This window comes from Lonchura striata, chromosome 4 (genome assembly GCF_050655825.1).
Source record: "Lonchura striata isolate lonStrDom1 chromosome 4, ASM5065582v1, whole genome shotgun sequence".
Classification (NCBI taxonomy): domain Eukaryota; kingdom Metazoa; phylum Chordata; class Aves; order Passeriformes; family Estrildidae; genus Lonchura; species Lonchura striata.
This window is the reverse complement of record NC_140706.1, coordinates 31,686,335-31,922,500: the sequence shown is the minus strand read 5'-3', so window position 1 is coordinate 31,922,500 and position 236,166 is coordinate 31,686,335. Positions and strand designations below refer to the sequence as shown.

The window sequence follows — 236,166 nt, the reverse complement described above, 5'->3', positions numbered from 1 at the left end:
ACAGGTATGTATTACCAGAAAGGCCTTTCACTGTTAATTTCAAAAAAATCCTTCATGCATTCCTCCAGCACACTCAAAAATCCAATGCTTGGAAGCAAAAGCAGCTGCCTAGATGCATTTGACTTTGCTACAAATTCCTCAGGATGAAGATTGCCTGTCAGTCTTCTGTCTTCTGCATATATATGATACCTGCCACAAAACTGAAGTCCACAGACATTGTCTTCATTTAGCTGCATTTATCCCCACGTTTGCAACATTACTTACATATTCCATCACATTCTTTCACTTGCACTCACTATCCTCTAAAAAACACAACCTATGAAAACATGGTCTTTTATTCCCTACCGTTGGTCATCAGTCTGTGCTTCACTCACCTCCTCTGCCAAGTTACATCCTCTACTGAAAATACACTTGCAACTGAGTCTGTTTGAGGAAGCTGAGGCACACAGGGAGATACACAACCAAAGACACCTAGATCTGCCTTTCTCTACGCCCATGGTCTTCAGAGAAGAGTCAGCAGTGAAGAGAAGGAGAGAATCTGATACCCACCTTACCTTTAATAGTATTGTTTGTAAATGGAGATAGAACAATGCCAAAATCCACTGCAGGGCATAACAGCTACCTGTATCAATGGTGGAGGGAGATGCATTTAAGGCAGAGAAAAAAGCAGTGAGGGAAGAGAAGCAGAAACAGGGGAAAGGTGGAAAAGTGGCATGGATTCCAGAGAGGAAGCAGAGACAGTTTTCAGGAAAGATATCAAGAGGCATGAGATTCCTGAAAGAAAGGGTGTGACAGGCATCATGATACAAACTAAAATTTGATGATGGAGAAAGAAGAGCAGAGTGGGAAAAGGTGGATCATGTGCCATTTACTAGAAGAGAGCTTACATACAGGCAAATAAGAAAGCAGAGGAAAAGACCATTTACGGATAAGAAAAACCATAGGGATAGAAAAGAAGGACATAAAAGTAGGTAAAAGTAAGTAGCAGAAAAGCTAATACAGGAAAGATAAACTTCAGGTGGACAACATAAGTCAGAGACAGGAAAGAACACAAAAAGGAAAATAGAAGACACTGGCATGCATTGGTGAACCTTATTATTTATGGTCTCCTGTCTTGCAATCCTTCCCTCACAGAACATCTCAGATCACTGTGGCTGCTCTTCCCTCTATAGTTCAGAAATACAGTTATTTAACTGGAGAGCAGCAAGACTGCAAGATCTGATATCCCATCGGGATGTTCACAGCTTTCTGCCATGTGTAAGAAACTGGCCATCAGACTCTATGTGGTATATTTAGAACCATCCCTAAGGGACATATCTCCATCTCCTGACAAATATAGCCCAGGCAAGCAGAAGCTGGTTGACTGTACTTCTCACACTAAAGAAAAGCTTTGTGCCACTTAGGAATGGACCTGGATAAGGCATGCCTGAACTACTAACTGGTGAGTGAGCTGCTGTTCAAACTGATGGCCATAAGGACCTGCAGGTTCATTCCCAAATGCCTCAGCTTTAAGGGTCTAATAAAAATTTTTCTTGGACAGTAACACAGCATTGCTCTTTCCTACCTCTGTTCTTCAAATCACCTGTAATTTTTCTCTCCTATTCCTTCTAGCTAATCTCTCCTGTGAGTAGGAGAGCCTCCTTACTATTTGGCTTTCTGCCAGACTTTTTCTGCTTTATTGAAGCTTCACAAGATTCAAATAACATCTGAAAAAGTAGCTTTTTAAATATTCCTTTTCCTTCCCCAACTTTTGTTTCCAATTTAACATTGTGACTATAGTATTTATTTTCCAAGACTGTTGGCAGCCAATTATTGTGAATAAAGAGCCCTAGAACTAAAAAATTAAGAAAAAAAATGAGGCTGTATTGAGGCTGGCTGACCTACAGATCCAGCAAGAAATGCAGCAGGGCATAGAAACCCACTAGGTACTGTGTTAGGAGGCTATGTCTGACAGCTGGGCAGGAATGAAAAACCTGTGTGTGAGAGAATGACTGGCAATCAGAAAATCATAACACTCATCTCATATAGTTTGGATTTGAGGAGACAACAGGGGAAAGAAGGTTATTTTTAAAGGATGCAAGGCACCTCCTACATACAGTTTGGATTTGAGAAGACAACTGGGAAAATAAAAGTTATTTTTAAAGGAGACTGAAGGGAACATAGAGGTTTGGAAAGATGTTTTAACTTGTAGCTGAAGCTGATCTCTTGTCTTAGTTTCTTATCAGATGCAGCACGGAAAGGTGACATTCATCTTTCATTCTAGTCACTCCAGTCTGTTGTCACAAACTGTCTCTGAAACCAAGCCTAGGTTGTAGCTATTACTGTAACTCTATACAGCAAACTAAATGGGCATAGCTAACATGTATTTGGTCTGCACTACAGACTATTACACCTTTGTAGGTTTGAAACATGCCCAGCTCATTTTCCTGTAGGTGACACTATACTTCCCAATCAGCATGATCAAAACCATGCAGCTTGTAAAAAGGTTGTGTGCAAGGCAAAATACCTTTTCTGCAGAGTCATATTGTTGTCACTTTTCACCCAAGTGACTTGGTGTCAGTGATCTCTAATGAAGCTGTCAGCTAGGACAATAGCTCACATAGTATTTCAGCACTCTAATTTCCTCTTCTTACAGAACAGCAATAAAAAAAATTTGAGAGAGAGTTCTTTTCCCTATGTATCTTAATGCTTCTCAAACCCCATCCTACACAATTGGCATATATAATTTATTCCTACATGTACTGTACAAGAAACAAGCACAGCATAATATTCTTTCAAATACTGAAAGAGTGAGTTCTAGTTGTGCCACTCACAAGGTAAGAGTGACAACAAAGTTCCACTGTAAGAGGCAGGAGATGAAAAGTACCATCATTAAAAATAAATCAAGAAAACGGAACTGGTCTAAACTTTTCCTTCTATGAATATACTGTGAGAGGAAAGAGGTTGCAGACAGAAACATTGTAACCAGTGCCTTAATTCTCCTATTACATCTCCTTTCTACATAGTGTATGCAAACAGTGTGCTACCACAATAGTCAGAAATCTGTAGAATGTGCAGTAGGAGCCAAGCTACTGAGGAACTGATGGACTGATGTACTACTGTTTCTGGGTAGTTTCCTCCTTTTGGAGTTTATGAGCAATAGATGCCACTATAATATGGCTAATTAAAGGCTGAAGTATCCATGATTAATATCAGATGCACACACACACTACAGCATGAAGGTAACCATGGTCTGTGGACATCTCTCTTTAGGTCAGCTGATAAAACTGGAGATAACAGAACAGCTTTGGGAACATACATCTGTTCTATTGTCTCAAAAATAATGTATAGAATTCTACATTTTCCTAGAAACCTTGTCCCACTTACAGCTAATATCCCTGTGGCAGATTCTTAATAACTTTTTTTACTTTATTAATCCATTTACTTAATCCTTGCTAATATGAAATGCTATTCTAGAATAACAAGTTAGATTTTACCATTCCCACTACACTAAACCTCTATATAGTTTATCTTTGATGGGGGACAAAAGTTCTCATGTTATCCTTATTGTTTATATTCCCTCAGGCTCACAAACTATCTTCTGCTTCTAGTCAATGCAATTCTTTAAGTCTACCAGTTTAAGCCCAGTCAGCAAGTACATACCTCACCAGCCCACACCACATTAGGAGGGTGATGAGAAAAAAAAAAAAAAAGAAAAACCTGAGAATTGAGATAAGAACAGTTTAATAACTAAAATAAAATAAAACTCATCTAATAACAATAAAATATAATTGCAGTGAAAAGGGAGACAAGAAAAAGAGAGGAAGAGGAATAAAGCCCATTTGCAGACCAGTGCCCAGTCTGCCCCTGACCAGCCATCAGAAGCTCCTGGCCAACTTCCCCCCAGTTTGTGTCCTGAGCATGACATTCCATGGTATGGAATATCCCTTTGGCCAGTTCAGGTCAGCTGTCCTGGCCATTCTCCCTCACAGCTCCCTGTGCACTTTGTCACTGGCAGAACTTGGGTGATGCCTTAGGATTTTAACTTATATATTTTCATATATTTGTAATCCTGCAATTCTTTAGTATATAGCTTTAAACTGCATATACAGTTTTAGCATATACAGTGCTAGCTACTGTCTTCACATTTTGGTCAGACAAAATAATTCCTCTCTAGGTCTGGGTATCAAGGACACCTTACTGTCTCAGGTCCCAAAAAGTGCAAACAAAAATTAGTTGAGGGGGAGAGCAAACTTGGGGTAAAATTACTTCACTGCCTAAAGCTGTAATTGGAAGATTAATCCCAATATGCAAATGGACCAAACTTATTGAAGTGTGAAAACTCGTGACTCATTGTCCATTTAGGGTGAAGTCCCTGGGGGGGCTTTGTCTGCCCGAAATATACCTGAAGGCCATTCAATAAATACTCCTGCTTTTGATTCCCTTAATTTTGTATGGCCTCTGTTTTTAGGTAAGCCCAAAAAGGCATTAGGGAAACTGAAAAGTCCTTGACTTGAGGTTAGCACTGCTTAGCAACAACCAAACATCAGTGTGTTATGAACATCATTCTCACACTGAATCCAAAACAAAGCATTGCACCAGCTACCAGGAAACAAATTATCTCCATCCCAGCTGAAACTAGGACATTATGTTATCCTCTGGTTAGTGTTTATGAGACTGGGAATGAACACATGAGGCTCAGTCTCCTGTACTTTTCTGATCTGGCTGGATAATACATGAGGGATGAGGGAGACAGATGACTGTGGAAGAGAGAAAACCTTCACAAGCCAATGCAGAGCCAGTTTCAGCCAGCTTTAGACCTTCAAGAATACTCCTTTCCAACTAAAGTAACATGCTATATGAAGGCATAGAATACATTTAATTTATAGCTCAATGAAATCCCAATTAAAATGTTAATTCAGTAAATGAAATGTCTTCATTGCCATTCTAATGATAGAATATAGGTTTTCCTAAATGCTTCTTTTAACTTCCATTTCTGTAGACATTATTTATAGACTAACCAGTAGGAAAAAAAAATGAAGATTTTTCCCTTCCTAAGAGAAAATGGGTGAGAAAGGTCCAGGAAAGTTAAAAACACTCTGAAATTATGTCTAAACTGAGACACCTAGGTGCAGGTTCAGACTCCTGGCCTAGCTGCATTCTGAGGTTATATCATATGTCAATAGTCCATCAATGCATCTCCTTCCTCCATACTGTGCTGCCAGCAGGGAGACCAGAAAGGAACCACAACATATTTCAGACTCATACTTGATATGGAGAAGCTGGAACTGTGACTCCAGGGCATGCTGAAACTCCTGCAAACTCTGTGATTAAGATATGGCTTCAACCTATCCCAATGGAGATTTCGTGATTTTTCCCCAGGTAAACTAGGTGCCAAAATGCAGTTGAGAAGAAGCCCTCTCTCCAAGAGAGAAAGAAAGAATTGAGAAAGAGTCCTCTCTCTGTAGGCAGGTGCACTCACAAGAATAACTGCAGGAGTGAATGGTGGCTATCTCTGGTCAGGTCCTCTCAGCCCATTAAGCAACAGATCTTCGAGGACATAAATCAAGTCAGCTACTGCAGACACATTCCTACCCTTCTGCCTTCCACAACAGGTGCCCCTCCACCCTGGAGAGGACAGCAGATAGAAGGAGAGGACAGAATAGAAGAAAACAGCAAGATGGAAGGAAGGGCAGAGAGAAAACACTACATCCTAAGCATAGCCCCCTCCCCACTATACACTGCTCCATGGCTTCCTTGCTGAAGGAACCGAGTGTAACTCAGGTGGTGGTAGCAAAGAAAGGAGTCTGCAGTGGAGGAGTGAAGTTGATCCTGAGAAAGGTAGGGGAGAGAGTTCTTTTCCCTATGTATCTTAATGTTTGTCTTTTTTCTTCCTAAATTAGTACATATATATACGTATATATATATGCAACAAATGACATTAAATTTTCCCAAGCCAAGCTTGTTTCACCCACAATTGAAACTGGTAAGTGATCTCCCTGTGTTTAGTTCAACCTACAAACTTTCTCTTTCCTATTCCTCCTACTTTCTCCTGGCATCCCACTGAGTGAGTGGTTGGATTAGAGTTTGGCTGCTGGCTGGGGCCAACCCATTACATACTGGGAATCTTGGACAATGCCTGCAAGCAAGATTTGGTTTTATGGGAGGAAAGATGGGGGAGTGGCTGATGAAAGTGAAAATTTTATCTCAGTCCTACATTGCGTTCCCAGTTACACTCTAGTTTTGCACTAGAGCAAACAAAATTACTCCATATTAATATACAAGTAATCCAAGAGAAGCACATGGCCTCTGGTTCTCACAATAAGACAAAGGACTCTTACCTAAGCTATGCTATGAAGGCTATGGACTCTCCCACTTAACCTGGGAAAAAAGAGTATATATATATATATAGCTTATATATATATATGTTTGGATCACATTCAAGTACAGAATTATGCCACAGGTCAAAACCTTCCTGTATAAACATTAACTACTTCTATACAACAGGTTTGAACTTGATAATAGTCTTTGAAATGTCAAGATTTAGTAAATTCTGAAGGATGACTTCAGTCCAAAAAAAAAGTGCTATAAAGAAAGCATTTCACCACTGAATGATCAGGTTCTATTCTTTCTATTGTGACAAACGCCAGGCCATAACTTTAGTTCCTAAAACTGCCTCCTCTCTTATTCTGAGTTTCTGATCTAACAGATTAATCTATTTTTCCTGCAATTAAGATGAAGCACAGCTGAGTGCACAGCAAGAGGAAGGAGATAGGGTCCAGTGTTGTGCATCTCTGTGTGTTTTATTTTTTATTCTTTTGGTTTCTCAAAGGTTTGTGAGCTTTGCCAGATGGCCTTTATCCTCTGTCTCTCCTCTTTACACCCTTACTGTAGAACAATCAGAGAATACTCCTGGAGCTAAGACATGCCACAGAAAATCATGCACTACTGAACCCATGACAACTGCAACACAGTCAGAGGGCTGTAAAATAAAGAAAATTAGTGGAGGCATTGGCATAAGATTAAGTGAGGAACAAGAGCCCACCCAAACGTATTCAAGGGTTATTTGGAACACGTTTCGAGACCGCCTTGGAGATACCATTCAGAAGGTCACATATATCTCATTAATCCAATATGACATGTATGTATGTATCTTGTGTGCAAATGTGTGGACAGATGAATTCAGCCCCAAAGCTTCCTGAAGCCAGAAGACAAGGACAGAGGAAAAGAAAGAGTGAAAGGTGATTGAATGGAATGGGAAGGAAGACGCAATCTCATCAGGCCTGCAGTACTTGGTTGGTTTGCCACCTGAAATTCAGGAAGGTACCCCATGTGATTTCTATACAGTGAACTCAGACTTCTAACTACCCTTGTGTGTATGCAAACTACATACACCCTTGTCTGCTAAATAACTCAAGATAGATAACTGAGCAGTCCAACTCTTATGTGCACATACAAATGTTTGAGAAAGTGCTGGAATTTACTTCTCTGGATTTCATGGGTAGAATGGCTTTCTCCAGTCCCAGATTCCACAGGTTTTTAATTCACCTCAGAAATTAGACTGGCTTCTGCCCTGCTACTGGCATGACAGCTTTGGGGACAGAGTTTTAATTTTTGAATGACAGAATATCTTTATCTGGTCCAGTGCTTTTAAATTTTAATTAAACTAATCCACAGCTATGCCTTTGGAGGGTGCATAGAGCTTCTATTAACCAATATCAGCATCTCAGAAGTACTTCATACTATATATATGACCTGTAAATTCTTCAAGTTCTCAAAGATATACTGAGTACATTTATTACCCTTTTCTGGAAATAACTAGCTTTTATTTAGAAGTCTGACAGAAACAGCCTTCAGAAAACACAAAGGTTTATTACATAAATCTGAAGTCTTTCTTTTCAAATATGTAAACAGCATGTAAAGAGCAACTAAATTACAAACAGCATACATCCATGACAACAGCTAATTTTAAATGTAAACAGCACACTCTGTGCAAGAAATATGTCATAAAGGAGCACAGTTAAGAAATGAGATTCAGTCTGGAAATGTTATGTGAGCCTTTTAGATTAAAAATAATTCTAATCACAAATGAGAAATAAAATGCATACACTGCATACCAAGAATCAAACCTGAGCATGAACTGGGGGTATCTGACATTTCCATCTTCATCAAGGGGGATTCTGTCAAGTAGCAGCTCAAACTCTTCATCAGTAATCTCCACACCAAACCTGAAACAAACAGGAGTTAGCAGCACTTGCATGCGGAGTTCACATTTGGGTCAACAGTACCCACAATATCCTGAGCATATGGCTGCCATTAACTCTTTGTTACTGCTTTGGCCCTCAAGATCAAGAGCACCACGTGAATATCAGAGGTTAATCAGGGTTTTGATCGCTTCAGCTTTCTCAAAGAAAGAAATTCTACCCTAGAATCCTGGCATTGGTGAGACACAGAAATAGAAATACTAGCATATTGAACTGTGTGCAATTGTCTTCTATAAAAAGTTATTCATTACACTAAAACACTGGTATTGCTTTAACTAGTTAACTCTGAAAGGCTTTTCATTTGGACTGTTTAGCATGAAAGAAAATGTAGAGAAAAACTGTCTTTTTGGGAAACAGCTTCTTAGTGCTTTTGGAAAGCATTTCATAATGGCTTTAAAGATATTTTACATACAAATATTTAAAAGTGACAGTGTTTATTCATCAGCAAGAAAGTGTTTTCACCTCTTCAGAACAATCAAAACATAATCCTTGAAATACTGGCATAAACAGGAATGACTTAAGCAATAATAAAGAACAAGGCACTCATTCATCATTTTGCAAAGCTGATAAACTCAGCTGAATTTTGGAGGGATATATTTTCTTTTTGACAAGGCAATTGTAATGTATTTATACAAAATAAAGTATTTGTTTGTTATTTTAGTTTCATCATCATGCTTCCCCATTTTACATAACTCAAGAAATCTTCCTGTGAGAGTGTAATTTGTCCTTAACTCCTTTTGGGGATTTCTGATTTAGATGCTTGGCACATTGAGAACAGCTCATTCTGTAGAATCATTTACTCTGCTTTATTTCTGAGGAAGTCTGCTGAGGAGGGCAGATAGAACTGGTTTTGCATTTGTCCTCAGCTGACAGTATCTTATTTTACTAGCTTTCAACTTCACTTATCTACAGACTCACCTATTATTTAGACACATGCATTTAGAGAAGCTTTAGTTCAGTCAACATATATAAACCCACACAGAAATAATGCACATCTGCAGCATTTTTTAACTGTTGAGGAATATAAAACCTAACTTGGTCAGGGAATGTCAGTGTGAACAATTTTCCAGGAACCCATAACTATTTTGGGGTTACACACTGTTACACAGGTCATTTGAAGACTAGCTATTTGCTATGTGATCAATGGGCAAAATCTGTTTGCTTACATGATCAGTTAGACAAAATCTCTGGATTGTTGCTATCTTCTAATCCTTGCCTCCATCAACTGCATCAAGGGGTGTCATACTAGAAAGGAGTTTAGATTGTATATAAGGCATAAGCAGTGGAAATCTCTGTTGAAAACCAAAAAGTTAGGTAAATTTGCCAATTTCTAGCTCTGAAATTAGAACAGAGAGATTGTTTAGTCATTTTATTACTTCTCTGTGTGTAACGATAGTCAGAAAGAAAGCTAAAAAGGTTCTACATAAAGTAACACATGAGATCCATGGAAGAAAAAGAATAGCACTTAGTGCAACATTTCAAGAAAATGCCTTTTCATATTCATCATTAGTGTCTTCATAAAGGAAGGGGAGCAACAAAGCCACAAACTGTTCAAAAAACAAAATTAATTAAGCTCTTTGAACAGTGTTCTGGATTTAAAGACAAAGAATTGCTGTGATCTAAAAAATGGGAATAAGGAGGGGAACATAGGCTCATAATATTATCAATTTGTCCTCTCTCAGAATAAGATAAGAACCAAAGAGAGGCACTGCTTCTCTCACAGTGTCATTTGCCTCAGAACAACAAGTTTTGTAAAGCACAGAAGTAGACAGAAATTCACACATAGATGATTTAGCACCTCTAGTTGCAAAGAAACAATCTTTCAATAATTCTTTAGATTCAGTTGTCTCTAGGGTCTGGCTTATACTATTTTCTCCTCCCCATAGCAAAAGATTGATCCTCTTATATAAGTTCCAGTATAAGTCCATGAAAAAAATTACATAAATTGGTTTGTTGGTTTTTTTTGTTGTTGTTTATTTGCTTGGTTTTGGTGGGGTTTTTTGTTTTTTTTTTTTTGTTTTTTTTTTTAAGCAAAAGAGATTCTTGATGCAAAATGAGAGAAAAATCTTCATTTCTGGAAACCAAATGATAAAAACTCCAAACAACAAAGTGTTTTAACAGGCAAATGAGTATGAATTTTCTTGGTGTTGGACCCAATATGACCATGATATGTTACTGAGAATATTTCCTGCTCTGTAGGCTCAGTATAGTTCTGAGTAGCTGCTCATTTAATTTCACTTAAGGAAGCATAATGATAATTCATTATTAGTTGGTAGGCTGAACTAGAGAGGCAGGTCTCTAACCTGGAGTAAACCAGGCCACTGAAGCAATCACAACAAGGGTTTATGATCAGACTGCTTTCTCAAGAAGAATGTCTCAAACTGCTCTCCATATCCAGCCAGATTAGGAGACCACAAAATACAATGTTTGTCTATGTTTAATGCTCAAGAAAGTTAATAAACGGTAAACTGCCAATATGGATAAATTTATCTCACATATCTCTTTCCTGTAAATAATTTCCCATTCCCAGCATTAGCCTATAACTGTGATCTGTAATACCCAAGCAGGACAGCCAATCTCTGAAACCCCAGTCATGCACTTGACACTGTACAATACATTTTATTAGGAAAATACCACAATCATTTAAAACGCTAAATAAATGATGCCATTTCTATAAGGAGGGTGGGAGAATCATGTTCTCTTCAATACTTTGCTGTTCATCAGCTTTCAAACAGTTATAACTGAAGCATTGCTATTGACACACAACCCATCCCTGAATGTGGCTGGGCTAAACAGCAGCCTGGAAAGAACTCAGTGATTTCTGGGTGCTACATTCCTTCTTAGAAGATATCAGAAGTAATTGCAGTGTTGAAAGTCCCCAAGCTTCCCAAATGCATCCAGGAGACAGAAGCTGATCCTGAAGGTGTGATCTGAAAGCATGTCTGTATATATTTAATTGCTAGGGTGGTCAATCCTACTGATACAGGAGAGGAATCAATGTACAGTCCTTGAGGGTTTTTTCTCCATGCCATATATTGTGTCTGCAAGGTCAGAAAATACATAGGCTGGCCTAAGTTAGTGAAGCTGGGGGAAGGGAGGAACAAGGCTGCACCAACTTTGCATACTGACATTTTCTCCATTATTAAAATTCCAAAGACCTATTTTACATTACTGATCTCAGGATTTCTGGAAACATGCTGTGACTACATTACATCCATCGTGCTCACTGGTGTGGAAACTGAAAAAGCATTGAATGAAGACAGTGTATGGCCTATACCATTTGTTATCCCAAACACTGATATTATACCTCTCATTCTTAACTTCCCCTCAAGCTTTACAAACACATCCATGATGTACAAAAGCAGCAAACAGGAGAATCAAGTGTTGAAGCACACAAATGCAGCCACCTGAAACTAAGCAATGATTTAATCAAACAACAACAGCACACAACAGATGAATCACTGGGTTCTCTGGGGCATATTTTCAAAAGCAGGTGCAATGGGCAGGGCTTGAGAAAAAGATATCTATTAACTGGAGGGTTAAGCCTATTTAGACAGAAGCTGATGCAAAACACAAGGGACTGGTTAACAGCGAGGTTGAGAGAAAATGCTTTGGCAAGAAGCCCAGAATCCTGGCAAAGGGAACACCTGCAAAAAATCACATGTGGTTTATTGTACCAATACCTACATTTTCACATGCAAACTAAGAAATTGTTATTTCCATTTTATCCTATGTTTAATATCAGCAATATCCCCAAACAGAAATTCTTACCTCTCATATCTTACATCCAGGAGGCAGAAATTGGGAAATTCAGCAACTGTATCAGTCAATTACTGAAGTATCTTTTAATTATCTATAGACACTACTACTGGGTACCTATCCAACAGCATGTTTTTAAAAGGCCATTATTGGAAAAGAGAAGATGCAAAAACACATCCACTGCAAGAAAGCAATTGGGAAGAAGCACAGAAAGCAGAGGTGAAGAACTTAACAGGTGTCAAGACTAGCATGCTACAGAAGCAGAGACAGCAAGGCAAATAAGACTGCAGATCATGTCAGAGGGATAAGCAGTCTAAAATTCTGATGGACATTTGAAACAGGAATGAGCCATTTATACTGATCTGATTGTAAGAAGAAGTAAGTGGGAGGAATTTTCAAACAGGGCATGATATACCCAGAAAGATACGCTAAGGGGATTATTCCACCAGTGTGACCTCAGATCTGTCCCAGGAACAAGGGCAAGGCAGAGATACTTGCAGTTGTTGAGAACTGCAGGCAGTTGTGAGGTGCACAGCCCTACAGTTCCCATGTGCAGACACATGCACAGAAACCATGGTTTCCACTGGCAGGCAGAGCATGAATTAACTACTTGCTGCATCTGCTTACAAAAAACATGGTCTCTGTCAGCACCTCTTGTGCATTTTCTAAGGGATCACCTGGTATTTCGCCTGTGAAAGCAACTTTAACAAATCAGTGTCACAAAGGAACCAGAAGCAATCTCTCTCATCTGACAATTTTTAAGGAATCAGCAACAACTATTTGGGCAAGTACTTAAACATTTATGAAAAGTGATTTTAACAATGGACTTCAAAAAATCTGGAATTATATTATATTGGCATAAATCACCAGTTCCACTTCCCTCCAGAAAACCTTCCTTTTGCCACCTCTCATAACACAAACACTGAAAGTATTGGTGTGTCCTTATCTGTGGTGTTGGATGTCTATTTGGCACTTCAATCCTCTCATAGATCTCAAGAGAAACACCAACTGTAACTCACTAGTCTTCACCTATCAGGCTACTTTCTTGAAGGGGAGACACCTAATATATAAAAACTAGGCTTGGAAAGCTAAACCACTGCAATATCTATGTAAAACACTGGCTGGGAAAACTGACATGCAAGATTTAGAGGCAGCGAAAGGAAAATTAACCTGCTAGTTATTAATTCTTTGCTTATATGCTGTTGCCCCTCTGGTTTGTAATGCTTCAAATAACCCAGCTACTGCAATTCAACTCCAAGTCATCATTAGTTCATAATATTGCAATAATATCTGTTTTGCAGGACTTTTTTCAAACTATTCCTCAACATTCAACATTAAGCAGGTCCCTCCATTCTTGGCACTTATATTTACATACTGGAACACTGTTTCAGAGCATGCTTAATTCAAAAGTCAGATCCTTCAGCCACTTAGGCAAGCAGCAGTACAACACAAATGTTTGTTTTCCCATTTCCAGTTTTTCCATCAAAGCATCAGCCAGGATGATGCATACTTCAGTAGCAAAGCAGGGCTTAACCTAGTGCTCCAGACAGCATGGTGCTCCTACAGCCACATTTTATCCTGCCATTCAGACTCAGCTAGTGGGTAACAATTTGCCAGGGTTAATGGATCATGCCACAGGCTATTCAGAGCCTGATCTCCTAACTGGAGTGAGCTTCTTAAATTTCTTTTAGTCTTCTGAAATTTAGCCCAAAAGTCTCATTATTTAAATGCAATCAAAGCAACAAAAATTTGTTCAGTGAGAGCAGTGTGAAAAGGAAAGGTAGTACTAGGAGTGCCTGCCTGCCCTTTGTTTCCCTATAAAAACTAAAGAGGTCAAACATTTCAGTAAGCACCCAACTGCACCAGGATGCTGGTGGGAGGCAGCAGAGTTTGGCAAGCGGTTAACACAGACCACACTATTTCAGGCTCTGGATCACTGGTAAGCCAAGATCCCTAGAGTCACTGCAACTGTCTTATCCACTCTGTCAATAACACCTCAAGGAAAAGGCTCTCGTGTTGCTAATGTAAAAAACCAAAAAGAAGTGGGAAAATACTCCCCCGTTATAATCCCCATATATATTGTGAGAAACTGTAAGCAAGTCCAAACCATGCCAAATTGGCTATTATTAAGAACTAGTAATGCAGCATGTGGCATGTACTGTCTTTTGTTGAATTATCCAGTGTGTTGTGTGTCTTTCCCTCCTGTATCTTGGATTCTTCTACTCCTTATATGCATTAACCAGGTTGCTCAGCATGCCTAGATGATTTTCTGTCATCCCCAACACCTGTGCCCTTCACAAACTGATGGATTTTATAGTTGCTGACATCTGCCTGCCATAGAAGGTGCAAGAGATGCATTGTCCAGTGTCACAGAGTGGTAGGAAATCAAATCAGGTATCATGAACTCTCATGCTATGCCTCTTAAACCACCCCTTAATACAACCCCTTTCTACCCTTACCAAAGGAATGCCCCATATCCCAGTTCCATGTGTCTGCCCCTCAGGCAAAGCTGTTTTAATAATAACTTATGTTTCTTGTGTTACTGTAAAACTCACACTTAGAGGAAGTTTAAGCTAAGTAGTGGTTAAAAGGCTGCAAGCTGTCACCACCTATCAATACTAAATGTTCCACAGCAGCATCTCCCTTGCTGCTGAGCTAGTAGTAGAAACAACAGGAAGTGAGAGAAAATTGAAATGGGAAAAAAGTAACTGTGCTAAGACTACTAAATAACTTTACATAGTAAAACAGACATCCATAACAGCATTGTAAGGATCTGCTGCAAGCATTTCTTATCTTTGCATCTCCTTACCATTGCTTCAACCGCAGGTAAAAAGTGGAAAAATATCTTGAGAGGCCTCATGGAGATTCCGCCAGAACATCTGATCAAGTATTAGATAACATCATCAGTTACCTTTCTTTGGGTGATAAACTCAGAGATGGTGTCATAGTGCAAGAACACCATTCAGGACTATAAAGCATGGGTGAAAACTGGAGGCTTGGTAACAAGCTACCAGACAAAATAATGGATAATTTCTCACTGAAACTGACTTCTTTCAGAGGCAGATTCCTGATCCAAGAACTGCAGTGTTTGGTACCTGGGGCGTAGAAAAGTTGCCAGCTCTAAAGTTCAAACATGTAGAGATGTTACAGCAGATTTCTGAAGTGAAACATAGACTCAGCAAAAGGAGCCATTCAGACAGTGCAGGTGGCAAAAGAGAGTTTTTATTTTTAAGAAACCAAACCAAACCAAACAAAAAAGCCCTTATATTTTAAAGAAGAGCTTTTCACCCACACAGGATATTTTCTCTCTCTCTCTCAAAAAAAAAAAAAAAAAAAAAAAAAAAAAAAAAAAGTCTCCAAGTTATTTTTGCTACAGCAAGCCAGAAATCTTACATTATATGGAATAAAGCAATTGCTACTCCATTCATTTTAACTGAGGCTGCCTGGGCAATTCCACCAGGCACCTCTCAGCAAGAAGCAGTGTACCAGCTGCAGCTTTGCCAGCACAGCCTGCTCTCCTCACAGCTGGGATCTGCATACTGCAGCTGCTCCCACATGCCCACAAGGATGCTATAAATATAGCCTCTCCCACTGGAGCACAAGAGATACCTCATGTCTGATACTCTGGAAAAACACATGTTCAGCTCCAGTTCAGATGTGATTGGAAGCCCACCAGTTAGGTCACCCTGTTCTGAATCTGCCCTTGCATGCAGATAAGACAGATAAAAAGGCTAAGTGCAAGCATAGTCATGTAGGCATAATGTATGTGCAATGCAGGCAGCTTCAAAAGAGAGATACTCTTGTGTAACAGACTAGGAATACCAGCAATTTTTTCCTGTGAAAACAGATGTAGATTGTTCCCAAACTTAATGTGGGCAAAATTTGGCAAAAAAAATTCCTGTATTTCATTATAGTCAAAGGACCCAAGTCATGATTCAACAAGCTTAAGAAGTGTCATCTGTAACAAAGCTTAGCCACTGGCAAATACTACAAGTAAGTAACTTCTGAAAATGTGATTTAAAAATTGCACAATATGTTACACCATACACCACTTGAAAATATCTTTTGCACAAGTTGAAGTGTCCTGTCTGAAATAGCTTTTCACAAAATATTTATTTCCCTGAACTTAATACTTTTCATTTTGTCAACCATATTCCTTTTATAATTAACTAATTTAAAATGTTTTTCATCTTTTTTTTTAATAAAGTATAAAAAAACTATTTCAATAAATTTGAAACACCACAAAATATAAACTTGAAAATGCTGTCACTTTTGTTAAATAGTTTATTTGGTTTTGAGGAATTTTGTTAGTAAGATCATATACCCTGATAAAGTCAATGTTAACTTGTCATTATACTTATTAAATGAGTCAACAGATATAAAAATTAGCTATTTATCTACCAAAAAGATAAAATTCAAATGTTTGAGAATTTTCCTACAAGCTTTCTAGATGTACTAATAAAGAAGTGTAATACCACAAAAACCATGACAAAGCACCCAGTTTGGTGAAACTTTTACCTACACCCCTCATTAGCTTGCAGACTTGGTGACGTGGATCTCATCTTAGTGTGGTCATTTCAATTTAGCAATGTTTAGGTGTCCATTTCAGAATACAGAGGTGTTACACACAACTTCCCCAGATACAGATTGTATTTGGGATAGTAAATGTGCACAAATTCCTCATCTTCATGTTCTGAATACTGTAATAATTCCACTCTAAATATAAGTATCCCTATGGGTTCTTAGCACCATTACACAAGTTTCATTCAGTTGAATTTGTTAGATGAAGATCTAATCCAAGATGAAATTGGTGCGATAGAGTGAAAATTAAAGCCTTTAAATTTTCTATATGCTAACTGGATCCTCTACCTGCAGCAAACTGTCAATCTGAACTATTTAAAGCCAGATTTCAAGGTCACAACTTGGGCTAGTCTCCTCTTTTGAATTCACTTCAAGGACTAAGTACTTCAGAACTTGGCACAGTAAAAACAGCACGTGCACAAGAGGCAGAGACTTCTCCAACATATTCACTAACATATGGTTTAATTTGGTTAAACCACAGCTTTTCTTTATTATTTTATTGTGTTAACCTTGGCAGAATTCAATTAGGTCTCTGTTTTACTGGGGGAAATTTTAAAATGCATGTTAGTAGTGTCAAAGGGCCGTAACATAACTAGAGATCTCTCCAGAGCTGCAGGTGCTCCTCATTCCAGCAAAACTCTTGATAATCTCAATGATAATCTCAATAAGAGGTTTGGACACTGAGAGCAAATGAGTGCCCAACACAGCCTAGTGCTTCCTTTATCCAAAGGGCACCCTGCCATCTAGTGGCCCGGACATTCAAAAAAATTTTTCAGCAGAGGAATTTTATACAGAAACCCTCCCACATATGTTGAAAAACATGGTAATACTCCACATCTATTCTAATGATCCCCTAAGAAAAACCACAGAAAGTTAAACATTTATCTGGCTCTATCTTGTGCTGACATACATAATGTACGTGAATGACTTTTAGATCTAGTTCTGTATCATACATTAAATATTATGTTTCTTTTTCTAGCTAACTGCTGAAGCTGAAGTGGGAGCTACAGACCTCATAGTGAGCTCAGACATTTAGAAGGAACAAAGTGGAGGTGAGGGAGATTAACTAGGGGTATATGAGAATGAAGAAGTACAACCACTGTGTAACGACCATCCAGCTATGTCACAAACTGACACGTCTATTGCAGAAAGGTCACTTCTGTCACTTTTCCCAGCTCCCTGCCTACGTAACAGCTTTGACTCACTATTGAGGACGTGCTGAAAACTCAGTTTTTGTAAGACGGCATGACTGCTAGTGCTGAACACGAGAGGAGATGGGGAACATGTGATGGGAAGGGAGAAAGAGTTGAGCTGTCACTGAGTCATCAGGATCCTTATGCCATCCACGAAACTCTCCTGCTCTACTATGAATTAATGTAAAGAAACTGTGTTCTACCATATCTAACTGGAATTGAGTTAACTTCATGAAAGCCCATATGTGTTTTGGATTTGTGACTAAAACAGTGTTGTAGCACACCAGTCTTTTGGCTATTGCTAAACAGTGCTTGCACAGCACAGCACCAAGGCTTTCTCTTTTTCTCACACTGATCCCCTCCAGTGAATAGGCTGGGGAGGGCTGGCACAAGTATCATAATAGCTGGGTTGGAAGAGGCTTAAAGATCATCCAGTTCCAATCTCCCTGGCATGGGCAGGGACACCTGCCTCAATGCCAGATTGCTTAAAGCCCCTTCCAGCTTGGCCTTGAATAGTCCCAGGGATGGGGAATCCACAACTTCTCTGGGCAACCTCTGCCAGTGAATCATCACCCTCACAGTAATGAATTTCTTCCCAATATCTAATGCAAACATGCCCCCTTTCAATTTAAAGCTATTACATCTTGTTGTCTCAAGAAGATGGGAGGGAACAGTACAAGAACAGCTGACTCAAATTGGCCAAAGGATTATTCCACACCATATAATATGCTCAGTGTTAAAAATTGGGTGTGGGGCTGTCTCCCAAGGTAGCCATTGTAGCTGTTGCTCAGAGACAGATTGTAGAAGGTGGTGAATGACCAGTTTTGCATCCCTTCAGGTTTTTTCTTTCACTTATTAAAATCCTTACTTGAACCCAAGTGTTTTGTAACTTTTGCTCTTCCTGTTCTCTCCCCTATCCTGCCTGGGAATGACTGAGTGGCTGTGTGGATATTTAGATGCTGATCAGGGCCAACCCATCACATCCATCCAAGTAACTTATCATAGCAGACACCAGACAGACATTTGAGAACAGACGGTCATATGCCACTCTTCTGCTTCACTGATAATGCACCAATGTACTGAAAAGGCACCTCCAAGACAAGCAGGTCTTTAAATATACCCAAAGGAAAAGTGAGGTAGAAGGAAACAATGAAGAATTACAGCTACTGATGACAACCAAGACAGCTGCTATTTCCTTGTTGAAAGTGGACTGTAGGAGGTGCAGCAGAGCCTCCTGTTCCCAGCCTGGAATAATGTAAAAAAAGGAATCTATTTCCAGAGGTGAACACAGAAGAAAGCTCTCTGTGAACACCAGTTTCTAAGCTGTTTGACAAGACAGTTTCACATCCCCCACTGTCTTGAAGAGACGTCAGTTATATCTGTGGTAGCAGGAAGTGCATCTCTTCCAATCATCATCTGTTACTTTCCTCTCCGAGTGACTCCCCTCTGTTCACGACAACACCCAGGAGTGTCCACTACTGAAATGGGTGAAATGACTAAGGAATCTCAGACACTTAAGTGTGAGTCATCTGCAGGCATAGCTTGGCTAGAAAAAACAGAAGATGGCTGCAGCTGGACTTCCAGCTGAAAGGATTAAGAGGATCCTGATGTAAATCTATCTGTTGCTGTGAAAACACTCCATAAATAAATATGTTGCAATAAAACCCTCCATATCTGAAATAAATGCAACTTACAGAAAAGTGCTAAAAAAGAAGAAAATTTGTGCTGAAGCAATATCAACTGGTGACTAATAACTCCCATGAAGGTGATGCCTCCATTATGCTTTGATTATGCAATCAAAACATAATTAGGAGCTGTCAAACTCATTCCTGCAGTGTTGAGATCTCCTTTTAGAGACAGATGGCAGAAACTGCTCTCTGAACTCAGAACGAAGCACAAATAAAATGTGATAATGCAATATTCCCCTTAAAGATACAGGATATTTGAAGATACAGTTATGGCACCATCCTGAACAAAGGACAAGAATCTCCAACATGACTGAACTAAGAATAATGAAAAGATTTTCAGATTTTTAGTCTTCAGGTCATCAATATATTGGGTGCACACTAACGATGGCGAGGTAGGTGAGGATTGTCCATTTGTGGCTTGAAAATGAAAAATCAACTTTAAAAAACTATTATTTCCCTGCCCCTTAAATAATCCAGTTACTTAACATAGTTTTCCTTATACAGAAACATAAATGCCCTAAATGCATTCAGCTGTAGGCACTATGAAAAAGAGTGCTGAAGGAAACACTCCTAGGAAGTTAAAATTCTATGTCCACACAGAGAGATTGTTTTGGATAAAGAATTCAAGTATTTGGATAAAGATTCAGTATTCAAGTGTTTTCTGAAATTCCAGCTCATTCTTCACCTTTCTCTTTGTCTGTTATTCCTGATAAAAATGTAAAAAAGACAAAATAATACTAAGAAAGAATGCTTTCATACACATTGAAAACAAATGAGGTATAAGTTAGTGAAAAGATGTAATTACTTTAACCAGAGTCCATCTTCCACTTGGAGAAAGCGTCCAATTCCATTTCAAGAAAGTTACCCACCCTACATGGTAAGTGAAAAATTTTCTCCCTTCCCCCTCCTAGCATACAAGTTCAGCTTACACTGTTCAGGAACAGCATAGGACTTAATGGAGTTTACTACAAAAATACTGCTTTATATAAACAACATATCAGAGATCTCAAACCAACTGAGCACAGTAATGAATTATTTAGGACACTTTGCTGGCATATATAAAACTAAACAATTATTTCTGAACTGGTCCTCTGTGACCAGTATTCTTCCAGAACAAAGCTTACTGCACTGAGAAACAAACAAGGCCAGTTGAGAAGCATTTAAAGTTTTTTTTTTAATTAAAAAAAGAAAAAAAGCCTGAGAGCCACATACAGTTTTTGCCGATGCTATCAACCTCAAGTATTTCCACCTGGTTACCTAAATTAGTTCCTTAAACCATTTATCCAGCAGTTTCAAGAGAAGTGCAAAGGTGCTAAAGACTGAGGATTTCTCCGTTGGTCAGTGCTTGTGGTTTGTCTGCCTCTGTAAGGGACTGAGACCACTCTGATGGAAGAGGCTCTGCATAGCTACTGAAAGTAATGATAAACAAAAAAGGAGATCGATCCACCTTGGTATCCAAATATTTGGGAACTATAAAACCCACTAAAAGAAGGATGATTGTCTTTGGAAGTCTGTACAAATGTCCCTTCCTGAAATGAACTTAGTGATGCTGCCACTTTCCAAGCAATGGAGCCCACAAATTATCAGCAAATCTTTCACTGCAGGATTGGTACAGGCTGGAATTCACCTGTCCCAGTGCAGATATTCACAGAGCCTTTATCTACATGTCAACTCACTAAATATAAAATTAAGGATACACACATATTTAATGCATTATATCTTGACACATCTCAGAAGCTGCTCATATGGTAGCATCAAATTGTGGATCCCTCTCTTCTATCACAGGTGATTTTTCTGTGTTTCAAATTTCACAGACTTGTTTGATTTCTGCAACTTCAGCAGTTTAAAGTCACAAAGGGGTCACAAATTAAATGAAATAAATGTGACTGGACAGATGTTTACCAAAATGCGGCCAAGAGTGAAATAAAATCGGACTAAACCAAATTTGCCAACTTTGCTTCAATTGCAGTAACACCAGATGGTGGACTAATTTTCCCATCTCCCATTTCCCTGTGAAATCTATGAAAGAAAAGACAATCAGATTTTACCCATTCCTACTTTTTCCAACCCATATCCTCAGGTTCTCAGACTACAAGTAAAACTAATTTGGTTTTTATCTTCCATTAGATTTGTTTTCTGCTGTAAATGCTAATGTAGTAGAATCAAATACTAACCAACCAAACACTTGGGCTCTGTAGAAAGCTATATGATTACTTGTACTCAACAAGCTCCTCCTGCCAACTTGGCTGAGCTGTGGATATTGCTTGCACAAATCCACATTCCAATCAGACAATGGTATAGTCTCACTCTTCTGCTATTGGGAGCCTGGGAAATTAATCAAATGATCGCAAAAATGAAGAGTAAACCAAGTGGAAGGTTAAACATCCATACTGGTTCTCTTTCTTCCCCCAAACAGGCCCAGAGTTAGGGCCTGATTATGGTTTACAACACAAGTCCTCACCTTTAACGTTCAGTTTGAGGTTGCAGGTTTGAGTGTTAGAAAATGACTGCTCTAACAGCATTAAAAGTATTCACTGCTGGAGGCAGGGAAAGCCAATAAACAGCCTCACAGCTCCACTGTTACAGCCACTTCCCAAAGTGAAATCACACCTCTTAAAATCATTAATTAATCTATTTTGAAAGATGCTTTTATTTATTTTATTATTCATTAACTGCCTGCATAAACAAGCCACCACAAGCCTCTGCACATTGTACAACAATTTGTGGAGTTGCTGACAGGATAAATGACTACAGTTGCTTTTATTTATCACTGTACAAGATTAACTGAGGCACAAAATTCTGATAAGTTCTGCATTTATTTAGATTTTATAGATTTTTTTATTAGTTGCAAAATGAAAGTTTCTTTCCTTTGAAAGAGAGCCACAGGCACATTGATAGCTAAGTCAAAATCCCACACAGTCGGGACAGGATATTTGTCACAAAGAAATTAAAGGCAAGTGTTTTAAAATCAGCATCAAAAAGTGAAACATGTATATTGCATTTAAAGATACAAGCATTAAGATAGAACCAAAGCTTAACATTAACACCTCTTTTGTGAAGTAGAGAGTTTCTGAAATCATATACCACAAGGTCATTTACTTCATTAGGGCCATGAAATCAGCCCTGCTGTTACATTCCAGAGCAGAACCCTAAACACAGATCTTACAGCTGCTGGGATATCTGTAGATGTGCAATTGCTCAGGGCTGCACAGGCTCCAAGCCTATCAGGAGCATACTGCATCAGGGCCAGGAAATACCCCTTAATGGCAATTCCCTCTAGTTCTGATGACATACCAGATTACTTCAATTTTGCTTCCATGCTGCCTGATGGATTAACTATGGTAAAAAGGTCCTAGACACCTCCAGGTGTCATGTATTTAGACAAGATGGCTGTAGCTTTCTACACAACTTTGTATCAAATATGTCTAAGTATGGAATTGAAAAATTCTACATAATAGTAAGCATAGCAAAGTTTTAAAAATCTGAATTACTGATGGGAATTTTTTACTCTGCATCTCCCCTGCACACTGAAACACAAACAAGTGCATCAAAAAGCATGATTTGTCACAAGCTGCTTTGCAGAGCCACAAGAGCCCTACCAGTAATAAACGTGGTAAGAAAACTATTACCTATGTCCTGTTACTATGAACACAACTGCTAGTGAAGACACAAGGGAACATTTCAGCTGGCTGAAGCACTGCCGGGAATGCGAGGCTGAAAGCACGTGGTCACCTGCTACTGGTTCCCAAGCGATACTTTGGTTTGGATCTGCGGGATTTCATCACTGACTTTTTTCCCCGAATGCAAACAGCAGAGGGCAGCACTACAGCCTCGTTCAGCTTGGCATCAGCTGGAAAAAGACTCCATACGGACCTTCCTGCTGTTTATCAGAAAGGTTATTCCAGGATACTTCTCTTGCACTGGGCATTGGCCCAGCAGTTATAGGCCCTGTCTACTTAGTAGGTATCTCTGCCTTCCTGAGTCACCCCAGCTATGAAAGGCCATGTTTCCTGGCTCTGCTCCAGCCTGACCTATTCAGGGGGAAATTAATCCTGCTTCAGAAGGCCAATGCTAAAATAAACCAATGCTTGCTGGAGAGTGGAGAGGTGGCAGGGAAAAGGAGACTATATAAATGCATGCCTCTCATCCCTTGCTGTAATCAACCTCCTCCCATCCACATCACTGCTGCTCAAAACTGAGAACAACCTCCTCTGCCGAGCTGTGCCCAGTAGGAGAAAGTGCATGGCTTTAGGATAGCTTTCCCAAAACGACATCAATGGGCTCTCTTCTCTCAAACTGTTTCAGAAGTGGAGGAATAAGGGGAAGAGAAGTGCTCTGCTTATGGTGGTTTGAGTTTCTTAATCTTATTTTTCATAGGTGAAGGGCAGAACAGGAGACTAAAGTATAGAATAAGCTGCTGGGTTCCTGCAACACTGCTGCCTCACAATTTTTCACTCGTTTAGTGTTAGCTCTTTCTGTCTGTGGATTATTAGCAGTGAACAAGAAAGCCTACAACTTCAAAACACCTCAAAAAATGAAGCACGGCATTGATGAAAATGTACGGAAGCCAGAGAGAATTTTAAAATTGCATAAAGGTCTATTTTATTTGAACTGTTTCTTCTGACCTGAGTTGCTGGTCTAGTTCTATGCAGAAAAAAAGGGTACCAACCTACAACATTGTAACATCTGAAAGGCAGATCACAAAGAAGCAACAGACTCGCACAGTTTCTGGGTGACCCCCCACCACTATGATCCTGGAAGTAACTGACGAGGTCCAGATAATTTATGCCTGGCAATTTCAAGACTGTTTCATGTCTGCACCATGGTTCCTCACATCTCAATTTTCCTCACTATATATACTCAGAACACTCCCTGTCTTCTATCACTTTAGAGCTGTCTGGAAAATAGCAAATAGCTCAAGCTCAACTTCTCCCATTACTGTATATTACTACAAAGGAAAGAAATTAAATTATTCATTCACTAAGTAATATACTTTATTTATTTCTCACTTACTTGAAAATAACCTTGAAATTCTATTAAAACTGTTGTGCTAATAGCTATTGCAAGTATGCATAAAAATTACATCTACGTTTAATACATGAAGCTGTTTCTATATTATAAAAATATTATTAACTTGTTTTTCTATTGCAGTGCAGTTATCAGATTGTGCAAAAAGCTGTGATTCCGTTAAATATATACTGTTGTCAGAAACAATTTCAGTTTTTCCTACAACATATGAAAATAAAATTACTGTCAGCAAGAAGATTATTAACTATTATGAACTATTTCACAGAAGAAAGACTAGTCAGGAGTAAAATCACAGCATGAGAAACTCTACAAAATATCTGAAAATGAAGAGATAACAACTTGAGCAAGGGCTAACAATATTGACACTTTTATTAAAAAGAAAATTATTTTATTATAACCAGATGTATTGTCAGAAATAGCAGATGGAAAACAAATAAATAATTTAAATAATTTAACAATTAAAATCTGTCTGCCTGAAACAATGATTTAAAAATACCTCGAGCAGTAAAATCACACACAGAAACAACTTAGAAAATAGAAAACAGAAGATTAATAAAACAAACATAACATAAGATCAACTTAAATAATTTTGGATACTCAAAAAAATCTGCAGCATGAAGTATGATAAAAAGATGTACTGAAAAGAGCAAAGACCAACTTGAATTGAACAAAGACATTATCCCATTAAGATTTATATGAAGACAATATTTAGAAGAATAAGCTTGAGCAAAATAGAAAATAAAACTCTACTTAAAATGCTACATGAGATTTCCTCATATACTCTGACTTGCACCCATGTTGTAATGATTTAAAATGATAATTGCTCGTTTATGTGGACCTAAGAAGAAAGAACAAGTCCCTACAACTCTAAGAAGAGGCAGACAATTGAAAACTATGAGGAGTCACTACAGTTATGGAAAGCTGAACACGAGAGTCATCACATGGGATTGCACGAATGATGCAAAGAATGTTGCACTATGCAAAGAGGGCTGGGTCTTATACTAGACATTCTTCCAACACAGAAGATTTTCTGAAGAAGAGCATGTTATAAACTTCAGGTCAGAAAAGTCTATATTATTACTTTCACTTTTTAGTAGCTTTGTTTTGCCAAGCTCTGAAAACAAATCAGACCTATTTTTTAGGTCATGGAACTTAAGCAGGTGCATCTGAATTCTGCATTCACATAACCCAGCATTTCACCAGTTTGGAAACAAACAAACATTAAAAAAAAAAAATCCCACTAGGTAAGCAGGAGAACTTGGTGAAGAACTTTATTTCCTGATCAGGACATAAAACACATTTGAAATGTTACTGCTATGTAGTAACAAGCAGCAAGAGAAAATCATGTCAAATTGTGAGAACTTCAGCCATAGCTTGGTTTTGCTCTGATCACACACCTGCCCAGGATTGCTGGTACTACTGGTAGCTGTCACACCTTCCAAGAGATCTGGTGAACACCATGACAAGCATATCCCTGGCAACGAAGAAAAGCAAAGCACAATGCTAATTATCTCTTAGCACAACTTCTACCTCAGGAAAATAAGACAGAAAATGATAACAAATAGAATATTTCAAGGTAGTAACTAGGAAAATGAAGCTTCAAGAATCTATCAAACATAACACTTAAGACCCTGGAAGTATAGACTTCTCTTGAGATGAAAACCTTGCTCTCCAGATCTCATTTCTTCCATGTAAAATTAATTTAAACTAGATTTTAAAAATTAATGAATATATACACACCAGAGGTCCTCTCAACAAGTATTTTTTTCCTGGAAGCACAAAATCTGAAAATCACTGAATCCAAGAAGAGATATACATTTCACCATGTAAGGAAACATGTTTGGAAATTACTAAAGAAATTATTTTCTGCAGAGATATACACCAAAATAAAAAGTACAACATTCCTTTCTGCAAAGCAAGCTTTCAAATTTTGCTTTATGCTTGTTCTGAATAAATTTTGATGGTATTATTAGAACAAATATAATCTTGACTTTTAATATAATGGCATGTGCAAAAGAGATCTGGCAAAACTTGGAAAGGTCTATTCAAGCTTTGCTGTACCACACACTGACAAAATGACCTTGAGAAAGTCACTTCACTTTTCTTTGTCTTTTCTTCCAAAATCCAGTCTGAGGATAATGAGTTATGCTTTATATCAAAATATATTTACCAAAGAAGAGCCAGTAAATAGTAAATTAACTATTATGGACTCTAACAAGTCATTAATTTGCTTGCAAACTGTCCACAACACCTCTGTTTTATGAGTTTACCAAAATCTGTAATGTGTACTGTTATATTTATGTCAAGACTGCATTAATAATCAAACAATTTATAGATATTCTAGAGTACTGTAAATGTTTATGACAGCATGTAGAATCCATTAATTACCCACTGTAATGCACACCTGTGACATAAAAGGTGATTGTCTTAAGGCATGTTGAGATCTATGAGGAAAAACCACCGGAGTTCTGAATCTTAGTAAAACTGTTATTCTATCTGCAGCATACCAAGTATTTACTATACAGTCCTATAGAGAAGTGAAATTAATTTCTGAGTAAAGACTGTGATTGCAATTCTTCAAACAACTAGAGCAGCAGAAATTAGTGCTTGTCTGGTTTGAGTACCAGATAGCTGCTGGTTTAGTTCTGTTGCTCCATCCCCATTCTCAAGACTTTGCCATTGGAAAGCTCTATTCCCACTCTCAAGACTTTACCATTGCTCAGATGGCCCTTCTTGTATTCCTGTTCTCTCCTCCTGCCTGGTCCACTCCCCTTTCTTCTCCTCACTTGCTGCAGCTGGGAGATACATGTTGAATACTTCCCACACACCTATTAAATCCCAGTGTCCACATATTCTGGATGCCCTTGCCTGACTCTCTGCAGATTCAGTCTCTTACAGAGACCTCCATTTTCTCCATCCCATCCCAGCCCTTACTCTCACACTGAGGTTACCTCATCATCCCTATCACATTTTGTCTGCTTTTGAGCCATATCTCAGCTCTTTTCCCCTCTGAAGAACTGTCAGCCAGCTCCTCCTGATCAACCTTCTGTGATTTCTACTGACTTTATTCTCTTCTTCACTATTTCTCACACTCATCCCCAGGAAGCTTCACGCTGATGTCCTTGGTGGCACTCTGTAGCAGTCACCTGTATGTCTCCTTGATTTGGCCCACTCATTTCTCCTGCACCTCTCACTCAGTGTTCTGCTCCCTGAAAGAGTCATTCTTTTGACATGGTCTGGAGCAAGAATTGCTTTTCCCCTGACCTCTGTTATCCCATCCTTTCTCTCTGATCTTTCCCCTTGTCTGTCCTTCCTCATATCCTCTCACTTGCTCTTTCCATGATTTTCATCTCATCAGAATCAGAATATTCCATCCAATCTCAGCCCACTTCCTTCTTCTTTATCTTTCTTTTCTAGCACAATCTGATTGCAGAATTGCTCTGTTTCTTACTCTCCACTCCTATCTTGTGAATGATGAAGTATGATTGCCAAACACATAACTCAGCCTGCCCAGCTTCAAATTCCTGCCTGACCTGTGATCAGGATTACTTCATCCACAACCATTTAATTGTCTCCCTTTCCAGTTGTGCCACCTTATAAATTTTTATCCTATTTTTCCAAGTTAAATGAAGCACTTTTCAAGAGCTCTCTTCCTGAACATCTTCTGCACAAATTCTTGCCAAAGGAAATATTAATATGCTCACTTCCTACAAGTTTATTCCTTGTGTCACAGGGTATTTTTCCCCTCCTACCTCTATGTCCCATGCTTGTCCTGTTACAACAGAACTCCCGGTCCATTTCATATTAATTTTTATCCACTTCCTCAGTTTTCTTCCGAAATGTTGACCCTCCTCCAACTCCTCATCCTCATATTACAAACATCTTCTAATAAACAAACACACCTTATGTTGACTCTTACTGTTATTTCCAGCACTGACACTTCTCAATGTGCTGCTTATACTTACTGGCCAATTTTCCCTCTCTCCTAAGACAGGTAATACCAACACCCAGCTTAAATGACCCTCGCTAATACCTGCCCAAAACAAACTCAAAGCTCATACTATTTTGTCCTTCTTGATCATCTTTGTCATCATCAACCTCATTATTCCTCTTCAGCTCTTATCCTCACATAGCTCTGTTCTGGCTCTCTTACTCTCCTCTGACTTCAAATATGCATCAATCTTAAAAATGCAAACTTACTATAACTCCACAAATAGTTCCTGAAAGAAACCCAACATATTTCTTCTTGGCATCTTCACAGTACACTGTCTACTCACCACTGTCTAGGCTGGGAGTCAGGATGTTCTGACTCGTGCTCCACCTTGTGTCTGCCATCAGGCTCGGACTGCTGACTTTCGATGAAATGCTTTTTCATTCTGTGTCTGGCCTAGCCTCAGCGCTAAGATTTCCAGTGTCTTGGATATATAAGTAAACAAGGGCATGCACTACTTTGAAAAAATTGATCTTCTATAGTGTTTCAAGCTGGCTATTCACACACCAAAGCACAATACAGTCAGTTACTAATCTCTCTCAAAAATGTAGACCTGGGTTAGTTTTAGCTCAGAATTTTTAAGAAAGAAATGCAGTGTCCTTATGCTATGTCAGCAGTGCAGAGACGCACAAACTCAGCCTAGAAAAAAACAATTTATCCAAAGCTGCAAAGATCTAAGGAAAATGAAGCTTGAAAGATTGTTTTTAATAATTCAGAGAGACTGCATTTTCAGAACTGTTTTAACCATTTCTCTAGGAAAGTATCAGAATACTGAATAACAAACACTAAATAACTATACGAAAACAAAAGGCTCTTTAGCTTTTTTTGATGACATTTCCAACTAGTTCTAAAAATGCATATGCTCAAGGTACTGGTAGAGTTAGCAGTAAATTCCTTACAGGATATGTTTGAACTTCTACACTAAGTAGAAAACTGTCCCCTCAACATCATACATAGGAAAAATCCAAATCAGGCATTTGGAGCAAAAATCAAGCAAATTAAGAATAACTCTCAAAGTAGCCAACATATGTCCTGGTCCAGCTCTGCTTTTGTTAAAACAAAAACTTTGGAAACAAAGTCTCTCCTGGAAATAGATATCTGGGCTCAGAGAAGGGAGAGCAGAAACAGGAAAAGTGGCAACTCAATTGCTATGCAGTCCTTTCTTTAAATACTGGCAGTTAAGGGTAAAACAATACTACTGCTACAGAAATATCAGATCAAACAATCTCTGTGAATGTGATGATGATACCCAACAATAACTTCAAAAACTAACTAGAATTGTTGTGATAAAGACTTTATTAAAATGCAATTTTAAAAAACCCAACAATTTAAATGAAAAAAAAAAAAGAAAAACCCATAAATCTAAATCAAAGATGGTGGGGAAGGGGCTGGCAAACAATCCTTTCAGGTTAGACTCTCACTCCAGTCTTACTTCAGACCCCCACTGCCTTTCCTCCTCAGCAGCATCCCACCACTACTCTCCCATCTCCCACTCACCATACCGCAGTCAGCAGGGTTGACACCTGAGTGCACACCTGAGGAGACCTTATCAGTCTGGGTAGACAGGCAGCAGCTGTGAGCACCACTATCCCGGAGGTCTGTGTGAAACCAGCAGCAGAAGCCTCAAAATGTTAAAGGGGTATTTGCTTTCCTGTGAGAAGAGGAGACACCAGACCTGATGAGTGAAGTATGAGGGAAAAAGAGGAAAGGTCAAAGGTAGCAGGCAGCCACATATGTTAAACAAAACTCCCTTCAACTCAGTGTAATTCTAGGGATCCTCTATTCTTCCCCTATGCACCTGCTTTTGGTTCTTGCTTGGGGAAATATCTCTTGGGTGGGGGGTGGCTCTCTTCCCCTTTCTTAGAAGCTGGGCAAAGGCTCCATCTTCTCAGGAGGCCAAGGTACAAAGGGTGCTTCTGGAAATCACAGCTGGCACCCACTTCTTATACTTGAGGCTCATAAGAAGAGACCTCAACAGACCTAAGAGCAGCAGAGGGCAAGAGAGATGGGATCAAATGTACCATCCCATCGACTCATGCTAACAAACACATTGGTGAGAAGAGATGCACTGGCCTGTAAAGAATGCCTCTTTGTGGAACAGCCAAGATTTTAGCTTCTACATTAAGATTAATTCTATTTTCATTACTGATACCATATTACCACATCAAAAGAGACCCTTATGAGTTCCTTAGTATAACATATTTGTGTCTTATTAACTCTGTAGGGCAAACTCCTATACATCTATACCTTCCTGCATTGCCTTTTACATAACTATTCCACAAAACTAAGCCACCCAACAATGAATCATAAGCTTCTGTTTTCCTAAGGGGGTCAGCCAGAAAGAACAGATGAGAAACTAATGGGGGAGCCATGTCACCTTCATTTGACTCAAACACTTTTCTAAGAACCAGATGCTGCATAAAGGCAGAGTTTCACTACAGCCTTTACTCTTCTTTCACACTTGATGCCAGTCAAGCAACTTCAGCATGTCTGAGCATGTGCTTCCCACAGTCTCTTCCCTTCCTTCCCTCTCTCACTCTGAAGAGGGGATTGCCTGCGGGTCTTGCGAGGGTCTGACCTTGCAGGGGTGAAATGAGGGTGTAACGCAGAAAAGCACGCTGTCTCCTCCTCGGAAAGCCGAGTACCAGAGCATGCTGGGGTATTTAAAGACCCCGATGCCTGCAAGCTCCACACAGTGCATACGGCATGAAGCAACTCTCTGGCCTCGACCCGAGAGAGCTCCAGTCCAGTTCTGGTCACTATGAACACAGCAGCACCTTCCACCCCTGGGGAGCTTTGCTGTTGGGCCCGACACCCGTGGCGCCCCTCTGTGAAGGCACACGCGTGAGGGCACGGCCTAAGGCACTCTCCGCGGGCCGGCCGCGCTCTCGGCGGGCTCCGGCAAGGCTTTCGGCTTTCGGCTTTCGGCCCTCAGCCGCCGCCGCTCGCCTGCACGGACCGCTTAACACAGCCTGCAGCGGCCCTGCCAGCTCCCCATCTTCCCTCCGGTGCCTCCCGGGAGCTATAAATACAGCGGGCACATGCCCTGCCGCCGCGTTCCCCAGCAGGCAGCAGATAACTTTAATTTGCCCTTTAAACGTCCCGGGCCCCGCGTCCCTCGCGGCCGCCCCCGGGGAGCGGGGCGGGGCGGGCCCGGCGGGCCGCAGCCAATGCCCGCGGCCCGGGGGGCGCCTCCTCCTATCGCGAGAGCCGCGGGCTATAAGCGGGGCGGCGCGGGCCGCGGGGACATTTGTCCGGCGGGGTGGGGAAGTGTGCGCTCGTTGCCTCTCTCCGGGCGGGGCTGTCGGACCGGCTCGCGGCATGGGTGACCAAGCGCTCAGCTTCGTCAAGGACTTTCTGGCCGGCGGGATCGCCGCCGCCGTCTCTAAGACGGCCGTCGCCCCCATCGAGAGAGTGAAGTTGCTGCTGCAGGTGAGGGGGCGACGGGGGGCGGCGGTGCCGCGCCACAGGTGGTGCCGGCTCGGCGGGCGCTGCCCGGCGTGACTAAATATGGGCAGGAGCTCGGCCGGCTCCGGTTACGCGGGAGCTGCCCGGGACATTCAGCACCGCCTCGTGGTGGCGGGGCCGGGGCCGGCCCCGTCCGTGCCCTTCAGCGTGCGGGGTCACCCTGCGGTGCCCGTCTCTCACCGTGCCGTCCTCCTCCTTCCTCCTGCAGGTCCAGCATGCCAGCAAACAGATCACGGCCGATAAGCAGTACAAGGGCATCGTGGACTGCATAGTCCGCATCCCCAAGGAGCAGGGCATCGCCTCCTTCTGGAGAGGCAACTTGGCCAATGTCATCCGGTACTTCCCCACCCAGGCCCTTAACTTCGCCTTCAAGGACAAGTACAAGCAGATCTTCCTGGGCGGAGTGGACAAGCACAAGCAGTTCTGGCGCTACTTCGCAGGAAACCTTGCGTCCGGGGGTGCCGCGGGAGCCACCTCCCTCTGCTTCGTCTACCCGCTGGATTTTGCCAGGACCCGGCTGGCGGCTGATGTGGGCAAAGGAGCCAGTGAGAGGGAGTTCTCTGGCCTGGGCGACTGCATTGTCAAGATCTTTAAGTCTGATGGCTTGAAGGGCTTGTACCAAGGATTTAGTGTGTCTGTCCAGGGCATCATCATCTACAGAGCAGCCTATTTTGGGGTATACGATACGGCCAAGGGTAAGAAGTACATGTGGAGGAGTGACTGCAAGGGAAGATCCATTCAGTAAAGGCACTCTAGGGCACTTGGCAATACAAGGACAAGCAGGGCTTGGCACGGCACCAGTTGAACGCAGTGCTAGAAATGTGCACAGGTGTTTCTGATGTGCATTCCTGCCTCCCTCTACTTGCTGTTTTGAAATGCTTTGGGTTTGGATTGACTCCGGGGTTGGTGGGTGATTATTCTTTCCACAGCCATGTTTCCCACAGCCCTTTCCCTCTGTACTGATTCCGTTCATTTGTTCTTGATGACAGGTATGCTGCCTGATCCAAAGAATGTGCACATCATAGTGAGCTGGATGATTGCCCAGAGTGTCACTGCAGTGGCAGGGCTGGTTTCTTATCCTTTTGATACTGTGCGACGTAGGATGATGATGCAGTCTGGCCGAAAAGGAGGTAAGACTAAGTGCTCCTCTGGTTCTGGCTTCAGAAAGTTTCTCTTTGTCAGGATAAGATAAGAGATACTGGGTATTTTTTTTGTCTTATGGAAAATTAATAACCTCATTGGAGTCTTTGAAAAACCTACGGGGAAAACCTTGTTGGTTATCTCTATCATGTTGATTTAAAGTATTGAGAAATTACTTGATTTCCTATGGAGAATTAATTTTCCTGAATTGATTACTAAATTTTAAATCCTCGGCTGTACTTTGCTATTCCTTGTTGTTTTACAGATAAAACAGTTGAAATATACTTGCTGTATAAGTTCAAGCTTCTAACCTTTATTTTTGTTTTCACAGCTGATATTATGTATAAGGGCACAATTGATTGCTGGAGGAAGATAGCTAAAGACGAAGGATCCAAAGCGTTCTTCAAGGGTGCCTGGTCGAATGTGTTAAGAGGCATGGGCGGAGCTTTTGTATTAGTACTTTATGATGAAATCAAGAAGTATGTCTAAGACATAACATCATATTGCAGTAGTTCAATTGTTCTCAATCAACTTTTTTTAAAAATACGAACTTGTGATGTAATGGACAACAAAATATTTCCTAGGGAAACAGAATAAAATTTGAGTAATGTATGTGGCAGAGATAAGGATGTGTTAATTTAAAAATTGTCCACAACATCACAGTTATATTTTCTATGAGAATTCCTCCACCATTTGTATTGAAACCTGTGTATATATTATATTTCAAATTGCAGGTAATAGATTTTGTCTAAAGACAAAATGTAAGTGATCTATACCAAGTCTAAAATCTAATATTGTCAATTCTTAATAGATTGTCATAAATATTTATTATACTAAGTAATGTCTCTTAGCTACCCAACACTGTGATGACATGACTTAAAATCATGTTTTCTTCTAAAGCTCTATTTTTTAATATATTATTAAGTGAAAAGTATATCTGAAATAATAAACTATACTAAAGCACTAGGCTGAGTTCCTAACTGTAGCCTCTTCCCTGACAAACTATACAGTAATATGTTTGAAACCATAATCTGATTTTTCAGACATACTTTGTAAAATATGGAAATACAGTGTTTGAAAAATTCCCTGTATTGTCACAAAGGAAAAAGTTGTCTGCTCTGATGTTCAATTGAACTAAAACTGAAATGAAATAAATTAATATATTAATGAATTTTTCCTGTCATTTTCAGTACACTGAACACATTACAAGCATGTCCTCCAAAGTGTTGTGCTAATCAGGATACTGTGTTAGTTCATCTCTTGAAAGTTTTTTCAACAGAACTTTAGGTAGGTGAAGTTATTGAGGTTATATTGATAAATCTACAACTGCAAAACCACGTGGATTCAGTTTAAGGGTACTGCAGTCAGAGATCTTAGAGATAAACTTCCACCTAGTTTTAGCTGCTTGTATAATTTATTTATATTACCCTTAACTTTGAAGTATCTCATTGAATAGTGAAGTCATTACTGTTTAATTTACTTGAAAAATTATTTTAGAATTGAATACTCCAGAGTTATTAAAATAACTACATGTCGAACCATTATAAACACATTGCACTATTAATGACCAGTGAGATCAGAACATGCTCAATACACTTTTTAAACTTCAGATGCTGCAGGGTTATGAATGCAGGGAAGAACAGGCTGGCTGATCAGGCAAAGGAGGGAAAGGGAGCTGTGGCCATTGGAGTTGTTCAGTTAGACTACATAGAGACAAGCATTTGCTATGCATCCACTTAGGACAAAAACCATAGAATCAGAGCATAGTTTGTGTTGGAAGAGACCTTATGAGTCCATCTACATCCAACTCCCCTGCCATGGGCAGGGACACTGTCTACTAGACTCAGTTCCTGGCCTTGGACACTTCCATGGTTGGGGTGTCCACAACTTCTCTGGGTAACAGGGTAAGACTAAGCAAGTTATAATCAAATAAACATTTATCTCACCTTCATCTTTTACTGCTTCATATGTATGTTTTCCAGTTATCCTTTTCCTATATTGAAACATTTGTCAGATGCAGGTAAGTCCTAGCTCACTGTCACTTGGCAAGAGAGGCTCTGGATGTTTGCCACAAATTCAGACCAGCAGTTCTGTTCTCCCTGAAGGCCGGTACCAGCCACTAACCGGTGTCTGAAAGCAACATGTATCCACTTGAAAAAAAGAAAGCATTTGGGAAATACTGGTCCAAAAAATGACAAACTGTTTTAAAATTAAATTAACCCAATACAGATCTTTTTTTCCACCCTGAGGACAAAATCTGGCCTGATAGTTTATCTCCCTTTTTCATGGTTGCTCTCTTAAATACTTGCTTTTCTAGATACCTGATCTGTTTTCTTTCCCATAGTAAATAGCCAGGGTTGCAATCTATCAAACCATAAGTTTATGAAGAAGATATTTCTGATGGTTTTCAAAGTGCATTAGTTTTTCTTAACTGCCAGTTTTTGCTCCTTTTTCATCTGTACTTTTCTAATGGTTCCTTATAAGAAGCTTGCTAACACAATCCAGCTATCCAGATCTCATTTAGCTCACTGATAAGGCTGCAAGTGGCATTTGGATGTGCTAGGGAAGATCTAAGCTGGCTACAAAGATACATTCTGCGAAAACTTGGGGGAAATGGATATCTGAATAAGATAATTAAGAGGAAGCAAAGAAAATTCAAATAAATGTAAATGAAAGAAGTTATGTTCCAGAGAAGGAGGCAAAATAGAGACTAAGGACTATTAAAAAAGAGTAAGAGCATCAATGCAGGAAAATGCCATTGGGCTAAGAGAAAGTACATTAAATAAAGCATATGGGAAACACGGTAAATGGCTCATTTCTGTTTAAAAGCCAATGCACAGTGTGGGAAATTGCAGGCGGTGTTCTCCATAAAGATACCTGTGGTCAGAATTCAAAACTGTCAAGGAATTAACCGTTCTTCTGAAAGCAGCCCTGCCCTCAGTCTGTGGCACTCAGCATAATTGCTGGAAATGTAACCTAAAATGCAGCCATCCGCTCTGAGAGGCTGGAAATTAGGAGATATTGCAGATGATCTGCAATTGCTACTTGGACTCCCATTGTCACAGTCAATTGATACTACTTCTTTTGTACCTTTGCAAGAGCTGGTCACAGACAAACTACAGCCAATGACAAAACTGTTACTCCCTTACATCTAACACTTGAACAATGGAAAACCTGTATTTTTACATGTTTTTCTACGTACCAAGCTATTCAACCTTCTTTGCACCTTAATACCAATTATAAAAATCTGCAAGAAGCCACTGCAATGACAATTAATGTTAAATATTTTATTTCTTAGGATTTACAAATGACATACAAAATTGACACTTTCATACCAAAGTTAAATAAGATGAAACAATTAAAAGTAATCCATTGTGTGAGTTTCTTTGCAGAACAAAAATTATAATATGAACATTCAGAAGTATTTAAACTATTACTCTGATATTCACATTCAAGGACAAAAATCTTTAAATAGAGAATAATTTTCATTAGTACAATAATAGAAATAAATACAGCAGCACTATACAAATAAACTGTTAACAGTTCTTAACCATGAATAGTAATTGCAATACAAATCTGTTTGCCACAATGCTGCTTAAAGTTAAAAGTTCCAAGTATTGTAAACAGCTAAATTTGATCTGCGGGTCACCAAGTGAAGAAGCTTTGCCAAACTATCACAAGGACCAAGTAAAAAGTGTGTTACAATGTAGAATACCTGAAAGCCTAAGCCCTCATGCAAGCACTAGCAAAGAATAATACACTTTTTATGTCAAAGACCCAGCATGACCAAATACAGCTTTTTTCTTTATCCATAACACAGCAATTTCCTTCCTGGGAAGAAGCTGGGGAAGCAAGCAAAGTTTCAGCAGTATCCACAGATAATGGCATCACAACTTGTGCTCTTTATAAAGGCTAAAGTTGTACAAAACAAGCTCACTGAAAGTCTGTCTTTATGTACAGAAATAAACCACACCACCTACTATTGTGATTACCAATACCATTATATTTTGTTCTTCTTGTAAATGGATGTTGCTATTGGAGCTTATCTGACATTACGACAAATATTAGATATGAACATGACATTTAAAAACAGGTCAAGAAAAGTAACAAGACTTTGTTTTCTATTGTCTCTTCTTCCCTTCTAAATCCTGGTTAGTAGTCACTCAAAATCAATGTTCAACATGTTTTCTGCAGCTCCAGTTTGCATCTCCCCACTAAGAAGAGCACATATCTGCAAAGCAGGGCCATTATTTCCCTTACTTAATGGTATTCTCTAGTTTGAGAAGTAACCAAAACGTACTTGTTTACACTAAATCTGAAACTGCTTTTTAATTCAGTCTCTATTGTTGTTCAGATAATATCAGATGTTTCTTTCCTACATAAAGATCCCAGTATGTCTTCCAAAGTCCAGTACAACTTCCAAAATCCTTTTGACCTGGAAGAGATGCAGCCTTGCATACAAAACACATTCTAGGTGCTGAGCATTTAACAGTGGCAAAACATTGTCTTCTGCACCTCAGTATTCTAGTTCACCATGGAGGAATACACAATCTGCTTTTCACCTCTTCACACTGCTGTTAAAGATTCTTTCAGTCACAAGAACATGACCCACAAAATTCAGAAAACTCCTATGTAAAGCCAGGATGTAAAGCAAGGACAATCCATGAATTAAGTATATGCTTATAAGTGTAATGCATTATTTTAAAGTATTATTAGTATTTTTAAAATTTTATTTACATTTTGGTCCTCTAGTGCAGCAACTCTGTCCTTCCATGTTATGGATACAAATTCCACTTATGATCTGAGACTAATAGTTAATTTTCTATTTAACATGTCCATTTAAATACCTCCTTCTCTTTCAATTTCTCTTCCTGTCATAGAAGACACTGACAGAAGTGTTTTATACCATTTTAAGACCATTTTATAAGCAATTACTCTAAATGCAATGCATTTTAATCACCTAACAATGCCGAAAATATTTTTGCACATAGAATTTACAAAAACATTAAAAATAGAAGTTTGAGTTTCATCTCAGTACAGGAGGCAAAGAACACACTTATAACCAAGCAGCACAAACATTAGTAGATTTAGGTCTCTGTAATGCCCCACTGGCTGAATCAGACATGGGCTTTTCATTCCTCTGGCTCAGTCCACTTTGTACAGTGGATGATCTTGAAGTTCCTCCTGTTAACACACAAACACATAAAGGGAGAATGCTTAATGCTCAACACAACATAAAACTTCATGCTATGTTAGTACTGCAACACATACTACCCTAGCTCTCAGAATAAACCAAATAAACCAAAACAAATCACAGTAAATTGAATACAACTGCAAAAGAGTTGATCATGAGTTGTTTACAAATGATCAGGAAAAAAATTCAAGCCTTTGGTTCTTAAACCTGAAACATATGGTTCTATAGAAACATTATCTACTTCCCAATCTTACACACTGAGTTTCTGAGAAAAACAAGGCTACAGTCAGTAGATTTAAATTTTCTGAATGAGAATTTGAACATTCGTTGATGTTATTTTGGGGTTTTTGGTTGGGCTTGTTTTTCCCTCCTTCTTTCAATAAAGGTTAGTGGCAAAATGAGAAACACTTACTACTGCAATTTTTTCTTCTTGGAAAAGATGATTGACAAGACGATTTATTATAAATTTAGGATGGTAACAAAGCAATGCATATAGTAATCACTTTTGGTGACTAGAAAAATAATTTTGATCATTTATCAAATGGAAGTCATCAATCTAAAGATGATGAAGAACATATTTGCTATTCTTAACAAGTAAGTGCTTCACAATTCTGAATTATATAACGATATTGCAAAGAAATGCAATAATCTGCAATTCACAGTACTTACTTGGAGGACTAAGCTGGCTGAAAGGAGATCTAGTCCTTCTTGGAGAAGGTGAAGAACTCAGGTAGCTCATGTGGCGGTGATAGTCCCTCAGTTGTTCAGAACGCTTCATGCCAGCTGTTGGTTTCACTGCTTCCAGTCTTTTCAGGAAAGCCTTAGTATTGAAGAAAAAGGCCATCAAGAAAGAGAAACAATGAACAAGATGCTGCAAAATAAACAGTCACAAATTGATTTCTATTTGAACTGCAAAAAGCCCCAAAATTTTTAGCAGTGCACAACAGGAGTTCATCCACTGGTGACCAGCATAGGCTACTCTGTTATTCAGTTCTTTTCTCAATGTTATGACACAAATTCTAACTATCCCTTGCACATCATCAGTCCTACATTGAGTACACTGTTAGTACCTCACAGGTCTCTGTGCTTTATGGTGATTTGAAACAATGTCTATTTGGTAACTATCACCAAAGGTAGTGAAGAAATGGGCTCCACTATTCTAATCCTACCTTTGGTTACTCTTCTTTCCTTTACAAACAGACCATTTTATATTGCTCTATATGAAGCCCAGAGAGGATTACTGACCCCAGTTCCATGACACTAATTTCAAAAAAAAAGCACAAACATCTACGAGACTTCATTTTATCCATAATCTAATTTTAAGAGATTCTATTTAAAATTATTGATACAGACATAGTTTCCTCTTGTTGAAATTAGCCCTGCAAATAATATGGCAAGTGATGTATTAGCAGAACTACTTACACAATATTTTAAAGATACAATATCCTATTCTGCATAATTATTTCTACTTGAAACAGAACTTATTAAGAAATTTCAATAATCTAAAAAAAAAGGACCGATAAGAGGACAAATTGAGAAATACCCAGCTACATGTAACTTCCAATTAACAACTTCATGTTTTTAATATATTGCACCTTTAGTGGTTGCCTCACATTGATCTATTTATTTCCTCTTCTAACTAATTTCAATTCATTTGATGGCTTGCAAACATTAGGTGATGACACAACCTTTGCTGGTCTAGGTTGTGACATGCATTCTATCAACAAGAGAATGCAAACTGTGCTTACACTAAGTCTCCAAAGTACTAAAGATAACTCTGTTTATAAGATACATTAAACTGCACACTTAATCATGTACTGTTTTGGTGGTTTTTGTAAGGAAAAAAATGTACAAGAAAGAAGTGACTTAGGAAATGGTATAGTATTCACAGGATGCCAGTTGTCATTGTCTAACTATAACAGGAATCTACAAACTCTTGGTAGTTTATACATGGGCACTGGAAACTTGCAGAGAGTGTACAAGAGAGAAAGGACAAGTGACTTTGGCTCAGATGTAACATGTCACAAGTGCTTGCATCAAGTGCCAGCCAGTTCATGGTAAGCAGGAATACCTAAGTAAGCAAAAGTCAAAGGAAGGACTTCAGCTAGAAATAGCTCTTCACTAAAGACAGTTACGAACATGAAATGGTAGACTTGTTTCTAAATGTTATAGCCAACATTTTTCTCACAACTTCATCCACATCTCCTCATACAATTGTATATGTTTACACTTGCAGAGATCACTTATTTTACCTTCAGTATTAAAAATGGAAGCTCTCAATGCATTCAGTTCTATCATAAATAGATCAGGTAAATTGTAGAAGTGGCTTTCCTATGAGAGACAAGCATGTTTCAAGTCTGCACTCAATTGTAACAGCCTCATAGAATGTGCATACCTTAACACTGCAGTGATTTCAAGCTTGATTCTGAACACACTGGCTTTTATACATACCTATATATATATGCCTACTTAATTCTAGTTTAAATAAAATTGTCTGCTTTTTTAAATTTTTAAATAAAATTGTCTGCTTTTATGCCTGTATGTTGAAAAGTACTGAGTCGCCATTAATGAAGGGCGAAAAAAAAAGAGCTACAGAAAAACCAGATACAAATTCTGTGGTGCAGCAGCTTCTGAAGGAAAGCTTTTCTAGAGAATAAGAGCTCCTGTGGTTCCCTTCCCTTCTGCTGTGGATTGTACCAAGGGCACGTTAACTTCCATGCTATTTTCAGTTGTGAATTTTGCTGTGTGGAGAACAGCCTGCTGCATGCAGAAATGAACCCATAGACACAGTGAAATGGCAGTCCTGACCTACTAAATCTGTAACCCGGAATTAATCTGATTCTTGTGGTTTTATTGCCAACCCTACAGTCTTGAGGTCCTTATCTGAGAACTACCTGGTACAACAGTACAACTACCTCAAGCAAATGTTGCTTTTCAGCCATATATATAAATCTACTAATTCTTTATGTTCTCCTTTTGAGAAATTAACTGAAGAAAGCTGACACTTTCCTTGTTCTCCTGAAGTACCATATTTCTGGAGCCTTAATCCTGCATCACTGAAGTAAACACATATTTTATCACTGACCTCAACAATCAAAGAATCAGATTACAAAACATAACTCAGGTGTTTAGAACCAAATATATGCTCCCAATCGAATTCTAAGGAACAAAAAAAAAAAAAAAAAAAAAAAAGGGGAACAGACTAACAGCAGGAATGTTATTAGTTGCTCTAAATTACATTGTAGGTGCTCAGAGCTCTCAATTCAAGCTCAAAACATATATAATATATCATTGGTGATCTCTCATCTTGGCAAAAGACTTCCCTGGCTTATATTTCCCCCATCTTCTTTTACTTTAATACTGAGTTTACAGTAAAAGTAGAATATTTTAAAAAGAAAAGTCACAGAAGGCTTCAGTTTCACCTCCTGTGAATCCTAATCAGCTGACTAGTGTGCCTTGACAGCTGTTCAAATTTATTTATATTACTCCTCCTCTAATGTCACTGATGTTAATGATCACACTGTCCCTTTGCAGAGTCTGGGGGAAACAGATAACTGCATTCAAGGACAGCTTTCTGTTCTTATCAATACAGGTATCTGTAATCTTCTTTAATTGCCAGTTGCTTTTACTAGCTCTAACCTGACAAACTCTAACAGTCAGAAAAATCTTAAAAGTCCTTAGTTTACAGAAAAGTCTTTTTAATTGAACAACTATCTAGTTTATGTGACTGGCAACATCACAAGCAAAATAGGTTAAGAATACAGAAAAGAAAATCACACAAAACTAAGCACTTTGCAAAGTATTCAGAACTTTCCTAAGATGTGAGGGAATGAAGAACATGGACTTCTATGTGCAGAGAGCCATAACAGCATGAGGAATAGGAAGAATATGCAGGAATGCATGGAAAGACCAAATATCTACAAAAAAGGAACACCCTTATCCCTCCTGAGCTAAAGTTTGAGAACTGCCTTTACCACAGCTGCTGAGATCTTCCAGCAAAATTCCAATGTGAACTCAAAAGGTCACTGTTCCCTCGGAACTTGACTGAACATAGCAGCTTAGCTCACTGAGGTAATCAATCCTAGTCAAAATTAATAATATAATAATAATATAAAAAACCCACCAGAAAACACAAAGATATGAATATCTTCCAAGTTCTGATGAAGTGACTGAAGAATGATGGGCTTACTGCAAACCAGTATTTTAAGGACCCCAAACACTTACCTGTATATTAATGCAATGCCAGGCATTACATTAATAATAAACCAATAAAAAACCAACAATAAACCATTAAAAGTTTCAATGGCATAGAGTCTATTAAGTTCAGTATCTTATTTACACTGGTGAAAATGATTACTTTATCAATACAGATAGACACACACATATACAGACATTGGAACAAAGTAACACATCAGTCACACTTAAATTCCCTTCCACTGAAGAAGAGGGATTGAAATTATTTTCAAACACAAGAGTAGAATGTTCTCTGAATCAACAGCATCCTCTATTGGCAAGAGACACACTCTGATCTTGCTTGCTCTGAAAAGCTAGCAAGTTCCATTTATGAAAGCACAGTCAAAAGCAGCAATTACAAAATTCTGGCATTAATTTTAGCAGTCATCTGTCTTGCTCATTGTGCTTTTTCCATAAATTGCTAATCAGTATTTTAGAACTACTGTATATCAGAACAATGCATCTTTTTATTCCATCATTGCTCTTTCTAACACAGTCTGTGGGAACGATGTATGTTTCCTGTACCTCCTGGCACCCTTTAACAAAGCTAGGGAGCACAAAACTGCTCAGATTCCTCTCTAATTTCCTAAGATTTTACTTACTTTCCTGCATCATCTCTGATACTAAATGCCTGCAAGATAAATCAATCTTTCTGATTAACAGTAAGTACAGGCATTACTCCAAGAATGTTCTGGTGGAACTAATGAACATTTTCCATAGACAAGTTGTTAACCTCATAACAAGAAATTATAAAAGTTGTGCCAACACCAGCAAAAAAAATCTCTGCATCAAAACTCTTTAACCCCCTGAACAGACTACTGTTGTAGATTTCTATTATTGAATTATTTACAAAACTCTGCATCCTTCTCCAACAAACATTCCACAAAGGTGTATTAAACACCATATCCTCTATGCAGTACCCTCAGGCCTTGTATAAAAAAAAAAAGATACCCAAAAAGTAAGAGAAGAAAGATTGATAAGTTCCACAGAATGCCACCAATTCCACATCTTTAAATTTATGAAGGTGTGGAAAGCTGCTGACCAGAAGAAAACAGATGCATAAAGCACATACTTTTACCAATCAAAAAAAAAAAAAAAAAAAAAACAAAACATCAATGAGCAGGGTAAGGCTGCTCTTTCATTTGCAGTCTCAGAAAAAAATATGTCACACCTGTAATCTCAAAAGGAAGTGGTAAAAAAATCAGTATGCTAAAATTGTGATGCTCTAAGGGTTCATACACTTAAAACAGAATAAAAATATAAACAATTTCTAACTTTCTAAAAAATTATAGCAAAGTTAAATAAAAAAGAAGAGCTGCATTGATGAATCACTGATCCAAAAAGAAGAACAGAATATATCATCCCGAGTTTGGTGATCAGAATAAACCAAATGCTTTTATAGTCTGAACTAACACAATGTCCTAACATTAATCCTCATATCAAACACATCCACCCACATTGCTGACAACGACTAACCTATACATAAGTAAATGAACAGTACTATTTCTTGGACTTCATGCAACCACCATTCATCTCCAATATGTCCTAAAGCAGAGATATGTGAAATGACTATGTGTTTAGGTCTGTTGCATTTTTGATCCAAAAGTTGCAAAGGCAAGACAATCTTGAACCAACACTGCAATATCTCACAAGAGAAAGGGGTTGTGGCTTTGAGTAAAAAGAAGTGTATTTCAAAATATCCTATATATTCATTTACTGTAATCAATTGTTATGCAGTACAGCATAGAACTGTTATATCCTGAGGCACTGTGACACAGCACTTCCTCCCTTTTACCTAAGAACATGTTAACAAGATTCATGTGGTGTAGCAAGACCTGTTTTCAACATTTGAAATAAACACCACCAACACCCTCCTACCAACCTAAACGCATTTCTTCCCCAGCCAATAACAAATATCACACATCTATAACAGTATTTTGTGCTAAATTCTTTCTGACTTTAAAGTATGTGAACTGCAGTCTAGTGGAGCTAGGGGAGAAAGTTTCCTAATTTGCAAAGTTTTAAAAATCCAGTTGTCTCAAAGCTGGAAGAATGAAAACCTAACAGATTTTGCCAAACAGGGCAATCAGACTTTCTCCATGTTGAATCTGTATCTCTATGGGTATAGAAATGTAAACTGCAGCCTATACTTACACAGAAGGTCAAAAGTAATAAATTAATTCCAGTATACATTTTCCAATTATTTTAACTATAATTGTATGTCTTTTTCAAACACACTGATAAAAATATAGGAAATAAGAAAATGTTATTACATCTATGTATTACAATTCAATTACTAAAAGTACCTTATTCAAACCAGTTTTACTTCTATTATTTGAGAATTCTGGCAATATCCCTACAAATGTGTCTGAATTTTTGTTTTCCAGTAAAGCTATTGTAATTGCCATTACACCATGGCAATCAGAGTGCAACAATATTCAAAGACTGAGGTAGCCATAAGCCAAAAACCAAAACTGACATTGACTTTGTATCCTCTGTATTTCAAATATGAGTTTGATGCTATTATATTGGTTATTTTATGCAAGCCTGTTTTTGGGAAACTAGTAGTTATGATGCATGAAGCAGAATGAACAGTCAGACTGCTATCCAGTATTTTGAGTGTGCTAACAATAACAGTCCTTCCTCTTAAATGATACCAAAGTAGAGCAAATGCATATAAACTAAAATCTACTTCCATCTGAAAGAAAGCCCATTATTAACCTCTCTCCTGAAAATCTAAGAAACTCACCCACAGGAACAATTATGCCAACACCACAGTAATGGAAATTTATTGAAGACTTACTGCAGTAAATGCACATGTGCTGCCTCCTCAATCTTCTAAATATTTAGCAACAGCTCATCTGACAAGAGATAGTCCTCCTCAATTTACTGATCCACATCCTCAAAACTTACCAGGTTTTCTCTTTCAATTCTTTGCTGCTCTTTGTGCCTGTTGAGGGCACTGTGGTACAATCTAGGCGGTGGTACAGACACCTTCAACGTGCTGCTTCTCCTTGGCCTTGCAGACTGTCTGGACAGCTCTTTTAGCAACCGCTGGTTTTCCCGATCAATCTGCCTTACTTCTTCATTTGTGAAAGAGTAATTTTTCCTTATTCCTTTAGATGGCTGATCGATGGTTAGTTTTTGTTCATTTTTATCCAACTGTAAGAAAGCTTTAAAATAGCAAAAGGTGAAATAAACAAGCAGATTAGAAAACACAGCTTCAGGAACCCAGGACTAAACATAAACTAGTATTTAGTGAATTAAAACATAAATTAGTATTTAGATGTTTGTACATAAAAGTTTTAAACTTTGCTCCCAAGTTTATCTGATGTATCTATCTCAGTTAAGAGGCAGAATAGATATAATGTTTCAGACAGAAAACTTACACTGGGGAAGACTGACTCAGAGGCACAAACTGCACTTCCTGAAGTGATTTTGTTGATACTTAACTCCTAAAGCAATTACATCATGTTGGTGGAGGGAATGCAAAAGGAATGATGAAAAGTAAATTTAATGGATGGAGAGAAATGAGTGAACACATATAACAAAAGAAAAATTACTGGGGCATAGAAATTTAAAAGAGTAAGCAAACATCAAATCACGACAGTAAGGTTTCAATACAAAGAATGCACGCTTAAAAATACACAGCAACTTGATGTGCACAATTGCAAGATAACTGGAAAAGTTCACTCTTAGCCAGAGCCAGCTATATTTATTACAGTTCCACTGGAGCTTTGCTGTTGACCTATTTCTAAACCTTTGCTTTCTAAAGCTCTGCAGCAGGTCATCTGGCAACTGCTGTGTAAGGGTTTTGCTGTCATGGTGTTACCCCATCAAACCACTGCGTTATCTGCAGTACATTATCTGGTTAGATTACACAGATTTTTGGAGCTAAGACACAGACAAAAAAGCCTTACTTGTGTCATTCCCCACACTCCTCCAATATCACTGTGCCTTCAGAAGACATCCCTCACTCTTACCCCTGGAAGTCCCACACAGGTAAAACAAGCATCCAAAGCAGAAAAAAATACAACCAAAAAACCAAACACCGAGGCAGGCAACAATATTTCCATAGCAAACATTTCTGCATTAGCAATTTGTTTGCAAGAGATGTCTGAGGCAGCCTGGCAGCCAAACAGTGAAAAAAACTCAAAGAATGAAAACAATTTTCTTACTTCAAAATGAAATGGAATATTTATTGCAGTATCTCAACTGATTTTATTTCAGAATTGATGCAAGTAAATATTGCTACTGTCTTTGAGAAATTTAAGAACAGTATTCAAAATGTAAAACCCCAAACACCGAATTTCAACATTTATCTGGAAATTAGTAAACTTGTGCTATCGGCATGCTAGCCAATACACACAATAACTGTTTCTAGGCAGCTCTGTGAGGCTGCTCACATTAGCAAATTCTGCTTTTGTTTGTCAAGAGAAGATGCAAATCACCTCAAAACCAAGACACAAAGCAAACCAGCACAGATCAAGTGTGCCAACAAACAGGTTAATGCAATATAAATGTCTTGAGAAACATGTCTACAGTTTAGTAAGTTATTCTCAACGTAAAACTAGTACACCCATCAACACCATTAGATAAGACAAACCTGGAATGAGACTCATCTGGATAAGCCTACAAGGGACAAAGAGAAATGCAAAGAAAATAACTAAAGCCACACAACTCTTATCAATCTGCAGCATACACCTCAGTAGAAAATATTTTAGAATGTCTTTATTGGAAGAAGTAAAATCAGCACTGCAGAATACAACTAGAAGAAAGTAAATTGAACAACTATCTGAAGATCTATTACATAATTGATAATTGTATTATTATGGAGCTATGAAAGGTAATTTGACCTTTTGCCTTATACCTGTAGCATCTCATGGGTTAAAGAGGACTGCACATTATATGCAAAAGTGGAAATCGAGTTGAGACAAAGAGCAGTTGTTAAACTCAAGTCTTGACCTAGCCTTGTGGCACCAACGCTATTGATGATGAAGTCTATTACAAGAGACATTTAAATTTCTGAATGACTGTCAGCACAAATTTCCAGCAGTTATTTTGCCTCTGTGGAAGGTGCCAACTAGTCAAAATCAATTTAAAGCAATGGCATTCTGGATAAAGACTTTTTCAGGTACAAATACATGTTTCATACCTTCACTGGTCAGTGACTCTTAATTCACTATTAGATAGCAGGTTGTACTTTGGCAGAGACTGTATATACTTTTGAAATAACTATGAACTATAGCCAGGAGAGAGATTAAAAAAAGCTTCAAGGTAATTACTACCTATTTTCTGACTTGTTCACTTTTCTGATAAACTGCTGTTAGGTGTGATGAAAAAATAAAACCAGAACAATGACATGGAACAAAAGCTGGGCAGTAAATGCTACTAGAAACAATGATTCAAGGAACCCCGAAAAAATTGCTACACACAGGGTTCAACAAGCACTGCATTACTTCGTTGTCACTCAGATCTCCAGGGGATAGTGATATGCAACTTATGTAGCATTAAACACCCCCTATATTACCAGAAGCTCCCAGGCAATTAGAGTGAATACCTATCTATGTACATATCCACACACTACTCTACTGGATATTACTTCTTATATACATAAGGACAAAATTTTACTAACTTTACTCTCATCTTCCAGCTTCTTCAGTCACATTCCCCCCTCAACACACAGACTTTACCTTTTTTCATTAATCTCTTCTTCCTTTCCTTAGCCTTTTTCCTTTGAATATATATAACTTCTACAGTGCTTCATCCATACCTTTTATCACCTCACCACAAAGACAGTCTTTCCCACTTGTGTCAAGCAAGAAGAAACTTCATCCCACTTTCTTCTGTATGTTGTTCATTCTTAGCCTCCTTATTATTTATTTATTCCTAACGTAGAAACTGACTTCACTACTGGCAACAGCTTTCTGGCAACTCTTGAGGTTGAGAGCTTGCTAACAGTCATAATATTGAATTTATCACAACTCAAGAAAAATATATTAATACAGTGAAAGAATTAAGAACACCACAAAGGTTCTGTTGTGAAGTTATTCAGTGAAGCCTTAGCGAACAACTGCCAAAACCCAGTAAATAAACTATGGGCAGATGGCTAAATTACAGAAGACTCTTTAATTTTGCATCAGAAATTCAGTCCTAATACAACACATGCAGCAGCAAGTGTTTTTTCAAGGGGAGGGAATTAAAACAGCAATCTAAAACTCTCCAGTTCCTCAAATGATAGTTTTATTGTTAGCTTTCTATATGACCCATTTGAAACTTCACAACTAGCTTTTTGCTGCAATGCTGCTGCAATACACCAAAGCATTAGATCAGGTAACACAGTAAAAGTACCTGGTTTATTGTTCTTCAAGCTGTTAGTTAAGTGGAGCTATGTTTTACTTGGTTGAGATCTATGTTCAGGAAGAATTTAATCTGCCAACACCACAGCAAAGCAAACCATAACTTACTGGACCCTACCTATAGACAGTCTTTTTTAAACCACACAAATGCAACGCTGATCTGCATAGGAACTGTGTCACAGGAGAGTCTAAAGCTTAGTAGAAAAACAAGACAACACAATGCATACTGCATAATTTTTGTGAAAGAGCATCACTAATACTACAGCATGCATGTTCCTAACAAAACAAGCAGAAGAAATCACCACTCCTTAAATGATATTCAAATAAATCACAGAAGCAATCTAGAAAGCAGGGGGGAAAAACTTCTGTAGGTCTCCCATGGATCAGAAGGACACTTCTGACCTCTGAATTTCAAATCAGCAGTTATAGTTGCCACTGCTTCCAGTCATCTGACTGAAAATCTGTCCAACCTGCTTCTGCAAAGCACCATTTATACAGCATCATACTCCAATTCTCCACACACTTGCTATGACAGAAAATGAGGTAATCCACAGCAGGAATTTATGTCCAATATGCACTGAATGCATACTACCACTCACTGGCAACATTGCTTTCATGGCAAAGACAGTAGGTGTCTAAGTGAGGTCAGCACATGCCCACAAAACCAGAAACAATTCACCATAAATAAGCAAAAAAAAAAAAAAAAGTAAGATTCCAAATGCTGTTAAATACTGGTAGTACGGTTCATGTTATATAACTCAGGTGTTTGAGTTTCATAGTTATTTCAATGATTTATTCATCAATGCACCCACACTACTCTTTAATCACAAAGCCTAAGTGCATGAATGGTTTACCTCACTATTTTTGCAGCAGCCACTGAGGACATGAAATAAAACTACAGTTTTAAGGTTATGATTTAAGTTTCTAAAGAGTTTGTAAGTCTTGGGACAATGAAATATGATTTACCTATCATATACATATTCTATCAGTGGGTAATTAGTAATTTAACTAAACCACTAGCTATTTTCATTGTCAGTCAGACCTTAAATATAACTTGGGATAGATGATAATTAAGCAGCAGCGTTTGCATAACAACTTGCACAGTGTGCAGTCTACTTCTCATATGCTGGTAAGCAGGAAAAGAAAATTTCCTGCTATTCACAGGATTTCTATGAAAGCTGGTTTCCATGGAGAGATACCTGACTTTTTTTTAAGGCATAAACAAGCTGTTTATTTCTTTTCACTTCTAAGCATTGAAAGAACCTTACAGAATAAGAAAGGTCAAACCTTATATAAAATATAACTTATAATTAGCAAGTCAAATACATTAGGACAGGATGATACAGTCATCCTAACAGTATTAAGGCTAAAATCAAAATCATGCATGTTTCAGTGTCTCATTTGGAATCCAAATACAAATTGCTTCAATGCTTACACTTGACTGATATTTTATTTTATATTGCTACACTACCACATGTTTATCACATTTGAAAAGTACAAAAGGATTAAATAAATCAAAGTTCTTCATCAATATATAGAAGTTTAAGAGTGAAACTATTTCCCTGTGGTATCTCTATAAACAAATACTTCCTATAACATCCATTATTGCAGGCCACAGAGCTCTTTATAGGAGATTTCGGAGATTTGGTGTTTTTCTTTTAAGAAAAGGAGAATGTCCTTTTCAGGTAAAATGTTCCTATTTAAACATGCTTAAACAGGGTTGCTAGTTATCTCTTGATATCATAAGAAAGATATCTTACAGGCGCTGGACTTTTTTTCCCCATAATTACAAAGTTTCTTATCAACATTGGGGAAGCAGGCATCTCTCCATAATCTCACAGATTTTCAATCTCTTTTCAAACTCTAAATATATGAATAAATTAGGAATTGTTCTTCTATCTCAAAATTAGTTTCTAGGCCTGTGAAAAACCAAGCATATGAATAGACATACATATAGAAAATTAATTCAAACTCTGAACATACACACTAAATGAATTCTGAAGAAAAGCTATATATGCTTAGTTCAGCTCTACTGTTTTGGTATATTGTAGAGTCTACTTTAAATTTAGATATGGCTTAGCAGCTTTTCTACACATACACTAGTTCAGCATGCATGAGCACACAGATAACATATCCCTAAAGAGAACAAAGTTTCAGTTATCAAAACTTGTTCCATTTCCTGAGTGACAAATTATATGAAAAGTTAAAATGATTGCTTCATGTTCAGTTGAAGCCACTATTTAATTTTCTACAATAGATTCTATTCAGAAACACAGAGCTTTTGATATTTATATTACAGAGCTTCTCACAAAGGAACCTCTATTTTAAAAATCTAAGGTATAGAAGAGGTAAAAAGATTTATCAGAACGGAGGTCAGTGAGAGCTTCAAGGACAGAACTTTAGTCCGCGGCCAATTGCCCTACTTACCCCACCACACCGCCTCCTCAAGTTAATAATAGCTAATACCATGGATTTACAGACTAATTCTCACAGACACTTCGGTAAAATAAGCAGGTCTCAACCTCATTTTACAGAGAAGAAAACACAAAGTACTAAATTCTTTAGCAATGTATATACCTCATGCTATCCTATTGTATTCATACCAAACAAACTTAGATAAAGAGATACAGAGCAATTTTAGCAGACAACTGTTCTGGACTACAAAAATCACAAGATCTCTCTAAAGAGAGAGCAAATCTGTAGCACAATGGGTTGAGATAGATGAGTGCTTAGTTCACACTCATATATTTAACCCATCTCTTTATCTGCATAATCATCACAACATAGGATCAAGCAAAATAGCATCAGAAAATTTTCCAATTTATTCCCAGCTTTCTAGCACAGTGATTTATGAAATTACCCTCAAAAACAATCTTTTACTATCTATTTCTTTGCATTGCCATTCTTAATTCCCTTTTTGTGTTCAGATTACCCAAGAGTATAGCACAGGAAATAAGTCCAACATTTTTTATTACTGTGGGTTTAGAATATTGCTTTCAGTTACTAATTTTCTGAAATATCTTTAAGGTAGATAGCAAAATGGAAACATAATGGAATCACAAAACAATTACATACAAAGATCTATATAACATCATGAAACAACAGAAAAACTGTATTTCTACCTGAAAATTGATAATCAAACTTGCTATCAGCTCTACCCATCTAAATACAATCATAGTGCAATACAGAACAGGGAGACTGAGACTCCCAACTAGAACTACTTTATTTGTGAGATTTTACCTTATTAAGAAATGCAGAAAAGAAAATTTGGCTTTTATCAAGAACAACCATAGGCCTATGCAGTTCTGATGAACATTTAATGGAGACTGATGGGTGGGGGAAAATTATTTGCACTTTTTTTCCCCTATGTGTACAAAAAAATCTGCAAGCAATAACTCGGAATAAGATAAGCTCCTATTTTCCGACTAGTTACTTTCCACCATTAATAATTCTGCCCAATTTAAACTTCAAAATGCCCAAACTAATTAAGCTATGTTCTGCTTGCCGATATAGAGGCACTTGGGAGTAATATACACATTAATCAGGAACATTAGCTGCTAGACCATATGAATTCTACTCATTACTCTACCTTTATTATTGTTATTTAGAACTAGTTTTCAGTTTTGAGAAAAAAATTCTTCTCCCCAACAGAGATTCATCTCTGAGAATACCTACTTCTGAGCAATACTACCCATTTGTTTTAGGGATGAGATGAATCCATTGGTAATCACTGGTTATTAAATAGCTTCTTGCTAACAGGGAACAAATAAGGACATAGGACATCATAATTTCAATTGCCTAGCAACAATTCTTCTGACATCATGTTTTGACAACTGGTTGGAATTGTTTCTAGTATGAAAGAATGACTGAAGCACAAGTACTGACAGAGATGAGAAAAAGCTCTACCCTTCTTGATGACTAGCGATGCTTTTCTTAAAATCAGAAAAATTTCCATACAAGTAAAATCTCAGTTTTTACTTAATAGGCAAGTTAAACCATGTGTTCAATACATTCTAAATCCTTATGCACTAGAAGCTGTGTCTGGCAAGGTACAAAGTGAAGAAACACAATACGTGCAGTTTTAGTTGTGCCAGTCTTACTTCAACACAGCAAACCTGGCTTGGAATGTACTAGAGCTAAACTGTAAGAGGCTTTCCTCACCTGAGATCAGTAGATTTCTTGACTCAAGCCTTTTTTTATTCCACAGATTTTAGTACTGAAAACTCTGGGCCATGAAAACAAATGCAAAAGCACCATGTAGACCTTAAAGTATGCCTATCAGATCATCAAGGGCATTCTCATCCCATATAATGAAGGTGTACAATGAATACAAGGAAAGAGATTGCAAATTTTCTTAGCCTTCATTATTAAGATTTTTAAAGTCTATTAGCCAGAAACAACCCCTCGAGTTTTAGTAAAGATTATCTGCTATTTTTCTTTTTAAAATACCTTTACTCAACCAATAGTATTATAGAAGGCAGACACCTAGCTCAGAAAATAATTTCAAATGCTTTTGTTTAATTATCAAAAAGGTACTAGAAGTTTAAGTATATGAATACCATTTATAATGCAATGAAATTTTGCATTGTCTTTCAGTTTTGGAGGTTGATAATCCAGCCTTTCAACAGAAAGGTTGATGTTTTAATTTAGATATTAAATTGTGCCATAGTCCAGTACACCTTAAAATACATGTGCAGTTTTATTGTCCAATTTATTAATATTTCAAATATTTTTAAGATTTGCCCTGTGTATCTTACTTCTAGGTAGATGCAAACCAATGCATGCTTCTTTTCTCTACCGCAGAATCAGTACTATTACATAGAGAAGAATTCAAAGAATTAGATCAATACCACTTAAACAGCAACCAGTATTAAAAATACACGTGGCATATGAAAACTCCACTCTCTATGTGTATTAGAGCACAGCTGTTCTCAACAACTGGCAGATGTTGTATTTCTATAAAGATATAAAAAGGTTTATAAAAAAATCACCTTTCAGAAGCTGATTCAGGTCCATGGCATCATGCAATACTTTTCGACTATATCTGCGATCAAACTCGGAATCTAATGAAAAAAATACAGATATAAGATTGAATTTCCCAGCCCTATAGGTTTTGCACATTTAGTGTCGTACTTAAATTCTCCAAATTACCATATAATTCTTGGTTCACATTTTCCTGTCTCTTTACTTTTAGTTTCTTATCATTTGATGCTACAAATTCAAAAGACTGGATAGGACTGATGTCTGGAGTTGACAGAGGTGTTACATCAGTCACTGTGTCTTCAGACTCCTCCAGGTCATCACCAAGCTGTGGTTTTCCTTCTGCTAATTTCATTGCTGACTTGAATTTTTGTTTCGGAGACAGAAGAGCATTTCTACAAGCATTCCTTTCTGGGGAAGAACGCGATAAATCTGATAAACAGCTATCAGAATCTGTGTCAGAACCATCTGTATCTGAGCTTGAGGATGATGATGAGGAAGATGAGGAGGAGGAAGAAGAAGAGGAGGAGCTGACAGTATATTTTTTGCTAGCCTTTTTTATGTTGTTTGGTTGCTTAGCTGACTTCGGTCTAACCTGTTTTTTGCCATCATCACTACTATCTTCTTCATCTGTATAGTAATCTTCTTCACCTTCTTTAACTATTTTAGGAATTCCAGCAGGGGCAATCTCCTCTGTTGCTGCAGGTGTTATTCCAGATGTACCTGCATTCTCTGCAACTGGAGAAACTGTCAAAGAGGAAGCATCTTCAAAAGGTTCTTTGCTATTTTCTAGGGACTGATCCCTTTGCAAATCTATCTTCTTTTCTTCAGTTTTCTCCTCACAACATTTTTTATCCTTTGAATTAGAAACCAGATCAGTGTCTGCAATAGCTGCCTTTGTATTTTCTTTCTCTATATATTCACCATTTTCTTCAGCTTTCTTTTTCTCTTCCTCAAAGTCACTGTCAAAGAAGGCATGATCCACTTCACCATCTGATACGTCTTCAAAACGATCCATAATGAAATATGAAGTGCCACCTGCAAGCATCAGAAAACATTTCCAAATATTTGTGTAAAAACAGATCCAAATACACTTTCAGTATAATAGTTTTGCTCTTCACTCTTTTAGCTCTAGGCATTTATAATTCTGCAATTAATTACATGAAGTTGCTAGAGACAATTCCATAGTGAGCCCAGTAAAAAAATTTAGTGCCACCTTATTGCACACAGCTCATATGTTAGACCAGAAAACTTTACTTAAGCCAACCCATCACAATTTCAAAACTACTACTTCTAAGCAAATTTGTCAAACACTATTAGGGGCTAAAAAATCTTAACCATTACAAACAAGCAATTAACATGTGTTATTTTTTCCCTTTAAGGTAGAGCCATTTGAAGCTAAAGCCACTTAGGAGTCATCATTACTTGGAATTTTATATTGCAAACCTTATTTATATACAGTGGTCACCTAGTCACCATCTTGGTTGACATAGCCATACACACTGCAGACTTTCAGTACTTAAAATTAGGAGAAATTTCAATTTACATTCAAAAAGCCATAGCTCCATGGTTACATTGTACCAGGACCCACATGTCAGTGTTCATGTTTTAGTGTGGACAAGGAGCCTGCTTTTCATGGCAGTCTCCTGTAACTCACACTCCAGAGCACAGGAAGGAAACTTAATTCAAACAAACAAAATTATCCAGTATCAAAGACTACCAGTCCCATCTAGCCAGAGGCCCTTTTCTCCTACTCTTTACAACAGATGTCACTGTTGAAACAATTTAGTAAGCTACAATCCATAAATATGTAACAAAACCAAACACAAAGACAGTGGAAGCAACTATACAAGGCCAGAGAACCAGAATATTTTACAAAACAGATGGTCTCACTTAAACCACATATAGTTTGTTGCTATGGCAAACAAAGGTAGAAAAAAGGAATTTCCAGGTAAGGTTCTAGTTAAACATGACTTAAAAATACAGAATTTTTAAAGGTCACTCAGATATTTTGCCACTTCTCAAATAACACTAGTTAAGAGGAATTGAAAACATGCTCCTCAAATCACAACATAAAACCAGAAATTCTGGAATCTCCTATGGTTTTAAGAATCACAAAGCCAAAGAACTGAAAGGAGTCTTATTCTGGTTAGCTATTGTATAAAGCTGAAAACACTATTGCGCAACAGAAGCAGAGATCAATTTTGAAGACCTCAAAGATAACTCTCTAAAGCACCTAAGGAGTGCTTTAAAAAAACAAAAAACAAAGGAGTAAAACACTTTTGGAAATGCAGATATCCAGCAAGTTAAAGTCTTGAACAGGAACAGGCACTAGCCATCATGAAACACCACCCTGCTGCTTACAGAATACTTCATCTGCCTCTTCATCCTGGCAGGGTGGTCCATTAGAGACAACCCTCAGGATGACTGCCTTGTTGGCCATGTCTCTGGTTCTCACTCACAGGCACTCAGCCTTATAATCACTATCTTTGAGTGCTACACAGCTGAAATACTCCCTAATGTAGAGGGTCACCCCACCACCTCTCCTTCTTTGCATGCCCCTTCTGAGGAGCTTATAACCATCCACTGCAGCAATCCAGTCATGACAATTACCCCACCACGTTTCTGTGATGGTGCCTATGTCATGCTTTCTCCACAGCACCATGGCTTCTGCCTCCTCCTGGTTTTTACACGTCTTGTGTGCACTGGTGAGATGCATTACTGCTGTGCTATTGGTTCCACCCGTCATGTCACTTCTTGTGATACCTGGCTTCAGGCAGCTTGTATAGCCTGCAACATGCAACTATCATGTGATTTCTGAAAGTTTTTCTTGAGCAGCTTCCCAAAAAGATAATACATTTTAATATATAAAAACATACGCAACAGAAAAATAAAAAACAATTAGAAGAGTCACACATTATTTAAATTTAATTTTCTACATCATGTAATCTAAACCAGAAGGGAACAAAACCTGTTAAGTATAGACCATGAATTATTTATTTAGCAAGTACATCTTGAGCAAAGCCAATTCTATTAAGAAAATTAATATAGGAAGTAGAGTTTAAAAATAAAATCGTTTCTTCTCCATGATGAAAGGCTTATATTACTTTAGGAACTAGCATCTCTCCAGCTCATAACTAGAAATATTAGACTGATTGGTAAGAGCAGGCATGTAGTGTATTTCACTTGTCTCAAACACAGATTTGAAATAACGTTATCACTGTTGTATACATAAGAGCATAAGGGGCCAAGGCAAAAAAGGTTTGCAGGTGGGTGCAGATGAACTAGGATAGTTCAATATAGCTGAAAACTTCAGTATAGCTTAAAATAAAATGTTTTGTTGAGGTGTAATCACATCCATGTAATTTTAGTTCATGTAATGCTATGCCCACAAAGGAGACTGAACTAACAGTATCAGCTATAATGTGTAGTCACACCACGGCTTCTCAGATGACTCTTCTGCACACAGTCTCTGACATGAGGATGGGATTTAACTCAAGACAAAAGGGCAGTATAGAGCTGGCAAAAGGTGATAAAAGACAGCAACAAGCCTGTACATTCCTTTCCATTAATGCCAGCCAGAGAGCAGCACACATCTTCCCACTCTACATGATTCAGGAACAGCTCACCTGCCAGTGGGCTATTTCTAGGAAGACTGAGACATCACTGCTTTGCAGACAGTGACCACCAATACAGGAGAGAATATTTAGCAGAAACAGCAGTCATTCCACTGACAAATGCATATTCCACTCCTTTGGTACAAGTCCTTAACAATTTTAGCCTTCATCTTAATGGGAAACCAACATGCCATGTCTCTCACTGTCAGTCATTCACAAACTTAAGAATAATTAATTGTGTCATTTACAATAAAAACACACAAGAGGAAATAAATAAAGATATTGTATTCTTAGATCCTATTTCACTCTTGCATTGAGAGTGTCTGCAACAGAGCTGGAATTTGCCAAGACAATGCAATACAGAAGAGATAACTTGGATGATAAAGCATGCCTAAATCAATATTGATTCTGCTTACAATTTCACAGACATTTATATATAACACAGAGTATAATTTTACTTCTGTGAGAAATACAGTATTCTGCTATGTTGCCTGTTTTTAGAACACAGAGTCAACAAGTGACACTCTGAAATTCCAAAAAAGCTGTAATTACAGTCAAATACTTACCATTAACTGCTAATTTTAGTGGCCGCTGTATTTATTTACCAAAAAACGACATGCTTTTTGTGGCTTTCTGCCATGAAACCCTCTAACACAAGCATGATCAACTCCAAAGAGCAGGCTGGCCATTAATTATTTGCCAGATCTTTTTTTACTGTAATATTTCTTCTCCCCATGTAATTCTCTACCTCTCACCCCATTTTTCTTGCAATAGTAACAATCACTCAATACCACAGCCAAGTGCACCCTTTTGTCTTTGTCTCTTTCTCAATGCAGCTCTTCCTAGTTTAGGAAGAACTACTTTATACCACTTTATAATCCCTTCAAACTTGACCCATTTAAGATCAGAAAGCAGTGGCCAAGCAGCCAAGCTGAACATGCAGTCTGGCTGTCAGGGCTTTAGAGACCCACACTTTCTCATCAGAGGGTTGACACACAGAGTCTGACTACCTACTGAGAGCACATACACAGTCTCCCCAGCAAGAACAAAGACCACACAGCACCTGCACATATCAACCACTGCCTGCTGCTGCACTACCCAAAGATCAAGCAGCATTTTGACATCTTCCTCCATGTCAAAAAACAGATCAAGACCCTAATCACACTAAGCATATTGTTTTTTCCCTGCCAGCTGCAAATCTGCCAACTACAGTACCACCTGAAATATTTTTGTAGGCAAGGCCTAAGACCAGGCCATTACGCATAACTGCAATTTGAAGTATCTTCTACAAAGGTAGTATGGTACATAAAACGTCATGAAATGAGGATGCAGACATAGATGTGGGTTTGTCTTTCAACATATCCTACCTTTTGAAAACATTTTTCAATGTCAAAAACAAATACTTATGAAGTACATTAAATACCCAGGGAAAGATTTGAGGTGTTTTAAACTTGATTAAACATTGAAGTTATCCACTAAATCTTTCACTTTTTAAAATGCACACCATCTGAAACTTGTGCATCCAAGAGTACTGAAGTAAATCATAGAAGAAAAAAAATTCAACATTCAGGTACAATGAATATTGTACAGTGATCAACTTTCTTTTCTTTTAAGCATTCTACTTTCATAATCAAGGAAGAGGATGATTTATATGGAGAGGACAATTGGGGTTTTTTCCTGATCTTGTAACATAAAAATTCCTAGAATGCAGATAACCATGCTCCAAGGAAAGATGTTTTTTCCCTATCTGGTAAAATACAGATTCTTAGCATGTAGGACACCACACTCTGAGTTTGCATGCTATGTGTCCTCTGAAAGGTCTAAATGCTTTCATAACATCGTAAGAGTCTGGTATTTAATAGAAGAGGAAAACAAGACCTTTACACATCCTAGGAGCTGAATAAGAAATGTCTGATGTTACTGTGTGCATCCTGTACATGACCACAAAGGCCATAATACAGCACAGCTATAGTGCACTCAAGGTGAGTCAATAGTATGTTTAGAGCAACAAAAGAGACACCATATTAGGATGTATTAAAAAACATGTAAAGTATCAGAAGCAATAGAATATTGTATTTAGTTCCATCACGGCACCTTCTGTTTTAGGGTTAAAAGTGTTTTAGGTTGAAAGTGTTTTAAATAAAAGACTTATACTACCAATGGTACATGTTCTTTATGGCACTCCAAAATCTTCTAATTCTACATTCTCATTATTTCCCCTCTGGGGTTCCTGCCCCCCTAAACCTGCTGACTGCCAAGTTGTCTTCTGTATGGTGAACTTGGGAGAAGTTGAAAATACTAAAGGAGCCACACCTGGCTCCTTCTCCCTCCCTTCCTCATTTTTGACTGAAGCTTAAAAAAAAGCCCAGCAAACAAACAAAAAAAGACAAATTTGAAAACATCTAGAAGAGAGCAGTAAAAATGTTAGATGAGAAAAGTTCTACTTTTGGGGGTTTGTTAGTTCAAAAGAGGGGAAACATGAGAAAACATAAGTCTTAAAACCTGTGTGACAAGCCACAGATATTCAGCCCTATTTACCTCGTCTTAAATTAAAGCTTTCGTATTAGTTAGTAAGTACAAGAAAGCATACAAAGGAAGAGATAAAGCTCTTAGGAAACTACTTCCCTTAAGTGAAACGCCCAATGAATTAAACAACCCATCTCTTTAGCAGACATTCTGATTTTCCAAGCTCAGAGAACAATAACTGCTACAGCTCTTCTGCATCCTTAGTTCTCTCTGCTGGCCATAACAGAAGAATTTTCCCCTGTATGCTCTAGGATACAGTTTATTAACTCCCAAAAGTATGCCACATTAGCCCTCAGAACAGGTAGGCTCACTGGAGATGCTTCAAAGTACTCTTGAGTCTTCGAGAAAGAGTTGCAACAGAAAGTCCTGAGTCTCACAGCTATTTCAAGTAAGAACTCAGATCGGCCAATGTACACTAGAAAATCCTGGAACACAGTCAACTGCCATCATGGTTAGAGCAAATGAAGCACATGACCACCAAAGAGCCCCACACAGCTGCTGGGCAAAGGCTTTCAAGTTAATGTACAAGGCATGGAGGAGAGAGAACAGGCAGAAATGGGGTGAGGGGGGGAAGAAAGAGGGCGAAAAAAAAGTATTTCCTCTCGAGCCAAAAATAAGCCATTCCCCTACTGTGAAAAGCTGCAATACATTATGCTGAAACACATATCTGTAGCTCCAAGACTTCACTCATAGAAACACATTAAGTATTTGTTCTTCAGGCTCTCCAGCAAAGAGCCTCTTGTGACCTTGTGACCTCATCACATTGTGACCTCTTGAGCAGAAAGACTGGGTCAGAGAATACTGAAGTTAAATGATGGGAGTAATGATGGTCATCAGGTCTGTCTGAACACACCATGGCTACTCACTCATTGCTGAGAATCCCAAGAAAATTACTTGCAAACCCTCTAAACCCAGGAAGAAAAGAAGTAGCTTACAATCACAATCAAAAACAAAGGCAAGAAATAACAAATGGATTGATACAAGTAGCAGCAGCTTCTGGAAGGCCTTCTACTTCTAGAAGCATAAGTGACACCACCCACTCTGAAGTCTCATGGGGCTGCTGCCATACAATTTCTTACTACCTGGAAGAGTCCCAACTTCAGCCACCTCAAAGACTCAAAGGCAGCAAGCTGCTAGAGGAAAAACCAGTCACTGGTATTGATCTTTCCCAAAAGTGACCCTGAGCCTGTATCTTTTGATAATATAGAACAGGTACAAAAAGTCCAGAAAAGGACAGACTCTACTGCCTGGTATTGATGGTGAAGAGCAAAGTAAAGGTCCAGCTTTTTTTCCCCACCCCTTCTATATTGGTACATATCTATGAAGAGTATTTCTGTCTGATATCAAGATTTAAATTTGGAGGCAACATGTATTCAACCAGGCTATCCACGACTGAAGGGGAAGAGTCTGGTGCAGGAATTCAAAACTGCATGCAAGAAAAAGGAAAACAACTGCTCTTACTAAAGCAAATCTTCAGCATATCTGCCACATAAAAGAAAAGCTGGAGTTACATTTGCCAATCCTGAAACAGATGGCAGGACCATAAAGAAATCAAATACACCACAAACTACTGATGGAGATAAATCACAGCATATTTCTGAATATTAGGCCATCTCTACCAAGTGGCACAACACGTGAACTATCTCCCACAACAAAAATGCCCATTGAACTACCCGTGTTTTCATGCTTCTAACATTACAAGTTTAGTGTGCTTAGCGACCTACTTAGACAAATAGGCGTGTCATTAGCAGTTCCTTTAACTGTTTGCATAGATGTGCTTCAACACACATCAAATAGACCTGAGTTTCTGGAAGAATTTCCTTCATAAGGCCCTCCATCACAAGATGGGCTTATTATCACTGTTTAAAACACGCACAACTTTACAGATGTAACAGTTACATTCGCCACAACCACTGAAAATAAGATGCAATTTTTAATTTTCAGTGAATATATTTCTATACAAGAGGAACAAGCACTGCCTGGTACAGATGAGCAGGAGAAAGCACAGAAATTCAGTCACTAAATCAGTATGGAAAGAGCAGCTTCAAAAAATATCACTTAGGAAGAGTCTAAATATATTTCTGTTTCCTCAGAATGTAAGAGGCAAATACGGTAAAAACCTCTTGAGATAATCTCTTGCATTATATTTTTGTGACTTGTTCCTTTCTTCAGAGGAGAAAATATCAAGTATGGAAAAGCAGGTAAGATGTTGAAACAGAGGACTCTATTAAAGTTAACATAACATGTGTTTCCTGGAGTTCCAGTGCTTATTATTACAATGAAACACCTCAAGAATCACAAATACTCATTACTGAATTGTGACTTAAACATCAGTTAAAATTGTTGGATGGAAAAAATAACTTAGCCAAGGAACATTACTATCACTAGTCTTGGTCAAACCAGGAAACCATCAGGAAGCAAAGAATGAAACAGCTTTAAGAAAAAGCTCTGGTACAAGCAGTAAGAGTCTTTCTCCCGTGAATTTAGGGAGTACCTAAGCTCACCTAGGATCCAGTTAACTTTTGGAATCTTACATCTAAGCTTCAGATGTAATATTACGTCATCTGAAAGGGCAGACCTTAAAAAGCTTGCAGATGATCCTGTCACCAATGCCACAGATGACCACATGCTACCCCATCCTACAAAATTTGTACTTTTACAAAGTAAAAGTACCTGGGTTAAGCCTTTCAACTAGGCAGCTGCATTCAAAGTGTCAATGGGCTCAGCAGTCCTGATGGCCCTCTGAGCCCATGTAAGTCTTATGAAGAAACATAGGGCCTTCTGAATGCCCTTCTGAAAACAGGCAAGCTCAAAACCAAAACAAAAATCCCAGTAGGTCTTAAGAGCTTTAAGCTCCAAGAAAAGGAATAGAATGTCTCCAAATTTTTAAAAGTCCCTTTCTCTGGTTTCTATCCCAAACCATTAAAGTATTATCTAGGTTTAGAAAACCAAAAGAACAACATATGCACTACAGGAAAAAAAAAAAAAAAAAACCAAAGCATGAAGAAGTGTTGGAAGAGATTGAAGCATTCCAGAAGCAGAGCCCAAAGCTCTGACATCTATATTTTTAAATGCCAATTATTTCACAAACCCATTCTTAAGCTTACTTATTTTTTTAGCAACAACAATTTAATCTTAGTCTTCAAATAACTCCACTGAAGATTTTAACTTTGTGGAACTTCATTCTCTCTCAACTGACAATTCCAAAAAGGAGAGATTAACTATTTTTTCAAAGAAGCAAAAATGTGTACAATGCATTCTATTCACTATATTGAGCACCTCACTACAGCAAAAGCAGGGATACAAAAGAAATTTAGCACTGCTATTTCTATTACATTCTTTCCATCCCAATTTTTCTCCTGTTTAATGAATGCTGCATAGAAATGTTAACCACCCAATTAAAAAACATGTACACGTCCAAATGCAAACACTAGATTTTTTTATTATATACTAGGAATATAAAAGTACAAGTATTTCCATACTATAATTTAACCAGTTTTCAAAAAACTGTTTGGAAAAGAAAAACTTCCACCAGGCATAAAGATTGTGACTTTAAATTAAGTTGTGCCATATGCCATGCTGAACTACATTTTAAAATGCTGTGTAAACTCCAGAAAAAAAACCCCAATGTTTGACAAAGACAACATATATTGCATTTTGTTGTAGCATCTCATTGAGGCTCTGTCAAATTAATTCAGTTCTCTGCTACAGGAGCCCAGGTTTCAGAACTACCTTATTTGTGACTTCCAACCTAATCCAGAGGGGCTAAGAGATTTGGTGGCTAGTTATTTTTCCAAACTACAGCCCCACTTTGGGAGCCATTACTGCAGAACACAGCCCTGGCTGGGTACAGGGAGTTCTGAGGAAAATGTGGAAACGTGACTCTTGCGATGATTAACACGCTCGAGGAAAGCTGTTTGCAATAATCATTCCAATTTACTTAATTCCCACCAATTAAGCCCAACCAAAACACCCCTCTGAACTCTATCTGGGCATCACTACAACGTGTCTCGCAAGGTCCGGTAACTTTAAGGATAGCACACACGACCCGGTAACTCTCCCAGAGCCAACAACTACGGCGACAGCGAGGGCCGGTGTCTCAGAACGGAGTCTCCCACCTCTTTTCCAATCTCCCCGAGGAGCAAGGCGGGCAGGACGGCACTGCTGTGGGGCGGAGCACGCGTCTCAGGGCAGCACGACCAAACTCCGGCAGCTCAACCCCAGCCCTGCAAAGGCAACGCGCTCGGGGGACACCTACGCGCGCGGCGCTCAGGCAGGGGCGCGAGTAAGAGGACAGCTAATTAAAACAAAATTATTTTTTAAAATTATATAATGGTTAAAAATAACGCATATGTACACACATGAACAAAGTATGTCTCCCACCTTGTTTCGGGAAAAAATTACCGCAGACGGGGGAGGAACATGCCCGTCGTTCCCAACCGCCCCCAACCGCCCTCCCGGCACCTTCCGTGGCGAGAAGGCGCCGCAGGCCCACCACCGGCCGGCACCCCGGGAACAAGCAGCAGCAGCGGCCGCCGGCGAGTCCCCCCTGGCCGCTTTCTCCCGGCTTTGTTGTGGCAACCGCGCAGGCAGCCGGGCAGATACTCACAGGCACGGGAGGAGAAGCGAGCAGCGCGGCGGGAGGCGGGAGCCGCGCAGCGCCCGGGCCGCTCCCTCGCCGCCGCCCCGCTCCTGCGCAGCCCCGGCCCGCCCCGCGCGCCGCGGGCGGAGAGGCGGCGCCTCAGCGGGGCGGGAGCCGCGACCGCCCGCGGGAGCGGCCCCTCAGCGCGGGCCTCCCCGGAATCGCAGAAACCACAGGCTGGGCGAGACCGCTGGACCTCTGACCGAACACCACCGCGTCAACCGCACCACGGCACTAAGTGCCACGTCCAGTCTTTCTGAAATACCTCCAGCGACCGTGGATCCACCATTTCCCTGAGAGGCCTGTTCCTATGTCTGATCACCCTTTATATGAAGAAATTCCTCCTTATGTCCAACTTAAGCATCCCCTGGCACAGTTTAAGACTGTGTCCTTTAATCCTGTCACTGTTTGCCAGGGAGTAGAGACCCATCCCCACGTGGCTACAGTCTCCTTTCAGGTAGCTCTAGAGAGACATAAGGTCTCCTCAGAACCTCCTCTTTTCCAGGCTAAACACTCCCAACTCCCTCAGCTCTTCCTCTTAAGACCAGCGCTCCAGACCTTTCACCAGCTTCATTTCCCTTCTCTGAACTTGCTCCAGTGCTTCAATGTCCTACCCGAATTGAGAGGTCCAGAACTGGACATGGTTCTCAGGTAGTGGCCTTACCAGTGCCAAGCACCGGGGAAGAATTCCTTTCCTAGTCCTGCTAGCCAGCAGTCCCCTCCTGCCCTTATTTGCTTTGTGGGAATGGGGCAGAGAGCTGGGACTCTTACTAAGTCCATGAAGCCCCAAGACAAGGTGACTGTGCCCCAAGGTGGGGTGATGGTCCCCAGGTTACGGTGATGTTGCTCCAGGCTGAGGTGATCTGTGTGCTCAGGTCATTGTGCCTCAAGTTGAGGCAGTGGGGTTCTGGGTTGAGACAATGCTATGCTGGGTGAAAGCAATGGGCCCCCAAGGTGATAATTTAAGTCATGTTCTCCAGACTGAGACACAGTGGGGCCCCAAGCTGAAGAAATAATGCCCCTAGTTGAGGTGATTTTGATCATGAACTTCCAGGGTGAGGGGACAGAATCACAGGTTGAGATTATGGTGCCCCAGGTTAAGGCAATGAGGCTTCATGCTGAGGTGATAGTTTTCCATGCTGGGGTAACAGTGCTCCATATCAAGTTGATGGTGCCCCAGACTGTGGTGGTGGTGCCTTGGGCTGGGGTGGTGGCAGTCCTGGTTGATGTTCTGGCAGCCCAATAAAGATTGGAGGGGGACCTAGGCTGAGTGAATGGTGCTCCAGGCTGAGATGATTGTGAGCCACCTTAAGGTGCTGGTGCCCCATATTAAGACAACAGGACCAGAGGTCCATGTGATGCACCCCTATATTATAGTGCCAGGGCTGCAGCACTGGGTGATGTATCCCAAGGAAGTGGAAAGGGGCAAATTATCTGGAGGACTTCTAGGGAAGCCTCATCCAAATATTTAAGGTTGGATCTGGACCCTTCCTCAAGCTACCTTAAATTTCAGTAAAAACTGAAACTTCAGGCAGTTTCATTACTCCTGGTACTGAATAGGTTGAGTGGTGATTACTACTGGTGATCTGCCCCTGAGAAGAGGTAGTTTCCTGTGTAAGGATGGGAAAGCTTACAGCTCTTTCAAAGACATCAGTTGTAATATCATAGCTTAATAATAGCAATGTTACTTTTTAACAATGGAGGAAATAATTATGTGAAAAGAGAGACTTCCAGACTACTGATCCACATATTCAAAATACGAAATTCTGCTTTACTTTGGCCCCATTGCGCATCAGGAAAGAGATTTAATGACATGATCACATTTTTGCTGATCATATTGAATTTTGAATTAAATCAGGGCTGTGCAGCCAAATCAACTATTGTGTATATTGTCCTATTTCACTTGGCACACACACATAGGCACATATGTATGGATGTATGTGTGCATACACACACACACACACAAACACACACACAAACACATTTTTTCAAGTACATGTAGCAAGTGTGTCAGAACACTACAAGAAAAGAAAGAAATCTCTTGAATAATACAACTGAACATGTTGGAGTTAACCATAGTCAAATCCTACTCATGCTCCACAGTGTTTAATGAAGGTTCTGCAAATTACATTGATTCGATTTTTATACTTGTCATGTATTTTCCTCTTATTTTTCTGGCACCTCTCTCAGTTCACTGTTGAAATGTTGAATAATGACAGATGCTGATAAAATCAGTGGAAACTAAGACGTGCTACAAAATGCTGAGCCTTTACTGACCTCGCCATGTGAGGTCTTAGGTTCCTTACACTGGACACTGAATGGGTGTTTTTGTCATTTTTTCCTGTGTGTCAAGTTCCTGACTGCAAATATGAAAAATACAACACCACTGTCTTAAAAGTTGTAGCAAAAATTAAAATTGGCTAATATTAGTGCAACTTACATATTTTGTACATTTAAGATAGTGAGAAGTATAACATCCAATTTCCATTTCTCTTGCTCTAGGATTCCTATGATTGCTTCTAACAGTTATCCAGGTTTTCCTGGTTTATCACCAGGTTTACAAGTTCACAAGCAGTTCTGGGTTTTGTGCTCTGAACCTTAGAAATTTCTATAAACTCCTAGTATGACTGTAAGTCAATGCAGCACCACAGTGGTTATAAAAAAAATGTAATTAATTCAAAGTTGTAAGTATGCTAAAAATATAAACTACATAAGCACTATACAGACCTATTTTTTGCCTATAATTCAATTTTTTTTGTTTTAATTGAGAAATGGTAACTTTTTTTAGTCCTTTTATAGCAATGGGATCTGAGCTAGAAAGGCTGACAAAACAGAAATCAAATGTGAAAAAGCCTACAGGAAAAGTATTCATTTTAATATTGCCTAAACATTTGAAAGTGAAAATTAATTTCAAGTTTGCAGTACTGTGAAGGTGCAAGCTGAACAATTGTCACTAAAGGCAGCTGCAAAACTGTTCAAATCAGTGAGGTTTTTTTCTAGGATATGTTACAAAGATAAATGATAATTCTAGCTCAAAGGAAAATAGTGAAGATGCTGAATCCTTCCCCAAATCAGACACAATTTATCTTTTAAAAGAAGTAATTTCTTATCTCTGTAGGAAAGATATCTGCTGTAACGCTTTGATAAGGTAGAATTTGAATCTCTTTTCTCATAAACTAGTTCTATGACTGAGTTACAGAATAGTTACAGAAAGAGCCTGTAGTAATCCCCAGTTCAGAAAACTGACCTCTTTGAAGTCCTTTTGTGTTGCACAGAAAAGTAATTTTTAAAGTACAAAAGGGGAAGTTCACATAACACTGAGGTAAACTTGAAAATTGCTAATAACTTCAGTAGAGCTAGGCTATAATCTAAAATATTAGGAATTGTACCTCAGGTTGAAAAGTCATAGAAACTTACTAAGAGCTAAAAGAAAAAGAATCAAATTTCTTCTAGCTCTATGGATACACACTTGATTTGGACATATCTAATTCAGGGTATGATGTGTAAATCCTAGCTAAAATAGGTGGGATTACTCATTCTGACAAAAAGTGGCTTTGTGCATAAGTGCTGCAGGACTAAATTGTTACTGCAAATAGGTTTGGTTTTTTTATATTCCTCTCCACTTCTGAGAATTAATACCGTCAGAAAATACTTTCTATTTGCACAGGCCTATCAACATAGCATGCTCTGCTTCAGGTTAATTTAAAAATTCAATTCCCTTAAGTAGTTTTGACAGTGGCCCAGGCAGTTTCCTGAAGCATTTACAGTAGGTCTCTGTCTGGTTTCTTGTATGAATCTTAATAAAGATCCCAGAGTAGATTTTGAACTCAGTCCAAAGTTCTGTATATTCTGAAATCTTTGATGAGTAAAGTGTGTGCTGGAAGATAGATATTTGTTTTCTATTTTCTACCTGATGAGAAAAAAATAACTTCATAAGAAACCTTCTGGCATGTTGGGCCCTATCCAAAAGCTTTCAGACTCTGCAAGAATCTCTGCTGGTTTTAATGGTCTTATGTATTGAAGAAACCCTAGTCGCAAAGCCCGTCAGTGAATCATCAGGATGTTTAACCACACAGTAATTCACATGGGAAAGGACTGCCATTGCAATAGTATTTTCACTCTTATGATATGATGATTTTTACCTTAAATCACATTAGACATCTTACTTAAAGAATCAATTTTGGATACTATGTGAATGGTCTGAAATTAGCATTTAAAAAGATTTTGTGCAATTTAATATCCACTAAACAGAACAAACTGTAATAGAATGATATATTTTATCTTAATAAGGAGTAGGTTACTGTAAGGACTTTGGATCAGATTAAGGATCAGTGTCTCCTTTGATAAGTGACCAACAAGGGCCCTAAAGTCACTTCATAACCACTTTTTGTGATTTGGAGAGGAAATACATTGTTATGCAAACCTCTAATACACACAGTCAGGTATATATGGACACCAGCCCATCAGACACTGTGAGTTATGTTAGAAACAGCTTAGAAAATATTGTGATGGAGTAAAACATTTGCTGTAACTCAGAATCCTAACTAGCTCCATGCTCTTCTGTGCCCGTTTCCATTACAGTTCTGCACTATGAGCTGACACACAATGCCCTATTACAAGTGCAGCTCCATGGCTATAACAGACTTTTGTACACCTGCACTATTCATGCTCAGTGTTCTGCCTTGCTTAGCATTGCAGAAGCTCAGGGAAGTTTGATGCCTGGTTTTATAAATGTTGCTTTATTGCACCGTAGAAGTTATAAGGAAATGTAAACACAAGATCAGAGCTTTGGTATTTGTTTCTTTATCTAGCTGGTAGAGTTCATTTGACAGAAGTAACTTTTTTAGAGAGCATGAATAAATAAATCACTACTCCAACCTCTGCAACAATAACTGTGTTTAAAAAATAAAATTCAGGGCTTTTTTTTTTATACCTCAACTGACAGAGCAATGGCAATCTTACCAGCTGTTTACCAGTACACTTGTACCTCTAAACACTTCTATAGAATTTACAGATATCTGTTCTTAAAATTAAGCCCATTAGTAAATGCTTGTAAATCCTCTTTTGCATAGTGTGGCTTCTGTGAGGAAAGCATTGCCGTTTACTCCTACTCTTGTTATAAAATGTGGGATATATAAAAATTCTCTTAAGAAAGGATGCTCTTTTATGTTTGATCTTTGTATACTTTCAAGACTAATAAAGAAGAAGGGAGATGTAATCCTTAAAACAGCTAGCAGCCAAAAAGCAAGCTCTAAGTGATGTCTGTGTGTTAGAAAAGCAAATTAATTGTTGGTGCAATTACATTGTTAATGTTTAGGGCTTGATACACTTCAGTGATCTCAGACCTAGGGGGAGGTAAACAAAGCTTGGGGAAAAGGATGTACCACTGACAGTGGACACAAAGAATGAAGAATTTATAGGACACACGGACATTCGGCAGAACTCCCAAGGTAAGGAGGAACCAGTAAACCCAATTCAGCAATTGTGCTGAAATCAGTTCCAACTTGATAAAAGGTAATTCCAGCAGAGGGAGATCACAACTACTGACTCAAGGGACCACCAACCCAAGAAATCCACTAAATCAAAAGAAGGCTGAGCATACACACTGATTAGCATGGGAAATGAGAAATCATTAGCCAATAGAGGATAAAATACAAATTAATAAGAGAACTATGGAACTTGTAGACGATGAACACTAATTCCTTTGTTTGCTAAAATGTATAAATAGTAAAAAGTTTTGATATTTGGTATGCTTGATTTGTTGAATACCGCTGAGCACCCAGGCTTGCACAACTTTGAAACAAGTAGTCAGTGTCTCTCTTGAGTGTGCAGTTATTGGCTTGTTGCACACTGGGTCATGAAGCTGGTTTTTGTAGACAACACTCTGAAGATATCGAAGCCTCCCAATTCAGCTGTGCTTGGTAGCTGCTATGAGCTCACAAATTTGGTGGAGCTGTAGCTGTGCTGCACCTACGGCAAGATGAACCTGTGACCCAAGCACAGCTGAAATATGGCAAGCCTTGGCCCTTCCAAGAATTTGTCCTCAGATCTACCACAAACAGATATAAAATATACAACAGAGAGAGGGTACCTACAGGAGGGAAGGCATGCTTCTGTTGGGGTGGTGAGGCTATGTTTTTTTAGAATCACTGTCGTACCATCTTCATCCTTGTTCAATAAACTTTTTATTTCTGAAGTTCAGTAATTTATGACTTCCTTTGGCTGACCAGAGGGGAGCAGGCAGAGGGGTGCATACCGCCCACACTCAGGAGGGTGTCAGGATCCCTGAGATGCCCCACGCCAAGGCTTTGGTCCTAAGCTCTGGCTAGGGTCTCGATGACCTGGTCTGATCATACCGGGTCGCTCTAGGCCTAGCCCCCGCTCTCCGTGCTACAGCCCCGGCGGCGGGCAGGCGTTCCGTAGCTGCCCGCGGAGCCAAGCCGGCAGGGATTCCTCTCGCGTCTTCCGAGCGTACCCGTTTCCTGGCCGGGTCCTGGGGACACCTCCAACCCCGCCATGGCGAAACTCCCTCGGTCACAACACGGCACAAGCCAGTCCGACCAGGCGCCGCCGTGGGGCGGTGCGGCAGCGCACATGTCCCGGGCCCGCCCGCCCGGCAGGCACCGCCCCCGCCTCCGCCCCCTCCTCGGCCGGACACCGAGCGGCGCGGCGGGGCCTCCCCGGCTGCTGCCACGGCGCTCGGCTCCCGCCGCCCGGCGCGGGGCAGCGCTGCCGCCAGAAAGCGGCCCGGCCGCCGTGCACCCTCCTGCCGCTGGGCATGAGCCCCGGCTCCCCCGGCGGCCGCAGCGGTGCCAGTGGCGGCGGCGGGCGGCGGAGGAGGCGGCGGCGGCGACGGAGGAGAGGGGGGGCCCCGAGAGCGGCGACCTTCGCAGGGAGCTGCCGCGGCGGGAGATGCGCTTGCTCCCAGCGGCGCCAGGAGCAGCATGTTCACCGGTGCCGACAGCGCTAGCATCACGGCCGGGCAGCCCGAGGCGACGGGGGCCGCCACCCCCGGCCCGCTGGGCTCGCACGGCCCCAGCGGCGAGGCGCGCCGCCGCAGCGCCCCGGCGGCCGCCGCTGTGGTTGGCGGCGGCGAGGAGGAGGCGGCGGAAGACGAGGAGGACGAGGATCCCGGCTCATCCCGCTTCGTGCTGGCGGCGGGACTGGGGCTTCTGGCTGTGTCCGTCGTCCACCTGGGGCAGGAACGGGCCGAGGCAGGGGGCGGCGGGCCGCCGTGTCTGGCGCTGCTGCTGCTCCGCCTCGCCCTCTACGTGGGCTGCGCCGCCGCTGCCGCCGCGCTGGGTACCCTGATCGTCCTGATGTGCCGCGGCCGCCGCCGCCTGCCGCCGCCGGACTTCGCCGCCGTCGCTCCGGTCCGGCCGGTCGCGGGGGTGAGTAGCGGGAGGGGAGCGGAGCGGAGCGGGCGGTGGCCGAGGCGCGCCCTCCCTGCCCGGCAGCGGCGGGGGGTGGCGCGGCCCTCGCTCCGCCGTGGAACGCCGCGCCACCCGAGCCCGGTGTCCTGCTGTCCTACCGCGGCCGCAGGAGCCTGCCCGCACTCGGGCAGGGTCTGCTCGGCGGGGCTTAAAAAAGTTGTTGGAGGATAGCAGGCACACCGGAAAAATCAACACTTTGCTCCGAGGGAGACCTCCGGATTGTGGGAGTGCTCGCAAGGTGGTTCACTGTGTTCGCTCCACGGTGGCTGTATGTCAAATCCTTTTCTGCTCCTCCTATTGAAATGTCACTGGTAAAAGAGGCAGCTGAGTGTTCCTTTAATGCGTTCTCTGAAGTTGAACAGCTTCAGATAGTGTTATCGTAGTGCCATTTTGTACTCAAGCCGTTGCAGAGCTCTGTGCAAAAGGGAAACAATTTCGTTTTCTGTACCTATTCCAAAATGTACTAGTTTACGAGCTCTTCGTAACTCACAGCTTAGTATTTTTCGGGTTCTTCTGAATGGGACTGGTAGCAGGAGACATTTGGAAACTTTCTTCCTATCCACAACCCTGTTCCCCATCATTCAGTGCTTGGGAGCCGATCCTAGATGAGCCTGAAAAACTACTTCTGAAAACTGAGAATCTGCCCACACTCCTGCTTTGCCATGGGTCACGGGGATGTGGTGTTTAATGTTACAGCTGGCGACTCCAGCCTGGAGCCCTCGGCCCCTCACGGCGACTTGTAGGTGTGTTAACACATGAACTGCTGCAGCGGTAAAAAGTGTAAGTGCGGTTTCCCTTCTGTAGTGTCAGAGAGCACTCTGAAAAGGAAAAGGAAGGGAATTTGTGTCACCTGGGTGTGCAGCCTAGCTGTTCTGGTAACCCAGTTTGTTACATTTAGTACACGTCCGCTTCTCGGCCGCGGTTAGTAAGTAACGCTGTCACGTGTTTCTGGGGCTGCAGTCCGTGCAGCTGAGTTGGCAGAGCAGAGAACCTAATACAAATCACTGGCTGATACATTGTCTTTCTGTCTTTTCAATCAGATTGCTAACAACGTGTAGTAATGGTTTATTCCTTCATTCGTTGACCTAGGGAGAGAAGGAGCCTGTGTTTGGGAGCAATATGCTTTTCTTGGTCTGCATTTAATGGAAACTGGCAGAGTAGTGTTGCCAGCCGGGATCATTTGGCCAGGGGTTGTTGAATTCAGTGAATAATACAACTTTCAAAGGTGCATTCAGGATATATGTGTTTGTCTTACTGGTAGAATTTTTTTAAACATCGTCTTTGCTTTGAATACTCAAGATCATACTCAGCTTTCTGAAGAAAGTGAAGAATAAATAATGTGTGTGAGCATTAAGGAGGGAAGTAAGAAAGTGTAATGCAAAAAGTGATAAGCAAAAGGTGGGTACAGCTAGGGATAGTTCAGCTGGTTTTTGTCAGAGGAGTGCTAGGTACACAGATGTGTGTTAGGTGCATAACCACCTTCTAGTAAAGGACTACATGCTTTTGTTTTTAGCCATACAACTATGTTACACCAAACAGAAAAAATATGTAAATGGATCAATTGATCATCAAAACAATTCCTATTGCTTTGAGATTTACAAGAATAAATGTTTCAGCGTTAATGCCATAGCTCCAGTGGCATTTATCTACTTGTATACTTATCTGAACATTCGAGTGAGTTAACTTACTTTTACACAGTACCAAAAAGATCTATACATAAACTTAGCAATCTAAATCTCCCTGCTGCCACAATAAGGATCAACTTTCAGATTTGTGAAACAGCCAATTTAATTTGGGAAGCCAAGATTTGAAGAAGCAAGAAAGATTCATTGCTTTCTTTGGCTCCTCCTTTGTGAAAAATGTAAGCCTACTGAAAAACATAAACTTACAGAACAGCAGTGAAACTAGAACTGTCCAGAAAACAAATAGCCACTTCTGTTACTGTACCATCTGCACTTTCTTTTTGTGATGTGTTACTGTGCATTTCTCTTGAGAATGTTCTCCTGTTTTGTTCATCCGTTGTATTTGTATATATAAATAGTGCACACCTGCTGTTGCGTTGTGTGGTCTAATTTGTAGTGGTTGCATTTATTGCAGATCTATGGGATGTGTTTGTTGTTTCAGAAGGGAATTGAAATTTTGTATTTAAAATTCAGTGGTAAGGCAGCAGTACCTGCTAGAACCCTTTTCCCAGGATTATTGTTACTCTCTCTCTGATGCCGTTCAGTTTTTTCTTTCCTCCTTCTTTGTACTGTTCCCAAAAGTTTACTTACATGAAAGGGATGTTGAAAAAAGGAGTGAGTTATTTTACCCTTTCTATTTAGAAGATGTAATGCCAGGCATCTTAATTGGGTTTCTCATACCTTCAATTTATAGTTCTGTTGATTTCTTTCTGGTATCAAGTGGCTTCAGCATTGCAAAGCTTCTTGAAGAGTTTTTCTGAACCTGATTTTGTATATGTGTAGCAAACTTTATAATTGGAGCTTCAGCAACATGTAGGTGAAGAAAATAAAATTGTCTAGATAGGCAGTCTGTAGAAATGTAGGCCATTCACTAAAGCTACCTGATATAGTTAGTCTTTTCATTTTACATCCTTTTGCATTTACACTGCTTTTTTATGATTCGGTTGTTACTCTCATGTTTTTCATAGAGCGTTATGATCCTTTTGTCTTTTCTGGGAGCAAATAGTAGGATGACAGTAAAGCTGTAATTTTTTCAGCCTTGTTTTTTCTTTTCCTAAAGAATAAGGAATAACTATCTGTTGACCTAATAATTGAAAAAATGTAAGGTAAAAACCTTATTATAACTGGCATCCCACTCTTCATGTGTTTTATGTTCAAAATTTAGACAATTCACTTTTCATTCTTTGGGTGATTTTTCACATTGGGGTTAACAAATGAGGAAACAGTAAGTATTCAGGAATAAATATTTGCTCTAGTTGTAGTCAGACTCAGCTCTTGGAAAGCTACTGGGAGTACTCTTGACCAACTTCAAAGGGAAGTTGAATGAAGTCCCTCGTGCTGTGCTGAATAAAGGGAGTTTTCTGTATGTTCTCAATTCAGCAACTACTTGGCATGTGAGAGTTCAATGCTGTTGATTTTCATGGACCTGTTCATGCAAGTGAGGATTATGAGTGAGGAAGTGCAGTGTTGCAGGTTTGGACTTCAGAAGAGCAAGGTACATATATATATATTTTTTAATTTTGTTTGAACTTGCAACTAGAGAAGCCATCTTCCTGAATGTGAAGGTGTGCTTTGCCCATTTTTTGTGTAACTCCTTTGTGACTTGAAAGGTGAAGACCTCCTCCTGAAGTCAGGTATCTCAGAAAAAACATTTGAAATCTGCTGAGAATTGCATATCAAGCTGGGTGACTTACATCCCCATGATAAATTGTGCTTTCATTGTATTTTTTCTGTAGGTGACAGCTCTGTTCATGGAAACTATCTGGGCAGTGTCCTGACTTCCACATAAAAATCTCTGTTTTGTTGCAAGAGAGGTGTACAGGCAGCTCATAATAATGTCTTAATACTTTAAGTACTTGCAGGTACTGATAATATTGGTGAATAGTTTCTATTGATATTGAAATAATAGGAATTGAATGAGTTCTTGAAATTGTACATTATGTTATTGTCAGTTATTTTTGAGCACTTTACAGGAGTTGTTTTAGGACAAGATGATGTGTGGTGGAGGAGAACAGCAATAAGGCATGAAGATCCAATTGTACTTTAGTGAGAATGTCTGTTTTAAAGGGGATTTTCATTTCTCAAGGACCAGTGGACTTGTTCATAGCAAAGATAGTCCTGGGTTAGAACATGTATAACCCTTCAAAATTCAAGTTTGCTCCCAAAACTTCTTTTGCCTTGTGTCGTTGTAGAGGGAGATGGCTTTGGCGCACGTGAAGAACCATGTTAACCAAGTTAGTGGGAAGGGCAAAGAAAACACTTTTCCCACGTTTGTGTGAGTAGTTTCTCTGCCAAAAAAACTGGCAGAGACAGGGTTTTCTTTTCAGCATAATGTTTTGACTCTGATTCAAAGCAAAAGCTCCAAGTAACAGAGAGTTGGGTTATCAACTTCATATAAATAATGCAAAAAACAATAATTAGTTTATTAAAGTACTGCATTTCAAATTCAGATTAACTGATACTCTGTATAGAGAAGGATCTACATAGTCTGCCTGCAGCACTTACAGAAGGATAGTAAATGTGCTTTTTTTTTCACAGTGAAAAGGGTGTATGGATTTTAATGTCTTATCTTTAGTTTCCTACAATTAAGAGTTGTCAATTATTTTTAGTATTTCTTTAAAACTAATCTCCTGACATATTTGACCACTATTGTTTACTGCAGTTTAATAGCTCTGAATTTTGAGTGAGAGTAAACTAACACTCTCCCTTTCTGGCCCTGAAGCCAAATCACATTACATGTGATCATGTTTTATGTTCCTAAAGGCTTGTTCCATCCTTGAACATGTATTTTTGCCATTAGCGGAGGGGGCATGGGTAAAGCTTTTTTCATTTGATCAGGTTGTCTTTGAAATATCCGGGTTCTGGAACATAGTATTGCTTTTTTATCCAAGCCATAGGAGGATGTGTTGTGGAATGGAAATGGTCCCAATCTTTCAAATGTGATGGCAGCTTAACTGAGGTGGAATATTTGTCGTGGTATCCAAGCTGAGTGCTCTGCCCTTTTGAAGAACATAAGGGAAGCAGAGAGAAAAGACACAGAGTTTTATTTTCCTTCACTGTTGGAGTTTTGCCATGAGATGAAGCTTGTGAAGGTAAGCTTGGAGGAGCCCCAGCAGCTGTGGAAAGCGGAAGGTTTACCATCTGTGGGCATAAATTTCAAGTGGGATGCAAAAGAGTTCTTGAGGTAATAAGTAGTTTTGAGAAGCTGTGAGGGAGAGGAGAAGCTTCCTAACTCCTTTAAATTTTGATCTGTATGCCTTAGTAAGACTTTAAAAGTATTTGTGGTTTTTTCTAAATCTAAAGCCAAGCATGTTCTCTGCACAGGGGATATTTACAGCTCTGATATTGCAGGATTTTTGTAAAAACAATAACGGTCTCTGGTTGTGGCACTTTTGTCACACTTTAGACTGTTTTGGGCTTGCAAGCAGATATTCGGATCTACTGCCAGTCTTTTAATTGATGGGTTGTTTCTGGATTGAAAAGAGAAGATACGTTTGGTGCGTTTTTAACAGAACTCAGAGTCTCTTAAGTTTGTTGTTAGTTCTGTTTCATTTATAGGGAAGTCAACAATGAACCTTTGATCTGGTTGAGTTTACTATTGGGAAAGTCCTGAAATCAAAATAATGAAAATATATTTTAGCATTTTATTTATATTTCTACCAATTCCATGAATATTTAAAAATGTTAAGGGAATGTTGCATGAATTGCAAGTGTTCTGTTATAGTTCAGCAGGGGCCTGTGGTTTGGACATTTCTGGTACAGTTTATTTTTAGGGATCTGTGGAACATCTGTTATAATTTGAGATTTATAAGCCTTTTCAGAATTGGAACTTCGTTAGGACTGCATATGTTGACTACCTGCAGGTGTAACTTTGGAGTGATAACTATTATTACAGGAGACTGACCTCAGGAAATTAAATGTTTTTCAGATTCTGTCACTCACTTCTTTGTCCCATCACTCTGTAGCAGTAAGCAGACTTAGTTTTCCACACATTTTTCATGATAATGTATGTTTAGAGGTTTCTTTTATCCATCATGTATATTTAGAGGCTTCTTGTCTTGTTATGCAGTTCTTTCTGATTCCTTTCATTGGATCATGTGTTGTTGTCAGCTCTGCATTTTATTGTGCTTGATGTTTAATTTTCTCAACTTTGTGTTAGATTGACATGTCATATTTTGCTGTGAATGGGCTGTTTTTACCTTTGTAGAGACTGATCCTCTCTACATGAACAGTGTTTTATGATTGAAAACATAACTAGGGAGCTAGCTCTTTTTTCTTGATAACCAAGCTCTGTTAAGTCAGTAAGGATGGGTGGTGGGCTCATAGAGATTTTTCTGTCCAAGTCTCTTATAGGGAAATCCTAAGGGTGGCTATATATAACCTTTTTAATAAGGTCAAGAGTGAAGACATCCTACATTCAAGGTGTGCTTTGACATGGAAAATAGTATAGACATGTATCAGAAACATTCTGAAAATAAAATCACATTAAGTTCTCTTGTGTTGCCAAGTCCTCGTTTCTTGCTCTCTGCAACGGAGAGCAGCAGAATTTACAAATTTACCCAAGGGAAGAGCCGATTACATAGAATATTGTATCCTTTTACAAGCTGTTCCTTCAAGTGGCTAAAAAGATATATTATGTAGTCATGAGAGGAACAGATTTGTGTTGTGTCTATGGGAGATTTTTGTGACCTGTCATTCTATGCCATTTTTCCCCTATTAAATATGCACAGTGAAACAGAACAAGTTAATGGTAATAAAATGAATGATGATGGTTCATTTTGCATGTTTTGTGGCACTCTTGAAAACAGAGAACATGCTATAAAATGTGTGTATGGTGAAAAGTCATGTGCAGGGAGGGTATAGCAATATACCTCACAGGAGTTTCTCTCTGGTTGCTAAGCTGAGACTCCACAGCTCAAGCATGATTTTGTGCGGGCTTTTCTGGCTTGCCAGCAATTTAGTTTTCATGCCATATGGCTCTTTTGGCCTTGAAGTATAGACTATTGGTTCTTGTAATCTCTTTTTACAGAGGAGGAGAGTGTGGAAATGTTCAGCAAACTGGGGCTATGCCTATACCTTGGGAATTAATTTAAGACTTTATTTTGATGGCAATATTAAAAATTTCAGCACAGGATAATGCTGTATTTATTGCTGAGCAACAATTTGAATGCTAACTTAGCAATTATTTTTTGGCTGTACTGATGGAGTGAAAGTAATATCTGGGAAATGTTTCATTTTCATATTCCTATCTGTCTGGTATTCTATGAAATCTCGTGAAGAAAGTTGTGCCCTGATTATAAAGTTTTTACACTGCTACAGTTTTACCAGTTTTAGATGTGGTACAGTTAAGATTGAAGATCCCTATCTGATAAACAGTTTACATATTCCAGAAGCTACTACATTAGTAAAAATAAGGAGATGATATGATAAAATAATTACTGAGATAATGATGCCTAAGATAACAGGATTAACATGGTTTAAGTATGTTGACTTCTAAATTGGTAGTTATGGTATCTGTAAATGCTGACTGTGACACATACATATTTGCCTTGTAATCTTAAATGGACTATAAGTATATATTAAAAATATTAACTCTTGTGAATATAAATTTATTTTTGCATCATTAGTTGAAATAATGTTTGGATAAGAACATCTATATGAAGTAATATGTGGATAAGAACACATCTATCCACATCTGTTAAATATAAATTTATGGAGAGTTCAGTGAAGTATTGTTTGAGGCTGTGACTCTTTATTATCAAGGTTCAGTCTGATGTTAATGTATGTTTTACAAAGATAAGAGGAAAGGTAATAGGGCAACAGTGGGAGTAGCAAGTAACTATGAGTAACTGGTTGGTTTGTGTATGCTGAAGTAGATGAAGTTTTTTCCTTTTAAATCAGTGATTGAACTGTCTCCCACAATGCCCATTTATGTTGTGGCATCTGTCATGATCTCTGTTCAAGTTTTGTTGTAATTGAGTTAATGCAATAGGGATAACTAATTTTTTTCTCTGCTTCTGGCCTTAATTCCATGGCAGAATAAGGTTGCATGTGGTGTGCCTCTAGCAGGTGCCTGCTGCTGTGTTTTAAAACTTGTATGTGATGGCAAATGTTGCAAATGAATTTCTTGATAGTGGAAGGTACTCCCATGTTCCACAGGCTTTGCCATTTATAGAGTGTTGTTGCTGAAATAATTTATTTATTAGTTAACATTTATTCTTGTCTTCAGAGCTAATTTAAAATTACTTATATAGTTTAAACCAACAAATGACATTTATTTAATTTTTGTATCTGTAGGAGACTGAACCTAGGACAAAATTTCAGGTTCAATGTCAGGCTTCTTTTTTCTTGGCCCATTCAGACTGTTGTTTTCTTAATCTTAAATAGTTTTCAAAAGTATCAAACAATGAGTGTTGTTCAGAAGTCTACAGGAAATGCACACATCCTTTTTTTTTTTCAGCCTGTAAGCAAAGTCAAAACTGAGGAAAACTTGAAGCGTTCCAGGAAACAGGCCTCCCTCCTTTGTTAAAAACCTCATTCTTAGCATGTATGTTCTCCACCCCTACCCCTTCAAGTCCTTTTGTTAAGTTTTATTTATGTTTCAGTCTGGTTTCTGTCATTATTTACCAATAAAACCTACAGATAGGAACCCAATTGTCTTGACATGAATTTAAAAAAAAAATTGAGGGCTGTGATAGTGCAAGTCAGGGCTTAGAGGAACATGCCAGGTTTTAATCTGCATAAAAGAGCATCTAACCTAGAGCTTTGACTGTGTTAAATCTATTCACAAATGTCTTTGGTTCAGTCAGGGTTATGCCAACTATTTAATGAAACCTAGCACCATTTTTCTTTAGATGAATGACATGAAGAAAAATGTGAAAACATTAAAATCTAAGCTTTCTAGCTGAAACGGTTTCCTACATATGCCCTCCATCTGACTTGAGTGAAGGGTGGGAGGAAAGTCTTTCAGTGAAATATGCTATATTTTTCATTCTCTCAGCTGTTAGAGCTGAGCTTGGACTGAATTTTCTGAAATCCTTCTGTTATCACAGGTGTTGGTTATCTGCATTACCAGGTTGTTATGATTGTTTTTAAGGTGTTTGGTGCCATGTCATCTAACTTGGGGGTGCCTGCTTATTTAATTAATTCATCAGTATTATTGTCACAGAAACAGTAATTTTTGAAAGCAAACCTAAACTAACAAGGTTTAAGTCTTGATTCTGCTAAATGCAAGTTCATAAAATGGAAAGGAGTTTGATCAGCTGTTTTAGACAAGGATCATGAATAGTTCAGGTTGGAAGGAATATTTGAAGGATAACTAGTTCACTTTCTTGCTCAATGAGGAAGATTGAGAGATGGAGACTCCACAGTCTGTCAGCACCCCTATTTTGATACTTGAGTAGCCTCATGATTAAAATAGTTTTGTCTTGTGATGGGAATTTCCTGTGTTGCAATGTTTCCTAATGTCCTCTGTATCTGCAAGAAGAGTCTGGCTCCCTTTTCTCTGTTAGCCTGTCATTCAGTAGTTGGAGAGAGCAGTAAGGTCTCCCTGAAGTTTTTTTATTTCCTTAAGCCTGAAGTAACCCAACCAGAATCATATGTTAATAGTGGAATAATCTACGTACCTTCTTGCAACTATAGATCCCCTCTGAAGGTTGCTCTTTCTTTTTTTTTTTTTTTTTTTTTTTAACTCATGTTTAAACTAGTTTTGAAAGGAGTAATTTGGTGAGCACTGTATTGGAGCACTTTCTGATGCTTTAGGCCATAAAAAAATGCTTCCTGCAATGTATGTGATGCAACTGTTGATGCTTAAGTTAGCTTGAGGTCACTGACCTCCATGCATCTAGGACTCAGTTCAGCAGAAGGATTAGCCCTGTAGGGTACCCAAGCTGGCATGAATGTTAAGGAAGATGGAGTGTGTTGAGTCAGGATTGTGGGCTCATGTTTAGGAGTTCTTTCTTCACAGAAAGAACTGAGTGAGTTTGTTTAATTGGGTTTTCCCTTCCCCTAAGGTACTTGGGGTATTTCATGTCTCTGTGAATCTTTAATTTTTTAAATAATGCAGTTTCCTGCTGCAAAAAAAAGGAGAAAAATCCTGAAGTAATTGTGTGACTGGAATTAACACAGCTTTGTATTGAGGAAGCGTGATAACATTAGTAGCCAGAGATGATGTATTGGAGCCTTACAAATAGTGTTAGGTGACCTTTCAAAGAGAAAAAATACATTTTCCTTCTGTTCAGCTGGGTATGGCTGAATCTTTTATTGGTGTTCAGGTCAAAAAGGAGCTTGGAAATCTATAGTGGTTCACTCAATACTCTGTTCTAACACCTCATTGACTATAGTCTTTATAGTTAGGGAGGACTGCACATGGAGGTACATGTGCTGAAGTCTTGCTGCTCCTGCCATTGGTAGTGTTGTGAAGGAGGGAAGAAAACCTGAAAGACCACAGGCATGGTCTCAGAATAGTGACTGGAAGAACTCTAGAGTGTGTTGCTGCATTCATCCAAAGGATGGAACAAATCAGCTGTGGGTAGGGGGGCACTCAAGGCATGGAAAGTACCTTTCCAAGTCACTTTGCTGTGTGTTAGGTGTGAGTGAGCCTGAAAAGCTTTATTTTGCTGTTAAAAGTAGTGCATAGACTCCTTTATCTAGGTTCTATTAGACGAGCTTTATTACACTCTACATGCATGTACCTGAAGTAGACAAAAACATTAAACCAAAATACAGAGTATTAGCCTGCAAATTGGATGAAATAAGGGTATATTACCTTTAAGAACATTAAACAATGTTTTTACTTTATGTTTATGCTGCTTTCCTGTTCTCTGTATGGTGAATGTTGGAAGGATGAGGATGTTTGTGAAGTGCTTTCCCCTTATGAAGGAGAGTAAGCTCCAAGCTCAGTGGGAACAGTTTCTATTTCTGTTTTGAATTATACTTCTTTCTATATAAATACATCATGAGTCACTGCTGTTTGTCTATACCCTGAAAAATGTTTCTCCATCCACCCACCTGTTTGGACACTGTGGGAGTGAATACTCCAATAAAGACAAATATTTGTATAGGACAGCAGTTTAGAATACAGAGGGCCAGAAGTATCTCTGAAGAAAGAAGCCCAAAATAATGTGAACCAAAATTACTGTAGGAGATCCAAAGGCTTCTCTTTTGTTTTAAAAGTAGTTTACAAGACTAAATGAAGTCCATTGTCAGAATAGGCTATAAAAATGTTCTATTTGCTGTGAAAATAAAACTGAATAAAACAGTTCCCGTTGTTTTGTTACATGCATGTCGTATTCTCAGTGCACTGTCTTGCAAATGAATACGGCTCATTTCTACAAAAAAAAACTTTACTTAGGATAATTTTGCAAGTTTTACAATGTATGATATACAAGTATTAATGTGTGCTTAATGAACAATGTACAGTAACCTCATAGACAATTTACATTCCTCTGTTTTACTATATGAGGTGACAATATTTGTATAAAGAACAAATGATACAGTACTATTACCTTGAATTCCAGTTTTATTTCTTCTGTAACTTTTGATTTATTTCTTCCTCTTATGAAGTATGTTCTGTTTTAATTTCAGAGTAATTGGTTTGGAAGCTCTCATGATTCAATCCAATCAAGGAGAGTGGTTATTTCTCACAATATGGATAAAGCACTGAAAGAAGGTGAGTCTTATGTGCATTAGAGTCTGAATATCTCTTGTCCTTTTAGCAAGCTGTAACTGCACAATATTCCAAGAGTTTAGAATGAGACCCTGGTTTCTTCCATGATATAAAGTATAACGGCAAGGTCTTAGTCTTCTTAAAAAATCCACTGTAGTAAGTAATGTGATGTTGCTTTTGCTATTCAGCTGATATCTTGTCATTGTAGTGGCTGTTTTTTTTACAGAAATACATCAATTGATACTTATACACAAAGCTTAAGGGGTAACACTTAAAATATTCTTGTCTGGGTTTTCCTGAATTGAGAAATCCTGTAGACTCCTGCATACAGTCTTCCCATTTATTGTAATTCTTCTCATTAAAAATGAATCTAAAATCAACATGTGTATTTCTGCCTGATAGAGTATATTAGCCTCTTGTAAATATTTTATCTAATTTTGAATACTTTTTCCTTTAAGATTTCTTTGCAGCACTTTTTCCTATATTTTTCATAAATTGACATTATCTTTAAAAATTATTATTGCTTAAAATTGGTTTGTTGTCTTATGACAACTTATGTTTTTAAAGTTATGTTTATGAATAGCTATTAGCAGGGTATGTAGCAAAATTATAAAATTGGAACACTACCTACCTCTGTCATTGAGTTGGATGCATGAGGCCATCCCTACTCAGTAAGGCTGAAAGAAAGTTACTAATACCTAAATGATTCATTTCTCAGAGTTAAGTACCTTATGCTGTGACAGCTCATGCCTTTCTGCTACTATTTTTTTTTTCAGAGTAGCTTTTACCCCCCATCCTTACACTGAATTTTGGAGAGCAAACATGTCAGATTTTGTTTTATTTCTTCCAGGCCTAAGTGATGAAGCCAACTTCTCTGTTTCGCAGTTTGACAAAGATGAGTCTATACTTTTTGCTCTACCATACAAAGTGTTTTTGGTTTGAAAGGTGTCTGAGTCATCTTCAGTTTGAGATACTGAATGCAATTATTTTGAAATACTGAATGCAATCCCAAAAGCAATAGTTTATTTTTTATTAGCACAAAATGTCTCTCTGAAAATAGACAGGACTTCTTGCCTGTGACAGTTCTGAAATTTTTAGTTGTCTTGATGTGAATGGTGGGGTTTTTTTGTTGCCTTTTTTCCCCCCACAAGTCTGTGGTTAAATAAAACTTTATTGCTAGTAATATAAAAAATACCATCTGTGTTTTTGTTTCCAGTATTGCAGTGATTAGAATGAAAGTATTTTTAAATCCCAGGAATTTTTGACAACTTTTTGCAGTCCTAAATGTAATGTGTTACTCAATAAAATGCTCTAGAAAGCTGTATTCATTTAGCCAGGAGACATTCAGTTGTAATGAGGTTTTCATCTTGGGGACCAGTTTGCATTCCTAGTGCTTCTTGAGGTTTTGGGATGTGGAGTTTTGTGTGTGTGTATTTTTTTTTTCTTAATGGATTTTACTTCTCTTTACATTACTTGGAGATGCATGGATGATGTCATCTGATTTCAGAAATGCTGTTGCTGGGTGTGAAGAGACAGCCCTTTGGTTAATTCTGGTTTCTTCAGCTGTGTTTCATCACTGTGTAATTAAGTTGGCCAGGGGTTTACTGTTGGTTGCTAACTACCTTGCCCCCCTCCAGAACTGCCTGTTGTCTGTTAGTCATGACATGCTTTTGCTGGTGTTAGAGCCAGGCTGTGTGGTATTTTCTGTCTGAGTTTAGTGTGGTGCACCTGAGGTTCTGTGTCACTTCAAGCTACCACTTGCTTTACTGCTTTTTTTCCTGATGGTCCCATCATAGTCTGTTAATGTAGTTGGAAAGATCCTTGGTCATATTCTTGGTTTAACTGAAGGAGTCATCTATGTTTCTGTTTCAACCATCAGTCTTAGTTCAATAACTATTATATGTTTAGATAGTTTTCCTGTGATGGTCACTGGCTGATAGTAGTTGCCTGTGTCTTATATAGCTTCTTGTTTTGCTGCAGCCCATGTAATAAAATTGTTTGGAATTATCCTTTTACAGTGTGCCTCACTCTAAACACCACCAAGAAGGAACTCTGTACATGTTGGCTTACAGCTCTGCCCTGAATGTCTTTGTTATTTTCCATTAAGAGCAGAGTAGTGTAACAGGTTGGTGCTTCAGAGTGCTGCTTCATTATGGGATACTTGCCTTAGCAGTAGATACAAGGTAAGGGAAAGCTGTGAGTGCCACAGTGTGTTGTAGTTTAGGAAATCTAAGTGTTCAAAATCAGAGCATGTGTCAGGTAATGAAGAGATTTTTCATGTTGAATATGGCAGAAAGAAAAGGCCTTTAGTTGTCAACCGCAAGTCTCCTTTTCAGCTGGTAGCAGTTGAGTAACTAACATTGAAATATGTGTCTTCAGTAGTTTTCATGCTTTCTCTTGAGCGATTTATTTGATTTTTGTTTGACCTTTGTTTACCTTACCAAAAGAGAAGATAAGCCACTTATACAAATAGCCTTTAGTGCTACCTGTTGCTTGTCTGGGTTCCATCCTCACAGTGGTGTGGTAAGATGGCTCCTGAGAGCGCCTGTGCCCAGTCACACTCATGCTGCTGTGCACAGTGTGTACTGCTTGGGCTGGGCTGCAGCTGCCAGGAGATTCATCTGCTGCGGGGGTCGCTGGCCTCCCAGGAACTGAATTTCATTTTCCTTTTTTACTGCTCCAAATCCTTTTTGTTGTTTTTCACAGTCAGTCTTTGTCTCTACAGTTTTAGTAGTGCCAAGAAGAATGGTCTTCAAGTCACTTAGCTGCTTCACTGGGTCATTTTTGAGTAAGTAAAACAGGCCATAGCTCAAATCTCAGCAGAGCTCTACTGGTGAAATTGTTCTGCTGAGAAAATTCACCTGTTTCTCAGAGCTTAAAATATTTCCTGCCAGAGAGCCATCTCTTCTTTTGGAGTGGCTTATCTTCCTTCAACCCTACCTTAGGTGATCTTTTTCAAAATATTTTGGGTATTTAATTAGATTCTTTCTATAAATTAGATCATGCCTGTCTGTGTTGAACCTTAGGATCCAACTCTGTTAGAGATGTAAGGTTGTACTTGCCTTTACAGAAAGATTGGGAGAAAAGTCTGTCTCATTTCCCAACTTAAAATGTGCATACTGATATTTAGAAAAATAATTGGTAGTGGCTCTTGCTGCTCTCTATTTGGAAAGCTGGTGGGTTTTTCTATTTATTAATTTTTAAAAAATATTTTTTCAAAAAACAGCTTTCAAACCAAATTTTTTTGGTCCACAATATCGGCAAACAAATTTGAATGTATGTTTTCTCTGCTATTGGGATTCAAACACTTGAAGCTAAGAACTCTTGGCAAAGGGTGCATGGAGAAAACTATTTGGACATAAATTTGTCTTATTTTTTTATTTTACTGCTATGATTTTTTTCTGCATAAAAAAACCAAAAAAGACACAAATGTCAGGAAAATTTTAATAAAAATGAAGATTTGGGAATTGGGAGACTGTCAGGGATTCCTTTTGCACAGGGCTGATCCATCCATACACAATGATAGCATCTTGCCTTTTAAACCTGGCAGTTTCATAGAGTTTGAATATGGAAGTAAACCGAGAAATGCTAGTGGTTTTCCAAACACAAACTTTAGAAGAGCACTGAAATCTTTAAACCACTGTCACTAATTCACGGTCATTGAAATATTGGCATTTAGGCATCATTTTGTCAACCTTTTACACCATGGTCTAAGTAAAGATTTATATTTGAGAATCTTTGAGTAAAGATTTGACCATGAGAAAGTTCAGTAAAGCAAATATTAAGCATAAACCATCATCCTCTTGTATAGCTAAAACATAATGAAATTTAAAATACAAAAAGTGAAAAGTGGCCTTCATCTCTTTAAATTTAAATGTTAATGTCTTGGCAATTATAAAATTGAATATTCAGAGTATTTATTAGTAATTTTGTTAGTAATTGTAACCATCTTTAATGTAGGGGTTTTAAATTTTCTTTCAGGTTTTTGTTGTCATTGTTTTTTGTTGTTTGGGTCTTTTTGGTCTGAATTGGCTTTTGGCAGGGGGAAAGGTAGTTGCTGTAAGAAGTAAATAAGCATTTAGCATTTACTTCTCTAGAACAGTGGTTTGACAGGTACTTGGCTGTAGTCTGTCTTTTTTTCTATTAGTTTTTTACTGAAAATATTTTCCTAAAAGTATAGCTTATTATAACCCCATCATGCATGTTAGATCTAGTGTTGTAATATCAGAGAATTCTGGTAGTGATTCTTGGGTTTTTGATGGTGGTTTCCTCCTGCAGGATCCTAACACAATTCACATTACCCTTGTATTTCTCTTTTATGGGTTGGAATGCTTATTGCTGTAGAATAACTCAAGGCAGTATTGTAGCTATGCCTTTTCTTCTTTTTTTTTTTTCATGCAGTCACAGGAGATTTTTGGATTTGACTATAAATTAATGTAGTGGTTGTGGATTCTCCAGGGTTTTCAGGAAAGGACAGTTAGTTGTTGAAACTTGGAAGTTTGTGTCTTCATTTTCAAAGGATATTTGTTTTGTTTTTTAATATTGCTTTGAGAAACAAAGTAGGCATTTAATCCTTGTTATTCAGATTTTTGTTATTTTTAATAAAGTTGGATAATGAATCTTAGCAATATAAAAACTGTCTAGTCTGCAGCTCTGCAAATTGCAGATTTGAAGCCAGTCTGACCTGCAGACCCTGGTGGTGCCACTGAACCTCTCAATGAATGAATGTGGAAAAGGGATAGCAGTTACTGTAGGACATGTGTAGGAATGAAGGAACGGTCTAGAGGGGTGTCCTCACTAAATCTCCACACAAGCTTCTGGCTCTACTCCCAATACTCTTCTAGTTTACAGTATTTAAAATGAGTAGTTGAACAGGCTCAACTTCAATTTCACATGGGAATGGCATTTAATCACATTGTAATAATTTGGGGCTTGGATCTTCTGAACTAGTTTAGAAAACCCAATAGAAGTTTCTACAGTTTTGCACCAGATTCATTGTGGTCATTGCATTTGATTTGATCAGAAGAAATCTGTTTTATGTTTGTAGTGGATGAGTTAGTGGTTTCTGTCCTGAATGTGTTCTGCTTATTTTTTTATTCCTTCCTTGTCTTCTGACTGTTGTTTTCAATGTTTTAGAGAACATGTAGTATAAAAATAATGAGAATAGATTCATGAGCAGATTTCTTCTCTGAAGAGAGAAAACTGCTCTCTATAAATTTGTTACATTTGTTTTCTTTCCTTCTTTAGAGTGCTGAAAAAGCACCAGCTGCATCAATAGGCATGAAACTAAAGCAGCAGCTGCACCCCATGGCCAGGATGACACAAGGCAGTGTACTACCCAGTCTTAAACTGGTTGCTGTTTGTGTCTGTGGCTGGTGTCCTTTTTAAATTTTATTTGTTTAAAAGCTGTCTCACTGCTCACTTGGACATTCATGCTGGGCTCTAAAGAACCCTGAATTTTATAGAGAACAGCACTGTTCTCTGTAATAGTTGTGATGCAGGAAGGGCAACAAGGTTCAGAAGTGACAAGGAAACTAAAGAAGACATGTCAAGCAAGAGTTGTAGAACATAGGTGCAGGAAAATAGGGTTTAAATCCTTTTAAGGTGTTGAAAGTATGTAACTAGAAGAGTTAAACACAAATTAAATATTTCATAATTGTATGGTTGATTTTTTGGTCATGATTGAAGATCTTTTGTCTCTAGCTAGATACTGCCGATAGATTTTGTGGTTTTTTTGCATTGAGTGTGACAGAATTAATGAGTGGCTAAAAGGAATCAAAAAGAATGTATTATGCAGTGCTCTGGAAACTGGGATCATTTTGGTGTGGAGTTGCTTAAAAATTAATAAATTACTTTATTAATTTTATTAAATTATAATAATTATGTGAGATAATGTAAATTAGATAATATAAATTATTATGTTATAATTTATTAAAAATTAATAAATTAATGGTCATTAGGAATATATTTTCTCTGAAAGACAATATGTCCTTAAGGGATGCAAGTTCTGCTCTTGTGCTCTTGCTTTGTGGAGCTCTGTTGAATAGACTTCTGTCGAAGCCACTGCTCCATACCATGGCTTGTCCTCTTGAGCAAAAGATGCTGAAGAAATAGCTACTTTGCACCCTTGCAGAGAATAGAGAGGGTGTCTGTAAGAAAATCTGGGAAGTCACTGCCTGCCAGTGATGCTGATTAAAAAATATCACAATGCACTTGAGAAATTATTAGTCTCTTATGGATTAGATGAAAAGGAAGAATCTGTGCTGTGGTCAGCTTTCCACATTTTTTCAGACCTTGCAACAGAAGAGAGTAACTAAGCTATAACAAAAAAGGTGGCTGCAGAAAGAAGTAGGGACAGCTGTGAAAAAATAAATTCTTAAAATGTGTTTTGTTGGAAGACTTGAGATAAGTAATAAATCTTCAGATTTTAAAATGCTATTCCCCAATTCTGTGGTGTCTTGACAGATTATTCGTCTGCTTATCAGAAGACAACTATTTTTATAACTGTTTTTATCACTTGTTACTATTTGTGGGTAAGAGTTTTCAGTGAAATATTTCACCTATTTTAGAAGAGTTCTTTTGGAAGTTCCTATCCTGCTATATGGCTCTGCATACTTTTTTCTCTCCTGGATTAGGAAAAAAAAATCAAACCTGTTATGTATTTGTTTACAGAACTGTGGATTTTTTTCTGAATTATTAATTAAAAAGTCTTGAAATGACTTAGCAAAAGGCTTTTAACTATTTCAGCCTACTCATTGAAGTGATTACATTTCTTTATCAACTTGAGAAATCTAGTTTGTGAAGCATTTTAATAGATACTTTAATCAGTTTTAGCCATTTCTCTGGAAATGTTTTTATCAAGGTTATGTTAGTTGAGGTTTGCTAATTTTGCCTGAAAAGGCAGGTGAAAATATTTAAACTGGTGTCCAATTAATATGCTACTAGTTCACTGTTGCCAGTGCTGGGGAGATTTTCATAACTTACATAATTTAGCAAACAACTTCTATCAAACTGGAAGGTAAGAAATTATGGAGTCTCATGATTACTTTGCACCGTAGACTTACACTGATAAATAAGATGGACTTCGGATATGAAAGTTTGAAACCAGCTTGTTTAGTAAAGATGTTGCTCAAATTGCCATGACTTTATTACCCCTCCTTTTTGTTATCTGGTAGATGCAAATTGACTCTTACAACCCCAGCTTTTCCCCCATCTTGTTGCAACTGCTAAATAGTTCATGTGTTCTCCCTGCTCTCTCTTAGACCTCCAGGGACATTTGCTGGATGAAACAAAAAGCAAAGTCAGAATGGTAGAAGACAGTGTTGCCAGGGGATTTGCAATTACAATAATACTGGTTTTTGCCTGTTGGTATGGTTCTGGAATGCATCATCATTTTTGAAGTTCATGTGGTCTCACTAATCCACTTGTTCTCTCTTAGCTCTTCTGATCCTGTAATATACTTTCTGTGGTGCTGTTCTGTGTTGTATATATCTTTGGAAATCCAAAAATATTACCACCTCCCCTTTTTAGCCATGACTTTGGAATGGAGACTATTCAGTTCCTATGCAGAGAAAGCAGGCTTCAGTCTGCAGCATTTTAGACAGAGTCGGATTATATGATAGTTCATATAACCACAGCCACTGCTGAGAGACAGGTATTAGTCTGAGGTTTGTGTGTAGCTGGTAACCTGATTGTCTGAGCAAATCCACTTAAAGGTTTTGCTTTGCAAAGTGACCTGCAGTAACCTGTTAGGTGCAGATTGCTGTAACCTTGCCAACCTGACTTCCTTTGGTAAGAAGTAGATGTGAAGCCTATTACCCATCCAGTTTTTGAGAAGGGTGGAGGGTTACATTTTTCCTATCTTGGTGCCTTGTCCTTTTGCAGATTTTGCTATTTATTGTTTTGTTTCTCCTTTTCAGTGTTTGACTACAGCTATAGAGATTACATCCTGTCCTGGTATGGGCAACTCAGCAGAGATGAGGGGCAGCTGTACCAGCTGCTCTCTGAAGACTTTTGGGAGATTGCCAAGCAGCTGCGACAGAGGCTGAGTCACATTGATGTAGTTAAAGTTGTCTGCAATGATGTAGTGAAAGCTTTACTCTCACACTTCTGTGACCTTAAAGGAGCCAATGCCAGGTAAAAACAAAACTGCAGTTTATTGGAATTTTCTGCTTCTCTCTTACAGATGTGCTGAATCAAAGTGATGAATACTGTGTGTAATGCTTTTGTAGGAAACTGATAAAATAGTTCAAGCTTATTACTAGTTTTAGAGATCAAGCTGGCTTCAGGATGTAAGGAAACATTTGGACTCCTTTTTCTAAGAGTTTGGATTCACTACTCTTTTCAGTGTAATCCATGAATTCTTTGATCACAGTAGGAGGTGGTCTGCGTGAGCAGTTCGTACACTGTGAACATGCAATGGAAAGAAGGGCTACTGTCAGTGCAGTCAACAGACAGAAGATAGTTATTTGCACCTTTCCCAGAATAGCACCAGGAGTAATTCCATTCAGTTTTCCATTTCTTCTAACCCTGGGAGGCAAAGACTTGTGATTTCTGTAGGTGGTCTGTCCTGAAGTAACAAGATTTTTCTAGTAGAAAAATTGTTGACTGTATTTTCTTTCTCTGCTTAAGTTATCTTGCTAATTTCACAAATTTCCTCTTTGGCAAGGATCTTTTTGTCCACTTGAAAAAGCCCCAAACACTAGAGTTACAACCAAATTGTAATTGCAAATAGGAAATCATAGCCTATACAGCTCCCACATCTGAATACACAATTCGCCTAATTGTGCATGGAATTTGGTCTTGTATCTGCATTTTGGTTATTCTAATTGGAATATGCTTTGGTCATTCAGATTTAGACTGTACATTTTATTGTGTGAAGTTGTTTACCTACAGTTAGATGCGTGTATTTTTGACACTCCATCAGACAAAAAAGAACAGTTGTGTTCTGTAAGTGATCAATCTATTACCATTGACACTTCTTTCTCTTCTGTATTAGAAGACATGGCTAATGTATTTGTGGTAGATCCTAGCTAATTCTTATGTAAGCTAATTCATAAAGTAAGGACAGTAAAGGGTGGTTACGTTCAAGAAAATAAGAAATTGAGGTGTATGTACTTTTCAGAAGATCTTGCAGTGGGTTCTAGGTACTACTTTCTTTTAGCTCTGCAATGAAGTAGAAATCTCTTAGATAAAACTCCTAAGGGTGCTCTGATTTTTAAGTATCATGCTTGCAGTTGTCCTTGATTAGAATAAAGTGTTTGCTTTTGGGAAGAATTTGGTTTGAACAGCTAAAGAATGAGGAAGTTTATTTGCTTTGTTGTTTGTTTCTGTTTTTTTTTAAAATCAGAATGTTTTCCTATTTGAAGCTGGAGATGTAGGACCTAGAATTGCAGAATGATTAAGTATTATTAATGCTGATTGTTGGTGAGGTTTCTTATCTGCTGAGAATTACGACCACTTCATCTGGTCTCTGTTGGATTGTTATTTCCACTGTGTAGAACTAAAATAAATTCTTTTGGTTGTTTTCTGGTTAACTTTTTCACTTGGAAGTAATAAATGAAACTTAAATCTGGATAACAGAGGCAGTATTAATATGGGAATGAAAAAAGTCTTATCAAGAGTTAGTGAAATAGCAGGTTAGGAAAAAACCAAACAAACCAACCAAACAGCTCTAACTGAACAATTTGTAGAGGCTGGAACTGGACTCAGTGACTGTTTTTTGCAGACTGCAAGGCTATGAATTCACAAGGAGAAAGTTCTGATTTTCATGTGCTTGACAGATCAGCAACATGATGCTGAATGATGCATGTAAAGCTCTAGACCATCCTCATGCTGCTCATCCAAATTTGTTTGAAAAGTCCAGGGAGCTGTATGGAAATTGCACAGGGCTGACCATTTCTTAGCAGATGGACAGACAGCTTAGATGCTATGTACAGACTATTGCAAAGTCAGAAGAAGGGTGACATTGTGCTCATACACTACTGATGGAATTTGTGCTGCTGAATGATGTGAGCATGCATGCAATAAACCTGAAAGCACAGCAAATATTCCAATAGTGTTTTCTATTTAAGAGAATTTGTAGTTTTAGCAAGAATTTGACTTTTGTACAAATTGCCTACTGCTATGGCATTTACTGTGCTAGAACATGCTGACATTTTAAGCTATAGACTGAGAACTAAGAAGTATGCTTCTTCTAGCTTGGAAGCCTTTAATTATCTTCTATATTGTTGTCCTGGTTTTCAACTGAGATAGAATTAATTTTCTTCCTAGTAGCTGATATGGTGCTGTATTATGGATTTAGGTTGAGAATAATGTTGATAGCACTGGTCTTCTAGTTGTTCTTAAGCAGTGTTATGCTATGTCAAGGACTTTAGCTTCTCATACTGCCTGCCAGTGAGGAAGCTGAGGGGGTGGGCAACACAAGAAGCTGGGCAGTGACATAGCCAGGACAGCAGACCCCAGCTGGCCAAAGGGATATTCTATACCAAATGGTGTCATGTTCAATGTATAAATTAGGTGAAAAGATGCTGGGAGATGCTGCTTGGGAGCTGGCTGGGCCATCAGTAAGCAGGTGTTGAGCATCACTTGTTTTATATATTCTAATTCTATTATTAATCATTATTATTATTTATTTTCCTGCCTTTTCTGTTCTATTGAATTTTCTTTGTGTCAAGTCATAGAATGGTTTGAATTGGAAGAGACCTTAAAAGTTATCTAGTTCCAAACCCCTGCTGTGGGAAGGGACACTTTTCATTAGACCAGATTGTTCAATGCCCCATCCAACTTGGCCTTGAACAGTTCCAGGGATGGGGCATCCATGACTTTTCTGGGAAATCTGTTTCAGGGCCTCATCAGAAGAATTTCTTCCTAATATTTAATCTAAACCATCTCAGTCTGAAGCCATTGCCCCTTGTCCTGTCACTATAGGCTCTTGTAAATGGTCTCTCTTCACCTTTCTTTTTGGCTCCCTTCAAGTACCTGAAGGCTGCAATTATGTCACCCCACAGTCAGGAATTTTACCTTTTTTTCTTATTCTCTTCTTTATCCCACTGTGGGAGGGTGAGGGAGTGAGTGAAAATCTATGTGGTGTTCAACTGTCTACTGGGTTGAATCACTGTTGAATTACCACAGTTCAAACAAAAAATTTCATCTTCCTAAGGTAGGGAATCCTGATCTGCTTGCTTTTTGTTAGTATTTTAAAGAGAGTAGTAAATGTAAATTTGCACTCACATTTCCTTCTGTGTCTCATAATGAATCCAGTTAGTTTTGGATGATAAATATAGTGGAACAGAGTCTGTAATTAGTGGGAGGTATCTTTCCTGTTGGGATACCTCTTGAAATGCTCCATTATTTCTGCCACTGAGTTTATACTGCAGCATGATGGCAAAGGGCATTTTGTCTATTGTGTGGCAGCTTATGAAGTTTTAAATGCCTCTAATATTGTCTCTGGAGGGAGTGCCATGTGAGCCAAGTTGTCTTGATTTTCCTATAAAACAGATAAACCACTAGCACAGCAAAAAGGAGTAATCAATGCCTAGGAGGACAGATGTCTTGTTTTTTCAGAGTGAGGTTCATGTGTTTTGTGACTAGGTGCATGCTGGACACTCAAATTTCTTTACTTTTCTGCTTTCACTGATGAACTTCAATCTGTGATTAACCAGGATGTCTGAGGGCTGAAAATAGGCTGAGGTTCTTCAGAATGAGGAAAGGTGCTACAGTCCTGTCTTTTGCTCCTGCTTTCTCTCTGGCTTATGTTAATCATGTCAAAAATCCACCCAGTAATAAACAGCTCAAGGTAAATAGCCAGCAGAGGCCAGAAATGAAGAAAAGTGCTGGGAGACCTTGTCTACCTTCAAAGTATGGGTCAAGGCCAGGTTGGATGGGACTTTGAGCAACCTGATCTAGTGGAAGGTGTCCCTGCCAATGGCGTGGGGTTGGAACTAGATGATCTTTAAGCATCTTCCAACCCAAACTGTTCTATGATTCTTTGGTAACAGGAGAGGCCACTTTCATAGTGGCTTCTTGGGGACAGGGCACTGGGAGAAAGGAACCTTGTAGAGTTAGGTCTGTTTCCTGTTTCTTTATTCTATCCGCTGGCTTTCTTTAACAGCACCTGTCTTTCCTGTGCATACCACACACATCTACGAAGTGAAACAAGGGCATAGACATTTCTAGCCATGGGCAGAACTGTCTGGAGTGACACAGAGCAATGCAAGCTTTAGGCAAGACAGCTCCCAATTTTTTTCATCTTATATGTGTCACTGGGGTGTACTTGGAGGTTCAGTTGGGATTTCAAAGGAAACCATCACTTTTCAGGGAGAAAATTTGTGGCATTTTGAATAATTTAAATGTGAAACCATTTAATATCTAGTATTGGTTTGGTATATAGAAATGAAATATGATTGTTTCCTGTGTCTAGCATTAGCTAGTTTATGAATTTGAGATATGGAGAAAAAGTCAGACCATTTTTAGAAGGCACTGCTCTTTTCCCATGTGCAGGATCAGAAGCACATTTATAACCGGATTAGCCAAGTGCATCCTGCAAGGGTAAAGAGGTTAGTATTCAGCCATTTGTGTTCATAGCAGCTTTTATTCCTTCATTCCTTCATATCTTATTAAAAAGTCTTTGCTTGGTTACTTTAACTAGAATATAAGCAAGTTGAATACTGGCAATACCATTTTATGAAATCAAGTATGGATTGTGAGCTGAGTAAGGTGGAGTATAATGATTGAAATGGTCATGTTGGTATGTGAGTGCAGTGTTGTCTGTGGTGGCAGTGTGCTTCTAAGGGGATGAAATTATCTGATGCCAGGAATCTAGTCTCCCTCTGGTAGCATGACATGTTTGTTTTAAGCTAGAAACAGCTATTCTTCTGGATAAAATGCTCAGTCAGTACCAAAAGGACTTAAGCAAGATGCAGCCAAATAAGAAGTGCCTTTCTGTGAAGCTGTCCACATGAAAGGAAGAGGGAAATCCCTTGCCCTTTCTTTGGGCTAAGAACAACTGCTCTAAATATTTACAGAACTATAAACATTTGATAAATAAAACCCTATTTTTTTCTGGGTGCAGCATAGGCAAAATAAGATTTGCCTGTGTTAGATAAGTAGGTATTATGCAATGGCCAGCAGTGGCCCCACGCAAACCACTCACTCACTGCCCCACCAGCATGCTCAGGGAGATTTGTAAAAGTAAGTGCAGGAACTTGTGGGTTAAAAGTGAGAAAACTTGTGGTTTGAGATAGACAGTTTAATGGGTAAAGCAAAAGCTGCACAAAGAGCAAAACAAGTAATTCATTCACCACCTTCCGTAGGCAGGCAAGTGTTCAGCCATCTCCAGGAGAACAGGGCCCTATCACATGTAATAGTGACTTGGGAAGACAAACACCATGACTCCAAACATCCCCCCCTTCCTCTTTCTTCTCCCAGCTTTACATACTGAGCATGATGCCACATGGCTTGGCATATCCCTTTGGTCAGCTGGAGTTGCCTGTCCTGTCTGTTTCTTTCCAACTCCTTTTGCACTTCCAGCAGTGGGGTGATTCAAGAAGCAGAAAAGGGCCTTGATGCTGTCCAAGTGTTGCTCAGCAATAACAAAACCATCTTTATATTATCAGCCTGTGTTCAGCACAAATCAAAAATATTGTCCAATACCAGACATTGGGAAGAAAATAGCTCCAGAAAAAATTAGCAGAGTAGGCATGTGGGGTTGGAAGGTACTTAATCCTTCTGTCTTGAACCCTCTGACAAACAGTGATTTTGGAGCAAACCCCAGCAAGAAGAGGTCAAATGACACTGGTTTTGTTTTTATTAGTAGTAGTATTTTATTTTTTTCCCTATATCTTTTGGTTTTGAGTGTTCTCTGTCTTTAACCTACAGCTGGGGCACCTTTGACTCCAGAGGCAGAGGAAGAATTGGTTTCTGCAAACATGAATATGTGGTATCGCAGGCTGCTTCTGACCAGTTGTCTACCACACAGCATCTGTTGGTATATCCTGAAGTGTTTTTATGTGTTTTTGTGCCCAGACTTGCAGCATAAGTTATGGCTTAACAAAATGAATGCTTGGGGTCTGCAGGCTGCTACCAGTGCTGATTCTGAACCTATAGTTTTGAGCTCAAGTCTCTTGGAAAGTGTTTTGGGGAAACAGTGTGATAAGATGTTTGGGATTAAAGTTTGTGTGATACATGTTTTGGTAATATTCTTTTTGTTTTCTGTGTGTTATAGACAGGGCAAGGAGAGAAAATAACTCTTAATTTTCTTGGCCCAGGTGAATAACTTGGCATGTATAGGGCATGTATAACTTCATTTTTTTTTTTTGTGATTACAGTGTGTACACCTCCTACAGGTCTTGTTTTTCTTTTATAATTCTATTTGTCAGAAACCAGAAATACTAAGAGCTGGTTACCACAGTCAGCCTCTGGAAAGGTGTATTAGTATGGGATTAGTATGAAGCTGTAGAGGTTTGTTGCAATGGGAACTGCTATGTATGAAAGTGCTAAGAGCAAATTAGTCACAAAAAATGAAGGCATGTTATTAAATTCAACCCATAGCTAGCACCAGGACTAAAGCTCATCATTTGTTTTCATGCTGCAGTGTGGGAAGTTGGGTTTCCTGTTAATGATTGAGTATAACCTTGACACCATAATAAGCATTAAGACATCCTAGTGCTGATGTGGTTATACCACAGTTTGTAAGCCATTCATAAGTTCTTTATCTCTGTTACTAATATGACATGTCAAATGCTATTTCCTGAAAGAGGTAACTGTGGCATGTATAAATGACAGGTTTTATGCACCATAAACATTAGTTGAAATTATTTATTAAACTTATTCATTTATCTTGATAAAATAGTGGCTCTGGAAATTTTGGGTTTGGCTTTATCCACTATTTCTATTTTTGTTGTGCTTTCTGAGGTTTATGTGATATTTTTTTCATTGGTTTGTTTTTGGTTTTTTTTTGAGTGGATACATTTTCCCAGTATATTTGTTATACTGGCTTGTAAAGGTCTCAATTTTTGTTTCTTTTATGTCTTAGAAAACTCATATAGAGCAAATAGTTTTTACTTTGCTGCATTGTCAAGAAGCTTACAGCTCTGAGGGTAATATAGGTGAAGAGATGCAGCCTGCTTGTGGCTGGGGTAGTTCTCAGAGTTGGGTAATGAAAATTTGAAAATGCATGGTGGATGTTGAATATACTGATGACACTTATTTAGAGTTGCACGTGCATTTCAGCTCACAATTGTACTGATTGAGACTTAAATAGAGCTCTGCAAGGCTGTCTCTTGAAAGAGTAAATAAAGAAATATCAAGGCTGAAGGAAACACTTTGTTATCCATCTATCCCTTAAGTAATTTCCTGTAGAGGAATTGTTAATTTTTTACAGACCCATGGTTTTGTTGTTTGGTAGGGGTTTTTTTGTTTGTTTGATGGGTTTGTGTTTTTGGTTTCTTTTTTTTTTTTTTTTTTTTTTGTTGGCTGTTTTTTTTGTGGGGCATGTTTGGTTTTTTTAGGGGGGAGGGTGTGTGTTTGTGTAAATTTGCTTCCTGTCTTAATTTCAAAGCAAACTGACTTATGTTTGTCAAAGGTGCTTTGTGTCAGGTGCATACATCCAACCATAAAAGCCAAATTTTAATACTCCTGAGTCTTTATTATACAGATGGTTACCAGATGGTCCTTGTCAAAAATACGGATATCTAGAGTAGATTCTCAGGAAAAAATTATTTCCATGAGCTTGCTGTATGGGGAAACCTAGAATTCCAGGTGATAGTCTGGTCTTATGAAATGGCCACAGGTCTCCAGCATTCCTGAGAAATGAGGTATTGTTAAAAAAGTGTTGATATTGGCTCAGAGTTGCTTACTTATAGTATGGGAAGGAATTGATGGCACTTTTATAACCCTGGGAATGTTTTAACTGCTTCTCTTCAGGAATACTGCAGCAAATCTGGTCTTCTGCTTTCCTTTATAAAGTGCTGGATGAACAGGAGGTTTGTAAGGGCTAAAGACTTTACACTGATGATGCTCAGTGGGATACACAGGCAGTAAATGCACAAAGCGACCTCCGAGCAAGGATACTTACACTAGGTGTCAGTTTGTTCCCAAAGAAAAGTACAGCTTGGAACAGACTGGTACAAAGGAATTCACTTTGGCAGGTTCTTTCTATTGATCTGTATTTGTACTCTACTTGATCTTCCAGTGCTTTGAGGTGCAACTGAAGGAGATCCCTTTGCTTTCTGGCACTATTTAAAAGTATTGGAGAGTGTTAAAAATTCAGAGAAGGCTTTTCCTAAAATTACAGAAAAGGAATTTGGGCAAGGTTAAGGCTGGTGTTGTAGCTCATGGGGGAGAGAAGATGGATATGATCTCTGTCTATTGTTTTAAATCACTGCAGTCACCTGCACCTTGACAGATGTCTATTGTCACTATTACTTCATTCTTAATTGTTCAAAAAGACACAAATTAATTAAGTTGCCACTTGCCATTATTTGAATATTGTCTAAAGGAGATTAATTGAGCCTGGTTTACAGAGCTTGTATCATGCCTGTTTTGGAACTATTTTCTAGAATGCCACATTTATATTAGTTGACTGCACACAGTTGTGCTCAGAATTTATGGCTAATTGGGCTTTTAAAGCTCTGTCTAAAAATATCTGCACACAGTTTTAGTTCAGTTTTCTGGAATTACTAAGGGACTGTTTGTTTGGAAAATCCAACCACACAGTGCTAGTAACACATATTCAGAATTAGATAGGAAAAGAAATAATGTTTATGTTACTATTTGGGTTATTTAATACTGCTTAGTATCTTTATTGACACTGGAGCAATGTAGCAGCACTCTGCTTTGTGTACATGTATGTGGATTGCACTTAAAATTTCTGCTTTTCCTGTTGGTCTCTGCAAAATGAACAGTGCCACATTCTCACAAAATTGAAGATCTAGATTTTATATTAAGCCTTAAGAATATGCCTGATCAGGACATTTTAGCTCATGCTTCAAGGTAGTAAACTGACATGGATGAGCAGTGGTGTTAATACTTCTCTGATTGCTCATGGCTCTCTTTTTTGATGTGTATCAGTGAAGGGGAAGCCTGGGCTAAAAGGGCAGCTGTTTACTGGCCAGCCCTTTAGTTGACACACAGTATTTCCCTGCAAGCACATCAGTGAGACAAATAGAACTGTAATGCTTCCTGTATGCATGCAAAGGAGGATATAAACCAGTATGTTTTGTCTTATCTGATTTAGCACTGTCATATTGATTTATTCTGTAGTTGTTCAGCTTCTCCCCCAAGCTTCCTCTGCTGCTCTCAGTCTTCCTTTTATTTCTCTTGCCCAGCAGTAATGAATACTTTAGGATTTGTTGAACAGAACTGTTTGGCACTGACAGGCAAGACTTGTTTAGAGTTGAATTTTCTGAAGACTTTGTTTCTCTAGTATTTTTGTAAATACCTTCCCTTTTGCTTTTTAGATCATGTGTAGATATAGTATGGCTAGGAAAACCTGTTCTAGAGAGTCATATCATTTTAGGTAATGGAGACAACTCCAGGAAAAAAATGAAGATTTTCTTGAACAGTCTGTAAACTGGAGAGTAGGCATCTTTGCTCCTCCCTTGCATTTCTGTAGGCAGGAACATATTAGACAAATTAGAAGGGTAAGAACCAAGTATTTGCCTATGTGCTTGTTTATTCTGTTCCATTTTCCATTTGTGTTCTCCTGACTGTGTGTCAGAAAAATCCTGGCATAGGTCCAGCTCAGCAAAGCTGTATGTGTTGGCTCTTGACTGGGAATAAATTTTTTGCAGTAGGGGACAGAGTTCTCTTGCATGGGTGATACTATAGGTACAGTTAATGCTCCAGTGTGTTTGCAGTCCCAAACAGATTGGCATTCCTCAGGAGACTTGTAGATAGATACTGAAGACAAAGAAGGCTAATCTCAGTTCAGTGAAATTTTCTGTGCATTTTGGGTCTGTTTTATGCTGTGAAAGTATATCTTGATCTAATCACTATGCAGGATATCCCAAAAATTAGGTGTCCAAAATAGATGGGTTTGTTTACAGGCCAAAAAGCAGTCACCATTTGCATTCAGTTCAACTCTGTATCATGGCTGGAATAATTTCTAGTGATAATTCCTGTACTTGGCACTGGTGAGGCTGTATCTTGAATCCTGAGTTTAGTTTTAGGCACTTCACTGCAAGAAAGGCATAGAAATGCTGGAGCATGTCCAGAGGAGGGCAATAACGCTGGAGAAGGGTCTAGACGACCAGCCTTATGAGGAGAGGCTGAGGGAGCTGGGGGTGTTTAGTCTGGAGAAGAGTAGGCTCAGGGGAAACTTTATTACTCTACTGAGAGAACTGCCTGAAAGTAGGTTGTAGCCAAGTGGGGGTCTATGTCCTTTCCCAGGTAACAACCAACAGGATAAGAGGAAATGGCCTCAAACTGTGCCAGGGGAGGCTTACATTATTAGGAAAGAACTCTTTACTGAAAAGATGCTCACATATTGGAACAGGCTGTCCAGGGAAGTGTTAAAAATCCATGTAGATGTGACACTTAAGGACATGGTTTAATGGTGGACTTGATGATCTGAAAGGGCTTTTTCAACCTTAATTATTCTGTGTTCACTGTGAGTCATCCTGTTTGCCAGCATTTTTGTGTACGCTTCTGGCTGTGTTTCTAAGTGGCTGACTTTGGGTGCACCAACCTGTCTGGATGACTTTACTTCCACAATAATAGGTGGCTGTAGGTAAATGACCCAGACTTTCTGTCAGTAATCTGCCTAGGCCTTGTCTGGGTTTGGATAAATAATGAATGCCTTTAAGGAAGAACATGACAGATATTTTGATGTGGTGTAGAGGGGGCTGCAGCGAGGCTGGAGTATGCAAGAAGAGTAGCAATACACTGAGGAAAATAGCTATGTATGCATCTGCCACTGAGAAAAGGTCCTACCAGAACAAGATAAACAGCTTTCTGAGCTCAGTCAGCTGCACCACCTGGACTAGTTTATATAATGAAGATTACATGTCATCTTCATAAACCACTACTCCTCAGAAAAAAGTATTTATATCCAGGATGTTCCAAGGGACTTGTTTTGAAATTTGTCATACCTATAACAATTGAAACACCTTTCATGATCTGTGTTTGCAAACAAAACATCTGATTTGTGATTGAGTTAAAGGCGTTAGTTAAATCAAACCCAAATGTCATCTTTACATTTGTTTTTCTGTAAATTGTAAAACCAATTTTAGTCTCATTAAGATGAATTATCATATTACTAGAATAAAATCAGAGTTAATGTTACTACTCAAACATATTTTCATGCTCCTGAGCTGTCACTATTGGCCGTATAGTGGCATATAACTGAAAACATTTTGTTTGACTATATACAGTTCTTGGTCACTTTTTCCACAAACAGAGGCAGTGGGCTTAGAGTAACTCTGTAACAGTCAGTTGAGTAGGACAGCAACCTAACCTAACCAGGATGGCAGCCTCCAGCTCTGGGAAGAAAGCAGATGTTATGGAAAATACGAGCAGGTACCTACATGACAGATACAAGCCTTTGTAGCACCTTAAAGCTTTCTACTGACGACAAGTCTTAGCTGCCTTTGTAAATTACTGTGGTGCCTCTCAGGTGACACTCTGTCTGGAACCACTGGCTTGGTCAACTTGTTGTTAAAATGGATTGGAGCACATCAGGCAAGTGGCCATAAAAGAACTGCTAGGATACCTTGTCCCTGCTTCTACAGCTGTTTCTGTATAAAGAAAAGGTACAGCTGTGACCTGCACTAAGGAGTTCAGTCAAGCGTGTTCTGAAAAGTCTAGACAAACATTGACACCTGCAAGGAGATAAAGTAGATAGTGTTGGTAACAGAATCAAGGTGAGGGAGATTTGCTCCCTGTTTCTTTCAGAGATGTCATCCAAAGACTTGTTTGTGAAGAGTCTGAACAACACGGTGTGCATCATGGGCTTACTCATCCAGCAGCATGTTGCTGTGCATGTTCAGCACAGCACCCACCTGGCGTTCATGCTGCAGCATTTTATCAATTAGCGATTGATGATCATAGGTGACTTCTGATACAAGTGGTATGTAAGTTCTCTCCTTTTTATTTTTTCCCTCTAGGCAGGAAGATCCACCGAGACCTTTTTTGCTGCACTCGTGCTTGAGGAGCTCTGATGAAGAAGTAAGATTTCTGCAAAAATGTTCTCAAGTTCTGGTGTATTGTCTCCTACCCTCAAAGGATGTCCAGTCTGTCAGCTTGCGCATAGTCCTTGCAGAAATACTTGCAACAAAAGGTAGATCAAAGATAAGAGATGATTAACCATTTGTACATGTGCAGTAGTAGCAATTACAAAGTTTGTAATGTATAAGTCTTGATGCTCTGCTTTTATATTCTGAAATTTAATTTCTGTGATAGCCAGTAAGACACTATATTCACAAAATCAAGCATATATGTACTTAACTCTCATGATCTGATGCCAGCTGTTTATCACATTTCAGGATAAAACACAATTTGTCCTTTCTTATTCTGTTTTTTCATAAAGGAATAATTTGAAGCTTTCCTTGGCATTATTTATAGTGATTATATGAATAATTCTGGCTTTTTATATTACATTCAGATGAGTAACCACATCCTTAAATCTGTGGATCCTATAACTGAATCATTATATTATATTTAATTCATTATTTTACACTTTGATTTATGCAGTGTAGTTTTTTTAAATTGAGGGATTTCTATTTTGCTTTTATCAGCTACACTTTTTATAAATACAGTACGCATTTTTTTGTCACCGTCAAATTCAGAAATTATGAAGTCCCAAGTATATTGCACAATTCAGTTTACTTTCATTTATACTGGCTAGTGTTGTAGCCAGAACACACAGCATAAAGAATGAAAACACTTGGAATTTTCCAACTAGAGCTTAGCTTTGTCAATATACCTTAATTTCTGTAATAGAATAACCAGTTTTATCAAGAAAGTATCTGCAATCTCAAATGCACTGTGTGGTCCAGAAGGCTGGTTCTGGATTTTTGATGTTTATAAACTTGGATATTTATTTTTGCCTTTTATCTTCAGTTTTTGTTTGCAAGACAGAAGATATTCTTCAACATAAGGATTTTGTTTTAAAATATTTTTTCTCTCCAGTACTGAAACCAGTGGTGGAACTGCTGAGTGATCCAGATTACATTAACCGAATGCTACTCAGCCAGCTGGAGTACAGAGAACAGATGAATGAGCATCAGAAGAAAGACTACACATATGCTCCTTCTTATGAGGAGTTCATCAAGCTCATTAACAGCAGCTCTGATGTTGAGTTCCTGAAACAACTGAGGTATTTAATGTTTCACTGTAGCTCATTCAAAACTAAACATGCTTCTTTTCCAGCCCATTACTTAGACTTGAATGAATTGTGATTTTTCTTTTTAAATTTAATTTTAGATTTCTTTTTGTTTGGCAAAGCAGAGATAGTAAGGATGATAAGCTACAACATTTGTTAGATCTCTAATGTAATCAGCATTTTAGCTCAGTGGCAGAAAATGCATAAAAATTCTGCTTAGTAGTATACTGGAGATTGTACTGTTGAAAGGGATAAATGTTTGAAATGTATGAAAGGCATACTGAACTCTTCTTTGCAACTTCCCTCTGTGGAATTAGATTAAATATCTTGAATTTCCATTCGTGTGGATGGTTTTCTCCTCATTATCTTTATGAATTACGACTGGCCAGGGTGGTCTGGTGACTGTGAGCTATAGTGATCTTAGGGACACTGAGCATCCAGAACAGCTTGCTGTGATTCTATGGCATGGAAAGAAGGGGTTTGAGTTTCCAGCACATTATACCCACTGGATGAGAGGTTTTCCTGGACTATTGCAGGGAGGTGTTTCCCAATTGCATCCTTCTTAACCATGCCAATGAACTCTACGGAGCTTGTTAAAAACAGAAAAAACATCACTGAGCTCCTACATATCACAAGTTTGTTTGATGGATGTTTGCCTGTTTTCTAATGCAAGTAGCATCTGCACCCTTTCATACTAATTTCACTCCCTGTCTCATCTCTTTCCTTGTATCTCTCTCTCTTAAGATGGGATATTGCCTGCATCTCAAGCTTGCTTGCCCGAGAATCAGTTGTTTATGCTTGCCTTATCTTTACAGCTGTTTCTTCCCTGATTTCTGATTTATGTGAAAGGATAAGGAACAACTGACTGGGAAGTGGAGAACAGAGATAACTGCTGTTATAGAATCTCCATAGATGTCCTTGAGTTAGTTTTGTTAAGCAGAGCAAAGCTTTGGAGGACCCCTGAAACCATTTCTGGAGTGTTTGTCCTAAGCTCTTACCACCAGAACTGGTAGTTTTTCCCCTTCCCAACTCCCACTGTTGCTGCAGGCCAGCTTTTTCTCTTTCCAAATGGCTACAGAAACATCTGAAATACACGTGCATTTTGATGACTTTTGGTGAATTCCATGTCATCTCTTGTGACCCTGTACTTCTGTTAGGCTCGGCCTGATCAGGCCAAGAGATGACTTACTGGGATGGAGTGTGCGGGCTGCACGAATAACGTCATCCTTTCTCTGGTGCTTGTCTTTGATTCTGAAACCACTTGCATTTCTGGGATAGGAAAATACATTTAGGTGATGGTGAAATGATTCTGTTGCTTGGCTACTTATTGTTCATCTGCTGTAAAATTTGCTTTTTGCTCTAGGACAGTGCGCCTTTACTGAGAGCAGAAATTAGTCTATATTAGACTCTGCCTAAAACCTAATTGATGTATTTATTAGCATAATCACACTAATGGATCTGTTTGTTTCAAAAGAAATCAAACTATTATGTTGTTGTTGTTGTTCAAGCACATTAATGCTCAGTGTGTTCTCTCTTTAGCTCATAGGTCACTTTAAATTGTGTTCTTTAATACCAGAGAGCAGATCTGCTCTATGAAATAATGTGGTTTTGGCTGCACCTAGGTTTTTCCTTTCTAGTCCATGAAGTCCAACTGCCATAATCTTGAAATGTGTTCCTCTACACCCTACAAAATGTTGGTAGTCTAACCTGATCAGTATTTTAATGGAAAATGTCTGAGAAAATGTACCTTCTTTTTTAAGATAAATAGTATCTGATTTTGGAGGCCTTCCTCTGGGATAGTGGTTAAAGAGCATTTTCTGTGGGAGGAAGCATTCCCATTCTCTTTGTCCTCTAGAACTGTGGGAGCACCCAGAGCAAGATGGGCCAAATTTGTGTAGTCTGTTTGGCAAAGCTTTCATGATTAACCAGTGAAAGCTTGTAGATTTGCATTAACAAACCAAACAGTGGTCCCTATATGGATTGAAAACCAAACAAAACCAGGTGGTACTTAGCTGTAATTCACAACAGTAAACCACAGGGCCAATCTATAAAGGAGTTAAATAGGAAGAAACTAATAAGCTGTTGTGCACTTAGCCCTGATAAGCACAGTATGAGTCTGTTGGAGTGATGGGAATGGGGCAAATGTTTCCCATTCTCTTACAATAAATTAATGACATGTTTTACTTAAACAAGAGTTTTCCAGTTAGATGCTATTCTGAGTAATTATGCTCATCAAGAATTCCTGTTCTTGGTTTTATTTGGAAATAATTTTTCAGTGTCTGTTCTAAGCCAGTACATAACATTCATGAATTATAAGCCTCCTCTCGTTACTTATAATGTTGTCACATAACGTCTTGGTAAAGAACACATACAGGCAGTAGCAATTTTCACTGTAGGCTTAGCTTTGAGGGAAACTTATCCTAAGGCACAACAGTTGCTGGGAACTCATTATTTTGTATTAAACATTCCTGTCGTGCTTATCTTTGCAGATTGCTTATTTGTTTAATAAAATAAAGATAAAATACCTTGCTAAGTTCAAGGGGCTGTGAGACACTGAAACATTTCCTCAGGCTCTTGACTGGCCACAGCCAAGAAGGCAGGGTGCTGGGTGCCTCTTGATGCATGCACGTGAGAGTACAGGAGGGAGGGCTGCCAAGACATCCTTCCAGACTGATTTCATTAACAGAGTTTTGCTAGGCTTTCTTGTGGTTATAGCCAGGTATTGATGGTGGGGAAGACAGGGAAAACCTCTGGCTGGTTCAGTGGAAACCTGTGGGTGAAAGGTGTGTTGCTCACACACAGGAATTCAGAAAAGAGAGGGAGGCTGTGTGGGTTTCCTTGTAAGCAAGTGTAAAGCTCTTTGCTGTGCAAATAGCTCTCCCTGAAAGGATAATAATGGTGCTGGGACTTTCTAAATCTTATTTCTCTGCTAGCTTAGAAAGCACTACCTTAAGAAGAAATATGGTATTGATTTTCTGCACTGCTTTTATGGATTTTATTTTTGGAATGCATTTGAATGATGCAGTAACTACTTAATATTATTTTTGGAGAGCTTTAGGATTCATAATTTGTTTGTGTCTATGTGATCCACTAACATTTAGTCGCTTAATCTCTTGGAACATAATTATTGTTTTTTGTGGAAATACCCTTTTAATTTTTGTAAGGAAATTGGGGGAGCTCATATTTTCATAAAAAGGAATTTGCTGATTTCTAGGGAGCTGTTTTGGGTTTTTTTGTTTTCCTATCATACCTTTACCCTTTTAAAGGTTGAATTTATCGGGGGGAATGGGGTGAGAACAACAAACCAGCAAAGTTTTCACAGGAGGGACTATTGTATGGTTATACACAAATGTCCTTCAAACCCACCCTTTCTAATGTTTCATTTCTTTGATGTTTGTCATGACGGGAGACAGACATTAATTCTTGTATTACCAAATTTTCATGTAGAGTGTTGTCCCTATGTCTTTCAAGAAGAAAAAGTTAAACAGTGAAATTTCACCTTAATTTCCCCTCAGACTGAAGTTAGCATGGATTAATTGGAATTCTACTACAAATAAGGAAGGAAAAATTAATTCTTTTACATCAGATGTGAAACATGTACTTTCTCTGTGAGGAGAAGACTAAAGATAAAAGACATTGAATTAAAAACATAGTTGAGAACAAATAGTAGTAAGGAAATAAACTGGTGGATAGTTTTAATTCTGCTCTCAGGATCAGTATTGTATTTATTCTGATATTTATTGTTACAGGAGCAAAAAGTTGCAGCACATGGTAAGGAAGACCATTGCTACTGGTTCTGTATCATATTTTACCTAAGAAATGAGAGAAGTGCATGAATAGAACAGAGAAGAGGAAGAAGGAAGTAATATGAATGTGAGACCATGAAGGGTCCAGTTTATCAAGTACAGTCACCTTCTTAAAATTAAATTAATACATCACATTTAAAATGTCCTTGGATGTTTGCTCGTCTGCACCACGGACTATGTAGCAACTAGAATATTTGGAACAGAGTTATAGGGAGAAAAGGGTCATGGTTTGGCAATGTAGCAAGGGTGTGTTTCTTGGTGCAGTGTTGTACAGCACTCCCATTGAGTAACTTCAGCAGGAGCCCAGTGCTTGGGAGGAACAGACTAAATAATATCTTTGAGCATGTAACTCCAAGCATCTCCCATATTAGAGTAATAGAAAGAGCAGGAAAAAAGAAATGCTGTGTTTAGTGTTAGTAATAAAAACACGTGAAACCATGAGAGTGAACAAATGGGAGTAAATCTGGAAGGAAAAAATTGCAAGGTAAGTGGGAACTACCTTCCTTGTGGAATTGGTTGTCTGTACCTTGTTTGATAAATTTGTGATTTCACAGTTAGCCTGCAACACCTGAGCGAGGTGAATGAGTGTCATTTGCAGTGAGTGGCATTTACAGATCACATAATCAATGCATCAAAAGTCTAACTGAACTGCCCTAAATAATTTGGGAAGTCTTTGAGTGTGTGGGGCTTCCTATGCACCACACCACCACCCTTACTATGGGGCTGTTCTTCTTCTGATGGACTGGGCAAGAGCTCTGGTGGTGGGCGGAAACAATCAAAATACAGTAATGGCAAAAGTAAGTAATGTTACAAAAATTACAGGTTTTCAAACAGGTTTTCAGGATTCAATTTGATAACTGAAGAATTTGCTGCAGAAAAAAATCTGGAAATGTAGTTGTGAGTGTATGCTGTGTGTGTAAAACTGTGTATACAAAGAGCCAGAGACAATCAAAATCCTAAAAGAATTATAAGAAAAATGGGGGGAATTGAGTGATGGTGAGAAAAGTTTACATGAAAGAAGGTAAATATGTTTTAAGGATCACATGTTCTTTCTTAAATGGAGAATAAGTCATCACAGAAATAGCTTTTCCAGGAGGCTTCAGCTTTCATCTAAGAGTTAGATAGCAAATTCACTGGAATGCTTGCTTTCTTACCAGTATCAGTAGCTACCAAAGTAAGTGCATTGAAAGGAGTGTTATGACCACGACTTTGACATTTATGAAAGACTTAACTGACAGTCAATTTCTTTGCTGAGTGCATAGTATTTGTTAGTTACAAAATTAGTTTTACTTAAAATTCAGTTTGCTAGCTGCATTAGCTGCCTGCTATTGTTTAATGTAGTTTTAGACTATAAACATGTTTTAATTATTTCTGGAGTGTAGTAATTTGATGTTTTATGTATTTTAGTGTAATTTGTTTCTTCTACAAATTTATATATGCTCCATTTTGAGTGGATTAGCTTGGAAGAACCTTACAGACACCTCTATTCTTTTAAACTGAATGACCATCCTGGTTTCCTAAAGGAAAACTTATATTTAATGTTTAGAGTGTGACTTTATATTGTGTTAACTGAATATTACCTGACTGTGCAATGCCATCAGTTGAGAGAAGAGTGCAGTGTTATTGTTAGTTGAATGTCTCCTTTTTGTTACAAGACAATCTGTTTCAACTGCTTCTTAGGTTGCAGGTATACTGCGAGATGAATCTGTTTCTAGGTGAAGAGGAAGTAGAAGTATTTGATTTTTATTAATTCTTAAGTGTGCTGTATGAAGAACACATTGTAAAAAATAATACCATGTTTTTTTCTTCTCCCCTCTCTCTTCACCCTTATTCCCTACTGTTTTTAAAATTAGGTATCAAATTGTAGTGGAAATAGTTCAGGCAACCACAATCAGCAATATTCCCCAAGTGAAGAGACAGAAAGGTAAGATTCCATTTTTAAGTCACATCTGTTGTTTTAGTTTTGAAAAGCTGTTTGAACTCCTGCCATACATATGCAATCAGTGTGTGTGGGTTTTTTAGACAGATTTTAGGAATGCTATGCCTTTAGTATTTTGCTTGTGCTTCATTTGTCTGAATCTTCCAGAAGCTCACATGGTATGATTATCCCCCCACCCTATCTTCATCTAAGCTGATGGATCATGAGAAGGTCATATCTATGATAAATTTATTTCCAGAACTTGCTGCGACTGGGTTTTCTGACATTACAAATTCATATGCTGAGAATCATATATCCACTTTTGTTTTAATCCAATCTGTTCTTCAAGATCTCAGTCTGTTCTCTTCAAAACACAGAGGAAGGAATGATACAGCATAATTTGTCAGTCAGACTATTTTGACTCTTCAGTGTATTATATTTTTCAGTTGCAATAAAGAGTCCTCTTAAATATTTCTGCGATGATTTGGTAATGGCTGCCTTTTTAAAAGCAGTGCATATTACAGTTGTACTTATTTATTACATGTACTACTTTTTATGGCTCTCAAAATACATAAAATCTAAGGTCAGGAGATGATCTTAATGGAAAAATTACTGACCAAATCATTGCTTAGGGAGGTATACTTCAGTTGTATCAATGTATAATAAAAAGGCAATAGGTAGTAAAATAATTTCTTTATAAATACATCTATAAGATTTTAGGCTCTCATGTAATCTTTGTCTCTCTCTAGGTTAAAAAAATTACTTTTCTAGTTCCTTGTATCAGAAAGGAAAACTTTAAAAAGTATATGCAAGTGTAATGAAAAATGCAGAAACAGAAAATGAATATGCTGTGTGGTGGGGAAATTTTTGGCAATCTGAAGAGCTTGAGGTCCATGATCATGTTTCAGAAAGTGTAAGGTTGTCAACACCAATAATGCTTTTTGTTTACACTCTAAAATAGAGCTAAATGTGCATTCCAGTAGAATATGTTGCTTGTATTAAACCAAGATTAAAGGAAAGGTAGGCATTGGTTTTTATTCAGTGTACATTATAGAAATAGATATTAATATTTTTCACATGAAAGTAATTGAAGGGAAAGTCTGTTTCATAAAGTAATACAATGAGAACAATTTTCAGAGTTAAATTCTGAAAACATAATGAAAAATCAAATCTTGCTAAGCCTGTATTTCCATTTGTGCTACCACTGGTCTTTTTGAGACAATAATTGATTTGGGGAATATTTTTATACAGTTTATGTTCCTACAATTAATTATTTATTAATTAGTTCCCCTCTCTCTCACTTGACTTTATCTGTTTAAATATCTAGTGTTCTAAATCCTGAACAGAATATGTTTTTAAAGCTATGATTGTCTGGTACAGCAGAACAGATACAAATATATTATAGAGCTGGTGGTATGTGGTGAGGTTGATTCTGCATTTTTTTGGCTCTTGATTTCTAACTGTACTAAAAAAAACCTAAAAAATTTCACTAGCTGGTGCATTGAAGCTTTGTATTATAATATAGACTTTTTATTTTTGGTTTATGCCTCCGGTAACCTTAAATATAATTTAAAGGTTGATTATTACTGCTGACTCTGTTAGCCATTGGGGCTAACCCTTTTGTTTATTAAATAGCCACTGGTTGTACACATTGTCTAAAGAAGGTGATGTTTTCTTGCTTGAACATTTGAAACAGTATGTCCAGCAGAGGCATGCAAATACAATCTTTTTATAGTTCACACAAATTTAATTTTAAATTTCAATTATTCCACTCTAGTTTTCATCTACCAAAATCTTTCACACTCTATGTATGTACAATAAACTCTTAAGAGAACTATCAAAACTGTAGAGGGCTAAAATATAGTTCTGAACACTGTTTTTTGCCTTATTTTTCCTAAAGGAGGTTGGAGGCATTTTTACCTAATGTGATAATGAATCTAATATGTTCCTGGATTTTAAAAAGAATATGTTAGAGGAAAAACTGTGGTGCCTTTCTTAAAACAAACAAAACCCAACAAAAAAAACCCAGCACTGCTCACTGCTAACACAAAAATTGTTGAAATCTTATAGAACAGACCGTCTTACTCGGCATCATGTTTTGATGTTTCCTTTTCTGGATGCTACAGGGTAACGCTACCCCTGGAGTTAATGGTGAATAACTAAATGTAAGCTTTATGCAAAATGAAAGTGTCTGCACAATCTCATTCTGTCTTTCTCTTTTTAATCTTTTCTCCCAGCAGGTGGTGCATACCTGCAGTGATGTGAGAGTGTGGCAGCTGGATGTGTATGACAGTCCCTTTTTTGCTGCTAAATGAGCTCTTGCCTTTTGTGTCAAGGGCATCTCTTATCTTTGCCCCCAACCTGGCAAGAGATAGTTTTACTGATAGCTATTTCCTTTTTCCTGTGGCAAAGCTGAGTCTTGAAAATGTAACTGCTTCTTTAGTGCCTGGGTGTTCAGCTGGCTGGCCAGCATTCTGTTGAGCCTGACATCCTCTCTCAAAGTGTAAGAGTACAGCAAGCGTAGATGGTACGTACTCGGATGTAGAATCATAGAGTGGTTTGGGTTGGAAGGGACCTTGAAAAATGCTCCAACCCCTGTGCAATGAACAGGTACATCTTCAACTAGAATGCTCAGAGTCTCATTCTCCTGACCTTGAATGTTTCCAGGGATGGGACATTCACCACCTCTCTGGGCAGCCTGTTCCAGTGTTTTGTCACCCTCACTGTGAAAGACACTTCTTTTATATAATCTAAATTGTCCCTCTTTTGGTGTAAAACCATTGCCCCATTTGCAACAGGCCTGCTAGAAGCCTGTCTCCATCTTTCTTACAGGCCTCTTTAAGTACTGAAGGGCTGCAGCTGGGTGTCCCCAAAGCCTTCCCATCTCCGGGCAGAACAATCCCAGCTCTCTCAACCTTTCTTCTTGGGAGAGGTGTTCCATCCCTCTGATCATCTCTATGGCCCTCCTCTGGATCTGCTCCAGCAGGTCCATGTCTTTCCTGTGGTGAGGTTCCCAGTAATGGATGTGGTACTCAGCTGGGTTTCTGCATGAGAGCAGTCTCAGCCTCCATCATTTGGAAATATGGGAGCTTCCTGAGGCACTGTTTTGAATAGAAGATATAAACAAAAACCTGAGGAGCAGTTAGTGTAGCAGAGGTGGCCAAAACGCTGCAGTAGTGAGTGCTTAGCTACTATTTATATTTTTCTTAGCAAAAAAAGCATTGTATAACCACATGACTCGCAATAAGTATTCCTGAACAGGATTGTGGGCTTGTACTCTTGGTTAAGGAGACATAATTAAGTCTCTAAAACTGTCCAAAAGTATTTATTTTTTCTAAAAAGGTTAGGTGTCTGTTATTAAAGGATGAATAGCCTGAGGACCAGATTTCAGACTGATGACTTCTTACAGGGGCTACAGTTACCTGACCTTTTTACTATTCTATTTGGTGATACCAAAGTAGGCATTTAATGTTGGTGCCTAGTAAGGTGGGAGAGGAAGTCTTGTTGCTCAGTAAGGACAGCATTCTTTACGCTTTTTAACTAGTGCTGGTGCCACCTATTGGCAAAATATTTAGCTGTTAGGACTCTAATAAAATCAGAAAGTATTTTAAAGTACTACTAAACATCATTGTATTAAGTCCTCTGTAGTTAAAAAATGGCACGTTATGGGGTTCCTTTCTTTTCAGATTTCTATCACTTGAATCTTCTGGGTATGTGAGCATAAGAGAGCAAATAAAAACATGCAAAAGCATCTGATTCATGTTAAGCAGTAAGTTTTGCATTTGATTGTCTGAGTGAGTCAAAGGTCTAAAATGTTGAGATGCAAAGAAATGTGAGAGGTTTGCATTATGATGCCAGTTGTGGGTGGATGATAAAATTTCTGTGGCCAGGAGATTGCTTTTGGCCATTGCTAAAGTTGAATAAGAAATATAACACAGCATTATTGTTTTTAGAGGTGTAAATAGTTTATTTTGGAGCAGTGCAGGGCACTGTAAATAGAAGCTGTTACCATGCATTCTGACACTGCACTTCTCTAATTTACCCTGGCAGAAAAGCACAGAATCTGATGTGTACTTTTATCTGCCTTACTTCACTTTTCCAACAGTGTCTTCCTGTGTATCTTCCAAAATGGTCATGATCACTCAAGCAGTGACTGTAGGAGGCAGCTTAGTTTTGATGGTAGTTTTGTTGTTTTTCTTTGTTTGCTTGATTTGTGTTTGGTTTTTCTTCCTGTTGGTATTTTCAGATGGTACTCCTCTCTACAGTCACATGTGCTATGGTTAAAAGATTTGCATCCTTCTACACCCTTAACTATAAACAACTCTCCTCATCTTACCTTTTGATACAGATTAATTCTAAATATTGAACCAATTAAATTTTAAGCTAAATTTTAAGTATTTTAGTTATTTGTTGGTTTTATTAGTATGAATGACAGATGATATACAAGTTTCTAGAAGCACTTAATTTTTGTAAAGAAAAGGTTTCAAAAACACCAATTGGGAAATAGCAACAAAAGTAAGTTGCTATAATGACTTGGTATTTGCTGTAACATGAATAGGAAGCTGCTTAAATACACTAGTTCTAATTTTAACAGGCACATTTTTGTTTCTTCTCATACTGATATTGTATTACAGGATCCTACCAGAATTTTAGCAAGGTTCCCTTTTACTATCTGCTCTTTAAAACAAACCCAAAAAATGCGTGTACTTTGTCTTAGGGCAACACAGAGCAAGTCTCTCAACAGATTTTTTTTTTTTTTTAAGGATTTTTTGTAAAGGGATTTGTTTGATTTGCCTTTTCATTTTCTATGCCCTCCACCTTACACATGACTTCACAACATGGCTGGAAACCAGCCTTGGATGACTGGATGGGTCTGTTTTTCAGACACTACAGTGTAATCGACCCCGGGGCATCCCTGTTGAGAAAACTGCTCCTTTTCAAGCAGGGGTTGTGAGACAGATCGAATAAGCAGCCATTTCTCTGTGGAGAGATCTGCTGTGTTGCAGCAGAAGATTTCTCCTGCTGAGCCTTCCCACTGTGTGTCTAGATATTTGCTTCTATAAGCAAAGCTGACAAATGGCACAGAAACAGAACTGGCTGTGGGCAGGCCTCTCAGGTGCTGTGGTTCTGAAAGAAGCTTGAAGGTTCAGCTGTAAAAAGGGACATTAAAAAAAAAAAGCTGGGGCTGCGGGCTAGCTTAGTTATCTTAGTTATGTGGGTTGTGATGTGTGGGTTTTGTCAAGATGATAATTTAAAGTAAAGTAAAATGGATACTTGTGTGTTCCAGCAGATTACAGATGCCATGTAACTTAATTATGTCAAAACTGTATTAAGATTCCTCCCCCTGACCAGCATCCTCCACACAGGAATAAACATTCACACACAATTATTTTTGCACAGTTTTCTGGCAAGACTTAAAGAGCTGACATTGTGCCTGCACGTCATGCTCAAGCAGTAAGTGTGGAGGGAATCCATGTGGATGAGGGTAGAGGCTACAGAGTCTATGGTACATTTATTTGGTTTTATTTGTGATTTTCAAATCAGCTTTGTAGAGGAAGTTTTTCTTCCTATTCCTGAGAATCCTTTGTGTCCGCTAGTGATGGTAATGCATCTCTCAGTTGGAAAGATGCTGTTCAGTGGAAGAGGGAGGGAAGAGGCTGACTGGTCAGATAGATGTGACCAAAGGGGATGCAAGGACCTGCAGACAGAGGCTGTCTGTGGTGGATGTAATTTTACCATATAGTACATACTGACTCCCAGGTCAGATTTACTTTACTGATACTTGACTCTTTATTTTTCTCAGCTGTGGCTGTGAGAGGGAGGCTGTGTTGTACAATGCCTTGTTAATGATCAGGGCCTAATTTGTCCTTGGTCTCTCTGTAAGTCCCTTTCCCCAGACCGGTCTGTAGATGTGGTTTGGATTTAACACTTCTTTATCTCAATCTCTTGTCAGACCAGAGAAGAGCTGCCCAAGATCCTTTCCTTGGATCTTGGGCAATATATGAACAGTGTGTGCTATTCTTAAAGGTCTTCCCACTCTCTACAGAGTCAAAAAAATGCTCTTCCAGGCCTACGCAGACTTTTAAAACTTGTAATTCATGGTTTCTAAGCTTTGGAGGAGGTCTATAAAGACTTTTAAGTTATATATAAGATTCCAGTTACTGCTTACACAAAAATGTTAAATTGATGTTCAGTATTGAAATATTAAGCATGGCATTTAGGAGGCCCTGTATGTGCTTAACCAGGGTCTTGGAAAATCTTGCAAAAAAAAGCTCCTCCACACATCCTTGTCATGTGTGTTGTTCCTTCAATGACAGTGAGGGTTGGTCAGTGCTGTTGTATGTGCTGCCAGATGTCATGGATCTGTAGTTCCTGCAGCTATAAAGGAACAAGAACTTACATTTTTTTGTTTTATTCATGCTTTTGCCATATGTAACTTTGTAGGTAAAATGAGAAATATCTGCCTTCTGCTGGTCCTGCTAAGAGAGGGGATGGATCATGCATGTCTAAAATACAATTAAGTTTCTGCTTTAAGCAAATTTACATTGTTGTTGTGTATCCTCCAGTGTGCTCAAGGGCAATAAAATTTGTGTGACATTTTTTGGCATGACAATATGGAAGGCCTCATATTCTGATTTAAAAATAGATGATGTGAATATACTTCAGTTTGATTTATTTTATAGTAGCAAAGCTACTGTAGGAAAAAATAAAGAAGAGGAAAGAAAACTGGTGTGAGAAATCACTTTTCAGAAATCATTTTGGTGGGCTCTAGGATATGCTTCTGGAGATATACTTCTAGCTTAGCACAAGTCAAGATAGTTATGAGTGATTTAGAAGACATTGTGGAACTTCTGTCAGAAATTACTGCAGATGTGTGAAAATGCATAGAATAAAACAATTTGCATAGGTAGCATAGCTTTGATTGTGTGGTAAGTTTGGGCTTGTTTGGACCATTTCTATTTTAATATTGTTTGCTGTAAATTGAATTATCTACAACTGTGGATTGATAAGCAGAGTTTGAAATTCTGCTTTTGATGCTAATTGCTTTTGGTTGCCTTTGGAAGAGGTGCACAGGACCCTTTTGGGATTTGAAGCTCCTCCATGGCCGTGCATGTCCTGTCAAAATTTCCCCAGATAAGGAGAATTATTTTGGAGGAAGTTAGTAAAAGACACTTTGCTCCTTTGGAGACAGAGGCTCTGCTCTGCTATTCATAAAGTGTATACAGCTTCTGGGGAGGAAATCCCAAAGTAGCATATTGCTTGTCTTGCTGATAAAGAGTGATTTTTGTTTGTTTTTAATAATATTTTTTAGAGAAATACCCAAACTAGTTGTTACTAGTTAAAAAAATATTACTCAAAGGATGCTATTTCCCCCCGTTACATTGTGGTGAAACAGTGTCTTAGCAGCAGAAATCTACTTATTTTCAACTTTTATTGAAACTTGCTGGGAGGTGTGTGAATGCATGAAAGCCTTTCCTGTTGTGCCTTTCTGGTTTTATTTGGTTTATGCAGTGATACCTGAATATAATGAACATCATCTTTCTGATACTCAAATGGAGTATCACTCCAGTGAAAATCACTCTTAATTCTGTCTCAGCATTTTGGTGATTGTGGAATCAGACAAGAATATATTAAAAAGAGAAGTCTTTATAGCTTAAAATACTGTTTTGATAGCGCTTAATATGACAAAAGCAGAGCAGTTTAAGTCTGAAAACCTCTAAAATCTCAAAAGCTAAAAGGTTTGGAGAAAACCAGTGATCCACCTAACCTTCTCCATTTGAGCTGAAAATGCTCCTCCTGATTTTTGCTAGCTTATCTTTCGTAATTTGGAAGAGAGAAATGATGCTCAGTCCACACTTCCATGCTGTCTTTCCTGCACTGTAGCACATCAGCCACGTTCTGTGCTGCTCTGCTTTTCATCAGGCTCTTGTTTATTTGTGAAGGACGTCACTGCCAGGCTTTCACAGTGACTAGTCCTGTTTATCCATGGAGCAGAAACAGGCTGGCAGTGTGATCTTTGTGTGAACTGCCCTGAGTGATGCTTGGATGGAGTGGCTCCTTTGAAGGATCTCAGTTAAGACAGGAAATAATCACTGGAAGCAGTGGGCTCATTAATCTCTCCTGGAGGCCTGCTGCAGTCACAGGATAAGATTTCAGGTGAAGTAGACGTGTACTTTGAAAACCCTTCAAGAATGCCTTGTTCCCATCAAGAAGGGTACTTTTGTTTTAAGAAGGCTGAATGATCATTGTACTGTTTGTGGGTTTTCAAAAGTGTGGGATTTCAAGTATGCATTTTGAGCCCAAAGCATTTAAACTATTGAAAGAATTGATAACTTGTAAAAAATCATCTTAGAGTCAAGTGCAGCAGGGAAAAGGTTGGGGTTTAATCTTCACTTTAAATTTCTGTTTCTGTATTTGTAATAGTTGTAAATGTTTTGATTTGGGGAGAGCATAATTCTGTCCTTAAGGCGTTTTCCTTTCCTTTTCTCTCATTAATACTAGTACTTCTGTTTAGGGAACGGAAACACTAAATTAAATGCTCTGTTGACTTCCCTGTAGAGATAATATACCAGGAAAACAGATGGCCTTTTTTTTTCTTTTGTAATTTTATCATTTGCTTCAGTGAGTATCATCTCTTTAGTTCACTATTTTATGGCAGCTCAGATGCAAATGATACTTACCCATTAAAATACTAAGGGTATTTGTACTAGGAAGCATTCCTACCAACATAAATACATAAAGAAAATCAAGTGAGATTAAAAATATGGGCAAAGATAATGGGAGAATATCTGGACTCAGTTATGTGTAGAACTTCAGGGAGCTCCATGTACCTTGAGTTGTCCTTCAGTAGGTAAAAGACAACTTAGAGTTGCATGCAATACTTACGTGTGGCTTTGAGGGGAAATAGAAGAGTAAAAACAGTTGTAAAATGAGAAGTTGCCATAATGTATTAGAAACTTGCTTAAAATAGGGATTTTAAATAATTTCTGAGAGATTTCCTTTTTGCTATGTGTGCATTCACAAACCTAACTAGGTATTTGTTTCTTAACAGCCGCTCTTGTAAAAATCAAATGCTGTTTTTATCTACATGATCTAGCATTTAATAGTTTGAAAACATAGTAGAATGGATCTTTTACTATTTATCCCTGAGCAGTCAGATAATCCAGAGCTAAGTAAAAGCCAAGTACTTTGTTACTGAGTAATAGCTGCAGCCCAAAAAAGCATGAGTGCTATCACTGAGCAAGAGGAAAATAAAACCAGTGTATAAATGTGAATCAGTTGCATCCTGCAGTTATTAAACATGATTGCCACACAATAGGGTTTTATATCTGCTTTATCTGCTGCTCCTCTTTTTAGACCCTGGTAATTAGCTGAAGCGGATGGAATGTAGGATGCACAACCGTTACACTGGCTATTAGTAAATCTTATTCAGCTGACTGTCATCTTCATATTACTTTACTTTTTAACAGTACTATGCAGTGTTGATGTGGTATTATAAGATTTTTTTTTTTTTGGTAGTCATCTGACCATTTTGAATGAACTTTGGTCAGTTGTCTGGCGGGGATATTGTATGATATGCTGCTCACAACAGGCACAACAAGTTTGAGTTTGCAAATAAGATGTGTGGGAATGTGTCATGCTGGGCTGGGGGGAAAGAGAGCCCAGTCCCTCGTGACTCCAGGCAGTCAATGCTATGTTCAGTAAGGTCTATAGGCCATCAGCTCCATGTGTTATCCTTTGCCATGGCTGTAGGTAATTTCCTTAATGCCATCTGATAAATGTTCATCCTGTATAGAGGTCTTGGGCTGTGTCCTCCAAAAAACTGTAAAAAGAGAGCTGGAGGGGTTGGGTTTTGCTATGCCTTTGAATTGGGATTTTTTTTTTCCTCAACTTTTTTTGTGTAAACCCTTGAGCTACAATTGCAGAATGTTTCAAAATCATAATTCTGTTTCAAATACAAACTTCCAGTGTCTGTACTGATGAGGATGGATGACAGATGTTTTGATTCATAGATGATAGATGTTTCGATCAGACAGGTCACAGAAGCAGTGGTACAATATTTTCATGTCATAAAATACTATCTCTGATTTGCTTTTCACAGAAGCAATGGTACAGTGATGTTTTCCTGTTGTAAAATACTGCCTCTGATTTGCTTTATTCTTAGATTCAAAAGGAAAAGAAACTGCAGCAATGAAAGCTGACCTCCTAAGGGCTCGCAATGTGAAGAGGTACATTAATCAGCTGACAGTGGCAAAGAAGCAATGTGAGAAGAGAATAAGGCTCCTGGGAGGGCCTGCTTATGATCAGCAGGAAGATGGCATTTCTGATGAAGGCGATGGCCCTCCAAGCCAGAAGGTATAAATGGCATTGTCGGAAGGTCTAAGTGTGTTACCACTGGATCATGTTACCTCACTGTTGTTAATCCCTCTCTTCCCCCAGGAGTCAAGTACAAATTAATTGATGCTTGGTTTATTTACCTTGGGAAAAGATTACTGAAATACCTGAAAAGACATGTTAATTGCTCAGCTCGGAATATTGTGCAATGTGAAACTTCACAAAGGGTTGAGTGGCTTGTAAGCATGTGTGATTTTTTCAGACATACCACCTGTAGGGAGTTAATCAGGACGTGGTAGCAACTTTTGTGAAAGTAGCAACTTGCCTTCAAATAAGACTGCTAACATATGTGCAATATGTTTTTGGCCCTCATTATATTTACTTTAGGAAATATATGTGGGTTTTGAAGATACTGAATTATTCAAAAGTAAACACTTACGGACGGATGCAATTGACAAGACTCGAAAAACTCTGGTAAAGCTGCTGTGACTGAATGCTAGTTTTCAATACCACTGTAGTCTGGAATTAGAAGTAACTAATGTGTTGACCAGCATCTACAAAAATAAAATTACTACTTAGCCTTGCAAATCTTTAAAAATTTTAGTGACTTCTTTTGTAATCTGTTCTGTTTCCTTTGGGCAAAGCACAGTAGCTGATGTATTCAAATATGAAAAGATTTTATGTTTTCAAGGTAGGTATGAGATAGCTTATCTCTTCATGCAGGGATCTTTAATTTTCATTATGGCCTTATAATAATTGTAACTTAGTAGCATTTTAGAAGAAGTGGAATAATGGAGAAATAGTTCCTACTTTTTGTATTTTGTTTTTTCTTGACTAAGGTCTGAATCACAATGATTCCCTACTCCCCACTTGTCCTTAAAGCATGATTTCAGATGGTGTGTCATAGACTGTGCCAAGACAGTCCTGATCTTTTTCCTGAAGTTGAGTGCAGCAAGTGGTGCCAAGGAGAAAAAGAGAGACAAGAGCATGTGGCAGCACTGCATGAGCCAGTGATGCTACTTTGGATGCCTGCTGAGATGTTATCAACCTTTTTGGGTAGATACATGGGGACATATGATTGTTTAAGAATGGAGTCCAGTAGTACAATATGCACTTGACAGGGGTAGGGATTGGTCAGGAATATAATAAAATATAATATTGTAATTAAAATCAAAGGAATTCCTGAAGTTGATGTTGCATGTTTCATGAGCCAATGGGTTTTTTTAGTAGGAGTTGCTGACCTGGGGTTATATCCTGTAAATATATCAATGAGCAGCTCAATATTGAGTTAATGGTACTATTAATAGCAATAATGACTTCTTGCACAGACATTTGTTGTGGTGATGGTGTAAACAGTGGGATCTGAGGCAATTTTGCTTCTAAGCTTTTGATGTTTTTGTGATAAAGCCCTAGAACTCCTCTGAAGTTATGTCAGTATAGAAAATAGGAAAACTGCTTCTTCCTTCTCTTGTCCCGGACTCCCCGTTGCCAGGATAGAAGCTGTGGGGAGCTGCTTGAGAGATGGAGACCACGCTATCCCATTTTGAGCACAGAAAAATGCTTAGCTGAGGAATCAGTCTTTCTTCAATGTTGCTTCTTCTCATCCTCTTCTAGCACTGTTGTAGCTGCAGTCTGGGTTCTTATTTCAACGCAGCTGGTGTTATTTTGGATGTTGGCCCCCTCCCTCCCGTTCGGGCAGTATTGACTGAACACTCGGGCGCTTTCCTAAGCAAAAGGAAAAGACATTGTTTGGAATTTAGTAGATAAGATACATTAGTAGGTTGCAGCTCGTTACCCTTATAATCATTAGAGTACAGTTGTACCAGCTTTTCTGTTAAAGTAGCATCTAAACAGCAGGACTAGCTTTTGTAGAAGAAACTGTATATTTGCCTTCCTTTCTTCAACTTGCATGAAATAGGTCAGAAATAGGCATTTATTGGTGGTGTTTTAAATTAATATTTTGTGTAAGTGTAATGCAGAAGCTTGAATACATTATTAACTTTGGGGAATTTTTGGCACTAGTTGAACAAAGAGTTGAGTAGTGAATTAAACTTGTATTTTGATTTCACTTTTGCATTCTATAGAAAGCTTTTTCTTGACTGCAGTAGTAGGGGAGTAATAGCATTGCTGGTAAAATGTTTTTTATGCATATTCTGATTATGGGCTTATATGCAGAGATGGATTATTTGGAGCTGTCAGTGTTCTGTTTGATTATGTAGTCTTGTGGTTTTTGATTAATTTGATTTTGTACATATTTTACTTATGTAGTTTTCCTGCATCCAGGTTCTCTAGGCAAATCCTAAATATGTGAATTACAATCAAATGCTTATAAGCAAACAAACAGACAAACCAACCACAGCTACTCTCTGAATCTGAATTCTGTCATTACCTCTGATCCTGATTTAAACTCTGCCCATGGTGTTAGATTTGTTTTTGGAGAAAACCCATCTTGAGTAAGTCATCTCTTTATAGTCAGTGCTGTTTTAGTCCTTTTTTGTAGGAACCATGCCTGCACAGTACTGCAATAATTAGTTGAATTATTTTTGTCTGTGTTTATCCAGTGAATGATTCTTTTCCTCTGTTGTGCTGAGCACAATAGCCACACCACCTCATGTTAGATTTGACATATGGAGTTGCAGCATCTAAGTGGAACTGTTTTGTGGATCATGGGTTCTATGAGGGATTTTGGGGATCTGACCCAGAACTAGCTGTGAAATAGCAAGGAAACCATCTGAGTGTATTTTGAGGTGGAACAAGCTCATCTTCATAATCCATATGATGAGGAATAAGATGAAACTCCTGCAGAAGATCTTGCTTCCACTGCATCTGTGGATAGATGTTAATTTAACTGGTGACTTAGCAGATTTTCACAGTGATTTCTGAGCTTCAGATTGTAAGATCATATTATGTCAGGACACATCACGGTACAGAATTTGGGGAATATTAAGAAAACAAGCTTCAGTTGTTGTCACCCTATTGCCTGGCGATGGGTTTTTTATGACAGAAGTATGTTTGTGACTATCAAGGCAGGGACTTTTAGATTAGTGTATGTGCAGTAATCAGGTACCTTATGTGGTTAGTATATAATTTCTGACACTTACATAATCATTGCATTTCGTTCACATTGCTGTGACAGAGATAGTCTTCTGATAGTCTTGCCTCTTTTTAAAACATAACAAGATAAATACAGGCCTTAATTTTAGTTAATCTATAGAAAAAAATTAGTTAAGGGGTTTTTAAAATGCAGCTTGGAAAAATATATTTATTGGTTTTTACATTCAATTTATTCCTGCCTTCTACCGGTAAAAAAAGGGAAAAAATCCAGAGTAGCATCCAGAAGTTTTGCAGTCTGACTGTATGCTGTTATCTCAGCAGAAAATTTGCTCTAGTGACCCATATGCTGTTCATCTCAACCATCTGCAGTGCTTTACCAGCTTTATTTGGGCCATTCATTATAGGTCAATGTGGTTGTAGTGAATGGGAATCTGGTATGTTGCAAAGAAATACAATACAGTGCTTCTAATCTGTGCCTAGTGCCTGTGCAGTCCTACGTTACCTAGTTGTTCTATGTTTCTGTCCAGAGAGAAGTCGTGACTGTCTTTTGGGATTTAACAAGACCAAGTCTCTGCTCAGTAGGGCAGGGAACAAGTCTCTCCCGTGGGCACATTCTGGGGATGCTGGTTAAAAGATCCCACTTAAGAAAAAAGATAGAAAAACCTGACTCTTTCCTAGTTTTAGGCAGAGCCTGTGACTGTTGAAGCAGGGAATTGATGTGGCAACATTAAAATTTCTGGTTTTTCCAAACCCGGAAGCTGCTCTTGAGTTAACAGGATTTGAAGGGTTGCTGTGGCAGCTGATAATTCTAAGATTATGTCTGCTAACTGCATATTAGATTTGAGGGTGTACAAATGCCCTAATGCCTGTGTATGTGCCAACATAGCTTAGAGGTTTGTGCTCTAATCCATGGTGATACTGAATCATAAAATGATCTTTTGGTGAGGATTACAAATTACTGCAGAACAACTTTTATAAATCATGAAAGGAAGGAAGATCCACAGAATAGTTGGGTGCCAAAAAGAACTTGTTGCAGTTTCAACCCAGCCTGCAGCCAAGCCCCACACAGCCACTCACTCACTCCCCCACCTGCAGGATCAGGGAGAGAATCGGAAGGGTAAAACCTAGAAAACTCATGGGCTGAGATAAAGGCAGTTTAATAGGGAAAGCAAAAGGCACACACACAAGCAGGGCAAAACAAGGAACGAATTCACTGCTTCCCACGGGCAGGCAGGTGTTCAGCCACCCCCAGGAGAGCAGGGCCCCATCACACATAACAGTGACTTGGGAGGACAAAGCCATCACTCCAGATGTCCCCCCTTTACATACCGAGCAGGATGCCATACGGTCTGGAACACCCCTTTGGTCAGCTGGGGTCACCTGTCCTGGCTGTGTCTCCTCCCAGTCTCCCACACACCCCCAGTCTGCTCTCCAGGGTGGCAGTACCAAAAGCACAAAAGGCCTTGGCTCTGTGGAAGCCCTGCCCAGCAGTAATAAAAGCATCTGTGTTATCAGCCTTGTGTTTAGCACAAATCTAAAACATAGCCCATGCCAGCCTTTTAAGAATGTTAACTTTACCCCAGCCAAAACCAGTGCACATACATTTTACGGTTTTTCACCTCAAAACTGAAACCCTCTTTTGTCTGCCATTGTTGGCATTGCAACTGTAACATAATGTTTTTAGTATAGGACTGGTAACATTTTATAATTCCACGATACTCCAGACTTAAAGAAAAATTAAGAAAAAATTGGAGAGGTCTCATTTCTGCAAGAGAACAAGCTTTTCTGCCCATTAATTCATTTGCTTTAGCTTGCAAGGTTATCTGTTAGAAGATTTGTGCAGCGGTGTTGCTAGGCATTGCTGCTTTGATTACCATGGGGCACTGGTGCAATAGGTCCTTTGTTAGGTGGGAGAGGTGGCTGCACTTGCCTTGCTCCCTGCAGCAGCACTCGGCCCCAGTTCCTTCTGAGAGAGATTTGTTTGTTAGTTACTCTCCTTGCTGGCAGAGTATGGGTATGGCTTTGGATAATAGAATAGAGACCAAGGTGACCTCTCACTCAAGAAGTGACAGCACATGCCCCATGTTGTGATTTATTAACTCTGCTATTATTTACAGAGCTGGCAGCCCCTAAGATGGGGAAAACATCTGTTTGAGGGGCTAGAAGACCCTCTTACACTTCTATTTTAAATCATTGTCCCTAGTAGAATGATTGAATAGAAAATATGATGATGCACAGTAATGAGGCTAAATCACTGACTGGCCTTTAAATTACCATGTTTGTGTTGTTCTTTTTGACAGCCTGATCACCATTTCTGTATTAAGCTTAGCTTGAACAAGGTGCTCTCTGCTTTTCAGTGAAGTTTACAGAGTGAGCTTTTAAAGGCAGATATTCATATATCTAAATAGTTTGAAAGCTAAGAGCAAAGTCATGTCTAGAAGGTACTGGTATGGTAAAGGATAAAGAGAAGAATGGCACATGATTATCACAGGGGAAGTTTAAAGATGTAAATGGGCATTTCATATGAGACAAGTACAATTTACTTAAACACTGCCCAAAATTTGGGGGAGCTGTTTCAGACAAAACTGCAGTTGTTAAAGAGCCACATTTAGCTTGGTTTGTTAATGCACTGATTTTGTGCCAATAATTGTGTATGTGCCCATTTAGGTGGTTTCCTCACGTGTAGCTTGAGACAAGGAAACTATTTTTCCTACATGTAACTTGGTTGTAGAGTTTCACAGGTGCTAGATTTAGGAAAACAAGTTGTCTTCCCAAGGAGGGAGGTATTCTGCTGCTGACTAAAGTTGTATTATTATTAGGTATCAGAAAACCCATATTAGAGAAATTATTAATGCCTCAATCTGAGTTCACATCTTGCTCTATACCAAATAAACTTTGCTATAAAATGCAAAGTCATAGGATGACTCATTAGGCCCAGTATTTAAGGACCTTTTCTTTTCAAAGAAAAAGGTGTGAGTTGTTTGGTGCCTGTGAGAAACAAAGAAAAAACTTCAGACCCGTCTGGGGAGTGTGTTTGGGTTCTAGGTGATAAAAGTAATGACACTAAATAAGCAACATGAAGACTGGTTCAGCTGCAAGACCGGAGAGTTGGAGAGAAAAGGTTGCTTGGTTTTGATGAGGTATTTGGAAAATTGGTCCTATTTTTCAGAGGAAGACAAGGTTATTCATTTTGTTCAGTGTGGGAAGTTTTGATAATTTTGCCAGAGAAGTGTTTTGTTTTCAAGTGTTTGTCTCAAAGAAAAGGCCTGGATTCACAAAAATAGTAGAGAATAATGAAGTGATAATGGCTTTTTAATGCAACTTTTTTAATGGCTGCATGGGTACAGGAGGTCTATGTTCATTTCCTTTACTGTCTGGTGTACACCCTCCTCACTCAGGAAAAATCCTGAGCATTATATCACAGAACATACTCATTCCTGACTGCATTTCTGATAGATGTTTTTTAATAACAGTGGGAACTAGCCGCCAAATACCCTGGCAGCCAAAGTATTCCATCTTTCTCTGTGTCTCTGGGAATAATTGAGATACATCTCATCTGTAGGCTGTGGTATGGAAACTGCTGGTGTTTGAAACGAGTAAAGAACAGATCATTTAGCTTTCAGCTCAGCTCCTCTGCTTTGCAGGAACACTGGAAATTAAACTTTTACCAATAGCATTTAATGAGTGACTTGAAGTGACATCTTAGTCCTTTGAAATGTATCCTAATCGGAAAGATGTGGAGGTATTTACTATCTGATAGAAGCATAGATGAATTTATCTTCTAAGTAATTAAAACTTTTCTTTTTGTGAAGCAAAACTATTACTGTAGGAGGTCTGTGTAGTTGAATCTAGGACACGTTTGTGGGATGCATAGTGAAAAGATTTTCCCTATAAGGAAAGGAGTTAGAATTAGGCATTTTCCCAGTTTTTATTCTTAGTTTTCCCTTCTTCAGATTCTTCAGTTTGAAGAAATTTTGGCCAACCCTTCATACCGAGAGCACTTCCGGATCTACGTGGAGAGGATGGACAAGATGGCTCTGATCGGCTTCTGGGAGTCTGTGGAGAATCTGAAGAATGCTAACAAGGTGGAAGAAGTTGCACACCTATATGGCTTTGTACATTGATTACACTGTTTGTTGTGGTCTTGACATTAGGAAGTGTCTTTATGTTTTTGAAATATCAATAGCATAGGATGGGTTCTAGGCAATTTTTTAACTGCTTCATGTCAATATTTGAGGATAGTATTGCAATTAAAAGTTGTGGGCCGTTGTGATGATGATTTATTGTTGGATGGTGTAACAACATCTGTTAAAATGAATACTTGATATGCAAATTAGTTATATCAGTTCACATGAAACCTAGAAGCACATTCTGATTGGATAGTCTGTACATAAGTGTCTCATCTTGCCAATTACAGGTAGCCCATTCAATCCAAAATAATGAAACAGTGTGTATCTATGTTCTTAAAATCTTTTTGCAAGAGAGGTGTTGCTTTAAAAGACCTTTCCCTAATATGTAGCAGCTCAGTTTCTCCAGGAATGCCACACTACTGATAGAGAGAAGAAACAGTGCTACATTGTAATTTTGGCTAAAGTAAAGGAAGAATTAGAATCCTGAAACAAGGATAGTGAATATCACTTAAAATATGCAACAAGTGCCCTGAAGCAATGGTGCAGAGGAAGAACTTGTAGAGGCCAAATTTGCTGTTCGTGACTGGTGTGGTGGATTCTTGGGGGAAGCAAATAAACCTTCAGGATTCATGCTAGCATGAAATACGGATTTGATAATTGATTATCAGTTAATATTTTTTTCACTGTAATTTTATTGCTCTTATTCCAGTCATTTGAAAAACATAAAACATCCTGTAAACAGAGAGACAAATTATAGAGTATGAGTAGTGAACCATTAATACAATCTGAAGAAATTACTACCAACCAACTCAAGCTAGAGAGTGTTAATAAAAACAGTTTGTCAGGCACTGTGAAGAGAGTTCTGTAAATCAGTTCTGATTTGTAAACTTCTCATGATTGGAAAAGTTACTATAAATCACTTTATGACCTCTCAGCTGTGATTTTTGTCTTCCTGTTCAAAACAATATGCACATATGGATATGGATATATCTGCCACTACAGGGCAGCTTACAAAAGGGTAGTGTCCTGCAATCATGGGGCTGTGGTATTGTCAGATGAGACAGGTAAGAACATTGTGCCATTCTGAAGGAGTGGATAAACCCTATTTAATTCTGTCCAGTTTAGGGAGATGATAATTTAGGGAGCTGATAGGCTGTGCTGCATTACTTCCTCTCTTTCCAGTTCATTAATATAAAGTTCAATCCTGTGCACTTTACTGTGCTCAGTAAAAATACCCAGCCTCCTGTACTGGTAAATGTCTCTTCAACTGTGCTTTTTTCCTCTTCTTGCATATTTTTTTTCCTTTTCCCCTGCAAATTAATGATAATCATGTATAAAGTGAATTGATTCTATTCAGCAGAAGACAGGAGGGTGATACAGCTGAGCTTTCCCATCTGAATTTAAAATGGTGACCACACTGTTGCTCTAGCACTTTTCATCCTTTTTATGCCAGCTTTTGGAACATGGATTTAAAAGAGTGGGTGCGGAAGCTCTGGCAATTTTAGGGCACAGCTGTTTCTTCACTTAACTAATATCCATACTTAACTTGTAAAATGGATTGCTTAGCAGAGGTGCACAGGCAGGCAACATACTTGATGTCAGTAAGAGGTTTACAGATGTCTTCTCGTACATTTGGATAGGAAATTAGCTTGATTATCCTTCAAAATGTGCACCTGGGTCCTGAGTCATCTTGATATTTTCAATATCTTTTCATTATTCTGTTCTCCCTCCCTTTTCCTTGATTCCTAGGCTGAAATACCTCAACTGGTGAGTGAAATTTACCAGAATTTTTTTGTGGAAAGCAGAGAAATACCTGTGGAAAAATCCCTTTATAAGGAAATACAGCAAAGTCTTGTGGGAAATAAAGGCATTGAAGTATTCTACAGAATTCAGGCAGATGTTTATGAAACTCTAAAGGACAGATACTACCCCTCATTCATTGTCAGTGATTTATATGAGAGATCAGTCAAGCAGGAGGAAGAAAGAAGTTCTGCTCAGCTAACTCCCGAGGACAAAGATGAAGTGGTGAGTCACGCAGACAATTTATTTCACTGTTATTTAAAGTGATCTGAGAGACTGTCCTGAGAAAAGAATGTAGTAGCATCTTCTGTCCTTGCACTTTGGACTACACTACTTTGTTTTACTCATTTATTTATAAATATTATCACTCTTGTAGTTTTATCTGGTATTGTTTACATGCTCTTTGAAATAAAATGCTCCAAAATGACAGACTACTTAAATTTGAATTTTGTTGAAGTAGTTTGGATTCCTAAGCATTCTGTATTTAACGTCTTTCATTATGATCCTTAGAGAATGCAAAACATACTTTGTATAAGCTCGGCTGCTCTGCTTTTGAGTAGAAAAATTCTCACTGAAACATTAGTAGGTTTCTGCCCAGACATTGTCCCTGTTTCCTGTGCATTTCCTAGGTACTAAATAGGTATTAAAACTGCACCAAAGAGAAGAAAAAGAAACATAAAATACAATCTTAGTGGTTTTTCTTGATTAATTGAATAAATTAATAGACCATGTTGGAAGATAAATCTGGCACAAGAATTCTAAATACTAAAACAGACCATTTAAAATGTCATAAGCAATAAGCCAGTGGTAACTCTTCTTGGGGAAGGTTTTTTCCTTGGGTTGTCTAAAGCAGTCATGTCAGGGGAACTTGTGTGTTGTATTTATCCATGAACATTTTGACAAGAGCATGTCTCAGACTATTGAGTGTCTCTTTCAGTTAGGCTGCTGCTTCAGATCAGCATGCATGTCTTCATTTTACATGTGAACTTGCTCAGAACTCAGTGAAATGTAACAGTTTGTCCAAAACCAGATCTAAATAAACATATAAGCAGAATCCAGAAGTGCTGATCTACATTCTACTATTTAGAAACTATTTTTCCAGAACTTAAGGCTTTTATATTTACTCTTTAAATTACTTTAATTTCTGTAGGTGAGTTGTTCTAGTCTTTGTAGTTTGCATATCAGCATATCTGCAGAGATGAATATAAGTGAATTACTTTCAATATGTGCTTTTAGAGCTTGATGAATCTTTTCAGTGTTTGTTTTCCCTTGTATTCTTTTCCTTGATAAAATATTTGAGATGTTTTCCAGTTTTCTCACTGCTAACTCAGCTCTGTTTTGATGGCAGTAGGTATTTCAAAGGCTTTGTGTCGTTGTGCTTGCAGTCATTGAGGCTTTGCACAATGGTTCCTAACAGTTTTGTCCAGAACTTCCTGAGACATTAAATGCTGTGCTTTCTGATTTCTTCATACGATGTATTTAAAGTCTAACAGTTAATGATTTCTCTGAGAAAACTGACACAATACTTTAGGGGTAGCTGTACTGTGTCTGATAATATCTACTGTAGCTGCCAAAAAGATTTTTAACATCAGCATCACCTGTCCTTCCTCTGAGTCCTTGGATATGTGTGGGCCAGACATGAAGTCTGTGTCAGCCATGAAGCCTTAAAGACTAACATATTGCCAAGTCTGCTTATAACATTCAAAGCAGTTAAAAAAAAATTAACAACTAATTGAGTATGAGGTTGTATATACTGCTTGAGTATCTCTTGAATAGAGCAGTTCTAGTGGTGCTGTGCCATGCTCCAGGGTCTTTGAGATGAAAACAAATTAAAAGAGTCTTTCTGAAACTTCCCATGGTTTTTCAAATTTTGGTGAAAATGCAGTACTGGGTAGTAAGTTTGTGGGCTTTTTCCTCCCCGTATATCAGAAAGGACAGCTGAGAAATGGGATGTTTCTGAAGGGATAAATATTTTTAGGAAGTACAGATTAGTTTTTGTTTAGTTTGGATTTTGGGTCTTATTTCCTCACTTCTTAGGGCACTGTGGACATCACCTGTGTTAATTTTCTATAAATTTCACTGCTATAGCGAATAGATAAAAAGCCCTCTCATGCACTCAAGGAGATGAGGACAAAAGGATGAGCCCTGATTAAATGTGAGAAAATCAACTCACAAGATAGGAATCTGGAAAGGACCAGACTGCTGGTTCTGCTGCAGGTGGAAGAAGCTCTTTCTTCTCAGTCTGGTACCACTTTCTGTTTCTGGGACAAACCTCCAAGTATTTCTGCTTGGACAAACAGCACTTGTAGAAATACAGAAGCAGGCAGTGCTGGCATGCAGCACTTTGAGGAGAGGATCTGGTGATTGCATTGGTGCTGCATGTGTCAGATCACTAAAATAAGACTGACATCTGTGTTCTACATCACTCGCAGAAATGGAAGCCATTATCAGCTTACCAATCAGGAGAAGACAGCACAATCCATTATGAACTCAGCTTTGAGTGAACTGGTTGTTTATTTGTTAAATCTGATATTTTGAATACAGGTTACTTGATCTTGTAATTCTAGCATTTGTTTGTTGTTGTGATACACCTAGTGATTCAGCAGTGGTTTTTGCTTTAAGTGTATGAAAAGTTAATGACAGAGAAATCATGTAGCCTACCTCTGAGAGCACAGCCTCACTGATTTGTAATTGCAATTCCTTGATTGCTAGCATTAAACTTCATAAGAAAAGTCTTCTAATTCTTCTGTGTGGAAAATAGCATTTTGATTCTTTCTTTACCTCCGTGCTTCCCAACAAGTGGAAGGTTTGGAGTTTTTTATGTTTTTTTTGCATTAGCATTTTAAATAACATCCAATACTGTTAATCATCATTTGTCTTATTGTAGTGCTAGAAGACAACATTCTGAGCTGAGGTCTGTACACATGCTTGGGGGCAAGTTTCTGACCCTAGGAGTTTATACTCCATGCTGTATAGAGAGAAGAGAGGACAGGGCATAGAGCCACATAGCAGTCAAATGCAGAGCTAGAAAAGGGCATGGATTTTTCAACCTAGAGCTCCTGACTTCTGCGTTTGAGGATCGTGGTAAGGAGATTAGTTATTGTTGCTAGTGTTATCTCTTCTCAGACTTTCTTAAATAAGATATAAGATACTATAGAATTTACAACAGGATTGTCTCCTCTAAAACTCACAGAATTTACAAGAGTATGAGAGTTCCTTCTGTAACCTTTTTCTTTATAAGGATACAGATTACTTAGTTAGAATATCATTAAATAACATAGAACCCCTCTTCATGAGAAGACACTCAGCTTCCCACAGATAAATTTAGATATACTCAGTCACAAACAGACCTCAAAGATCTTTGAACATGGCAGCAGTAAAAGCTGAGTGCTGTTTGATAGATCTCAAGGTCTTCATGTCTATTTGGGGAAGTGTACAGTAAGAAGGGGGAGGTTGAGCTATATGTCAGAAGATGTTAAGGAGAATGTCACTGAAAGGTGTGAAGTTTTCTATTTTTTTGCAGCCTGTAGTACACAAGATAGAAAAGCCATTGGTTTGTCTGAATGAATATATGAAAATGATTTATGAATTTAGGGTAAGGCATATGTGCTTTTAACACATTTTAATTAACACTTCTAAAAACAGCAGTAAAAACTGTGTAGAAAGCTAAAGGACTTGGTTTAGATTGTTCTGCAGGATGACAAATCTGTTTTGTGAAGGTTTGTGGGAGGCAGGACTGTTTGTTAGAAATATAGAATTTTTTTTGTTTTGTTCCCTGCTGCCCCATAGTCATTATCTTTCAGCTCAGCACTAAGTATTTACTTTTCTATCTGGCTCTGAATATTGATCATGACTACTAAGCTGTTTTTGCTTTTAAAACAAACTTTAATTCTACCTCTCATTAACACTAAAGCCTTAGCTTGAAGGTCATTTTTGCACTGTTGCTGTGATTTGCCAAAGAACTGTAGTAGAAATGGTAATGAGGCTTTGTCTGTTGGAGTTTTTGACAACAGACTGACATTTCATGTTGGATCTGATGGTTGGAATATCTGTTATACCTACATTTTCATCTATATCAAGAAGCAAGCAATAACGCACCTCCTGCCCCATTCCTGGGACTCTGACCAGTCTAGTCTAGTGCAGTATCCATGCCACTGGCAGTGAGATTGGAACTGTGTGATCTTTAAGGTCCCTTCCAGCAGAAACCATTCTGTCATTCTATGAATAACTGCCTCTTTTCTCATATTAATGTAGCAATTACCCCTATCCTCTATTCCTAGAGCCAAGGTTGTGAAGAAGCTACTGAAGAATGCAGCACAAGAATTAATGAACAGGCCAGTTATGCTGTAAATAAACTTCGCCAGCTAAATGACAAGCTTGAGTATAAGAAACAGGCTCTAAATTCCCTTTGTAATTCACCAAAACCTGACAAAAAGGTATGAACCTTTAGTGTCTTCTTTTATTTGATTCTTTGATATTCTTTTATTTGATTTTTTTTTTTTTTTTGATATGTATGTGTTTGTGTAATAGCCAATTGTCACATTTATTTTGGATGGGTCAGATGGTTATTTCAGTCAACTTGTTAAACAGAAGGTGAAATCGGAATTTATTAGCTTAGCTTTAATTGTTTTTTTTCCCCACATCTAAAAGCTATTGTAACTAAACTTGTGACTGTGATATTGCTTTGTTGGCCATGGAATAAGGAGCACTCTCCCGTGGTCTTGCTGCCTTGTCGGTAGCAAGGGCTGTTTCCCCCTTGCCGTCCCTCGGGCATCCGGGCCGCTGCTCCTGCCGCGCTGCCAGGGGCGATGGGGAGATGCGCTGCCCGGGGCATTGGGGGGATGCGCTGCCCGGGGGATGGGGCGATGCGCTGCCCGGGGGAAGGGGGGATGCGCTGCCCGGGGCATTGGGGGGATGCGCTGCCCGGGGCATTGGGGGGATGCGCTGCCCGGGGCATTGGGGGGATGCGCTGCCCGGGGGATGGGGCGATGCGCTGCCCGGGGGAAGGGGGGATGCGCTGCCCGGGGGATGGGGGGATGCGCTGCCCGGGGGATGGGGGGATGCGCTGCCCGGGGGATGGGGGGATGCGCTGCCCGGGGGATGGGGGGATGCGCTGCCCGGGGGATGGGGGGATGCGCTGCCCGGGGCATTGGGGGGATGCGCTGCCCGGGGCATTGGGGGGATGCACTGCCCGGGGCATTGGGGGGATGCGCTGCCCGGGGGATGGGGGGGGATGCGCTGCCCGGGGGATGGGGGGATGCGCTGCCCGGGGCATTGGGGGTATGCGCTGCCCGGGGCATGGGGGGATGCGCTGCCCGGGGGATGGGGGGGGATGCGCTGCCCGGGGGATTGGGGCGATGCGCTGCCCGGCTCCTGTGCCCTCTGCTGCCTCTCAGGGGCACAGCACAACGCTCGTCTGCAGCGCCAGCTCTGACGGAGCTGAGGGATAAAACCCCCAAACCTTTAGGAGTGACTGATTCCTCTATTAGGAAAAATTTGGAGCGATATGAAACTTTAAATCTCTGGATTAGGGCAAACAAAAAATATCCTTTTCTCTTTGCGAAGTGAAACAGGGTAAGCAATTTGAGGATATGCTCAGGAGAAGCAAGGGACTTGCACATGGCTTGGGCCAACTTACTTGTGTTGATTTTACAGGCCTGGTGTTCAAATGCAGTTGGGCCTATCTTGTCAGGTGTAATGGCATTTCACTGCTGATGAACAAGGAGCCAAGGCATTTTCCTAAAATCCTGCTGCTAGCAATGACAAAAATGTACCTGAGTATTAGTCATTGCTGAGAACCTGGCTGGTTTCTTTATACATTTTTCCTTCACTCAGGGTGAGTGCTAAGAAGCTTGTCTGAATAGGAGTTGACACCCCACTCATTCTCTGCTGCCCCAGCTCTGGGCATAGCTACCTCCAGGAGAAAGATGTGGACACCAGAGTTTGAGGCCACCCTGGTTAGCTTCATTCCCTCTGTCCCTTCCATATCTTCCTTCTGCCAGAGGGTACTGCATTCAACTGAAAATGTTTGCAGCTGTTCTGAGGTGTCTTCCAACCCAAGCCCTTCTATGATTCTATATAACTAAACTTTTATATATTGGTCCATTCACATGAATGTTCTATGTTCCTTTTGCATTCTTGAGACCATAATAGCTATGTTCTCTCTGTACTTAGGTTCTTGGGGAGGCAGGGATTGTGCCCCTACTGAAGTAGTGGGTTTTTTTCCTGTATGATTTTGTTTCTAAAATATTCTTGCTCTTGGAAAACAGATACCTCTCTGAAACAGAATAGTAAAATGGATCCAGTATTATTGTAAAATCTGAGCATTTGGTTTGTAAATGTAACAGCTGTTTACTTATGATAAAATCTTACCAGTTGTTCTGTTTTTATTGCATGTTCCTGTAGCAAATGTAAGGGGATTGTAGAGAAGCCTCAGCATTGATAGCAAAATATAAAATTATCCTGAAGGTGAGGTATTTGCTAGAAAATTGTTATATAGCTGTCACATAGATAATATTTTTACATCTGACATGAGACAAAAATTCTGAATAAGATAGAATTCCCATAGCTCTGTAGAATGTACCACTTATGGTGTAAGTGATAGAACTGATACATTTGGGTAAGTGGTATATCATATTTAAAAATGGAGAAGTGTCATCTGCTTTTGCTGTGTTTCTAATGTCACATCTTATGTATATGTCCACCTTCTCTTGTCATACTGTCTCCTGGAAGGATGTTTGGCTACTTTTTGTGCTTTCCACAGTAACAAATCCTTTCCTTCTCAAAACTAGAAAGAAATAAGTGATAACTTTGAGTGATTTCTATCATAGAACTTCCTAGAAATGAAATCTATTCCTAGGTTCTTCAGTCGCATGATATATATCTGAAAATGATAAATATGTGTTTAGTAAGCTGTATTTCATTAATGGCAATATCAAATTCTTATAAAATATACCATGTGTAATATATAATCCTATCTCAAATGTCTTTTATGCTGGTAGTGTGATAGTTGTACTTCTAACTTGTTTTTTATTTTAGTGTGAGGGTTGACCTTTAAGATTGCTGTGTGCTCTAGAAGTTTGAGGTATCATCAATTCCCTCACTTGTGATTTTTTTTTTTTACCCACAGGATTTGTTCTCGCTCTGCTTTTGTATCTTTTCTTCTTTCAGAACAGTGTCCCTAAAGACATAAAGCTTGTGTACTGCAGAACTTTTTTCTACCAATTGTAATGAATAAACTTTTCTCTGCAGATTGTTTCTAAGCTGAAGGATGAAATTACTCTGATGGAGAGAGAGCACAGTGACCTTCAGCTGCACATTGCAAGAACAGACTGGTGGTGTGAGAATCTTGGCATGTGGAAAGCCTTCATTGTCTCAGGAGAGGTAGGGGATTTTTATCTGACTTTTTATCTTATGGGTCTATTCAAACTTGTATGAAAAGTAGAAGAAAAATGTGTAGATACTTTCCTTTTACCTGTTTATACTTAAAATTTACCTGTGGGGGAAAGAACCCTAATGTCTTCTGAACTCTAAACTCTTCTGTTTCCCCAGTGACTACTATGATCCATACATTGAGTTTCTATTCCTCAGACACTGGAGTTGTAACAATGGAGTTATAAAAATTACCTGCATGTACATAAACAAGCTTTGGCAGTGGGTAATTTGCTATCTTTGGGGCACTGTTTTTCATGAGAACTGTGTCTTCCTATATTACCATGCTGTTGCACTTGGGTTCAGTTGTGTCTCTGCTATGTCTCAAAGATGCAGTGCATATACTTTTTGGGTTTTGTATTATTGTGTTTAATGGCTGTACAGTTTCAAGGGGCTTGAATGCTTGGAAAGAAAGTGCTTTATATCCGTAAGTTGAAGAAGTTATTACTTTTCTTTTGTTTTTCTGTTCCATTTGGGCATAGGTAGACAATTGTAGAATGCATGGAAAAAATTGTGATGAAAGCAAAAAGTATTACCATCTTCTGGCTCTCTATTAACGCTTAACCATGAAAGGAACTCAGTGAATGCTTGTTATGTAGTGAGTGTAGGCTGACATACATAAGTAATCTTCTTGACAGTATCACTATGAAGATCTAAAGATTAATTTGGTCTCTACTGCCTTGCCTTTATATGCCACTAAGAAAATGTTCCTGAAAAGAATACAAATAGTTTTCTTGAGGTAATTCTTTGTTGGAGGGAAAAAGTAAGTGCTGTGGAGTTTATTTGGTTGTCTTAAGCTCTTTCAAGACAGTGATAGGTCTGTCAACAGTTAAAGTCATTGTAAAAGAAATAAATCCAACAGGTAAAAAAATGTAAGGTGCCAGTTTTAAAATTGAATTCTCAATGTGGAAACATCTGGATTTGGTTTTGTTTTAATGCTGTTTGCAAATGACACTATTGAGAACTGAAAAATTCTTAAGTTTTCTTAAGAGTTATTTGTAGCTTTTGAAGCATGGTCTTAAAATCTGGTAAACTCTGGGTGCAGAATGGCAGCTTTCTGCACAAATTTAACTGTATACAACTGTCCAGTGTCCCTGTCATTACCAGAGGAGAAGGTGGTTTGGCTAAATTAGAGAGAGGGTGGAAGAGGCTTTAATTGCTTGCTGCCTTAGCTATAAGTAGTACTGGATTAGGTAATTAAATATAGGCTTGCATGAATTGTGCTGTTTGCAGCTCCATGCTTCAAAGGGTAGGCTGGAGAAAACATGAGTGTTTTAGTTATCTATGTTAATTAATTGTTTGGGAATATTCTAGCTGCAGTTGATTATTTCAGGGGTATGAGTAGATGACATAGTCTTTCTAACTGCAAAATTTATTGTTGCCAGTCCCAGAACATAGTTTTGTGATTTTAGAAAGAAAACCTTGTCTCTGTTTAGCAAAAAAGCCCAGTAAATTTTGCTATAGGTCTTGAGCTGAAAGTGTAATAGACAGTCATTGACCTTTTAAACTGATCTACTAAATCAGTTAACAGAGAATGCACAAAAGAAAAAATTATTTAAGTCTTGGGAAAAAACCACGTTCAAAATTATCGTTTTGAGTAATTTAAATATTTAAATATACTAAGCCTATGTGTGTGAACTCTATATATATATATATATATATATATATATATGTATATATGTATATATATATATCAGTGTAAATAATCTCTAGGTGTCTTTTGGTAGCTCATAGTTCTGATAAAACTTACTTTGGAGACTCAGTGTTTTGGCTGACTCAGAGGTTGAAAAATACAGTAGGAACATGCAGAATGAAGGGGCCTATGATAACAACTTGTGTAATTCTGAGTGTCTCTTCCCCATTGCAGGTATATAACTTAGAGCTAAATAAACTAACTTGATCTACTTGCTTTCATGGTTTTGGCCTTGTATCATTTAATATTTTAACAGACATTCTGTCTCCCTTGTCCAAAGAAAGACCTATTTCGGAGCATAACATATTTTAAAAAAATCTATTGTTTTCATAAGGAATTGAGTTTGTAGATCTCAATAAGGTGAAAAAAAAATTGCATGTTTCTTGTGGTTGCCACAAGAAGGACAAGAGGTGACTGAAAAGCTGCTCAGTGGACAAGAACTTGGGGCTGCTGTTTGACAGCTGTGTGAACATGAGCCAGGAGTGTGCCCAGGTGGTCAAGGAGACCAAATGCATCCTGTCCTGTATCAGAACTAGTGTGGTCAGCAGGAGCAGGGAAGTGATTTTCCCCCAGTACTCGGCACTGAAAACAAGGCTAGAGAAGGGTTAGGAAGGTTGGGAAAAAGCTGGATGATTTTTTGGGCAGCAGCATTAGAAGCACAGTCTCACCATCTGGCATGCAAGGTTTGTGTTCAGCAGGAGCTCTGGGCTTCAGCTCTGAGCCTTGGAGCACCTCTGGGTAGATATAGTAGATATGATGGTGGCTTGTCAGAGGTGCAGCTCATCCTGAGTGGGCTGCAGGTCTGTCAAGGGTAAATGCAGCCCTGGAACACATTAGGAGGGATTTGCCACTCAGGATGAGAAAGTGTTACAGTCACTTTGCAGGTGCTGGTTCGTGTCCCTAGGGAAGGGGGGATTTGAATGAGGAACTTCTCCCACAAGAAGTGGTTCTGAAAGCACTTTAAAATTCTGTTTGCTTAACTTAGCAAAAGGGAGAATCAGAGGAATATGGCTCTCTAGTTTGAATTCATTCATGACAGCAATTGTATGAGGTGGTGTCTGCTAACAGCAGAGGACTAGATCTCCTGGTTTAAAAGATCTCCTGACATTAAATTTTTCTGTTTTCCAGTTTACTCAGTAATTTGGAAAAACAAATTAACAAGGACCTAAGTTGATAAAAACTTGCATTCCTAAGAAGATCCTGAACATTTTCAATTCATTTTAGGGTATTTGAGAATACTTGAAAAAAAAAAAAGCTGTAATATGTCTACATCTAGTAATTGGAATTTAGAGGATTCTGCACATAGCTTGAAGCAGAAGTACTAAGTTCTCCCATTTTGAAAAGGTGCTTTCAGAGGGATGACTCTCTCCTGACAATTATACTTGAGATGACCCTACACCCTGCAAACCCCTGCCCTGGGAACAAATTTGGCATGGAAAATCATAAGCATGACTGAAATCCGCAATTTCAACACTTATTGCCCAATATTGAAAAATGACAGCCAGGATGTGTTTGTGGGTCACCTACAAACACAGATCCAGTCTAGCTCAGGGTAGACAGGGCAGGCACTGTCCCAGACAATCCCAGTTGTTCTGCATCATGTCTCTCTGACCTGCATCTTGGAGGCTGTTCAAGCATCTATTTCTGCAGTAGTCTGGCAGGAGATAGGCACTTCTCCAAATAGCTGCACATTTGCAGGCATTCAGACTGGTGCTTTGTATTCTGTCTGAGTGCTGCTGCAGCTTTTTGACAGGGATTTGTGAAATCTGGGCTTCAGAATTAGCTTCCCAGTGGTCCTTGTGCAGCTTATGAGGGATGCATCACAGGGAATATTATCAATGTACAGCTCTGAACAGCTTAAAAATATGAAGGTACATTTCAGCCACATGGCTTTTATGATGGTGATGTAGTTGCTTGTCAAATTATTCTTCCATAACATTGTGTTGTCAGATCTCTACAGGCCTCTCAGAAAAGGTGTCATAATTATATGAATTTTAAAGTTTATTCTTATACTAATTAGATTAGTTACATATTCTTTTTTTTTTTAAAGCTTTAAAGTTATAATATTGCTCAAAAAGACTGGGAGTGGTATTTTCTAATTACCTTATCATTATTTGAATGTATATAAAGACAAGCATTCTCAGGTGAAATATTTTATGCATTTCACTTTTTTGTCTTTCATAATCAATTTGGCTGTCTCCACAGCCAAATTACTTATTTTGATAAGTAAATAAAAATTTGCTACCAATAGGACATAAGGATGCAATTCTTATGTCAATTCTTATATCAAATTAAGAAACAGTGTGGTGCCACTGCTGCCATTGTGTCAAGAATTGTTTAGCTTTGCTGTAGTTTTTCCATTTGCACAATGTGGTTTATTGCTTCTCCTTCCTCTGGCTGAGGATTGTAGTTGGATTCATTAGTATTTTTGTAAAGTTCTGAGTCCCCCAGAAATAGTGCATGGATGCCACAAACTGTGCAAGGAGAAGAGCTCAAGTGAGCAGAGAAATTGCTCCATAACTGCACCAGCTGTTGCTGGACCCAGCTGCAGAGCTGCTGTGCCTGGCGTGGGGTGAGCCTCAGCAGCAGCACTGGGAAGGGAGGGTGGAAATAAAGAGAACACTCAGGTAAATGCAGATAGGAGAGATGGAGTATTGATGAGCAGTCACAAAGCTACATGGTAGGTACCTTAAAAACTGAAATAATCCATTCAGCTGTTTGAAGAGGACATGTCAGGGAGACTTGGCTGCTGGTGGACAGCATTGCAAAACTGTATGTAAGGTGTAATAGAGGTTAGCTGAAGGACTGGTTCAGGACTGGCACAGCATTTTGGGTGAAGGTTAGTTCATTAAGGGAATTGTAGTATATATGTATATATATATGTATATAATAACATATAAGTAATATGTAGCTTTTAAATCCTAAGAGAAGTGTGGGAGTGATGACTGAGTTTGCCAAGTCACCTGGCAGCTCAAATGTTCCACTTTCAACAGAGATTACCTTATCTGGTTTTTCTTCCCTCACAAGGTTTTAGAAGAGAATGGAGAACAAGTGCCCTGTTACTCTGTCATGGTGAGTTTACAAGAAGTTGGTGGAGCTGAAACTAAGAACTGGACTGTTCCCAGGAAGCTCAATGAGTTTCAGAACCTACACCGCAAACTCAGCGAGGTACGAATCCTGGTTACAGGAGGGAAGAGATACAAACAGCCAAAATTTGTCAGAAGGATAAAAATTTCATGCTGCCAGTTTTATTCCTAGCTTTTTGGCCTTTAGCCCTTTAGAGCTAGATTTCTATCTACATATTTCTGGTCTGTGACAGAGGATTATAAAACTTGTTTATATTTATTTTTCCCCCTTAATAATGTTTTACTGGACTAACCCCCTTTCAAAATGGTATATGCTCTACATTGTCATACAATAGTCTGCTGTAAGAATGAGGTTTTATGTCTGGCTTCTAGGGAAGTATTAGAAATGACAGCTTTCGAGGAGAGAGAAGGTTGAGATTTTTTTTCACTGTGCTTTGACCTTTCAGTCTGATAAGGAATAGATAATGGTGCTGTAAAGGGAAAGGGTTTAGATGTGACAGCCCACAGTGGGAAAGGGAAGGTGTTTTCTTGAGAGGGGTGTGGAAGTGAGGTGACAGCAAAAAGGAGTCTCTTCATTTCCATTCTGAAACACCTGTCTTTTTTCTGCATACATCTTAACTGACCTGTCCTTTCTCTTACAGTGTTTTCCATCATTAAAGAAAGTTCAGTTGCCTTCTCTCAGCAAGCTGCCCTTCAAATCCATAGACCAGAAATTCATGGAGAAATCCAAGAACCAGCTTAATAACTTTCTGCAGGTAAGACAATAAAGACAAAGCCAACAGATATCTAAACAGGAGAACTGAGAGGCTGCTGCCTCTCTATTGCCTAAAGAAAGAGCTTAGAACAAATAGGTCAAATGTAAGGTTTGACACTATAAATGTCAAAGTTGTCCAAAATGCCTGGAGTTGAGATGAGTTTGACTGATAGTAAGCATTTCTCTAGTGGTAAGTTAATTTAAACTTCAGTTAATTAAGGAATCATAAATAATGAATCCTTTAATTGCCACTTTCAGCTAAAACTCTTCACAACAAATTCTTTACAAATGAGAAATTGTTATAAAACAAGAAAGTTGTAAGACTATAAGCTTTATTCTTACTAGTTTGGTACTTTAGAAATAGTTTCTTAAAGTATCTATGTGAGATAGGGAATTTTTTTCTCACACTACCTCTGAGCTGTGATTTAATTAGTTTTATTGGATGCCTCAATACATCTTATTCCTTAACAAGAAATAGTTAATTGATGTGTTGCTGTGTTGTGATGTGTCATTATTTTTTTTTCCATAGAAATTACTCTCTGATGAAAGACTCTGCCAGAGTGAAGCACTTTATGCCTTCTTGAGCCCCTCCCCAGAGCACCTCAAAGTTATTGATGTGCAAGGCAAGAAGTCATCGTTTTCACTCTCCTCATTTCTAGAACGACTTCCTGGTGATTTGTTTTCTCATCAAGAGGTAAGTGGTAGAAAAGTAATCTTCCCAAATTTTATTACTTATCCTAAATAAGCAGGGAGAGTCATTAGTGTTTGAATGGCAGGCAATATTTCCAAAGGTCATTTGTAATTTACAGTAAGTGAATAAAGAGTTAGAAGTAGGAGCTGCCTATAAATTTAAAAGATGTTTATTAATAAAATAGATTTCCTCCCTTTTGGTACATGCATATAGGCAAATGTGTAAGCTATTGTAAATAAACAAATTGCAGTTCATGTGGGATTGTTAATTTTTTTACAGCAGAATTTTCCACTTTTTGAGTTCTGGACATGCATATTTCAGGTTTTGGCAGGTAAAAATAATTCTCCCTTGGGAATATTATCTTGGCAAGAACAGCTGCATTTCCTTCAGGACAGCTTCTGAAGTAGACCTAGTTTGGACGAAAAACTGTTGGCAAATAGTACAGGCTTACTGAGGGCATTTGCAAATGCAGGTAGGAGTCTATGTAGGCAAACCAGTTGAATTTGTTATTAAGCCATAAGAACCCATTGTTTATCAAAATGCACTGAATAATAGATTAGTGACTAAAATAGCTCATTGACTAAATTAATATAATTTTATTCTGTATTGTTCACGTTCAGATAATGCAATATTCAAGGAGATGTTTCTGTTCCCCTTTTTAGTTATGTTACACAAAATTAATTTGAAACAGTTAATTTCTTACATGCTGTAGTTGTCTGGAGCAGATGTGTCTTATGCAGGATAATTTGAAATTGGGGAGCATGTACGCTTTTAGGCTTTTATTATGGAGAAAGGTGGTCTTGCATCTCAGAAATAAGAAAATCCTATATGTGTACCTTACAAAAGTATGCTGTGTTTGCATCTAGATGCTGAATGCATGTGCCTCATTTCAGAGTAATAAATATAAAGAAAGTTTGAGAAACTAGTTTTACTTTGTAGAAGTGCTTTCATTAAAATGCCTGATAGGTAGAAGTAGCATAAAATCATTGAAGTGTGAAGCTATTTGTATTTAATTGAAAAACATCCTCAAGACAAAGCCAAACTGCATAGATATTGTATTATGGGAGTGTGTAAGAGGAAATAGTTGGGAAATACAGAAGAAGGAAAGAGAATTTTTAATACCAGTGTGTGAGAGGAGAAAGAACAAATAAACAAAGCAGATGTTATGCAACTGTTACTGCTTCACATTTCTCTTCCCTCTCTTCTCCCTTCTTTCCTTAAGCTTATATATAATAGAATACAGGATGGTGGGAACTCTTAGAACCTATGAATATGTCATACAATTGTCCTAAAATGAAAGTAATAAAATAAAATGGAGGAAGACAGATTGTGAGGCAGTCTGGGATTAGCTCTGCTGTTTTCTGGACTCTCATGTCTTTCAGTGAGAGCTTTGGATCAGCTCAGTCTTGCCCCATTGATAGCATCTTGGATATATTAAAGCAGTTAAACTGGGCTTAAATAATTTGGCACAAAGTCATATATGAAGTTAGTTGTGTTAAACCACACATAAAGCTGGTATAATTGTGTTCTTTTTGTAACTGAGACTTTCTGGTTTAGTTTGTATTTTGAACTTTGTAGTATAGAATGCTCTCATTCAGTTCTCTCTTTGCCCTTAATCTCATCTCACATTTTTCAAATATATGTCAGAGCAATAATATTACTTCTTGAGTGTTGTGTTCAGGATTAGATACTGCAGCAATTTCTTTTATATATAACTCCTTGGACAGGTTTAGCTTTAGAGTGTAATTTTTTAGCTCTCTAGACCAAAACCAAATCAGAGCAAAAATGCAGTTGATATCATGTGGAAAGAAGGGCTTTTAGCTTTACAAATTTACTGGATAGAAAATGCACTGTAGTGTAAGAACTTACAGTTGCATTGTTGCATTTTCTAAATTACAGGAGATTCACTGACTAGAAGAAAAATAAACTAATACTAGGTGATTGAATGATGAGGATGAAAAGAAAGGATGATTGATATCTTTGAAAACCAGGCTGAAGAAGAAAATTTGCACATCATTCTGACCACTACTGATCCAGAGACTGGGGCATTGCCCCAGCCTCAGTGGAGGTCAGCTCTGCCTCTCTTTAGCTTTGCTCAAAGCATAGGCAGCCAGGGGAAGATCCAGGAAAGCAAAGGGATGTGTTGGCTGCCATGAGTAATGACAAGAGTTGTAGTCCTGATCCTGAAGCAATCTTCATGACAGTGAAAAACAACCTGCTGTCTGCTCTTCACTCTGAAATAGATGGTACTGCCAGAATTGAGGTGGTTCAACCCAGTCATCTTCTGGGAGATTATCTGAATAACTCTTCTCCCTTTCGTACCCTGAGCTTGGGTATCCTCAGGCTCAGGTCACTAAGTATCACAATTTGTGTTTCTGCCTGGGACTAGTTTTCACTAATAGTGCTTGTTTCTCTAGTGGCCAGTTCTCTTTCCACTGCTGGCTTTGGTTCCCAGCTTACTTCAAGGACAACTGCTTAGTGCCTGATCCCACTGAGTGGCTTCAGCTGTGAAGAAGGCACTGTCTGTTCTCCTGGGGAGCCAGCTACTTGCTTCTCCCTGTGTAATAATCAGATTTTACCCTTTTCTCCCAGCTGCTTGTATTGCAAACAGCTCCAGCTGTCTAGCTCCCATCCTGAATGTTTTTTATGGGTGTTATGTCAGAGGAGGCTTTGCAGTCACAAACACTGAGTGCCATCTCCAGCTTACAGCTCTCACCTGTTTCCTAGCAGTACATGACTCCCACATCACCTGCTTTCTTTCATCCAGCTGGTGTTGATGGGGCAATATAGGCAGTAGATTCTGAAAATCTGGGCAGCATTGAGGTGCTTACTGGGGCAAGGCTGCAACCAGAAGATACAGCAGTGATGATAATTCCAGCAGTGCAGTACCCTCATTGCTTTAGTCCAATGGGAAGTTTTCAAGACCCCTAGTGAGATTCCTGTTTGCCAGATCCTGCCAGCAGCAGTTTTTGGCTCTAACTCTGTTTTTTGAGAGGACGGCTGTGGTCCTTCCCCAGATCATAGAAGTAACTAAATCCATTCTGGAAGTAGACTGGGGAGCTGCAATACACACCTGTGTTGTCCTTCTCTTCCTAGGAAGAAACGGAAGAGGACAGTGACCTGTCAGACTACGGAGAGGAGGTGGATGGGAAGAAGGACTCTCTTGCTGAACCTTGTTTCATGCTCATTGGAGAGATTTTTGAACTGCGAGGAAGTAAGATATAAACCTATTCAATTGCTGATGGAATCTCTTGGCCCTGTAGGACACTTCATAATTCAGATTTTTTTGCTGTTGTAATAAGTGCAATCTATATTGCACTTAATCTTAATTCTTGCAATCTATATGACCAGTTTGGGACCAAGCTATTCTTAGTAGTTCATAACTTTGGAGTGAAATTACAATATAAAAATGGCAATAAAATGTAACTGGTAGGGGAGAGCATTTACACTTAATATTTTTAAATTTTTCATGAAAAAAAATAGAAAAAAAGGAAAAAAGGACAATAGTATACTTTTGTAAATAGGCTGTTCATTAGATTGTAGGAAATCTTGAAGAAGGAAAGATAGCTTTATTATAGAACATATTTCTGACAAAGAAATATAATTTTAATATCCATTTTAAGTGAATTATATATGCATTTTAGTTCTGCAGCATCTATGATGAAAATTATGCTAGAATTGTGGTATATTTAAATACTGGATTCCCCCCACCCCCCTTTTACGTAACTAAATGATGATAATAAAGAAAACTATTTTTGTTTCTATTTGAATGTGCAGCCACACATGATGCTCTATAAAATTATTTACAGGGTAACTATTGCAAAATGTGTCACCTTCCAAAAATGGCAGATGTATCTTCCAAATATAGACTTTTTTGTGATGGTGAACAGTATGAAAGAAAGATTTACCAGTAATTACTAGGAAGCACTCACTTTTGTTTCCTTTATTTGTAATGGAAAGCTGACTGCTTGGTTCGAGTGAAAATGTTTTCAGAATTTTAATGGTGCTGCTCTGTGTACTTCATAGTGTAGGTATGAAAAGGGTGGGAAGTTTGAGGACATTTGGGTTTTTTGTAGTAGAAAAAGGGGGTTGGGTAGTTGTATTGCTCAATAAACTTGAAATATTCTTACATATAAAAATTTACAGTATAACCTAGAGTGCATTTTATATGCATACTTATATAATCTGCAGGACTTAAAAAACATACAGCAAACAGTACAAGGAATGTAATCAAGAAAAATGAAACCTCTGTACAATTAATGGAATCTTACGGTTATAACAATGTGTTTACTGTAGGGGTGGGTTGTTTGGATTGATTTGATGGGAGGTAGGGGGCAGGTTTTGCACAGGATCATGGATTCTGGAATGTTATTAACTTCCTGGTTATTATTTTTTAAAATGTTTCATTGTTCTAGTGTTCAAGTGGGTCAGAAAAACATTAATTGCACTAGTACAAGTCACTTTTGGAAGAACCATCAACAAGTAAGTAGCTGTTGCTTTAACTGAGCTTTCATCATCATTCTATTAAAAAAAGGCTGACAGAAGAACGGTTAAAATAATCTGGACATCGTGTTGGATATGATAATCTGTATTTGTTTTTCCACAATTTACAGCTATGTTATGTTTATTAGAGAAAACACAGATTTGTGAATTATCTTTATGCTGCCAGGTGAGGCCTGCCTGAGGCTATGAACATACCTGTCTGCAATCACCCTCACATGGAAAGCTGTACCCCTGGTTTAGAAGCATTCTATCAGCACAGCAGACTGTTCTTTGTCCAGTGACTAAATTTGCACTTGCCAACATGGCTTTTAAAGCCTCTTATGTATATTACATAGCAGTAAATTGTACTGGTCTCAGAAAGGATCCACTCACTGAGTTTTAAATTGATTGGTTCATTTGTTCATCCCTGCTGATAAGTGGAAACGCCTGAAGGAGGATAGAGAGGCAGAGAATTTGTAAGCATAGCTTGCATGCAAAGTTCCTGTGTAGCTTTTTACATGTAGGTTGACTTTATTGATTGAAAGGGATTTGGCTGTATGGCAGCAGTACTGACTGGAGCCTGCTCTCTACCTTAGACTCCGGGTGCTGAAGGCTACAGTGACTGGTTCAGCCACAAGAAGAGGCTGCTATCTCTGTTTCTAATCCTTTCAGTAATGTGCTTTGCTATCAGTGAAGGAACTTACTGTACTTCTATCAAAACTGGCTATTTTTATCCTAGCAGGCACATCTCTGCAGGCAACTAGTTTGGAGTTTGCTACTATTGGTGACCTGATTTTCCTGACTTTTCCTGGTGGAGCATTTGTAGCGCCTATCCTTGAAATGTAGTTTTGATGTGTATTTCAATGTATTACTTGTAATTTGAAATGGATGTTTGTGGATTACATTGAAAAGCAGCCTTCTCCAGACCTAGGTCAGGTATCTAGAGTGACCTAGATCCTAGAGCACCCAGAGCTGAATATTACCTGCTATTACGCTAATAAAATCAACTCAGATATACTGGCAAAATTTCATGAAAAAGAACATCTCTTCCACTACTTTGAGAAGTAAAAAGAATAAATATGGGTAAAACATGAAAGACTAGCTCTGATGGACTCCTTTCTACACTTCTTTACAGGCAAATACGTGACACTGTACACTGGATGTTCAGTGAACCAATGCTTGTTTACTACATTGGTGTGTTTCGAGATGCTTTTTGGCCAAATGGAAAGTTAGCTCCACCACCGAGAGCCAAGAGCGATGAACAAAAGCAAGAGACAAAACAGAGAGCACAGCAAAAACTACTTGAAAACATTCCAGGTGAGATCACTTTGATTCTGCTTAATCACAGTTTTAAAAACTAATAAGGAAACTGGTTAATCAAATTATTTTCCTGTAGAGTTCTAAATTATGATTATTTGCATAAATAAGGATGATTTTGGTCTTAGTCTTTACCTCTTTTGCCTGTCTGGTAAAAGGCATGGATTCGGATATTATTGGTGGATGCAAAATCAAAATTGCTGTATTTTTGTGCATAATGTTCATCAACGAATCTCAGTCAATTTTCTCTCTGCTGGTTCTCTGTGAGCAAATGTGTGGCTCTGCTACTTGGAATTTCTTGCCAAATAGGAGAGTAGCACCACCCCAATTACTTCTTCCTCTTATAGTTTGAAGTTGGAGAGAGAGAGATCTACCTATGCTGTCTGTGCTGTGTGTTGTCTATTTCTGATAGGAGGTCTCAGGGCACTTAGAGTGACCTGCAGCCTGGGCAGAAGATCCTAGATGGAGTGTTTTTTCAGTATTTTCCTTTGCCTACCTCATCTCCCAAGCCTGGGCAGCTGCCTTTTCAGCCAGCATGTTTTTGGGGCAAAATCCCGAGATGCTCCATCCCATCCCACTCACAGGACATGAAATCCAGTTACATATTTCTGACTCCTCAGAGATCATGTAAACCCAAAGGCATCTAACTGAAAAGACTCAAAATCATTACTGTTAACACTTGGAAATGCACTTCAATATAGCTTGGATGCTTTTTTTCTGCTCCATCTGAAGAGAATGAGCTATTTTATGGCTTCACTTAGATATCTCATATACCCCCATGCATTAGGTAGTTTAATCAACTTTTACTGTGAAAAAGGAGTAGGTATGCATACAAAATTTATATTTTGATGTGTAAACAACCCTTCCATATACTACCTGTGTTATCTACTCATCTACTTGGCTACTAAATAGCTTTCCATAGTTGGTTTGTGGTATTTGATTTTCTGTTCATTTCTGAGCTTGGAGCCATATGTCAGAACATAGCTGAATGCACCTTAGATTAATGATGGAGCACTGAATTACTATTTATTCTCTAATTTAATCCAAAGCGTAAATAATTGACTTAGAATTCTTTTAACTGCCTTCTTGAGGGAAGTATTCTCTGTGAAGATTGAAAGGCAATTAAACTGCTATATTTGTTCTAAATGTTGTAGAAGTTGGTCTTTGTGGCTGAAGGTGTATTTAAGTGAAAGGTTTAATGATGTGAGATGAGACTTGACTCAGTAAGGTGAACTACTGAAAAAGCATTTGATGTATCATGTTAGAACGCTTAAAATGTTCTGAGATGCACACTTTATTAGGTAACTGGAGAATAAGGGTACCTTTTCAAGCTGTGTTTTTAAAAGGTTGGTGAGTGGGGACTTTATGTATCTTGTAGCCAAGGGCCAATGAAGTGCAGTGGATCTGTTTCCCCTTCTTTATGAGTCTTTATGGTTGAACTAGATGATCTTGAAGTTCTCTTCCAACCATTATGATTTTGGGTAGCAGAATGATGATTCTGGCTGGAGGTTTTGCCTAGCATGAGTGAAACAACATAAACTGAAGTAATGTTTGTTGCAGATACTCTGCAGAATCTTGTTGGACAACAAAATGCCCGTCATGGTGTAGTGAAAGTGTTCAATGCATTGCAAGAGAGAAAGGCTAATAAGCATCTACTTTATGTGAGTAACCAGAAAAGTAGCTTTTTAACTTCATAATCCTGTAAGTTACTGAGCTCTATGCACTCAGTATTAAAGCCTGGGTGGGGTGGGGGGGGTGGGGTGGGGTGTTTTTGCAGAGATTTATTATTAAAGTAAGTCAGTTGCTCTAGGTTTGATCACCTGATTAAGTTTGAATAACAAAAGACTGTTTAATAGCAGCATTGTTTTTGTCTAAAAGAAATCTTTTACCATATCCAATGTGCCTGACTTCATAAGGTACAAACTAACTTCTTCATACAGCTTAGAAAAATAAACATATCTTGGAGAATCCCAGAGAAGGAGAACTTCAGGATGGGCTCACAGGACATGACAGCCCTCTGGAAGTTCCACTCCTCAGCTGTTGGGAATAGTTGGAATATGCAGCTGGATCTAAGTACAACACCTTTACAGTCAGTCTCTTCTGGCACATTCCAGACAGCAGTCTGTCACACAATGCTGCCCTAGCACCAGAGAGGAAGTGCATGCCCTGGTGCTTGCTTATGATGCTATGGAGTCTTTGACAGAACAGCACCAGTTTATACTGGGTGGGAAATCCTCATCTGAATGGAGCTGCCCTCAACACTTGCCTCCTTTCAACCTTAAGACATTTCCCATGTTACCTGTAGGACATGTGCTAACTTCTGGATGAAAGAAAAGTAGTTGTACAAATGATGACTGTAATCAAATGTATATGGTTTTGTTATTTCTGGTTATCTAAAAATGTCAGAAAGGAAGAAGAAATTTGGTTGGTACCTGCATAATTTTAACTCTTTTCTGTTTTTCAGGTTTTGCTGGAACTGCTGCTAACTGAACTGTGTCCTGAGCTGAGAGCTCATTTAGAGCAGCTTAATGCCACTTAGGTTTGAATCTGCACAATTGGACCACTAGAGAAATGTCTATGTTTAAGAATAGACATGAAACTTATTTTCCTCTTTTCCATAGAGGGCTGAGGACTATGATTATTTTTAGCATTTTTCTTTCCTCTTGAGTTTTTTGTGAAGTACAGACTTGAAAAGATCTGATGCTGTTGTAGGGTAGACAAGAAATGCTGTATAGCTGCCAATTTTTATTTAAGTTGTTCTATTTGACTACTCCTCTGTTTCAAATATAGATTGAAAAATAAATGTTCATATATGCTCAAAGAAGCCAGAAGATATTTTAAACATTTATGGAAAGAAATTTTGCTTATAGTGGTAAACTAATGAATGTTGTACAGTTCTAATCTCCTCACTGAGGATCTAAGCATTCCTTTTTTTTTCTTGTGTATTGAAAAAGCCTTGTTGTGCAATACTACATGTAAAGCTATTGTGAAAATTTTATCAATTTTGGTTTTACCAAAGATTTCCTGTAGTTTGAAGCATTTGTAAGCAATAAATATCACAACTGGATTGCAGCACTTGATAATGAGGCTGTACTGACAACGGATCAATGGGTTTGACAGCACTAGTTTCATAAGAAGTATCTACATTGCTTTGAAGTCTGTGTCAAAATTATGTATTGTAAACTGGTATGTCCTAACAGAATGCTTGTGTTAAATGTTAGTTCAGAGATTAGTGCTTATGAATTGCTTCTATGAATGATCAAGCAGACATTTAATTAAACCATTCTGATATCTTCCCTGATATTATTCAGGGCTGTTTTATTCAAATGCCCCAATTTCAAATAACCTTCAAATCTTTCTCTTATTTTATACAAGGAAAGAAAACTGTCTTCAGTGGTTGTTTTTTAAAAATTTATGTTAAAATATGTAAATATGATGTTAATGCACATCTAAATAATTAAACAATCAAAAATCCCTAGCTGACACTCATTACTGTCTTCTCAGTTTGGTACAGTTGTGGTTTTAGAAAAATTACTTGCAGTTATGACTGGCTGTATTGTATGGTACATACAATCTGTATGATCTATTGAAATCAACATTTTTAGTAACATCTAACCTTCTGTTCCAACAGTTTCAGAAGAGTTTTCAAGTAGTGGAACAGTACTAAGAAGCAAGGCAAATTCTGCACTTCGAAAGCTTCACAAGTAAACAGGCATTTAGAAATGTGCAAGCTTACCATAGCAATCAGTAAGTTTTCCCAGTGTTTAATCAAAGTATCTTTTGATAAAAGATCCAGCTTGATGTTGCTCAGACATAAATACCCCTAGACAGTATGAATGCGATATGAAGGATTGAGGAAAACAGGCCTTGTCCTGAGGATGTATATTCAATTTTTCCATACTAATGTTAGAGGCTTTTTTTCCACAGTTCTATAAGTAGTATTTATTAGTTTGAGAAGCTGGTATGGTTTGAATTGTAAAGCTTGATGTTCCACTGGACAGTTTTCAACTTTGAATCTCTGCAATCCAAAAGTAATATGTATAAAGACTTCTAAGTAAATCTAGATGCTGTAGAAAGTATGTGGAAGGAGGTACAAGCACCACTAACAAATTAAGCTTTAAAAATAGCTATGGCCTGTGAGTGGGCTGTATGTGAAAATTAGACAAGTTTGGGTTCAAGCTTTTCAGAATATTAAAATTTAAATATTATAGATGCAAAAAGGAAACAACCATCTTTATTTGGTTTTGTTTTGATGAATGTGCTAGGTAGCAATATGACATGAAGAAAATAAATCTGTCCCAGTGAAATGTCCTTAATAAACCTGAAGTCTTCAATATGATTTAAAAAAAATCCATCTTGACTTCATCTGAGTTAAAGATAGTGTGAGCTTTCTATTTTCTCTTTATTTTAGATAACATGAATCAGTGAATTGCATTAAATAATAATTTATAGAAAGTTGAAAAGCAAGCAGTAAGTGATGAACAATCTGTAATTGCTGGAGAATAATGATGGTTTATTGTAGGAAATATATTTATATACCAGTTACAGTTAAAAGAAACACTAAATTCTCCCAAGATTAGCTGCCAGTTCAAGGTGAGAAGCAACAGCAGGATCCAGATGGCATGCCTTTAAAAGCAAAGAATATCAGTTCTGGTTTATAGCTACAATAAAATTGTATGTTACCAATATGACATTAATAAATCTTTAGGTGTCAAAAAAAAAGAAGAGACTGTCAACTTGCTGAAGTATTGAAGAGTTAACATATTTGGATTTGAATCCTTTTTCTGATGCCACGTAATAAAAAAAATAGTATTAAAATTAGCATACTGGACTATAGTGTTAGTCTTGGCTTTTTTTTATTCTGTGTGTTGGCATGGCATATGTAGCACCACAGTCAGAAAAATAAATCTGCTTACAGACTGGATGAGTTTCACTTGCATCCATCATCTATTTCAGGACCCTTAGGCATGCCCATATTCTCTCATCTCTTACAAAACTGACTTGGTCTAAGAATGGTAGGCCAAAACCAGAGCTGAGGAGTCAATTAAAACAAATATGACTTTAAGTAAGTGTAATTGTACAGTTAACATGAGAATTTTGCAGGTACAAAAAAAAAATTGAATTTTCTTGTTTATTTTATGCTGCTTCTCTTTTGTTATTGATTTAGAGACACATGACATCAGTCATAGGAACCATCTCTTTATAGTGATACATTAGGGACATTCCTAGATCAGTCTCAGGTGTACAGCAAGTGAATAATGAGTGAAAGCTGAAGTCTTCTTTCAGTTGTGGCAGTTTTACTACACTTTAGAAGACAGTGGGAAGGGCATGGCACAAAGCCATGCAGCAATTTAATCCTGATGGACCTCTTCAATGCCTTTGCTACGAATGGCTGTAATACCGCAGCTTATGTTCCTTCCCTGATTGCCTCCTCATCCTATCCTCAATAACATTTTTCACAGTGGGAGAACAAAATATTTAAAATGCCTGTATTCAGATTACCTGCTCTGCTAAGCCTTCTCTATCAGTGACTTCCGTGGGTAAAGAGCCACAAAATTCACTTGAAAATTTATTATTTCCATAACTCTCCATTCATTTAGATTGCACCAAGATGGACACCACAGTAGTCTACTTACAGAAAAAAACTGGTCACTACATGCATAGAAGCCACAGAGTCTCTGAAACACAGGTGCCAACTTGCTACATTCCCTTCAGCTGGTAAAATTACCTTGCCTTGATGCCTTTAGGCATCACTGATACTACTCAATAGATCAATGTTCTAGAGGCCATTATTAGTATTTTTCCTCAAGGTTAATTTTCATCAGTCTTACACCAAATTTGGAACTTTGGAAAAAATGTAACTGTTTTTTTTCCCCATATATATATTGAACAGGAAAAGCAGTAGATCCTCAGCTATCACAGAAAATGTAAATACAGAAATAAGCATGAGAACCAGTTATGGCCAATTTAATAAAAGTTATAATTGTCACAGACTCTATAAGGAGAATTATGATTTTTCAGTTGTGAGAGAATGACAGAAAGCAAATTTATTTAGGATAAAATGATTCAAATTGTTTAGCTAATTTATCCTGCCAGTTACTGAGCTCTTTTCTGTGATGATTGCCATAGATTTTTTTATTGTTGTTGTTGATTATATTGCTTGTTTAAGCAAGTGGGCAGATAGCATCCTTTCAAGGTTATTTTTAGTAGTTTTCAGTACATTTCTATCAGTCTACATGTTCTTGCAAATATTTTTTTAACACAGTGTTGGAGTCCTTAATAAAATAGCAAGTTTAGACTAGGCTTAGATCCAAAGTATCTCTCTATTTCATGAGATATAAACCAGTCTGTAAGACTTTCTCAACTTACTTTAGAATAATACTTTGCAGCAGCATGCTTATTTTTCTCTGTGCCTTGGCCAAGCTGGAGGCATCTAGCCAAATAGAAAGCAGCCATAGCAGCTCCTTTGGCTATATACATTGGATGACAATCAGTTCTATTGGCTAGCATGTTGATGTCATCATTTGCTGTAGCCCTGTTGTGGAATTTAGAGCATTACATTAAATAATTGCTAGTTCAAGCAATAATTAAAGTTGACCATATATGACTTCGACAATGCTTCATTTCTGTTTATATTATTATCCAAAATAAGCTGAAATTTACATGTATTTGGTGTCTTATGGGGATTCTTCTATTTTGTATTTAAGTTAGTCTTATTTGAATTTTGTGATATTAAACAGCAAGCAAGTACACAACACTTGAAGTCACTTTTACTACAGTTATATTAGTTATAAAAGGCAACATATTTTATGCTAATTGTTCCCACTAAATTATTTTATGGAAATTATATGTGGAAGAAAGGCAAAGCTCTTATTTCATGTAGCTCTTATTTAATCTTATTTCACTACATGAGCAATCTCATGTATTGGAAAACGTCCCTGGCCACAGCACAGGGGCTGGAAGTAGACAATCTTTAAAGAGCTAATCCAAACCATGCTGTGATTGTATGATTCTAAAATTTCCAGTTCTTACAGGGATATTGGCAAATTGTAGTAATCTGAAAATCTTGGACATATTGAGAGGTTATAAAACTCTAGGAAAACCACTTATCACAATCTCGGCTCAATTATTTCCTATGGATGCTTGCTGTCATCTTAGTTCAGTATGTTTTTACTAAGAACCATTTTAAGAATCAGAGGGATAAAATTAATTTTGTTTTAAGTGTCAAGCTAAAATTATCTAGTATAATCACTGTAATATTAGAAAATTATATGCCTAAGTGGGAATTTATTTTTTTCTGTTGTCTTAAAACAGATACCCCCAAGCCCCATATATTTTCCAGGTACCAAACAGTAATTATAGGCTTCTTTACACATCATTTTAGCTGTGTAAAAATCACAGACTTGACAGGAGAAGAAAAAGTGCAAGTAATTTCAGTTTATAGATACTTCCTATAAATCACTGTTTATGAAAGATTGTTCTCAATGACCCTCTGCATGCCAGTGCATACTAGCAGGCATGTGTTGAGAATGATGTTCTTACACCTAATTTGGTCCCATTAACAAACACAGTAACACAATTGTTCTTATTAGGAAGAACATTCAAATAAAACAACAGTAATATATTACCTCTTATTATTCCTGATGCATAACATTTTCCCCTTCCTTTCCAAAAGATAATCTACAGAATGTTGATTCAAACAATGATATCCAAGTCAGGCAAAAATTCTATTTCAGCATAGCTGACTTCAAGAACATACCACAGCAACTGGTAAGTACAACTGTGTGGGATAACTGAATTATTTGAAGTATCAGTAGGTAATGTAGATGCCAAGTATTAGGCAATGTTTTACTGTACATAGTCACATAATGTTTTATGCTTGTATATAATGTAACAAATGTAGTTGCTATGAACATAGAAGGACAAATTTTAGCAGAAAATGTATTGGTGCTTGATATTACTGGCTGAACTGCTGAGATTTTTGCCTCAAGGCTATCTTCAATTCTAATTAGGTGGAACTGTTTCAAGTATGGTTTCAGTGTTTTATTTCAGAAATGGTCACCTCTGACAGTACTGTGGGATTTCATTGCTATTTTCTGCAATCGCTATTGCAGCTGATGAGGTGCACTCTTTAATAAAGTCTGGACAATCTACCATGCAGCATTGACTGGAGGGGCTTCATTCCCAGTGAGACAGGCTAGACAAGACTGAACAGTTATGGCTCTATTGACAGTGCAAAAGAAAAGCAGCAGTTCACAGAGGAAGAGTCCTCAGCATGGAGTAGAGCAAACAGCATCCACAGCTGAACTACTGAATTACCAGAGCTTCTACTACACAGTGGCATATAGTGCAGCTTCTGTAAGATGGCAAGCTGTGACATGGTTATTGCTGTGCAGCAGCAGCTATGTGGACATACCCCGAAGAGCACAAATGTTATTGTGTGCCACTTGTGCAAATAATCTATCTGCATCTTTTTTTCCAGCAAATCAATAATCTGATTGACAGACTGAACTTTTATCAATACACTGGTAAACTCTGGAGGTTTGTCACAGAAATGGGTTGTTTATCAGCCATAGATCATTGTGCCAACACTGCTCTGGTCCTACTTGACTAGTTCAAGATACAGAAGTGGACCTGAAGTGGCCACTTGTGCCATGTTCCAACCAACTGGGGAATAAGCCAGGCCAACCAGAGCAAGAAAAAATGTTCCTTGGCTGCTTCCCAGGTGAGGACCAGAAGACAACCACCTCAAGTGTATGAGGACAGTGCACACAGCCTGGGGACCAAACAGGAGGAACTGGAGCTCTGCACCCACCCAAAGTCACACAGCCATAGGAATAACTGAAGCCAGGTGGAAGAACTCACGTTGACAGGAGGATTGTGATGGATGGATAGGCTGTTTTGTAAAGACAAAAAGAGGAGGAGTCATGCACTGAATTAAGGAGAATCTTGAATGTGGAGAAGTTAACTGTGGCAATTCTGGAAGCCTTATTGAATGCCTCTAGGTCAGGATCAGAGGGATCATCTCACGAGGGATTTTACACTAAGCATATGTTACTGACCTCTGAATCAAGACAGTAAGACCAACAAGATAATACCTGGGTCACTTAAGTAAGCTTTGGTAACAGAATCTGGATCTTAAGGGTGACTTCAACTGCCCAGGCATTAGGTGAAAGAAGAATACAGCAACTCCCAGGACATCCATGAAATTCCTGGAATAGAGCAGTGGATTACAGCTGCCTCAATTGTCAAAGTGCCAATCAGGAAGGAGGCACTGCTTGACTTGCTACTCACAAATCAAGAAAATCTGCTTTGTAGGACCTCAGTGAGTGATAGCCTTGGGTGCAGTGATACAATATTGAGTATCTGGGATCCAGTTGAGCACTCTGAGGGTTAGTACTAACACAAAGGTTTCAGATTTCAGTATAGTAAACTTCAGCTCACAACATAGTTGGGAGAGTCTCCATAGGAAGCTTCTATGGAGAATAAAGGAGCTAGTGTGTGCTGGGAATTTTTCAATAATGCTCTCCTGGAAGCACAATGAACTGTCAATTCATCCCCTTTAAAGGTAAGGAAAGTAGGTAGCAAGAGACCCTGGAGAATCATACCAAAGATGGAAAAGCAGGTAAAGGGAAGTGGTGGATTCACTGACCTTGTACACTTTTAAGATTCAATTGGACAGGATGCTGTGCTGGGCCACTGTGTCTAGACTGTGCATTTGCCAAGGAAGTTGGCCCAGATGATTACTGAAATGCCTTCCAACCTGGGGAGTCTTTGACACTATGACTTTAGGGGTTAAAGGGAATGGTGAAGGCAGGAACCTAGAGGAGACAGTGAATGAGGAAGGCAGGATTGCATGTGGGCATCTGCTTTGGTTTCTAGTTCAAGGCTGTTCTGCTTTACTGAATCAGAAGGAAAAGTTTAATCATACTGAGGAATTGAGAACCTTGTAGTATTAATTTTGTCATTGGCTATTCTGTTGTTAAAGTCGTTTTGCAGTTCATTATCTCAAACATTTCTTGAGTTCAATAGACAGGACCATCAATAATTTGAATCTGTTTTATGTGATCTTGCACAAAGAACCTTAATGAAAAATAGAACAAAAATTACCTTTTGGCTAGTGCAGCAGCTTTTGAGTAAAATTTTCTAGTGTAGTAATATTCTACAAGATGGCCTTGAGCATAGATGTTTCCAAGTTCTGTTGCTTTTCTCAAATGCTCCAAAGCAGCTGTACTGTTTCGACGTATACCTTGTCCATAGAGATACATAATGCCAAGTGCTCCCTTTGATTCCAGATTTCCATTGTCACATGCTTCTGAATGCCAGAAAAAGGCCTAAACAAGAGGCACAAAGCTGCAGTATGTATTTACTTAGCTGATTTTCTTGTATACTCTTTCCATAAAAGTTTTTACACCAATCATCCTGTAAGAAGTGCTTATACATAAAAGAAAGAAGAATCCTTGTAAGGCTTTTAAACCTGCTTCATTTACAGCCAGAGCTGTCAATCAGTGTTACCTGCTGGAATTATGAAGGTAACCAAACCTGACAAAACTTTAATCCATTCTATCATTCTTTCTGATACTCTCACTAAAGAAAACAAAAATCTTAGCTAGCAGTGTTAAATGAGACAAAATGAGGAATTCTGGCTATCTGTTCGCACAGGCTTAAATGGATGATAAGGTCTAATTACTCTAAATAGAATTTTCACAGTCAAATATACCACTGTATTATTTTTCTGAAATTAAAAATTAGTCATGACTACTTTTTATTTCAAAAGGTAGGGCTTTACCTTCTTCAGATTTTTTAGAAACGGCATAGAATAAAGCATTCCTAAAGCACTCTGGGCCTTTACACTTGCTTTTGGATTCCCATTGTCTGCAGCAGTAAGCCACAACCTAAGAAAATGGAGACAACAAAGTTTAAGAAACACACAATCTTGTATTTTTCAGGAAAATCACAAACTGCCCTTACCTTTCAGCCTCTTCAGTTGAATGTTTAACACCACATCCTTCATAATACGCCCTGCCAAGATTGTATGCAGCTGCAAACTTCAAGTGACTTGCTTCTGGGGAATCAGAGTTGAGTATTTTATTCATGTATTCCACTCCCCTTTCCTAAAATTCAGCCACATAAGTTGTTATATTCAGATTGTGAAGAGGATGAAATATATAACCTGAGAATGCACTAACTTCTGCCAGACAGGTAATTTTTTCCCCTTTGAAGAAAGGCTGAGGCATACTGGCAGGACAGCTTGGGAAACAGTGCCATACAAAAGCAGAACTGATCTTCGGTTACTAGACAGCCCCTCAGTTTTTGAGCCCAGAATATTTCTAGTGTGAAACATTTCCTCATAAGTGTTCATTTGATAATATATTACTCTTCTTCACTGACAAGTTTTTTCCCAAATAATATTATTGTGCTTACATAAATGAATGTCACATTCTACACCTGTAATATTCTCAATTTCAGAATTCTGAGAACTTTTTAATATTGCACATTGTATCTGAAATCATAAAACAACCTTAACAAGAAGGCAACATGATACATAGTACATTTTGAAGTCCCTGCAATTAAAATACCTTAGACTCATAAAGGACAAAATCTGATAATGTTAAATAAGCAGATGGAAAATATTGCATATGAGCAACTGGGCCTCAGAAGTACTTTAGAAACAAGATTTACACAGTTAGGATTTAGCATGGAAACCCTGTTTAAATTCACTGGAAACAGTCCTTTATAAAAGGTTTTGCTTTTATTTAGCTTTCATATTGTAATACACAAGAAAGAAAGAACTTTGTTAAAATGTTTATTTGCAAGTAAACAAACGTGGTAATTATGCAGACATACAGAAAAAATAAACTACCTCTAAACCCCAATCAGAATGTTTTAAGTTCTGCTGACAATGCTGTAAGGACCAGACAGGAGTCCGCATTTGTTAATATACTCTTTGGTTCTTTTTTTTTTTTTTTTGGCTGTCTGTCTTACAATCAACCCTCTTATTCCTAATGCTTTTGTCCTTTCCTCATGCCACTTTTTAAGATCATCTCCACCAACAAGTTAACTCTCCTTATTGTAGCAAAACATTCCTTTGTCTTCATTTTTGTAATATAATTCTTAGGTTTGAATTCTTCAAAATGCTTACAAATATAATTTTTCATATGTCTTAATTTAAGAATAATACTGTCAGCCATTGGCAGAAGCACAATCATCTGGCATCTCTTCTAAAAGAATAGAAAGTACTTTAAAAAAGCCTTTGTGCCAGAGATCTTATGCCTTGAAATGTAATTGTTTGATTTCCATTTTGACTCACTTTATTTTCATGTACATAATATGCTTGTCAAAAAGTAAAAAATTTAAAGCAATTTTCTAACATAGCTTCCACATCAAGTCCAACCAAGCCCTTGAAAGTTAATTTAAAAATAGAAATTACTGTATTTTTTTATTCCTATTTTATTATAACCATTTTTGAGAACCTCTTCAACCCTTTGTTCTTTAATGATGCTCTGTAAACATCTGCACTTTATGAAAACTCTCTCTAAATGAAAAGGCTGTTAATTTTAAACTAAATAATCATGCTTACATAGAAGCTCCTAGTAATTATCATCTGATAATAGAAGAAAAATAACAAGTGTGCAGCTAAATTACTCACAGGGTCTTTTTTAGTGCCAAGTCCATCATAATACATTACACCAAGCTGATACATTGCTTGAAAATCTATATCCTTGATTTTTTCAAATTGCTTTAATGCTTCTTTGTACAACCCCTGGGAAAGAGAAAACAAACAATAACTCTCTGATATATACACCCTTACAATTTTTCAACCTGGTGTATTTCTCTCATGAACGAAGAACAAAAAAATTGCAACCACAGAACTGGCAGAAAACAAAGTTAACAACCAAGAAAGTTGGGTAACCAAAAGCCATTCTGACAAACTTTCTCCCCTCCCACAAATGGCCACAAATCTTTTCAATTTGAGGAGATAAACTCTAGTTCAGTCCCTGCTCCATCTATCTGACATCCTTTAACTTAGGTCAGCTGTTCTTACACCTTGAGGATGTAATAAGGGTTGGTTTCATGAAGACAAAAAAAACATGTCTGAAGATGTAAATGGACCCAGATGTCTGCTACACATTTCTTATGGAGGCATCACCAGCAACAACAGAGGTTCTTTCACTCCTAAGAATGAATCTCAAAGAGTACTTGCTTCTGCATTAAGTCTAAGAAGAAATCACATTTAAAAATACAGTTAAACAACTGTAATACAACAGTTAACTGAGCTTGGTGTCCTAACTGAATATTTTTACACATAAACACTTAAGTAAAAACAATAGTGAAATTAAAATATTCTTCTCTATATTTTTACTTAAAATTTTCTGTGTGTTTTGATAAAAAAAAGGGCAAACTGCAAAAGCTTGGAACTGAGTAACAGTTTGTCAGTCAAATGACCTCACAACCACCAAATGTCCCCTATTAATACTGACCAAGGTATTATCTTAAACTACTAATTATCTTGGGAGCTTATCCATTATGACTGTGGAGTCTTTGTATTTTTAAAGAACACTGGAAAAAAAAAAAAAGCCAGTTTTCTTTTTGCAACTAGCTGTCATGAATATCAGAAAAAGAAGTACAGGAGGCACATTTAATCTCTCCTGAGAATTTAGTGCTCTGTGAAGGAGACATAGAGCTGTGATTAGGAAGTGGGATTTTTTTTCCCCAATATCTAAAACTACAGTGATATGAGCATGTGCATTTTTAGGCACTACAGATATACATTTAAAAAAATCTGAAAATTAAAACCTGCTCAAAGAATAAATTTAGGGATGTACAGCAATATTTATTATGGACATCCAAGCCAGCTTGTCAAGAAACAGACAGGAGTCTGTTAATTCAGCTCCATGGAGTTAGTCTCAGGTAATTCATAAATGGAAACACTAAGGACAGGGCCCAGAAAACAGAAAGCCTGAGCAAGTTAATTCTGTTTATGCTGCAGTGAGACTAATTTACACTGTACCACTGCTGCACTGTACACATGTAAATCCGTGCATGTCACATCAGAAAATACCTGACTCGGTGTTTGTACATTCTTTTCTATCTTCCTGAACTAAGTTCTAATTTCCTAGGAAGCTGAGGTTTAAGTTCACCTGCCAGCCTGTCTTACTCTGTTTTCTGAGGATTTACATTCAAAGACTTGGATGACCAATTTTAGCTGAAGTGAGCAGGGACAGAGATTTTGAAGATAATACATTTCAACAAGTTCCAGTTCCCAGGCGGGGAACAAAGATCAGAAGCTGTGTCTTGGTCAGGGCCCACTCTCACTGTAACTGAAAACAAAAGTCTGTTGTATTTGGGCAGCCAGCTGCCCAAAAACCCAACCTGGCTTGGAAGTTAGCTATAAGGATAGGCTACTGCATACTTATCTAGTCCTTAGGACACCTGTGAGGGAACTGGAATACCTCACTAGATGCTTGCGGAAAGTGTAGCTTATTTAGGGGGTGATTTTAACAGATGAAATCAGGCATAAGGCACCTCTTTTAGGTTTTTTTAAGGGATTCTTTTTTCACTGAAAAGGTGTTGAAAATCGTCTGCTTTATAATATTTACTTAAAAGAGGGAAAGCACCTTTTCATAGTATCGTTGTCCATCCAGAAAAGGTGCTGGAGTGTGTCCACCTGCCTCTCTCCTCAAAAGCGACTCCTCAGATTTTGCCAACAGCGCACCGTAGGAGTGGTTCTCTGCTTAAGAACAGACACACGTTTGGGTTTGTCCCCTAAGAAACCTGCGTAAATACAGTAGAGGTCTGAAGCTGGCCGGGTCCCCTTTTTAATATGTCTTTAAAAGAGTAAGATGAAAGAGAAGGCTCTGTTATAAACCGAAAGCTGAGTGAAGCCAGCTCGAAGGAGACAGTGAATGCAGCCGGCCCTTGCGTGAGCGCTGTCCGCCGCGGAGGAGCCGGAGCCCGTGCCTGAGCAGCGCGGGGCGCTGCCGGCGCGGAGCGAGCCGTACCTGGCCGGGCCGGGCGCGGCGGCAGCGGCTCGCAGCGCAGCGCCATCCAGCACCGCCGGTCCAGCTCCCCGGGCAGCCCCGCGCCCGAGGGCGGCTCCCGATCCTGCCGGGATGAGCCGTCCCAGGCCCGGGGATGGCCGCGACACAGCGCGGCCGCGGCCCTCGCGGGTGCCTGGCTCCTGTCGCGGCCGTCCCTGGATCGGCTCTTGCTGCCGTGCCGGGGCCTGCCGCAGCCCGGCCCGGCCCGTGCCGGCACCCGGCGCCGCTCCATGGCTGCGCCCGGTCCCGCGGCCTTCGGCGGGCGGGAGGAACGCCGGGAATGTAAGGACGGCGTTTCCCGTGCGGCTGTGCTCCTCCTCCGGCCGTTGTGCGGTGCGAGCTGTCGGTGAGCAGCGGGACGGGCTGGGCAGCCGCGTCCTCCCTGCTGCCGCCGGTCCTGTCGGAAATTAACAGCCCAAACTCTGAATGCAATTCAGAGAAAAAGGCACCAGGCCGTGACTCTTCAGGCTAGCAGGCAGGACTTCACGCCGCTTCCAGTGAGCAGAAACTGTTTGTTGTAATGTAATGGAGTTTGTTTTGCCCATATTAAAAAACTTGAAATGATAATTGAGAGAAAACGTTGTTCGAGGTTTCTCCTGAAATGTAAAGCATTGCTTCCACTTCTGTTGATTGCTTCTGGCTGTCTCTCTTTCAAAAAGGGATTAATGTGAAAATGTGTGAGAGTGCTTTCAGAATAATCTTTAGCTGTGCTCGCAGCTTTTATTTATTTTTTTTTTTTTCCCAGATGATTATCATCCTTCCATTTTTGGCAGTGTGATCTGTTTCTATAGCGACAGGGACAGAGGCAACAACAGGGAGAGTGATGCTTGCAGATTTGTGTGGTTAAAACCGTGTGCTCAATGTGATGTTTTCCAGCAGTCCCAGGTGACTTTAAGTACCAAGAAACTCCTAAAACTAATCCTGATTCTTTTTGTGTAGATGATATAACCAAAGAAATCTCCAGGATTTTTTTAAAGTATCAACTAATGACTTGATTTAACAGGCAGAGTGAAGAACAGTAAGTGAAAGCAGCAGTACTCTTCAGCAAAGAACTATCAATGGGCTGCATGGCTGCTTTTGATGCAGAAGGGTGTGAGATTCACCAGCACACTTTGGTTTATCTGACTGCTTACACATTTATAAGAACAATTTTTCCAATTTAATTTTGTTGATACATATGCAAGATGTGTGATCAGAGACACAAAGCACAGAGGAATTTTTGCTGAGTTATGTTCCAGAACAGCTGTAGCCGGGAAGCCCTGTCCTTAACTGGCACTTGGGACTGCCCCATACAAAACAGATGAGAACTGTAGCTTCTCTGTTTATACCAGTACAAGTATTGGTTATTCAAAAGCAGAAGTTTTACAGGCACTAATGAGGTGTGCAAAATGTGACCTGAAGCTCAAGAACTAATTAATAGCAGGAATTTGAAGAGAGTTTTGGCTGGCCAGATGCAGATGTAGGTGGCTAGGCTGGTAAGATGAGATTCCTCGGGAGCAGCTTGAAACCTCTGAATTGCTGAGGTAATGTAGGGAGGAAAGACCTTTAAAACAAAAACCAAAACACAACCTCTTGGGCAATCCAAAATTATTTAGTCTTAAGCTAATTCTGGATATGTGTGTTTTCAAAAGAGTCTTTAAAATTCCATAAAGGTACTTCGTCCCTAAGAAAGCATAGTTAGAAATGTAGGAATTTTATTTGTTTGTAAACTAATGAGCTTGGCTAGCTGTTTAGGGAAAACCCAATACAACACTTTGTAATTACACAAGCATACTTCTTTCCATATAAAAGAGAAAACTGTCACTTACTGAAACAATTCTGCTGCATTGATCACAGCCTGGATTTCTGCACCTTTAAAAACTGTACTGTATATGCTCATATTTCACTAAATTTATATTGGCTTTCCCAAAGGAGAAGCAGGTTATTTCATCATGTTTGTGAATTAATTTCAGAACTATGTATAGCCTAAAGGAACGTTGTTAGGCTTCTTTTTCCCTGTCTCTGTTTATTAAAACCATGGCATTATTATTTTTTTTAAATACATGACTTTCAATTTTTTTTTTTAATTATGGTAGTGATTATGAGAACTTCCGTAACAAACATGTAGGTATTTGACACAGAAGGAAATAACATAATGGTAACAGAACAGAATTGTGCACACCTTGGACACTCACCCTCTCTAGCATACTTCAAGCTCATGTAAGTGACAATCAAAAGTTTTCTCTTTGCAAATGTGTTTTGAGCAGAGATGTAGTTGTGCCCAGATCCACCACTGCCCATTCTAGCCGCGCTCCGCCTGGCGATGAGCTTGCTGTCATGTCTGTGCTGAGGGTGAGCGCTGGGTTTCACAGCGTTGCTCGTCTGGCCAGTCTCCCTGGCCTAGTGGCAGAGCTTGGCCAGGACGGTGGTACGGATTTCTCTTTACTGATTTAAGCTCTTTTTTGGGGAAAAAAAAAAAATCTAAATTAATTATTGTTTTCTTTTCTAGATCCGAGTCTGCCTTGGTCTAGCGTTCCCAAAGCAGCCCTAAGGTCGCAAGGCTGGCAGAAGCACCGTGGCGGCTGCGCCGGGCAGCAGCGCACCCGGGCGAGCACCGGGCCGCGCTCGGCGCTCGGCGGCTCCCGGCGGCGGCCGCTCCCGGCCGGAGCCGCAGCCGGTGCCGCGCCGCCCGGCGCTCCGGAGGGCGCTGCCGCGGCCGGCCAGCGTGTGCGGGACGTGCCGTGGGGCGGCGGGCGCCGCTGCCTACGTGCGGGGCCGCGGGGCGGGGCCGGAGCCGCGCCAGCCCCGCGCGCAGCAAGGGGAGGCGATGCTGATGCTGGACTGCAGCTCCGAGGTGAGCTTTGCGAGGGTCTGCCTGTGCTTCTGTCTCACCGAGGGCCCAGCTGCAGAAGTGAATGAGGCGTTGTTTGCCTTGAGCTGCGGGGTTAATGTTGGGGTACTACCGCTGTCGATCGGTATTTCTGGTTAAGAGATTAAAAGCCAAAAGAGTCTTTCTTGCACTGCTCTATAAAAAAGAAAATATTTAAAAGGCAATTTCAAGGAACATGAAGGTCCAATGATTTGCAAGGGGAATGTTTTTTGCTGTGATGCAGTATTCTGAGACCTGCCCTGGCTTACACTGAAGTAACATTTTTTTTCTTTTGATACCTCGTTTCAGTCTGGCAGTTTCAGCAACCTGTTTGAGACAGGAACAGGTGTGAACGCACCTGCAGATGCCTCTGGTCAGTCTCCAGCTCACTTGGCTGCTTGTGGTGGTGAAGCGTTTTTCCTACTTTGGCAACTGCAGACAGGAGCAAATTTGAACCAACAGGTAAAAACCACATACATTTTATTCCTTCCACTTCTAGTCTGGAATGCAGAAGTAAATCCACTTACTATTATTGACACACTTTTTATCTAAGAGAGATTTTTTTTATACTCAGTTGTATTGCATGAGATATCTAGGGTTGCTTGTTCTAGAGTAACTTCTAGCATGAACCAGAAACCATGTGTATATTGCATTAGCAACTTCACTTGCAATGTATAATTTAATTTTCACACTTAAGAGTGCTGCATGCAGATGTCCAAACAATTAAATTCTTTTACACAACTGAGTATTTATTTTTCCTCCAAAAGTTTGTCCCTACTTCAAGTAAATGTAAAGATTCTTACTTGAGTTGCTTAGTTTAATTCCTTATACCTCTGAGCTGGTAGCAAGCTATTGATCACAGCAATCCCTGAATGGTGCTAAGAGATGCTTAATCCATGCAGAGAGTATTCTGTGTAAGTTATCTTTTAGAAGGCAAAAGTTAAACAATGAGTACTGCAGGAGACAGCACTTCTGCTTTGTGGTGGTGTGGTGATACATTCGACATTTAATGGTCGTTACCAAGTACACTGTACTAGCTATATTCCTTTAATCTCTCTCTGAGCTTACAACAGACTGGTGTACATAAACAGTCGTTTTGGAGAACACGACAGCTTTATCCTACTCCTACTCTTGCAAATGACTGTTATATATAAATTGTGTTTTTAGGATTGCCTTGGAGAAGCTCCGATACATAAAGCAGCAAAAGTTGGGAGTTTGGAATGTCTTGCTCTCCTTGTTGCTGGTGATGCTAAAATTGAGTAAGTTGAGCGACATTTAGTAACTTCAGTAAGAACATCAAAGGTTGTGCATTTTACAGAGTACATTTAACTTGCTCAGAACACACATGCTAAGGCTGTAAACGTAGCATGACTATAGCCATAGGAGTATTAAAAACTGACATAAACACCAAAGGAGCACCAACCACATGCTCACATGGTGTTGTTTAGCTATATACCTCTGTGATAACTGCTGAGAGAATATTCCTGGTCATAATCTCACCCTCTTTTTGCCTTTCTGATATGCTAAAGCCAATAATAGTCTGATGACAAATTTATTTTAAAATAATTATTTCTTTTTGTATTTAATACCAACCCCCTGTATGAGCCCTAACTTATCCACGACAAACCTTCTTGGTATTGACTCTCAGTACTTATTTTTATGCATCTGCCTAAATTACCACTTAATCAGTGCTTACTCATTATTCCATTTTAATCAGTTATTGTTAATTCTGTATTTCAGCTTATGCAACAACAGTGGACAGACAGCAGCAGACCTTGCACTGGATTATGGCTTTCTGGAATGTGCCAAGTTCCTCAGGACAATTCAGCACACTCAGACAATGAAACTGAAAGGACAGTCTGGATACTCGCTAAGTGTCAGACATGGCTGGCAGAGAGAGGCTCCAACTGCACAGAAACAAGAAAGTGAAATCAGCAGATCCGTAAACAGGAAGAGGAGACTATCAGATGGTGTGTAATACTGTTGGTTTAATACAATTCAGAATATTTTAAAAAATGTTTTTAGCATCTAAGTAAAACAAATGTGTGTTAGAGCAGTTAGATTTAGAAGCCTCCTAGTAAGGATGAACTTGCATAGGTACTTAAGGTGAGGGTCTTCTTCGAAATGGACAGTACATGTGGAATATCACTTATGAGGCTAATTCAACACAGAAAAATGAAAATCGTGGGTACTATTGCTGATCTACTGATGAAGTAGCCACAGACTTGTTTCTATGACAGATCTTGTCTCCTAGTTGCCAGAAGAAACAGCTTGTAACCCCAACATGAAATAAGGGGGATCTGAAGTCTGAAGAACCATGACTGGATGATACACTGAGCAGTCAGATGTGTGTGCTGGGACATTGTCTCCTTCTGAGAAGGAGGAATGCTTGTTTATTGTTACTTCTTACAGAAGAATTTTGTGAGGTTTTTTTCCCCCTTGGAACTTGTATTCATTCAGCTATAAATAAATGAGCATAGGAAAATTAATTATCTTGCTTTTTCTGTGTAAATATGACAGCAAAATTAATAAAATTCAGTAAATATAGCCATTCTTTTCCCTCTCCTAAAATATGTCATCAGGAATACCAGCAACAGACAAGGCCTTTGAACAGATTCATAATGGACAAGACAGGTGGCTAAGTGGAACTTGAAACACAGAGGACAGTTTATCTTTTTGTCATTAAAGAATTCCATAAAACAAACAGATTTGGCATTTAATCTAAAAAGATTCTAGCAGGAGAGGAAATACTATATAAGCCTAAAATTGTGCTATGGAAAAGTACAGAGTATTTGTTGCCTAATAAATGCATTTGTAAGGAATACAGTTCAAAGCAGGTAATTTATTTCTAGAGGTTTCATTTTAAAAAAATAGTTTCTTAATTTAAGCCATTCAGCCAAAATTTCTATTTCAAGTGGGTTTAGATTGACTTAAAGCATTATTTTGATAAATAACAGGACAATTTTATCTAGATCAGCTACTATTCTGTCTCAGCACATTCAGCGTAAGAGTGAATTTAAATAGCCTTTGGTCGTTGAGGTAGGCACAGGTTATAATAGGCGTCCTTGTTCCAAAAATCCGGGCCCTTCCATCCACACCAGCCCTGTCCAAGGAAAAGCAAGATAGCTTTTAAATCTACTTTGAATTCTGTTTTTCCTGTCTACTACTATTGAGTCTATTCTTATTTTACTAATCATACTAATCTAAGCTGTATGAATTATTTTCAAATGTCTACAGAAGGCAATGACAATTTTCTTAAAGTTCTCTACATGCCTGGAAACACATTAATGGAAACCACATTACAAAAACATTCTCTCCCTCCTCCTCCCTCCCCACCTTAATTCTTACCAAGTACCATCTTGTCCCCATCCCACTTCCCCACTACCTTCTGGTGCTCCTGAGAGGCTAATGTTATTCTGAAACGCCATCATTCTGTTAATGCCAAAATATGTGTATATACGTAAATATGTGAGTGCATATATGCATTAAGCCTCACCTTTTCCAAAATGACATGCAGATCTTCTCCTCCAGTGTAATGTGGGTCTAGAATCAAATATTTAATGTGCCCTGTAGTCTCATTCCAAGCCACTCCTAATATCGTGTGAGCCAAAACACCTCCACCTAAAATAAGAGAAACAGAGATTGCTGATATTTTCTTCATTGGGATTGATTTAATGTGCAAGGGTTAAAAAAAGTACATCAAAGCCTTCTATTAATGGATTAGCTTGTATCAAGATGATTCTGAAAGTGTCTTAACATTCTTCACATGATTAAACAATGTATCTTTACCACCTCTAAGAAAGTTTAGTTGTAGTAACTAAAGTAAGTAGAGAATATATTTTCAAATTTCTTCCTAGTCAGCAAGGCAGGTTAAATCCTCAGCACTTCCACCACATGAAGTCAAGAATATTTCAAACACCCCTTTTGCACTTTTTCTTTAAAGAAACCTAAATGTAGGAAAGAAATCTGCAAAATTTCATGGTTGTAAAAGGACTAAAATTTAAATAGAAATCAGAAATCCTGGATGAGGTTTATCTGCTGTTTTCTGCTATGTTACATCAATGAATATTAGGGGCAGAATAGTAAATGCTGATTTCCTTTTCCCCAGCCTGCAAACAGGAAAAGGGGATATTTTGATGAGATGGTCCCAGGTCAACTCTTGCATGTTTCTTTCAGGTAACATGCAATACTTTACTTCCCAGCAATATTGTAGCAATAATTCCACACAGCACATAGGGATTGCAAAATCCCTGAAGAATACAAGCAAAAACAATCCCCAAATCCCACCCTCAAAAAGCCCATCTCCAGCCCTCCAATGACAACAAAAATTAAACCAACCTACAAGAGAGCATTACAGGGAAGGGTAAGTTACAGACTAAAAGATTTTTCAAGATAGGATTCTACATTCTTGAAATTCAGACAAAAAGGCTGCCAAAAGGCCAAGAATATTTAATAGAATCATAGCATGGTTTGGATTGTAAGGGACTTTAAGTATCACCTAGTTCCAACCCCCCTGCCATGGGCAGGTCATGTACCACTAGACCAGATGCTCAAGGCTCCATTGAGCCTGGTCGTGAGCCTTGGGCCATCTGGCTGGTCTTGGGGCATCCACAGCTTCCATGGGCAGCTGTTCTGGTGTTTCACAGGGAAACATTTCTTCCTAATATCTAATCTAAACCGTCACTGTAACAAAGTCTGGACTTCTGGCACTTCTGTTTTGAGAAAGTTACACTGCATTATGGAATGACAAATACAGGCTGAAAAATTGCTTTAATTAATGTTTTTAAAGTTGAAAATAATAATATAAATATTACTAATTTCCCAAAACACAGCATGGAAAAAATAGTTCAATTAATGTCACAGTATTTGTACAAACGGCACTTCTTATCATACCAATATTTCAGATTATTAAAATTGGCCTTAAAGCAAATTTGGATAATACCCTTCTTTTCCAAGCCAGATAAACAGTATTCTTCTCTGAGGGGAAGTTTTGGGAACTCCATGAACATCTGCTCCTGCAGAGAATGGAAGTCTGCTCAAGTTCTGACTTAATAGGAATTTATAAAAACACCCTTTAGACTGACTTTTGTTACTATGTTTAATACTGAGCTTGAAAGAAATACTAAATAAAAAGATACCAACCAGACTAAACTGTATCATTTTCGAGGCTACCTTGGGAAAACCGTAATTTTTAATTAATCTACAGTTTTGATTAACTCTTGTACAGTAAATTGAATGGGTTCTAATTGAAATGAAATTCAGCACAGGGAGGCCATACACTTTCATTAGCATTCTTCAATATTCAAGCACTTACCAATCATAATTGGAGTTCCCTCAGTCTTGAAATGATTAGCAAGCTCTCTTCCCTGCAATGCTAGTTCAGAACCCTGGCTAGGTAAGAAAAACAATAAGAGATTTGTCATTCTCACTAGGCTTACTTCTCTAATTATCCATGATACTCGTTCACTGCATAGATAACCGATTAGAAAGTCACTTGGATTATTCCTGTGTAAACTTCCTAAGAAAATCTGAAAAACATTTTCTAACACAAGGCCTATTTGCTAGGCAAGGAAATTAATACAGAAATTTTTAGTATCTTGTCTTTATATTTCTTTATATAGTGGCTAATCTTTGTAAAACCCAGTGAAAGTCTATGTGCCTACTTCCCAAGTAGAAAGAATGAGAGATTACAAAACTGGGAAATAGTGCATTTATTATAATGGATCCAGTAGTGGTGTTGCTGGTGCAAGTCTTATTTCCATAAAGAATTAGAGATGCTAGCTGGAAATAAGCCCAAGACAAAAATGCTATCCACTGCCAGTGACCAGCTGAAAAAGCTGCATGATTGTTTCTTCTTGCTGGCATGGTAGTGATGGTTTTTTGTAACACTGAGAAAAACTGGTGCTCCTTTGTAGCAGCACTATGAGCAATTCTACCCAGTTCAGAAAGGAGTATATTCTATATTCTCATATGCAGAAATAAAAGTCTTCCTACTGGCAGGGCCTGTCATAGCTGCTATAAATAATAGGTGGATCATCTGCAAGTACAAGCTCTGGAACAAAAAAAAGATTAAAATATTGAACACCTGAACTATTTTCCTACCATTAAGGATCCCCATCATTATGCTCTTTTAGAATATCTACAGTGTGAATTTACTCTAAATAAATGTAACACATGAAAAGTATTTTGGTTTGTATTTTCATACATACTGTTAGTGTATGTTCTTAATTTAACAATTGTATTTATTAAATGTTCAGGGTTTTATTAGTCTGCTTAGTGCCTCCTAAATGATAAAAAATATGGTAGTTTTTCTTCTGATAAATGCTAAAGACTATTCTCTTTGTCCCAAATATATTCGTAGGGTCCTTCATTGTGTATGAAAGCATCAAATTGTCAGAATGGAAACAAATTCCTTGCTTTCTTTGTCACACAAATGCAAAAAGGGGAACATTATTTTCCAGACATTTCACCAATTTGTCTCAATCCTAAACTCACAAGTTAGGTCTGTGGCTGCAGTAATAATCTATTTGTCAGTGTACATTCAGTTCTCTCCGGACATCAGACTTTGTGCCTGCATCAAAAATTGTGGTGCAAAGGAATAGGCTGAATTCCTTAGTAGTTTGCATATTATGAAGCAATTTATAGATTAAGCAAACCCAATGGGAGCCACAATTCTTGTGGAAGCATTTGACTATATCTTTATAAAACCGGGCAATTTGCATATTATTAAGCAATTTATAGCAACTGGAAACTGGAACCCCAAGCTCCCAAGAAATTTAAAACCACCTTCACCTGTAAGCACTTAGCATAACTAAAGATAGGAACAGAGGATTAATTATACCTCTTCTTTAATTATATCTCTTCTCCCATGTACTGTGATCATGATTTGTATTTTAAGGCATTCAGTCTTTTTAGCAATTACCAAGCTACTAAACAGGTAGTGATTCTTACCTGACAAATAATATTTTGGATGTTATTCCAAAAAGCTGATTCAAAACAAGCTGTACCTCAATCGAACCAATCCATTGCCGTGACCCAACAAATGCTGCAGGTTTGTCTCCAGCATCAACCAGTGCCTTCCCAAAATCATGAGGAAGAAACCCAAACATCAACAACATGTAGTAGGGAATTCCACCACTTTGTGTGAACAAAGTTACTTTATATATATGGGCATGTGTTTTGAACTTAGCCATTTAAAAGCAGATCAAAGAATGTTGAATTCATTCGCTGCAGCTCTGTTTTGGAAATGTCCCTTTGAGCAGTAATGCAGAACTGTGTCCATGAGCAGAGACTACAATCCCAGATCCACAGGCTGGGAGGGAGACCACTGAGCTCTTTAATAACAGAGTGCATAATTTGTACACTGCAGAAGCCACTTCACAGACTGAAAAGCTTGGATTTCTATTCAAAGTACTCAGGAAAGGATCCATAAAATAGTGCTCTGAGGAGGAGGCTACTGATCCATGTCAAAAGTTATGGTTTATTTTAAACTCTTCCTCATTTTGAGGCTTGTATGTTACATTCAGCACTGAAAAGGGACCTTTTCTGCTCAGGACACAAAGCCCAAAGGTCTTCTGATGCTTTTAGATGCTTAAATATGCTACAGGAGTGCACAGATTTCAACAGCATTCAGGTGTGGATTGAGAAATGTTCAGGGAATGTGGTTTTACCTTTAGTGCACATCCCTGCTACATATAATAAATGTTTTTTCATGGAATGAATTAAACTTTACTAGAAATGTTCAGTAAATAACTGTAACATGAAGAATTATATTTAGAAGACAGAAGGCAACTGCAGTATTCCAAGTCTGGGTATTAACTACAAGTCTACAGTTTTAATTCTATGCTGTTAACAAAAATGAACAAATTCAGTTATGTATTTAAATTCAAAATAGAGAAAGAAGTGAAGGAGAGTTCAAAAATCAGGAAAAGTGCACTACTGTCAAAAGGAAAGCTGCAAAAGTTGTCAGCAAATTCCTGTGTAGCATCTGGGAACTAATCCAGCTGTCACTGAATATGACAGACAGTTTTAAAACTGATTTTAGCATGACACATTGGGTTCTTTGTTCTTTTCATTTGATAAAAACACTGGAAGTGTCATATCACAGCTCATAATAGAACATTAATCCAAGGAAACATTTAAAATATTATTTTAATGCATCTTATTTGTACAGATGTCACCCAACACAAACTATTCAGAAACACTAATCCAATTTAAGGGACAAAAAATATCTTCTAAAATGTATGAATTTGATATTTAAAAAATAACCTACACTAACTTTTCTAGACAAATATGCATAAAATAAACTCCTTAAACGTTCTGTACCTGTTGAATTTCCTTGTGTGTTGGTATAGGTCTATCCATGTAGCCTTGGTGCTTGAACCAAGAGCAGATTGTCTGCAAAGACCGATAAGCACAGCCCCAGCCGCTGTCATCAATGCGGTCCTGCATGTAGTGGTGGTAACTGTATACACCTTGTACTAAATAAACCTGCACAGGAGGGAGAACACAGAGGCAGCTCATCACACGTGCATCAGTTTTCAGAGAAGTCTTATCACCTGGCACTTGCGTGGTAAAGTTTCAGTTGGGGACTGCAAATCTTCGGAAGATTCAAAGGGTCATTATTCACATATGATTAACTCCACCTCATTTTGTCTCTTAAACTCTGTTCATAGTTTCTTGTCCTGGTTCTGAGAAGCTTTTTAGAATACATAGTAAAAACATGGACTTTTTTCTCCAAGAAAATCCTATTTGTTTGGGACAAATACAACAAATTAAAGCAATGCCATTTTGTGCAGAGGAGCCCTTTTGCTTAAAAGGTCAAGCTAATTATTTCACGTTCTCATCTGCACATCACTATCTAAATTAATTCTTTCCATTAAAAAAAATCTCAATTGAAATAAAAAGGTACTTTCTGCAAAATGTTTCAATTTAAACTTACCATACCAGACTCCATGCCAGGTGAACTAAGATGTAAATGTGGATTTCTGAGATATCCATCTTTATATGGTTCATCTGGAAAATGATAAGCATTTGCTCTCTTGAAATATGGTCTGTCACAAGGCAGATTGTATAACCCATGCAATTCCTACATGCAAATTCAAATAAAAATAAAAAACACAATTCAAATTTTGGATTAAAAGAGAGACCACATTGTAAGCAGCAATAAAGATATAATTTTAATAGCCTAGTTTAGCAAATTATTAAAATAGGTTTAATTAAACACTCCGCAGGTATGTTTTCTACTAGACCTCATCTCTCCAGGGAAGCTCATGCAGGCTTACCTCCCATCCAAAGGGCCCACTACTTTATGCAGTCCTGTTACATAACACCTGCTGCTGGGGCCCCTCTGAAAATACCACTAGTAACAGGTTTGTTATGAAAGCATGATAAAATACACCATAACAGAAAAGGATTACAGTTTTATCTACACAGTAATGTAGATACACACACCAAATTATAATCTTAACTGATATTGGAGCATACAAATAACATGTCCTGAGACAAAGTAAAGATATTTGGCTTATGGTTCAAGCCAATTCAATCTATTTAAAATCTCTTAAGCTCTGTTTGCCACACAGCAGCCACATTTAAAGAGATAAACTGTCTTATTTCACAGAGCTTAAGAGTGAAAGGCATGATGAGATCATGTAGGATAATGTGTATAACACAGGTAATACATTTTAGGCAGATGATCCAGCACTGAACCCAGCTACAGGAGCTGCAGTAACACTCCCCATCAGTGGGTTAGAGTGAACAGCAGACAGAGTGCAGGAAACACAGGCAGTGCCACCAGTGTCTGAGGCCTCTGCAAACACAAGGCTAGACTGGGTTTTATATACCCAGTAATGTGTCACACAGAAAAAGTCTCCACAGCTTCTACACCTCCAAGCAGCAGAATATTCTTTCTCTGCTCTCAGTACATGAAATTGTGTGAACTAGACTGATACCAGTCTCAATTTGAAAGGACTGCCACATTTCAACATTCTTCCACCGCATCCATGTTCTTTTTTCTAGATGTACCAACCCAAAGGCAAAAATAAGCCAAAAACTAGCTAAGCCTAGTGAATGAACTATGAGTTACAAAAAGCAGCCTCCTCCAAACAGAAAAAAACCCACATCACCACAGAACCGCAAGAAAGACACCAAACCAAACCCTCAATACCAACCCTTTCAGGACATGTGTTAAAATCTGAATGTAGTAACATGCCAAAAGTAAACTGATGTTCTACCATAAAAGAACAAAAAAAAAGGAGAAATTCAAAGAATACCATACTGGAAGTATAATTTTGAGAAAATATTTATCAACCAAATTTTATGTAGTTTTAAAGTTCCCTTGCAAAAATGAGATCTGGCACATTCTAAAAAATAACTTCTAATAAATCAAATTTCTACATTCATTATACTGCTTTGGTTATAATAAAAATGAATCCAAAATACAGCAGTATCTGTTAGTATTTATTCTATGTCGACTAAATAGAAAGCCTTAACACTGCTTCAATTACAATAATTAAAAATAAAAGATCCAGTCCTGTTACTGTTTGTCAGCTTTACCTTTCTGTAACTTTCCAGCTGATCATCTGAAATACCGGTAGGATATGAGACAGTTACAAGGTGATTTTTTCCTGGTAACATGAAATGAAATTGTTCTGGTACCACAATTGATGTTCCTTTCACATATTTCATGATACATCTTTCCATGTCAGTTAATTGCCCATGAATTGCTTTCACTAGGAGATTTTGTACCCTGCAAAATACAAGGGAAAATATTTCAAAAGTAGAGAAATGACTGTGAATCATTTTTTCTCACAGCTGGGAGTTATACAATACCCAAATGCATGTCTGACCTGGTCAGATGACTGCACTACTTCAATGCTTCTGCTCCCACAGGAAAAGGCAGAGCCCAACTGTGCCTTACTCAAAGCTTGTTTGCACACAGAAACGAGTCCCCAGTGATTCAGTCCTCCCGTCCTCCCAAATGTGGCTACCTTGCTTTCACATCAGAAACACAATCAGTATGAGCATTTGCCAAAATAAAAATTAAATATATGACTAAATGTTTTCTTTTTTTGCATTTTATCCACTCCATTTAGTGTCGTTCAGAGTCAAATCCTATGGAAAAAATGCAAAGAAAAAATACATAGGCAGACTCAAATGTTTTCCATCTGTACCTACCCAGCTGCAACCCCAAATGTAGGGCTGAGATTACAAAGATTCATCAAATACACCCCAGCTCTCACTGTTATACACCTCACAGACAAAAATTTCTAGAACATTTTCCTGACTTTCTCAATTCTTTGCTAAGCAATGGTTATGAGTTATCTAATCTGTCAGACATTGACAAACTGAATTTTTTATAGACAGCCAAAGGATCATGTCTCAAGATTACTGAAGTTAACAGCTGTCTACATGAGCTTTTATTATTTACACAGTTAAAATTACATCACAAAAATATACTTTACATTAAACTGGTGAATGATATAGTTTTACTTCATTATTTCAAGAAAAAGTAGAAATGAAGCTGAAAAATTGCAAGTTCGGGGTAACACTTACTTTCCCCATGGTTCTTCTGGAGAAACAGATACAACAACATCAACTGGTAATGTCATATTTATGTAGTGGTGTTCTTTCTTTTCCCTTTCAATTACTGGAGCCATAGCAGCTAATGAAGATGTCATTTCCAACATGAGGTCTACATTGATTATCTGCTGCTACAGAGAATAAAGACACCAATATTACATCTCCAACTACACATGAACCAAGAAGGCAAAAGTAAGATTACAGGTATTTAGTATCAAACTCAGTAATGAAATACTTGGGTTAGAAAAAAGCTGATAATGTTAAAGACAAACTTCTATGTGCTGATCTACCACAGATGGATTACTTCATTCATGTTGAGTCTCAATGACTTTAAAAGCATTCTTTAAAGTCATGTCAATGCCTAAGTGTGTGCAGAAAACCCTAGGGAGGGCAAATTTAAAAATGTTTAAATGATAATTTTTCTTATAGTAAGCAACATACCATATCCTGTAACTTTTTATCCTTCTTTTTGCCAAGCTTTCGTTTGGTTTCATCATCTTGATCAAATCTGAATTATCAACAGAAAGAGAAATTTCTGTAAGATGAAATTAATCTGTTAACTACCCCCCCAATTTTTAAATATACTTACTGTATAAATCGTCTTATCTCCTTACACGCAGACTCATCAGTCAGCTCTGGAACTGTGGTCATACCATTGTTAGGCCACACATAGACTGAACTGTGGCAAATTCTGAATACAAGAACCTCTGAGGACAGTTTGTTTTCAAGATCACTGAAAACATATCCTAATGCCTTTTTTGTTGATGCCTCTGAAACACAGTAAGGATATAATTAGCCCAGAAAATTCCCTCACCATTTTTTGTAGCCACTGGGCACGAATTTAATAAAATTTTTTTGACTTGGAATAAAAATGTGAGTCCTGTTATGATCAGAAAAATGACTGGGTAAACAAAACTGAGGTAAGATTTCACTTAGCAGGTCTGTCTCAAACATTCACCCTCAGCTCCCTGAACAAAGGTGTACTGTTTCTCTCAGATGCTGTCAAACTTACAGAAGAATATTCTACTCTGCTGTCACTTACCATATCTAGTAAGTCTTAACCAAACCTATGGCTGCAAACAAACTTGAATGTACAAACTTTTATGTATATTTAGGCTTTTGAAAAAAGCCTGAAAATACTCAATCTGAGTCACTCACATGTTTCTGACCTCATATCATTGTTCAGAAATACAAACCAAAACCAGACTAAATCTTTGGAAAAGCAGGGCCTACATAACAGCTGAGGACCAAAATTTGGCCAACATAAACCTGTATGCAACAGTCTGATTTGCCCGACACTCTATTGCTGGTATGTACAGTTGTCTTTCAGAGCTTGTAAGGTGTTTTATCCAAACCTTACAACCTGTACCAATAATGGATATGAAACTGTTGGATATGATAGAATAACTGGCACATTAGCCACATTTTTTTCCTTAATGTGAGGGTTAAAAACCATTACTTTGAATACAGTATCAACAAGCTATCGAAGACTATGCTGTATCTCTCTAATGCATTAACTTAAATTTGGTCACTATTAGATAATTTTTGTACCAGAAATCTGTAAAAATTACATTATTAGAGAAGTCAAAGGAAAACTGCTCCAAAAGAAAAAGCTTACTGCCCTTCAAAAGGAACAATGTGCCATATTTACCCACAGGTGTGAACACCATGCATTTGTACAATTCAACCACCACTCTGCTTCACAGCGGTTGCAATTCACTACGCTATAGACAAAGTCAAATAAACAATCCTTCTCTGAAGATGCAACTCACAAAATGCTGTTTTGGATTAGATCCATCTATTCAACACTACTGCTCCACATCATGAACTCAAATAAGCCCAAATTCCTTATCAAGGTTCACTATATGGAATTCAGTGTTTCTGCTAGAGACACATCCTTTAAGATGCAGAATGACTGAGAGCTGAGCTAAAATCAGCCTCTTTCCCCTATCCTGCCCAGCTCAATTGCCCCTGAGAGCCCTGAGCAGGCCTTCTGAGGAGAATGTCACTTTACTGCAACAATGGGGACTACAGGAGCCCCTTAGTACTTTATGGACTGGTCCCTTGCTATCACAGGGAATTGCAGTAGCCAATCCTGCCTAAATTCACTTGAGTGCTTGTTCCCCTACTCTATTTCTCTGGAAAGATTGGAGCAAAGTCTCAAAACTGTATTATTAATACAGTCCAATTAACAAAAATAACAAAATTCATTGCCTTAAAGTTATCCTTTGTTTCCTTAGAATTTCAGAATCAACTTCAGCTTCAAGCTGAAAAGTGATCTCAATAACATATCCACAAGTAAGAAGTATAAGCAAATGAAATTAGTTAAAAATGTATATGTAAAGTTTATTTAAAATTAAACCAAAAACATAGGATAGAAAAAGAGCGTCAGAAAATTTATGGAGATAAAGAAAAATCTTTACAGGTTTGTGAAGAAGCACTTAACACCTGGTAAAATGCCAAGAAAATAAATATAATAAATAGTTTCCTAATAAAAGTTAGTATAAGTATTAAGAAATCTATTAGTCTTATAAACACACCATCAGTAGTTGCAAGCTGAAATGCAAGATCCAAGCCTCCTCTTATTCTGAAGAGTATATCCATAGCTTCTAGAATTACCTAAGGAGAAAAAAGAAGCAACAAAAATGAACAGCCACTTCAACATTCCCTCTCTCAAGCCACAACTGACTGCTGTTATACCACAGTGTGCAAGCACACCAGCAGTTACTGCAGCTGCTCAGGTTACACAAGGCCAGTGAATAAACAGGGAAGTGAGTGGTGCAGCAGTGCACAGTTGCTGCAACCAGCACCTCAATTATACCTAGAAATGCATTTCCTACCTTGACAAAAAAAAATCTATACTTCTACCATATAGAAATATTTTAGGTAAAATATCATTGTTTCTATGCAAATGTCATGTTTTCCATAATATAAATTCACACACACACACACACACACACACATATATATATTCTTCCAGGTCAAGTAATACATAGTCCTTAGTTAGGAATACACAGTTTCAGGGAAATGAGTAAAAGCAAAGGGGGGGTACGTGTGTGACATACACAGCCTCTGGAACTAAGGTGGAGTTTCACATTTGACAGGGAGGGCAGATTATGTCACTACAGAGACCAGCCAGCTGTTTCTTCCCCCTTCCAAGTCCCTGCTCGGCATCCTCCTAACTGCTCACTGCAGACATTTTAACATGAACTTCACCACAGAGCTCATGGATGTGGAAAAACACCCTTCTATTTAGAGGACTTTTTCAGACAGATCAATCCCCAATCAAGTTCAGTGTACCAGACAAAAACAGCTGTGGCAGTACAGAGAGGAACAAAAGGTGACAGATGAGTGTGGGTAGTGCTCACTGTAACAGTGCACAGAAAGAATGCTTAAACTTTAAGCTTTAATTGCTCCAAAAAACCACCAAGCACCTGTGAAAATAATTATACTAGGACCCTTTGAAATGACTTACTGCACAACTGTTTGCTTACAAAGTATGAGGCACTTCCACGTGCAATGCCAGTGCTACTCATGAAATAAAAAAACCCACAACATAGGAATAATTTTCTTTCCGTTAAAAGCATTCTAAAAGGAAATAGGCAAAATAAGCATGACTGTTAAAATATAATAATCTACTACAGTTTATCTGCTGGTGAAGGATTTTCATGTTTCATTGATTCTGGAGTGCCAAGAAACAGTTTGGTTCCTGAAGCATAATCCTTAAGTATTTTAGATAACATAGTTATCTGCATTAATAGGGTCTTGGAGTGTGGTACCCACAAAAGTGCCAGCCAGAATGTGAAAAAAATGTTTGCCTGGGTTTATGTAAATGTTTTTTATTTGAATTATTACTATGCAAGAATAACATTCATGAATAAAAAGAAGAGGTCTGCAAAAGGAGCCACTTTTGATAGTGGCTCATCATGGACATCACAGAATCACAGCATGGGTGACGTTGGAAAGAACCACAGCGGATCACAGAATCACAGAGAGGGAACCACAAGGACAATGAGTGCAACACTTAAGTGAATGGCCCATAACGGAGATCAAACCCCAACCTCGGTGTTAGGGTGATGTGGTTATCCTAGCACACATTGCACAGGATCTCATCCAGACAATTCCTGAGTCTCTCCACTGAGGGAGACTCCACACTCTCTGGACAATCTGTTCCAGAGCGCTGTCACTGCACAGTAAAGAAGCTCATTCTCGTGTTCAGGTGAAACTTCCATCAGGTTCTGCCCGAGGCCTCTTGCCCTATTGCTTGGCACCACCGAGAAGAGCCTCGCATCATTATGATGCCCTTTTCCAAAAAATCCGTGACTAAAGCCAGGCAAGCTGAGTCCCCAGGGGCGATGGAGAATGGCAGGGCTATCGGAAGGCGTCAGCGCGGGAGGCGCCACTGCCCGCTGTGTGACAGAGCCTGGGCCCTGCAGAAAGGGATCGAGGGAGGGGGCTCCGCACCTGCCCCGAGGCACCCCTGGGCCGGAGGCCCAAACGCGACGGCCGAGCCCCAGCAGCAGCGGGACACCGGCCGGGGCGCTCCCCTCCCCGCTGCGGAAGGACACCCACCCACCTACCGACCCACCTACCTACCTAGTCTGGCACCCCTCCATGCGTTCCCCGGGGAAGGCGAGGGGGCCGGGCCGGGGCGGGGCGGGGCGGGGCGGACTCACGCCGTCCGTCCGTCCGTCCGTCCGTCCGTCCGTCCGTCCGTCCGTCCGTCCGTCCGTCCGCGCCGCCGCGGGGCCGGGCCCGGCCGCGTCCTGACTGCGCACGCGCGCTGCCGCCGCGCCGGGCGGGGCAAAGCGGCCCGCGGTGCCGGCGGGCCCCGCCCCCCCGGCCCGGAGCGACCCGGCAGCGACCCGGGAACGACCCGGGAGCGACCCGGGAACGGGGCTGCTGCGGGGCTCCCCCCGGCGTCACGGACCTGCCCCGCCCCGCCCCGCCCCGCCCCGCCCCGCCCTGCCCCGCGGTGCTGCCGCCCCTGCTGGCGCCTGCGGGGTCGAGCGTTCTCTCCGCGGGCGGCCATGCCTGCGCTCAGCCCAGTGTGTCCGGGATCAGCGGCCTGCTGCCAAGCAGTGCTGTTATTTCCTCGTCATTTCTGCAAATCCCCCGGGAGACGCTCCGGAATCCCGCTGTTCCGGCTGCTGCCTGGCGTTCCTGCTCCTTCCAGGCCGCCCTCGCGCTTCCTCGGGCACATCGGCATGCTGAAGTCCAAAGGTGGTCCCCATGAATCCCTTGATAAATGCTCTGGGCGTTAATATGTAGACTTTAACTCCAGGTCTGTTTGTTTCGGATAAATTATTTATGTCCTCCTCACAAATAATGCTAAGTAGCTTCAAACAGCGAACCCTTAAACCGATTTCCAAGGGTCAGTTTTCTGGCATCTCGGGTTGTTCCTTTCTTGTCATGTGCCCTTTGGTTCCTTACCTGATGTCAAGATCACCCACCAGTTGAAAAACAGCACTGAGGGTGCCTGATAATGTGATGGTGCATTTCACACAGTGTGAACCAACACATTGCAAAACCCCTCCCCCAAAACAACCAAAAAATTGTGAGCTTTTTAAAATTTAGGCATGCCCTCTGTTCCACATGCTGTGCACAAGTAAAATATGACTCACCCTTCCATTGTACACAGGATTCCAGCATATTGCTTTTCATAATAAAATGTATAAAATCTATTTATTGCATGTGTTTCCAGTGCTGTCCTGCTGCAGCTTTTCTATTCTGCATCTGCATGCCAGATAGGGCTAATGTGTGATATCCATCTCTTAGAGCTTTCTGTTGGAAATTGCAGTGGTTTCACCCCAGACAGCAACCAAGCCCCACGCAGCCACTTGCTCACTCCTCCACCAGCAGGACTGGGGAGGGAATCAGGGGGGCAAAAACCAGAAAAGTCATGAGTTGAGATAAAGACAGTTTAATAGGGAAGGCAAAAGCCACACACACTAAAAAAGTGGAACAAGGAATGAATTCACTGCTTCCCATGGGCAGGCAGGTGTTCAGCCACCCCCAGGAGAGCAGGGCTCCATCACACACATAACAGTGACTTGGGAGGACAAAGCCATCACTCCAGATGTCCCCCCTTTACATACCGAGCAGGATGCCATACGGTCTGGAACACCCCTTTGGTCAGCTGGGGTCACCTGTCCTGGCTGTGTCTCCTCCCAGTCTCCCACACACCCCCAGTCTGCTCTCCAGGGTGGCAGTACCAAAAGCACAGAAGGCCTTGGCTCTGTAGATATTGTTCATCTACTGGTTTTGGGTGTTTTTTTTGAGACATCTGGCAGTATCCCACACAAGTTCTAACACTCAGGATTTGACCTTCATTTTTTATTTGGAGATCTTAAGCAAGTACATAATAGTGATCAAACAGTTCCAGCTGAAAGCACAGTAATACTTTTATGTTGTCAGAAGAATGGGACCACATTATCCTAGGTGCTATATAAAATCTCCATTGTTTGTTTTCTTGTGTAAGTTCATAAATCTAAAAAAACGTGCAAATTTGCTTGTACTGGTTTTATTTATCCTTTATATTTTCACCATATATAGTGAAAAATGGCAGCCAGAGGACATTTTTGGTCTAGGGTAAGAAAAAGATTTGAAGAAATAATTAAGCTGCCTGCAGCTGAGACAAGTTCAGAGTCAAAGCTAAGCATTCAATGCAGAAAATGAAAACAAAACAGGAGGTGGGATAGTTTCCATTGGGAATAAAAAATGGAAAAAAAAAGAGGATGAGGATGAAAAAGATTGGAATAAATATCTGTGAAGGCATAAGAAATAAAGCCTGGAGCTTGTATGAGGAATATATAAGAATTCACTTCATTAGTTGATTAGTGTCATTATTTCTTAAAATCTAAATGGATAATATTCCATTCCACAGAGCATTTTATCTTGATACAGATGAATTTTTTTTAAGATGCTAAATTTATGCCATTCCCTTTAGACTAAACTTTAATTTCACTTTTAAATGGGTTTATGATGCATAAATATCTATTCAGTGACTCCAGATAACTAATACACTAATACCCCTTATTCTGTTACTTTCCAGCTCTTCAGTTTGGAGCTCTGTCATCAGTCATTTAGTACTATGCTCTGCTAACCATTATTTTCCTTTTGTTGTGTTCTTTAACCTTGACTTACTTGAATGACATTGATTCATCTGAGGAAGATGATGAGAGCAAGGAAAATGCAACTATTTCAAAAAATGCTTATACACTTAATATTGTACTGAGTGGTTGGCCTCATACATGAAGCACCTGAGATCTTTCAGAAGGGAAATCTATTCAGACAAGTTAGCTTCTAGAAAGTGGTTCCCATGGGGAGCTCCAGGCTCCCTATCCTTCCCATTGTAAATACTTTTCCTGAACATATAAGTTACATGTACTTCCTAAGCTACATTTCCTCTCTGCTATATAAATTATTAGAGAAAAATTGCTTTATTTTTGATTAAACTGCCTACAGCTGCAGTTCTTAGGAATGCAGCCTCAGCAGACTGAGGTTTGGCTGTACTTGGAGATTACAAAGAACTAATCAGATCCCTTAATGTGTTTTAACTAAAATTTGCCCCTCTTGTGGTATTGGTGGACATAATGTTTGAGGAAAAGCCAGTGCTATATTCAATCCTATATGTTAGCAAGCTTATTGACAATAATGCACAAGGTCTGCTGTCTGTAGCAATCCCTACACCACTACTGGGCTTAGAGTTTACTATTATAAACTGCAAGTGACATAGGAATTTTGTTATTTTTTGACACAACACAACTCATTTTAGTGTTAAATTTTTACTTTTTCTGACATATTTTTAAGATCCTTTCCTTAAAATCCAGACTTATGAAAGAATATTTAAAACTAAGAAGTCCTCAAAATAACAACTAAAATTTTCCTTAACTTTTCTATTGAAATTTAAGGAATTTTAGGGGGTTTCATATGTATATATATATATATATATATATATGTATATACACAGATACATACATATATATATATATATATATATATATATATATATATATATATATATACATTTAAGAAGGTGATGCAGTCTTTTATTCAATATTACTACTTGCTTCTGCATGAAAACTATTTTCATTTACTCAGTTATATTGTAAATTGGCACTTGGAGAAGGTTTTTTTTCAGTCAGATGGTATGAAAGAAGGCATATTTGATCCTTACTCAAGGCATTCTGCTGACCTGTGTGTAATTAAAGTATAATTAAAAAATTGAAGGATGTCATAAATAATAAAGAACTACTTATTTTCCATCATTGTCCTGGACCAAAAAGCGGACGTCCTGCAAGCATAATAACAACTTTATATAGTAACTACAAGCATAATGACAACTTTAAATGTGATAAAGTAAGCTGCTCCGAGTTCTTGTTTTGTATATGCTGTCTATCAAAAGTGATTAGCACAGTTGTTTATTACTGCCTAAAATAATTCAATAAATGAAGAAGTGAATTATTTAAAAAAGGGAAAGAAATATATGAGATGTGATAAGATGTAAGAAATGTATGTGATGCCACTTGTCTTTAAAAATATATTCCTACTCTCATCTGAAATTCAAATGATAAGGCTATATAGGTTATAGACCCCTTCAAGATCATGCTATACAGATGGCACTGGAAAATTATTATATTTTATTATTTTCTAACTTGATAACTGTAAAAAGACCAGGAATATTCCTGTTCAAAAATGCTTTCCCCCTCTGTTTATGGAATAAAATTAGCTCCCTCTGCTGGCAGAAGTAACATTCGTTAATTTAAACCTCTGAAGCTTTTGGACAATGGCACTCAAAAGAACTCCGAACTACAAACAGTGCAACGCTAGAAGAGATGTGTTGTACACAGTGCATATATATAGGTAGATATGCACGTAACTTTTAAAATATCCTTCTAAGCTATTCAGCCTTGCTGTTCAGCCCGAGGAATGACATGATTACTCCTTTCTCCTGCTCGGGATTGCCTGAGCCCTGCTGCCGTTCCCTGCCGGCACAGATCATCTACAGGCGCGGTAGTGCTGGGAAGGTCCCCGCAGGAGCAGCGGGGCTCCCGCCCAGGGCGAGTCCTGGACAGAGGCCAGGCAAACCTGGCGAAGCACCAACCTCGGGGGACAGCCCTGCCCTGCAGCCCAGGCTCCCCTCCGGCGCCTCCTGCTCCCTGCCCGAGGCTGTGCGGCTCGCACCCGGGCCCCGCTTGGCCCCCAGAGCCTATTGCATACAACTAAAGGTCTGGCAGGATTGGTTGGTGAAAGAACAAGTTCAAACGCTGCCTTTTAATTTAACGTTCACATTTAAAAATCTGCAGTATGATGACTTAGACTCTGCAGAGCGCTCGCTAGACCAGGACTTCTCTGGCTACCAAAGCAGATGCATGGAAAAAATCTCTCAAGAGAACTCTGGTGGCTTTTGGAATATAATTGCTCGACTAGTTCAGTGGTGGGTGATGTCAAAGAAATTTGGGCTTTTTAATATTCAGTCATGGGACTTGTCATTCAGGGCTCATGCTGAAAGTTTGCACGTGTTTATAGCATCAGAGGATCATAGTTCTGCAGACTGACCATTTGAGCATCATTTTGGTGGGTGGTTGCAGTTATATAGGTAAGAGAGTCAAGGTGGGGTCATGACTCTCAGTCTTTAAGAATGGTGATACTGAAGGTTTTAAGGGTCTCCAAGTAGTTCTAATGTGTTTTTGCAGAAGTACAAAGTTAGTGAAACCACTTTACACCTGTTGAGGGACAGCTGAGGAGTTTAGTGTCTGAAATTAGGCCAGCAGTATTACATAACACCAACAAACATAAATTTTATATTTAGCTACTTACCAACTGAGAAATAATTTATTTTTGGTTTTAATTTTTGTTGCATCACAAGGAGAAAAACAAATTTTGGTTTATGTGTGCAATCCATAATTAATACAGCATAAAATCTGTTGCTGAATACAGTTTTGGAGAATTTTATGGATCCTATTCTAAGATTAGCGACAAAGTTGTCTCCAGACCTGTTTCTTCAGTGCTCTTCTGTTCACTAGAATTAGAACCTTTTACTGGGAGTTGCTGATGGAGAAATTTGCCCTTAAAGTTTCAGGAATGGCTTTTAACAGTAACTGGTCTTGATCCTTGAGTCAGGGATTTCAGCTTGTCCTTAAGCTATGCTAGCAAATAAAGTGGGAATTTTTTTTGTCCTTATATTGGGCTGCTTTGTCAAAAGTAACTTACAAAATGTTTGTTAAGTTGTAAAATACCTTACTATACCATGAAAGGTCTGGGAGACAGCATTTTTTCCCAAGGAATGCAAGAGCAAGAAGGATGAACTAGTGATGCAAGAATAATTCACCATTTGAATTGGATAAATGTTAAATTAATTTATCAACTCCTGATACTAGCCATCCAAATTGTGGAAATTTCTCAGAATATTGCATCTTCTTTATTAATGAGCATACAACCATCAAGAAGAGTGGGTTCTGCCACTATACGTGGCAGGAATTGACATACACATCAAGTTAGCATTACCAGAAGTATGTGTGTGAATCTCAGCTAGGGAGAGAGTTAATCCTGTGGTATACTGCCAGGTTACAGAGCAAATAAGGGTTCTAAATAATGAAATTATAGATCTACCCTGAAAGAGAATGTTTACTTGGAAATTTCTTCATGGTATTTTGCTGCCTGTTGGTGCTATCATGGAGTTTATGTGCAATGGAGACTGTTCTTAGCTTATCTGCATTGTGATCTTCCTGGATTCCTGAAAAGCCAGAAAGACCAGGCAGGATGACAAAAAAAGCCTTCTGGAGTTGTCAGCTCCTCTTTGCTGTAAAATAAACAAGATGAGCTCTTTGAAAATACGACAGCTTCCTAAATAAAATATTTAGTCCCAAATTTGAGACAAACAGGGAATGGGTATGGGGGTCTTGGCTTGAAAACATAATGGAAGTCTTGGCTTGAAAACAATAGGATCATTGCAAAATTCAGATGTACATCTTTATCTGAAACAAGGCCAGTACATTGCTTTGTTTAGGAATAAACTACATTGTGCATTCCATTGTCTCTAAACACACATCCAGATATTGACCTATGAGAGACCATCCATATTTCTCCAACAAGAAAACCAATGAAAAATAATGAATATTCTTTTTGGATTCCTTACATGAAATACAGGAAAATTGTCCAGTGCAGAAAGACATTCCAGGAAGTTAAACACTGCACAAATTCACAGAAAACAACAGTGGGACTGTTCGTTGTCTGAAGATGAAAAATTGGTTTAACCAGTTTTAGTTTTTTCTGTTATAGCAGCCAGTGATGATTTATGTAGCTGTTTTTCCTCCTCTCATGAGCTCTTTCACATAATATCATATTTATCTGTTTTTAACATAAGGACTGATCTAATTTGCAGCTCCATTACAACATGATTATTGAAAACCATGTAAAAATATTAACCAGAGATGTGGAGGGAAAAAAACCTAAGAACAGGAGTAGATGAAATAGAGTGACACTGTGCATCAGGAAATTGCTAGAAATTTAGCAGTTAGCGAGCAAAATTCAGGAAGTATTGACAAGAAAAATGAAGAAAAAGCATAGTTAGAATTCTGAAATACATGATTTATTTATTGGCATGCAGTTATATGAGTAAAGACAGGGTAATTAATTATGAGATTGTATTATTAATTTTGAGGAATAATAATAATACATTATGTATTTATTGGCATGCAGTTATATAAGTAAAGACGGTAATTAATTATGAGATTGTATTACTAATTTTGAGGAATAATATGATGCTTGGGGGAAAATCCCAACCCCCTAAAAGCCCACTTCCAAAAAGCATCAAAGTTATATAGCAGTTATAAACTATAGAGAATTTTTGAAAGATTTTTGCACTGTTGAGCAAGTTTAGAAGAGACTATATACACCGTAATTCAGCCTCAGATTTTAATGGTGAACAGAGAGTAAAAAATGGAGGAAAAGTTGAGAAGAATAAGCCTGAAGTTCACTTCAAAGATGCTCTTCTGGAATTTCCTAGACTTAACAAATTAAGTTTATCAGTAATTTATTAGAAATAAGGAATAAAAAAAATCCTGGAATATGCATGGCAAATCAAAGTTAAAATTATAGGGGGATTATGATAAAATGCCAGCATTTGCATTGTAAGGAAAAGCTAGGCATGGACTAAATGGAAGTCAAGAAAAAATTGCAGTGACCAGTTGGTATGGATAAGAGCAAAAAACACCATAACAGGGACAGTAAAATCTGTGAAGAGATGATGTCTAGCACCTTGTGTGATGAAGAGTATTTTGAGAGTAGCTTCCAAGAACTCCCATTTGCTTTTGTCTCTTCTGACTTGGGGCATGCAGGCTCTTCTGAGAGCTGGCCAGACCAGAACTTCTCTGGCTACTAAGGCAGGAAGAGGGAAGAAATCTCTCTGCAGAGCCCTGGTGGCACAGTCCCAGGCTTTGTGTGCAAGTGATGGAGATCCTCTGTGTGTCCCAGAAGGTGGTTTTGACATCAGTTTCTGAATGAGACCATGCAGATGCTATTGTGTTCATGTGCTAACTAGAATGGCCCACTCATTCCCCACTGCTTGCCTTAAGAGCTGTGGGCAGCTGACTGGAACACTTTTAAGCTGGGAATTGCTGCAGCAGGTTAATATGAAACCTAACATTAAAGGTTTTGGTGAAAAAAAGTAAGTTATAGAAAGAAAGTTAGTAATTGCTCATTTACTTAGGAGAAAATAATTTCTGCTTTGTGTATAAGCAGAAATGTGGAGGCAAAAGATGACAAAGTAAATAACCTCTTTTTTTTTTTTTTTTTTTTAAATGAAGACTATCTATTCCTGGCCTCAGGAGGAATATATAAACTGTAGAACAAATTCCAGTAAAGGAGAAAGATCAGTTTCAAAATGTATTTTTTGGGAGGTAAGTCTATGAGTTAAGGCTTTATCTTACTTTTTGAAAGGTTTTAAGGTGGAAGATGAAAGTGAATTGTTTTTTCTCAGATATGAGGGGAATTTCCCTTTTACCTCCCTCCTCCCTCCTTCCTCCCTTCCTTCCTTCCTCCCTCTCTCCCTCTCCCTCCCTCTCTCCCTCCCTTCTTCCTTTCTTCCTTCCTTCCTTTCTTTCATTAAAATCAGAACTGGTATATTCTTAAAAATGGCTGAATACATTCTGAACCCTTAAATTACTGATTTATTTTGCAAAATGCTTCAACTTCATCTAATGTAAAGCTTTATGAAAATGTCGGGCATTGCTCTTTCGAAATGAAGGTTCAAGAAGTGCCAAGGATGACTCCTATTTTCCTTATAATTAGTGTTTGACATTGACTGTCTGTTCCCTAAAGAAACCTTTACCAGAAAAAGTCAGCAACAGTTATTTACTCTCTGGTTTTAATAAAAAAAGGAAAAAAGAAATAAAAGAAGAGAGACATATTCAGAAGCAGTCCGTTGTTCTCATAACTTAAAATATCAGTTGTCAATCTATCTTGAGAATGCATGACTCAGGTCTTTATAGTCTCATTAATCTTCTTAAAGAAATACAGGCTAAATATGAACAACTAATGAAATTTGTCCATGTCCCTCATTACGATAGAAATGTTAGAATCAGCTACAGGCACAGCTGTCACTTGTTGATTATTGTGAGATGATCAGTAGACATGTTCCACCAACCTTTGAACAGGTGCAAGCTTGACAGGTTTATTGAAACATGATAGGAGTGAATAAACAAGTATGTGAGGCACTGGGATTGGACCAGGTGATCATAGAGACAAAATCTGTTAAATACTTGGAAATGTCAGTTTGTTTCTTTAGCTTGAGAGGCAGTGTATGAGTCAGAGCTGTTCATGGAAATTGACCTCTCCAGCAATGTCTGAAGTATCAATGGCCGAGTCATTTAAGGGATACATTCAAAACAGGATTCTGGTATCACCGGTGTTGGCAAACTTGCCCGCTTTCATATAGGAATCTGTATGAGTGTAAATATTCATACTGTTCTGCTCTACTAATTATTTTGTACCATCTATCCAGCATCCTCTGTTATTGGTAAATTAAATATAAAGTTAGAGACAACATTTTTGTCTGACCTTAGAATTTTGGGAAAAAACAGATTGTCCTCCTTTTCTGTATTATGTCTTGTATTGTGTTGAGAACATGAATTTGAGCCCTTTCAGCATTCAGGAGGAGGCTTTGTTTCCAGGAAATCTAATCGCCCTGAAAAGCCTTTTGGCAAACAGCAGGGAGATCTAGTGCAACACTGTGTTCTGAATGCCTCAAAAAAAGGTTTTGCCTTTTTTTCTTTACATGCCACAGTAGACCCATAATTGATTTGACAGCTTGCTATTTGCCCAGATGTTACCTGTGTAAAGCATATTTTACTGAGTCCTTACTTCTTCCTAGAGCAGGACAATAACTGCTGCAATTTTTGCTAACAGACATCAAAAGCCCCATCTGTGTTTGGGCATGTTATACAAAGAAAAATATCATGGGGTCACTAAAAATAGTAAGGAAAATTACCTCACTGGCATTTCTGTGGACATGTAAGGAAAACCAGCACTGTGTGTCAGTGCGTAATTTCTGAAACACTACACTTTCGTACTTTGTCAAGGGTGAGAGTAGCTCTGGATTCAGAAAGGCCAGTTGTTAATAAGCAGTGATGAGGAAATATGTAGGGAAGGCCATTACCAGAGCCAGGTGGTGCATGTGCTCACAGAGAAGAATTTCATAACAAGCCAGAATGGAAACGGTTAGATAAACAATGAGTCAGAGAAGTAACACGTGCATATTTTTAGAATTATACTCCAGTATTAGGATTAAGGAATCTTCTGAATTCCTATAGATTGTGTAGCCTTACATTAATTTATACTCAAGCAGAAGTTCAAAGAACTGGTCCTGTTAATACATTGCAGGATCCTTACCTGGCTTCTCTTTTTTCCAATTCATTTTTACTTAGGGAAGGGAGAAATTGTTATGAGCCACCCAGTAACTGGATTAGCTGATAAAAGCTCTTGCTGGTGTCTTGGTGTATGACTAGTTTTCACACTCTGTGTGTTCTTTCTTTGTGTGAAAAAATTTTTATAAGTAATCATGCCATTTTTGCTTCCATACTGTAACTACCTTGTCTTCTTAGTCTGAATTTCAAACTGTGGGTTACCAATTATTTTTAATTCTCAGTACAGTGGCTGATACAGTTGGACTATTTCTGCTTCTGAGTGATCTTGTAATAAATGCTTTTCTTGTAGAATGAGGTAGAGTAGACAGTGGAAGAATTTAATTTTGAAACAAGTAGATTTTTCCTACGTCCTACCTGTGTGTAGTTTTGTACTGGCTTGCTGAAAAAGGTGCAAGAGATCTGGAGCAGTGAACAGAAGCTCTCTGTAAACATGACCTTGATTTGGACTATAGGGATATTCTTGCAGTGAAATTAAAACAAAATTGAGGGAATTTGTAACAGTAGACTAGAAAAAAGGAATGCAATTCTTGGAAAACACTAGAAAGTCAGAATAAAATTGTCTTAGTTAAGTTTCTTATATTTGGCAATTTTATTCCACTCCCAACTTTCTTAAATGTGCAAGATATGGAGGTAAAAATGTCCAAATTGCACAAAGTAAAGCAGTGGTAAGAATTATTTGTGACACTGCTGTAGTAGATAGGGACAGGCGAACGGAAGATTTCGGGATGTGACGGAAAGAAAGACCCCTTCCCCCTCTCACCCTGCAACATGTTATCCATTTACCCCAAAGAATGTAACCACACCTAACCCAGTAGTTTTCCACTCCTGACTAACCCTAGAGACCCTACCAACCCCCCCTGACGTAGCAGAGTCCCCCAAGACTATTTAAACCCATGAGATAAGATAATAAAGGCTTTCGACCGTCCACCACACTGGTGCCTGCGTGTGTCGTTGGCCCGAGTGGCCCAGGGGAGACTGGGCTGCCGTGCTGTTCCTTGAAACCAGGTCGCCTTGCCTTCCCCTGAAGGCAACATAACTGGTGCCGAAGCCCGGGAATAATTTGCTCGGGCAGCGGGTGTCGCCTGGACAAGAGCAGCGGCCAGACCGGTGAAACCGTGTTCTCGGCGAGGGAGACGTCCCAGGACCCGCGATCGTCATGGACGCCATCGCCAGGGTCGTAAGTGAGGTTCATAAGCAATGGGGAATTGAGTGTAAGCTCAAAGACTTTTATCTTGCTATAGCAAGGCTGCTTGAGCTTGGGGCAATTGAACGCCCTGTGGATGTTTTGCATCCGGAGATATGGGAAAAATGCACAGCCGCGCTGGCCGAGGACACGAAATCCTCAGGCAGCGGCAAATGCCTTAAGGCGTGGGGAAAAGTAGAGAAAGCCCTGCGCAGAGCAATAGAAGAGCAGGAGACATGGAGCGCAGCGCGTACGTGTTTATTGGTTACACCCAAGCTAGGCGTAGGAGCGGCAACGCAAACTACCCCTGAGGGTGACCCGCCCGGGAGCGGGGATCCGGGGGGGCCCGGCGCGTCACCCCCCTCCCCGGGCCGGGGCCCGGGGCCCCCCACGGAAACCTCCCAAAAATCCGCAGCTTCCCCATCCGCCCCGCCACCGCCGGTCGGTGACCCGCTGCCGGAGGTGCAGCAGCGCGCAGAGTTCTTTTGGCAGGGACTGGCGGGGGAAGCCAGAGGCGCGGGAGCCGCGGCTCGGGGGGAGATCCTGCCCACGCCACCTCCATACCCCTTTGAAAATGGCGCCGGCAGCCAAGGGGAGGGGCGGGGCGCGGGCAGTCTCGGCGCGAAGAGCCCAGAGGCGCGGAGTTTCGCTAATGCGCGTGTGCGGGAGAAAGAGGAGGAGAGCGGCAGAGGGCTCGGAGCCGATCGGCAGCCGCGCCTGACGCCGCTACCATGTAAGGGAGAAACCCTCCCCTGCAGGAGGCAGGGCGAGCCCGGGGGGCGGCAGCGGCGCCACCCCCGGGGGGAGGAGCGGGGTCGGAGCCGCGCAAAACGGCACCGAGCCCCGGAAGTGCGCTGGCATTCGACTTCCGACTCGGAGTCCAGCAGCGGCTCCGGCAGCTCAGAAGCGCTGCCGGGAGCCGGCTGGGACTCTGAGACGAAGAGAATAGAGCCAATGCAATTTAAAACAAAACCAAGTAAAGCTTTAAGCCGCACCGAAAAGCAGCCACAATACGAACCAGCCCAGTTTACCGACTGGGGAGAAATAAAAGGAAAAAACACAACCCACCCCAAAACCTTGCCCCCAAAAGTCACTGACACCCCGGATGGCCATGCAGATGTATTCCAGATAAGCCGCACAGCCGAGTCCAATCCAAACCCAATTTTTCGTATGCTAGAAGCTACCTTTCTAACCCTAAACGAAACCAAACCGAACCTGACTAACTCCTGTTGGCTTTGTTATGATGTTAAACCCCCTTTCTACGAAGGCATTGCTTTAGACGCCCCCTTCAGTTACTCTACAGCCAGTGCCCCCCACCAGTGCAGATGGGACACTCCCCGCAGAGGAATCACCCTGAGTCAAATCACAGGACAAGGCAAATGTTTTGGTAATGCAACTTTAGCAAAGCAGAAAGGCAACTTCTGCACTAAAGTTGTCAAGCCCAACAGAAAGACCAATAAATGGGTGGTCCCATCCACATCTGGGATGTGGGTTTGCCAGCGATCCGGAGTGAGTCCTTGTGTGTTCCTTGCCAAATTTAATGACTCTATTGACTTCTGTGTCCAAGTTCTGATTGTTCCTAGGGTCCTGTACCACTCAGATGAAGAAGTGTACCACCTTTTCGAAGAACCTGACAGACTCCACAAAAGAGAAATAATCACAGGTATAACTATTGCAATGCTGCTCGGCCTGGGAGCAGCTGGTACAGCCACAGGTGTCTCAGCCATCGCAACCCAACAGCACGGACTCTCTCAGCTGCAAATGACCATCGATGAAGACCTGCAGAGGATCGAGAAATCCATCTCCTATCTAGAGAAATCAGTCTCTTCGCTTTCAGAAGTAGTTTTACAGAATAGGCGAGGACTGGACCTCTTGTTCATGCAACAAGGAGGACTGTGTGCAGCTTTGAAAGAGGAATGCTGCTTTTATGCAGATCATACAGGAGTCGTTAAAGACTCCATGGCAGAACTCCGAGATAGACTGGCTCAGAGAAAGAGAGACAAGGAAACCCAGCAGAGCTGGTTCGAATCCTGGTTCAATCAATCACCTTGGCTCACCACTTTAATTTCTGCCCTGGTAGGTCCACTGGCAATACTACTTTTAGCTGTTACCATAGGACCATGCCTGCTGAACAAGCTAGTCTCGTTTGTTCAGGCCCGTCTAGAACGGGCAAACATTCTGTTTGTAGGCCAGCAACAAATGCTGTAAACCAAAAAGTGCGAACACAGTCAGCTGCAAAAGCCTTCGAAACTCACCTTGCGAGATTTACTCAGGTTTACCAAAAACCCTTTTTTCCTTACCAAGTTACAAGTTTGTACCTCACTCCAGTGCCTATATCTACGACTACCTCATGTTACTTATGAAAAGGAGGGGGGAGATGTAGTAGATAGGGACAGGCGAACGGAAGATTTCGGGATGTGACGGAAAGAAAGACCCCTTCCCCCTCTCACCCTGCAACGTTATCCATTACCCCAAAGAATGTAACCACACCTAACCCAGTAGTTTTCCACTCCTGACTAACCCTAGAGACCCTACCAACCCCCCCTGACGTAGCAGAGTCCCCCAAGACTATTTAAACCCATGAGATAAGATAATAAAGGCTTTCGACCGTCCACCACATTGGTGTCCAGCGCGTGTCGTTAGCCCGAGTGGCCCAGGGGAGACTGGGCTGCCGTGCTGTTCCTTGAAACCAGGTCGCCTTGCCTTCCCCTGAAGGCAACACACTGCCAATTATTATACAAAAATTTCATTCAGAAACATGATTATTAATAGCATTCATTTATTAATAATGCATTGAATGACTTATACACAAATGGAATAGTCAATATATGAAAAGGATATCTTGTCTGTAAGTAGAGTGAAAGACTGATTGTCATTTGTGCAATCATAGATTCTCTTTGGGATTTACTCTTCCTTACAGAAAACTGCCTATTCCTGTGCTTTCTGTGCACAGCCTGCGAGCACCTCACAATTACCCTGCAAAGCTGGTGCTGGGAAACTCAGATTCCTTTCTCATTGCAAATGTACTGGATATGCTGCATGTATTAACTGTTGGTTTTTTTCCTCTTTTTTTTTTTTTTTTTTTTTTTTTATTGCCATTGAACATATTATTATATTTCCTTGGATATCTGGTTTAATTAATATTTAACTTTTTATAAACTCCTGTTTTTACAAGATAATTAAAAACTTATCAAATCAAGAATGTACTATTTTTAAAAAATAATTATACAGAGAATGAGTCATCTATATAGACCTGGTTTTGAACAGCAACATGAAAAGAAAAATTGTAAAAACCTTTCAAGAGATTTTTCCTCTCAGAATCCTGTTGGTATTTAGGGAATATTTTGTTTTCGAGTAAAAGTAATAATCTTTAACTATTCTACAGCTTCTGTGTTTTGTGATTTGTCACTCTAACACAGCTGTAATTTTGTTTACCCTTTATAAATCAGTATTTCCTTAAAGGTTTATTTTGGACAACTGTCCTGTCATGTGCCAAAAAGAGCATTTTTTTTCCTCAGAGTAATATAATATACAATCTTTCAAGATCTCCTAAAAGATTTACTGGTCTTTGGATCATGCTCTGGTGTGCAGAGAGGGAGGATTAGGTAGAGTGTGTATAACTACAAACACTCACTGAGAACACTAAAACAAACATGCTTTACCATATATAGAAACAAAATCTTTTGTGAACTCATTGTGTAGACAACATTTTTTATTCAGCCTATGCTGTGGACACAAAGATTTTAGTTGATGGCACTGACCATAAACTGACGACTTGCATTTTATTTCAAAACTTCATGCACTTAGAAAAGAATAAGAATTATCTGCTTGTGGAGATTTCTTGTAAACAGTTTCAAAGAAGCTATCTGAATAGCTTGCTTGGATGACAGGAACAAAAGAGAGAAACAGAAATGGGTAAATCTGCAGAGTATGCTTGCCTTCAGAGAGAAATTTGCTGGATACATGCCAGCAAACATGTTTTATTTCCCACCGTTTAGTTTATACATTTATGAAACCACTAGGAAAATAATGGTCTTATCCTTATGAAAAAAAAACCTAAAATGGAGTTTAAATAAAGTACATGTCTTTTACAAGCAAGTCAGGTCTATTCTGCAAAGTTATTCTCCTTGATATGGTTTATAGAAATTTGAACCAGAAGTCTTGATCAAACAGCTCTGAGATTTGATATATCTGAATCGGGTCCAATTTCTGAGTCTGGATAAGCAGTCAGTAATTTAATTTGTGTTAAGAAGCCTTTCCTCTATGAAACTTGCAAGCAATTCTTAAAGCTAAGTGTGTTTTAAAAGGCAGCAAGATGCAGTAGGAGCAGATCAGTTGGTATTGAGGCATCAGCCTTAATACATTTCAGGCATGGTCTGTTCAGCTCTAGTTTGATTCTATGGATTGAGTTGCCATTAGTGGTTGGTGTGCATTAGTAGTGCTCCCAGATCACAACTTCTGGTTGAATTTCATCCAGAAGGAAACCACTTTGTGCACTCTGAAGTTGTGTGATGTGAACCAAAATGCAGTCAGTGGGAACAGTGGGGGGTTTACATTCAATAGCCCACTTCTGATCTGAACATGTCTAATTTTTGATGTGATGAAAGATAGTTGAAAAAATGAAGGAATCTATTTAGCTGATGGAAAAAAAACCAGTTTATTTTAGCTACTTTAGAGTGCTTTTTAAGATTTCAGATTTTTTTGCAAAACTGCATTACTTAAAAGACCAAAAGCACTTGTCTTGGAAGAATTGATTCAAAAGTGACATATAAATTAATTTATGTATTTTCAGAAGTAATTCTGGGCTTCCTCATTTGGAGTATTGCAGTTTCTTATAAGTTTTTAACATCTCCTAGAAGCAGCCCTGCAGTTTATGCAGCAGTAGCATAGCTAGGGAAAGCTTTTCACACTTGTTGATCAATATTTGAGGAGTAGAGATAAACAGCATGTGAGGTCACACTTCCTACCTTTTTCTCCAGTTGAAAATAAATTCCATGCCTGCCTTTGGCTCATAATGTCTGTAAGAGTCTAGGCGCAGCTGAGAGGCATAGTAAGCTGCCATCAGGATTGACTGACTACACTATTCTGAAGCCAGAAGAGAACATGGGTGGCCCTTTAGGTGGCCACCTGGTGTGCCAGGAACCAATGACACCCTACTGAGATAAAGAATTCAATCCTGAGGGTGCAATAGAGAGAATTGGTGTATCTTCCTGTCACATTTAAAACTATATTCAGTTCTCCCAGACTGTAGTGATTGTGGGGTGGGATTTCCTATTTTTCTCCTCTATCAGGATCAGAGATTTCAGAGTCTACATTAACTGAAATCATGGTTCACTTGATGTTATATTGTTGTACTGGTTTTCATCTAGGTCAGTACCTGCAATTAGATAGGCTTACCTTCTGATTCTATCAAAGCCACATTAAATTTCAAACCTCCCAAAATAGCACTACATGATGATGCAATACCACTGAACTTACCCCAGAGCTTTAGCATCAGGTCGTGTTCTATGACTTCTTGTATCTGCATTTCCAGGAATTTCCCCACATTTACAGTTGGTATGTTTGGTGTGTTAAAGAGAGGAGTTTGAGTCTTTAGTTTGGATAACACATGATATCAATCTTTTTTAGAAACCCCTGGATGTGTACTCAAATACTTAATATAAAAATTGTCTTTCATACTTGCCAGGGATCTGATCATCCAAAGCACACTGCTCTCAGACTGAAATCCAAACTGTGGTCAGGTCACTGGACACTCACACTTCCTCATCTTCCATATCAGATGAAAAGAAACACAGAATATGTATCATATGTAGCAGATTTATTTTTACTTTTAGTTACTCCACAAAGACATAAAAATGAAACAAACATTTGAAAACACCAACGACATTTTAAGTTTGTAAAAATAGACATTATGTGCACTCTTGTTTTCAAAAGGATTTTCAGATTTATGCGCTTTATCAATGGAAAAATATTAATACTACACATTTCCTCTATGATACCTGAGGAGCAGAATTATGTTTTGTGCCCGAGAATAATTCAGGAACTAACCTTGAAAAGGGTGCAACACTTTTTTTTTAAATCTCTGCTTTTGATATGGAAATGTAAGTAATAAATGCAGTGACACACACATTTTTAAAACTTTTGAATTCTGAAAAAATACTTTAAGACATTTTGAAAAGTTTTTGAATGTGTGGACATTGTATTTAAATATTTGGGACTTGTGCATTTTTAAAAATAAATTAAAGTATATATAATTAATTTTGATTCCCTATTTTACTTGTATTATAGGCTTATTACGTCATAGAATGGAAAAGTACATAAGATTGTTTTTGTCTAGGTTGTTAATTTTTTGCTAGTCTTGTGGACTTTATGTAAAATTTTATAGATTTTTCTACTTTAGAACAAGTTCAAAATACCCCAATAAAGAATTTATTACTTGGTTTGATATTTTCTAAATGTGCCAAGTATAGTTTTCCCTTTACATGTGTTTATATAGCTGGCACCTACCATAAAACAATGTAGTCCTTGACAAGTTTTAGAAATTAATTAAAAATCCATATTCTTTCAGCTTTTGGTTTTTTATTCCTTAGGACTTCACCAAGCTTTTTAACAAAAGACCTTGGCTTTGCATATTTTAATTAACATTTATTTTTAAAGTTGTCCAAGCTTTAATTTACCAGCAATAAAGATATTGTGATGGTATTTTCCTGTTGTTCCTATTATGGAAATTGAAAAATGGAGATACAAAAATCCAGTATCATTTTCTGCAGAAAAGTTTGAAAATTTGTTTTCATTCTCAATTCACAATTAATTCTTAATAGAGTGTGAGGTTCTTTTTCCAAAAAAACAATTTATGTGTGTGCATGTCTTAGAAAAATTTCCTGCAAAGTGATGTGAAAGTTGATATTATTTCAAAATCATTAAGACAACATAGAAATTTAGCTTTGCTTCTTAATAACCAGTCTTTATTATACTAACCATTTTATTATGTGACTTGACATATATTTTTTATCACAGTTGATGCATCAGAAAATTAAGGCAATATAACCCCAAATTCAGAGGAAAGTAAGCAAAACATGTTTGGGGCATACATTTATGATAGTTGAATAACAGACATGAACAACAGCTTGTTTTGTACTAAACATGTAAAATAGCTGCTTTTCTAATCTGTCATGTTTCTACATTTATAGCCACCCAGCATGTAAGACTTTGATGGTGTTGGTGTTTGCGCAAGTACTTGATTAATGTTCAAAATAATGTCTTGCTTACAGCTCTTATGTATATAAGATATATATATATGTGTGTGTGTACATGATTCTGTAGCATTCATATAATACTTCAGCTGTTTCACTTTTTGTGTTCTAGGAGAGCATTTTCAGTTTACATACACTTCCTTGAGTTATAATGACAGATTCAAAACCAATATTTTAGCAGATTTTTGCTGGTATAATATATTATTTCTGGCTAACAAGGACTTTGCCTCTCTCAGAATCCCCCAGGGAAAGGTTTGAAAGCTGCTACCTTGGATTTAGGCATAAATCCTGGCACTTGTACTGCAGTTCTATGCTGGTAAAGGCTTTTTGTGTGCATGCATACATTTGTGTGCTAACCTAGGACTAGCATTTTGGGTAAACCGTAACTGTTTCGTATCCCTCCGGTGGCCGCATGCGGGCGCGGGCGTGAGCTTCACAGTACAGCTGGCCCTCCACGAAGAAATAACCTTTTTGTTTCAGGTTGAGATCGCAGTCAGAGCACACGAAGCATTCTGGATGCCGGTATTTATCACGTGCCTTCACCACTGTCCCTCTGTATGGAAACAATGAAAAGAAAAAGCCCGATCAATTAGTATGAATTTAAAACGAGAAAAGAAAAGTGCAGCAACCCGGTCTATTAGACGGTGTCTCTGCCCATGGCAGGGGGGCTGGAACTGGATGATCTTTAATGTCCCTCCCAACTCAAACGGTTCTATGATTCTATGATACAAGGTATGTTCTAGGTATTTATTTTAAGGCTTTACAGTTGTTCATCTTGTGGTTTTAGAAACTATTATATCATTTAAGGTTGAATGCTGAGTTTGATATAAAATGAGGTGACATAAAATGCTGTAGAGTTGATCACATAGTTCATGAGCACTGGAAAATGAAGAGTTTGAAGAAACGTATTGGTTTGGTTACAAGACAGAAACCACAGCCTAACCTATCAAAAGGGTGACAAAAATGACTTTCAAAACCACTTTGATTTTCTTCATGTCTGTGTTTTCTCAGTTCATCGTTTGTGCTCTTTGCTGAAATTAGCGATGTCAATCAGGTAGAAATATGATAGTTTTAAAACAGGTCTACAGGCTTTCTGGATACTCCCACTGGGTTGGGAGAACGATGCTTTGCATTAACAAGAATTTTTTGAGAATTCACAGCCTGACACAGCACAGCATGGGTAACTGCTGGTTTTATTATGTATTTTTTAATAGTTGACTTGCAAAAGGTCCTGAGAAATCTCAATTAAAACCTCAGTGGTACTTTGTCAAAACTTATATAATCTGTATTGAAATTGTTGCAGGTACACATTCTAATTTGACATTTAGAACAATATATTTTTATATCTCTGTGCTCTAGGCAGCATTATGGGAACGCACTTCTGTAGTTTGCAGTGGTGTTTGAGGATGATGTGTGCTTGAGCTGGGGATTTCTAAAACTAAAAAGAAACAACTTACAGAATCCCACTCCCACATTTGTCACACAGTGGCACTTTCTGGACACCAGGCATGGCAGTAGGTATCTTTGTTACAGGTGCTTTCACACTTCTTGTTCCCACAGGGCGCCCATCTGAAAAACAAAACAATCCTGTTATGTATGGGCTAATATTAAAGTATCTGATGCAGTTAAGTACTTTTCTGCACTTTTCTGTACTTTCTGTATTGTACATACACTTCTGGATGTATTTACAGGCTTTCACTTACATGAATAAACAATGCAGTGTCACTAGAAAAGTTTAGAAGGCCAGATTCCACCTCTTTGGAATCAGGAAAAATATGTGTGAGCTGTAGCCAAAAGCAAGTACAAAAAAGATTGCATATGCAGTGCTCTCTGCCTCATGGACATCACCTAATTCTCTGAGAATAGGTCCTGGATATAGCAGAGAGGGAGGAGGATTGGACTTCAACACAGAAACATGATGTAATCAAGGCCTATTGTCAGAAAGCTTCTTATTTATATAACTAACCGTACAACAATTTGGAAAGATTAGTAACATGATATGAATACAAAATAATAGCAAAAAATGCAAGAAAATGCTAAGTAAAATCTCACAATGATATATATGTAGACAATTAGACGACTTGTTCCTCCTCTAATAAATATTGATATTTAAACATTAAAAGTTAAAATATTACATTTTAGATTAATTTTGGTTGTATTTTGCTCTTTATGCTTACTGTAAATATAACAAGCTTACAGCCTTAAATAATTTTCTTTTCAAAATTTCATTTGACGGAAATATGATTACAAATTATATTGTCTTCTTCAGTTTTTATTTAGAATGAAGAGGAAATGGGTTTTAAGGGGATTTCAGGAGTTGGTTTAAATTCCTCTTTTCCTAGATGTGGAAGAGGGTGTTTTCTTTCTTGGTGTCATGAGTATAAGCAGCTTGTCCCAAAAATTCTCACAGATAAAACTTTATTGTTCAGTTAAAGTCAACTTTGGATATTAAAGATCTTAAAATCTGAGAGGAGATTCTGGAAAATGTAATCAGCACCTGCATTGTATTCACAGAGGAGACTGCTTGCTATTAAAGTAAGGAGGGGAAATGGCAGGAGGCTGGTGTGGTAACTATGAGATCTGGAATGATTTGGGCTTTCAGAAATTCTTGTATCTCTGATCTTTCTTATTTTCTTCATGAATTCCCCCCCACACCCCCCCCCCCCCCCCAAACATTTAAAATGATATGAACAGGTAGAATATATTGTTATTAACCACCTTCCTCGGAGACTAAATTCTGGAGCACCTTAAAGGAGCCAGACTGGCGCGGCTGACTGGGCTCCTCCTGGTTGGCGTGCAGCATCTTGTACACGTCAGACTGAGACACTGAGTTGGGAGATGGGTTGCTGTGTTAGAGAAAGAAGAGCAGATAAAAACAGTTTATCAAACATAACTCTAAAGCAATATCTTTACCAGGCATAGAGTATGATTCAGGAAACAAACATAAAGATGTGTTCCTACGACTATTAAGAAACTTTCTTCCAAGTAGCATTGCTTTATATAGCCTCTTTTTGATCTAAAAAGTAATGAAAAAACTTAAATCAGTGCAACTGTTACAAAAATAAATCTAGAAACTAATTGACATATTTCCATAATTACTGTTTTGGCTATACTGGCATTTGAGAAAAGCCATTTAACCTCACAGAAGTTTCATTCCAGTAATCATCTGCCATATTACCAAGTGCTCTCTGCTATGGTATCCAGAAGTTCCCTTTTTACAGCAGCTGCCCTCAAGAATGTTGTTAAAATCACAGCTCATGCCTTTACATAAGGTCAGCCAAAACCTAACCAGTCAAATATTTTGGGAGAGCATGACTTCTAAGTTAGGTAATATAGCGATTAGTTGGCTAAGAGAATTGTTATTTATTAAACATACGGAGATTACAAAAAGGAGTGAAATAAGTATTGCAAAATAGGAAACACTGTAAGGTGAATACTAAAAAATGGAAGTTCTATTTCTTAATTTAATAAAAATAAGACAAGACTTTCTTTTGCAATGGCAATGTTATGATAAAAAAATATAAAGTAATTTATTGTCCAAACAGCAGTTGATGGTTGGATCTCAAATGACCTGTGAGACAAAGATTTTACTGAGAATATTTCATGGCATTTTAAACTTTGCTGAATATTTTAAATTGTTCATGATAAATGGCATCCTAAGTAGTCAAGAGGAAGAGTAGAGAACTATATGCACGGACAGGAGGTAGACTGAATATGTAGCATTTCTAAATTTCATACACTTGCTGGGGGTAATCAGAAGCAGCCAAATATACTTTGATGAAGTCTGTTATCTTACAGCTACACGCACAAATGTCCAGTTTAAATTTCCTATTTCAACTGGCTTCCTACTGTCCACAAAGAATTAGACAGGTTTTGCTTTAAATGGTTTGGTTTCCCAGGGTAGCATCCAAGCTGATAAATGGCCCAGTAAGAGCGGCAGCAGTTGGACAGTGATTCATATAAGCTGTTGCTTATATGAATTTTTTGATCTTCATCAATCAGTAGATTTCTTTGAGACATCTTTAAGCTGGTGAAAAATCTACCAGTTTCTCTTGTCAGAAGCTTTTAATGAATAGAAGTAGTGTAGTTTTTACAATTCTTGGCAATGTTTAATTAAATCCCTGAATTCTCTCTTCTTTACTAAAATATATATAAAGCAAGTGATAATGCAATTACATAAAGAAGACAAAAAACCCAGACGCAAATGTGTCATCTTACATTTCTTAATGCATACATAGTGAAAACTATCCCACAGCAAGAAACATTTCAAACCTGCATAGAGAGAGTAGGCGATGTCACAGGCAGTGTGAAATCTGATTGCTTTGAACTTAATCCATTTTTTCACAATAATGAAGCAGCAAATATATTTTTTTAGTGTTCATTAATTGTTCTGATTGAGCATAAATATTTAAGCAATAGAGTAACTTCACTCTGAAAAGACTTCATGGACTACAGTTTTCATTAGATAGGATGAACCGAAATACTTTTATAGAAATATAGATTTTTTTGTTAGCAACAGCCAAATTCTGCAAGGTGCTGAAGAAGGCTCATTGGTGCCAGTGATTATTGCTTATTTAAAATATTAGTAATTAGCTTTAGTTTACACCATACATATTATGAATTAACTTAAGTACTGTTATAAATCAGGAAAATAGGTTACTATTGTGCAGAGGTAAAGATAAAGCAACTTAAATGGTGGATTGTCTCCTAAATAATTAATAGTGCTTTAAAAGTTTTTATTGTATAATCATAATTGTTATCTATATATGTAAAGTTCCTACCTGACTTTAGTTGTGCACTGAATGAATTCATAAGTCAGACATGGATTTGTAGGCCTACAGTAAATTCTGTCTCTTTTTGCACAAGATCTAGTTGTATTGAATGAGTTGTCTAGAATGGGGGTTAAGTATCTGGAACATGACAATAATCTATAATATTTCCTAATCTTCGTAACCTGAATTTCAACGGTGGATATAAATTTTATTTATTATTTTATGAATTATTAATAAGAGGATATTATGAAATAATAATTAGATAAATATAACAGTTTATTTAAAAGTTTTAAATTTTGGAGGGAATTGGAGTCTTGGAGTGGTCAGTCAGGTAATAGTCCAGGTAGTATCATATTTTTTTATTTATTAGCTGCAGCTCTAAGATTATTACTTATGAAATATTTATTTGTACATTCTGAAGGACTCCTTTAATACTTCTGGTTAAAACCCAGAAATTTTTTAGTGAAAATACTGAATGGTTTTAAATTACTTGGTTTCTCTCTAACCTTTTCCCTATTTTTCATAGAAACAGTGCGATACTATTTTTTGGCGTACTTTAAATTTGTGTATTCATAAATATTATAGATGCCCCTCTAATTACCTTATAACAGGTGTTTCCCCCAAAGCTGTAGAAACTTGGCCTTGCAGTGTTTCCATGATATTGTCATCTGAGTACAGCTGCATAGGCGTGTTAAACTGAGCGTGTACAATCTTGACACCGGGGAGCTCCATCTCCAGGGGAACATTAGGGGCCATCTTGGACACTGCTTTCAGCTCGGTGGGGCAGATGGAGCTGACCGTGCTAATTGAAGAGGGGGTGCTGCGCCCACTGCCGCAGTCCAGCCCCGAAGGAGTGCTGCATCCACTGTGTTCATGGCCAGAGTGCAGGAAAGGGAGCAGTGTGCATGGCATTACAGAGAGCAAAGACAAAAGGACAGGGGTACCGTGATGTTAACAGCGCTGAAACGCATAAACGGAACAAGCTCCAAAAAGCAAAAGTACAAAAAGTGGAGAAAAGCAAAAGTATGTGTAGTCATTGATGATAGTTCCTATAAAAGTATCAAGGCCAGCTATAAAGCAGTCCTTAAAATTCTAGCATGCTTTTTTTTTTTTTAATAGATAGTAAAGATAGTAAAAATACTTTGATAGAGTAAATAATTCAGTATATAACATTATTTTACATTTTTAATGCTAGGTTTTATTGAGGAATAATTAAACCTCCCTAAAATTCTTTGTTTTAAGTGAGTAATTCTTACAATCTATAAAAGAAGTAGCAGGCAAAGTTTATGTAAGTTGTTCATGCCAGAGTGTAAGTTGTTCATGCCAGAGACAGAATAAACACCTGCATCACTGGAAGAATCCTAGACACATCATTCCAGTTCTGTACCTCACAATCATCTCACTACACTGTTGAAAAACTACTATGAAGTAGTGTAAAATAATGAATGTGACATTTCCTAGATTTACTTCAATTCTAGAGTAAGATATATATGAATCTTTTAGAACTAGTTTAACAACTTTTTAAAAAAAAGTATTTGTTGATCAATACAAAGAAGAAAAGTTACTCAAACATCCAGGCTTACTTTTGCTTTTCTAAATTACAGTGTTTCCAATAGAATGTACCTTCACAAGAACAATGGGTTAATTTAGATAATTAAACTTACGGCTTTTGAAGTAGACTTTGCATATAATTTATATATAAAAAAAAAGAGGCACACTTTTTAAAAATAGTAGTGTTGCTTGACATGACTGAAGTAACTGTACTCCAATTCAACATACCTGGAAAAAGATTAGCAAAAGAATGTGAATATTAGACCTGAAGTCTTTTTCGGTATCATTGTTTTGAACACGTCAATCTTGCCTGCATAGTACCTCAGAGGATTTCTTTGGTATGGAGTATTTCTTTGCTGTTGCTGTGTAACAGCACATAATCAAATCTTTCTGCAGTCATTGGTTACTGTTTATGTTATATTCTGTGGCATAATAAATGATATAATCAACCCTGATATCAGGGTTCTGTGTAAACCTGGGACAATGCGACAATGCTCTGTTTCCCAGTTTGATAGTACAGAACTCTGCCCAGTAGCTACTCCTGGGTGGAGTAGAAAACTCAGAATTCTCCCTTTGATTCAAAGCAGAATTTGTGTAGGACTACTTTCTCAAAGTTTTAAAGGGAAATATATATTTTTTCATCAAAGGCACATCAAAAAAAAGCATTCCTGAAATGGTACACAAGCCTTAATGCAAATATAGTTGTACATCATCACCAAACATGAGCCAGCCAAAAAGTTCACACAGGGCAACATACATATTTGCAGTATTTTCTTTTAGAAGAAACAATAGCACCATCACATCGTGCAGTAGAATAAGTTTTGTCAGTGCTAACAGTGTTAGTAAATGGAATGTAGCAAGAAAAGACTAGAAAAACACAACTCTCACTCTTGCTACGTGAAGCCAAACTAATATTAAAAAAGAATAAATTATAGGTAAAAAATAGACAACATATAGTTATATATTAAAGAAAATTTCCAGTTAGTTTCACCAGAGTAAAGTCCAAAATTCTGTCCAATGTCCAATCCATTAGCTCAAACTCACAGTCCACAGTCATGTCTTCTTTTAGTCAAAGTCCTATTTAGCCTCTGCTGTTCTGTTCTAAAGGGATATTTAGAGCTGAGGTGGTCATTTGTTTTTTGCTGTGTTTAGCAGTGGATTGTGTCCAGCTGATGAAAAAGTAGTAGAAAAACTGTGACAAACCAAGGTTTTGTAGATGTAAAGCCCTGTGTCAGAGATTCTGCAGTGTGCAGACCCTCCCCAGGGCTAGAATTCTGGACAGACCTTGCCCAGCCAAAGTTCTTAAAATTGTTGCATTGCTGCTGGAGTAGTTTTTGCAGTTTATTTTCTTCATCTTATATTTTGGTAAGAGGCCATTTCCTTCAACATTTTAATGGAAAATACTACATCATTTTAATTTCTGAATTGTGAGATTAGGCTTTTGATACTCATTTGACTTTTCATAAATCTAGGCACTTGTAGAATGGTACCTAGCGGTCCCAAAGCCAGCTTTACATGCTACCTACTGATCCCACAAACTGCTACTGATAGAAAGGATAAAGGATCACATCACAATATATTTAATCCCTCAGGCCCTTTAGAGTTTCCTTTATTTTTTAGGCACAGAGTTTTCATTGTTTTTTTCCCCTCTGTAATAATGAAAACAGTAGTGAGGTATTTCATCACCAGTTAAGATGGAGGTTTATTACACAAAAATGGTGGATATAAATATATAAGATTTTCTGCATTGGAACTTTACAAATCTGTGTCATCAGTTTTCCTACTTTTAGCTCAGCATTAGATTACCTTCTGGAAAGAGGTCTGCTGAAATGCAAGTTTGAAATCTCTGAATGGCCTAGCTTATAACTCTCTATCTTTAGCTATCTTTATTTATATGTAGGCTATCTTTTATTTATATGTAATAAGTAATATATATGTACCATGTAGCTTTTATTTAGCATGTTAACAAATTACAGTACATTTGGTCAGAAGAAGTTCACAGTGCCAAAGATCTGTAAGTGTACAATATCTGGCGCTGCACTGTAAACTGAATCATGGCTGCAGTTACTTCAGACTCTGATCAGTGTAACTGAGATGGGAGTGTAGATCTACTTTCTTTTGGAAAGAGAAATTTGAATGTCAAGCCTGAGCTCTGAAAGTCTTCTTGTTTGTTTGCTTTTAATTTCAGCATTATGCTGTCTACTACTACAAGTAAATTTCAAATGCATCAGAATGCTTAATTAATGTCAACGGTGAGTATCTGTCCATTAAAAAAATAACACCATGCAACAAATCCAGCACAGCACTCGAAGTTTATAACCTGCTTCGGCCTGAGATTATGAAGGGTTTGGGCCGAATATTATGCTTGTGTTCAAAGTAGTTGATATCCTGTAAAGAAAAAAGAGATAAAATACCTTTCTTTGGCCTACAAATGCTCATTCAGTCATAATGCTTTCTAGTTTAAGCGTAGCTAACATGTTTACAAATTTTAGCCATAAAGTAACCATGTTTAGTTTGTTCATTCCTGGTGTTCAAAATGCAATCACTGTAGTGTTCAGAAACATTCAGAGTAAAGTGCACTTACAGGAGAGAAGGTTGGAGGGTAGTGTTGCAACCCAAAGCGGAGGGTAAATTTTAGCTACCTGCAGCATTGCTACTTAGAAAGCTGAATGGATACTTCTTGGTGTTGGAAAAAAATATTTCCTTGATCATCCTTTTTTTTTGGATAATGAATAATCTCCTGATTCTCAGAAAAAAACAGCAAGAGCTGGACTTTAAAATTGAAAACAGAACAGATAATGATATACCACAAATGACGATGTATCATAAGTAAATGCCAATACTCACTTTTGCGATGAGTTAGGAATGAGACCCCTCAGTTGTCCATGAAGCGCATCTTGAATATTGCCAGATGAATAGAGCCCAATTGGAGAATTATAGGAGGAGCTCACTACCTGTCTTTTGTCATCAATATTTGCTGCTGCAACAAAAGGCTGGGCCCTTCTGTTGTGAGCTGTACCAATAGGCTTGAATTCCTGTACATGATAGGCAGACAAAACACACAGAGCTACAATGCACACCAAAGCTAGCAATGAGTAAATCTGACAACACCAGTATTGTTAATGACTGCGTTTTTACTTTTGCAACTCTGTTATTTTTAAACTGGTGCAAGCATATTATATTTTTCCATGATTTTTGTATGTATTGCTTGAGCCATACATATTAATTTGTCACCTCCAGGAAAGCAGAAGGCTTAGAAGCAATGGGAGGGATGAATATTACAGTAACCTTTCATGTTGGTCAACAGATTTGACATGGTTTACATCATTCTTTTAAAACATTTCATGTATGCTTATCTTAATTTCTTTGCTTTAGTGTTAATCTCTAGCTTCTTCATTTTCATCACATAGTGATAGAAGGACTTCCAAAAATATGATTTTATTGTCTTACCTAGAAAACACATAATTTTTAATGCTTCTTTTAACTGAGAAAAAATATTGAACATACATCAGATTAAGGACATTATTTTGAATGTATTTAATTTCTAAAGCATATCTGTGTATCAAAAATTGCACTGCTCTACAATTTAATGTAAATTTGTCATAAATAAGTAAAACCCAGAAATAGGTAAATTAGAAATCGTTCTGCCTATGTGCCCATATTCTGCCATACTTTTTTTGTCGTTTGCCAGGATAATTTCTTCAATTTGTGGAATTCAAAAGGATAAGGTCTGAAAATAAGATCTCTAATGTTTTATCAGATATCTTAATGTGTCCTTCTGTAGTGGTTGGCCAGGAATGATAAAGACATTTGACTGCATGAAAATTCACTTATTTGTATTTTGTGTATTTATTACAGTGTCCTTTGGGTCCCTTCCAGCTCAGATCCACTCCTAAGCCTCAGAAATAGTGAAAAAATTACTTTTTTTTTTGAAAAAAAGAAAATGTTGTCATCTGCCAAGGGTTTTTTCCTTTTTCCCTAGTGGGTGAAGAAAGAACATTAACTGCTGCAGTCCATCACCTTGTCCTGATGGCATGTGGCACTCCTTGGAAATAGCGCTATGAGACCATTTGAACTTCCATCCATATGTAATAAAAAGCTTTTGTTTCTAACAAATAGGTTTCTACAATCTGAATTGGTGTTTTCTTTACAAACTTGAACTTTCAATGTTAAGATAGCACAGGTTAATACTTCAATTTTCATAGAAATATTTTCCAGTTCTCCAGTTTTGGTTTGAGTACAATTGTTATACAACAGTTTCCAAAATATATTTAGGATCACACTAAAGAAAAGTCATGGATATATAGAATATGCAACCAGAAAATGCAAACAGTAGAAAGCAGTTTTATTAAATGAAAATGTTTAGCGGCATTGCACTTTAAGAAGCTATTGAAAGCAGTAATCAGATAAATGAGCACAAAGGTTTTACTTGCAATTCCTTCTTTCTGTCTGATAGAAAGGAGTTGCAGTTAACAAAATGTATTAGTAAATGGAAATAATCTAATAGTTTAGGATCATGTCTGCTTAATGAAAGATATTAATTTTGAAGTATTTAAAATTTATTCAAATCCATGTATGATACAAAACAAACAAAACCAACTGTGAACATTGTAATTTCATCCCCATATTTCATTTCTTATGAGAAATGAGCAGATGATGTGGCACCATAACAGCATGTTTACAATGTAACAGTTGTGAAACAACTTGCAGTTAGTGAGATTTAAAATCTGCTTTCTTTATAACTCATCTATTAATATAAAATGTCAGTGACAGAACATACAGCAGCAAAAATAGTCCAGCTCTTGTGTTTGTTTGATATCGTTGAATGTGTGAGAAGTCCTCCTTTAGTTCAAAAGCTAAATGAGAACTGGAAATTGTTGAAATTTCAAAATAGGAATATTGGAAAGTTACAGTACTTAATTTATTAATTATTTTTCCCAACTGACTAATTTTTTTTTTTTTTCGGGGCTAGCTACATTTTTGCATTGATACAGGTATCAGGAATAGAAATAATGTAGCACCAAAAGCCTGTAGAAATGCATCCATCATAGCCTATATGATGGCATTTCTTGGGGTAATTGCTGTTATAGAACACAAATGTGTACAATTTGGAGATATCATGTAACTAAGAACTTTATCTTTGAATGCTCATCTATCTTTGAATAAAGAGAGGTAGGTCCTCAAAACTAGCCCAGCACAATTATATTGTTTCAAAAGTTGATTATAAGTGTAATAGACTATAAACTTCTTAGAACAATGGGTTATGTTTTTTTTAGATTTTTATGCTTATCTACGTGCATAATATATCTCCCAGGAATGTATAATCTCCTTGATGGCCAAAAGTCTAGTCTGACTGAACAAAGTGTTCAAAGGCAAAGATAGAAGTAAGAAAGAAAAGTTCAAATAAAAACAATTCAAGAAATTGTGGCAATGAATACAAAATTATTTTCAATGAGGTTAAAGGGATCATAACAGAAAACATTTATGAGTCATTATATTCTTTTACATTGACAATATAGGTGAAAGCATTTTAAAAATAATTTGTGATACGATTTGCCATTTAGATGGTTTTGTTTTCTTTTTCCACTTAAATTTGTTGAGAACCTAATGTTCTAAATTGCTTTTATTCAGAATACAATGTGATTGTATTAGTAATTCTTCAAGTGGTCTGCTATTTCCTATATTTCCTATTACATATCCATCACACTAGGTTGTTCCAGGCTATCAAAATCAGGGTGGCTGTTTTTTTATGTGGGAATGTGTAGCTTTCAAGAGTGACTCTCTGTCAGCCACTTATTGCTGTGGATTAGAACTGTTGCCTCAGTTTCCTCTTCCCAGATTTAAAAATAGTGAGAAATTTCTCAGTGCTCTGACAATTGCCTGCATCAGTCTCCAGATGGTTTTTGGGAGATTCTCAGGCTGATTCACAAGGTTGCTACAGTGTGAAGGTTCCTTGTTCCATAGCTGTATGTAGGCACAGTATGTAATTGTTTTACACAGCCATCTCCATGCACCCATAGAATAATTTGCATTCATTGAAGCTAAAGTAAGCATTGTTTGGCCAAATATTTGGCCACATAGCTGAACAGTTCAAAATAGAGTTTCCATTCATTTGTAAGTATCTTTTATCAGCTTACACACTTGAATTAGGTACTTATTAAGAAGACTGTGTAAGTTGTCATTTGTTATTGTTATTTAGTTGGCTCATAATGTATCTTAAATAACTGTCTTCTCATAACATTCTTAGTGAATTTTAAAATGTCTATTTGATGACAGTGAAATTTTTGTTTTAGAAGACTTGGACAGCACAGGTTGTAGTTGTGCAAAAATTTGTCATCTGAGATTCCAGAAACTTTTACTGTTTTCTGTACTGGTATACATGCTGCTGTGTCTCGTGGTGTGACTAAATATGCTGCAAAATTTAATTTTAAATTCCAGCAATTGTAGAAAAACAGGCTATATATATTTTTTTTTTCATGGGAAGTGATAGATGCTCAGATGGAAGAATTTAATATAAAATGTAAAACATTACAGGAATGGTTATTTGCTTGCAAGGATTGCTACTTTTTGGATGACTGCTATTTATGAAATATACTCAGTACTTCTGAACTTCCTAGGAATAAAAAAGAGATATACTAAATGAAAATGCTGGCTGTTTAATCTAGGAGAAAATTTTTCAGATTGTCCAATGGAGGCTGCATTTCAATAGTCTGCCAAATATCACTTAGTTAAATCTTGTGATCTATTTTTAAGGAACTGTCCTTTTTAGGAATGCAGCTTTCATGCAGGGGGATTGCTCTTGTGTCATACATACCTGCATGGTTTTCTCTATAGCTTTTTAAATTAATTTGTTCCACAGCTAATGTGTATCCTAGCTCTTCCACAAGAATATGCATTTAAAATAGTTTTGTTTCTTCACTATAGTATTTCTGCTGCTGAAGAGGCTATATTATTTCTGATGGAGTTTGCTGTATTACTTAATGCAAGTTTTAGATCAGAAAAAAGAGAGAGAAATGTAACACTGAAGTGCTGTATTTATGTTTGGGAGCATCTCTGCGAAAGCAGAATTGGTGGAAGTATTTATTGCACAGGGATCATTGAAATGGAATCTAGACTTACTTTTTTTTTTCCCTAGGATATCACAGAATAAATACTTTGAATAAATAGTTGCTTTGAACCAGGCCTTCCAGGATCAGCAGAATATCTTTCCCTCCTTCCCTCCCTGCTCTTGAGATAACAGCAAATGTTTATGTAGGTTAAAGAGGAATGACAAAGAAGTAAAGGATGAATTGTAAGCAGTATCTAGCTAATTTGCTATTAGCAATATGAAGGCTTTGACTCATAGTAGCTTTTTCTTTTTTTGAGTTTGAAAAGAGAGATGGCTGTTGATTGGTTGGATTTGCTTTAGTCATATACAGTGATCAAGACATTCCTAGTCAGCAGTGGTGAGTGATTTGCTTATTGACCTGTACATGGGTCTTTTGTGAATATGTAAACTTCAGTTCTGTGGCATAGTATAAAAATGTATGGAGGTAAAGAGATCATCATTTAAAGATCTCTCAATTTAACTGACTACATCCAAATGAATTTTGTGATCTGATGAGTTCATCACTTAGGTACTTGATATTTATTGCTGAATGAAGAACTTCTTCATATGATGAAGAATCTCTAAAAGAGTTAAAGCAACTTGAACTGTACCAGAATAAGAGGGCTTCTTTTATTTCTATAATAAAACTATGGAGATATGTAGACTCTTAAAGGAAAATGTGAATTTGTTGTAGCTTTTTAATGTTTTGTTTTGGTTACAGCTGAAAAATCAAAAACATTGAGTCAGATAAAATGACGTTCTTGGATGTCATGGTGGTTCATATGAGTTTAAACTGGCCAATTATGGATGAAGTTCTAGTTAAAGAATTTTAATGACCACAAGAGAGATTTTTTTGAGTTTAAAAAGGCAAATGAAAATGGTTAGGTAACTTTTCAGAGTTCATACCTGGGGTTCAGCTTCCAAATTTATCTTAAAGGGATGTGCTCTGCCATCTTCTGAAACTTGTGGGGACCATAATTTAGTTCCTGCCCTAGAAAGAAAGAAAGGCAGAATTTAAATAATTTGAATTCTTATGGAGTTGTGTATGTCCCCATAAAATATAATGCAGCTGGTAAATCTGCAGGCTTTTTCTATGCTTTTTTAGTATTTTGACATAAAAATATATCACTGATAGGTAACCGATGTATATAATGTATTTGCTTAAAAAAAAAAAAAGTATGCTATTAACAATGGGAAATAGGTTGTTAATAGTTACCAAATGCAAAAGGAAAGGGAGATTAATGTCTTTCTGACCTGAGCTGACCAAACTTTTTTTTTTTTTTTAATGGTTACAAGAATTAATGTTGGATCCTCAGAATATTTTATATGAATAACTGAATATATTAGTAATAATCCTAAACAGCAATTTATTATTTTTTAAAGACCATAACTCTCATGTCAAGCCTGCTTTTTAATGCTGAAGTGCAATCTAAGTATGCAAAGTATTTACAAGGGGAAATTGAAGTTGCAGAGATTATTCTTTCAGTGACGTAGGCAGGAGTAACAAACATGAAAATATCAGTTACAGTTCTGTTTTTATTGACAAAGTGAAATGTGGCTGCTAATTTTAAAGTAGCATAGTAGTAACGTTAAATATTAATCTGGTGCTGCTTGTTCTATATATATTTATCACATCTTGAAACTGACATCCCAAGATAGTTGTTAAATGGCATATCAAACTGTAGCAGAATATTGAATTAACAGGAAGAATTTTAAACTACGATGTGTGCTCTAGCAATCCAACAAAACTCCTTAAAAAATAAGAAACACTTTTGTATTTCAAAAGAAATATTGTAGTCAGCTACAATAAAGAGCTGTGCCTCCTTGAGAGCCTCAGGTTAATCAGCCCTGTCTTAGTTTTGGAGACAGCTGAAAGAGTGTGCCAAGTGATTCTGATTACAGGCTGAACAAACTCAGCTGGAGATGTGAAGCTGCAGATTGTTTCTCTTCCTGGCTCTGGTAGAGAGAAAAGTACAAACAAACAAAAGTTTCTGGATTACTGCAGTTCAGGTAAGACAGTGTTTCTCAGTTTTATTTTGAACATTGCTTTGAGAATCCTTTATTAGGCTAATATGTTGTGACCAAAGAGATTGATTGGCTTTCAACTCACTCCTTTGTCACCCCTTATGAAAGTGTGACATGATGTTGTTTTCTCTAACTGGGATGATGCAGTTTCAGCTTTATGAGTGGCTGGGAGAAGGAGGCAGTGATAAGCTCCTGTGGCTGAGGGAGTGTTACAGCAGAGAGGTCACTGAACAACTGACACTAGATGATTTTATTACTTCCCCAAAACATGAAGAGCTGCTTGCTTACTGACAGTGAACAGAGGACTTGTACAGTCAGCAGAATTACACTGGGAATAACCTGAGGGAAGCTGTTCTTTTTTTGCCTACAAAGATGAGTTTTGGGGAGTTTTGCTTGATCTGGAGTTTAAGAGGTAGGTCTGGTTGCTTGTAATTTTAAGGATCTTGAGAACTTCCTCAAACTATTTTGAATAGTTAGACCATATAATAATTGTACTGTTGATTGAGTAGTATCTTCTTTCAGAAATAGGCAGATGTGTACACGTACCTCTCTATTTTCAAACAAAGCTGATGTGTAGCTGCTTTAATTCTCTCCTGGGCATCATTATGTGTCATGTTCTCTGTGCCTAGACCATCAATAGCTATAATAACATCACCAGGGCACAGGTTGGCGGCTGAAGCCTTGCTTCCAGGTGTAATCTGAAAAGACCAAAATGTAACTGCTTAATCACCATGCATGCCTAAAAACTGATAGAGAAAATAAACTTCATCATGTTCTCCTATTTCCTGTTGGATGAGGGAGGTATTTTGCCAAAGGCTCAGTAGTTCTATTGTCAGGAAACCACATGAATGTTTTATTCATCATAACTCCAAATTGGAAAGAAATTATCTTCACCTTTCTGCATTAGTTTCCACTCTGATTTCTGTAATTACTCACCATTACTTAATGTTAATTCTGTAACTCATCTTTAAATATTCTTTCTCTACTGTCATTGTATATATAATTTGCTTGAAAAAAAGTTATGTTTTCCCCTTAACAACACCAGCAGTAGAAAAGAACTGTTAAGAAATTATGCTGCTAAACTCCTTAGAGTAATTAGGTTTAAATCCCATGGCATTTAAGTAACAGTGGCCCTGATCCTTCATGGTGGTCTGTGTGGAGCAAATCATACTTTATGTATATGTACCACCATCTGTGGCATTTACAGAAATAGCCCTAAGCTTATCTTTCTATGCTTGCTTTTTTCTTTTTCTGTCTAGTTGACAAACTTCTGTACAATTGTGAAACTAATTGAAATACAACATAATTTTGCTTTAAAATAACTATGGTAGAGAGGCCACGACCTTAGATGTTACTGAAGCTTGTTCTAGAATTACAGGCCTCTATTTGCAAGAGGTGACTTCTTCTGCTACCACAACACTTACACATACCACATACACAAAGAGATATTAGGTGACTGAGTGGGATTTCTGTCCCTTACATGTGTATTGCCATTTTGGGCATCTCTTGATTACCTGGACAGCAACATGAAATTGATGCATGTAGCACATACACTTCTGAAATTCAGCTCTTGAACAGCAGAAGGGACAAGTTTGGTCATGCAAAGTAACATTATCTGCCTATTTGTAAGTAAATAAATCCCAGTGTGAAGGCAAAAAGATGTCACTATAGTTTTATTTCCAAATGCAGTTCTTTTACCTATGGCATATATTAAATGAAAAAGTTATTGGAGAGAATTTTTCTTACTATTTTCTGATATAGTGAAAGCACATGTTGTCTTGACTGCAAAACATACTGTGGAGGCATCATTCAGCTCTGGTATTTCACAGTTTTCCAGCAAAGCAAGAGAGTAAGCTGCCCAGCATACTTCCAGCATGTTCTGAACTCCAGCTTTGGTGAAGCTGGCAGACTTGTCTCTGAAGGGAACACTACTATCAACATAAAAGCCAAATAGAAATTTTTTTACTATGAGCTGCACTGTATTAGTATTGAAATAATGGCAAAAATCAGTGAAGGGGAGTAGTTCTCTCCTCTTTCCATCTCCATTAGGTGAGTCTGAATGATCAAAGAGGTTCTTTTGCGAGCTCTTTTTCTGCAATCCTGCATGTAACCTTTTTTTGATATCACTGTAGCAAACTACAATGCATGTGTTATTATCAAGTCAGGCAAACTTTCCAAAGGGGTGCTTGTGGCCAGCTGCAGACTTTTGCACTCTCAGTCTTCAAAAGAATGGACTAGTGAATTGTGTACTTAACAAAGTGTTCAGGTGCCTGAATAATCTGTTCGAATATGAATTGAGGAAGTTGTTTATAAATTCTGAGTCTGAAATCTTTAAAATTGTCTACTTCTCAAACTTCCACAGCTGCAAGTATAAGTGATCAGCACTGAGACCTGTTACACCACTATAATATGACAGGGGTTAGAGGTATGATCACTCTTCTGCCTTCAACATGGAATTGCTCCTGATTTCGCTTAACATGTGAATATGTCTGCAATGACAAACTGCAGCAGAATTCTTTGTGTTTCGATGTGACTATTGATGCTTTAATACCTAACTGGGCAAACCAACCATTCTTGGTTCCCTCTCAAGAGTAACTTAGCTTGTATAACTCTTATGGAGGTTACTCTGCAGCTTATGTGTTTTACAAGTCACAACAAATCGTCTACTGTACCTGTGACATACTGCAGCAAAGCCCTGAGATGGTGATCCTGCCTTATAAAGTAGTGTATCTGCCTAGCACAGTGCATTCCCCTGCAGCTGTGCTGCTAGCAGAACATGCCCTGCTGCTAAATCCCTGCTTTTGTAAGTTGTCAGCAGCTGCAGTGAAGCACTTAGATGTTTGAATGGGGCTACTGTCATTTGGTGGGAGCAAAGGCACAGGAGTCTGTATTTCCTATTCCTTGGCTGAATTGATCATTGCCAAGCTCCTGAGGTGTCTCTTGGGCCTTAACACCTTGATGGGGGTGCTGAGCTCTACGTGCCCAGGTCTGCTAGGGTGCAGAGCAGCCACCTGCCCTGCAGACAGCATTTTACAGGCAGGGATCATGTTGTGCAGTGCAAGATAACATGGCTATGATGTTGTCAATAATGTAAGTGGTGCTGTTTCTTATTAGTGACACATTAACTGTGTATTTTGAACACTTAGAATTGTGGTGTGACTGTAGTGTTTGTTGCTTGCTCACCCTGGCTTCATGAGGTAGATTTTAGTGTTGCTTTGGGAAAATTTTTGTCTTGCTCTTCAGGCCGTGTCTGCATGGTATGCCTGTTACTCCTGTATCCTGGGTGTCTTGGATTTGGATAAATACAAAAATACGTGTTGATCATTCAGATGTCACAGACTAACTGTTTAACCATGTGAGAGTCAAATGTCTCCAATGAAACTCTGAAGAAAACATCTCTGCATCTGATAATGGACTTGTAAAGTTTATCACCTTACACCATCATAAATATTTCAGGTTTTGTATTTTCTGAAGAGAGCTATGAATGTCTGCAGAGTGGCTAAACATAAAATTGAGTTACTATGAATACTTGCATTGTGGTTGGTAATGGTCTATAAAAATAAAATAGAACTTAAATATAGATTTGATAATGTTTTACCATTCTCTCCAAATTGTACAAAGTTACAATTGTTCCTGTAATCAGTTTAATTAATGCAATTTATTTGCATCTATGCAAAGTTCAAGGATTTTAATATTTTCAGTCTTTGTAGTTAATTTATTGTTTATGACCATAATAGAATTTGAATATATTGACTTTTACTCCCCTCCTGTTCTTCCTCTCTCCCAGTGATCATGGTCTGTAGTTTTTGCATTTGCTTGAAACAGTCAAAACAACAGAACAATTTTTTACATGAGCTTTTGAAGTGACATCTGTTCTTTAGACAGGTGGATAATGATCTCCTATGTCTGTCTCTCTTGACAAGTCCTGATAAAAGCTGTCTCTTGTTGAACAAGGACATAGCCAGCCAATCTTAACACCTGTCCAATTATTTTATTCAGAATATATTTTAAAATAATTTCTATGTATTGTTATGCTTTTCTTCTCCGGACAGTTAAACCTAGTGTGAACAGGCTGCTTATGATAACTTTTACAAAAAGAACATCTAGACTCCAAGAGGCAAGAGTGGTGAATCTTTTGAAATATTCTCTATTTGTTAAGGAGTATTGCATGAATACTTATTGAGGGACTCTTCTAAATATATGCAGTGGCAACAAAAATACTATCTTTAAACAAATTTACTGTTAATATTCTTAAGTGTGAGCTAAGCAAATGTAACCTTCTTTTCCTATATATATTTTATATATATATATATATATATATATATATATATATATATATATATGTTATTGTACTACTTGAAATGTGATTTCTGTAATATGCCAGAAACCAATGGATTATGTCTTGTGAGGCATTTGGTAGGTATGAGTCAACTGCGAAGTAATTTATTCTTTAGAAAGTTATATTTATAGTAACATCCTTTGTTATTGCAGTTTTAAACTTCATTGCACTTAATCTAAACACAAAGAAAATACAAACCAGACACCGCTAAAATATTTTTCATTAGAGATAATGGAAACTATTTTTCTTTTAGAGGCCCATAAAAGGCAATGAAGGCCCCAAAACATCCAGAGATTTTTTTTTAAAATTCAGTGTTTCTGTCTTCTCTTTCTCCAAAGGCTTTGCTATATTCTGTGAATAGTTGTTATGCAACTTCATTCAGTCAAATAATAGCATTTTAATTTACTTCTATTTAAAATACATATTTTTAATGCTTTTATAAATCTGGAATGAATAATGAAGTTAATTTTTAGTAGTTAATATGTGAAAAGATGGTCCTTAAACTTTCTATTGATTCTTGGTTAGAAGCATATTTACTGCAAGACATCACTAGTGGTGTCCATCCTTCAAGGCTTTTGACATTTACTCAATACCAGGTATAGTGTATATAGTGAGTAATAGTGTAGGGCTTTAAAAGAAACAAAAAACAAACCAAAAAACCCTATAGCAATTTGGAGGCTCATGGAACATGTATTTGGTGTGTCTAAGGTCCTGAAAAGCAGCAGAAATATAAGGAGAATGAATTCTAGCCTGATGTGCATTGAGCAGAATTTTTAAAAGATAGAAATTCTCAAAATATATATCCTGTCTTTTGAGCAGATCCACATCTGTAGGTGCAGGGCAGCTGACAGTGTATTGTATGCTACATTGATCGAGTCACTGGTTTCTTATACTGCAGCTAATACCTCAAAATCCATGAAAAAGAATGAAGGCTCAAATTCTTGCCTTTTATTAGGGGAGGGAGGGCAAGGTAAACTTTTAATTTCTAAATATGGCAAAAACCCACCAAATAACCCACCCTCTTTTGTATGCAGGGCTGGGTAGCTTTCTAATAACTCACACTTAACATTCATGAAAGTGAAGACTTTCAGATATGTAAAAACAGTTATTCTTGCCTTTGCTGGCAATAAACAGAACTTGGTTTAATTAAATAAGAGTCAGAGTAATCTGCAAAGCACAAACTCCCAGGCATGAGGAGCTGCTGCCAAGCAGTTTCCTCCCCCAATGATCAGAGAGGCTAGTTGTCGAAAGCATAAAAGTGAGGTCTTGCTTTTAGTGGGCTTAAATGTAATTTTGAAAGCCTGGGAAATCATGCCAGGGTTTTTCTGCTGCCAAGGCACTTGAATTTAATTTTGAGACCTAAGTAAAAGTGCAGTTAAAGTCTTTTAGACCAATACAGAAACATGTCACACAACACATTATAATAACTCCTAGTATTCAGCTGGCTTTCCTCAGAGCAAGCAGCTACTATTTTATCTACTCACAGCTTTGTCTGCATCTCTGAACTCCAGAAAAATAAAAGATGGAAATCTACAACAACTATTTAATGGAACAAACAGAAAGGAAATGGAAAGAGTACATACCCTGGTTATGATTAAGGGTTGGTTAAAATCTATTCCTCCTGAGAGCCTGAATCCCCAGGGTGACGGTCCTTGGAGAACAACATTTTGTGGCATTGTGGACAGAGTTTCCTTTTTACTGTTCTTGTCTCTTGGGTCTGTGTGAGAAGTTGAGCTATAGGAGGAAGGCTGCTGTCAGCAAACCACCTGCCAGACAGGGCAGCCGACCTTTTATATCTCCTAAGAAGTTTTACTCATTCCAAAGCTCTGGGCACTGCTCTTATCCCTACTCTTTGGGTGACGTCAGCCAGTCCCTCAGCTTCTCCACCCACAGAGGGGAGTATCAAACTCGGACAAATAAAGCTTGAATGCTGGAAAGTTTACAACAAATGCATCAACTTTATCTGCTGCTTTAGCGTCCCCCTCAGCCCAACAATCAGTAAGCTTCAGGATGCAGCGTCCTGGTTTCTTAAAGCAACCTCGTTGCTCACTTGATATCACGCTGTTTGTATTGCTGGTGTTTGATTCAGTTATGCAATGCAGTGCTTTGACTTTGTACATGACTCTGGTTCATGTAAACAGAAATACTAATAAGGAGATTTCCCTCTCAAGGTTTTGTTTCACATCTTGTCTTATTTGTAATGTAAGAGTGTATTGCATTAAAAAGTCCTTCCAGCCCTTCAGCTGCATTTTTTAGATAGTCACTTGAGACCATGGCATGCACCAGTCCTAATGCCTTGAAAAATCTGGACTGATGTCATACATATTTCTCATACTATAGAAGAGAAATGCGGTATTAGGTGATGATGTCTTTTTTCCTTTGTACAAATCTTAGCTTTTTAAAGGTAGTTGTCCTTTACATGTGGCTTGCTAGTAGACAGTGTGCATCAGAGGTTTTTGTAACTGTGTTCTTGTCAAGAATATTTCAGATATTCTCTGTTATTAAAGTATACTTCACATCCTGATCACATAGTATGAAACACGTAGTAGTGACTCTTTGAAAGTAAACCATCAGAAAGGATATCTGTATCACAAAGAGCTTGCAGGGTGTCAGTCAGCTGGTGGGGACACAGCTTTCATAATTAGGAATGTGAAGGAAGATAGACTCATTTAAAGAAATAAGGCAGGTGTTTAGGTCAGTGGTGCACCAGTCTTGGTAGCTCAAATAATTTTGTGTATTTTGAAGTTGAAGAAAAGATCCTCTCATTCTTTCTGAGTGGTGTATATACTCTGGTATGTCCTAATGTTTTGAGATTGGTTCCGTATATGCCTTCAAAATATTACCTCTATATAGTTCATCCTGGCAGAGTACACTGTGTGTGTTCAGGGTCAGAACTTAACATCAAGTAGTACTTCAGTCTCTTACCTTTTCTCCTCTTTCATGATTATCTGTTTTGAGTGAAACACCTTGTGTATTTGGTACCCTTTTGTTTTCACTTCTCGTCAGCTAGTGAAAGCTGTAGTGTGTTTTGATTTGTAGCAGGAAATGAATAAAATATCAGATGTATTAATTTAAAGAGTTCTTTCCTGTACAATTTGCATTTTCCTTTTTTTCTGAACACTGGCAATCTCAAATACTGAGATTGCAAATCCTGCAATGCACTTCAGTAGAAAATGATTTTGAAATATAGGAATTTCAGTGTCAAGTCAAACGATATAATCAGGCTCTGAGTTTCCTGTATCAAAAATTATGCTTGTATAATAACTTGTTCACTGGAGAAATTCCTTCCAAATGCATATTCTTAAGTTACTGATTTATATCTTAATGTGCAGGTTTACTTTTTGGGTGTGGGGTTTTTTATTTGGTTGGATTTTTTTGGTTTTTTTTGGTTTTTTTTTTTTTTTTTAAGAAACCCGGGCTTGGGATTGCTTAAGTATCTCTAAAGTTTGTTCCTGTTTCTATGCTATACTGAAATTTGCTCACATGTCCCTTCTAATCTTGCTAGATATATGTAAGGGCAGGGTAGGTTTAACCTTTTTCTAGGCAAGTGATTAAGCGATTGATTGCTTTCAGTTTCAGTGGAAATCGTATGTATATATTAAGCTAAACTCTTGCTCAAAGAATAATTTTTTTCCTGCCTGGTTTACTGGAAGGTGACTTGCTCTCCAAGGTGCTGTTGCTCTGGATAGCAATGGCTGGATCTGGTTTTATTGATGTTTCTCAGATTCAGCTTTTTTTTTTTTTTTTTTTTTTTCCCTCTCTGTAATTAGAGAGGGAAAAGAAAAACAAAAGATTTGAGAGGCAATACTGAACTGATGCTTAACACATAAGGCTGTTTCATAGTTCCTTTTTAGTGACAGCTTTTAAGAAAGTCCTTCATCCATTTACATAATATATGTACATTTTTTTTTGGCTCATCTATCTAGACCACTTCTGTTTTTACATACTAGACCAAAATGACCAGCTGAGCTGGACTGAAGCCAGAGAATTTTACCCACTGGACAAAGGTATATTCCCTTCAGTAAAGTAAAGAACATTTTTTTTTTTTTTTTGGTTGGGGGGGGGGAGGTCTAGGGCATCATATTTTCTGTCATAATAGTTGTAAATATGAAAATAGATTTTTGTACATATGAAACAATGTGCCATGTCTTCTTTTTTTTCCTTGTGCCATTGAAGCTTCCATATAAAAAAACAAATATTTTAAACAGATTTTCTAGTTTTGTACTATAGGATCATTGGTGTTGCAACTTTTCTTACCTGCAAATAAACATCCTTTGAATTTAATGGCTGTACTATGAATTTATGTATAAACTAGCCTCCTCAGAATAATAATGCAGTCTTTTGGCTTATAGTGTGACTACCCAAATGTTTGAAGCAGACTTTTGCTTTCCAGGTTGATATTTCATTTGATTTTTGTTCCAAATGTTATTTTTCTATTCAATGCAACCTGAAAAAGTATAACCACCATTTTCCACCCATCTCCTTCCGCAAAAATTGAAGGCGGGGGGGAAGCTCTGTCAAATTCCTTCATGTCACTCAACATTTTGAGATTTGGGAGCTGGGGTCTCAAAATGGGTACTAGAATGGTAGCATGGTGCACAAATCTGTCATTGCACACTGTGACACCTCTCTAGCTTTCAAACTCTATCAGTCAAACTCCTGTGCCCATGGCATGGCATTGTTTTCCATGTTGCTAGCAAAAGGCAAGTTTCTTACCTCACATCAGAATGGTTTTGGATGTCATTTTCTTGTTTCTTCTCCCAGTATGTCCCTGCCTTGATGGAAGAAAATGTTGCTTTCTTGACATTTGGCAGACTGAGAGTTGAAGAAAAAGGTTTTAAGGAGCAAATGTTTAAAACCAATTCATCCTTCTGTAAACTCATGGAGTACTCTGTTTCAGGCTGCAGACAGAAACAAACAAAAAACCTCCAAACACTTCAGAGTCTGCATTTTAAGTCATACACCTCCTGTCTTCAGAGCTTAGTCTACATCACAAATAACAATATTGGACTTCACTGTTTGTGAAGTTTAGACAGTAACAGTCTAGGATGCTAAATGGAGCCTGAAAATCACTTGCACATGTGGAACAGCATGTACTGAAACTGGCTGCCCAGAGGTGAAAGGTCAGAGTGTTCCAAACTGTACAGCCTGTTTTCTATTTCAAAACTCATGGGTATATGAGAAATCTTTTTATAATAAATACAACTTATTTTAAAAGAGTTCCCAAAGCAAGAAGACTGATTATATACAGATTGTAGTTTTTCCTAATTCCATTATTAGGGAATGATTAATAATTTGGATCCTGGTGAATTTTTCTTATCAGCTTTTGGTTAGTGGATGTCTGACAAATTAGCAGTACCCTTAGTTTTTCCTGGCAAGGGAGAAATCCTCTCTCCTTTTCCTAGGTGGTATGACAAGCACCTCTGTTATTCCTCTCATTCATCTGGCAAGGAAGGGAGGAGTGGAGGTCTTGTACTTTACCCCTTTCCCAGGCATTAGAAATCCCTAGAATGGAAATACAAGTGAGGTGGAGAAGGACATTACTACAACTCCTCCCTACCTGCCCCAGCTTTGTAGATACTTGAAGCAGTTATGACCTCTCATTTTAAACTTTTGGTTATCATTTTTACATAACTCTAGTACTTTTCTCTGCTGTTTAGATTCTGAGTAGCAAACTGAAACTGATAAGCATTTTCTTAAATATTTGTATGCAGATTTGGGAAGCCAGGAATGTCCTTTTTTTTTTTTTTTTTTCCCCACATTATTTAACTTTCAAAGGTGGTAGATATGAATTCCATGAATACTGCAGAAATCGAAGACTTAAATCTCATTTTTTTTCAAGAAGCTTCCTACTTACCAAGTGAGTAGTAGGTATCTTAGAGACTTTTAGAGCCTACATTAAGGGTCTGTTCTAAATTAACTAGCCAAAAAGTGGAAAGCAATTTTTTTTTTCAGTGAAATGGTATGTTTCAAGGAAATTGAAAATAGAAATGGAAACATTTTATTTTAAATTTTGTTTAATTACAGATGTGTTTGCTTTTCATCTTAACTGATATTTGTGCATGGATTTTTCCCCCTTGTTTTCTTTTTAACTTTTAAAAATGTAAAGGAGGAGTTGGGAACATTTATTAAATAATGACAAGTCTTTTAAAAAATTCTAAAGAGAATATTGAATGGAATGAGATGCTGATGTCACATTAAGGTATTGAAGTACCACTTACCTTAATTTTGAAAACTCATGTCTATACCCTATGTTTGCAGCTCTGTGTTTACAATATATGCATGTATTGACTTTCTATCTGTGTTTGCTAAGATTCTGATTACTGCACTGGTTTTCTGAAGTGTTACTTCTGTCATATTATTTCCATTTTGACTGTTTTGCAGGGGGTTAGATATGGTTATGACTAAGAAAGGAATTTGTTGTCCTTTATTGGTTTTGTTGTGAGCCTGATGTAATGTCAGATCATATTATAATAATGGCTCCTGGCAAAAAAGCTGCAAAGTATTTCTCAAATATTGTGCTTAATTGCAGCATTTCTCAAATTTCACAATTAATTTTATGAATGTTTTCTGAGAGGCTGTGTTTTTCAGTTGTGTATAGAAAAGGGCTTACCCTTCAGTTCTGACAGCCTATGGAAGTTCTGATAGAGAATCTTAAAGCTGACTGAGGAAGGAGTTGTTTTTCTTTTCAGCTCATTCACTCACCAGTGGTTCTGCTCCCTTTAATAGCTGCAGTCAAACGTCATGTCCAAATTTGGCAAGCTGATGCCTTTTTTGTTTAAAGTTAAAGCCCATTTTGGCATTGGAAATGAGATAAACTCATTTCAAAGAACTGAAGTTGGAATGAAGTTAGCAAGCTCTGTGCCAGCAGATAAGTCCAGTAAGCTTCATAAATTAACTTGCTGGCACTTATATAATTTAGTGAGCAACATAAGCTGGCTGTTACACAACTATCTGATGTGTTTGCCATTCGACATTACCTGAAAAAATAATGCACAGCAGCTGTTAGATTTATAGAATCTCTTTCATGAGGCATATTCTAGAGCAGCATTCAGGAAATAGTCCACATACTTCATTAGGTGTGCAATGACACGTACCTGCAGGAATGATAACATACCTCTTCAGACACCCAGCACTGCCTCTGTTTAAGGCAAAGTCTCACTTTTTACTTCTACAGGAATTAGTCCTGCTACTTGATTTCATGTGTGATTTTCTGTGTTTAGCTATGTAATCTTTTATTGCTACATGGAAACTGTGTCTTTTCAAGAGAAAAGCTTATATTTACTAAAGGGATAGCAAAGAGATCAAGTGGTGTCAAGACACTTGACTCTTGCTCTTTCCAAGCCTTAGGTGTAAAAGGTAAACATTTACCACTGGATTATTATTGCTTGTGTAGGCCAAAATACATGTGTGGATGCTGTTAGTATGCCAGTGGTGGCCAACCATACATCTTTTCTTGTGCTGGGTTGCATGATACAAGTCAAGTACTGGCAGGGCCTAGAAAAGAAGAGGCTGAGGAAATAAAGTGATTAGGACCAGGGAAATGAGCAGTGGAAGCAATGGAAGTAACATAGGCATTCCAAAGGGGTATGTTAAATTGTAATTTAGCAGATAGCAGTAATTCTAGATACTTAGAAGCTGTTTGGCCAACTGTGTTTCAAACATGACCCAGTCAGCTTCTCCTGTGTACATCTTGCTTAGACATTGCATCCTTTCTTTTCAGACATGTATGTTGTAATTGCTATTCAAGTCTCATTCATGGGATATGAAGTACTATATCCACACTATTCATAGACTAAAACTGGCACAAAATGCTGTAGTATGTTCCTTCTGTGTTAGCTATAATTAACCTTTTTCTGTTCCTTACCTAATCAAGATAAAAGGTTATAGGCAAGTGAATGTATTGGGATTACATATGCTGCTGCTGGAGAAGGAGCTGGTTCTATTCAGTAGCGCTAGATATAACAAAAATTTGAGAGAATTTTGCAAAACTCAAGACTAAGAATAGATCCCTAGTACAGATTGTGTGACTAGAGGAACCCATCAGGCAGAAGGCAGTAGCAATGCTTTTTGGATTGCATTTTGTCTAAAAATTATTAGATGACAAGACAGAGCTTGTTCTTCTTGGAGTTGTAAAAATGTCAGTGAAGATCCTGCCTATATTGTATGTCCCTCTCCATGGAAACACTTGTGTGTATGTATGTTTTGTCCCTTCTTCTGGTATATTTTTGCCAATGAAAGTTATATTTGGAAAAAGATCTAAAATGTCTTGACAGAAGAACAGGGATTTCTTGGTTAAAAAGAAAATGTTTGTCCCTGTGTGGTTGTGATTTGTACTTTATTCCTGCTCTAAGATTTTAATTTTTTTTTCCATCTATAATTTTTAAATTATTATCTTTTGACTTATTGAGAATGCCTTATATTGTAAATAACAGAAAATAAAAGTCTGGGAATGCTATGACTATCTACAAAATACCTTTAGGAAAGGCAGAAATAAAGTGGGAAGCAAAGCTGCTCATCCTGTCTGGATCTTCTTCTGAAGTTTCTCCTAGTTTTCATTCTAAGCAGTTCTTTTTAACCACACCTTTATCCTTGGCCGCAAAATACTGTTTTTGCATAAGGCTCTTCAAATATAGCAAAGTGCATATATACATCTGTACTCCAAATGTGTGTCAGGTGTTTCCCTGGGGCTGGCTACAGGTTTTTTGGAGGCATTAGGCAACAAAGAACCATAAAGATTTGAAGTGTGGTCGATGGTGGCTCATTCTGTATTGCTGTACTTGACAGGTTTTTTCCTGTCTGTGAGCTTATGTGCATTTTTGTCTATGAAAGAAAGATATCCTTGGGTAACACGTATTTAAAGTTGTTCTGTGTTAGTGTACTGACCCAAGACCTCTATCTGGGAAGCTTAGGAAGAAGGAAAAACAAAAGTTCATTCTCCCTTAAGTCTGAAAAAAATATATGGATTTTTTTTTTTCCTAAGTACAGAGCAGTCAAGTGTTTCTTCCAAGCACGTGTCAAACCTCTAGATCAATACCTTGACCTATTTTGTGGTCTCCCAAGAGATAAGACTTCATATACAAACAAATGATGAGATCACATGTGAAATCACATGTTAGGTCATAGTCACTTGTAGTCCAAGTGCCAACACTTCTGAGTATTTTTCTCTTAGAAACAGGCATTAGAATGTCTTTTAATATACACTTGTTATCTTATGTTCCATAAAGTACTGTATTCAGATCTATTTTTCTTTCACTTTGTGGCTTGGCTTTAGCATTTTAACAGCAGTTGCTATGGAAGAGTTAGCCATGTTTATTGGGTCCTGACAAACGGCAACAGCTGAAAGACAAATAGTGTATTCTGTTTTAAGTATAAGGTGGGCCCTGAGCCAGAGATTAGCAGCTTCAGAATATAGCTAGCCACAAAGCTGGATCCTCGGGTCCTGACGCAGTTACTCAAGTTACTCTAGTTACTCAAGCAGAATGCTTAAATGTAGCTAGATACTGTAAATATTTTCCCCATTACTATCTTGATTAATATTTTTTTGCTTGTTTAAAGGACACTGGCAGCTTGTTCATGTCTACTAATTAGTTTCTTATCAGCAAAAGAAAATACCAAAAGAAAGTAATTAATTATGTTTTTCACACTTTGCTCTGACTGGATTTTTCGCTTGATTCTGTTCAGCAGATATAGGAATTGAGAAAACATTTGCAAAAAATGGCTGTATTGTGAAAAATTATGAAGTGCAGCAAGGATAAAAAAAGCAGAAATTTAAGCAGGACAAACTTCACATTTTATCAACATGTAATAACTGTATATGAAATGGTAAATGTGAAAACTGTCAGGCATATCCACAAAGAGTCTTAAAACTGGTATTAATATATCCACTATTGCTATACTCCAGCATGTGGGGAATTAATATAGTTCATACCATAGCTGGGAATTTTGTTCTCGAAATTTGCTGGTACTGTGGAAATTCAGGCCAGAATTTGGGTGTAATTCCTCCATGGCTTTTCAAAGGGTAATCCTCTTTCTACAATGTGAAGTAAATAATGGTATTTACAGGTAGTGTTTTTAAATGTAAGTAAAGTCTCTTAACAAAAATTTCTCTGGAAATAAAGACCTGGAAATAGTTTTGCTTGAAATCCTTACCACTGACTCCTGCTAGCTAAAAAACCCCACCAAACAAACCAACCACTAAAAAACTCTTCAGAAATGTAAACAAAAATCTCCCTAAGACTGATTTTTTTTTTTTAACCCCTCTTGCCTGTCCTTTGCATTTCAGCAATTTCTTGTTTAGCATTTCTCAGAGCTTAAAAGTAACTTGCTAAAATTCTCTTGCTTAAGGGAATGCCAGAATGTTTAAAGTCAGGATCTTCTAACAACCTCCAGTAAACATGCCGTGGGAGCTGTTAGGTAACCTAAGTTTTATGGCTTGATGCAGGACACCTCCTCATCTTTGGAAGTTCTGGATTTCAGCAACGATGTCAAGTTGCTGAGGGCTTTTGGTAGACGTCTGGGTAAGGCAAGAACCAAAGTGTGAGAGCTTGAATGGAATACAACAGAATTGCAGTAATTTTCAGTAGTAAAATGTTTCCTATTCCATGGATGCCTTTCCCTCAATAGTACTTTTGCCTCTGGAACTGACAGGAAGAGGAGTGGTAGAACAGGAGGGAAAAGTAGGGTAGGTCACTCGCATGGGGGGGCTGAGCAAGCAGCTGCATGGTGCTTACTTTCCAGCTGGGCTTAAAACTAGGCCAGTCAAATTTCCAGCTGGACTCAAACCCACGCCCTTCAGGGTGGGCAGGCCCATAGAGCCTGAAGGACATCTTTGGGCTTGCTGTAGCTGTTTGTGTCTTCCCCCGTTGATCTTACTCTTGACTCCTTTTAGTCTGGCCTGACTGTAACAGATACCTTTCTATGGCTTTCCTGGGGAGCTATCATTCATGGCAGCACAGGATGTGTGTGGTGGAATTGGTGCCTTGTGAGGCCACCTAGAGCAGAGGCTAGACAGAGTTAAAGAAATAAAGTAGGTATTTATTACAAGGCCTTCAAAGGATACACCTTGGGCAGTACAAGAGCCCGGCCATGGCTCCACCGAAGATGAACACCAAGTCATGAGTTTTCACACTTTTATAAGTTTTGGTCCATTTACATATTGGAGTTAATTGTCCAATTACAACTTCAGGTTATGAAGTCCCATCCTCCCAAACTGCTCTCCTCAATTCCCTGTTTATACTTTTTGGGCCTGAAACTGCAAGTGTCCTTGGTTCTTGGGCTGGAAAAGGATTTTGTCTAACTATACTGGGAAAAGAACTTGCTAACACTTTATATGAAGTTTGGAGTTATATACTAATGCTGTACAGAATCTGGAAAATATGAAAGCTAAAACTTATGGCATCAAAGGAAGAAGGCTGACAAGGCTGGCTCCATAACATGGTCAGGTGTCCTGTTTATAGGGCCTGAAATGGCTCTCTCTGGTTTTGTCCGCTTCTGATGCTTCTGATGGTCCAAATACACTGCTCTTTCTTTGCTAGCAGCCACCCCACCTCTCTAGTTTTGTTGTGTATTAGGGTGTTTTTTTTTTGTGGTGTGGTTTTTGTTTTTGTTTTTGTTTTTTTTTTGAATGGAGGAGGCTGAAACATCTGCTTCCTCTGCTCAAAAAAACCCTGTAACTGAGGTGCAGGATGTACCTGTGAATGTATGTCTATAAATTAAACAATTTATTTTCATTTAGTGCTGTTTTCCATTCTGCATTGAAGCAATGGTTAAGACCTCAAAAGACCAAGGACATCTTAGCATGAATGCTGTACAAATAAGTTGCAGTTTTTCTGCCTTGAGGATTCTTGTCTCGAAGCCTGCACTGTTTCTGACCCTGTAATGAAATAGATAAACAAAGGAAGTGTGTGTTGCAAAGAATGGAGAAAGTTTGGATAGTTAGCAGTAATTTTAAGATCCTGTGCACAGAATTTATCCCTGGTGTATGCAACTGAATAGTCAATTTTCTGTAAGAGCTTAAACTGCAGAAGTTTTGTATTTAAAGCTGTGATGGTCAGAAGTTCTTATATGATGCTGATGTAGGTTTGTGACAATTGCTTTCTTCAACCACTCTTCCTTAAAATGCCTTTTGTCTGAAATGGTAGGTACAAAAATTTGGCACCCCTATGTAGCAGTATGCTTGTTTCAGAATGTGAATATGGATTGGTGACTAGCAGAGAGGTTTTTTGTGCATCCTGGGTGGTTTTGATGGCATATGACTGTGATACTTTCTGCTTCAGATTGTCTCATGTGCTGCTTTATGTCTTGTACCTCAGAGCTGGCTGCAGGAGCAGTTGAAATGAATCTATAAATAGTTCCTTAAACTCTTCCATGGCATATAAATACTGCTCTCTACTACCCCAGACGTCCTGGGCACATTCATTTGTCCTCTTTTATGGTGTAAGGAGGGAAGGGCTCATTCTCACCTGTTCAAATACTTCCAGTTATATGTGAAAAAAGCCCCTATCTATAACAGATGAATCTATGGTAGTGTAAGAAAAGCCTCTGGTGGGTATTAAGCCAGCTGGTATTTGTACATGTTTCACATTACAGTTCAGAGCACTAACCCAGGGAAGCATGCGTTGGGTCTTTGCATGCTTGGGGTTTATCTAGCAAATCACAGTGACAGAAGCGGTGCAATGACCCACTTAGAACGACATGTTCAGGCTTCTCAGTGTTCCCCATCTGAAGTGCTGGTTTCACTTGTATGCTTAACTCAAGGGCGAGGGAAAGAATCACAGCAAATGACTGAAGGCTTGATCATTTTACTAGAGCAGCTTATTTCTTTGGTCCTTAAGTGGCACTTACAGAAAGTCTTGAGATAAAATTACTCCATTTTATATTAAAGTAAGATGGCCAAAACAATCTTAAAGGACTAGATCCTTTAAGATCTTAAAATAGCAAAGTTCTCTTCCAATCACTTGGAGCTAGAGCTTGGACCCCAAAGTGGACACAAGTGAATACTGGACCCTCTCTTGCAAAGGAAACATTAGCTTGTGAGAGAGAAGTGAAACCCCTCCTTTTGGAGGGAACTATCAAGAGCCACTGCTTGTAACTCTCTGGTAATTCTTCATTGGTAGAAATAAATTATTACATTATTCATGGGATGTTTTTAAAATGGTTTACTGATTTATCTAATGGATGGAAAATGTAGGAGGATTACTTTGCTATTTGTTTATGGGGGTGATGAAATAATGGCTTCCAAGTTTGTCATTTGTGTTGGCAGCAAGAAACATGAATTGTTGAGATGTGAGTGTACTGAGGATAGCAACGCATTTTGTGTTGTCAGTCAACATTTCCCCCTCTCTCTGCCCTCGTGTCACTTGTGATGTAATGCCATTCTGATGTAGTGGAACCCTCCGTGCTCCTGATTTGTAATTAGATGTGACATCATGAAAGAAAGGTTGCTCAAAAAATTGGTATGAGATAGTTGTTATAGGCATTAAAGCTATTTTAGTAAGAATGCTTTCTGCTTTTTTGTGGTATAAAGCAATTGGTTACCACAAAATTTTGCTCCTTTGTGACACCTCAGGAAACAAAATCTAAATATCAAAAGGCATATTTCTTAATACATTATATGTGGGATTCTCACTGATGCAAATGAAACAGGAGCTGGGAGTCCTGGGTGCAGCTGCACAGTGTAACTATTTACAGCACATTTGCACTAGAAGTTGCACCTGCAGGATTGTTCAGGTTTTTCCCTGGTTTCATCACCACATAGTAACTAGAAGCTTTTGCTATTTTTTTTTTATGTTTCAGAGGTGACACAAACCCCATAAATGAGAGCCTAGCAGTGACCAGTATCACCTTCTTTGGCCTAATTAGTTTCTGACTTAGGGAAGTGCAAACAGGAATTTGTTCATTTCAGTGGATTTCTGTCATATTTTGCATAGATATGTGTGAAAATATTTTTAATTTTCAAAGGAATGTGACTTCACTATATGGATGAGAACAATAGATTCTGTTGGGCAATCTTTAGCTAGGACTTGGGAACTTCACTATCTGGCCGTTACAGGGAGGATAAAAGTAAAATGGCAATTTCTGCATCCAGTCAAATAAATGGCATGATGTTGATTGATTATTAATAGAGTTGCAGAAGAAAGTCATGTTAATTCAGCATCCCTATTTACTGTGTATGCATAAGGCACTGATTTCCATTGTGTTGGTCTGGCAGTTCCCTGCTGTGTAAAATGGATGGATTTAAGTGTTGGTCTGATTGGTATTTGCTAGTTGTAACAATGGATAAAATAATTTTTTTTAAGCTAACTTGTCAGTTAAG

At 38.4% G+C, this 236,166-nt stretch overlaps 7 protein-coding genes across 19 annotated transcripts; 3 read left to right on the top strand and 4 right to left on the bottom strand.

Moving 5' to 3' along the window:
• Positions 1-31,735: 31,735 nt before the first annotated feature.
• SLC25A4 (solute carrier family 25 member 4) lies at positions 31,736-34,262 on the top strand. The gene is made up of 4 exons (XM_021542291.3): positions 31,736-31,915; positions 32,160-32,646; positions 32,941-33,081; positions 33,423-34,262. The coding sequence occupies exons 1-4, from the start codon at positions 31,805-31,807 to the stop codon at positions 33,578-33,580; spliced, it is 897 nt and encodes a 298-aa protein (XP_021397966.1). The 5' UTR covers positions 31,736-31,804; the 3' UTR covers positions 33,581-34,262.
• Positions 34,263-36,357: 2,095 nt separating this feature from the next.
• On the bottom strand, positions 36,358-64,694 carry CFAP97 (cilia and flagella associated protein 97). Of its 4 annotated transcripts, none has more exons than XM_085578708.1 (7): positions 64,384-64,694; positions 64,119-64,297; positions 54,029-54,895; positions 53,869-53,940; positions 45,432-45,691; positions 38,955-39,105; positions 36,358-38,275 (listed from the first exon to the last, which is right to left on the bottom strand). In XM_085578708.1, exons 3-7 carry the CDS (start codon positions 54,873-54,875, stop codon positions 38,148-38,150), a joined length of 1,458 nt encoding a protein of 485 aa, XP_085434834.1. In that variant the 5' UTR covers positions 54,876-54,895; positions 64,119-64,297; positions 64,384-64,694; the 3' UTR covers positions 36,358-38,147. The 4 variants fall into 4 exon arrangements, with proteins under 4 accessions (XP_085434834.1, XP_021397846.2, XP_085434835.1 ...); XM_021542171.3 differs by having other exon boundaries at positions 64,610-64,694; XM_085578709.1 differs by lacking the exon at positions 64,119-64,297.
• A 6,116-nt stretch (positions 64,695-70,810) lies between these two features.
• Positions 70,811-166,910, bottom strand: LRP2BP (LRP2 binding protein). 4 transcript variants are annotated; one of them, XM_085578713.1, is made up of 8 exons: positions 164,246-166,910; positions 163,862-163,974; positions 161,893-162,006; positions 160,215-160,357; positions 160,033-160,138; positions 159,354-159,577; positions 155,613-155,778; positions 153,622-153,869 (listed from the first exon to the last, which is right to left on the bottom strand). In XM_085578713.1, exons 1-8 carry the CDS (start codon positions 164,514-164,516, stop codon positions 153,804-153,806), a joined length of 1,203 nt encoding a protein of 400 aa, XP_085434839.1. In that variant the 5' UTR covers positions 164,517-166,910; the 3' UTR covers positions 153,622-153,803. The 4 variants fall into 4 exon arrangements, with proteins under 4 accessions (XP_085434842.1, XP_085434839.1, XP_085434841.1 ...); XM_085578716.1 differs by lacking the exons at positions 153,622-153,869; positions 155,613-155,778 and adding an exon at positions 70,811-122,530; XM_085578715.1 differs by lacking the exon at positions 153,622-153,869 and having other exon boundaries at positions 155,639-158,139.
• Positions 71,567-154,165, top strand: SNX25 (sorting nexin 25). The gene is made up of 19 exons (XM_021541976.4): positions 71,567-72,033; positions 83,343-83,427; positions 91,344-91,560; positions 103,530-103,702; positions 104,554-104,740; positions 110,406-110,476; positions 120,636-120,826; positions 127,813-127,944; positions 129,739-130,014; positions 134,070-134,225; positions 137,041-137,172; positions 141,941-142,081; positions 142,641-142,754; positions 143,283-143,447; positions 146,541-146,658; positions 147,860-147,926; positions 149,062-149,243; positions 150,804-150,904; positions 151,708-154,165. Exons 1-19 carry the CDS (start codon positions 71,587-71,589, stop codon positions 151,780-151,782), a joined length of 3,030 nt encoding a protein of 1,009 aa, XP_021397651.2. The 5' UTR covers positions 71,567-71,586; the 3' UTR covers positions 151,783-154,165.
• A 72-nt stretch (positions 166,911-166,982) lies between the features above and the next one.
• ANKRD37 (ankyrin repeat domain 37) lies at positions 166,983-169,679 on the top strand. Of its 2 annotated transcripts, none has more exons than XM_021541851.4 (4): positions 166,983-167,117; positions 167,442-167,594; positions 168,300-168,391; positions 168,873-169,679. In XM_021541851.4, the coding sequence occupies exons 1-4, from the start codon at positions 167,091-167,093 to the stop codon at positions 169,108-169,110; spliced, it is 510 nt and encodes a 169-aa protein (XP_021397526.3). In that variant the 5' UTR covers positions 166,983-167,090; the 3' UTR covers positions 169,111-169,679. The 2 variants fall into 2 exon arrangements, with proteins under 2 accessions (XP_021397526.3, XP_085434843.1); XM_085578717.1 differs by having other exon boundaries at positions 167,028-167,219.
• UFSP2 (UFM1 specific peptidase 2) lies at positions 169,101-183,457 on the bottom strand. 4 transcript variants are annotated; one of them, XM_021541650.4, is made up of 12 exons: positions 183,309-183,457; positions 181,253-181,331; positions 179,302-179,482; positions 179,154-179,220; positions 178,686-178,843; positions 177,687-177,879; positions 176,074-176,220; positions 175,458-175,622; positions 174,084-174,208; positions 172,447-172,523; positions 170,629-170,753; positions 169,101-170,235 (listed from the first exon to the last, which is right to left on the bottom strand). In XM_021541650.4, exons 2-12 carry the CDS (start codon positions 181,314-181,316, stop codon positions 170,149-170,151), a joined length of 1,389 nt encoding a protein of 462 aa, XP_021397325.2. In that variant the 5' UTR covers positions 181,317-181,331; positions 183,309-183,457; the 3' UTR covers positions 169,101-170,148. The 4 variants fall into 4 exon arrangements, with proteins under 4 accessions (XP_021397325.2, XP_021397399.2, XP_085434837.1 ...); XM_021541724.4 differs by having other exon boundaries at positions 178,686-178,840; XM_085578711.1 differs by having other exon boundaries at positions 183,389-183,457.
• A 17,164-nt stretch (positions 183,458-200,621) lies between these two features.
• PDLIM3 (PDZ and LIM domain 3) lies at positions 200,622-223,667 on the bottom strand. Of its 3 annotated transcripts, none has more exons than XM_021541453.4 (8): positions 223,433-223,667; positions 218,057-218,208; positions 216,392-216,476; positions 210,719-210,786; positions 207,449-207,712; positions 204,794-204,921; positions 203,533-203,644; positions 200,622-202,628 (listed from the first exon to the last, which is right to left on the bottom strand). In XM_021541453.4, exons 1-8 carry the CDS (start codon positions 223,523-223,525, stop codon positions 202,439-202,441), a joined length of 1,092 nt encoding a protein of 363 aa, XP_021397128.3. In that variant the 5' UTR covers positions 223,526-223,667; the 3' UTR covers positions 200,622-202,438. The 3 variants fall into 3 exon arrangements, with proteins under 3 accessions (XP_021397128.3, XP_021397205.3, XP_085434833.1); XM_085578707.1 differs by lacking the exon at positions 210,719-210,786 and adding an exon at positions 211,246-211,433 and having other exon boundaries at positions 201,787-202,628; XM_021541530.4 differs by lacking the exons at positions 207,449-207,712; positions 210,719-210,786 and adding an exon at positions 211,246-211,433.
• Between the last annotated feature and the right edge of the window lie 12,499 nt (positions 223,668-236,166).

Coding starts and splice junctions, on each gene's coding strand:
- SNX25 (XM_021541976.4), top strand. CDS start 71,587: ATGTTCACCGGTGCCGACAGCGCTAGCATCACGGCCGGGCAGCCCGAG. Junction 134,226..137,040: donor CACCAAAACCTGACAAAAAG/GTATGAACCTTT, acceptor TTTTCTCTGCAG/ATTGTTTCTAAGCTGAAGGA. Junction 142,755..143,282: donor AGCTTAATAACTTTCTGCAG/GTAAGACAATAA, acceptor TTTTTTCCATAG/AAATTACTCTCTGATGAAAG.
- PDLIM3 (XM_085578707.1), bottom strand. CDS start 223,525: ATGCCACAAAATGTTGTTCTCCAAGGACCGTCACCCTGGGGATTCAGG. Junction 211,434..216,391: donor ATTTGGAAGCTGAACCCCAG/GTATGAACTCTG, acceptor TATCATGTACAG/GAATTCAAGCCTATTGGTAC. Junction 204,922..207,448: donor GGGGAAACACCTGTTATAAG/GTAATTAGAGGG, acceptor TCTCTAACACAG/CAACCCATCTCCCAACTCAG.
- SLC25A4 (XM_021542291.3), top strand. CDS start 31,805: ATGGGTGACCAAGCGCTCAGCTTCGTCAAGGACTTTCTGGCCGGCGGG. Junction 32,647..32,940: donor GGTATACGATACGGCCAAGG/GTAAGAAGTACA, acceptor TCTTGATGACAG/GTATGCTGCCTGATCCAAAG. Junction 33,082..33,422: donor GCAGTCTGGCCGAAAAGGAG/GTAAGACTAAGT, acceptor TTGTTTTCACAG/CTGATATTATGTATAAGGGC.
- UFSP2 (XM_021541650.4), bottom strand. CDS start 181,316: ATGGATATACTCTTCAGAATAAGAGGAGGCTTGGATCTTGCATTTCAG. Junction 170,754..172,446: donor GGGAACTCCAATTATGATTG/GTAAGTGCTTGA, acceptor CTCTTATTTTAG/GTGGAGGTGTTTTGGCTCAC. Junction 170,236..170,628: donor TGCATGTCATTTTGGAAAAG/GTGAGGCTTAAT, acceptor TTCCTTGGACAG/GGCTGGTGTGGATGGAAGGG.
- LRP2BP (XM_085578713.1), bottom strand. CDS start 164,516: ATGGAGCGGCGCCGGGTGCCGGCACGGGCCGGGCCGGGCTGCGGCAGG. Junction 162,007..163,861: donor GACAACGATACTATGAAAAG/GTGCTTTCCCTC, acceptor TCTCTTTCCCAG/GGGTTGTACAAAGAAGCATT. Junction 153,870..155,612: donor CTGCAAAGTATTATTCTAAA/GTAAGTTGAGAA, acceptor TTGCTTTTAAAG/GCATGCCATCTGGATCCTGC.
- CFAP97 (XM_085578708.1), bottom strand. CDS start 54,875: ATGGATCGTTTTGAAGACGTATCAGATGGTGAAGTGGATCATGCCTTC. Junction 53,941..54,028: donor TGTGAACCAAGAATTATATG/GTAATTTGGAGA, acceptor TTTTTTCATTAG/ATTCCGAGTTTGATCGCAGA. Junction 38,276..38,954: donor CAGCCAGCTTAGTCCTCCAA/GTAAGTACTGTG, acceptor GTGTGTTAACAG/GAGGAACTTCAAGATCATCC.
- ANKRD37 (XM_085578717.1), top strand. CDS start 167,091: ATGCTGATGCTGGACTGCAGCTCCGAGGTGAGCTTTGCGAGGGTCTGC. Junction 167,595..168,299: donor GAGCAAATTTGAACCAACAG/GTAAAAACCACA, acceptor TTGTGTTTTTAG/GATTGCCTTGGAGAAGCTCC. Junction 168,392..168,872: donor GCTGGTGATGCTAAAATTGA/GTAAGTTGAGCG, acceptor TCTGTATTTCAG/CTTATGCAACAACAGTGGAC.